The sequence below is a fragment of the Cyprinus carpio genome, chromosome A24 (assembly GCF_018340385.1).
Source record: "Cyprinus carpio isolate SPL01 chromosome A24, ASM1834038v1, whole genome shotgun sequence".
NCBI lineage: Eukaryota > Metazoa > Chordata > Actinopteri > Cypriniformes > Cyprinidae > Cyprinus > Cyprinus carpio.
Window position 1 is genome coordinate 22345340 of NC_056595.1, and position 219218 is coordinate 22564557.

Genomic DNA, 219218 nt, shown 5'->3' on the forward strand with positions numbered 1-219218 from the left:
TCACTGGTCAAAAAACTTTCAAAATAAGTTTTTCAACCATTTCATGTGCATGCATGTGCAACTACAGCTGCCTAGTTTGCAGAGCGTTGCGTGTGCATGTATCACTACAGCAGTCTGTTATGTGTTACAAGTCGATGATTCAAACATCCTGTCTGCCAGAGTGAGTCAACATCTCATTCACAAATAAATGAACAGATGCTTGCATACGCACACGCTGAGGAATGAGCCAAACACATCCTGAAATACCCTCCGCTGATGCCTCAAAGCCTCTCCATTCAACATGACAACACTTACTTATAATCAGCCTGTCAAACACTCCCCAGGTGATCCGAGCTACCTGCAGAGACCATATGGAGAAACAGTACAGAGGACTGGAGGAGAGAGAGAGAGAGAGAGAGATCTTCCAGTCTGATTCCTCAAATGTGGATCAACAGCCCATAAGAGTCCAGATGCCCTGCCATCAGCTCTCAAACTGCCATCAAAACCTCTGTTAGAGGTAAAGAGAGAGCGAATAAGAGTTAAATGGAGCTCAAACCCATTCTGATATGATCTGTCATCCAGCAAGGATGATTTAACACAGCGAGATGAATGAAGCGGAAAAATTGGGCCATCTTTATTCTCTCTAAACCACCTTACACTTTCTCTACATGACTTCTAAAAACATCTCATGACTGTGAGCTATGCTGCATACAGTTCTGTCCTTATAAAATGCAGATGTTTTATTATATTTTTGCGTGGCATAACACTGACATTGCGGAGTCATTTCTAAAGACAGGAATATCGTAGACACCTTTGGATGAGCTCTTTTAGCCTGTACCAGTAAGTAACCATAGCAACCACACAGAAATTCCATAGCAACACCCTGGCAACCACCCACAACAGCCTAACATCATGGATGTGACTTTTCAGTTAGCATGACAATTACTGCATCTAAGAGTAACCAAACATTTAAAACAAATATTATTGGCATAATCATCATCACTTATGCTGAAACACCTCATGATACTGGAGTTGGCTTTCTTTATCACCCATACAAAATATAAAACAGAATTAATTAATAGTTAATATAGTTATTAATACTACAATTACATATATCATAAAATAAAATAAAACATAAAAATTATATATATATATATATATATATATATATATATATATATATATATATATATATATATTCAATTATTCAATATTAATATTATTGTATGCTATGGGTTGTTTATAAGTTATAGCCTTATATTTAATATCTTTTTAAGTTAACTTTTTCTCTTTAATTGTCAGCTATTATTAATACCAAAATTACATATATTATGCAATCATATATATTCAAATATATTAATTCCTATTAAAATAATTGTATGCTAGGGTTAGCTTTTTGTAATCTGTAAGTTAGCTTTATATTTTATATTAATAATATTTAATATTATTCATCAAATATAGTTGGAATTGTCATCACTTGGGCTATACTGAAAACTGTGTTATAGTTCTTTGGCTTTTATATCTGTAAAACACAAATGGAATAGAAATGCAACTAATAATAATGACAACAAGAAATTAAAAAAAATATATATTTATATATACATAGTTGATACTAAAATGCATCCAAAACAAATAAAGATTAGATTAAATGATGGATTTGTCTGGATTTGTTTCTCACAAACACACAAGACATTAACTGATGTACTGGAGTGGTGTGGATTACTTGTGGATAATTGTGATGTTTTTATCAGCTGTTTGGACTCTCATTCTGACGGCACCCATTCACTGCAGAGCATCCACTGGTGAGCAAGTGATGGAATGCTACATTTCTCTAAATCTGTTCCAATGAAGAAACAAACTCATCTACATCTTGGATGACCTGAGGGTGAGCAAATGTTCATTTTGGGTTGAACAAAATTTTTTCACTTCAATTATTTTTCCTTTAATTTGTTCAACAAGATATAAACAGATTCAACAGCTCTACTCCACTTTACAATAACAGTTCCAGCGGCAGTGATAATTACAGCTCATATGTCATGCAACACCTTAAAAAACCTCTGCGTAATTCACTGTACCACCAAAAACATGTGCTGTATTTACTTGTGGCTATGTGTAGGCTGTTTTGGGTGTGATGTGTCTGCCAAAAACAGCTTTTGGCAGATTCTGTAGAACATGAGGATCCAGCAAGAGTGCAGGAATTATACATAGAACAATGAAGTGAAACAGATACAGATAAAATACTGTCCAGAGAGATGCAGACAGAACTGGATTTACGAGGTGTCTCTTATCCACCACATTAGCTCACTAGCAGACACTTCAATTTACTGAAAAGAAGTGTTTAGAGTAGCACATTACTAGACTACTAGCAGCTATAATTTATGCAATATAAAGTGCAGGAATTCCTGGTTGACCTGTTATATTTGCTACTATATCCACTGTGCCGGTTACTGCAATGCAGTTGACATAATCTTTTATCAAAAACCTCCTGTTTTTCAATTGCAGTGTGATGAACAAACCAGAAGTAATATCCAGATATGATTTTTACACACAATTAGACATACAAAATAACACAACATGGGTCATATGACACAATTTATCATATACTGTCTGCATGTTTGGTTGCATGTACTGCATACTGTTTGGTATGCAATAGTTTTAAAATGTAGAATAGAGTATGTACTGCACAGTATTCAATAAGCAGTGTAATAGGATGTCATTCATTGAAATGTTAAAAAATCGCACTAGAAAGAGAAATAGTATGTCAAGCATATTGCATTGTGATTGCTGCTTAGTGCTTTGTTGTGTACTACACATTTTGTCAAATTTATTAGGTCGTCCTGGAAAATTCACAATCTGTGGACAGTATACATACTATATAATAAGTGTATAGCCTATGGTAGTATGCTATTCTCAACACAGCTCAATACAACCTATACCCAATATTGCGAAGACAGCGACCTCTGGTGTTGCAAGTGAGAATTTATGGGGGTAGATTTGGCTGTATTTGAACCCTTGGAGATTTCATTAAAAGAAACTCTTTTGGATTTAAATATTCTACCATGAACTGCTGAATGAATGCTGAAACAGTTGTGTAAGGTGAACAGTGATTTCTAGCCTGCTATCAGTATTCATATAGCGGATTATAATCTCCATACAGCACACACAGGTTATAGTTTAAAGTGATACACACTTATTAATCATGCACCAGGGTTGTGGACTCGACTCGAATGACTTGCACTTGACTCGGACTCGACTCTCAAATTTGATGACTTGCGACTCGACTCGACGATATACCTTGTTCTTTCTTTGGTTTTCTCCACATATGACGTTTCATGTTTCACATTGCAAATTTGAAATTGATTTCATGCAAGAGTTCAAACAAGTAGTTAATATTAATTGCTCTGCAATTTAGACACAATAGTGTCTATGTTGACCACTTTTGCTCGATTTGGTGAACAAAAATAGTTATGAATAGAATGAATGATTACTGAATGATTCCACGTTTTTGAATGAATTGGGCGAGTCAATGATTCAATGATCGATTCATAAAGACACACACTTGCTTCGTTCTTGAATGATGGTGCCTTCCAAATGGGATATATCACCCGCCAAAGGGCACTTCGGAGTGAAAACAATCATGGCCACCATATTGAAGGGTCGTTCCAAACCGAAGTGCTCAAAACAGGCCACTTCAGAGGGCTCTTCAGAATGAAGGATTTCGAAGGGTACAACTGATGGACACTTCATGCTCCCATAATCCTTTGCACAGGGAAGTTGTTTGGCGTCACAGAGTTCGACTTCACCGATAAATGTATGCATTGTATTTTTCTATACTACTGTAATATTTATACGAGTTACATTATTATGGTCAAAACGACATTGTACTTCAACAAAAATACTTTACAGCTACCTTCATTTGCAAGCAAACTCTCACTCAATACACCACTGACCCTCACTCACTTTATTTAATGTAAAAGATGATTGGAGGTCAACCAGCGTACAAAATGTGCAACGAAGGCGCCTACTTGTTCGTCTCGTTAAGGTGACGCAGAAGTGCATTCCAAAAAAATAGCTTTTTTGACCCCTACACCCTTCCTCCCTTCGAAGCTCTCACTCCGGAGGGTAGACCCTTTGAAGGGATTAGGGCATAGGGATGAGCCATTCCGAAGGGAACGTAGTGATGGGTCGTTCTTGACTCGGGAAGAACGAGTCGTCTCGGGGAGTGATGCGCAATATTCTATAGGTTCTATACTGGAAGTAGTAGTTCACCTGGTTCAGTCAATGCAGTCTGAGCCGGAAAGAGAATTGATTTGTTCATCTCTCGAGTCTTCAGGTTTTTCGAGTCGTTCATTCATCACGTGACAGACCCATAAGCTTTAACCTATGCAGTTAAAAGAGTCGGAAAGAGACTTAATAATAATAATAATAATAACCAACTCTTTATTACCTTTTTAAAACATTCAGTGTATGGAAAATAACCATCATGACAGAAACTGTATGAAGTAAAAAGCTAAAATTTGAGACAAGAAACGCAGTAACTGTAAGAGTAAAAAATTATTATAATAATGATGATAATGATTGTGATAATAATAATAATAATAATAATAATAATAACTATGCACCTGTTTGTAAGGAAACTTGTAAATTAATTTATCAAATCCTGTCATGTCACATGACAAAAGTATGAACGATAGGTTAAAGCCTTTTATACAGTAAATGGTTAATGCTTATGGGGCTGTCACGTGATGAAGGAATGACTCAAACCAGGAGACTCGATAGATGAACTAATCAATTTTCCTCCCAGCTCAGACTGCATAGGCTAAAGCTTATGGGGCTGTCACGTGATGAAAGAATGACTCAAACCCGAAGACTTGTCAGATAAGAGGTGAGGTGAGCTAATCAGAGACTGAAGACCCACGTAAACAATGAATGAATCTTTTCTGTTTCTTATAGCATTATAGTTTTGTATTGTTTGTAGTGTGATCAATGTTTGTGTAAGTACTAGTAGACATGTTAGAGAAGTAACACGTAACATTTAAATTATATTTTGATAAAATGAATGAAATGACTCGAAAAAAGATTCGTTCATTTTGCTGAACGAGACTCAAAGGTCCAAGTCGGTAAAATGATTCGAACTTCCCATCACTAATGGAATGCAGGGCGAATCAGCCATCTGAACGAATCATTTGAATAAATGACTCAATGACTCACTCATTAATGCAGTCACTTGCTGCCACCTACTGGCGGTTTATAAGTAGCTTGTATTTTTTTTTTACATTTCATTTTGGTATATTAACAAAAATTATTTAAAACACATAACCATTTATGCAGCTGTAATTTTGCATTCATGCAACATTTCAGCATCATTAAAGTCAGCATGAAACGGAAGTACCGATTGTGTTTTTTTCTCTACTGTTACGTCTATCCGAGTGAAACGGCATCTGAAATGAGAGGGCGGGACTTGAGTTCATCCTTCGGGAATTGATTGGATCGTTGGAAGTTGGGGCGTTGCTAAAAAAATGGAGGCAGTTCTGAATGCCAGTTTGCAATTAGTTGTGAGGGGATTTCTCTCCACTGGATTCACCAGCGACACCCTAGCATGAAGACATTTTTAATTTAATGAGGAAGATAACAACGAGGGCAATCAATGGCACAAAACCTGCGCGCGAGAGAGAGATAAAGAGAGAGACTGCCTGAATGACTGAGTGCATCCTCCTTCAGGTTAAGTCATATTCATAAAAATAAAAAAAAGTTTGCAATATCCTAAGTGTAATGTTGTGGTAATATCCTAATATCCCTTCAACTTTTAAGGGTAGGGTTCTCCCCCATTGATTTCTATAAAGTGAAGCATCAGCTTCAGTTTTTCCCCCAGCGTTTAACCCTTACGTCACTAGCTCCACCCTTGCGCCATACCTCGTGACCGGAAGAGAAGATGAGTCGTTTCATGGGGGAGGGGAGGTTAACATTTTTGATTAAAGATTACGAGGGCACATTAATTTAAAAAAGAATTATGAAGTCCACAGATAAATTATTTATAATAAACACTGTATTATTCCATTAAAAAATAAGAATTTTAAATTTTGATTTCATGGTGACTTTAAACTGGTATGGTAGCTAATGTTGTGTGTGTCTGTGTCTGTCAGCAGACACAAGACTGATAAAAAAAAAAAGCATGGGTCAAGGAAGAACCCAGTAAATTCTGACCATTATCCATTCAGTGGAACTAGCTGCAGTGTAAAAAAAAAAAAAGCAACTACATATTTTCTAGTTTATGAAACCTTTTGAGTTTTAAAAACTAAAAAATTTTATTTTCTTGAAACTACATAAAAACCCATATCAGACCAACAGAATCCCCCCAAATATTTGTCAAAAACACTCTGAACAAAGAATTTCATATTCCTGAAATGTTAATACTTTGTGAGTTCCCAGCATGCACTGCAACATTAATAAATTATGTAGTTACTGTTATAGGATTTTTTTATTTTTTTTTCAGTTTGATGACTTCATTTAAACTTTTTTGTTGATTTCTCATTATTGTTAGTTATTTGTTGCGTTGTGATGTAAAGTGCTCATCATTTTACATTTATAGAATGTCACCGTTCTTTAGATTAGTGTGTCAAGTGTTAAGGCATAAAGTTTGTTATGTAAGTATGATTATTAGTCTTTTTATAAGCATATGTTTGTTCACTAAACACATAAGTGTTCTATAAAGTTACACAGTACATATGGTTGTTATATAAAGTAATGAAATTGTTGAGTTAATAATGATTACTGAACATGACATTTTGTTGTCTTCATTAATATAATTGCTGAATTAGGCAAAAGGTCACCAAAATTAAGTATTTGAACCTCACGAAATGAGGGTTAAAACTGCAAAAAGGTTCACTTAAAAAAAAAAGAGAGAGAGAGATTTCAAAACAGTTTTAATGTGAGCTTTATAGAATAAAAATATGAAATCTGTTTTAATTAGATGAGGAAACACTACTACATTTTTCTTGCCAAGCTTGTGCTGTCGTTTGATATTTTGTACCTAAACAATTACATTAATTTTTAAGTGTAACAAATGTCAAAGTAGACTTGGAGACTTAAGGCTATGACGCATCTGTGAAGCAATAAAAGTTAGCAGTGCAGCAGTGCACACAAAGGACGGAGGCATCTTTCTGGGAAGCAGTATTCATGTCTCCGGGAATGTGCGTGAATTCATCCAGATTCACCGCCCACACGCGCGTGGAAGAGACAGACCGGAGCAGATCGGTTCCTCCACACACCGAAAGTTACTGAAACTTCACAGAACACTTTCAAACCCGTTCAACCGGGCGTTGGGCGTCACGGTAAGCAACGCTTCTCCATTAAAGCGCACAATAAGCGATGGTCTCGCTGGGGTTCTTCTTCTCGCGCTCGTCTTCTTTGTCGTTTTCGCAGCGAGTTGTTTTTGAAGAGACCGAGTCTGGTGGGGTTTTAACTTCGTACTGTTGCGAAATCCACTGTGCCTTTGTGATGGCCTTTAAGTACGTTACATGCATTGCTTTTTATTAGCAATAAACTATGATTTCTGTAGATCTTGTGAGGTTAGATGCTTGAGCAGTACAGGTTACAGAGTTTCACTCGGTCGTCACTTTTCTCTTGTTGTTTTCCAGTTAGTTCTTCTGCAAGTGTTGTGCAAACTTGAGTGTTCAAAAAGTCGCTGTATTTGTCAGCATGATGTCCAAAAACCTGTAAACGATACTTTAAATACATGTTGTGACGTCACGACGAGACTGATTTTATATTACTGTATTACATACTGTGCAGTATACATTGTCTTAAAAAGAGTGTGCAAATATGAACATGTAGTATGCATTGTCATATGACCTGAGGAACATGGATGTTTAATTCAGCCACTCCAGTTATCCAGAAAATAGTAGGTTTGTAGTTGTTCATACAAGTTTATGCTAAAATATCTTAACAAATGATTTGAAAATATTTATTAGTAAATGCATTTATCACCTCAAGCGCATTGCATTGTGATCTGTTGTGTACTGCTCATGCAAATGTGTTGGGATTTGGCATAGGTCTATAAAAAATTGTAAATTGTACATATTATAGCTGCAAAAATATTAAAAGTAGCATGCTTTTCTTAACAGACATTGTCTCCCTCTCAAAAACAAGTGGATGTTTCAGATCTAGTTCTTCATTGTCATAGCAACAAGAAGAGTCTAGGCTATTATTTGACAATTTTTTGGCTATAAAGTGTGACATTCAGCTTCTGGAAGTAGAAATCCCATTCATTTTCTCCACTGGGGAATTTATTTTTAACAGTAACTTATGAACGATTAAAGACAGATCTGCTGTATGTTGCGAGGTTGTTAATCGATGGAATATGCTGATGTGAAAGCCATCTGCCAGCATTATTTCAACTTATTTTTTTAAATAATCATGTTTAATAGTGGAATTCCTGGTGAAAAACTACATTATCCATGGTTCCAAAGAAAAATCTCCACCAATCAAATAATGACAAGCAAAACACAGCAAAATAACACACCCAAAGCCTTTATGAATATTTTACAATAAATTTAAAATTTGTCATTCACAATCCTTCATGGGACTGTAGTTTTTAACTCATTAAAGCTGTTAAGTTCACAGTCTTGTACCTTTATTTATTTATTTTATTTTTTGCTTCAAGTCAAAGTTTGTAATGTTGTGATTCATCTCTCAGCTGGTTGGGTTGGTTCATGGCTTGTAACTACGGTGGCCATGAAGTGCAAAACAGATTACAATTCTGAAAACAAAATAACAAATTACAAACACAAATGCAAATCTAAAAAACACAACAACAATTCAGAAAACATTATAACAATTCAGAAAACATTATAACAAGTCAGAAAACACAATGACAAGTCAGACAAACCTGAAGAGTTAGGTATAGTCTGAGACAGCGCCATTGGTTTGTGATTACTCTCCGCTGACTGGACGAGACATCTGTCAATCAACACATACAGAAAGAACCAGCCGAAAAACAGCAGCGTTGTGGTAGAAAGTTCGAAGATGATCTTAAAATAGCTCGGTTTAAATTTATTGTATGAATTGCGCTTACTGTGGAATAAAACATACAGAGTATCTATTTATATTTGGTGCAAATAACCTGCCTTATTAGCATTTTGGCATTGGATTTTGTCAGCTCCAGTGGCACAGGTGATTAAGCGTTTGTCCTTGACTTTATGATGCGATCGACCTGGGTGCAATCCCATCTTTTGCTGAACTTTTTTTTTTTTCTCCCTTTTCAAATCTCATATCACATCGTAAAGGCATTTATTTTTAATAAAAACTAAGGAAATAATCTAAAAGGTGAAAATAAAGTATAGGGTAGGATAAGTAGGTGTAGGGAGGGCTTTATTGTACCAATAAGGTGGCATCCATTTAATAATTTGAATTAAAATTATAATTTACACTCAATACGTTATTATTGCATACTATGTTTTATAATGTACTACAATACTGAAGTGCAGATAATTGCCACTTTTTGCAACAAGTAGTATACATAGCAGAAAATCCTGCTATTTTAACATAGTGTAAATAGAATCCATTGCTAATACGAGATTTGAAAAGGGTGAAAAAAAAGTTAGGCAAAAGGAGGGATCGAACCTGGGTCGATCGCATCAAAAAGCCAAGAGCACACACTTAATCACCTGTGCCACTGGAGTTGACAAAATACCAAAGCTAGTTTAAGACCATCTCCGAACTTTCTACCACAACGCTGCTGTTTTTCGGCTGGTTCTTTCTGTATGTGTTGATTGACAGATGTCTCGTCCAGTCAGCGGAGAGTAATCACAAACCAATGGCGCTGTCTCAGACTATACCTACCTCTTCAGGTTTGTCTGACTTGTCTTTGTGTTTTCTGACTTGTTATAATGTTTTCTGAATTGTTATTTTGAGATTTTATAAAATCCCTATATGAAAAATACTTCCTGAACCAAGAAAAACTGATGACTTATACATGGTTTTCATTTGTTTCCCCTTTCCAGCCCAAATTGCCCTTTACAGTGTTTCTTAAATGTTAAATGTTGCTTACTATTTGGATACTATTTCATGACTCATTTGAAATAGCAGTAGTCGATAAAAAGTATTTAGTCATCAGTCAGAACACATGTCTGGAGCTCATAATATGACAAAACTAATTGAATTTGTATTGTGTAAATTTGAATGAATGACAAGTGTCATTTAACAAAACTGAAGATTATGTGGCATTTAACATAGTTATGAATTAGATTTTTTTGTTAACTTGAATATTTAACATTTGAAATTTAACACAACTGAATATTTTTATGGCAGAGATTTAAAGACGTGTATTTTCAAACAGCAAATGTTTTGTTCTGAAATCTTAGACTGCAAATCTGGAAATTCGGAACATCAAATTCAATATTCTAAAATTCAATATGCAGAAAATTTCAGATCGTATAGAAAGTAAGTCAGAGGTAATCCGCAGGGAAGAAAAAGATGATCTCTGAAAAGTCAAACGAAGTATTTTTGCCAATTGGTAGTTTTCTGGCATGAGCGCACGGTTCAAGATCTACCTGATCATGAATCAGCCGGAGGTAGCCTAAGTGATTCTTAAACATTTATGGTTTATATACAGCAAAACATTTGCTGTTTGAAAATACATGTCTTTAAAACTCTGCCATAAAAATATTCAGTTGTGTTAAATTTCAAATGTTTCATATTCAAGTTCAAAAAAATCTAATTCAGAACTATGTTAAATGCCACAATATTCAGTTTTGTTAAATGACACTTGTCAATAGTTCAAATTTACACAATACAAATTCAATAAGTTTTGTCATATTATAAGCTCCATACACATGCCACATTGGTTGCTGTTTATAAGTATGACTGAAGCTAGATTTTCTGATTAATGGAGTCTGTGGTCAGCTGATGACGCCTCAGATAGATACTGCTGCAGTGTTTTTATAGGGGGCCATAGTTCACACTTAACTGATGCTGAAGAACCACACTTCCTTCACAGCTACTAAGAATATGGTATAATTAATAGTTGACACCACAAAAGTTTGTCTTTTATAAACTTCTGTATGACTGGAATCTTCTGCCAGCTAGTGTTACTTACATCGATACTTACACTTGCAGACTCATTCGACTCAAGGACACTATTGCAAACCAGTTTTATTTTAGTATTATTTATATAGTATTATAGTATTTAGTAATATTTTGAATTAGCTTTTATTTTTATATTATCAGTTTAAATTTTTGTTCAAGTTTTAGTCATGTTTAGTTATGTACGGAAGTCCTAAGAGACCATGGATAATTAATGTTTTTTATAGTTATGTTACTGCAAAGAACTGTTTATTGTTTGTATTTGATCTTAAAATTGACAGAAGGCTGAGACTTTGTGTTATAATAAAAGTAACAAAGCTTATTGTGATTATTGGGTGGCTTGTGTGCTACAGTGAATGGACTTGAAAACGTAAAATAATATCTCTAAGTATTTATACCGTAGAAATTTTTTGCATATCGGCCCGGGGCTGACTTGCTACGCTACTGCTGTACCTGTAAATACTGCTACTCTGTTAGGTTGATTTGCAGACTCAGAAATAAACTATACCATTATAATATTTTATTATGAATATTTTCCGTTTTCATTTTAGTTAAATTTTAAGCTATAATTTTTTTATTGTTTATATATATATATATATATATATATATATATATATATATATATATATATATATATATATATATATATATATATATATATATATATATATATTAGTAATAGTAATTCTGTTTAGATTTTCGTTTTAGTTCATTTAAGTACTTTAACTGAAGCTTATTTTATTTAATTTACATAATTTCAGATTTTCGTTTAAGTTTTTTACATTTAAATTTGCCAGTTTAAATCTAAGTTGGCAAAAGTTGAAGAACCACACTTCCTTCACAGCAGCTAAGAATATACAACTTCCCTTCCCAAAAACCCTCTCATTTATAAACTGCTGTCAATGCTATCATATAATTTGTAATACTGTTGCATGGGCTGTTTTCCGAGTGCTTGCCCTGGTTTTGAGTGGCATGTTCTTCGTCACGATCCCTAGGGTCGTGTCAAATGAATGTGGAGAGTGAAATATCTTGGAATTGTTTTGACGTTTTGGTTGTTTTGATACCTTCCAGTTCTAGTCCTTGAGATCACCAACATCTCAGCTGCTAATGAAGCAATGTCCAGATTTTGTAAAAATGAAACTTAATATGTTTTGAAAGTGATTGCATTCATCTGGAATTAACTTTCTGTTTTCCTTCCACAGGTCCTTTCCCCATCAGTTCTTGGTTATTATGGTGTGCTCAGAGTTTTTAGCCATGCGTGTGGAGCTGAGCTTAGTGTGTGTGGCATTAATGTGCGTTTTCAAACAGACGAGCTCCTGTTTAATGATCAGCGAGGTCAACTGCGACAATCCCAAGCTGGACACTCAGGAGTTTGTGGAGCTGTACCATGAAGGTACGAATCCTGCTTCTCTTGACGGATACACACTTGTGTTCTACAATGGCAAAGTAGACTCCGCCTACCGCGTCATCGATCTGAGTGGACACCAAACAGATCAGCGAGGTTTTTTCGTAGTTGGCTCTTCCGAACTGAATCCCCGTCCCGCCATCTCTCTTCCACCCAACTCCGTTCAGAACGGGCCTGACGCCATCGCGCTCTACGGCCCCAACTGGGCACCGGTTGCCGAAGGGGGACCTGTTTCAGGAGTGGGGTTGGTGGATGTCGTTGTGTACACTTCACGTAGATCCGTAGATGGCGCCGACGGCCTTGCGTCCGTTCTGACTCCCGGTTCTGTCCCGTATGTGGAGGATGAGGCGGCTCTGGAGGGGGACGAGTCCATTCAGCGCTGCTGGCAGTCAGGAAACCTGTGGACATTCTACACCGGCCCGCCGACCCCTGCGTGGGTCAATCACTGCCCGCCACCGACCCCTGCAGGGGTTTGGATCAATGAAGTCGACCTCAGCGGGCCAGACCGGCGGGGCAATGTGGAACTCAGTGTTGGCATGGCAACCGGATCATATTCGTTGGTGCTTTATGATGTTACTACGGATCTGATTAGCACGAGTGTGGAGTTCATCGCTAAAGAGCCTGGAATATTCGCCGTACCTGTGAATGCTGCGAGTTTGTCAGGTAGTGTTGATTGGATACTTGTTGGTAAACTCATTTAAGCAGACAATTTCAAATTTTTGTATTATTTATTTAGCATAGTATTTGTTAATATTTTGAATTAGCTTTTATTTTTACACGTACAGTTTTCATTTTAATTTTAGTTAAATTTGAGTAATTGTAGGTGTTTTTGTCATTTTTTTTTCATTTTAGTTCTTTTAAACATTTCTAATTAAGTTTAATTTATTTAATTTAGCTTCAATTCTGTATTAGTTTTAGTAATTTAAGTACTTAAACTTTTTTTCAATTAGTTGCAAAAGACATTTTAAATTTCATGTTTTTAAGGTAATTATTTATATATATATATATATATATTCATCTAAAATGTTTATTTTATTTAATTTCAGCTTTATTTCAATTAATGACTTTTTAATTTAAGTGCTTAAACTTTTATTTCAATTAGTTGCAAAATACATTTTCTTTTTAAGTTTTTAAGGTAATATTATATATATTCATCTAAAATGTATATTTTATTTTTATTTCAGCTTTATTTCAATTAATGACTTGTTTATAGTTTTAGTTTTAATTAACAACAACACTGTTCCTAATTTAGTTTTTTTCCACCTTAGATGTTGTTGAGTTAAATCTTAGAAAAGTCCAGGTCAAGTTTCAATTCCAAATCAAAAGAAAAAATATATATAAATTATATTTTGCATAAAGTGAATGAAGCTAATTTTTAATACCATTTTAAACAAATTTTGTATATATATATATATTATTTTTTTTTTTTTTTTTTTTATGTCATGATATAAGTGGTCTTAAATTATATTTTAAGAAAACCTGTTTAATTTACTTTTTATCTTTTGGTTTAGTGGTGAAATACGAATCATACAAAAACTTACTTCAAACTAAAACAGTTTTGCAATGTAATATTTGATCTTTCAGTGCCACAAAGTGCAGCATTGGCGTTGTATAAAGGCCCGGCATCAGACTTCCCTAAGGACGGCCCCCTCAGCCGCGAACAGCCAATCGATGCCTTTGTTTACGGCGACTCTGCGCACATGCCCAGTGACAACCTCACAGAGACGCTCATACCGGGGAGGAAAGCCTTCATCCTCATAGACAGGTGCGATACAGTGCAGAATGCCTTATTGTGGCCTTTGTGTATTATAGTATGTGCTGCAATAATCCATGTTTGCATGCTGCAGTTTTCTCACAGCAGGTCTTCATGCCAGTCGCTGTGGTGTTACCGAATGGACGAGAGATCCGGGACTGTTTGTAACAAGGCCCCGGAGTCCCGGAAAACCCAATGACTGCGTTTGGTTTCAGTCCTGCCCGCTTAACATGAGTAGGTTTATCGATTCATGTAGCAGAATTTACTTTCCCTACCAAGTTACAGCGATAATTCATGTCTAAATTTAAATTCTGTTATTATTTGCTCATTCTCATGTTGTTTCAAACCTGTATGAGTTTCCTGCAGCTGTTGAACACAAAATAAGATGTTTTAAAGAATGTCGGTAACCAAGCGTTTGACGGTACCCATTGACTTCCATGTATTGGAAAAAAATATTATGGAAGTCAATGGGTACCATCGAGTGTTTGGTTACCAACATTCTTCAAACAGGTCTGGAACAACTTAAGGGTGAGTAAATAATGACAGAATTCTCATTTTTGGGTGAATTGTCCCTTTAAGGACACATTTTAGATGGCCTTTCAAGCTTTTAATTTCATCTGGCTTGTCATTTCAGCCTCTTTAACAGAGTCAAGACGGATCCAGCCCCCGATTCATAGCAATGTTGATTTCCTGCTTAATGAGATCAACACTGACTCACCAGGAGGAGCCGAGGACGAGGAGTTTATAGAGTTGTGGCATCCGTCTGGCTTCCGTATGTCGCTTGATTTCATCTGGCTGGTGATGATCAATGGACAGACTGGAATGGTGTACTATGAGCTGGAGCTGAATGGATATTACACAGATGATGACGGATACTTCCTGGTGAGCTGATGCATACTTGGACACCTGTGACACAAATGAGTCATATGATTGAATTCTGATTAGAAGTTTGTGTGAAGTGTAAAAGAAAAGGCAGGTAGCACTATACTGTATGTACACTAGCGTTTAAAAGTTTGGGGTTGGGATGATTTTTGAAAGAAGTCTTTTATGCTCACCAAGGTTGTATTTATTTTATTAAAAATACAGCAAAAACAGTAATATTATGAAATATTATTCCAATTTCATATATTGGTTTTCTGTTTGAATACATTTTCAAATGTAATTTATTCCTGTGATGCAAAGCTGAATTTTCAGCATCATTACTCCAGTCTTTAGTGTCACGTGACCCTTCAGAAGTCATTCTAATATGCTGATCTGCTGCTAAGAAACTTTTGTTATTATTTTCAATGCTGTTTCATGATTCTTTGATAAATGCAAAGTTTAAAAAACAGCACTTATTCGAAATAGATATCTTTAGTAACATTATAAATGTCTTTACTGACACTTTTTGAATTTGTAATGCATCATTGCTGAATCAAAGTTTTAATTTCTTTAAAAAAAAAAAACTGAAAGGTTGAAGTAAAAAACATAATGTTACAACTGTTAATCTTTCTGAATCGGTTCTTCCAGATTGGCAGTTCAAAGGTCAGCCCTGACATTAGAATCCCATCGAACACTATTCAGAACGGACCGGACGCCATAGTGTTATATCGCAGCAAGTCTCCGCCCTCTAAAGAGGGTCCGAATATTCCCAGAAAAGGTTGGCTGGATGCGGTGGTTTACCGCACTCGTGGGTCTGATAAAAAGGTTTCAGAGCTAACGGAAGTGCTGACACCAGGACAGCTCCCTCTGCTGGAGGACATCAACGCTTTACCCGCTGACGAGACCCTCAGTCGATGTGGAACCGAGAGACTCAACCTCAATGCTTTCAGGGTGAGATCTACTGTTTCCGTTCATGGGAGCTTCATACAGAATTCTCATTGAAACGCACTTGATCTCATTGTGCCACTGCTTTAAAGAGACTTCAGGCAAAATTTTAACTTCAAGTGTAAAATGTTTTGGGGAACTCCTTTGAGATCAGTTGCTATTTTATTTTATTTTATTTTATTTTATTTTATTTTATTTTATTTTATTTTATTTATTAGTTTAGTTGAATTCATAATTCCTCTGTGGTCTTTTGCCGTTTTTATTTATTTATTTATTTATTTATATATCTCTGTGTGTGTGTAATTTTTTTTTTATATAATTTTTTTTATAATGACTACTGTTTTATTTTAAATAATTTATTTTATTTTTTAAACTTTATACAGTATACATTTTTCTAGCATTATTGCAGCAATAAAATTAATTTTATTAGTTTTTTAAATTATTTTTATTAAAATTTTAAATGAACTTTTATTAAAGAAAGAAGAAAAAAATTACAGTCCTTTACAGAATGATTGTAAACATTGTCCAAATCTAGAACAAAACAATTGGCAGGAAAAAACTTAAAATAATCCATTTGAGAAAAAAATAATTTTGGCAGTCTAATTTTATAATAAATAAAATAATAATACTTTTTTTTCCAGTTGAGTATAAAAATCAATTATTTTTATAAAACCACACATTTTGACAAAGGTAGCGGGTCGTCTATGTAATTAATGTATGCGTAACATTAACTTCCTGTGCAGATTACATGTACTGCAAAAAATAGTACATGACATTCCAAACATGGCAAGTAGCCAGTCACAGGGTTTATTTTGCAATCCTACTTTCTTAGGATTTAATGTCCATCAAATGTCACATTAGCCCTCCATGTGTCCACAGGTCACTTCTCCCACACCAAGGAAGCAGAATAACTGTCCCCCAAAACCCACTATACCCTCGCCTCCTGAAGGTCTCGTCATCAATGAATGTGGAAGGATGTCCGGGGTAAACCAATCACAGAAGAGTTTATTTATGGAGCTGACTGGCCCGCCGTCGACTCCATTAAATGGGCTCGTTTTGGTGTTTTTTGGGGAAGACGCTACAGAATTGAGCGTCCCGATCACTGGCAGCACAGGAAAGGACGGGCTTTTTCTGGTCGCCAATGATTCTCGTGCAGGTGCGTGTGTTTGATCTGGAAATGTCTTCTTTGTGAGGCACAGCTTAATTTTTTTTTCGACTAGAAGTAGACTGATGTGTCATGATATACAGCCAGAGATCATCTTTGGTCATTGAAACACATTTTTCCCATTCTTTATGACTTTCTGAAAATTCTTCAGTAAAGACCAACCAGCTTTGAGATGAATCACAATATTACACAGTTTGATTTGAAGCAGAATGAACATCAGAAAACATGAAAAAGTACCAGGCTGCGTACTGCAAATCTTTTATTAGTGAATAAACTACTCATCACATGAAATATTATAATGATGAATTAAATTATGTTGGTTGTTGGTTTTAAGTATAAAAACAATATATACACTATTTGAATGTATTAGTAAATATTCAATTATAACCAAAAAAGTAGTTTGGGAGTGTAATATTGTTTCTTTGCCTTTAGTATTGTTGATACTCTCAATTTTATTTTTTTAATTTTATTTTTTTATCATTTATTTTTTGATCATTTTAATTGTTTTATTTTTTATTAGATTTTTGTAATTATTTTATTTTTATTTTTATTTTTTTCAATTTTTTTATTTTATTATTTGTTACGTATTTGATTTTTTTTTTAAGTTTTTAATGACTTTTTGTATTTGATAAATGGTTGATTTATTTGTAATTAATGTCTTTACTGCTCAAAATTTGACCAATAAACAGGATTTTTTAAATGAAATTGATGCATAAATAAAATTTAATACATATATGTAAGATTTCTCTATGAATTGGATTATTCCTTCAGACTGTTGTATTCTAAGGCAATCAATGATTTCAATTAAATAGCAGAGAAACTCTAAAAAGTCAGCTGAATTTGTTTGCTCATTCATTTTTGTGTTTGTGCAGATCAGGGTTTGCCAGCACTTGGTCATTTGGGTGCAGTGCTTTTGTGTTTTGAGCCGTCAGGATCAGGGTTTTGTGGGAACGACTCGCGTCATTTGGACTGGCTAGTTTTTTCCGATGACCCAAAGTTACAGAGAAAGTTACTCCAGCACAACATGACGCGCTTCGAAAACACACTCTTCAGGTTTGTTTGGGAGCTTTTTGAATGTGAATCCAGTGTGTTGTTGCTGGTGTCAGCAGTTTTGTACCCCGTGCTCATAACTGTCTGTGTTTTTATGTGATTAGTGTGGATTCTTTATCTCGATGTGCATCAGACGGGCCTGTTCTCTGGATCGCATCCCAGCCGACTCCACGCCTGCCGAACCGCTGCCCGAATCCCGCCTTCTCCAGCCCCGCCGAACTGTGCCTGCACCCGGAAAATAATAGCTGGCAGAGCGGATCAGAAAGTAAGTGTTTTTTAAAGGGATAGTTGATGAATATTGGCACTTACTCACCCTCATGTCCAAGTGCGGTTTGCTGCAGTTTTTCCATGCAACACAAATTATTTTGGAAAAACCTTGCACAGCGGAAAATAACATGGTCCTGCATGTTGGGAAAAAATTATGCTGGTTTCCAAACAAGGTCTATTACCTAATTTGATGATGCTGATTTCAAAAATATCAATGAAAACTTGCCATCATGTAAACATTTTTTTCACAAAATAAGATTTGTTATACTGTGCTCGTAGCACATAATCTTTAATTGCACACACAAAAGCGGCAGCACGCACTGTATATTATTTGATATTAAAGCGCAAAAGAAACTACGAGCATGCTATGTTGTTGTTATAGCCCTCAATTATACTGTAGTGTTGAAATACTATAGTCAATGGTTAAATATTTATATAAATAAATTATTCCATAGAGACATCAGTAATATTGGTATCAGTGATACTCACCTTCAGTCATAAAAGAGATGCCATTAAACAAATATTCAAAATATACTGTTTTTATGTTGTTTCTACATTAATTTGACGATTGAATGTGAAATTATTGCAATATTAAAGTATATATTTAAAAACTTTATTGTTAGGTATGATTAATCGCAATTAATTTCAGAAAAAAATGTGTGATTACTTTGTGTGTGAGCACTAATATATATATATATATATATATATATGAAGAGTTCAGGTGCAAAAGCCTCTAAGTGCCATCTGAAATTTTCTTCTAAAATGAGCATTTTAAGTTATTTCACTTTAATTGCATAGAAAAGGACCTATTCATTGCCATTAGAGTAACATTACTGAGCGTAAACATAGGAGCCTGATAAAAATGCTAATTTTAGATGAACATTTCAGATGGCACTTAGAGGCTTTTGCATCTGAATTCTTCATATAAACAAAGCAGTCAAAAGTTTCAATATGCAAAAGTCTGGGAAAATATGTTCAAATACTCTAAATAAAAAATATGCTTTTTTAACAGAACTTGTAGTTTTCTGTCACTGTTTGGATGTAGCAAAGTGCCTACAGATATTGGTTGTGTTTGCATTTTCTTCTGTCACTGGTCATAATTCTATCCTTGAAATCAGGTTTAGTCATATAATAATGTCTTCAGAATCATTCATACATTTAAAAAATCATGCACGCATATTAGTAAGTGTACTTATTAATACCTAAATGACACATTAGTACATTTTGAAAGGTTACTGCCCCAGTGACTGCTTTTGTACCATTTTATCTGCAGGTGTAGAGCACATAATCTAGATCATAATCTAGAAAATATGCCTCTGTTAAAATGCAAAAACCCAGAATGCATTACACATATTTTTAAAACATGATAGTGTTGAACGCAAATGAATCACATGCAATCTTTGTGGGAAAGGTTGAACTAGATTTTTCTCATGCTGGCTAGTAGCATCTAGTTTATGATGCTCTCTGGAGACAGTTCAGTTTTTTCATAACAGTTCATGAAGTACATTTAAAGAATTCTGTTTATGGAAACCCATGATACATGCACAAACATGAGGAACACACCCGGAGAATGAAATCTGCTGGAATGACAGATGACTCATGGTAGAGGTTAGATGTTTGCTTTAGATGATTCAGGTTGTCACTTTTTTACTGAGTGTGAGATGACAGGGTTCCCACAGTCCTGAAAGACCTGGAAACATTTCAAATGTTGAATTTTATGCCATTAAAGTAATCAAAAAAATCTTATAAAGGCATGAAAGAATCACGTATAAGTGGAAATATATGCTTAAAAATCAAAGGTTTTGGATCAGTATGATTTTTTTTTTTTTTTTTTTTTTTTTTTATTATTATTTTTCAGCAAGGATGCATTCAGTTGATCAAAAGTGACAGTAAAGACATTTGTAATGTTACAAAAGATTTCCATTTCAAATAAATGCTGCTCTTTTGAACTTTCTGTTCATCCAAGAAGCATAAAAAAAATGTAGTTACCAACATTGATAATAATCAGACTTACCAACATTGTTACCAACAGTTACCAACATTGATAATAGTCAGAAATATTTATTGAGCAGCAAATCAGCATATTAGAATGATTTCTGAAGATCATGTGACACTGAAGACTGGAGTAATGATGCTGAAAATTCAGCTTTGATCACAGGAATAAATTACATCTTAAAACATATTCAAATAGAATTAAGTTAATTGAAAATATTTCACAATATTACTATTACTATTGCATAGAAGCTCACAGTTTTGAAGTCGTGTAACCTGCTTTAAATTATCACATATTCTGCCTTTTTCTCTTTTTAAAGGGCACTTGACATAAGATGCATCCAAAATTAAAGTCAACAATAAAAGTATTTCTCTCCCTCAGATTGCACCCAGAAGGATTTTGCTGTTTTGTTAGAGCAGTTGTGTAACTGTGGGATCTCAAGCTTACATGTTAAAGGTAAGACACCTTAAAACGCATATTATTGGTGATAAAATGAAATTGTCTGGTAATGACAGTTTTTTTTTCTCTTGTCTTTTCCCCGTGTGAGGTGTGAAAGTGTCCTGCGAGGCGGGTCTGTTGTACACGCAGGGGTCTGTTCTTGCTGTTTCTGACCAACAGAGGGAGCGAATCTCTGAGATACTGAACCACAACCAGCTCTCATGTTCAGCTGAACAGGGCCAACAGGTTCATGGAGGTACAGCACACACATGTTAATCTTATGCTATGCTCTCATGGAAGTTCAGGGTATATTTTGGTCTGAAAGAAGTAACGGTGTGTTTGTATGTGCAGCGGGGTCATCGGTCGGGCTGCAGGTCGGGCTTGTGCTCACAGCGCTCCTGCTGTTTGCACTGGGTGCTGCACTGTTTGTCTATTTGTACAAAAAAAGGTGAGGACAGATCAGTTTGTGTGTGTGTTTTGTATGAAAGTCTCTGGGGTGATTCCTTTAGGTTAGGGCTGTCAGTAGATTCATTAAAAAAAATATAATAAATTACATTATATGCCAATTAATAAATAATTTAATAACAAGATATATTTTAATTTTAAGTATCAAATGTTTTCATTTTAATAAATTGAATCAATGTTTAAAAGCAGTTCAGCTTTCTTATTGTATTTTGAAAATAAAAACATTACATTGAATTTTTAAAGTCATTTTTATTTAGGTCAGATAACATTTAATTAACATCAGTATGAAGTTTAAAAATAGTTTAACTTATTTTATTTTTTAAATATTAATAAATTTTCATTTATGCCAAATAATAAATTGAATTAACATTAAGCTACAGTAAAAAAAAAAAAAATGTATATAATTTTATTTTTAAATATTAAAATGATTATTTATGCAAACTGATGAATTGATATCAATATACTTTTAATGTTTTTCAACTTTAAAAAAAAGTTAAATAATTTGTATTCATCCCAATTGATAAATTGAATTAACATCAATATATCATCTTATTTTATTTATGCCAATTAATACATAATAATATCAGTATAGTTTACAAAATAGTTTAACTTATTTTATTTTAAAATATTAAATACATTTTATTCATGCCAATTAATTAATTGAATTAATATCAATATACTGTTTAAAAGTAGTTAAATGTTTTTTTTAAATATAAACTAATCTTAATTACATGAATTGACCATTCTCCTCTTAACACAAAATACTTGAAAAATTGCACATTTGGGAACTTTTTACGCTTTTAAGACAGAGTACAGTTGTAGTCTTTTAGACGATTAATGCAGTAAAACCACAGCATATTTTTTGAGTACTTTGGAGTAATATTGTAAATACTATGCTACCTATAAATATGGTTATCATTGTGTACCATGGTATATATCGAAGAACCATCTCATATGGCATGGTTTTACACTGTTCTTAGAGTAATTTATGATGCATTTACAGTCTTTGTTTTGGGATCAGCCCATTTGTATGATGAACGTGTCCTTGTGCATCTTTAGCATTTGAAAAAAAAAAAACATATTATATTAAAACATGTTTCAACTCATTATGTGTACATGATCTTTTGGCAGGCGTCCTGCTGACTACCTCTCCATGCAGCTGAGCGAACAGGCCGAGATGCCGCTCGAACTCTAGTGTGTTTGCATGAGCGTGCATGTGAGTGTGGATGAATTTCAGTTGTTTTTTTTAATTATAAAACTGAATGTGTTTTTACTACAGATGAATGCAGGCTCACAGTTTTATCAAAACCTCTTTAATTATGCAATGTTGATAATCCGAAGATTTTATTTTATGTCTCATTTCTTTAGTGTGCATCAAATTTTCCAAAAATCATTCTTTTATTGATTCCAAGTGTATTTTTGTTCCATAATGTGACTTTTTATGTCCATACTCATCAGTTAGCAGTTAAGACTGTAAAAACAACCACACACACAATAATAGTTATTGCTAAGTAGAAATCAAACAAACATTAAAAATGGGACACTTTCCATACACACGTGATGCAAACGTCACACATCATGTCACTCGAGATACAAATTGTTGTTGACTTTAATCATTTCAAAACATAATTTTCAAAAATAACAATTCATTTTGCAATAAAGTTCAAAAGTTTTTAAATCTTAACATAGCAGCTTCATCACCATTTGATTCCGTACAGAATCTTTCCTTCTTCATGAGTCTTTCTGCAGGTGTTGTGTTTACAGATTTTCTTTTATGCGCCTGCGCAGTATTATCAGTCGTTCTCAGGGTCGTCAGATCAGTGTTTGTGTGCAGTAAAGAGCTTTTCTGTGTGTAGAACTAGTGTGCCATTACGGTAAGACAGAGCAAAACACATTATTAAAGTTCACTGTTCGCGCAATTCATTTCCATTCTCAGTTGTTAATTGATCTTAATGGCCTGTTAATTAGATGTTAGAGTGTTCTGTCACTTAAAGCGATAGTTCACCCAAAAATGAAAATTTGATTTTTATCTGCTTAACCCCAGGGCATCCAAGATGTAGGTGATTTTGTTTCTTCAGTAGAACACAAATTATGATTTTTAGCTTCAGGCGTTGCAGTCTCTCAGTCGTACAATGCTTGGCAATGGTCACAGAATCTATGAGAGAGAAAAAACATGCACATAAAAATCCAGATTAAACCCTGCAGCTCGTGACGATACATTGATGTGTAAAGACACAAAATGATCGGTCTGTGCAAGAAAGTGAACAGTATTTATATATTTTTTTTTTTTTTACCTCTGATTCACGCAATGTCCAAACTGTTAGAACTCTTGTGAACGCGCTTCACAGCAGCCTGCATCATCATCTTCTTCTTGCTTTATGGTGGATCGCAGACTTATAAGTGCATTACCAGCAGGCCTAATTGATATTGTAGATAGAGTATTAATGGTCCACTTGAGAGATAGGTGGCGGTAATGCACTTATAAGTCTGCGATCCACCATAAAGCAACAAGAAGAAGAAGATGATGCAGGCTGCTGTGAAGCGCGTTCACAAGAGTTCTAACAGTTTGGACATTGCGTGAATCAGAGGTAAAAAAAAAACAATATAAATACTGTTCAGTTTCTTACCCAAATCGATCGTTTTGTGTCTTTACACATCAATGTATCATCACGAGCCGCAGGGTTTAATTTGGATTTTTATGTGCATGTTTTTTTTCTCTCTCATAGATTCTGTGACCATTGCCAAGCATTGTACAACTGAGAGACTGCAACGCCTGAAGCTTAAAATCATAATTTGTGTTCTACTGAAGAAACAAAATCACCTACATCTTGGATGCCCTGGGGGTAAGCAGATAAACATAAAAATTTTCATTTTTGGGTGAACTATCCCTTTAATTGTCATTCTAGGAATGCTCATGACTCTGAATTTTAAAGACCAGTCAGATCTGGTCAGATCGTCTGCTTGGCTTTTTAAAGAAGTAGAGCAGAAAATCCCCACACAGGAAATAAAGGGTCGAGAAGACAAGGTGTAATGTTGATGACTATTTTTGTCAGAGTAGAATTGGAGTGAATTCCATTATGTTTATTTTGAAGTGTATTTTTTTTTTTGCATTTTGCGAATTTGCTAAACTAAAATACAATTTGGCAATTTTGCATTCTCACTGGTTCCTTATATGGTTTTAATGTGATTGATTATTGATTCAGTCTTTCATCATTGATTTTATTGATCTTATGTACATTTGGCAAATTTGGAAATTTTCTAAAATAATACAATCACAATAAATGTTCCTTTTTGTTAATGTTGAATATATGTGTGTGTTTATTTAATTTGATTTATTTCTGTATTTATTTATTTATAATGTATGCATTACCATTCAAACCTTTGGGTTTATATGATTTTTTTTAATGATTGTGCAAGACTTTTTTGCTCACCAAGGATGCATTTATTTGAACAAAAATACAGTAAAAACAGCAATATTATGAAATATTATTACAATGTAAAATAACTGTTTTCTGTTTGAATGTATTGTAAAATGTAATTTATTTCTGTGATGCAAAGTTGAATTTTCAGCATCATTACGCCAGTCTTCTGTGTCACATGACCCTTCAGAAATCATTCTAATATCCTTCTTCTAATATTAATAATATTCTTCTTATTATTATTATTAGTGTTGAAAATTGCTGTGCTGCTTCATATTTTTGTGGAAACCATGAAACATTTTTTTCAGGATTCTTAGATGAATAGAAAGTTCAAAAGAACAGCATTTATTTGAAATAGAAATCTTTTGTAACTTATAAATGTCTTTACTGTCACTTATGATGAATTGAATGCATCCTTGGCCCCAAACTGACCCCATATTTATGTATTTATTTATTTTTAGAGGTCTGTATCATTGTTTCTCATTTTTCAGTCCGATTCTCTCTTTTCTCTTCCTGTTTTTTAATCAGCACTTCCTGTCCTGTCTGTATCAGATGAGTCTTCTTAAGACAAAGGCACACATATAACAGCCTAAATCGACTTTTATTGTGTTTTGTTTTCTGTATTGCATATGCATTTTTTGCACACACGCATGACTTTAGGCTGTGTGTGTTGTTAATTTCACACAGCTGTACTCATGTGTGAAAATATGTGTTTTTGTGTTGTGAGTGTTTGCATAGTCCAGTGCTTTATGTAAAGCGAGCGCGTGGAAGCGTGTGCGTGTGTTTGGATGTGGTTTTTTGCACATAATGACAGCATGTCAGACGATGCTACACGTCGAAAGTGCATCTGTGGCCTGCTGCACAGGAAGAGAAGGAGGTGCGACAGGAAGGATAGAAAGAGAGGGAAAGAAACAGACAGACTGTGCGTGACAGAGACACTCAAACAGAGAAAGTGTCGAGCGGAGAATAAAGATGAGGTCTAAGAGAAGTAGGGTAGCGAAAGCAAAGGTTAACAGATGCCAGTGAGACTTCCTGTGCTCAGAAACACACATGATGCTCCTGTGTTTGTGTGTTTGGAGACTCCAAATCTGAAGACCAACGAGATCAACGTGACTCAGTTAACAGTGAGTATTCGCTTTCATCATCAAGCGTTTAGCTATATTTTATCTTCTATATATTATGAGGTGTTTGTCTTTAAACATGAGCCGTATGGAGTTCATTGCTGGAGAAAGTATATCTTACAAAAATTTTACCATGGTAAACATTGTTACATTAATTAATATTACTGCTGTAAAATCATAATATCATTTGTGCAATATATATATATATATATATATATATATGTGTTTTTTTTTTGAAGATAACTTTTTTTTTTTAGGTGCTGCCTCTGCAGCATATATCTTGGTGTTCTGTTATATGGTGTTCTGAGTGGTTACTAGGATAAAGGATGGTTGCTAGGGTATTTAGGGTGGTTACTAGGATAAAGGATGGTTGCTAGGGTATTTAGGGTGGTTACTAGGATAAAGGATGGTTGCTAGTGCATTCTGAGTGGTTACTAGGATAAAGGATGGTTGTTAGGGTATTTACGATGGTTGTTAGGGTATTTAGGGTGGTTACTGGGCTATTTAGGATGGTTGCTAGTGTATTCTGAGTGGTTACTAGGATAAAGGATGGTTGTTAGGGTATTAAGGGTGGTTACTGGGGTATTTAGGATGGTTGCTAGTGTATTCTGAGTGGTTACTAGGATAAAGGATGGTAGTTAGTGTATTCTGAGTGGTTACTAGGATATTCAGGATGGTTGCTAGTGTATTCTGAGTGGTTACTAGGATAAAGGATGGTTGTTAGGGTATTAAGGGTGGTTACTGGGGTATTTAGGATGGTTGATAGTGTATTCCTGAGTGGTTACTAGGATAAAGGATGGTTGTTAGGGTATTAAGGGTGGTTACTGGGGTATTTAGGATGGTTGCTAAGGTATTCTGAGTGGTTACTAGGATATTCAGGATGGTTGCTAGGGTATTAAGGGTGGTTACTGGGGTATTTAGGATGGTTGCTAGTGCATTCTGAGTGGTTACTAGGATAAAGGATGGTTGTTAGGGTATTTACGATGGTTGTTAGGGTATTTAGGGTGGTTACTGGGCTATTTAGGATGGTTGCTAGGGTATTCTGAGTGGTTACTAGGATAAAGGATGGTAGTTAGTGTATTCTGAGTGGTTACTAGGATATTCAGGATGGTTGCTAGTGCGTTCTGAGTGGTTACTAGGATAAAGGATGGTTGTTAGGGTATTAAGGGTGGTTACTGGGGTATTTAGGATGGTTGCTAAGGTATTCTGAGTGGTTACTAGGATAAAGGATGGTTGTTAGGGTATTAAGGGGTGGTTACTGGGGGTATTTTAGGATGGTTGCTAAGGTATTCTGAGTGGTTACTAGGATATTCAGGATGGTTGCTAGGGTATTAAGGGTGGTTACTGGGGTATTTAGGATGGTTGCTAGGGTATTCTGTGTGGTTACTAGGATAAAGGATGTTAGTTAGTGTATTCTGAGTGGTTACTAGGATATTCAGGATGGTTGCTAAGGTATTATGTGTGGTTACTAGGATAAAGGATGGTTGTTAGGGTTTAGGGTGGTTACTGGGAATTTAGGATGGTTGCTAGGGTATTCTGAGTGGTTACTAGGATATTTAGAATGGTTGCTGGTGTATTCTGAGTTTTTATTAGGATAAAGGATAGTTGCTGGAGTATTCTGATGGGTTGATAGGGTATTTGAGATGGTTGCTAGGGTATTCTGAGTGGTTACTAGGATATGTAGGATGGTTGCTATGGTATTCTGAGTTTTTACTAGGATAAAGGATTGTTGCTGGTGTATTCTGAGTGGTTGATAGGGTATTTGAGATGGTTGCTAGGGTATTCTGAGTTTTTACTAGGATAAAGGATAGTTGCTGGAGTATTCTGATGGGTTGATAGGGTATTTAGGATGATTGCTAGGGTATTCTGAGTGGTTACTAGGATATGTAGGATGGTTGCTATGGTATTCTGAGTTTTTACTAGGATAAAGGATTGTTGCTGGTGTATTCTGAGTGGTTGATAGGGTATTTGAGATGGTTGCTAGGGTATTCTGAGGGTATTCTGGTTCTCTGTATTTAAAAGTAACTGATACTTTGGAACTGTCTATAATTATCATGGTAGATATTTATAAGGGTTTAGTCAATCAGTTTAGATCCTCTTTTATATAGAGGCATAGTGTATAGTATCTACTTTAACCCAACCATGGGAAAAAATATAATGTTATATTTGTTATTAAAATAGCACAAAGGAAGTGACATATAGTAGTTAGGTTTTAAGTGTAACATGATATTAACACTGCTGTTCTGTTGAAGCGGATCTGTTACTTACTGAACTTGCAGTATGTGAACAGTTGCATCTTACATTTATTATGACCGTTCAAAAGTTTCAGGTCAGTATGATTTGTTTAAAAAAAAAATGCATAAAATTGGTCAAAAGTGCATTTACTGTAAAGCATTTATCACAGTTTCCAGAAACATATGAAGCACTGTTTTCAACATTGATAACAATCAGAAATGTTTCTTGAGCAGCAAATCAGCATTTGAAATCAGAATGATTTCTGAAGGATCATGTGACACTGAAGACTGGAGTAATGATGCTGAAAATTCAGCTTTGATTCAGTACATTTTAAAATATATTCACATAGAAAACAGTTATTTTAAATTGAAATAATATTTTACAATATTACTGTTTTCATTGTATTTTTGACCGAATAAATGCAGACTTGATGAGACTTTCAAAAACAAAATATATATTTAAAATAATTTATTAATAATTTATAATATTAATCTTTATATAGACACACAATTCAATAAACCTTTTCCATGAATTAATTCATTCAGTGACTATTGCGTCTTTTTTCAAATTAACTGACAGCTATATTTCATTATTACATTCTTATGAATATGAATGCAAATACGCTGCTAGCTCTTCTAAGTCTATAGCCTTCTCTGGCTCAAGCGTAAGGTTTTCAGGGGCTTCTGCATTAACCTCAGCATTAACTTCATGCAGAATCAAACGCTTAAACATTCTGCTGACTGCACTCTTTCTTATGCGACCGTTGTTTTGTCAATAGAAATAAGGTCGTTGTGGCATGAGATTTTTTTCATAGTTGTCTTGTTTGTGACAGGCTTGTAAACTGTACCTCACATCTGTTTGAGACGGCTGTCAAGCTGTAACCATGGTAACACAGTGTTTGTTGATGCATGTGGGTAATGAGGTTCAGACTTGGTTTCCAGAAAACTGACATGTGCTCCTCTGGACCTTTCTCTACATATCTTATTCAAGAAGATTTGAAGACATCTACAGTAACTGTGTTCAGACTTAAAAAGAAAGTTAAATCACTCTGTGATAAGTGTTAGAAAGCATGTCCACATTTCATAAAGTTCAAAATACACTTCTAGAAAAAAAAACATGAACATTGCTTGTCTGCGAGTTATGATGGTGACCATATCCGTTTGATTGATGTTTGCTGCTGATGCTTGCATTGTCTGTCTGTGTTACAGGCAAATGGATCCCACTGAATGACACTGAGGGTCTGACACACACACACACACACACACACACACACGGTTTCCTAGTGCTCTGGGATGGATAGACATTCCCATATCCCATGGCAGGAGTACTGCTACCTGGATCTGAAGTCCAATGCTCAAAAACAAGAGAATAGCAAAATGATGGAAGGTAGAGGTACAAAGCTCAAACACATCACATTTAATTTTAATTAATATTTTTTTATATAGTGAAGCAGTATAGATTTATTATTATTGTTTTACAAACCCGATTCCAAAAAATCTCATGAACTTATATTTTATTCAGAATACAACATAGATGACATATCAAATGTTGAAAGTGAGACATTTTGAAATGTCATGCCAAATATTGGCTCATTTTGGATTTCATGAGAGCAACACATTCCAAAAAAGTTGGGACAGGTAGCAATAAGAGGACGGAAAAGTTAAATGTACATATAAGGAACAGCTGGAGGACCAATTTGCAACTTATTAGGTCAATTGGCAACATGATTGGGTATAAATAAAAAGAGCCTCTCAGAGTGGCAGTGTCTCTCAGAAGTCAAGATGGGCAGAGGATCACCAATTCCCCCAATGCTGTGGCAAAAAATAGTAGAGCAATATCAGAAAGGAGTTTCTCAGAGAAAAATTGCAAAGAGTTTGAAGTTATCATCATCTACAGTTCATAATATCATCCAAAGATTCAGAGAATCTGGAACAGTATATGTGTGTAAGGGTCAAGGCCGGAAAACCATATTGGATGCCCGTGATCTTCAGGCCCTTAGACGGCACTGCATCACATACAGGAATGCTACTGTAATGGAAATCACAACATGGGCTCAGGAATACTTCCAGAAAACATTGTCGGTGAACACAATCCACCGTGCCATTCGCCGTTGCCGGCTAAAACTCTATAGGTCAAAAAAGAAGCCATATCTAAGCATGATCCAGAAGCGCAGGCGTTTTCTCTGGGCCAAGGCTCATTTAAAATGGACTGTGGCAAAGTGGAAAACTGTTCTGTGGTCAGACAAATCATAAGTTCTTTTTGGAAAACTGGGCACCAAGTCATCTGGACTAAAGAGGACAAGGACAACCCAAGTTGTTATCAGCGCTCAGTTCAGAAGCCTGCATCTCTGATGGTATGGGGTTGCATGAGTGCATGTGGCATGGGCAGCATACACATCTGGAAAGGCACCATCAATGCTGAAAAGTATATCCAAGTTCTAGAACAACATATGCTCCCATCCAGACGTTGTCTCTTTCAGGGAAGACCTTGCATTTTCCAACATGACAATGCCAGACCACATACTGCATCAATTACAACATCATGTCTGCGTAGAAGAAGGATCCGGGTACTGAAATGGCCAGCCTGCAGTCCAGATCTTTCACCCATAGAAAACATTTGGCGCATCATAAAGAGGAAGATGCGACAAAGAAAACCTAAGAGCAACTAGAAGCCTGTATTAGACAAGAATGGGACAACATTCCTATTCCTAAACTTGAGCAACTTGTCACCTCAGTCCCCAGACGTTTGTAGACTGTTATAAAAAGAAGAGGAGATGCCACACAGTGGTAAACATGGCCTTGTCCCAACTTTTTTGAGATGTGTTGATGCCATGAAATTTAAAATCAACTTATTTTTCCCTTAAAATTATACATTTTCTCAGTTTAAACATTTGATGTGTCATCTATGTTGTATTCTGAATAAAATATTGAAATTTGAATCTTCCACATCATTGCATTCTGTTTTTATTCATAATTTGTACAGTGTCCCAACTTTTTTGGAATCGGGTTTGTAATTAATTAATTATTATTGTAATAATACACACATTATTGTATTCTTGTTTTTATTGTTTATTATATTGTATATTTATTTATAATTATTGTTTCTGTACTTTTAGTTTTTAATGTTGTAATTTTTTAAATATATTTTTATTTATAATTATTGAATATTTTTAAGATAAATCGTATTATAGATTTATATTACTGACCATTAATATTACTGTAAATATGAAAATGCATAAATGTAAAAAATATATATTCACAATTTTAAATAATGATTAATAAAAATATTTATCAGTACAGGCCAGAAATTCAGTATCTGTGTATCCCTAATTTTAAAATTGTATGCATTTCTTACCCTAAATGATATATTTGTGTATGTGTTTGTTCTTCAGATCCCGGGTGGTTACGCAGACACCAGACGTTGTTGCAACGGTTCTTATCCACCTCCATTTTGGCAAATGTGGTCCATCACATGAGAAAGGCAGACCTGCTTAGTACACAGGAGGCGGGGCATATCCAGGAAATTGGGTCTTTGAAGGATAAAGTGCAATTATTGGTTGAGTTCCTGTCTGTCACTGATCCACATGGCACCGCCCTTCAGGCTTATCTTCAAGGTTCACACCTGACTGAGTTCAACCTTATCACTGTACATGGTACGTGTGTGTGATTAATTTATTATTATTATTTTCTGCTTCTTTTTTTATGCCAGAGTTTGTTACTTTTCTCTTGCCCTCCACAGACTCTGTGGTTCGACCTTATAAAGATGCTCTCCTTCAGCGACTCAAAGAAGATGAAAATTCATCGTTGCAAGTCGCTGGTAACTCCAGTTCCACTTTACTCCTCATAGAGTGCGTATCTGACCTTCAGCAGCGAGAACACGACCTTGTACAGGTGTCAGTCAACAGAGGGGCGGGGCCTCTTCATGGTCGAGCGTTGGGATTGGACAAGCTGATCACTCCTTTGACGAGAGTTAGCAAAGCCCCTCGTGTGACGCTGACGATTGGTGTGGCTGGCAGCGGGAAGAGCCGAACTGTCCGCCGTTTCATCCAGCTATGGATTGCCAGTCAGATCTATCCAGACCTGAGTCTCGCAATCCCCATTGCATGCTGGGAATTGAGCAGTTTCGATCGGCTATCGGTCGAGCGCTTGCTGCGATTGTATGTTCCGTATGATAATGTGGACGTAATCATATTTAACGAATCCTGCAAAGTGTTGCTCATTTTGGACGGATTGGAAGAATTTCGCCAGTCGCTGGATTTCGCAGATGCCCCACCCACTAGTGACCCTCGACGCGAAATTCCTGTGTCGGACCTTATAGCAAACATTGTACGAGGTAACCTGTTGCCAGGGGCGACGCTCTGGCTTTTGTCAAGGCCTGGCACTGGGGCGAAAGTACCTGCGGGATTGGTCGATCGCGTGACAGAAGCCCCGCCTCTTTCCCGAACGCAAATAAAGGATTATATTAATCACTGTATTACTAACACGCTAGATGTGTATTCGTTATCGCAAGAGAGCTCCCCGTCTCAAACGAACACACCCAAGGATGTCTCCTCCCAAGTGTGGTCTTACCTGAAATCCCAGAAACCATTGCTCATTTTGTCTTCTGTGCCGGCGGTTTGCCACATTATCATAACTACGCTGTCGCGCCTTCTAAAGTTAGAGTCAGATGCCACACCCCTTCCTAGAATATTAACAGAAGTCTACGCCCACTATTGCTGGCCACACCTCTCAGGATCAGAAGCACCCAGTGGCGGCTTCAGGAAGCCACTTAGCACTCTGGGTCGTCTTGCTTTTTATAGCCTCTTACGACGACGGTATACATTCAGCGAGACTGAATTACGAACTTACGGCGTCGATGTACCACCTCAGGGCGGGACTCTCGGCTGTCGCATCCTCCAGCGCAGGCAAAGCTGGTCGTCTGATAGCGTGGCGTGGCAGTTCACGCACACGTCCGTGCAGGAGTTCATGGGGGCGCTCTTTTACTACGTTTCGTTGAGGCGCGGGATGTTCGATCTGTTTTCCGAAAGCAGCGTTTGCTGGCCCCGCATTGGCTTCCACAGCCACTACCGTGCTGCACTGCAGAAAACCAACCAATCGGACGCCGCAGTGCAAGGCAACCTCGACCTCTTCATGCGCTTCCTGTCAGGGCTGCTGTCTCCGGCGGCCGGCACTTTGCTGGGCGTTTCGTTGGGTGTTGGGCACGAGGAGCAGTTGACACAGCGCACAACAGCGACAACTTTGCTTCAGAACACGGTGACCGGGACAGCAGGCGACGCCGTCAGTATGCGCAGTGTCACCATGGTAACGTGTCTAGCGGAGCTGCAGCAGGGGGAGTGGCTACGATCCGTAGAGGACGATCTCATTAACTGCAGCCTGCGGGGGAAGCTGAAGGGCGGAGTTTGCGCTGTGCTCGCCTACTTGTTGCAAGTATCAGACGCATGTACTGAAGAGACGCAACTGTCCAACTGCCTAGACTCCTCCTCCTTGAAGAGGCTCCTCCCACAGCTGCTGTACTGCAGTAAGCTGAGGTAAAACGTGCATGTTTATACTAAAAAGAAAAAACTTTATAGCATAAAGTTAGTATATACAGTTTGAGTGCTATATTTAAAGACTTTCTACAGATATGTTAAACCTAAGTTTAAGTTATTTTTCATTGTAAACATTGTTACATATATATGTGTGTTATGCAGAATGGAAAACAATGAATTTAAGGAAGGCACCATGGAGCTGTTGGGAAGTCTGCTGAGTGCCAAAGAGTGCCATATTCAGATGCTCAGGTACAGACACACATTAATGTTTCTTGAGCTGAAAATCTGCATATTAGAATGATTTCTGAAGGATCATGGGACACTGAAGACTGGAGAAAATTCAGCTTTGATGCAGGAATAAATTACATTTTAAAATACATAACGGTTATTTTAAATTGTAATAATATTTCATAATATTGTTGTTTTTACTGTAATTTTGGTGAAATAAATGCAGCTTTGGTGAGCAGACGTGACTTGCAGACCTCAAAGTTTTGAATGGTAGTATGTTTTATTACAGCTTTTAACTTGTTTAACTCTCTTTCGTCCTCTTGCAGTCTGGCTGATAACTCCATAAGCAGTAAAGGCATTAAACCGCTCAGTCGGGCTCTACTCGTCAACCGAACTCTCACAACCCTGGAGTCAGTGACTTTTTTATTAATATAATAACTTTTTTGTATTTTCACTAGCAGTTACAAGGTCATTGAATATTATAATGCAAACTAATCTGATGTATTTTTCTGTGCCTTTGATCCCTATAATCCGAATCAACAAGAGAAATTAAGGATGTTAAATAAAATTGATCTCTTTTGTCTTAGTCTCCGTGGCAACAACATTGGCGCCAAGGGAGCAAAGACGTTGTGCGAGGCCCTTAAAATGAATCAGGTCCTTGTGTCAGTTAAGTAAGTTTTGATAAACCATTATTGAATTGTTACACTAAATATTTTTTTTTTATATTATAATATTTATAATGCATAAAATTTATTTATAAAAATAAAATTTTTTAAAAAATTCTAATTAATACTTTTTTCTAATTTAAGATTTAATAAAATAACTAATAAGGTCCTTGTGTCAGTCAAGTGAATTCATAATAAATATAACATAATAAAATTGTTACAACTGTAAATTTAAAAAAGTGTTTATAATTTATAAAATTAATGTATTAATTTTATTTACTTATAAAAGAAGATGTTTTTTATATATTTCAAATTGAATACATAAATCTTTAATCAATCATTTGATTTAATGTGTACATGCTTGCGTGCACATAAATGAGCATATGTTTGTTTATTCATGTAGTCTGCAGAATAACCACATAGAAGATGAAGGAGCACGTGCGCTGGCGGAGGTGCTTCAATCAAACCGAAAGCTCACCACATTGAAGTGAGTCTGTGTTTTACTGTGTGTGTGTGTGTGTGTGTGTGTGTGTGTGTGTGTGTGTGTGTGTGTGTACTTCAACAGAGCATCATAAATACATACCTTCATGCATTGCAGTGTTCAGAAAAATGGCATCGGGCCAGAAGGAGTGAAAAAAGTCGGAGAAGCCCTTACAAAGAATCAAACTCTACAAGATCTCAAGTAAGAATCTGAAGTGTCAGCTCAAAATCTGACCCCATTCAACACTCTACTGAAAATAATTCTGTCCGTATGAATGTTCATGCAGTGTCTCCAGCAATCATTTGGGTGACTTGGGAACAGTAGCTCTGGCTCAGGCTCTTATGGGCAACCACATACTCCACAGGCTCAGGTAAAACACATCAAATCAGTGATTTCATTACAAATATCTATTCGATGGATGTGAATGAACTTCTGATCTGTCTCTCTCACTTGTTCAGTCTTCAGAGTAACTCGGTGAGTGACAGAGGCATTAAAGCTCTCTCACACGCTCTTCAGTCAAACCGAGGTCTCAGCTGTCTGAAGTATGTCAACACACGTCAATGCCAAACATCGTAGTATTAAACTATTTAAACGTATGTTCTGGCTAAGAATTAATACTGACTTTGTGTGTATTTGATGGCAGTCTAAGGGAGAATTCAATAGGAGTCGCTGGAGCCAAAGACATCGCCAAAGCCTTAAAAGTCAACACTTGTCTTCGAGAACTCGAGTAAGTACACAAAATACATGCTTAATTAGTCAAAATGAACACATACCATTGTCTTTTACTGTTTTTATATAAAGCTAATTAAGACTAAAAATAATGTACGTATATGTATTTTTTCACATATCTATATTATAAATACTATAAATATTTTACTTTGATAAATATTGTAAATAATTATAAATATTTATTAGTTAAAATAAAATATTTTTAATCTGTAGTAAATATAATTAGCTTTATTTTATATATATATAATATATATATATATATATATATATATATATTTACATAGTGTGTGTGTATATATATATATATATATATATATATATATATATATATATATATACAGTATATATAGCTAATTCCTGTAGACTAAAAACATTAGTATGTAATTAATAATTAAAAAAATTAATCATATATTTATTTATAATGAAAATATTTAATATATAAAAAGCTAAATATAAAACAGACTAGAAATATGAAATTTTATGCAAGAAATAATGCTTTATTTATTGATATCCTATAAAAGATTAAAGATTTTTTTTATTTAATACATAATTTTTTTATATATATATATATATATATATATTTATTTATTTATTAAATAATTTTTTAGCCCATAGTTATTTTTATTAACTTATAAATGTATATTCATTATATAATTCTTTTAAAATTTGAAGATTTATTATATTTTTGAGAGTTTTTCACTTTTCAAAATATTTAATAGTATATAAAAAGCTAATTATAATACAGACTAGAAATAAAATTTTATGCAAGAAATAATGCTTTATTTATTTCCTATAAAAAAGAAAAAGAATGTACAGTTTAATTTTTTTTTAATTTTAATACATAAAAAATTTATATATATATATATATATATTTTTTTTTTAGCCTATAGTTATTTTTATTCATTTACAAATGTATATTCATTATATAATCATTTTTAATTTAGAAGCAATATAATCAGATTTATTATATTTTTGAGAGTTTATCACAACTTGAAATGTATGTTATGTTCATCTATCAAATTCAAATATGAAATATACAAAACTAAAGCATTTTGTTTCACAGAGTCATGTAAAAATGAATGTAGTACTCTGTGTGTCACCATGTATTGAGCTTGTGTTATCCTCACAACATGAATGTATTACAAATCATTTATCAGTGTTTTTATTTGTGTGTGTGTGTTCAAGTCTGACTGCTAATCTTCTTCATGATGAGGGAGTGACGGCCATCGCTGAAGCCATGAGGGTCAACAGAGCCATCACCTCCTTACAGTGAGAGAACACACACATTCTCACATACACACTCATGGAAACATCAGGAGCATCAACACAAAACACATGTATACACACACTTTTAAATGAACCTACAAATACATTTAAGACAAAAGAGATGAACTAATGAGAACCTTAAAGATGACACTTGGTCAGGTAATGACATCATTGAGGTCGGGATCTGATGTCATCCAAGGTCACGTTATTTATCACAATGACTTAATGTAAAGGTGTTGACTTTAGAAATCTGTTTGACATTTAAAAGTCTTATATAGTCATAAATGCGCCTCTGTGTTTGTTTCAGTCTCCAGTGGAACTTCATAAAGGCTGGAGCCGCTAAAGCTTTAGCAAAGTCTCTGATGAGCAACACCTGCATTCAGCTGCTGGAGTAAGAACATCTACATCCTCATACATCCTCATACATCAGACTCTATCGGCCCTCTCCACAGATCACTGCCATATTCTTGATTTCTCACTGACACCATATTTATAAAAACAAAACAAAAAGTTCTTCAATGCTGCTTTGAAGCACTTTTGGTTCTGGATCTTCCCTTCCACCCTTAAAAATAAAAGTTCCAAAAGGGGTTTTTAACAGTGATGCCATAGAATTATTTTGGGTTCCCCAAAGAACATTTCAGCGAATGGTTCTTAAAAGAACCATTTAAAAGTTTAAAAGAACTTTTTTGAAAGTATTACAAGTCTAAAGAACTTTTTTACACTATAAAGAACCTTTTGTGGAATGGAAAGGTTCCATTGTTCTTTATGGAACCATAGATGCCATTAAAGAACCTTTACTTTTAATAGTCTATTTTATTAGTATCTATGGTTACATGAAGAATTTTTAACATCCACGGAATCTTTAAGGTTCTTCATAGTGTAAGAATTCTTTAGCTTTTTAAAATACTCTTCACACTAAGAGTTATTTTAGAATTTTTTCACTGAAAGATTCTTTGAGGAACCAAAAATGGTTCTTTTAAGGTATTGCTGTGAAAATATCCATTTTGAACCTTTATTTTTAGGAATGTTCAAATTCTTCAGATCTGCGTTTAGGTTTTTGGGTCCTTTAAAGCTCTACAACATAGAAGGTTTACTAAAGAACTAGAGAATGAAATGCTCTTGGTGTAATATTTTGGTTGTCTAATGCATCAGACTGACAGGTTCTTATTGGAATGAAGATTTCGTTTTAAAAAGTGCATGTCTCAGGTTCATTGTAATATAGTGATATCTGTAGTGATCATGAGTGATCAGCGTTGTGTGTGTCTCTGTCAGTCTGCAGGAGAACGCTCTGGGTGATAACGGCGTCATTGCTCTGGCCTGTGCTCTGAGGTCAAACTCTTCTCTCAGTGTGCTCTAGTGAGTCTCAGTTTTCTTCATTATCTCGTGACTGTTTGCTAAAGCTGGTTGTGTCTGACCTTGCACATGTGTGTTGTGAAGTCTTCAGGGTGTATCAGCGGGGAAATCAGGGGCTGTTGCTCTAGCGGATGCTCTGGTGGTCAACGAAAGCCTTCATACACTAGAGTAAGTCTCTTCTGCTCACCCAGGCTGTATTTATTTGGTCAAAAATACAGTAAAATCTTGAAATATTTTTACAATTTTAAATACCTGTTTTCTATGTGAATATATTTTAAAATGTAATTTATTTCTGTGATGCAAAGCTGAATTTTTAGCATCATTACTCCAGTCTTCAATGTCACATGATCTTCAGAAATCATTCTAATATGAGGATTTGCTGCTCAAGAAACATTTCTGATTATTATCAATGTTGAAAACAATTTTTTTTTTATGGAAACCATGATACATATATTTTCCATGATTCTTAAAAAGAACAGCATTTATTTGAAATAGAAATCTTTTGTAAATGTCTTTACTGTCACTTTTGGTCAATTTAATGCATCTTTTCTAAATAAAATTATTAATTGCTTTCAAAAAAACTAATTTCTTGCTGACCGCAAACCTTTAAACAGAAACATCATTTTTGCATACAACTAGGGAAAAAAAGAAACACATAATTGACAGTGTATGATAATAAACTCTCTTCAAAAATTCAATATTGATCATTTTTTGTTTAGTCTGCGTGGAAACTCCATTGGGATGGAAGGAGCGAAGGCGTTTTCCAGCGCTCTGAAGAACAACAGGAGCTTGAGAAGTCTGAAGTATGTCTACAGAACACATTATTTTCACTATATGTGCCTAAACCTGATCAAAACATATTTGAGAGATGTTATTGAAGCTGTTTTACCACAAAATGAACGTGAGCTTTGGAGAAATGTGGCTGGGATCCAGAATAGTAATCAGTAATCAGTTTTGAACATTTGGAAAATGTATAATGTAAAAAAAAAAGTTATTTTCAATTTGAATATACTGTAAAATGTCATTTATTCCTGTGATCAAAGCTGAATTTGCAGCATCATCACTCCAGTCTTCAGTGTCACATGATCTTCAGAAATCATTCTAATATGCTGATTTGCTGCTCAAGAAATATTTCTGATTAGTATCAATGTTGAAAACAGTTGTGCTGCTTCATATTTTTGTGGAAACAGGATTCAGTTATAGCACTGAGAGCATTTCTGTACTCAAAAAATATTTTGAAACAGTGTATTTGTGTTTGTAGTCTACAGGAGAATTCTCTGGGGATGGACGGAGCGATCTTCATCGCTACTGCGCTGAGAGGAAACCATCAGCTCACCTACATCAAGTCAGTCTGTGTGTGTGGGTCTATGTGTGAACCGCCGTCTGTCTGTGAGAGGTTCAACCACAGTGTGTCACTTTTGCATGGCACGTGTGGTGAATGTTTTTGCACTGGCTGTGGGTGTGTGATTCTGAACATTCATCATTTAAATTTGCAATCAATGTCACTTTTCACCTCGGCGTGATTGATCCTGTGTGAGATTCATCTGTGATGTGTGTCAAAGCGTGCTATGATTTCCTATTTCTGCTTCAGTCTCCAGGGTAACGGCATCGGAGAGTCAGGAGCAAAGGTCGTCTCAGACGCCATCAAAGCTGGTGCACCAGATTGTGTGGTGGATATCTAGCACACGCACAAACTCGCCACAACGTGTTTATTTTGAGCCTTATTCATGTAAATATTTCTGAAGTTTATGTATTAAAGTTGTGTAATAATAAATGTTTATTTTATAAAACAGAACTGACAAAGATGTTGCCTTAATAAAACACATCATACAACAATTTTGCTGAACTCTTATTCAGATGAATTCAAATAACTCAGAATTTTAACGCCAATTAAACAGGCGTCTACACTTGAATACAGATGAGAAGGTATAATCATATATATACTGGAAATTGCATTTTGTTATTTACAGATATTTCCATGTCATGAATAAAAAAACATTTAATGTGAATTGTCACATTCAGTTTGATGCAGCTATTTACATAAGAATTGAAGTCTGTTAACCTTTTTTGAAAGCAAATGCATGATTATTTAAAGGAATAGTTTACCCAAAATTTAAACTTAGATGAAAATTGACTCATCCACAGGCCATCCAAGATGCAGATGAGTTTGTTTCTTCATCAGATCAGATTTGGAGAAATGTAGCATTATATGCTACATTCATTCTGACGGCACCCATTCACTGCAAAGCATCCATTGGTGAGGATGTGATATAATGCTACATTTCTCCAAATCTGTTGTAATGGAGAAACAAACTCATCTACATCTTGCATGACCCGCGGGTTAGCAATGCTCAGAATATTTACATTTCTGGGTAAACTGTTCCTTTGATGAATGCTGGTTGCATGTTAAAAATCATTATCGCTCTCCTCAAGGATTTGTGGGTGCAGCGATCGGTTTGAGCGTCCGGGTTTAGCAGAGGAGCCCTCCAGACTGTCATTGTCTTCGTTCAGATCCTCGTTTTCCTCTTCCTCCTCATCTTCATCTTCATCATCATTGTCTACGTCGATCTCACTATCCTCTGACTGCAAAGCAAAGCACATTGTGAAATTTATAGCAGAAGACTCACACAGCGCTCAGTGGAGGGAAACTGAAACAATATCCCTAATGAAAATTATCATAATTTGTTATTAGAGAACCACCAGGTGTTCACACTCATACACTCACGTCAGTGTTATTGTTAACTAAAACTAAAGCTATTAAAGATTGTTTTTCATAATTGTCAGTGTTATTGTTATGTATAGATGAAGATATTAAATTTGTTTTTATTATTTGGTTTAAAATGTTTAGTTTGGGAAATTATTGAAATTAAGTTTAAATACGAAAATGGCTAAATCTAAAATAAAATTAAAGCTAAACAGAAATATTAAAAAAATAATAAAAATGACACGCACAACAAAATAAAATAGAAACTGAAAATATAAAAATAAAAGCAAAAAATAATAATAAAAGCATATATACCATAATAACATAAAACTAAAATAACACTGACACACACACCACCTTTCTTCTCTTTTTCTTCCGGCCGCTGCCGGATAGATGGACTCGTTCCTTTACTCTGGGCTTGAAGAACGAGTGCAGAGGAAGAGAAAGAGAGATGGAGTGAAAATGGAGCGAAAGAAATGAGAGCTGGTGGCATATATACTGAGAAAAGAAAACGAAAGCACAGTCACCGCAGATAAAGTTATACACGATCACGGAGGAAAAACATGGAAACATGAAGAAAGAAAGACTGAAGAATATCACAGAAGACATTAAGAAAATATGTTGATATGCTGGCTAACTAATTCTAAAACTAATTTTCCTGTAACTGAAATGAAGCTGAAATACAAAATGAAACAAAAATGAGAAATACGTTTAAATTGAATTATTAAAATTACTAAAACTAAATGAAATGAATGCTTAATAAAAATATATAATAAATACATTCGAAATTAAATTAAAATGAACTGAAAATATAAAAATAAAAGCGAATCCAAAATATTAATAAATATTATATGCATAATAATAAAATGACATTGATTTGGTTTTAATCCCTGTTTTTACCTCTTCACTGTCTTCACCCCTCATACTGCCGATGAACCGAGCACCACCTCGACCTGCAGCGGAAACAATCAGATACTCGCATGTCACACATGTGAGCGCGGCTGCAGATTATGTAGTGCTTCATGCCGATCTTCTGCCATCACCTGATATCCGTGTGCGTCGTGCGTGGTGTGGTCCCTCATCGATGTCGCTGTCAGAGCCTTCATCCTCTGGTATGTCCACATCAGAGTCTTCATCTCTTGCTACAGAGGAGGAGAACGCATGAGATCTTTGACAAATGTGTGTGTGTGTGTGTGTGTGTGTGTGTGTGTGTGTGTGTGTGTGAGTGACCAACCTCCACTCCTCATGAGCCTCTTCTCCTCCTCTTTTAATTTGTTTTGTCTCATTTTCATTGCCATCTCTGCTTCCTGGAGGACAAAAGCAGGTGCATTTGGAAGACAGAAAACATGCTCTTGACAGCTTTCATGAGATTCATTCCTTTTTGTTTTTTGGTATTTTTAGCTAGATTAATTAATGATATGGTTTAGGTATAGTACCAGAGAATAGATTGGATGCATTTGCACTGATTGTACCTCGAAGCGTTCCTGCTCGGCTCTGTGATGGTCATCTAGCTGCCGCTCCAGGAAGCTCAAGTTACGAAATTTCTCCACGTACATCTGGTACTGCTTCTGCAAGTCCTCCTCGATCTTCTCGTATTCATCCATAAACGCTGGACTACATAATGAAACAGTATCTAAATAGTTTTAATTTTCTTTTGCATCTAAAACGTATTATCGTTTACTGAAACTAAAACAAAAGCCATTAAAAAAAAAAAAAAAAAAACTTGAAATAAACATTAATTCAAATACAATAATACATTTAAAAATGACTAAAGTTTCATTTATTTCAAGTTAAAGTACTAAAATGACTAAATAACCTATATTGATATATTTAAAACCTATTTTTAATGATTAAAACGCAACCGGAAAATATAAAAATAGAATCTAATTCAATATTTGAACAAAAGCTATAACAGTACATCAATGGTACTAGCTCACCGCACGCTCTGTAGAGTTTGTAAGCGTTTCTGGTTTCTCTCCAGATCCTGTTTCTTCTTCTCGATTTTGGCCTCCAGGCTGGCCTCATCTGACGATACGTTATTGAGCAGATCTTTTGTCATTTGGATGCTTTCCTGAACTCAGACAAGCAAACATACATTCAGATTCCATTAAAAGCACAAAATGACCTCACAATCCTCCAAAGACGCTCCTCCATCTCCTCTGCTTGGTAAATAATTCAATCACGCCACTCGCTGAACGCACTAAAATCATCCTTCTCAAGAACTGACCTGAAACAGAATGTGACTTTGACTTCTTGCACCCCTCTAGAGACTTTCATAACAAACATTCAAAGAACATTTCTGCAGCATTCAGGGATGAATATATGAGTATTTCTCAGTACAGGCGGTTCTTTCAGTTTTAGAATACTCTCAACTAGGGGCCCTCAAAACAAAAAAAAGCATTAAAATCAGCGAAAACACCAATCAAGATATTAAAACGGACATTATATTTATTATTTAACACATTTCCTCAACAACTGTGATTTTTTTTTTTAAGGACCAGCATTTTCATGTTCTTGGGAAACCTTAATATATAAGGAAATTTTAAAAAAGTGTGATTTCTAGATCTGGAAATGTCATGGAAATTAAGAAAATCCTAAGTCAAGGGCATTTTTATAATTAATAGAAATTGTTCTAGTTATGTAAAGCTCTGAAATATTTTATAGGGTAGAAATGGCAATTTGTGAGTAAAAAATAAAATATTTAAAAATGACCCAGTAGCAGGGTTATTATAGTTAACTAAAAGTACATTTTAATTATTTATATTTATTTTATTGAATTATTTTAATGTATCGCTACTTTCAGTTTCCATAAATAAAAGTTTCAAAATGAGTAGCTTTGTCATTACAGCAGAAGCACCAGAAATATTTTGGAGGGCTGTTGGGTATTGACATTGTGGGCCCTTGGAGTCAAAGAGGTTGAAAACATATCATATAATCAGGATTTGTGTTTTACCGTGACATCTTTGACAGCCGCTCTCAGAGCTCTCTCTGTCTCAGTGATCTCCAGCGGTCGGGCTATCGCTGCCGTCCTGCTCTCTCTCAGGTCCTCTTCGTGCCCCAGCAGGTCAAACAGAGCTGCTCCCTTTGCTGTAATATCAGATCCCAGCTGACGTGCCACCTTTAAATCAGCTATCTGCAACAAAACATCCAAAAATACAACTTAGATGATCGATTACGAGGATACTAACCCATCTCGAAAAGTCTGCTTGCGTTAGAATTGTTTTATTTTTTATGATAAAAATCATTTGATGTTTACCTTTGACCCCAGATCAAACTTGAACTTGCTGTTTTCATCAGCGTTCTGTTCCCCGTCGGTGTTCTCTTTGGTTTTCATGGCATTGTAGAGGATGCTGGTTATTTTCAGCATCTCTTTTACGGCGTAACCATCCGCCTGATACAGACGCTTGAGATTCAGCTTCACATGAGCTTTAGTCGCCTGGAGAAACACAGAGAACATGCAGCGATTGTGACAGAGAGTTTGAGCATAAATATGGAGATAATGCTACAAATACTGTGAAAAATTGGCTTCCTAAGTCTCCTAAGTGAACATATACAATGAATTATTAATAATAATATAGCTTACCATGAATTGAGCCACAGCTTTGATGAAAAACACTCTGTCAGACTCTGTGTCAACATCACTGGGGATTTCCATCTGAGGTTCATATCTAGGGGAAGATACATGATATTTACATTACCTAATATTTTAGGTACATCACATATTTTTGTATGATCGTTATTATATATATATTTGTTTGATTATTATATATATATATTTGTATGATTGTTGTTCTAACTATCGTGAATTAAGACATAATTTAAAGTGCTAAGCATCCATACCGCACCCTGGAGAGGATTGTGAAACAAAAAACCCATTCAAAAATGTGGGGGAGATTCACAAAGAGTGGACTGCAGCTGGAGTCAGTGCTTCAAGAACCACTACACAAAGACATATGCAAGACATGGGTTTCATCTGTCGCATTCCTTGTGTCAAGCCACTCTTGAACAACAGACAGCGTCATAAGTGTCTCACTTCAAAAAGGACTGGACTGCTGAGTGGTCCAAAGTTATGTTCTCTGATGAAAGTAAATTTTGCATTTCCTTTGGAAATCAGGGTCCCAGAGTCTGGAGGAAGAGAGGAGAGGCACACAATCCACGTTGCTTGAGGTCCAGTGTAAAGTTTCCACAGTCAGTGATGGTTGGCGGGGCCATGTCATCTGCTGGTGTTGGTCCACTGTGTTCTCTGAGTTCCAAGGTCAACGCAGCCGTATACCAGGAAGTTTTAGAGCACTTCATGCTTCCTGCTGCTGACCAACTTTATGGAGATGCAGATTTCATTTTCCAACAGGACTTGGCACCTGCACACAGTGCCAAAGCTTCCAGTACCTGGTTTAAGGACCATGGTATCCCTGTTCTTCATTGGCCAGCAAATTCACCTGACCTTAACCCCATAGAAAATCTATGGGGTATTGTGAAGAGGAAGATGCGATATGCCAGACCCAAGAATGCAGAAGAGCTGAAGGCCACTATCTGAGCAACCTGGGCTCTCATAACACCTGAGCAGTGCCACAGACTGATCGACTCCATGCCACGCCACATTCCTGCAGTAATTCAGGCAAAAGGAGCCCCAACTAAGTATTGAGTGCTGTACATGCTCATACTTTTCAGTTGGCCAAGATTTCTAAAACTCCTTTCTTTGTATTAGTCTTAAGTAATATTCTAATTTTCTGAGATACTGAATTTGGGATTTTCCTTAGTTGTCAGTTATAAACATCAAAATTAAAAGAAATAAACATCTGAAATATATCAGTCTGTGTGTAATGAATGAATATAATATACAAGTTTCACTTTTTGAATGGAATTAGTGAAATAAATCAACTTTTTGATGATATTCTAATTATATGACCAGCACCTGTCTCTTACCTCTTAACAAGCCAGATGAGGATTTCAGCTACTAAAGGGAAGTTTGGAGATCTGAAGTTCTCCATGGAGATGAGACGAGGGTATCCGAGTGCTCGCATCATCTCTGTGAAATCTACATATTCAAATCATAACATACTGTAAGTGTATAACTAATACACCTTGTTCATGCATGCATTAGCATAAGACCACTTTCTACTGAAATAGTATCTAATTACAAAGCAGCTCTTCGATTGTACGATGCACATACCGAAACATGTTTCATATGTAAATATTATAACAGCACTTTTCGGTTGACTTACTTCTCAGATCTCTAAAAGACATGACTGCTGTCTTTTTATCCAGTAAACACAACTTTCACCTGTTAGACAGAAAGATAAATGACACATTCCACTAAAAGCGATAGATTTGAATTGTCAATGCACTTAATAAGGCTTCAAATCTACTTGAAAGCGAATATCTCTCAATAATTATGCATTAATATATGATTAACTTCATGTTTAAGGACAAATATACTAATAACAACAAGCCACATAAGCTAGCTTGATAAATAAAGATCATCGTTCCATCTCAAAATCATGCGCGAATGCTGGTAATCGATAATTATAACAAACTGCTACTGTTTTAGTCGTAAATCATGTCAAATAAAAACAATAATTAACATAAATAGCGGAATTCTTGCCTTGCGAAAGCGTCTGCTGCTGTGCTCGTCACTATGGCAGCCGTAAGGCGCTACGGGAGCCCAATAAGAACAAACAATGTTGTAAATGGGAAACGCGTTTACAGAGGATGTCCGTCTGAAAATTACTTTCTTGGAAATTACATTATTATAAGGTGCCCAGCTATTCAGTATTAATAACAATGGTGTCAACACTTATTTAATTGAATATATGAATGTAAAGAATTTTTTTATTCTGGATATTTATAAAATATTTATAAAATATTCAAACAACATCTAGAATGTACAATAAACAGTTTATTCGCAAAATAAGACATATTAAAACAACAACAGAAATGGACCTGGACTGAGTGAATTTGTTCGTTAAAAGGTGGAATATACAGTACAGCCCAATATGGACAATATAGGTACAGTGCAGTGTAAAACAGTTTGCAGTACAGTATACATTTATACCATACACAAGGGGTTTTCAGTCTTTTAGATGTCATGGACCTCCTAATATTTAAGTGCAGCTATGTGTTTTCATGTAGTACGACTCCATTTATACTGTTTAAAATTAATATAAATATTTTATTTTTTATAAATATGTGCAAAATATTATTTGGAAAATATTTAGATTCTATTATGCTACATTTGTTACTAATTTATTATTTTATTTAATATATTATTAATATTAATTATTTTTTTCCTACTCACTCTATAACTGATTGGTTCGGTGCTATTTATTTAGTTTAAACTTATTTTTTAGTTATTTATTATTTTAATATTTAGTTAATTTGACATTTTCACACTGTTTTTCTAATCTATTTACAGCACACATGCAGAGTGAGGTGTATCTAAAATAAACATACAGCACGATTATTGTGCCTCGATCTCTCCATCAGCTCTGCAGCCGTACGGGAGCATCTTCAAACACATGAAGATAGAAGAATGGAAGAAAATCAGCATAGAGTGAGATGTCACCACATACATGGTAGGAGGTTTGTTCCTTCTCATAAAAATACAATTAAGTGTGCTCCATTCAGGGTTTTTGGAGCTGATCACCGATTATCGATCACCAATATTTTTGAAGCCTTCTTTTTATCATGTAGAATATTTTTTTTATAGTGATGCTCCAATCAGAATTTTTACAGACATTCATTCAGGGCCTGAATTTCATTTTTGGAAATGGGAGGAATTCCTGTGTAGGGTTTATTTATTTAATTTAATTTAATTTAATTTAATTTGACATTTTTAAAAAATATATATAATTATCTCACCTAAATGTTTGATCATGCAGTGCATTTATTTATTTATTTTTTACAATGGTGCAATTGTTGCACAATAGCTTACACTCAACACAAGCCTGATTTGGCCTTATGTGTGTGCGCTTTGAGTGTACATGAGCGCACCGTCTCTAGGAGAGCGCGCGAGTGCTGATTCCTCTGAACACTGGCAAGACTTAAAAGGAAATGCAAGTTACAAACTTTAGTGACGATGTGACACTGCCTCGATTGTGCAAGTGACAATTCCTGTGTCAACAGTGCAGCATGCAGCTCGCTTATAGTGCAGAAGGAATGTGCTGATGTGAAGCCATTTGCACATTTTGAGAGTCTTTTTGTAAATTTCACACGGTTTGTAAAATTGTGTCTCATAGAAAGTTTTCAAATTATTTTGAAAGTTATTTAATAATTGTACATTACCTTCAGTATTATCTTTTATTGATTTTTTTGGAGATGGTGCCGTTGCATGTCATGCCAAACCTCTCACGGCAGGTGCATCATCAGCTTGAAATTGGTTAATGAGATCGGTCTTTATAGAGACAGCCGATCAAACTTCCCAAAGCGATTATCGGCTGATAGCGAACGGTAGCCGATCAATCGGAGCATGCCTAATTAATTACAGTATGATGTTGTTGCTGCAGAGGATCCTCATTAGCATTCAGTTTTTGTATGCATGTATTTTTCATGTTGATTTGTTTATTGGTAGGATAAGTCCCTGGAATGTTCTGTGTTCCGGATCCGAGGCTCCATACCCGTCAGTAACTACATCCTGCTGTCCAAAACCAGCAGCCAGTCTCTGGGTCTCACCGGCCGGTACCTTTACCTGCTGTTCAGACCCAGCCAATGGCGCGGGAAGGGGGGTGCTGCGGGGGCTGCAGCCCCCCCGTCATAGCATCAGCCCCCCCTGGTGGGGGGCTGTGGACTAACCTAATATTGTACTTAAAAAACGTGAAAAAAAAAACAATAAATAAAATAAATCGTGAAACAGACATAACAATGTGTTTAATGAGGGATTAAGATATAGTGTATAAGATATAAACTAATGATTAATTATTTTAATATTTCGTTGATAAAAGACTAACCTAGCCTCCTCAGGAATGCTTCTGTCATCGTCAGAATAATTGGCTTCCGTCAGAATAATGGGCGTTTACTAGCCGCTCTCAAGCGCACGACCGCATGCATAATTTTGCCACAAAGAACCGGCTGAAGAAATGATTATGAATTTGTCAAAAATAGCAAGGAGACATTTAATTGTTTATTAATAAAATTGTGTTTTCTGTGTCGCTGCAAAGACGATGCGGACTCGCCATGAACGCCAGAGAGAAATGCACATTTCATATGGATTAGGCCTACATATTCAGAGAGTAGCCCTTTATTTTCGTTTTGAATATTTTCGTTTAAAAGTAGACATTTTTAAGCTTTCTATAATAGATAGCCTATATTTCTCAAAACTGTCTGTGAGGCACAAGCTGAGTTTCTGCGCCCTCCAGTTCACGTGCAATACAAGTGATGTGCCGGCACCTTATTACATTGTCTGCTAATATATTTGCTTGTTTTATTAAATACAGGCAATGGGTTGATAAAATATTGATCAAAATTAAGATACAATTTATACAAAACGAAAATCTTTTAAACAGAGTCTTTCTACAACACAAAACTCAATAAAGTGGTCAAAATCATGTCTTACCCACTCCATGTCTCATAGGCTATTGCGCATGATGTATCATATCTTTCTCATGCTGCATGCTCACTTTCATAATAAACATTGATTAAATAAATAATAAAATTACATTAGCCTATAATATTTAAACAAATATGAAACCAAATATGTTTTCTTTAATGGCTACAACACATAGCCTAAACAGTACAGAGATTTTTTTTTAATTATTTTTTTATTTATTTATTTTTATTAAACATCAAAGTACAAGTACATCAGGTACAATTTTTGTGTATAAAACAGTAACAATCACGCCAGGGGAGAAGACTAGTAGAGAAATTTCATGCCGTCAGTCACAACATAATGACGTCACATATTTTCCAAACCAGGCCTCAGCCCCCCCCGCATGAAACAGCTTCCAGCGCGCCTGGACCCAGCCCAAACAAACACTTCACTGTGCACCTGGACATCGCTGCTGAGGTGAAAAATTTAGTTTTTATGCACAGCTTTGTAATGATACAGACTTTCATGTACATCTCTGTTTTGCAAATAATGTCTTGTGAATGTCTTGTCACTCTTTATTGCTTTGTTCATCGTTCAGGAGGGTCAGTTGATCCGTGTGTCGTTCTCGAACACGTTCCCTTTTCTGTGTGGAGCTGCACACGGTTCAGTGTATGAGAATACAGCCACTACTGCTAAACATGGTATCTCACACTTGCCATTTTTTATGATGTTTTCTACATGCAGGAAGCAGTTTTTGTGGTTACTGATTGATAACTTGTGCATTTCAGGTTTAGTGGGCCAAATGCCACCAAACGCGAGGTGGACGTGATATATATATATAATATATAGTACAGACCAAAAGTTTGGAAACATTACTATTTTTAATGTTTTTGAAAGAAGTTTCTTCTGCTCATCAAGCCTGCATTTATTTGATCAAAAATACAGAAAAAACAGTAATATTGTGAAATATTATTACAATTTAAAATAATATTTTCTGTTTGAATATACTTTAAAAAAAAAATTATTCCTGTGATGCAAATCTGAATTTTCAGCATCATTACTCCAGCCTTCAGTGTCACATGTAACATCCAGTCTATCACATGATCATTTAGAAATCATTCTAATATTCTGATTATTATGAGTGTTGGAAACAGTTCTGCTGTCTAATATATTTGATGAATAAAAGTTAAGGAGGTTAAAAAGTTTATTCAAAATAAAAAAAAAAATTCTAATAATATATTCTAATAATATATTTTCTTTACTATCACTTTTTATCAATTTAACACATCCTTGCTGAATAAAAGTATTGATTTTATTTTTAAAAGAAAGAAAAAAAAATTACTGACCCCAAATTACTGACCAGTAGTGTATATTGTTATTACAAAAATTATTTGTATTTTAAAAACATAGCTTCTTTTTTTTTTTTTTTTTTTTTACTTTTATTCATCAAAGTTTCCTAAAAAAGTATCACATGTTCTGAAAAAATATTAAGCAGCAGAACTGTTTCCAACTTTGATAATGAATCATCATATTAGAATGATTTCTAAAGGATCATGTGATAATGATCCTAAAAATTCAGCTTTGCATCACAGAAATAAATTATAATTTAAAGTATAATAAATGTAAAAACTATTATTTTAAGTTGTAATAATATTTCACAATATTACATTTTTTTTCTGTATTTTTGATCAAATAAATGCAGGTTTGATGAGCAGAAGAAACTTCTTTCAAAAACATTAAAAATAGTAATGTTTCCAAACTTTTGGTCTGTACTGTATGTATGTATGTATATATATATATATATATATATCTATATAGTATATATATCTATATAGATATATATATAATATATATATGCGCAATTTGTATTTCAGTTTTAGTAAATTTAAGTACTTCCGATTAAGCATGGCACATATATATATTATATATATATATATATATAATATATATATATATATATATATATATATATATTATATATATATATATATATATATATATATCCTTTTAGTGGATTTTAAGAATAAGATGATTACATGCAAAAAAAATTCTGATTAACAGAGGCATATTCCACAATTTGTGGAATCAGGAAATTGTTTATAAAATGAATCTAGAAATCAGAATACTAATTGGAATATTGCTAAATTATTGATGTGCATTTAAATAAGGTCAATGATTCACATACAAATGTTATTTCATTGTTTCAGAATGTTTATTGCAAACACAGAACCTCTTGTGTGTAACTGACAGGTTTCCCTCAGATGGAACAAAGTTACCATACAGAAAGGATCCAGCCGTGAAACTAAAAGTAAGTCTTGAGCATGTAAACATTCACATTCACACACTGTGCATTTTATCTGATGAAACCCTATGCTGGCTCCGCAGTCTCAGCCGAAAAGAGTCCTCAAAGAGAAAAGAGTCGTGCTGTAACCATTAATAAACCTCCCTCATCCAGAAGATCACCACCCCCAAGCCTGCGAGAGTGAGTGTTTGTGTGTGAACTTCAGTTGACCTTCATTCCATTGCAACTAATGTTGACATTTACAAGCCCTAATCGCTTTTATCTCTCTTTCTCTTCTTTCTTTCAGTGAAGCGCGCTAAGCATCGTTCAGCAATCCAGACAAAGCGTCTGCCTGAGCTGAATTATACACACTCTGGAGGGTCAGAGAGCCTGGGGTCACCAGGTCAAAGGTCGCCGGCGGCCGAACAGGTCACAGTAGTGCGTGTGTATGATGCCGTTACATACCATTACAAATGAAACCAATTGTGACATTTGCTCTTTTAAAAGCATGAAGAATTTGGAAGAACCAATCTAAATGTTTCTTCTTAGGTCATTAATGCAGCATCTCCTCGACCTGTCTCTCTGTCTTCTGATCAACCAGTGAAGAAACCTCAGGTTAACATAAACAGACTAACAGAGCATAAATGCATGTTTAAGCAAGGTCTACATGATAAAGCTGTGTGTTTATCTACAGCTAGGCTCTGTGTGTGTGTGTGTGTGCTGTGGTTATTTGAAGGGTCTCTGTATGTATTTCAGGAATTTTTTTCTTGACCATTTTGTGGTTTTGAAGAGTTTTTTTGTTTTGTGTGACACACACACACACACACAGAAACACACAACATTAGAGGTGCAAAAATGCATCATCTGGCAACCAAAATTTAATGCATTGATTATAGAAATTAATAATTGATTTTAATTGCTTTACCTGATGTTGTCTCTCTCTCAGGCTGTGTGGAGTTCTGATGGAGAGGAAGTTGTGTATCCTTGCCACGCTATTATCATCAGCATGACCGTTTCCTCTGGACAACAGAGATTCTTCATTGGACACACAGATAAGGTCTTTCTCACAAACAAACACTTTTACAAAATTACAGTGATTTGACCAAGGTTTAGTTGTGGTACGCATGATGTGAAGTGGTATAAACTCCCTCAACCATGGTATAATCACTGTAACCAACATCTTTTTGAGTATTATTATTATTGTTTATTTTAGGGTTTTACATATTAATATTTCTTACTTAATAAAAACGAGTAATACAATAAAAATGATTAATAATAATACATAAGTAGATATTACTATAAGAGATTTCATAATAATACATAAATATTATATATACTCTATATAAGATGCTATTAATATTTTTTTATTGTAATTGTATTATATTGTTATATTGTAGTCGTAAATTTAGAATTATATAAATATATTTATATATTTTTATATCATATAAATGTTTTATTTAATATATTTTAAATATTTTTATTATTATGTCAAACAATGTAACAACTTATCGCATTAGTATAGGGTCTAATTGATATTGGGAAACAGTTGTATATGTATCCTTACTATTGTATAACATGGTTTATTCAATAAACATGGTTCATACAATAACAGTCTTCACCTTATAATCCACACCATTTTTAGTTACAGGTAGCTTAGCAGATCTTGATTCATTCATGTTGATGTGTTCCTGTTGTTTGTTAGGTCTCAGCTCTACAGTGTTGGCATCAGCTCAGATGGGCTCAACCAGTCTAATTAGTCTCTGGAGCTAAAGCGGAGGAGTGTGCCAAACCATCATTCCTCCACACACACGCCCTGAATCTGCTCCGGTACAACAATAACACGCATACAACACAGATCTGACACTGTGTGGATTTCTTCAGGTCCAGCAGGTGATGTTTTGGTTGTTTCAGTTTGTGTGTTTATGTTCACTATATGGATGTGTGTGTGGATGTGAAGGTCATGTGCTGTTGTCTGGTGGTCGTGATGGTCTCATTACTGTCTGCATCCCCGTCACTGTCCGTGACAACAAGGGGGCGCCCATAACTACAGTGCAGTGCACCAGCAAACAGGTTTGTGTTGTTTGTTTTTGTGGTTTTCTGTTTTGCAAGGCAAATGACTCAACATTGTGTGTGATGTGGAATTGTGGGCCATACCTAAAAAATATTTGGACGCTGAAGTCACGCTTAAAAATACATGAATTTGATACAAAAACACTGAGATCTTAAAATTGAACTTGGTATAAAGAAAAGATACTGCAGCATTTGAGACAAAAATATACAGATATTCAATGGCATTGTCAAATTTAAGTGTAACTTAAGTGTCCAAATACTTTCAGGGAAAGTTATAATGGAATTGAAATAAAACTGAAATATATGTGCTGCGTTTCGGAGTGAAGTGTGGCACTGTGTTCTTTACACGCACACAGCTCACATTGGTTTAACATTTGAATATAAAGAGAACACAGCTGTAAAGATTAGTGTTGTGTAGATGTACTGTAAAATTAAATAATGATTTTTTTTTCTCAAATATGCGATTGTTTATATATTAATTTATTACAATAGTAAAATTGCTTATTTTGTTGAATGTTTGTATTTAGTAATAGTAATAATAATTATAATGAATAACCTATTATTATTATTGCCATTTTTTTTATTACTATTATTAATAATTAGTCCTATTGATATATCTATTTTTTAATACTCATTTTTAATTTTACAGTGAAATATTACAATAGTATTTATTTTTTTATTATTTAATTTTATAATTGTATTTATTTTATTATTTAGTAATAATAGCAATAATAATTATTTATTATTGTTATTAATTATAGTCATTTTTGTTGGACAATTTTTTTTAAATATTTTTATTTAGTAATATGTATAATTAATAAATAATAATAATAATAATAATAATAATAATAATTTATTATTATTATTATTATTATTATTAATAATAAAGACTATAACAATAATAATAAATAATAATCACTAAGGGGTACTTTCTAATAATAATAATAATAATAATAATAAATGTGGTCATATTGATCTAAATAATCATTTTTGGCCAGATTGTGCAGCTCTAAATGTCTAAATTTACTGCTTGTGTGCTGCTATAAATGTCTTCTAGTGTAAGGAGTTTGGTCTGGAGGAAAATGATCATTCACACGTGTATATTGCACATGTTAAGATTAAGAAGTAACCACTTTATCTTTTTAATCAGGATGCTCTGGCATTACCTCCCAGTTTGGCAGCGGAAAATGATCATTCACACGGCGCCTCCCAGTTTGGCAGCGTTCAGCCCCAGCGAGAGAGGAGCTGTGGTTTATACTGGCTGCGTTATGGAAAATGAAATCATCTTTTACTGCCTTTTTAATATATGAAAAGCTTTTTTTGGGCGCTATTTTTCTAGTCTCTGCTCAACTGGAAGTTTTTTTGGTCGATCTGTCTGTGTGTTTTTTGCTTTAAATCATGAAAGTAATGTGTTTGTGATGTCGTGTTGTGGTGGTTGTTTTTTGTTTTTGAGATGTGGATGTTTTTTTTTTGTAGAGGGTGTTTTTTGGGTTTTTTGTGTTAGGGTGGTTAGTCTGGTTCACGTGTGCAGCTTCAGTTGGTCTGGATCTCAGCTCTTCACTGCTGCTCGTGATGAGCTCTTACTGTGGACTGTACACGGATTATAAAGCTGACACATCAACACTAATGCTACTGTCGGGGTTTGATAGTTTGGATTGCAGTAGTTACTCTGGTGTCAGTTTTAGTTTTTCTCCTTAGTTGCATTGATGTAGCAGAGTTTTGACACATTTTGCATCCCGTTAGCATGCCTTGAAGTTTTACTAATAGGAGTTTTTGTAATCTTTTTATTTGTTTTTAATATTTTTGATACACTTGAAAAAGTCAGTGCTTTCAGCTCTTGAATTTTTACACTGTTTACAATTATTTTGCTTGAAAGAAACACCTTTAAATTGTTCTGCACTTTGATCCTCAAAAATAAAATTCATAAAATCTCTGAAGCGCTCATGTTTGCATTAAGTAAAGCCATTACAGTTCCAGTAAAACAGAACCTGGTTTGTTAACACTTACAATAACTTTATATAACAGACAATAAAAAGCCTTTAGCTCATATAAATTAAATATATGAATGTAGTATCACCTCTATATTTTTCAAATCATTTTATATAAAAAAATGAATTGTATTCCAATGCTTTTAATGTATTAGAATTTGAATTATTCATGTTTCAATGCTTTTAATGGAATTGTAATGTATTTTCCATAAATTACTACCAGTGTGAGCCAATATATTGATATTATTTAATCCCCATTTATTTATTTATTTATTCAGTCAAAAAAGCTTTTTTAGCATAATTATTAATGTGTAACTTTCTTGTAATAGAGAAAGTACACATACAAGTAGTATACAAATAAAAACAAATACATAAATAGTGAAACGAACAAAAAACGACGGAAATGCACGGTAGAGGGCGCTCCATTTGGGCTCAAACCGGAAGTCTGCAGCGGTGACAGTTTCTTTGGATGGAATGGGGCTAGTCAGAAACTAGCACTGAGCTTTTTGAAGTTTTTGGCAAAGAGGGCCGCAGCTTGTCGGAGAGCGTAGTGAAATGAAACGCGATGTCCGGATACTGCTGTTGGGGGAACGTAAGATATTATTTATTTTTGGCAAAGTGTTAAGCGGGTTTTAGGATATGGTAGTTATTTTTTGTGGTAGGTTGTTTGTTTAGGGGGCGACAATCATCATTGTTGAGAGAAGTGCTGTATTGTATTATTTTTTTTTTTTGTTTTTTACAATCATGCAAAATCAAAACACATAAAAATTAACTTTTTTTTTTTTTATCAAGTGAGCAAGTCGTTCACACAGATTACAGTTTAATTAGACATTAAATATCGGTTAATTAAACCCTGCTTTATTTAGTAGATATTTATATGTGATAGATATTCAAATTAATGCATTTTTAAGACTCGTTATTTGTATTTAGTAGACAGTAATATATATTTGTGTGCTTTGTAACATTCATTTTTTGTAACATTAATTTAAATGTATTTAATGTCATTTTTGATCAATTTAACGCAACCATGCTGAATAAAAGTATTGATTTCTTTAAAAAAAAAAAAAAGATCATGTGACACTGAAGACTGGAGTAATGATGCTGAAAATTCAGCTTTGCATCACAGGAATAAATTACATTTTAAAATATATTACAATAGAACATAGTTATTTTAAATTGTAATAATATTTAATAATTTTTGATGTATTTTTAATCCAATAAATGCAGCCCTGGTGAGCATATCAGCGTCTTGAATTAGATATAGCGCATATATATCTGAAGTGCATTCTTTTGGAGTGTGCTTTTTTTTTTTTAAAGTTATAGAAGTACAGCTACAATTTTACCCCAACACATCACATATAAGATTCAACACTGATGAAGAGTGGAAACATTCTAATAAAGCTGGAAATCAAACTAACACCACACTGATTTGCAAAGGAAATCACAGACGCAGCGTTTGTGATTGCGGTGCAGACGTTGATCATGTGACCTTTGTTTTCCTGCAGCCAAAGTGGGAAAGACCTCTCTCATCATGTCTCTGGTCGGAGAGGAGTTTCCCGAGCTGGTGAGTTTACCCATGAGCCTCTCTGGTCTGGATTGTGTTTGAGTGATGCAGTAAGAGGAAGCTCATGCGTTTGTGCCGTCAGGTCCCTCTCCGGGCGGAAGAGATCACCATACCGGCCGACGTCACGCCTGAGAAAGTGCCCACACATATAGTCGACTATTCAGGTGTGTGTGTGTGTGTGTATTGAATGACATAATATCTGCCCTGTAGTGTTTTATTAACACTCAGTGTGTCTCTGCAGAAAGTGAACAGTCTGATGAAGTGTTGAGGGAGGAAATCATAAAGGTGAGAATATTCCTGATCACATAAATCACATCTATTTCATGTTAATTAAAGTTTTTGTCCTAACACAGCTGCATTAATCTGATAAAATACAGTAATATTGCGAAATATTTTTATAATTCAAAATTACTGCTTTCTAAGTGAATATATTTTAAAATGTAATTTATTCCTGTGATGTGCAGCTGTATTTTCAGCATCATTACTCCAGTCTTCAGTGTCACATGATCTTCAGAAATCATTCTAATATGCTGATTTGCTGCTCAAGAAATATTTATTATTACTAATAATGTTTGAAAGAACAGCATTTATTGGAAATAGAAATCTCTAGAAGTCACTTTTGATCAATTTAATGCATTATTGCTGAGTAAAATATATTAATTATGAGTTAAATAATTTTTTTATATATCTTATATATTGTTTTTAATGTATTTTTGATTAAATAAATGCGTGTATGTATATATATATCTATAGATATATATATATATATATATATATAGATATATAATATATATATGTATATATATATATATATAGATATATAGATATATATATATATATATATATATATATATATATATATATATGCTATATATATATATATGTAATATAAGATATATATATATCTATATATATATATCTATATTAGTATATATATATATATCTATATATATATATATATGTATTTATAGTTATATTATATATATATATCATGTTATATAGATATATATCTGTATTATATATATATTATACTCTATATATATGTATATATACACAGTCCAGGTCAAAAGTTTGGAAACATTACTTATTTTTAATGTTTTTGAAAGAAGTTTTCTTCTGCTCATCAAGCCTGCCTTTATTTTGATCAAACATACGTGAAAAAAATGTAATATTGTGATATATTATTACAATTTAAAATAATTGTTTTTTAACTTTTATTATACTTTAAATTATCATTTATTTCTGTGATTGCAAAAGCTGAATTTTTTAGGATCATTATCACATGATCCTTTAGAAATCGTTCTAATATGAGGGATTCATTATCAAAGTTGGAAACAGTTCTGCTGCTTAAATTAGATTTTCAGAACATGTGATACGTTTTTTTAGGATACTTTGATGAATAAAAAGTAAAAAAAAAAAAAAAAAGAAGCTAAGTTTTTAAAATATAAAATATTTGTGTGAATAACAATTATACACTACTGGTCAAGTAATTTTGGGGTCAGTAATTTTTTTTTTCTTTCTTTTTTTTTAAATAAAATCAATACTTTTATTCAGCAAGGATGTGTTTAAATTGATAAAAAAAAGTGATAGTAACGAAAATATATTATTAGAATATATATTATTAGAATTGTTTTTTTTTATTTTGAAATAAATGCAGTTCTTTTTAACCTTTTATTTCATCAAAATATATTAGACAGCAGAACTGTTTCCAACACTCATAAGTAAATCAGAATATTAGAATGATTTCTAAATGATCATGTGATAGACTGGATGTTACATGTGACACTGAAAGGCTGGAGTAATGATGCTGAAAATTCAGCTTTGCATCACAGGAATAAATTATTTTTTTAAAGTATATTCAAATAGAAAACTATATTTTAAGTTGTAATAATATATTCACAATATTACTGTTTTTTCTGTATGTTTTTTGATCAAAATAAATGCAGGCTTGATGGGCAGAAGAAACTTCTTTCAAAAACATTAAAAATAGTAATGTTCCAAACTTTTGGTCTTACTGTATATATATATATATATAATATATATATAGATATATATATATATATACGTGTGTGTGTGTGTGTGTAAAATGTATATGATTATTATATGAATTTTCTATGATTGTTTTCTTGTTTGTAGGCTAATGTTGTGTGTGTGGTTTATGATGTCACACAAGAGGAAACCATTGACAAGGTATCAGCTGAACATTATCAGTATATTTCTGTCTTCTATTTTCCCTGAACTGATTTTATCCGTGTGTTTTCTCTCAGATCAGGACTAAATGGATTCCGCTGGTGAACGGTGGTGCTGAAAAAGGAAGCAAGTATGTGTATGGATTCCGTTCTTATGTAAGTGCCTCTGCGTTTTTTAGGAGTTCCATAAAATATGTCTCTTTTTGTTGCCGTAGGATTCCCATCATCCTCGTGGGCAACAAGTCTGACCTGCACTCTGGCAGCTCCATGGAAAGCATCCTGCCGATCATGAACCAGTTTTCAGAGATCGAGACGTGTGTGGAGGTTCGAACCGCACACACTCAAGAGAATCGTCAACATATTTCACACAAATCTGATATAGATTAGCATGAATGTATGAAAGGGGTCATTATCTCAATTTTTTAGTTTAGTTTAATTTGACCCTCTCTCTGACCTGACTTTTTGCAGCTGTGCCTTTAAGAATTCTGTAAATAAATGAGCGCTGCTGTGATTGGCTAAACTCTTTATATTGGCTTGTTTTTCTGAATGTTGTTTATTAGAACAAGTAATTTTATTCTAGTTTATTTAGCGGACTGGAGAGGACGTTTGGCTTTGTGAATGTTATGGTTTGTATGTATTGAAACTCTATTTCAGCAGAGCTAAAAAAATACTTTTTTAAAGTGTTTTTGGTTACTGATGAAGTACTGAATATTGAAAATGTAATGGATCTTTCTTAAAACCTAGTAAGCATTCTACCTAGATGGCATCTTTTTAGCCTAGGTGGCTATTGATTATGAATATATTATATATGATTATATGATGATGCATTTGTGTGTGCAGTGCTCAGCTAAGAATCTGAAGAATATTTCGGAGCTCTTTTATTACGCCCAGAAGGCCGTTCTGCACCCGACTGCTCCGCTCTACGACCCTGAAGACAAACAGGTACACACACACACACACACACACACACACACACTGCTACATCTCTGCCCGGCTTCATCTCATGAGTTCATGTAAGATTTATGAATGTTTGCGTGTGTTAGCTGAAACGGCAGTGTGTTCGAGCTCTGAGTCGGGTCTTCAGCATCTCTGATCAGGATAACGATCACATTCTCAGTGACGCCGAACTCAACTGCTTTCAGGTGAGCAAACAAAAAAGAAATGACGTTTTTAACACATTTAATTCACTTCCTTAATGAGGCCGATTTGGGGCTGAAATGGATTATACAGCAGAAAATAATATAAGGCAGGATTTTCATCGTGATTTGATCGTATCAACCATTTAAATCTTATTCAACATATTTTCCCCATCTCTCTGTCAGCAAAACAGATGTTTAAAAGATACACAAAGTATGGTTAAAGTTTATTAAAAATTATATTTCTAATTAATATTTAATATTTTCTTTAGATTAATTATGTGCAGTTGCTTTGAGGCCTTTATTAAGAATTTTAAATGGGTTAAATAAATGAAATAATTTTGCGTTTGTGTGTTCTTTTGTTGTCTCTAAGTGACATTTTTGTTTTATTTATATACAATTTTAGTAATTATCATTCATTTGAATTAGCTTTTATTTTTAGATTTTCATTTTCCTTTTAAATATAGTTTATATTTTTAGTAATTTTATTTTTTTATTGCTTTTTTGTAATATTTGTGTTTAGCTTTGATTTTTTTTTTTTAGTTCTTAACTTAATTTTATTTCAGTTAATTATAAAAAAATTGCTTCAATGAATTTTTTTTTTATAGTTTTAGTTAACAGTAATTCAAAACACTATTTCAGTAGGTTTTAAATATATATATGTATATGTATATGTATATGTATATATATATATATATATATATATATATATATATATACATACATATATATAAAATACCAACTTAAATCGCCCCCCCCCCCCCCCCCCCTAATTAACAAATGCATAAATTGTAGTTAATTAATTTAATTTATTCTCCAAACCAATTGTCCTGTGTAGCGTGGCGTAATTACTTGTAAGTAGTAAATATTAACTAAACATTAACTAAAAATATTCTTTTAATAATATACTTAAATGAATACTGCTGATTTGAATGAGTGTTTGTGTGTGTGTGTGTGTGTGTGTGTGTGTGTGTGTGTGTGTGTGTGTGTGTGTGTGTGTGTGTGTGTGTGTGTGTGTGTGTGTGTGTGTGTGTGTGTGTGTGTGTGTGTGTGTGTGTGTGTGTAGAAATTGTGTTTCGGGAATCCACTGGCTCCTCAGGCTCTAGAGGACGTGAAGACAGTCGTGTGGAAGAACACCAGTGATGGAGTCCAGGACAACGGACTCACACTCAACGGTAACACAGATATTCATATTTATTAGACCCGCTCCCGTTTGTACATTAATCATAATTACACACTGTAACAAGTGTGTTTGTGTGTTTCCCCTAGGTTTCCTGTTCTTGAACACTCTCTTTATCCAGAGAGGACGTCATGAAACCACCTGGACCATCCTGCGTAAATTCGGCTACGATGACACGCTGGAGTTGACCGATGACTACCTCTACCCACCGTACGTCTGTGCATGAGAGAGCACGTGAGTGCATGGACAAAAACCAGTATTGAGTGACTGTGTGTGTGTGTTTATAGATTTCGAGTATCGGTGGGTTGCACCACGGAGCTGAATCATCTGGGTCATCAGTTCCTCCAGAAGCTGTTTGATAAGTACGACGAGGTGAGCTCTCACATCTGCTCCTCTAATGAACTTTGCGCGATTCGTCGGGCTGTTGATTGCGTCTCTCCTCTTGCAGGATAAGGATTCAGCTCTCTCTCCCGCAGAGCTGAAGAATCTGTTTAGCATTTTACCCTACATGCCCTGGGGCCCGGAGGTGTACAGTAACGTCCCCCTATCAGACGACAACTACATCTCACAGCATGGGTACTTCTGCCAGTGGATGTGAGTCAAAGTTTGAACACTGCAATACACATTTAAATCGATTATTTTCTGGTAGGTAATGTATCATGAAACCAAAAGTTATGGTATTCTATGTAAAGAAGAGACTCTAAGCTTTCAAATGAACCCATATATGGGCTGATACCATATAAGCTATGTAAATGAAGCAAAAACATTTTTAATGCGATTCTGGACCCGTATACACAACAAAATCTTACATATTGTGCCTTTAATAGAACCAGTTCATAAGAGTCATTTATTTGTGCAGGAAACTAGCATAGCGTAAAGGATTTTGGGATATTGGGATAAAGAAGAATTGGAATATTATTGATAGTTATCGTTCTGAATTTGATGTGTTTTTGAATAAACCGCAGGTTGTCTGCGTATCTGGATGTCCACCGGTGTTTGGAGCATCTTGGTTACCTCGGCTATCCCATTCTGATGGAGCGAGAGTCCCAGACCTCCGCCATCACAGGTAGGGTTACACCCATACCATTTTTGCAGAACCAATCCGATCCGGTACCAACAATTCTGAGTATCGTCCGATTCAATAACAGCGCAGTTTTTTTTTTTAATTTTTAAATCAGTGTACTTTTGTGTGTGTTGACCTGATCATCACTCTTTTGTGTGTTAAACACAATCTACTACATATAGACAACTTCATTTTAAAAGATATAATCATAATCTATGACAAAAATACTATTAAAAACTAGGTCAGTGGATAATTCAGCAGTTAAAGTTACACTAGAAAAATCATGAGTGCACAGTCATTTGATAAAATCTAAACATTTAGAGAAAAAAAAATTATTGGGGAACAAATAAAAGTGAATAAGTGTAGGACTAAATCTGGTAAAATGTTACACATTGCTCTTTGTATTGTTGTAAAATACATTGATGTTATATATAAATATATACTGTAAAATTAAAAGACATTTCTTTTAAAGAAATAACACTGTAATGAGGCAGCAACACACGTGGAGCACAAAACCTTAAGTCTTAAGTGTCACTTTTTCAAAATTTTTATTTATACATCATCTGAAAGCTGAATAAATAAGCTTTCCATTGATGTATGGTTTATTAGGATCGGACAATATTTGTCTGAGATACAACTATTCGAAAATCTGGAATCTGGGGGGGGGGGAATCTAAATACTGAGAAAATCACCTTTAAAGTTGTCCATGTGAATTCCTAACAATGCATATTACTAATCAAAAATGAAGTTTTAATATATTTACAGTAGGAAATTTACAAAATATCTTCATGGTACATGATCTTTATCCTAATGATTTTTGGCATAAAAGAAAAATCTATAATTTTGACTCATACAATATATTTTTGGCTATGTTTGATCAGACGGACACTGAAGAGAATTTCTTTCTTTTTCTCTGTGTGTATGTTAGTAACCAGAGAAAAGGCCTTAGACCTGGAGAAGAGACAAACCCAGCGCACTGTGTTCCTCTGCAAAGTGATCGGTCCACGCGGAACGGGAAAGACCGACTTCCTCCAAGCTTTTCTGCAGCGAAGCACCGAGGTGAGAGAATCACTTGAAGGGAAAACTTTTGTTTGCAATTTTACTTTACAAAATACTGCATGAGGCCAGTCAGTACAAACTGCATTCAAATCAGAGCCAATCAGAACATATGAAATCTTTGATATATTTATATATATATATATATATATATATATATATATATATATATATATATATATATATATACCCATGGGATTTCTAATGACCTAGTAAATGAACATGTTTAATGTTAAATATATTTATTTATATTTTTAGTATATATTTTTATATACCAGTGAGATTTTTATAACCACAATAAATAAAAAATAAAAACTTTAGTCATATTATAATTAGTATATTATATACCAATGAGATTTTTATGAACATAATAATTAAATAAAAATTAAAACTGCAGTCAATCAGAACATATTTAATGTTTTTAATAATTTCTATATATTTTTTGTATATATTTTTCATATATGAATGAGATTTTTATGAACACAAATAAAAAAAATTAAAACTGCAGTCAATCAGAACATATTTAATGTTTAATATATTTCTATATATGATTTGAGAACACAATAAATAAAAAAATTTAACTTTAGTCATATTTAGTCAGAACATATTTAATGTTTAATATATTTTTTATACTTTTTACTTATTTTGTAAACTAGATTTTTATATACCAATGAGATTTTAAGAAGGAAAAAAATTTAAACCTGCAGTCAAATCAGAGCCAATCAGAACATATTTAATGTTTAATTGTTTATAATTCATATTTATTTTTTTAAATATATATTTTATATACCAATAAAATTTTTATGAATAAAGAGAAAATTTAAAGGTTCGTGGATTTTCTACTTTTCATTAAGCAAATGGTTTCTCTTTTGATGCTTATTTTTCCCCATTGTACAATGAAAATACATACAATGACCAATATTTTTTACATTCAAACAATAGCATTAATATATGGTTACAAAATAGTACTTGTTGCTTCTTAAGGGAGTTTTACTCTAGAACGAGGTTTTCATGCTTTACGTTTGGTATCTAACCACAGTCAATAGTCTGCCTAGGACATATTTATGTTTTTTGTGACTCCCAATAGTTTTGGTTAGATCTACCAAATATTAACAAAGTTGATGAAGGTGTATTTTGTGTATTTTCAGAGAAACGAGCGCAACCCCGGTCCCCCCACAATATACGCCATCAACACCATCTCAGTAGCCAATCAGGAGAAGTACCTCATCGTAAGTGGCGTCTATAATGCTTTGCACGCTCTGTAGTTTATTGGCTCCCGCCTGACGTGTGTGTTATTTCTCACAGCTGGAGGAGGTGGATGTGGAAACAGAGTTTCTAAAAGCAGCAGACGCAGCGTGTGATGTGGCGTGTCTCATGTATGATGTCAGCGACCCGGACTCGTTTAACTACTGCGCTAGCATTTATAAGGTACAGACGACCACACATGCACGAGACGCTTTAGTTCTGGAGTAATGCGGGACACACGCCTTTCATTAACCACATTAAAATCACATCATCCAAATGATTTAATAACCCATAATGACCTTGCACAACATGATACCTGTCTGTGAATAATATATGATGCAAGTTATTTATTTCTCATGAAGCCTGTTTGGCTGACATTTACACTATTAATATAACTCAAGCAAATCTATTTATGATCTCTCAGTTTTTTTCTTAAATGGTGTTTTTACAGAATTTTGTAAACAAAAAGATTACATGCACTACTGTTCAAAAGTTAATTTTTTTGAAAGATATTACTGCTTTTATTCAACAAGGATGCATTAAATTGATCAAATGCATCAGACATGACATTATTGAAAGATCATGTGACACTGAACACTGGAGTAATGGCTGCTGAAAATTCAGCTTAGGGATAAATTACATTTATATGTATTTTAAATTGCAATAATATTTCACAGTATTGAATATTTCACATTATTAAATCAAATAAACGCAGCAACTTCAGTAGCGGAAGTGATGGAGTTGTCAAGACATACCATCTGTTTCACTGGCTTTTGAAGTACATGTGTGTATTATATTATGTATTTAGCAGCACTACATGGACAGTGGCATCCCGTGTGTGGTTGTGGGCTCCAAAGCTGATCTGATAGAAGTCAAACAGCATCATGGGATGAGCCCGTCTGAGTTTTGTTACAAACATCGGCTGCCTTCACCTCTCCGTTTCTCCACGCTGCTCACACACACTCACACACAGATTTACAGCAAGCTCACCTGGGCTGCCATGTACCCGTAAGTACATACATGTTTGTTTTTTTTATATATATATTTATTTTAAAAAATTTAAATAAAAAAAAATTAAATGAGAAATTTTAGAAAAAAAAATGTACATTTAAATTTTAATTAAATATTTTATTTTATATTTAATTTTTTTTTTTTGCCATTACATTTAAGCTTGTTTAAATAAAACCACTTCAAAGAACCAGAAATATTTAATTGTATATTTAATAATTAAATCAAGACAAGTTTAAGTATTAAACTGCTAAATTTAATTTAAACCACTTTAAAGAAGCCAAAATATATATATATATTTTTTTTTAATCTTTTGTGTAAATGAAAAAGTAATGCTCACTCTGACTTTCGAACTGCTTTGTTTTTTGGGTTGATGTCGCCAAGCCCATCCAGTCAATTCCTGTTTAATAAAATTGCCTACTTTTTTTCATTGAATACCACTCGTAAATATTTATGTCGAATAAATTGAATTACAAACATTGCCTGTTGACTTTAAAGATTTGCAGATGCAAGATTAAAATGAGCTTGCTTGGCTGGATGCATGTCACCAAGGTCACTAGAAATGCTGAGTGTATTTAAATCTCTCTTAATCTATGTCACTTCCTGTCTGCAGGCACCTGAACGGATCAGACATGAGCAGCACGTCTTTCTGGCTGCGTGTGACTCTGGGCGCCACAATAGCCGCCATGCTGGGCTTCGCTCTGTACAGAGCCTGTAGCCGACACAAATGATGAAAACACTCGCGTTCTCTCACAATACATGCAGATAAACACACACTCCCTCATATCTTGCGCTCCTGTCTTGGCCTTACAGTGACAACGACACAATTAAGCAGATGTTTGTTTGTTTTTCAGCTGGACTAAAGCATTGTACACACGCTTTGCTTTTATTACGTAAAGTTCCCGATCTTACTGTTTGACTGACATCGGTCGACCCCAAGAGACGTTTTTTCATCATGTTTTGAGAGGAACGATATCAAGAAATGATTGAAAAGGTTATGTTTTGAATTGTACAGAGTTTCTAATGTATTTAATAGCTTGGGAAATCAATATGGATCATTCGTATTGTGTTTCTGAAGTGTGTATGCAAACAAATCTCAATGTTGGGGTCAGTTATTCAGTTTTACTTCAGTTTTAGTTCAGGAAATGCACTTAAATTCATATTTCACCCTCTAATAGTGTTTGAGAAGCTAAAGTAAGTTCTAGGTTAAATAGAAGTTAAAGAAATAGTTCATTACCTGAAAATTTACTGAAATTTAGCATCACTTGCTCAGCAGTGGATGCTCTGCAGTGAATGGGTGCCGTCAGAATGAGAGTCCAAACAGCTGATAAAAACATCACAATAATCCACACCACTCCAGTCCATCAGTTAATGTGTTGTGACGTGAAAAGTTTGTTTTAACTTTAAAGCATCACTTCTGGCCAAAATACGAGGCCATAATCCATAACAACACTTCCTCCAGTGGAAAAAGTCCATCTCCTGTGTCCTCTCACATCAAAATACACCCAAATATTTTTTTTGGCTTGTAAACGGTGCTTGATCTGTGCAGATTTCACCCCTGATTCAGACCTTTTTATTGAAGCAATATTATGGATAGAGGATTCCTATTTTAGCGGAAAACGGTGGTTTGAAGTTAAACACATATTAGTGATGGATTAGTTTATTACAGATATACAGCTAGTGGATTACTTGCATCACTTGTGGATTATTGTGATGTTTTTATCAGCTGTTTGGACTCTCATTCTGACGGCACCCATTCACTGCAGAGCATCCTTTGGTGAGCAATCGATGCAATGCTACATTTCTCCAAATCTAGTTTCTGATAAGAAACGTATCCATTTCTTATATGGCATGAGGGTAAGTACATTTTCAGCAAATTTACATTCGGGTGAACTATTTCTTTAAACTTTATTTAAATGCTACAGATGTCAGCAGAAAATAAGCACTTTGGCTCTGAATTCACAGATTTTCAGATGCATTTAACCCCATTTAAGTGTAATCTTCTAAACTGGACGAATTAAAGGGGAAATTAACATCAGTCCCCATTCATTTCCATTTCATATTCCTCAGATGTATGGACCATGACTGACAAATGTTTGAATGTATTATTTTTTTTTAAGACAGCCGAGGCAAACCCGATTGATGATTTTAAGAATAGTTAAACTGGGCTGAGACTGAGGCAAAATCTTGCTTTTCTGTTTGCCTGTATTCATTGTAAGGGTGAATGATTTCTGATTATATTTAAAACTGCAGTAGGGGTGAATGGTGTTAATAAGTGTATTTTAAATTATATTTTAGGAAGATTAAATGCTCTGATGCTATATCGAGTCGTCCTGTATTTACAAAAACCAGATAACTAGTGTGAATACAGTTACTTCAACCATTATAATGGATGGAAATGGACAGCAAAGGATGACCTGGATACTGTGTTTATAATATTGTCCAAACTGGGTTTATCTTGAAACCATTGTTACCATTTTATCATTTATTGGGCCTCATTCAGCCTAAAAACATTCTCCCAGCAACTCAAAAGCCAGTTTTAGGGCTAGGTCTTTCTGGTTCACTCACATGAATTTGCATGTGAACATATTTCTTCAAAAAGAGAACTGTGGCAGTCCTGCTTTATTGGTTTAATTTTCATAGTTTCAATATTTTGTTCAGTATTATTAACTTAACCTAAAAGTCCCCCAGGTTTGTGTGTCATCTGCCTTGGTCTTCCAGCTTCAGCATCGAATGAGATGCTTCGAATGAAGCAAGTATGTTGTAATAGAAATATTTTGCAATAAACAATATATATATTTTTTTCTGGTGATTTTGTGTACTGTGCTCTATGACATCAGCATGCTGAAAATGTGGTGCAGTTTGCTTGATCACATGACTCGAGCAGCTGATTATCTGTTGAGAGATCATACAATACACATTGTGCATCAGGTTTTTCTGTTAGATTATCACATCATTCAGCCAATTCATATATTTCTGTAATATAAATTGAGTTTTAACACATGAATGTGTCAGGCAGGTTTGCAGCAGGCCCTCTTGTATCAGTGAACCCGTATCTCGTTACTGTTCAGACTGGATACAGCATCACGTTTCAAGAACATTATACAATATACACAGAGAGATCAGAGAAGCACGAGGTGAGTTTTGGATGGTTCACAAATAACGTCTGTACTTGTTTTCAACATAAGGGATAAAATAAGTGTACTGTACTGTACAGTGGTGTCCAAAAATCCGAGACTGTTAGTGAAAATGCTGCAATCTTTTTCATTTAATACATATTTTATTTACAATTACCAGCATAACCAGTTGAATAAAATGTGGAATTGAAAAACTTGAATTTGAGAGTGTTTTAGTTTGTCTTTTTTGCTTTAATTATTTGATGTTCTTAAGAGCATCTTGAGCTACAAATCTAGTTACATTTGATTAAAGACAGAATATATTATGTTTCCATATAATACAGTTTTAATGTCTCAAAATTATTTCCAAGAAGTCTCAGGTTTTCAATGAAGTCTTGTGTGAATATTTTAGGTGCTAAAATGGATCACTATTAAATTTTCACATTTTGCTTTTTGGAGTTCACTTAAATAGTCATAGTTCACTATTAAGTTAATGTTTTATTAAGATTTTATATTTGAAATGGTTTTAAATTAAGTATATTTTGCAGGATTATAGTTAAGTTTTTTGTTTTTATGGCTGTTTCATTTTCAATTTGACCCTTTTTTGTTTGCTAAAACCCAATTAAAACTATTAAATTGGTGTTATAGTTTTGATTGGGTTTTTAGTTTTTTAGTACATTTAGTTTTTTTTTTTTTTTTTTTTTTTTTTTTTTTTAAAGTATCTAGCATTTGTAACCTATTTTGTATATTATTTAATGAAGGCAAGTCGTAAATGCTTCACATTTTGTATCCTGTGTATCAAAGTAAAATGAATGTTGTGGGATTATTTTTTTAGTCTTAGAAAAATGTTACTTGAGTTTGTTTTGGTTCTGTTTGAAATTGCTTTCATTTTTCGATGTCACACCGCTTGACACGTCATCTGAACTAAGCATTTGCATCTACCCCAGCTGCAGTTCTCAGATCATACACCGCGGGGCAGCAGTGAGTCAAAACGCCCCTCAAATCCAAAGATGCGCTTCACTTTTTGCTCTCCTGGACTGGAGTGCGCGCTCCCTCAAGACCCCCACCTCACATGGGACCACTGCCACGGTACCCGTTTAAACTCATATTATCTATCTGAGCTCTCCATGGTGCTGCAGTAAAACACTAGACAAAGTAGGCCCACTGTTTGCAGTTAGAAAAGTTTATTGATGAACAATGACAGTATTATATGGACAGCAATGGAACTAGACAACAACGATCCACGTCACAAGGTGATTCTGTACAGGGCACCGTTCTTCATACAATGACATCACGTTCCTAGAATGACGTACAGGAGGAATACATCTTCTAGCGACATATCTAATTGGCAAATTAATTAGAATGTCTGAATGATAATAATATTGTGCAATACAGTTCAGCTTAAAGAAGAACAAGAAGAAGAAAACGTCCAGAAAGAATTTTTAAAAAAAATAAATAACAGTTCAGCCGTTTCGGTGTCTGGGATCTTCTTCATAGAATTGCAAATGCGCACCAAAAAAAAAGTTTCTGGAGAAACAAACACGCTTGTAAAAATGTGGGGCTGAAGTCCGCGCACAGAAGACCTTACAAAAATAACAATATACCAAAAACATTTGCTTCAAAAAGTGTATTTACACTGAGTTCCGATCGATTTGGGTTCACTTCTTCTTGGCCGTTCTCCTGGCCGCTGTTTTGGGTTTGGGTTTCGCCGCTTTCGCCTTCTTGGCTTTGCTCGCCTTGGCAGGTTTGGCCACCTTCGTCTTCTTCACAACTTTCTTGGCTTTGACAGGCGATTTCTTCTTCTCCGCTGCCTTCTTCACTTTCTTCTCGGCGGCTTTCTTAGGTTTCGCGGGGGATTTTGCCACTTTTTTGGGCTTGGGGGCTTTCTTGGGCTTCGCAGCGGCTTTGGCAGGCTTCTTGACTTTCACGGGAGCTGGTTTGGGTTTCTCTGGCTTCTTGGCGTCCTCGGCTTTGGCCAGTTTGAAGGAGCCCGAGGCTCCGATGCCCTTGGTGTGTCGCAGAAGCCCGCTGGCCACCAGGCGTTTCAGGGCGAGTTTGATCTGGGAGTCGGCGTTGTCTCCCACCTTGTAGTGGTTCTTCACGTACTTCTGGATGGACTGACGCGACGCGCCGCCGCCGCGGCTCCGGTCGGCTGCGATGGCCGCTTTGATCATCTCGGAGTATTTGGGATGCGACGTCGCTTTCTTGGAGCCTTTCGTCTTCTTAGGCTTGGATGTCGGAGTAGCTGTTGTTTCAGCCATGGTCGGTCCTGAAGGATTTCAAACCGAAACAGAACCCAACTCTGTCAAAAACTCTCACGAAAAAAAAGTTACTTGAAAAAAAAAAAAAAACAGCTGTTGAAAATTATCGATAGCAGATTAAATTACCACTACGTCGCACCTTCGTCTTTGTTTAGGCTAAAATGTGTATTTAAATAACCCACGCTGAGCGATGCGGAAAGTGCGTATATTATTCGCCGAAGTGCGCCTGTAGTATAGATGAAGCCTCCACGCGGACGTGATTGAGAACACCAACTGCCAGCAGCTGATCAAGCGGGCTTCCATGAAATCTGCGCGGGCTGGTTTGTGTTTCTTCCTCCTTGAACTGAGGCCGAATTTAGCCAGGCTCGCTCGGTACCGATCCTCCTAACGACACGGTCCGAGAGCGGAGGCTTTAGGCTTTACGTGCGTGTGTCGTTTTGTCCCGAATTCATTTCGCCATGAACTTTTATTCCCCGAAAATCAGCTCAAACCGACGAGCGCGGTGATGTATTTTGAAGAATTCGCGTAAAATTAACCCAAAACAACGAACTCGAGCTGGACAACACCGAATGTTTATGAAAGCCCCATCAACACACTCGAGGACAGGACGGGTTTGATTCATGCAAAACGTCGTTTTCGTTTTTAATAAGCTGAAGTAGCTGACGAACTAACACAGTCCGGCCACCGAGTCCGCGTGACGTTTCTCCGATTATTTATTGTTAAACCTTCTATAAATTAAATGTGCGCGAAATAAAGTGGCGCTCATATTGCAGATAATAGTCACGCATTTCATGAGGTGTTGGTGTCATGCATGAGCTTCGGATCTAAACGAGTAAAACGTTACAGTATATAAACCAGCAGCTCCAATGCTGAGAGATCTGAGAGAAGAGCTCGGCTGTTAGGAAAGTTGCCAACGACCCAAATCCGAGCTTTACCGACCAGAACCCACCGGTACCGTGGTGATGTTCAACATATCGACCAGTGCATGCATTCCCGATGGTTTGTGCGTTATGGATCCGACTGAGATATTAAGACTGTGCTGATGCTTTAAACGCTCGGGTGTTCTTTTGTTATCTCTCCGTGGGCAGGAAAACGCGTATCCCGTTGGGTTTTTCCCCCCTTATTTTTGCACCGTTCATTTATAAATTCATCAGTTTAGGCTGCTTTCGGGCTGATGCACAGTTGTGTTTCTATCGCTCCTTCTTGTTCTGTTATTCACATTTTCAGGCTTGATGGTTTTACAGTCAGAACGCCATCTTGAATCTCTTCACTATGCACATCCACTGCAAGCCCCTTTACAGAACTTTTAATTAGCCTACTGGATATTTGCAATCAAGATGAAGTTGATAAAGCAGATTATTAACCTTTTTTATTTTTATTAAGCTCTCAAGTTGGCGATTGAGCACGCTGGAAGTTTTCTCTCAGGAATAACTAATGCATTTCTGTTTCATGTAATAATATTAATTTATAATTTCCTCTAGACAGTTGACACATAATTTCCTCTTTTGTGGCAGATTTTAACAGAATGTCACCTTGTTAGCTATTAAGCACAATGCACATCTCACACTCTTTTTGTTATGACAGTCTCACACTGTGTGTGTGTGTGTGTGTGTGTTTGCACGCATCTGTGTGATACAGACTAGTACATAGCTCCTTTTTGTGATGTGTGTAAGGTGTCTGCAGTTGTCTAGTGCTGATAACAGCACCTTCCTTCACTCAGTCCATGTTAATAAGATACATAGTTCTGTCCAATTCCAATCAGCCATCATGCACTCTAATAAAAACAAAAAAGAGGTACAAAAGCTGTCACGGGGCGGTACCCTTTCAAAAGGAACTAATGTATACCATCTATGTATTAAAATGTACACTTTAGGTATTAGCATGCAGATTTAAGGTACTAAAATGCACCCTTTAGAGGTAAATAAGGTATAAAAAGGTGTACCTTTTGAAAAGGTGCCGGCCTAGTGACAGCTTTTGTACCTTTCTTTCTGAAAGCGGGGTTTGGAAATATTTCTGAACACTATAGAAATTAGTTTGTGAGCACACAATGCAATGCATTATTTCAATGCAATAATTTCACAAATGTAGAGATAAAGACAGTTACAGGATTTTTGTATTTTTAACTGAAAATAACTGATATGCTTCATTATAGGCTGCTGCTGAGATGCGAAAAACAAAATAGCAGATTGATTGTTCATATTGCACGTACGTTGTCATAATTGCAGTAGGACTGAAAATAACAATGTAAACTGCTCAAGGAAATAATTACATACATTTTTTTTATTAGTAAGCTCATTACTCATTTTAACAGCACTAATGCAGTGTACTGAACAGTAAAAACTTCCACATGAAGTCAGAATTATTGTATTTTGCTATTTAATATGCAGGAATTAACATTTTTCTCATGTTCGTGATTTTTCTCTCTATATTACAGCTATGCATGACGACATCAGACTATAAGGTGGCTGAGTCACTCTTACATGTGCTACCTGTTAAATACGGTATGTGTTATGCATATTTACATGACAAAACTATAATTCTATAAAGATATATGGTTGTGTGCTTTCTTTGTCATTTGCATTATATGCTATGCTACTGCACATAAAGCACAAAACCATATCTGCACAGATTTGTTAAAGGATGTTTAAAATTTGCTGAAAATGTATCCAGGATATAGCTGAGTTTGTTTCTTAATCAGAACAGATTTGGAGAAATGTAGCATTCTGTCACTTGCTCATCAATGGATGCTCTGCAGTGAATGGGTGCCGTCAAAATGAGAGTCCAAACAGCTGATAAAAACATCACAATAATCCACACCACTCCAGTCCATCACTTAATGTCTTGTGAAGCAAAAACTGTGTGTTTGTAAGAAACAAATCAATGAATTTTAACTTTAAACAAACTAATTTGGATGGCCTGAGGGTGAGTACATTTTCAGCAGATTTTCATTTTCGGGTGAACTGTTTCTTTAAGCCTAATTATAGAATAAAATGTTTTTATTTGAGTAACATGACACTTGTATGTCTTTAAAATGTCAAATGAGAGAAATGTGTGCATGCACGTGTGGATTAAAAGTCTTTGTGTGTCTCTGTAAGTGTATAGAGAATGCCTTACATATGTTTGACCAGTAGAGAGCAGCACTGCTCTGTTCTGCAGCGTTTATATAGGATACAAAAACAAATCATAAATGCGTACTTTCTCTTTAATTAGTTTACTTACAAAACAATTAATAAATATCCACATAAATACATTATTAATGTAACACCTGGTTATTTTGCTGATTTGGTTAGATTCCACTCCTGATGCACACATAACAGAATAATGATATTGATTGCTGACTGGGAAAAACTGATTTTGTGGGGTTTTCTGCTCATTGATTAATGTCAGTACTGTCTTATATTATGCTAACCAGAGTAGAAAGGTCATGGAGTTCATATGCATGAGGCCAGTGATGGATTGATGGATTGTTTTTATATCCATGTGAACTGTAAAATCAGCACCACTTAGAGCTTATCATAAACACTTACGTCTAAGAAGAAAAGAAAATCTATTTAGCCCCAGGTTAAAATCTGTCACAACTGTTAGTGGTGTTTGCTAAGGCTTGTGTCACAGCATTGCTGGTAATTAGGGTTAGAGATTTGAACAAACCCCAACACTAAGCAATAAACATCTCCACTCCGTGAAACACAGAAACACATACAGCAAATTAATTTTTTTTAATACTTATTCTCTAAGCATTTAAACAATATTTTCTTAAATATATATATATATATATATATATATATATATATATTTCATATATTTAAAAATATATATTTTAAATATGTTGTAAATAGCGTGGCTTAAGGAAATATTTTTTTTAAATGGAAAATATTGTTCATTTAATCCTTCAAATATTAAACATAGCATGCAAGAAAATACATTTGCTAAATGTGCAAGACAATACATTTCCAAATTTATGGATTTATTTTGGGTAAATGCAAATTCTTTAAAAAAATATCCTTCTAAAATTATAAATAAAGTCATTTGCATATATACAAAACAATGCCAAAATGTATGAAGAAATGTAAGATGTAAATATGTTTTAAAATATATTAGCAATATACTGGAAAAAAAAGAAAAGGTTTTGAAACAATTTTCACTCAGAAATTGGTAGTGAATTTCACAAACAATTAGAAAGAAATGGCAAGTAAAATTTAAATATATAAATAAAAAACTTAATATTTTATTGTAAAACATGCTCAATAATCTTTGTTAATTTTCAAAAAATAATTTTAACAGTGTAGATTATTATTATTATTTTTTTGTTTGCGGGAATGAATGATATCCGAAATCAAAATCAACGTGAGCTTTAAAATCAACAATAAGTCTTGTGTCTGAGAAAATCTGCACAGCCAGTTTAGCCTCAGGTGAAAATCTGTTTGATTTTAAGTTTCGCTTTTATTTATTTTTTTTACGTATGTGAACAGACACATTTTTACCACTTTTATAATAAAAAGATTCTCGAAAGGTTCCAGAAAATATTGCTTCCATTAACTTCAGCTATATTACTTTTATTTATTCATATCGTGAATAACACCGAGAAATTTTGTACTTTAGAGATTCGTCTTCACATTTATTACCACAGTTAACCAGTCCTCAGAGACAATAACCAAGCCAAATGACTTCATTTATTAGCAAGTTCCAGTATATACATGATCATCAGCATATTCCCAGCACAACCAGTGATTAAACACCCTGAGAATGTGTTTTAGGGTCCGTAGTATCTGCTGCTTGTGATGTCTGATTTAGGAAACCCAAGTGCGCTTGCATGCCGTGTGTGTGTGTGTATGTGTGTGTGTGTGCACTGCAGTGAATGTGTGTTTGTGTGTTAAGTCTCTCTTTAAGACTCCTGCAGGGTAGATGGAGAGCTGCAGCTCTTTGGACACGCCCCCCTCGCCTCTGATTGGCCGCAGACTGCTGCCTCCTTCCCCTCTTTCATTGGTATTCAGGTAGTACAGTCTTTGTGGAGGACAGAGGGGAGAGAGAGAGGGCGAGAGGGAGAGATTTACAGAGCAGAGGTAAAGGCAATACAAGCACAGCAAGACGGGCGAGCGGAGAGGGACAGACGGGTTGAGGGAAAAAGAGACAGAAAGTGGACCGACTGCAAGCTAAGGGTGATTCTGAGTTGGAGGGAAGTGGGTGTGAAAGTGCCACAAGGGTCTGTGGGTTCTGGACGGTGAGTGGGACTTTGGATTTTAACCCAGCTGGAATCAGCCAAACCCTGGACTGACGGCTCCGCTGTCTTCCCTCACCGGAGGACGTCCTGCGGATACAATACTGGCCTTTACTAGCGGGCGTGCGAGGGGTCTCTCTCCCCGCAGACAGACCGACGGACCGCTGGCGTGTGTGTGTGTACGTGTCTCTGCGTGCGATTTCCCCCTATGTCCTTCTTTTTGTGGCTGTGTGCGCACCAGGGCCCAGTATATGGATAGAAGCTCTCTGTTTCAGCTCATACAAGAGCAGGTAAGCAGCAGCAGGTTGCTATGGTTACTGCATCCTCCTGTGCATCGACGTGCATGTGTGTGTGTGTCTTTCTAGGCTGATACGGAGCAAGATGGACAGTCGGAATGAATGAGTACTGGAGTGTGTGTGTGTGTGTGTGTGTGTGTTGGAGAGGTCCTCATGTTCAGTCAGTGGCTGTTAGTGTAGAAGTAGTAGTACACTCAGCACTTGTGCTCAACACATGTCTGGTTGTGTATGCGATTATATGGAAATATGTGGATATATACACTTACATGCATTTTATTACCCTAAATCATATTTAAACACACAGTACTGTTTAAAAGGTTGTTTGTTTTTGAACAAAGTCTTTTTTTGCTTACCAAGGCTGCATTTATTTGATCAAAAATAAATCAGTAATATTGTGAAATATCATATCAATTTAAAAATATCCGTTTTCTATGTTAATATATTTTAAAATATAATTGATTCCTGTGATCAAAGCTGGATTTTCAGCATCATTACTCCAGTCTTCAGTGTCACATGATCTTCAGAAATCATAATATGCTGATTTGCTGCTTAAGAAAAATTTCTGATTATTATCAGTTGTTGTGCTGCTTAATAAATTCGTGTAAATAATTTATCTCAGGATGCTTTGATGAATAGAAAGTTAAAAAGAACATCATTTATTTGAAATATAAGTCTTTTGTAACTTGTAATTTTAAACATATTTACTGTCACTTTTGGTCAATTTATTGCATCCTTGCAGAATAAAAGTATTAATTTCTTTGAAAAAATCTTAATGACCTCAAACTTTTAAACAGTTGTGTTTATATTTCAATATCATATATTTTCCTCTTTTAACAGTGAATGGCAGATGTAAATCCAAGAAAGTAGCAATGCAGCTTTTTGGGTGTCTGTGACTTCAATTCAATTTCAGATCAGATTAATTCAATTCAGTTCTCTTAAGTAAGTTGACTTGTTTTCACTGAAAGACTGCTCAGTTCAGATAATTATTGCTGTTGACTATATAGATAAATTCATCTTAGATTAAATTCAGCTTATTTCACTTCCAGTTCCGCTGCATTATTAGTTTTGACCATGTACACTTTTAAATTCAGCTTCAGTTATGCTCAGTTCTGTTCAGTTCAATTCATCTTCATTAGTCATTTTAATATGGATATTTCAGTTCAGCTTCAATGGTAATTTTACCACCAATTGTTTCTGAGTTGCTTTATTCACAAACCTCCAGTCCAACCGCTGGAAGATCAGAGGAGGACACCCAAAAATACTCGAAAGAAGTCATCATTGATCAGAAAAGAGCCGAGCACTTCAAGCAACAGACACCAAGAAATACCAAAATATGTTTAGTCATGAAATGACGCATTATGTTTATAGCACATTGTTTTGTTTTTTCTTTTACAGCTGGCAGGTTTGTGTGCAAACACTCCAAAAACATGACTAATTTATATTTACCCGCCAGTTTGCAGAACGCATTACTCTCTACGTACAGAAGAACGTACAAAAGTGAGAACTTTTTCAGTAAGAGTTCTGCTGTTTGAACAGCTACATTTCAAGCAGGTGTTAACACTGAGATGCTCTGGTACTACGTGCTGAGTCTTCTTTGCAAATCCAAAAGACCGAGCTCACATGAGTTCAGAAATTCATCAGGATTCAAACGACAGCTTGGTTTGAAGACATATGCATGAGTATATGCTAATTAGTTTCATTCTTGAAACAAAAGTGGCTCCGCAGACACAAAATTCAGATTTAAAGGCTTTAATAAAGGTCACGCTTTCTGGTCTCGAGTTATAAATGGTTTATATTGGTTATTCATTACTTCAGTGATTTAGACTGATTATTTATCCGAGAGACATCGGTTGAGTGTGTGTGTGTGTGTTTATGTTGGTATGTTGTGAGTGTGTTTCATATGTTTTCACAGGCACTGTGCTTCTGAGTTTGCTTGTACAGTAAGTGTGTTGTCAGACGGAAGCGATGCCTGACGGTTTGGTTGTGTTGTGTGGGTGTGTGTGTGTGTTAGTGTACGTATGGTGTGAATGTGCTGCAGCTACTCTGTGTGTGTAAAGGCAAGATGCTTAACCTTTCAGTTTATTATGTTTTTTTTCTGCTGTAGGAAGCAGTGCTGAGCTCAGACTATTTCTGGCTCTAATGCACACGCACACAGTTCACCTGTGCAAACACACACACACACACACACGTTCAACGCTCTGTGTGATACACTGAATTAATGGAAGACAGCTCTAAATTACAGAATTACCCAGTGTCTGTTCTCACCAGCTGTTTAGTTTAGTTAGTGGCGCTTGTGGAAGTAAGGATCGCTATTTCTTATAGTCGGTGTTAAAGGTTTGTTCAGGGTTTTCATAGTTATTATAATAAACTAAAACTAAACATATATAAAAAAGTTTTCATTACTTGAAAATGAACTGAATAAAAAAACTTTAACTTATTTTATGTAAGCTAGTTGCCAAAGCAACATTGCTCATTTTTAGTACCAAAAAAAACAAAACATAATAAAATAAAACTAATAAAATAAAAACTAATTAAAGAAATAGATATATTTTAAACCAAAAAAAAAAAAAAAACTGAAGATATAAAGATAAAATATAATGAAAAATATTAACAAAAAAATATGAAAGTATATTAATAATACCAAAACAGCACTGGTTTGAATCACTGATTTTAAGTGTTAAAACTTTGAAAATTGCATTGAACATTTGAACCATATCTAGAAAATAGATATTTTCTTTTCTTTCTGATCACAAGAACTATCATATCAGTGTTTTTTATTTCTGACAAATAACTGAGCAATTAAAGCATTATATATACGAAAGCCACCCTATTTGTTGTTTATTATTAATTGAAAACAATTACAGAACATAATCAGTTTTAACTTAATTTAAATAAACATCAATCATCATTATAATTCACTCACTGTAATTAATGCCATATTTAGTTTCAGAATAACATCAGATGATATTTCTTTGTGATGTCTCTTGGTATTTCTGTGCATGTTTGTATGGAAAATAGTTCCTGTACTGCACACCTGTTTGCTAACATGTTGCAAAAAAATAGAAAAAAAAAAAATATATATATATATCAAAAAATACTGTCTTTGTTATTTCTACATTAATTGAAGATTGCAATATAAAAGTATATTTAAAAACTTTAATGTTAGGTGGAATTAATCGCGATTAGTTTCAGAAAATATGTGTGATTAATTAGTTTTGTTTTTGTTTTTGATAGCACTAAATAAAATAACTAGGTGAAAAACACAGATCAATATTTTAAGCAGCAACCTGGCAACCACCCACAACACTATATCATCTTGACTGCAACTTTTGCACAGGCGCCACTCACATTTTGATCAGAAAATGTAAGAATCTTGTTACATATACAGTGTGTGTGTGTGTGTGTGTGTGTGTGTGTGTGTGTGTGTGTGTGTGTGTGTGTGTGTGTGTAAGCAGTATTTGCTTTGGCACCAGCTGTTCAGAGAGAAAGAGGGCAGTTGATAGTTGGATTGCCGCACCATATTTAGCATTATATTTGCATAAAATAGCAGCAGTTCGTCCTAAGACTCTTCCTCAGTGACCAGCTGCAGTGATAGTGTGCTGAGAAAAAGACCCCAGTAAAGGGTCTCCTCTAGAGTTTCAAAAGAGATCTCAACGTATTCTTTCTTGATCTATTAACAAAAAATATTTTATAAAGCAAGGATGCATAAAATTGATCAAAAGTGACAGAAAAGACATTTATAATATTACAAAAGATTCCTGTTTCAAATAAGCGCTGTTCTTTTGAACTTTCTCCCAGAGAATCCTGAAAAACATGTATTACCTTGATAAACATAAATGCTTCTTGAGCAGCAGATCAGTATATTAGAATGATTTCTGAAGATCATGTGACACTGAAGACTGGAGTAATGATGCTGAAAATACAGCTGCGCATCACAGGAATAAATTACATTTTAAAATAAATTCAAATCGAAAGCAGCTATTTAAAATTTTAATAATATTTCACAATATATTACTGTATTTTTGATCAAATAAATGCAGCCTTCATGAGAATAAGACTCAATAACATAAATAAAAAAATCTTACCAGCCCTAAACTTTCAAAGTTGTGTGTGTGAATCATTGGATGCCATTTAAATGCCTTTATATTTATCGAAGTACTCTAATATTTTGCCCTGATACCATCATTGTACTGCTCCAGTAATGCTTTGTAAGGTTTGCCGTGTAAACCTAAGATCATTTGTGATGTGAAAGCTGACATATTTTACTACTAACACCATATCACTGCTCAGATGTTTCTGGGCTCAGCCATATGGTATGTATTTTCAGAAACCATGGCAACAGTACGGCTCTTTTTAGAACAGTTTAGCATTGAAAGACAGGCGCAGGGAAACGGCTTTGTTCATGCTCATGTAATCAATGCACAGACCATCAGCAGCATTCAGACTGACACACAGTGACTACACTGATGTTTCAGCACAGCTGGAATGGGACACAGATTCTGTTCACTCCTCGATGATAATGCTGTTTTGTGTTTGGTGATTTGTGTACGTGATCATGTGGTGCGAGGTGACAGAAGTAGATCAGTCGCTCACACACACACACACACACACAGTGTCAGTCTTTCTCGGGGTGTCACATTGGTAATTTGTAACCATGGTGACACGGCAGCGGCTCTATGTGCTGCATCTCCTCTCTAACTGATTCTTTCACTTCCATCCTTCTCTCCACATGTGTCTGCTGCTCTCATCCCTCCATCCTTCATCCTCCGCTCATTACACAGAGCCCTCGCATTCACCCGCTCGCCTTCCTCTTCCTCTTCCTCTTCCTCTTCCTCCTCCTGTCTGTTTCTACATCATTACAGGCCAGCAGATCATTTAGTAGTTTGTATGTGCTTCTTTCTTTCTTGCAGTCCATGCTTTCCTTCCTTTCCTTCCTTTCATCTCCTTTCCTTTTCTTCTTACTTTCCTTTCATTTATGACTTCTTTATTTTAATTTCAAATTTTATCTTCCTTCCTTCCATCCTTTCCTTTCTGTCTTTTTCTTCCTTCCCTTTCCTTACCTTTAATTTTTCCTTTTTTCCTTCCTTCCTTCCTTTCTGTCTTTTCTTCCTTCCCATTCCTTTTCTCTAATTTTCCACCCTTCCTTATTTTAATTCCTTCTTTCTATCGGTACTTCCATCTTTTTCTTTTCCTTTAATTTCCTCTCATTTCTTTCCCATTTTTTTCTTTCCTTCCTTCTCACATCTTTCCACCCTGTTCTTCCTTCTCTGTCCTTTCATTTGGTCATTCCCCTTTCCTTTCATTCTTTCCTTATTCACACCATTCTTTCTTCCTTCCCTTTCCTTTCATTTCTGCTCATTTCCCTTACTTTATTTCTTTTTTTTCCTTCCTTCAGTCCACCCATCTGTCTGGCCATCCTTCCACCTTTTCTCTTTTCCTTTCTTCCAATTTTCCTTCCTTCCTTATGTCCTTTTCTTCCTTCCCTTTCTTTTCATTTCATAGATTGATTCCTTTCTTTTAATTTCCTCATTTCCTTCTTTCCTATCTTGTTCCCTGTCTTCCTTTCCTTCCTTTTCCTCTTTTATCCATACAGTAGTCAACATTTGAAGTGGAACAAAACCTTTTAAGTTGTTCTAAAACCAAAACAAAACCCGTTCTTGTTTTAGGACAACTTTGATGAACTTTTTGATCCACTTCAAATGTTGACTACTGTATACCCCGTGAAATTTCAATATAGCATTCAGAAGTAATTCAGAGTAAACACAGACAGCAGAAACAGCAGCGTGTGTCCTCCTGGGTTGTCTTTGCTGTTTTGGATCTGTTAGTTACACACAAACTCACACAGTAATGTGAAATACTTACAGAATCTTTGAGTGTGTGTGTGTGTGTGTGTGTGTGTGTGTGTGTGTGTGTGGCAGACAGATGAATTGTGCAGAATGACTATGTTTGAGTCACAACAGCGTTGCTTGAACTAACTGCGTGTGTGTCCATGTTAATGGAGTCATATCATGGAAATCTTTTTTTCTTGCTCAGACAGCTTGATGTAGGCCTACTGTAAAGATATCTTGCTGTTACTCTGTTTTAGAACATTCTGTAGGTTTATTCATCACAGATTCACCCATGTACAGCAAAAAGATTCACTGCTCACCCACTGGGAGTCATTCCAGTTGCTCTTTAGCATAATGTTGAATCATACTGTTTATCATTCAGATTTTGTGTTTGTAGAACAAATATACAAGCAGATGCAAAGCACATGTCGCGTGTTGCATTTATTTTGTGTGCTGTGTGTGTAATAAATGCATGTTTTTACTGTATGTGAATGCATTTAAACTAAACACTGGCTCGTTCTCTCTTTCTGTTGGTGTTCAGCTGGACCCAGAGCAGACTGGTTTTATAGCAGTGGAAAACTTCACCAGTCTAGCTGAGCACCATGAGTTACAGCTGGACCCCAGTAAACTGGAGATGCTGCTGGCGCTGGTACAGAGCAATGAACACGGACACGTCTGCTACCAGGAACTCATAGAACTGGTGAGCCGCATGCATTCGACCGCCAGCATTTTATTTATGAGTCCACTGAGAAACTCGCTTGTGTTTACAAGTTACAATGCTGATAAAATTAGCACTTTTTAGGAAGATTGCACAAACTAGTCAATTACATCTGCCTCTAAACAATGTGTTAAGTACGTGCTGACTACTCGTGTCACTAGTTACATGACTTCAGTGCTAGAGACATATAACTCAATATGTGCTTAAATTGCGTCCCAGTGTAGCTGCGTGGCACCTATAATGGACAAATGTACAGTGGGTACGGAAAGTATTCAGACCCCCTTAAATTTTTCACTCTTTGTTATATTGCAGCCATTTGCTAAAATCATTTAAGTTCATTTTGTTTTCCTCATTAATGTACACACAGCACCCCATATTGACAGAAAAACACAGAACTGTTGACATTTTTGCACATTTATTAAAAAAGAAGAACTGAAATATCACATGGTCCTAAGTATTCAGACCCTTTGCTCAGTATTTAGTAGAAGCACCCTTTTGATCTAATACAGCCATGAGTCTTTTCGGGAAAGATGCAACAAGTTTTTCACACCTGGATTTGGGGATCCTCTGCCATTCCTCCTTGCAGATCCTCTCCAGTTCTGTCAGGCTGGATGGTAAACATTGGTGGATATGACATCGAAGATGGTTTGCGTTCATTTGGAGTCATGCAATAGTCACAAATACACTAGACAGCTAGATTCTGAGCTACACTCAAAAGTGTAGGTTCAATAAGATTTTGTTCTTATGCTCGCCAAGGCTGCATTTATTTAATCAGAAATACAGCAAAAAACAGTAAAAGTATGAAATATTATTTCAATTTAAAATAACTGTTTTCTATTTGAATATTTTTTTCAAATATAATTTATTCCTGTGATGCACAGCTGTATTTTCAGCATCATTACTCCAGTCTTCAGTGTCACATGATCTTCAGAAATCATTCTAATATGATGATTTGCTGCTTAAGAAACATTTCTGACTATTATTAATGTTTAAAACAGTTGTGCTGCTTCATATGATTGTGAAAATTGTGATGCAGTTTTTTCAGAATTCTTTGATGAATAGAAAGTTGAAAAGAACTGCATTTATTCAAAATGGAAATAAAAATAGTGTTTTCTTTGTTATAATGTTATTTTGTGTGTTTGTGTGCATACAACCGTATGGATCCCTTGATGCACAAATACTGTGTGTGATATTTGATTGTCGTGTTATTTCTGTGAGACCTGGAACAGATGAATGCTGGTAGTGTGTGTGTGTGTTCATGAATGAAAAGCTGCAGCTCTCAGCTCTGTCATTTCTGAACCTCCACGTGCTTTCTTTACAAATCCAGCGGTGTTCCTCTCAGGACCTTCTTCACTCTCTCACACTTGATACGAGGGGGTGTAAGTGTTTTCACTGTGGCACAGACAGTTGAATCAATTTTGCCGCAGGCTCTTTTAATACACACACACACACACACACACACACACACACACACACACACACACACACACACGACTGCGGCGCTCTGTGTTGACAGTTTTAGTGCTCTAGCTAGACTCATTCAGAGATGTGATAAAAACCTCACGTAATCACACCCTGATGCACGCACACGGATGCTGTGCACTTTATGTGGCTGGAATTCAAGACATACGATGATTTAAAACCATGTTCTACAGGAAGAGAGACTGAGGCAGAGGCAGAGAGAAAGCTATGAATTTAAAAGGATTTGGGTGAAGTGTAAATCTGGGGCATGAGGGAGATGGAGGAAAGTGTGAGAAATCCTGCATACATAGAGTGATCTGTAAGAAAGTCACAGTATTTAACTGGTCTACGTCTGTGATTGTGTGTGTGTGTGTGTGTGTGTGTGTGTGTGTGTGTGTGTGTGTGTGTGTGTGTGTGTGTGTGTGTGTGTGTGTGTGTGTGTGTGTGTGACTATTATGAGGTCTGTTAAAAGAGTCTATATACTGTACACAAAACCACACACAAATACACTAAAGAATGTTAGTCATTTTTAAATTCATATTAAAATACTAAAGTTCAATATTAACTGTGAGTTATCATTTCATTTACGATGAAAATTTTAAATTTAAAAGACTTTACGTGTCATAGTCAGTTATTGGTGAAATAATGTTTTAGCTATAAAAATATTAAAATAATTCATTAAATATTAACAATTAAAAATGATAATTTTAAATTATAAAAATCATATGTGTTTGTTTTAAATTATTTTGTTATTTTAGATTTTAAAAAATATTTATTATATTCATATTTATATAAAAATTAATTATCATTATATAATATAAATATATTATTATAGAAAATATTTTATTTGCCACCTTATACTTTATGTAAAGGAGTTTCTAGAAGTACTCGTGTGATTTATAATGTTTGATTATATATTATTTAAAAAATATATTTCTTTTGTTGTTAGTTTTGTGCATTACAGTACATTTTGTTTCTTAGTTTATAGCATTATTGTAGTGTTCTGTGTTTTGTCTTGTTTGTATAACACTGCGCACATCTACCATATTTTGCAGAAAAAAACGTGTCAGAAATCACATTATTGAAAAAAATATGTTGCATTGATGTAAAGTCACATCTTATTACTACAATAATCAATAATGTACATAAAATGATATATTTCCAAACATTATAAACAGTAATTCCTCTTATTTCACAACTTTTTGAACAGGAATGGAAAAACATAAGTATAAAACAAACTAAATTCATAACATTCATAACAAACATTTATTATAAATTCCAAGTCTAAACGAGTTTATTTAAAGTGAGACTGTGCACCATGTGCATGTTTGGCTCGCTTGACATTAATTGCATTATATCGCTTTGGAACACAAGACGCAGCTCGTTTCAAGTGACGAAATGTTGATGCATCTGTGTTATTATTTTTGTACTGAGCAGAGATTACTGTGGCTCAGATTTTGTTGGTGTATCAAGATTATCATCATTTAATGATATATGGATGGTTATGAACTGTGAAAAGTTCGTGCAACACAGATGTACATATGTTAAATTAAACAGCTTCTCACTATAATAACAGCTAATGAGATGTCCATCTCTCTCTCTCTCAGCTGAACAGTAAACGTTCCAGTAGTTTCCGCCGAGCTATTGCAAATGGGCGTCGCACTCTGCAGCGAGAGATCCTATTGGATGAGACGGGGCTGGGCGTGTACAAGCGCTTCGTGCGCTACGTGGCTTATGAGATTCTGCCATGCGAGACGGACCGCCGGTGGTACTTCCATCAGAGCAGACTCTGCCCTCCTCCTGTGTTCATGGCCATCCTTACCATCGTACAGGTACACCTCACTGAGCTCTGTGTGTTGCTTTAGGGGTTCTTCGTTCTTTAAAACACCAGAAACTAGAACAAACCTTTCTTGGCAAAACTTTTTGGTTGTGTTTTTGTAACCCTATAAAGCCTACTGTATATTTGATACGCAAATTTAAAAGACCTCTAAATGATCAATATAATCAAAACTTTGCTAAAAAATTTGTTGCACACAATCTAATACTTAGCAACTAAAATATTTAGTATAACTGTACAGACGTCCATCTTCAGACGTCTTTTTGCTATGAGGTCTTTACTGATTGTTATAAAGTAAACAAGAATAACTTTTATATTGTTAGAAATCAACACTTACTCAACTGAAGCAACTTTGGTTTACTTGATTATCCATACATCATTTATGAAAAATCATGTTAAAATGTGAGTATCAAATATGAATCCATCAGGCTTCTCAGGAATGTTTATTTGTTTATTTATCTCTGAATCATCATTGTATTGCATTGCATTTTATGTTTTAAGTGAAAACTGCAGAGCTTTGATCATAAAACTAAGCATTGAAGTATAATCTTAAGACATTATTATGAGATCAACTGATATTTAAATGCATTTACTGTAAGTAGTCTGCTATACTATTACAAATAATTCATTGATTTACATTATGAGCAAAATAACAGAATATCATCTTTCTGGCCAAATAAATACCAGCATCTACACCAAATTGTATATTTTTTGCTCAGTTCGGGCCTCTAGAATTGAGGTGAGCTCCATATTCTCATTATATCTTGCTATGTGAGCCATAAAAGCCTGATGTATCAATTATGATTCTCAGCAAAAACCACATATGCAGATTTTTAGTATTTCTTTTCTTGTTTATTTTGTCTGAAGTTTAAATAAACTCATCCAGATCCAAAGATTAGATGTTTCTGACTATTGTTGATATGTCAGGCCTTACAGTGTGTTTGTGTTCTAGATCATAGTGTTCATGTGTTACGGCGTGATGCTCAATAAATGGGTGTTGCAAACCTACCAGCCGGATTTCATGAAGAGTCCGCTGGTGTATCATCCCGGACACCGCGCACAAATCTGGAGGTTCTTCAGCTATATGTTCATGCATGTTGGGTAAGAACTTTAACAAGCTCCTCCTAAACTCTTGTTTAGATCTCCAGTTATAAATAAGTGAGCATCAGCTGTAGTGCACTTGGTTAAATATGCAACTAGCAACTGTTCTTCGAATAAACCTACATGTTTAGAAACTGAGTTTTACAAGCTTTAAAGTCAAATGCGAATATATTTCTTCATGCATGTTCCTGGCCTTATTGAGCATGATTCATATATTTGAAAGAAAACAGTTTGTCTTCATCATCTTTTATCAAAATGCAATAAAATACTCCACCTGAAATGACTTTGCTTATCAACTGATGTCACCAGAACCCTCTCCTTCAATCATCTGTCATGATGAGATGCTTTTCACTGTGCAATCAATTCCTAACGGATAAAATTAAGTCCCGTCTGCATTTTTCTGAGAAATACATCACATTACAAAAGTAAAATGGGTTGAGAACTCCATTTCACATTTATGTTGACTTTAAATGACATTAATGCATGCAACATATTATAGAGCATTCATCTATCATAGAATTATCCTGAGCATTTAATCAAAGAGATTTCATGACAAATCTCACTTTTTAATGAAGAAAAATGACATTGTTGTAACATATGTGACCCTGGAGCACAAAAGCAGTCTTAAGTCTCTGGGGTATATTTGCAGCAATAGCCAAAAATACATTGTATGGGTCAAAATTATCAGTTTTTCTTTTATGCCAAAAATCATTAGGATATTAAGTGAAGATCATGTTCCATGAAGATATATAGTAAATTTCCTACCATAAATATATCAAAACTTCATTTTTGATTAGTAATATGCATTGCAAAGAACTTCATTTGCTAGTGTTGCTCTGTCTAAATTTAGCCGTACAGACCTGCAGCCACAGCTGATGTTTTACATTCTGGATATGTGTGTGTGTGTGTGTGTGTGTGTGTGTAGGTTAGAGCAGTTGGGTTTCAATGCTCTTCTCCAGCTGATGATTGGAGTTCCTCTGGAGATGGTTCATGGGATCCTGAGGATCAGTCTGCTGTATATGGCAGGAGTCATCGCTGGTGAGTTAGAGCGTGTGTGTCCGCATACATCTGGCCGTCCTTGCACTGTGACAAGTTCACCAGGAGAATGTGCTCATATTTATGATGGACATGTCACCAGCGGCCAATGACCTAATCAATAATCTCTGAATTATTCACACACACACACACACACATACACACATCCCCCCATCTATCTCTCATCACATACACACCAAAGCGGTGCTTGTGTGTAGTATGTGTAATAGAATACATTTACATTTTAATGCTAGCTATCTTGCTCTTCTTGTTATAAAACAGACAAATATATTCCAAAATCAGGGCTATTCCATTCCTAGAGGGCCACACCCATAAGAGTTTCACTCAGACTAATATATATATATTATATATATATATATATATATATATATATATATATATATATATATATATATATATAAGATATATATATATCTATATGTATATATATTACTAAATAAAATCCTTATTAAATTAAAATGTATTTTTATTAACTTTTATTTCTCACTAATTTAACAAAAATCAAAACTAAACATAAAAATATTTAACAATAATAAACATAAAAATACAAATACAAATCAAAACATCATTCTGGCCTGAATGTAAATTTCTTAAATTATTATTATTTTTAAATAATGTTACATATTTTATTATAGAATAAAATATAAATTTCAATAAGTAAAATTCTTATTCAGTTAAAATGGTTTTGTTCATGATTTATTTATTAATTTATTATCAAACATTTATTTATTTCCGTTTTTCATTTATATTTTTTAATTTATAAAAAATATTATACTATCTATATGTGTTATTTTAATTGGTTAATTTTGGAAATGTTTTAAAAAGAAATAAATAAGTATAAATTTAGTAATTGTATGTAAATTCTGAGATATATATATATATATATATATATATATATATATATATATATATATATATATATATATATATATATAAAGAAATGTTACATATTTTATTACATATTAAAATAAAAAATAATTTTAATAAGTAAAATTCATGTTCAATTAACAAAAATATTTAACAAAAATTAAAACTATATCAAAAATGCTAATGTAATCATCCTTATGACCTATATGTAAATTCCGTAATGTAAAATGATTGTTTTATTTGAAGTAATGTTACATATTTCATTAAATAGTAAAAAATTAAATTCAATAAGTAAAATTCTTATTCAGTTAAAAAAGATTTTAATTCAATTATTAAGTAATTTATTATAATATGTGCATATATATATATATATATATATATACCATTTCCATGCATTACATTTTCTGTGTGTGTGTGTGTAAAATATGATATATATATACAGGTGACAGTGCAGTTAAATTTAAACTTCATTATGCTGAATTCCGAGCTTAATCACACATACTTGCCTGTAGTTATTTAATAATCCTGAAGACCTTGATTAGCTGGTCCAGGTCTGTTTAATTAGAGTTCATGCAAAACCCTGCAGGACGTGGCCCTTCAGTCCAGGAGCAGAATCAAATAGGCGTGGTGTAGCATAATACAGCTTACATAATAAACACTTATGTTATATCATATTTACTCAAAATATACACCAACACACATGTTGCAACATCAGCGTCCATGCTGAGGACAGAACGTGAGATGGAAATTAAAGGAAGGAGAGAATAGAGCATGCAAGAGCAGATAAGAGAAAATGAGAAGAGTCATAGAGACTATATGTGAGAAAGAGATGAAAAGACAAGGAAAACGTGAGAAATAGAGTGAGAGGGTGGAGGACGAGCGAGAGGAAAGAGTATTGAGAAAATGTAAGATAAAAAAAAGCAGAATGATGAAGCTGTGGTGGAGTAAGAGTGCTGAGCGCAGCACATCTCAGTGTGTAACGCACCGTATAGGCGATCTGTCACACACACCGAGGATTTTCCAATAATCACTCATCTCACCCGCTTCTGCTGTATTTTACATGCATGTTCGCTTTCCTATGTGCTTTTAGTTTAGAGCTGTACTCAGTGTGTTTTGTGCCACTGTGGGTTTGAATGTTCTCTAATAAATTATAGTCCAGTTGGGGTGGCCACCTAACGACCACCGAGTACACCTTAGCAACCACATAGCAATGTCCTACTAACCACTCAGAACACCTTGACATAACGGATGCAATTTCTGCACAATGAAAATTTCAGTTATTTTCCTCAAAAAAAAAAGAAAAAAGGTAGTTTCTATAGTACATTTATAAACTGCAGCACAGAGCAGCTCTGTATCCTATAATCACATGACAACTATTAATTACCTTTATTATATTCCTTAAATGGGTCGGCAGTGGTGATGGGAATAGAACAGAAATACAGGTCAGGGGGGGTTTATATATGCACATATATTGCGCATGTCATTTTAATGTGTTTATTTTTAGTATTATAAAAAATAACACATGGCTCCTGAGCTGTATGTAAATTCTGTAATTTAAAATAGAGAGAGTTACAAGTCCAACTCTCTCGCCATTAGGCCAACACTCCCATAACTAATATATGTAATCAAATGCATATTTTAATGCAAATCAAATTTGAGTAAAATTTAAACACCTCTTTTGCAATATTATGGTACCTGCAATAATATTGCATTAAATAAAATTAAATTGATTAAATAATGTATTAAATTAAACATAATAATACATTTAAATTAAAATTTAAATTTAGTTACATTTATTTTATTACAGTTTAAAATTCGGAAAAAATTACATTTATATTTTTAATATTTTATTTTTAAAAAATCTTAAATTTAGGTTTTATTAAATTATTTTTAATGGAAGTAGGACAGTTAGACACTCTCTATTAAACTTCAAATAATTTGGAAAAAAAACAAGCATCAGTGGTGTACAGGTCCCTATGCGGGGACCCCCTCATGTCATTATGAGCCAATTATATTATGATTAAATTTGCCTATCAAGAGCAGTTTTACTCAGTAGAGGCTTTCTGAAATCAACAAACGTACAGTGTGTACACAAGCAAGCTTTTTAATTTTGCACAAAGGTCTTTACACAGACTGAGATTCTCAGGAAACAATGTATCACACGCTAGAAATTCGAATGTATCGATTCAAATGATGTCATAATCACTACTTGTGAGTCACTACTTGTGGGCGGGGCTCTTGCAGGACAAGATGTATCAAATAGTCCCACTCTTTGTCTTAACCGCGTGTCTTTGCGTGTCTCCTCAGGTTCTCTGACGGTGTCCATCACAGATATGCGCGCTCCGGTGGTGGGCGGGTCCGGCGGGGTCTATGCACTCTGCTCAGCACATCTCGCCAACGTTGTCATGGTAACCAAAACTAACTGCTGCCATGGTGACTTCTGTCAGAATGAATGAAAAGGGGAAATCAGGCTGAGGAATAGAGAAACGCAGAATGATGAATACTTCGGCTTCCCTAAAGATCAAAGAGTCTCTAATCACTCGCACACAGACAGACACAAACAGACCTCGGAGAGTCAGAAAGTCTCTTCAGCGTCTCAGCTCTCCCTCTTTCCTCATACACACGTTGTTATGGGAATATAAGTGCCTTTTAGCCTTGTGTGTGAGTGGAATTTAAGGAATGTTCTGGATTCAGTACAGGTGGAGCTGGATGATGTCATCAGTGACACGCTGTCAGTCACCACAGGAAATCATTTTCATTTGTTCCTCAAGCAAAAATCCACCTTTAAAGAGGTTTAGTTCCACCTCTAGGGGGTGATTTAGAAACTTTACAGCATTTTGAAGTTAATTATTTTTTCATTTTATTTTTAATTTTAATTTTAATCTAAGTCTAGTAATTTTATGTGCCTTTTTATTATTATTTTTATCAATATTTCTATAGCTTTAATTTATTTTTATTTTAGGCTTTAGCCTGTCAGATCTAAGTTTAAGTTTCATTCAATATTTTATTTTATTTTATTATTTTATTTATAGTTTTAGTGAACAATAACAAAACTGATGGCATTGCAGATTAGCTTTACATTTTAGCTTTTAAATCAGAAATCCAGCATACATCTCCAGAGAGAAGTCTGTTTTAAGACCGAGTAATTTTTTTAATGTTTACTTTTTATTGAACATTTCAAGGCCAAAAGAAAAAAACAGGAAATGCATGCCTGGATAAATAGTTCACAGTAAAAGCACGCATTTAAAAAATAGACTGAATTTTGAGTGAGTTAATTTCCATTATGCCGACTTTGTAAAAGTCTTCATAATGCGTTTAACATGCATATGTTTGTGTTTCAGAACTGGGCCGGTATGAAGTGTCCATACAAATTGCTACGGATGATTCTTGCACTTGTTTGCAGTAAGTAACTGTAGTTATTGTAGTTCTCATACTTTAGTAAATAGGCTGTGGCTGAATTCACAATAGCATACTAGCACATTTTTTAATTTGCTATATTCAGAATGCAAGTCTATGTAGTATACACTAGATACTGTCTACTATTTAAAAAAAGTGTTATACTGTATGTGCATTATGCAATGATTTCAAACAATTGTATGCTACATTATAACTTGACCTCATTACATGTATTATGAGTTTTTACTTCAATGTGTTTGTCTCCAATTATCTGAAAAATAAACATGGTTGTTTTACATTTTTATTTTGATCAAATTAGATGTTAAAAATTTTAATGTAATACATGTACATCTAAAAAAAATTGAATATCATGGAAAAGTTCTTTATTTTTGTCATTTAATTCAAAAAAGCTAACTTTCTTATATTCTAGATTCATTACACACAAACTGAAATATTTCTAGAGTTTTTTTTGTTTTAATTCTGATGGTTATGACTTACAGCTTAGGAAAATTTAAAATTCAGTATCTCACAAAATTTGAATATTTTCTCAAAGATCAATCAAAAAAATATTTTCAATAAATAAATGTTATAGATTTAAATAGTAGGTTTAATTATGCACTCAATACTTGATTGGAGCTCCTTTTGCAGGAATTACTGCTTCAGTGTGGCGTGGCATGAAGGTGATCAGTTTGTGGCACTGCTGATGTGTTACTGAAGCCCAGGTTGCTTCGATAGCAGCCTTCAGCTCCTCTGTATTGTTTGTCAGATGTTACTTATCTTCCTCTTCACAATACCCCATAGATTCTCTGTGAGGTTCAGGTCAGGTGAGTTGGCTGGCCAGTCAAGCACAGTAATATCATGGTCAGCAAAACACTTGGAAGTGGTTTTGGCACTGTGGGCAGGTGCTAAAGTCCTGCTGCAAAATGAAATCAGCATCTCCATAAAGCTTGTCAGCAGATAGAAGCATAAAGTGCTCCAAAATCTCCTAAATCTCTTTCCCATAATTGTGGCTGCACATTCTAAACTAGCCCAGGAGGTACCCAGTATTTATACTCAAAATTAATCAATCTAATCAAGCTCAAAATGGAATATTCAAATTATTTTGAGATACTGAATTTTTAATTTTCCTAAGCTGTAAGTCGTAACCATCAGAATTAAAACAGAAAACTTGAAATATTTCAGTTTGTGTGCAATGAATCTAGAATATAAGAAAGTTTGCTTTTTTTAATTAAATCACAAAAAACTAAAGAACTTTTCCATGATATTCAAATTTTTTGAGATGTACCTGTATATTAAAAATAAATGACACATTGCAGAAGTAGTATAAGTAGTAGACTAGTATGCTGTTCCAAACATCTGCCAATCTCTTCTCTGTCTTTGGCAGTGAGTTCAGAGGTGGGCCGTGCCGTATGGCTGCGTTTCTCCCCGCCCCTCCCCTCCTCCGGACCGCAGCCCAGCTTCATGGCTCATCTGTCGGGCGCAGTGGTGGGCATCAGCATGGGGCTGCTGATCTTGCGGAGCTATGAGGAGTCTCTGCATAAACAGTGCTCCTGGTGGTGGGTCCTCATCTTCTCCTTCATCACCTTCCTCCTCTTCGCCATCTTCTGGAACATTTTCGCTTACGAGCTGCTCGGGGTACAGATCCCGCCCCCTCCCTGATGACACGCCCCCCTGTGGTGGCCCCAAAAAGCCACGCCCCCCTGTCCAACACAGGTCCGACCTCAGTCTACTCCACTCGACCAGCAGTGGAGACACGGACGTAAAAACCGGAAGGAAGGATTTCAGCGGTGTGAAACGATAACACATACTCACATTCCATACAGAAGCAGCGAACACAAACAGCGTGGTATTTATAATGAACACTCGGAGGCAGCTCAAGGGTCCGGCGAGCTTATCTGAACAGACCGTCAGTACGCCGTACACTAGAAACACACACACACACACGTACATCAGATTTGTTGTGTATTTCAGCCCGAGGCTCCTTCATGATGCCTCTCTGTATTGTTTTGATTTGTCAGCCTCATCTAAGCCTGTTATTCATTACAGATAGCATCTGTAGTAGATGAAACACCGTCACTTGAACCGGGAATCTCGCTGGCTAAAAACAAAGCCTTAACGCTTGGAGACACGGCGAGGTAGTCCTCAGTGAGGTGGGGGGGTGATGTCATTTGATGCTGTTTGTTTTTGGATAATTACGGATTCGGTGAAAGGAGGTAAAACTTGTTTCGAAGGGTAGAAAGTATGTTTCTGAAGCTGTTTCTTGCTTTACTTTGTTCACATAAACAGAAACATTAGCTCTGTTCCAAATCATAGTGGGCTTTCTGTGAAAGCAGCATGCTGTAGGCGTGCATTATGTTGCCTTCTAAGATAACTACTTTTTGCCAAATGTGAATACAGAATTTTCATATAAAAAAATCATAAAAATCCATCAAAAATGTTTATAAATATACACCTTGTTTAATGTTATTGATAGAAGTCTCTTATTCTCACCAAGGTTGCATTTATCTGATAAAAATACAGTAAAATATGAAATATTATTACAATTTAAAACAACTATTTTCTATTTGAATATATTCTAAAATGTAATTTATTTCTGTGATGCGCAGCTGAATTTTGATCATCATTACTCCGGTCTTCAGTGTCACATGATCTTCAGAAATCATTCTAATATGATGATTTGCTGCTCAAGAAACATTTCTGACTATTATCAATGTTGAAAATAGTTTTTGCTGCCTAATATTTCTGTGGAAACTATGATACAGTTTTTTTTTTTTTTAAGATTTTTTGGTAAATAGAAGGTAAAAAAAAAATGCATTTATTTAACTTTTGAAATGTTTTTACTGTTATTTTTCATCAATCTAATGCATTCTTGCTGAGTAGTTTTAATTTAATTTAATTTTACTAGTTGGACTTTTCCCAAACTGTAATGTCAGACTAAAGTATTTGAAATCTGAAATTTGAAATATGATAGGCAACCTTTAATTCTCCGGTGATTTATTAAAGTGCATAATGATGCACAAAACATGATTTTAATGCATTTTACTTCATATTCATGTAACCATGTAACTTAAGTAACATAATTTTATTGACAATAATAACTGTAATCAAATTATATAAATTCAAAATGTAATGCATTACATTGCTGCGTTACAGTAACGCGTTACACCCATCTCTGCTAGTACACAACAAGAGAGCTCACTTGGTATGGAACAGAGTGAATGTCTGACCCTTCATCTTGACCTTTGAAAACATTTCCAGTGAACACACAAACACAAGCATTTCTGTGCCACACACTAATGATTACTTCAGTATTGCTGTGCAGATTGCAGTTGTTATGGTAACTGCCGTAACGTCATTAAAGATGCTTTCGACATCGAAACGAGTGTCACAACCACTAATACCCAATGTTTTGCAACTCCAGTCATGTCTGCATACATTTTCAGTGAAGGGCGTCTTAATGATAATGATGATTATGACTGGATTAAGATGATGATTTACTTGATTAATGAAAAAATACAACTCAAAGTTCTCAAGACGAGACTGTAAAAGATGAGAAAATTGAGTATTTTATGACCTTTAACTCTAAGACAAAGCAAATAATTATAAAAAATTCAGTAGTGCCAAGTTATCATTCGCTAAGCTGCTAAAAGATAATTAAAGAGAATTAATTAAATCGCTTAAGGAAAGATGTGTATAAGATTGCTGTCCTGAGTTGATTTCTTTTCATTTTCGAAAAGCTCGACCGTGTGTCTGTTTAATGTTGTGGATTTTTATGCCATAGTCCTATATTCATATTTATTGAGAGTTGCTGTCAGCGTTGGATTGTGCCGTCTGTAAAGATCGTCTTAAACTGAGGGATGTGATGATGATGATACAAAACATTTACACCCACACAGACAGGAAGTGCTGGAAGCAAAGCAAAGAATATTAACAATACAAAATGTTTAATTAATAAATTCAGGCTGTGCCCAAAGGTCACGCTTATGTAACACAACACATTAATGCTTTCCAGGAACATCTGAGCTACTTGAATATTTTATAATCAGCATGAAATACCACTCGCAACCGGTTTTACTGCCATAATGTGACGTATTTTGCAGGAAAAAAGGATATTTGAGGAGAGTTGGCGAAAAACAATGGCTTGGTGAAGATATTTTTTAGCAGTGATAAAGTAAAAAACGTCAATTTTGGCTTCGAGCTGACTTTAAATGTTCTGATCCAGCATCCAAAAAAAGTGGAATTTATAGAGTTCCTGTAATATTCAGCTGGCTGGCACTTTTAGACAGGTGAAAAATGAAACGCTGATGAATATTTATCAGACACGCGTATAAACAGTGAGAAAGAGAGAGGCAAATGTTATGAAAAAGCTAAAAGCTGTATTGGGAAAATGAGGTGAGAAAGACGGGACAAATAGCTGATAAAATGAAGGAAAATAGAGAATGATGGATCCATTTTTTTTTTTGAACACTCATCAAATGGATGCTGGAAGTGTGTGTGTGTGTGTGTGTGTGTGTGTGTGTGTGTGTGTGTGTGTGTGTGTTAAACATGCTTTAATGCTTTTCAGACTGTTATAAGCACACACACTGTAGTCTGTAGGTGAGTGTGGAAACTGAAACTGTTGGGTTGTGTTCGGAGTGGAATACTAGCTAACGTCCTGCATACTTTGCCGTTTATACTGTATACTGCCTACTACTTTTCCAAAATATAATGTGAAGCAGTTCTAACAGTAATATACGAGATGATCATGTGACACCACTGATTAATTCAGCGAATGGCATCTATTTTTGAAATATTTGAAATAGTTTATTCAATTTTAATCCAATTTTGAGAAAAATGAAATATGGAGTAAAATTAAGTCTTTTAGGATTCTGATCAAATAATAAGACAGGTTAAAGGTTAAAAGATAATCATGTGGTTAATTTATTTTTTAGAACTGTTATTTTAATATTATTTATATACTATTATAGTATTTATTAATATTTTGAAATAGCTTTTAGTTTTATATTTTCAGTTTTAATTTTAAGCTCTAGTTATTTAATTATTTGTCATTTATAGCCTTTGTCATTTTTATTAGTTTTTATATATATTTATTTCGTTTTTTTTTTTTTTCAGTTTTAGCTTTAGCTGATTTTAATTTACTTCAACTTTTTTTATATAATCTAATCTTTTTAATTTTTTTTATATTTCTGTTTTTATTTCAGTTTAGCTTTAATCATCTTAGCACTTCAACTTTTGAGTTATTTTATGTACTTTTGTCATTTTTATTTAAAAAAAACATTTATTTCAGTTTTAGCTTTAGTAATTTTAGTACTTCAGCTTATTTCATTTCTTTTAACTTATTTATTTAAATTACTTTTTATTCAATTAGTTGCCAAGGCAACCTTTTTAATATACATTTGTTTGTTTTAGTCATAATTCTGAAGTTTGTCTTTTTTATATAAATATTTCTATACAGCTTAATTTTCCCCCCCAGTTTATTTCCGTCATTTTAGCAGTTTAACTGAGCTGCCAAGGCAAGTTTAGGTTTTCCATTATTTAAAAAAATATATATATTAGCTTTATTTCATTTACTAAAACAAATTTTAATAGTTTTAGTTAATAACAACACTTTCAGAATGCAAATTCGAGCACATTGCATCATAGGATACATTTTTTACATAGTGTGCTCTGTTGTATGCTGCATATTTTGGCAAATATTACCGAAAAGTCATCCACATATGCCATTAATATTAATAATTAATGTGCCAGTATGCATACTGCAAAACTAGTATGGGTAGTATGGTAGTATGCCACTCCAAACACACCCTGGGTGAAGAAGTGTACTCAAATCAATCCTCTTAAAACTGGGAACAAGTAGTCCTCCTTAATCCCGCCCACTTTACATCCAAGCCAATAGCTGCTCTCGAATCTCATGCTTAACTTCAGTAGCTGACCAATCAGCACAGACGGCGGTGTCGTGTGTTTAATTTCTCCATGATGTTGTATGTGTAGGTCACAAGAGTGTTGCTTTGAGCTCATTGCTGTGAGATGCTCTGTCACCGCCACAGCTGTAGTTCTACTGAGAATCCAATCCTAGTTCCATTTACAGATTTCAAAATGGTGCCAAAAGACGAGAGATGATGACTCTTGCAGTAAAAGATTGTTTACCAAAAAAAAATAAAAAATAAAAACTGAAAATATATTATAAGGCTAATACTTTTCTCTGGATCAGATGATGATAAAAAAGAGATGTAAATATTGATAGTTTCTATCAAATTCTTTATCATTTCATGATGTACTGTACTTCTGAAATATTGGGACCTGAGGCAATTTTGTTTTTGTAGTTTTATTTTGTATGGTTTTGTGTTTGCTTTCATTTCTCAGATGTATGAAATAAAGACCATACTGTGAGGAGACACGTGTGTGTGTGTGTGTGTGTGTGTGTGTGTGTGTGTGTGTGTGTGTGTTTGTGTGTGTGTGTGTGTGTGTGTCAGTGCCCGTAATACTTTTCACAGAAGAGGTACAAAGTATGAACATTTTTGTTTCTTATAAATTAAAGAAAATATATATTTTTAATTAAATGTATTTTTTTTAAATTATTATTATTTTTTACAAATTGCCCATGCAGTAGCAGCAGTATAAATTGTAGCACTTTCTTTTTTTTTCTTACCCCATATCTTAAACTACTAGAAGTTTGGGGTAAAACTGTTTAAAAAAAATTAAATGATGATGTTTTCAACATTGATATTTAATCAGAAATGTTTCTTAAGCAGCAAATCAGCATATTAGAATGATTTCTGAAGATCATGTGACACTGAAGACTTTAAATTATGCCACAGGAATAAACTACATTTTAACATATTAAAATATAAAACAATTAAGTTGTAATAATATTTAGAAATATTACAGTTTTTGCTGTATTTTTGATCAAATAAATGCAGCTATGGTGAGCAGAAGTATTCCAAATACTGTTTTTTTACACATTTGTAATCATTATTACAAGTTTTTTATTATTATTACAACAAGTTTTACTGTTTTATTAAAACATTTCTACATAATTACAAATTCAGAAAAGCAATTGTGAAGTGCATGCATTTCATGATCTTGGAGTAATACCTCAAAAATACATACTTTTGCAAAGCGATGTGTTGAAAACGCCCTCCGGATAAATACTCACATGCAGAGAAGTGCTGCTCTTTAAGATCTCTCCGTCTTCTGTATCTTCGAGGGCTTTTCATCAGCCGTCTTCCTCTTCTCTGGCTTCTGATTGGCCACTGTGTGCGTTGCATCCATCAGACTGAACTCCTGTAATAATGAGGGCTGAATCTGATTGGCCACGGCCCAGGCCCATAAACACTGCTCCAGTCCCTGAGTATTTAAACTGTGGCACGTATCAAATACAGGGCAATGCTAGAAAAGCTCTATTTAAGGTTGTGTCAAATTGCATGTTAACTGCTAAATGTGATAACTAGGCAAACATTAATTAATTAATGAATTAATGAAATTAAAATGAATGCATCTATATAATTTACAAGTATTTTAATGTTTATTATTGCATTTAATATTTAAAATGTATATATTTTGGTCATTTATATTTACATTTATATGACTATTAATATATAAATAATATTAAATTCTATTCTGATACGAATACAATAATGAACATAAAATGTGTGCAAGTGAAGCTGCATCTAAGGTTGTGTCAAAATGCAAGTTGAAGCTAATTATGAGTAGGCAAAAATTATTAATTAAAAAGATCTAGTTAAATGTATATAATTTATGATTTAACTATATTTCACATTTTATAATTATTTTAAATGTATATGTGTCAGTATTATAGTATTTAGTTGTGTTATATAAATTATATGATCTATAACTATTTTAAATGCATATATTTATTTAGATTTCAAAATTTATGATTATTAATATATTAATTAATATTCAATTCTGTTCTGATGCAACTACTATAAAAAACAAAATTCAGCAAAATGATACAATTATGAAAATAATTTGACGTGTATTTAATTTAACAATATTTTAATTTTATAATTATTAATTTTAAATGTATGTATTTATATATTAATACTATAATGAACATAAAAATACATTTTGTTATAAACAGTTTGGGAGAATTTAAACCATTTGTCCAGTTGCTAGAGTTTACAACACTTACAAACAATTGAAGCAAGCGAAACAGCTGCATATTATCATACCAGAATGTGTTATCATAAATAATTATTATTAGTGTGAACTTTCAAGAGCGTTGTTACAGCGCGCCACACGAGTCACGCGACGGGAGGTGACGTCAGCCGCGAACGTAAACAATAATTCTACATCCGCTTCTCCTGAAAGGACACGTTTGTTTTTAAAAGGGTAAGTTCTGCGCGGTTATTTCACTAATTTCTAAACTCATATTACAGAAACATGATGCGCTGTACTATGGCCTCGTGCTGCAGGAGTTATTACTGGTGCACTGAGCTGCTTTAAAGCAGGTTTGTTGTGGCACGTGACTGAAAAGCTAACTTACAGCACGTATAATATTCCAGCAATAAGAGGATGCACCTGTAATATCTTTGTGTTGCAATATATATTACATTTCAATAATCTCAAAGCACCAATGGGCCAGTATGCATACGGTGACTATGAATTGCATTTATTGGTCTTTCTGTACATTACAATAACAGACAAAAACTGCGCTCGTGTTCTTAATGTTAACAAGGAAATAATATTTATAAATCGATATTGCATTGAAATTGCAGGCCGACAGCAGATACAGATACAAAACCACACTTGAGTAAAAGTACAGATACCTTACAGTGAAAATAACAAGTGACCAATTCCAAAACAACTTGAGGAAAAGTCTAGTATCTGGTTTTAACAGTATTTCACTTAAACTGAAAATAGACTCAAAGATGCACTAGAAGAAAAAACAAGCAAGAGTTGCCTTGTGAGGAGAGCAATCATATTTATTTACTAAAACCCAAAAAAAAAAGATTCTTCAGTATAATGGATAAATAAAATAATGTTAAGTAAAACTAAAAAGTCAAGGCATGGTTGCACTGGATGACCTTGTTTCTGCCTCGTTGCCATTGCTAAGGAACTCACATTCACATAAAGTAGCCTTATTGACGAGTGTAATGGCAAAACGCTCGAGATATAGTACTTTCAGTGCCCTGTCGTTGTCGATGTCACTGCAGAAAAAGCTAGGTGCCATGCAAAATGTAATGTGCAATCGCAAAACTCATTACAGATTAGTGGAGTAGAGTACAGATGCTTATTCAGGAGTGTAGTGAAGTAGAGAGTAAAAGTTGATAATATCTCTGTAAAACTACAGAGCTTCCGAAAAGATACTCAAGTACAGTAATTAATTATATTTACTCAAATACCTCTGTTACACAACATACAACTGTCTTAATAAATATTATAATAGCAGTAATATCTATTGTCTATATTGTATCTATTTGTTCATCTATAGACATAATAATAATAATAAAAAACTATATTTCACTTTTACATTCCACTTGTATTGTATTATTGATATGGCTTCTGTGCTGTCTTGTTTCTGTTTTGCAGGTCGGTGTGTAACTCCTTGTAAAGATGTTAAAGGCGATCACGTGAACGAGGTGGAATTTTTATTTGGAAACACAAACGGTGAGATGAGAAAAACAAACAAGAATTGTGTTGTAAACGCATTAATATTCCCTTAGATGTTTGTCCTTTTAACACATCCTGTAGTTTACCGATCAAATACGATCTATAGTGTATGATTATTCATATCTGATGTGATTGTGAAAAGTCTTTAAAGCTCATTAATGGAATGTGTTTGCTGTTTCTGGTCTCATTTCCCCGTAGGTTGAAGGCTTTGGACACAAAGCGTAAGTCTGAACATCTTGCTTTACTCTTGTATGTTTTTACATTTGGTGTTTGTGATATAAATGCTCATAACATTGGCATCATGAGATGCTCATATGAATGAATCTGTGCTCCACCTGCTGGCCAGAGAAGGACCTGCAGCAGCATCTCTCTCATCGCTCTCATCTTTCTGGTGATTTTGCAGCTTGAGATGGAGAAGTTGACCAGGGTCAGCACCATCAGCGGCCGCACCATGTTTTGTCACCTGGATGCACCTGCCAACGCCATCAGTGTGTGTCGGGATGCTACGCAGGTCAAAACACAAGCCAAAGGGGCCAATTTGATTTTTCTACTCAAATCTATTCTTTTTCCTGCTATTGTTCACAATGCAAAAATATATTATGTGTTTTTTATATAATTTAACAGTCTTTTAATTTGTATAATTTATTAATAAATTAACTTATTATTATTTTAAATGTATATATTTTGGTAATTTATATTTCTAATTTATTTGATTATTAATATGTAAATCAATATTCAGCCTGTCGATGACTAATATCAATAAATAATAATAAAATTAATTGTCAATAATAAATATTTATATTTAAAATGCTGTTTTTAGCTACAGTTAATATGTGATTGATCACAGCTGGTTTCTGGTGGTGTTTGCTGGGTGAAATATTTTAATTTGTATATTTTATTATTAAATTGATTTATTATTATTTATATATTTTTTATTATTATTTTATGTTATGTATTTTAATTATTTATATTTTTACATTTATTTGATTATTGATATGTAAGTTAATATTCAATCTGTCAATGACTAATATCAATAATTAATTAAATAATTATTTGTCAAAAAAAGTATTCATATTCAAATGACTAGTTTTGTTATTAGATACAGCGTGACCAGGAGGTGTTTACTGTACAAAATAATTTTTTTTTAAAAATTAAATGTATATATTTTTATTACATTTATTTAAATTCAGTATAATTAAATTATTTATATAAACATTTACATTTATATATTTAAGTCATTTATATTTGTAATTTATATGATTATTAATATGTATATAATTCATCATATAATTAATATGTATATAATTTCTAATTCTATTCTTTATATAAAAAAACTTGCCCGTTTTAGACTTGCACTCTATTTATTTACTAACTGCTTGTGTTCTTAAAAAAAAAAACCTAACATTTGCTTCTCTAATATTTTTGCATTCTATCTGTTCTTTTTATTTAATTCTGACTTCTGATTAACGACAGCAAAAAGGCCTCTAACACTAGCTTGCTCTATTCTTTTCTATTCTATTTGTTTTGTTTTATTTATTATATGATTAAAAAATAAAAACCTTGCTATGTGTACTGTGTTAAGCTAAATGTTATAGCACTTATATATCATTGCTCTTTTGTTGATTTTGATGGCTTCCATTGTCCTCATTTGTAAGTCGCTTTGGATAAAAGTAAAAATAAAAATATTAATTTTGTCTGTTATCTTGTGATTGATCACCTCATGTTTCAGGTGGTGGTTGCCGGGCGAAATATTTTCAAGATATACGGTCTGGAGGAAGACGGTTTCGTGGAGCGGCTGAAGCTGAGTGTTGGGTGTGGGACGCTAGCTGTAGTTGAGCTTTGGGTGTGTGGTGTTGATGTGGCATCAGATGGAGGAGAACCTGCTGGCCACCGCCGCCACTAACGGAGCCGTGGTGATGTGGAATCTGGCGCGGCCCTGCCGTAACAAACAAGAGCAGCTGTTCACCGAACACAAGCGCACGGTCAATAAAGTCTGCTTTCACCCCACTGAGGTCAACATGCTGCTGTCCGGCTCTCAGGACGGATTCATGAAGTGTTTTGACCTGCGCAAGAAGGAGAGCGTCAGCACCTTTTCTGGTACGTACAAATGTGCACATGAGCATCTTTACCATGACGTCATTTACAAACTAAAAAGCCCAGCACCTATTTTTTCAAATTTTTTTTACACTCAGTCAGATGTTCTAGAACTACACAGTGTGAACAGCAGTGTTTGTGCAGGTCAGTCTGAGAGCGTGAGAGACGTGCAGTTCAGTATTAAGGATTATTTCACGTTCGCGGCCTCATTCGAGAATGGAAACGTGCAGCTGTGGGACATTCGCAGACCTGACCGTTACGAGAGGATGTTCACCGCACACACCGGACCCGTCTTCTGCTGTGACTGGCACCCTGAGGACAGGTGTGTGCACGCTCAGCTAAACTATTAATAATAATACTGTTCTGTGTATATATAAAAAAATACATTTTTATTTGAATAGCATGTTTCACATGTGCAAAGTGCTTTACAGGTCAGCACATTAAAAAAATAAAATAAAAAAAAAACTAAATAAAATTAAAATAGGAAGATAAAATGAGAAGGAAATAATAATTAAAATTATAATAATATTAACATTTTAAATAATGACTTAAACTTAAAAAAGTGAACATTTAAAAAAAAAAGAAATATATTATAATATAATAATATGAGCTCAAAATATAATTATAATTAGTATACTATTATTATTATTATTATTATAGTAAAATTCTTAATTAAACTAAAAACTGAAAATTTAAAAAGGACAATAAAATGAAAAGGAAATAATAATAATAATAATAATAATACAGTTCTAAATAGTGACTTTCAAAACTTAATGAAAGTTAGCATTTTTAAAATACAATTTTAATTATTATTGTTGTTGTTATAGTAAAATTCAAATTCTAAACTTACACTTAAAGTAAACATTTCAAAAAGTAAAATAAAACGAGGGATATAATAACAATAATAATAGTAATAATAATAAAATGATTAGTAAATTATTATTATTATTATTATTATTATTATTAAAAAAAATTCTATCTAATGACTTGTGAAACATAATAAGTGAAGATAAAATGAGATTGAAATAATAATTAAAAAATAATAATAGCAACTGTAAAATTTTAAATAATGACTAGAGAAACTTTAAAAAGTTAAAATTAAAAAAAGGAAGATGAAATGAGAAGGAAGTAATAATAATAGTCAAATTCTAAATATTTTTTTTTTTCAAAATGAAAACTTCTACTTAATAAATACTGAAAAGATAACTTTTTTTTTGCCTAATTGTAGTTGTTAAACGTTTACACATTTTTCATCCTCCTGGATTTTAACCTCAGCCTCTTTGTTTCCATATTTCATATATATAACACGTTTCTCTGTCTGGTAGGGGTTGGCTCGCCACAGGCGGACGGGACAAGATGGTGAAAGTCTGGGACATGTCGACCAGCCGCGTGAAGGAGATCTACTGCGTTCAGACCATAGCGTCGGTGGCCCGGGTGAAGTGGCGTCCGGAGCGCAGATATCACCTGGCCACCTGCTCCATGATGGTGGACCACAACATCTACGTGTGGGACGTCCGACGGCCGTTCATCCCCTTCGCGACCTTCGAGGAGCACAAAGACGTGACCACGGGAATCGTGTGGCGGCACCAGCACGACCCCTACTACCTGCTGTCGGGGTCCAAGGACAGTACGCTGTACCAGCACATGTTTAAAGACGCCAGCAGACCCGTCGACCGCGCCAATCCTGAGGGACTCTGCTTCGGGCTGTTCGGTGACCTGGCGTTTGCTGCTAAAGAGAGTCTGATGAGCGGTGAGTGACCCACCCGGGTGAGCTGCAGTTAACCCTTCTGTTGTGATCAAAAACTGGGTACACTTTTGTGTTGTGGGTCAAACTGAACCAAGTTGGTTTCCATGCAAAAACTGACACTAAACACTAAAGATGCATGTATAAAATCTCTAGCTTGTTAGAGATATGTGAGAAATTAAAAATTCCCATCTGTTTTTATTGCGTTAGAGGTCAATTCGAGCCACGTATTATAAATAATAAATAATGTTTTTTTTTTTTTTGGTGTCATAACTAATTATAGCGACTATTTGCACCTCAGTGTAAGTATAAATAGCATCTAACATTATTTGTATCTAGTGTGAGTAGTATTTATTATTATTATGTCAATTTCTCAATTGTCTTAATTTCGAGTCTTAAACTTCTCATTTATTTTATATTTGAATGTTTGACATGCTACAGTAAAGGTTTTCTGTATTTTACCTCTCTTTAGTGTGTAAAGTGTTAACTTTTGGCAAATTGCATGGAAATCAATGGGGGAGTCGATATGACCCTCAACACCAAAGTCAGTTTTTCTACAGCCTTTCCGGAGCTCATCTGTGTGATGAAACATTGCATGCAGATTCACGACCCTAAATGAGAAACATTTACCACATTTCTAGAATAAATTATTGTTCTAACCAGTATTTCAAGTAGTTTAAAATCGAGTGTGGGTCAAATGGACCCAAACACAACAGGAGGAGAAAATGTTTATTGATGTTGATTTCTGATCCGAACATTGTCTTTCTTCGTAGCTCCCCCTTCTGTAGGGGACGTGGGGCGTAAGACGTACCCGGGCGGCGATCGGCGGTACCCCATCTTCTTCTTTAAGAAGCCGGATGTGACGGAGCAGTTTGAGCAGGTGTCGAGCGCGCTCAGTGTGTTTGAGAGTGAAGCGGGCAGCAGTGTGGGGATGGACTGGTTCATCAACACCGCACAGAGTTACCTGCTGAGCGGGAAACCCTTCGGCGAACTCTGTGAGCACAACGCTCAAGTCGCCAAGAGACTCAACAGACCGCAGGTACGGATGGATTTTGATGAGGCTCTTTTGTATTTCAAACAACTTCTTTTTTTTTTGTCAGCTGAACTTCTTTGATTAATATTTGATTAAATTAATATTTCAGTGGTTTTATTAACACATTTGAACAACTACAATGAATATATTTTCATTATACTTTTTAGTTTAACTCTTTTTATTGGTATTTTACCAATCAGAAAGAAAGTGGAAAAACAATACAAAGTTTGTATCAACATACTGATCAATAATAATAATACAAAATATGCAGATGAAATTAAACAGTCGCATTTCTTACTCTCTGACTCAAAGAAAAAAGATGAAAAGAAATATATATATATATATCTGCTTGCTACAAAACATGCTAGTGCATTACCCAATAATAGTATAAATACTAGTAGTGTAATATGCATGTACAATCTGGTAGCAATAAGAATAAAATACAGCAATACTAAATATTACTAAGGAAAGAAAGTAAAAAAAAAAAAAAAAAAAAAAAAAAAAAAAGATTTATAAAAACCAACAACAACCAAACAAAAAAACCTTACAACACCTTTTTTTTTTCCTTCTTTTTTTACCAATCAAAGCCATCTGTCTAGAAAACAAATACAATTTATTTCCCCTTTTTTATGTACTTTGTTTCTTAAACAAACAAGGGGCGAGAGAGAGAGATGACAAAAACAACTAGGGTCAAATGCAAAAGAATGGTTTCATAAATGGTTATTTCTAGAAAAAATATTATTTTTTAAAATGCAAAAGAAAAGGTTGCCAAATCATATGAAATTGTTCTGTTCTGGCAATCATGGTAAATCTAATTTTTTTCTATTTGAATAAACTGCAACAAGTCGTGCATCCAATGAGAGTAGCTGGGTGGAAGAGGGTTTTTCCAGTTCAACAGTATAAGCCTTTTGGCAATTATTAAGCAAAAAGCTAAAGCATTTGACTGTAAAGATGATAAAGATACATTTGAGGGATTAAGACCAAATATTGCCACTAAGGGGCAGGGTTCAACAGCTAACATGAAAACATTCGAGATTGACTTAAAGATTGAAGTCCAGAAAGAGGTTAATGCTGGGCAAAGCCAAAAAGTGTGGAAGAGAGTAGCCGGGGCTTGTCGACATCGGTCACACGTAGGATCGAGATCCGGGTAAATTTTGGATAGTTTAGCTTTCGTCCAGTATATTCTATGCAAGAGCTTAAACTGTATTAGTGAGTGACGAGCACAAATAGAAATGGTATGAACTCGACGAAGGACCTTTGACCATTCTTCATCTGTAAAGACATGATTAAGATCGGATTCCCAGTTCTGTTTAATGTTAGACATGGGTGAGGGGGAATTTGAGTGAGCAGTAAAAGAAAAATAGTTTTGTAAATATTAGAAACAGCACCTTTAGAGACTTTTATTTCTAAAACTTGATCAATCTCTTGTTTCTGAGGTGCATGAGGAAAGTGAGAAGAATTTATTTCTTATGAATTCGCGAGTCTGAAGATATCTAAAGAAGTGAGTTTTCGGGAAGGTTAAATTTTGTCTGATAGGTATGAAAAAGTAACAAAAGTATTATCGTGGAAGAGATCATTAATATTTACAATGCCCCTTCTAAACCATAATGCGAAGGCTCCATCTGAAATGGAAGATAAAAAAGAAGGATTTTTATATATAGGAGACAGACCCGACATTTTCTGAAAGCCAAAGTGTTTTCTAAATTGTTGCCAAATTTTTAGACTATGCAGAACTAAAGGGTTTGAAGAATAGTGGGAAAATTTTATAGGAATAGAAGAACATAACAGAGCATGTAAAGAAACTCGGCTACAAGACTCACATTCTATTTCAACCCATGCCGGCACCCAGTGACAAAGACCATAATGCGACTGACTCCAATATAAAATGCTATGAATGTTTGCTGCCCAGTAGTAAAATAAGAAGTATGGAAGTGCAAATCCACCTAATCTTTTGGGTTGCTGAAGAAAAATTTTCTGTATTCTTACTGGGCCTCCGTTCCAAATAAAATCTGAAATCATTCGATCCAGGGATTTAAAGAATGCTTTCGGTATAAATACCGGAATATTTTGGAATAGAAATAAAAATTTGGGTAAAATATTCATTTTTTAATTCTACCTACCAATGAGAGTGGCAAAGTTTTCCATTTTCATTATACTTTTAAGTTGAAATTATAATTTATTATACATTTATTATAATTTATTTGTTATGATATTATTTATATATTATAATTAATTTATCTTTAAAAATATAATTTGGAAAAATGGCTATATATATATATATATATATATATATATATATATATATATATATATATATATATATATATATATATATATATATATTCTTTCTTAAGAAAAACTTAAAAAAACAAAAAACAATTATAAATAAAAAAATATATACAAATTAAATATTGCTGATATGCAAGTTAACTAACTCAAATAAATAAACCAATAAATAAATAATAAATATTTTTTAATTAACATATAAAAAAATCAATACAGATTGATTATTATTTTTTTTAAATAAAAATTATTGTATAATAATTTAAGTTTAATAAAAAAATATTATTTTTTTTTTTTTTTAATTGAATGCTTATTTTGTATGATTAATAATTAAGTATTAGCTTTCCATTAGTTGACAAAACTGCAGTTTCCTCACAAACCCTGTTTTACTGGAGTTTTAATTTAGTTTTGGTGTCATACAGGAATCAACCACATGGACGATGCTGCGAATCATGTTTTCAGAGCCGGCTAATCCGTCCTTGTCAAGCAATCACAACCTGAATAAATCAGGAAACCTCCCGCTCGTCAACAGGTACTGATATCATTACCCCATGTGATTTTTGGATTTCTGAATCCCCTCTAATACGGTTCATCAGTGCTCTTTTGCCTGTTTCCTGTACTGCAGCTTCAGTATGAAGGAGATGAGCGCTGCTCTCAGTGAGAGAAACAAAGAGAACAGACAAGACAACCTCCACAGCCTGGAGACCAACCTCAACAATAATGACGGTGAGACAGACATATAAACAGCAGCTGCCTCCTGATCGATGAGAAACGGATGAGAGACCACTAAAAGAGAAATGCAACACGTGCCAAGAGACAGTCAGCTGGATTGTGTTTACAGAGAAAACTCTGCATTCCCCATGAAGTGTTGCCTTTGATCAAAACGTTTACCAGAGAAACTTTGCACTTGCTTTTAAAATCTTTGCATTTGCCAGAGAGACTTTGCTTTCACTCATAAAACCAATGCGTTTCCCTAATCAGCATTGTGTTCAATTGCAAAACCTTTGCAAAACCTTGCACTTGCTTTAGAAAAACTTCGCTTTGGCTTGCAAAATTTCTGCCTTTCCCATATTGCTTTTTCCCAACCTTTGCATTTGCCTGAGAAACTTTACTTTAGCTTAAAAAAATTCAGTTTCCCCCAGAAGCTTTGTGTTTGCTTGCAAAACTTTGGTTTCCCCAACAAACTTAGTTTGCTTTGTAAACGTTTGCATTTTTCCACACTTTGCATTTACTCGCAAACCTTTGTGAGTTCCATTCTGTTTGCCCATTAAACTTCACTCGCAGAGTTTCTCAGGAAAATGCAAAAATTATCAAAAGAAGGGATAGTTCACTCAACATTCAGCCTCATGGAGTTCCAAACCTGTATGATTGACATTGAGTAATGGATTCAATTTCAGTCTGTTCCTCTAGAAAATCAGTGGTATGACTTCAGAAGACTTGGAACAGTGCAGAAGTCACATGGACTCCTTTTATGGTGCTTTTTCAGTACAGTCATACAGATTGGGAAGGACCTGTAAATGATGACAGAATTGTAATTTTTCAATGAACGAACCCTTTAAACGGCCCACGGTTAATAACTTGGCTGACTGTTATTATACAGATGGATTTTGATTTGCGATTATGTAGTAATGTATGCATATATGTGACCCTGGAGCACAAAAGCAGTCTTAAGTCTCTGGGGTATATTTGTAACAATAACCAAAAATACACTGTATGGGTCAAAATTATTGATTTTTCTTTTATGTCAAAAATCATTAGGATATTAAGTAAAGATCGTGTTCCATGAAGATATCTACCTTAAATATATCATAACTTAATTTTTGATCAGTAATATGCATTGCTAAGAACTTTATTTGGACAAATTTAAAGGAGATTTTCTCAACGTTTTGAAGTTTTTGAGATTCCAGATTTTCAAATAGTTGTATCTCAGCCAAATATTGTCCTCCTAACAAACCATACATCAATGGAAAGCTTATTTATTCAGATATAAATCTAAATTTTGAAAAATTGACACTTCTGACTGGTTTTGTGGTCTAGGGTCACATTATGGTTCAGTCCTCCTCCAGTGTCTCTGTGGTCTCAGCTGTCAGTCCAGATGTTTAGCTGCCAGGAAACTAAAAGAGTGGATAAAGGATGTGTTTCTGTGTGCAGAGAACGAGGAGACGGAGGGCAGTGAGGGTCAGGCGGAGTATCTGTTTGGAGACGCTGAACTGGATGACGATGATCTCTACAGCATGGAGCATGACAACCAGGCAGGTTGGTCAGCACATCCAAACACATCTCACCCGTATATGTGTAAAAAATCCCATGGAAAGCCTCTGTTCTCTCCAGCAGAGGAACCAGAGTACCTGCTCCCTCAGGAGGCGTTCCCGTTACGGCACGAGATCATAGACCACCCCTCGGCCCCGGAGCCGGTGCAGGAGAGGCCCGAGTCGCCTCACGTGAGCGGGAGCGAAACCGAGAGCACGTGTCTGACTTCCACGGAGTCCTTCAGCCTCATTTCCGTCTCGCAGCTGCTTTTCTCGCCTCACCTGCCGCCCAAGTTCTTCTGCCCCATCGTGAAGGAGATGCTGTGTTACTACGCCGAGCAGGGCGACGTGCAGATGGCCGTGTCTGTGCTGATCGTACTGGGCGACCGCATCCGTAAGGAGATCGACGAGCTCACGCAGGTGAGAAAAACCGCCCCACTTTGACAGGATGTGTAGGTTTTTTTTATGTGATGTTTTAATGTGTGTTTGTTTCAGGAGCACTGGTACATGTCCTACATCGACCTCCTGCAGCGCTTCGAGCTGTGGAACGTCAGCAACGAGGTGATCAAACTGAGCACGTGCGGCGCCATCATGTGTCTGAATCAAACCTCCACCACCTTACACATCAACTGCAGCAACTGCAAGCGACCAATGAGCAACAAGGGCTGGATCTGTGACAGGTACGGCCTCCAGTCCCTGACTTTTATCTGGTTTTTCTCCTTTGCCAAGTCAAAAATCAACCAAGCTATGAGTTTCAGTCCTTTATCTAATGTAGCCTTTAACATTAGAGCTTATACGTCTGTTACTGTGTTTAAAGGTCATTTAGAGGTGTATTTGTTTTCTTTTTTAATATTTATGGAAATGTTTATATACATGCCTTATAAACAACTACAATGAATATATTTTCATGATACTTTTAAGTTGAAATTATAATTTATTATACATTTATTATAATTTGTTATGATATTATTTATATATTATAATTAATCTTAAAAATATAATTTGGAAAACAAATGTAAAAGAAAATGGCTATATATACACACACACACACACACACACACACACACACTTTGGCTCCACTAAATAAAATTCATATATTTAATTTTAAATTATATATAAATAATAAATATACTAAATAAATTATAATAAATTTATTTTGACTGTATTTTAATTGATGTACTATTACATCATTTATTAATTTATTTCATTAGATTTATTGTAAATTTAAAATTTGGAAAAATTGCTAAAGTTTTAGAGAATTTTATTTTGAGATAGAGAAATCTAGAGAAAAATTCATTAAACAAAATGCAAAGGAGTTTCAATGGCCCCCAGTGGCTGTTTGTGGTATGACGCCCTACATAAAATCTCACAGGAACCTCAATTTTTTTCATATCAACTTCAAATTTGGAACATAACTAATTTTATACACTTTGGGAGCATTTTATAAATTAATATTTAATTAGAAATTTTAATTATAAATATTTATTATAATATTTAAAAAACATTCTAATGTATTATAAATGAAATGATTAAAATTGATTTACTATTATATCACTTATTAATTTTAATTTATAATAAATTAAATAAAAATATAAAAATTTGGAAAAAATGCAAAAAATGTAGAATTTCACACAGTTTAGGTCCACTTTATAAATTAATAAAATGAATATAATTAAACATTTAAATTCTAAATATTTAATATAATATTTAAAATAATTATAATGTATTATAAATGTATTATATATGTATTATTATCACTTAACTAATTGTTTTGTTTTATTAAATAAATTAAATTAAATCTTATCATTTAGAAAAAATTTAAAATATTTATTGATTGATTGATTATTTTGTGTATGTGTTTGAATCCTCCATAGGTGCCACCAGTGTGCGAGTGTGTGTGCAGTGTGTCATCACGTGGTCAAAGGCTTGTTTGTGTGGTGTCAGGGCTGCAGTCACGGAGGACACCTGGAGCATGTGATGGAGTGGCTGAAACATTCCAAACACTGTCCAGCCGGCTGCGGACACCTGTGTGAATACACCTGACACACACACACACACTCGACACGCTGGACTCTCTAGCAGAGGACCGGTCAGGCTGCTACTTATGAAGAAAAAATAAGTATAACTAATGTTTAGATGATAATCAGACACAAAGGGAATCTGTATCTTAAGCACATTCGATTGTGTGCTAAAAAACAATCAGCCAACTTTTTTTAGTTTTTGGAGATTTTGTTTTATAAATACAATCTAATGTATATAATTGTTGCTGAGATGCACTTGGCTTTGGGAATATGATTTATTCACCTTGAAAATACTCTGGAAAATTGTGTAAATGCAGAACACATTGCTTTGAAATCAGATTTATTTAAACCGAAACACTGGTGTTTGCCAATAAAGCCAGTCTTTAAAAATCATCTGTGTGAGTTTGTGAACACGAAGACACAGAAACACTTTAACCCCTTAACTGTCACCGTCCCACCTGTGGGACGCTTGGTGCTCTTTTTTTTTTTTGTCCTTTTTCTCTATAAAATCTTTTAGTAATCATCATTATATCATTATATATCATTTGAAAGCTTAGAAGCCCAAGATTCATCCTGTGAAAACCATTTTGACATCAGACAATGCGTTACCATGGAAATCGTACTTTAAAATCTTATGGCAGTCTCCTCCCCGTTAGTGGGCGGAGTCAAATGCATTACGGTCTTTTAGAATCAAAACTTTTTATAATCTTGGCAACAAACATATCATTGGAAAGGTCTGAGTCTCAGGATTCCATATTCGGTGGTTATTTTGAGTATAGAAGTAAAATTGACAGAGAAATCTAGGGAAAAATTCATTAAACAAAATTCAAAGGAGTTTTGATTGCTCCCAGTGGCTGTTTGTGGTATGACGCCCTAAATACAATCTCACAGGAACCTCAATTTTTTTTCATATCAACTTCAAATTTGGAACATAACTTATTTAGACACAAGACTTTAATTTTATACCAATTTTAGAGTAAAACCTGTTATGTAAAATATTTATAATAAATAAAATTAAAATATAGCGCATTTTATTTACAGTACATTTAAACTTCTATAACTTTTTGATACTTTAATTTTTTGAAAAAAGAGACCAACCTTAGGTCTATATTCCAAAGTGTTCATAAATTACAACAATTTAAGTTTGGATAGTGCACTTTAATGCCTGTTTTAAAAAATAGGGGGTGACAGTTACAGAGTTAAAAAGTGACCTTTTTGGAAGAATTTTAATTGACTTGATTATATAAAACAATAATAATGGATTTTTTTTTTTTTTTTTGAAGTTGTATAATATTAAACCAAATTTCATTTACCATTATTATTAGAAAGATAGGTGCATGCATTTATCAAAATGTTTGTCAAAAAGAAGGTCTGAAATGCTACAACAAATAGATGTAGAGTTGATCGTTAATGTGATTCTCAACACCTGTGTGTGAACTGAACTGAGCAGAACTGACTGAACAATCGCCTAAACACCAGCTGAACAAAACGCATCGCTCAAGTTCTTGCATCTTTTTTGCAAATGCCATTTATTGTCATAATTTTGCTATTTCATACAGTATGTGATGAACCACTTATGTTTTAAAATGTGTCTCAAGTGTCCAAATACTTGCAGACTTCATGCATTTTTTGTTTTTTTTTTTTTTTTGAGGGTGTGTGATGTGACGAGAAGTGTGGGTTTTTTTTTGGGGGAGAAAAATGTGCGAGTGTGTTTTTGTTGGTGGTGATATTTTTACGACAGTGAATTCCACACATTTAACTGTTAGGGGGCTCCGAAGTCGCAAAAATACACAAAACTACATGCATTTGCTTTAAATGTTGTATTTCCAGACTTTAAAATACTACATTCTTGTACATTTATGTAACATAATTACAATAAAGACTTTGTTTACACAATTGACAGACTCGCTGATTAACATAAAAATAATTAAAAACTGATATAGTAAAAAAAAAAAATTGACAGTAGCTTCAACAATATGACCACAAACCCGGACATGAAATGTTCCTTAATCATGCAACACCAGCAGAATTCATTTCTGTGTTCATTTTTGCATCGGATTGAACTAAATATTCAGTTAAAAATTGAGTTGTCATGTTGAAGTAGTAATAATAATATACTGTTGTTTTGCATATTTCCCCAGCTTTGGCTATACTGTATTAATTACAGTCATACCAATAAAGCTATTTGAATGAACTGAACTGAATATGATAGTTTGCACAACAGTGGTTTTGACAAACGAATGAGTGTATTTATAACATACACAGTATTTAAGAGAAGATGATTAGGCGAACAGTTGAGAGTTTGATTTATGAATGAAACTCTTTCAATAGGTTGCTTTTAAATCTAATCTAATGAGAGGTTTGATTCGTTGTACAGCAATTAACAGTATTTGTGCTTGCAGTATCCACACATGTGTTTCTGTGCGCACTGAATTCCTGACAGTAAGTTCAAATCCTCTGGCTCCGCCCTGTCTGACACAGCCCTGTCTGTGATTGGTCGGTTCTCGTGATGCATGTACCATGTGACTGGAGCACAGGCGAGAGACTCTCTTCGCCTGCTTGTCATTTTCGGCCGCCCTGCCGTCATCTCCATCTGAACTTGAGTGACGTGGCTCTTCTCTGTGGCCCGTCCCTGCGGCCATCCGTTGGTTTAGGGTGCTTTTTCACCCTCCGTCGGTAAAAGCCAGTGTCCTGCAAGGATAAACACATCAGTTAGAAAGTCATTCAGATAGAAATCTTCTAAAATTCTAAAGTTCTGATCGTCTCATGTACACGTAAGGTTTTTTACTGTTTCTGAAAGAAGTCTCTTCTGCTCACCAAGGCTGCACTAATTTGATCAAAAAAATACAGTAAAAATAGTAATATTGTGAAATATTTTTAAAATCTTAAATAACAGTTTTATATTAGAATATCTGTTAAAATGTAATTTATTCCTGTGATCAAAGCTGAATTTTCAGCATCATTACTCCAGTCTTCAGTGTCACATGATCCTTCAGAAATCATTTTTCGCTTGATAAACATTTCTGTTTATTATCAATGTTGAAAATGTTGTTGTGCTACTTAATATTTTAGTGGAAACTGATTTCTGATTTCATATGAATGATGTTCAACAGACCCATCCACAGCTGTTAGGATTCTTCCCAGTTGTGTGAGCGTTTCTCTGAAGCGCTGAGACGCTGGAGACTGTGGAGGATTTCCTTCAGACCGTCAGCTGGACAGAGAAACACGATATGATTTCACCCGTCTTCGTGAGGGAAGCCTTATACACACACACAGAAACAAAAGTCTTACCGAGCTCCGCCATATGAGACAGCAGCTGAGAGCACATCAAACCGTCACCTACGACAGACAGACATCAGAGCGCTTATTAATCCAGCTGAGGCGTGACAGATCAATGCATTACAACAGCTTCTGTTATACTGTTTAAATCCAGACCTCAACAGACCAAATCTCAACAAAAAATCTGATTTATAGAGGTAATGATATATACATCTTTCAAGATGCCCCTAACATGAGATGCATATAACAAGTGATCAGCATCTTTAGATTTGCAAAATAGTTAACTAAGTTTCTCAAGCAAAACCCTTTCAGGAAATTACAATATATATTTATAATTGATATATATATACACACACATGCATATTTATATATGTGTGTGTGTTTTGATTGCAAACTATTTTTTAAACAAAAAAAAAAATTCATACTGCAGAAATAAAATTGATCAGTCAAACAGTGATAAAATGGTGAATAAATAAAAATTAAAAATAGAAATTCATTAAAAAAATAAATGCATTTTAATAAAATTGAAATACTGTTAAATAGTGATTAAATAGTGATAGAATTAAATGTTATTAAAATAGGAGATTGAATATTTGAATATTTAAAACAACCATTTGAATAAATAGTTATAATTTAATTAAATACAATTTTAATAAAACTAACTTTTTTTGAATGCACACTAAAAGCACACACAAAGACTTTCATACTGTAGAAGCCGAGTTGGTGTGATTTCCACTACATATTTATAGTTAATTTGTTTTTTGAAGGAAGTTTGCCTGTGCAAAACTTGTTGCTAGGGTGCTGGAGAGTTGCTAAGGTGTTCTGATTGGTTGCTAGGTGGTTGTTAGGCTGTGCTGGGTGGTTGCTAAGCTATTTCTGACAGCAGTAGTGTTTTATTAAAACAGAAATAGAATAAAAGACACCGGTTATACTTCTAGGAATTAATTTGGGAATTTCCTTTTTCAGAGTTTCTGCATTTTCCGCAAATAAAAGCGCACACCTTTCCCCACAGTTCGAGTGTCCTCCTGTGTGGGCTGTGCGTGAGTGTTGTGTAGAGCGTGTAGTTTCCCGCTCAGCATCTGAAAGCGTTTGCTGTTCTCCTGCAGCTCCGCCTGAGCACTCTTCCACGCCATCTTCTCCTCCATCAGACATCCCTCCATCACAGCACGCAGCTCCTTCTCCTGAGACACCTGACCCTGCAGAGACTCCACCTCCACACAACGCTACACACACACACACACACACACACACACACACACACACACACACACACACACACACACACACAGAAAGTGTATGTAATATTGACAGCTAGTGGCTGAAATAGGTACTGCAGTCTAAATTCAAAACATTGAAGAGAGTTGTTTCTCCCATCCCTCCTCCTCAGATTTAGAGCTCACGCAGGTTGCCAGATTGAGGACACACAACAGGAACGAGTGCAATTGACAACGGAAGGCGATGAGCCTTGATTTATCCGTGTTTTAATATTCCTCTGATCATAGAGCTTTTTTGATGGATGTAGAGGCTTTTTAGGTCGGGTTGAATTTATAACCTCTGACCCAGCTCGTTTGCTGGCTTCCAAGGCTGTGTTTTCCACCAACTGGCAACCCGGGGTGTAGAAATACCATTGGGTAAACCGAAGGTGGGCGGAGTCACACAGACCAAAACAAAAACAGACATTCTGACATGGAACGCACATTTCAAAGTAGAATAACTGTCTGTAGCCAGTATTGTTTTTGGAGAAACAAGTGAAGTATGCAAACTTAGCATGTTTCCTCACTATCTGCAAAGGTCTTATGTGTTTTTATGCTTTAATACAGTCAAAAAATTACTTTAAGAGGACCACACAATAACTACAGCAAACTTGCAGTTATTGTGTGGTACATTTATGGCAATGTTGTTCCCAGAACAGTGCTCTTTTTACAACATCAGTTTTATGCATGGCAACCCTTGAGCTCAACTTATTTTAATGGATTGATTTTATAGCATGCTATTCATTTTATTGTGACCTAGTACACAAGCAATTGGATATAAAGTCTAGAGATTTTACCCATTTAAATGCAGGTAAAACCTGGTTATATAGCAAGAACTCTACCTCTTAACATTTAACAGTTATTATAACATTATTTTGTGAAATGGGTCAGTCTCATCACTCTGCGTACATCCAAATACTTAATTTTTGATTTGTTGTTGATGTTACAGTTCACACTTAATCACAAACTATGTGCCAATTACATGACGGTTCTCTTCCCCGACTCCAGCGACAGTCCTACAGTCCTCCTCACATGCAAATGAGCTGAATGAAGTCATGCAGTCAGCACCTTATGAAGCTGAATGGCCATTTCCTGCATCTCGGCCTCCAGTTGGTCTGCATACGCCTGCTCTAACGCATCACTGGGCGGCCGTGCATTACTGTGCCAGCGAGCTATTGCTGATGTCATCTTCCTTTTAGGACCAAACAGACTATAAAGAGAAAAGTACAACTATTGAAATAAATAAATAAATAAATACTACACTTTAGTAAACCAAAAAATACAATTTAAATAAAGTGATAAAATAGTTCAAATAAAAACAAATTATAAAAAACATTGTATAAATAAAAATACAATAAAAAAGTTAATAGATTGGAAAAAAAAACATTTTAATAAAAATAATTACAATTTAAATAAAGTGATAAAAATTGTACAAATAAAATACAACATAAAATTAATGAAATGAAAAAATAACATTTAATAAAATAAAAAATAATTCAGTAGTGGTAAATAAATGGTTAAAAATAAAATAAAAATACTGTATAAATAAAATAAAAACGTAAATAATATTAATGATATTACAAATAAAATACATTTCAACAAAATAAAAAAATAATACAATAAAATAGTCATAAAATGGTAAAAATAAATATAAATATAAAATAAAACACTTAATTTTATTAAAATATTTTAATAAAACTGAAAATAAAATACATTTTAATAAAACACAAAATAACTTTTTAATAAAGTGATCAATTTTAATAAAATCAGAAACATAGTGCAAAGACTCACGTGATGCCAACTTCCTTGAGGTCGTTCTCAGTAAGTGTGAGGAAGATCCTCAGGTCGATGTCTTGCTCCTCCAGCAGAGGAAGGTATTTACTGAACCCGATCTGCTCCAGAAACTCTCCAAGATCCTGCAACACGTACACACACTCTTTACTGCTGCATTTGAACTCAGGAGCACATCACTGTAACACACACTGAAGTGACTCGAAAAACATGCAAACACACACACACACACACACACACACACACACACACACACACACACACACACCTTGGGTCCAGTGTATGAAGGAGGAGGTCCAGAGGAAGACGGAGCCTCACGGTAACCGATGCTGTTACCAGGACTCCTGCCTTTGGATCGACGTGGACATCTTCTCTTTGCTTGATCAGAGTCCTGCAAACATGATGAGACGTTAAGAGAACAGTTCGCCGGAGATGTTTCTGGTGATGTATGATGGTTTGGACCTCGTTGCTCTCCAGCGACGCCTCCCTGCTGTGTCCGAGGAGATGAGACAGACCCTCGCTGCTGCTGCTGCTGCTCCTCACGGTGGGCAGGTTGCTATCAAACAGCTCATCTGCATACAGAATATAAACAGAGTCACATGATATCGCATGTTCTTAGAAGATGCATTGTTGAGAAGGACTGACATCTCGCTGAACTTCTCACCTCTACTGCTGTTGCTCTGGCCGTCGAGCTCATTGATGGGGGAAGTGACGTCACGATTGCAGATTCCCTCGCTCTGATCAGCAGCGTCCCGGAAGGTCACGTATCCAGGAGCCACGGGAACCTCTGCAATGAAAGAATACATTTCTTTGTCTATATATAGATTCAACATCCCTTTCCACTATTCTATTCTATTTTAATAAAATGTGCTTAAAAAAAAACAAAAACATTAAATTATTAAGAATGTATTTATAAAATAATTTAAACTTATTTACAATTTAATACAAAAAATATTTTATTAAATATTTTATTTTATTGTATTAAAATGAACTTTTTTAAATATTTAAATTTAATTAAATGTAAATATATTTATAAAACATTTTAAATATGTTTAAAAGTAATAAAATAACTATTTCATTAAATATTTTTAATTCAATGAAACATATTTCTCTGTCTTTATATAGATTCAACATCCCTTTCACTATTCTATTCTATTTTAATAAAATGTACTTAAAAAACGAACAAACTTTAAATTAATATGAATGTATTTAAACAATTATTTAAACATATTTACAATTTAATAAAATAACTATTTCATTTAATATTTTTTATTTTATTGTATTAAAATTTACTTTTTTTTAAATATTTAACTTTAAATAAATGTGAATTTTTTTTTAATTAAATAACTATTTCATTAAATATTTTTAATACAGTAAAAAAAGCACTTTTCTTTGTCTATATATAAATTCAATATCCCTTTCCACTATTATTTTTTTTATTAAAATGTACATTGTTTTTTTAAACACTTAACTTTAAATAAATGTAAATATATTTATAAAATACTTAATGTAAAATTAAATACTTAAAATGTAATCAAAATAACTATTTCATTAAATATTTTTAATTCAATGAAACACATTTCTTTGTCTATATATAGATTCAACATCCCTTTCCACTATTCTATCCTATTTTAATTGATTAAAATTTACTTTTTTTAAATGTTTAATTTAAATAAATGTGAATATATTTATAAAATAATTTAAACATATTTACAATCTAATAAAATAAATATTTTGTTAAATATTTTTATTGTATTGTATTAAAATGTACTTTTTAAAAATATTTAACTTTAAATAAATGTGAATATATTTTAAAAAACATTAATAAAATAACTATTTCATTAAATATTTTTAATACAGTGAAAAACACACTTTTCTTTGTCTATATATAAATTCAACATCCCTTTCCACTATTGTTTTTATTAAAATATACTTTGTTTTTTAAACATTTAACTTTAAATAAATGTAAATATATTTCTAAAATACTTAATGTAATCAAAATAACTATTTCATTAAATATTTTTAATTCAATGAAACTCATTTCTTTGTCTATATATAGATTGAACATCCCTTTCCACTATTCTATTTTATTTAATTAAAATTTACCTTTTTTTAATGTTTAACTTTAAATAAATGTGAATATATTTATAAAATAGTTTAAACATATTTACAATTTAATAAAATAACTATTTCATTAAACATTTATTGTATTAAATTAAAATGTACTTTTTCAAATATTTAACTTATAAAATACTTTATATTTAAATTGTAATAAAATAACTCTTTCATGTAACAGTTTTAATGCAATGAAAGAACACAGTTCTTTGTCCATAAATAGAATCAAGATCCCTTTCCACTATTTCAGCAAATCAGCATATTAGAATGATTTCTGAAGGATATCTATCTATCATCTATAGTGAGAGTACCGTGTTTGGAGCCGACTCTGAAGCGTGCGATAGCTTGAGGGCCGTCGTGAATGCTGGGTCCTCTGGTTCTGCTGCGAGCCGATCGGACTCTAGGAGTCGTACTCTCTTCTTCAGACGAGCTCAGCTCCTCAGCTACCGAGGGAGATCAGCTTGTGTTATTCTCTGCATTCATGACAAACAAGGGCAATCACGAAAGCTAAGGTGCGTGACTGACATGATTTGGCTCTCATGACGTGCGTGTCGATGAGGCTGGCGATTTTGGTGTGTCCGTACATCATAGCCAGAGCTCTCGCCGTTTCTCCGTTAACGCTCCTCTCCTCCGTTCGTACGCCCTGAATCATACACACAATCAAAAATACTAACACGCAAGCATTTTTATCATATCAGGCGTGTAAATAGTTGCTCTGACAACTATTCAGTTATGATTATGTAGTAAATGACATTAGGGATCATGAGAATCAATGTTTTCTTAATAGATGCATTCAGCTGTCTTTGTCAGATTGGTGCACATCCATTATTATTATACACATAATTAGATTATAAAGTCACATTTCAGAGTAAGGTCACACTTGCATGGTTGAGCAGGTACTGAACGATGATTTCATGGCCGGACGCGGCAGCTTCCATGAGCGGAGTGAATCCTGCCAGCGGCTCTCTGTGAAGGCAAAGGTCAAAAACGTAACATGTTTAGTAGCCGTGTAAGCACGATTATGTCCAGAATTAATTACTAGCATTTATTGCATACTAAGTAGTAAATACAGTATTGTTAATGTATAAACTGTGGCTTCGTTCTCACATGAGTGGCGTCCAGTTATCATCTCGGAAATAAAAAGAAAAAAAGTTTTCATTTTTAATCCAATTCTGTGTAACCTGTCAGCAAATTTATGATCAAAAAAAAAAAAAAAAACAGATTCTGGTGATGTCACTACTATTATAATCATCATATCGGAACTGGAATTGATGTAATTTATTCCTGTGACTGCAGAAAATTCAGCTTTGCATCACTGGAATAAATTATACTTTACAATATATTCAAATAGAAAACAGTTCTATTAAACTGTAATAATATTTCACAATATTACTGTAGTTTTCAACATATGAATGCAGCCTTGGTGAACAAAAACATTTGCATTAAAATTAGGGCTGTCAAATGATTAATCACGATTAATCACATCCAAAATAAAAGTTTTGTTTACATAATATATGTATGTGTACAGGGTATATTTATTATGTATATATAAATACACACACATAAATTATATATTTAGAAAATATTTACATGTATATACATTTATATATTTATATTCTTTTATTTTATATTATATATAAATATATTTAATATATAAACATAACATATTCTTCTTAAATATATACATGCATGTGTGTGTATTTATATATACATAATAAATATACACAGTATACACACATATATTATGTAAACAAAACTTTTATTTTGGATGTGATTAATCGTGATTAATCATTTGACAGCCCTAATTAAAATATACATTATAATGTTTTTTAATAAAAACATTAAAATCATAATTCTAACAAACTTTTGACCAGTAGTGTACACTGTCTGTTTGTGATTAGTATATGAATGCACGTGCTACTCACTTGATATTTGCATTGGCGTGATGCTCTAGTAAGAATCTGACCATCTGCTGATGTCCTGTAGCTGTACTGTGCAGCAAAGCTGTCCATCCGCACACATCCTTACATTCAAGCTGCGCTCCTTTCTTTACAGAGAGACGTTTCATTCAGTATCCTACAGTGAGCGCTGTTTTCTCTACTAAGTTTTGCAATCTTGTAAGCAGAAAGAAACTGACTGATCCAGCTAATAACTCTTTTTTCTTTGTCTCTGTTGACTGATGTAAACCTGACCTGCAGGAGGAAGCAGGCGATGCTCTGGTTTCCGCAGCTGGCGGCGAGCATCAGCGGCGTGAGTCCTTTACACGTGGTGGTGTTGACACTGACGCCCGTCTCCAGCAGCAGGTTGACGATGTTATCGTGACCGATATATGCAGCGTACATCAGAGGAGTCCAGCCGCCGGTGTTCTTCCCGTCCAACTCCACATCTCCCCTGAGTCACCATCAGACCAGAGACAGTGGAGCTTTAGATAAAAGTCTCTTTGTTTGTTGCTTTCGTTTGCCATATTTTTTATTTTCTACCTTATATTCTATCTATTCATCATCCATTCATTCATCCATCTTTCTATCCCTCCGTCTATCTATCTAACAATCATCCCTCCGTCTATCTATCTATCTATCTATCTATCTATCTATCTATCTATCTATCTCTTTATTTCTATCTATCTATCTATCATCATCTCTCTCTCTTTGTATCTATCTATCATCCATTTATTCATCTATCTATCTATCTATCTATCTATCTATCTATCATCCATTTATCTATCTATCATCATCTCTCTCTCTTTGTATCTATCTATCATCCATTTATTCATCTATCTATCTATCTATCTTTGTATCTATCTATCATCCAATTATTCATCTATCTATCTATCTATCTATCTATCTATCTATCTATCTATCATCCATTTATTCATCTATCTATCTATCTATCTATCTATCTATCTATCGTCCATTTATTAATCTGTCTGGCTTTATATCAGTTTATTTACTCGTCCGTCTATCTATCTATCTATCTATCTATCTATCTATCTATCTATCTATCTATCTATCTATCTATCTATCTATCTATCTATCTATCTATCGTTTGTCCATCCATCCATCCATCCATCCGTTTGTTTGTCTATCCTTCTATCTATCTATCTATCTATCTATCTATCTATCTATCTATCTATCTATCTATCTATCTATCGTTTGTCCATCCATCCATCCATCCATCCGTTTGTTTGTCTATCCTTCTATCTATCTATCTATCTATCTATCTATCTATCTATCTATCTATCTATCTATCTATCTATCTATCTATCTATCTATCTATCGTTTGTCCATCCATCCATCCATCCATCCATCCATCCATCCGTTTGTTTGTCTGTCCTTCTATCTATCTATCTATCTATCTATCTATCTTTGTATCTATCTATCATCCAATTATTAATCTATCAATCTATCTATCTATCTATCTATCTATCTACCTATCATCCATTTATCTATCTATCTATCTATCTATCTATCTATCTATCTATCTATCTATCTATCATCCATTTATCTATCTATCTATATATCTATCTATCTATCTTTGTATCTATCTATCATCCAATTATTCATCTATCTATCTATCTATCATCCATCCATCTTTCTATCATCATCTCTCTCTCTGTATCTATCTATCATGCATTTATTCATCTATCTATCTATCTATCTATCATCCATTTATTCATCTATCTATCTATCTATCTATCTATCTATCTATCTATCTATCTATCATCCATTTATTCATCTATCTATCTATCTATCTATCTATCTATCTATCTATCTATCTATCTATCGTCCATTTATTAATCTGTCTGGCTTTATATCAGTTTATTTACTCGTCCGTCTATCTATCTATCTATCTATCTATCTATCTATCATCCATTTATTCATCTATCCATCTATCTATCTATCTATCTATCTATCTATCTATCATACACTCTGGACTAAAACATGTCAAAAGCGGTTAGTGGGATTCTTTCATCTGACCTGCGGATGTATTCGGCCGCTACATCAAACTGTCCGATGGAGCAGGCGGTGTGGAGGTCCAGCGGCACGCTCAGCTCCTCCGGGCCGATCAGAGCGTCTCCTCCGCCCGCCAGCCACACGGACAGACTCGCGCCGAACTGATCCGACTCACTGCTGGCCTCGTCGCTCAGTTCAGACATCCTCCTCTGAAAATGAGGTTTGATATTTAATATTTACAGTTCTGTGCAACAATATTAGCCAAAACTAACCCATGTCAAAAATAAAACAATAATTTATTTTGTCCCACTCTTTATATTTAATTTATAAAGTGAAATTGTTAAATTACCTGGTATCAGATTTGTCCGACGGTCAATGCGACTCAAAAAATGTTATTTCATACTCTTATTAATATTATCTTTATAACAAGTTATGATGCTGAAAAGTTATAGTTACAAAAAGTTATCTAAATATGGAAATTACAGCCTTTTACAACAACCGTTAATGCTATAAACGCATAACTCAGCAACCAAATAAAGCACGTGACAAATAAAAGCGTACAAACCTTGAAATTATTTAAACATTCCTAACTGGTAAATCATTGTTTTGTTCAGAAATTACAACAGCAGCGGCAACTCGAAGGAAGTTTTGTGATTCAGCCGGGGCGTGTCGTTAAATGTGTTGTAGGGATTTGTAGTCTTTTGTCTGCTTCTCATAATACTGTTCAAACGGCTAGTGCACAATATAAGACTGCATATCCCATAAGCCACTGCGGCATTGATAGCGTAAGTGCCTGACGACATCAAACAGCAACACGCTTGTTGATAAAATGCAAAAATAATTGCTACACATAAAATATCTAAAATAAAAGCCTTGTTTTGGCTTAGAGCATTGACTTGAGGTGAAAATAATGCACTTAAATTATTTGAGAATTAAGATGAAATTTCATATACAAGCATTTTAAATGTTACCATAGCAACTCTTACAATTCATGGGAAAAATGCTTCATGTACACAATTTATATTTATATTTTATTAAATCATCAGTATTAGTCAGTTAAAAAAAATCTATAAAACCCAGTACAATAAAATAAAATAATATAAAAAATTGAAACAGCAAAGTTTTGGTTGTATTCCCTTTATTTGGATTTTTTTCCTGTAAGTGTTTTCTATGATTCCAACACTTTGAACATTACAAAAAGTGAAATCTAGCAATATTGTATGCTTATTAAAATGCAAAGAGAATGTATGTATCGCAAAACTGTGCAATAGAAGTACGTAATATTTGACCACACATCTATTTAAGATCCTGCTGGTTGATGTTACCGTGTCGAGTCATACCTTGAAGTTATAGCAAAACTCTTCATGTGTTTTAGTGAAAACAAAAGATTTTGTGTCTCCATCAGTGTTTGTGTGTTCATTTGTCTCCCGGGGCCCTTGCAGAGTGTGTGTCTCTTGAGATTCATCTCTTTTGTTCGTGGGTGGTGTGTTTCTCTCAGCTCGCCGGTGAAACACTGGTTTGAGCCGGGCGGAGGTCACAGCTGTGGAAAGAGACAGCAATTTTGTAAGAATTGTATAAGCAACTTTTGTCAGAATATTGTAAGGCAGTGTTTTTCAAAAAGGGGTCTATGGAAAAGTTTAGGGGGAAAAAAAAAGTGTAAAAAATTTAATGTCTAACCAAATAAATAAAAGTATTAAATATACATAAAAATTAATTCAAATGTATAATAAATATAATAATTATTATTATTATTTAAAAATATGTAGTAAAGAAATAAATAGTTTTAAAATAAAAAAAATAAATAAATAATACATAGCAGCACAGTACTATAGTGGACAGGGTGATAAAAAAACGTAATGTAACAACTAAATATTTAAACAAAAATAATATACTAATTTTTAAAATACTTATTATCACAGTATTATTTGTTACTTATACATGAAAATATATAGCTGCCCTCTTAATTTTAAGGCACATAAAATATATATATATATATATATATATATATATATATATATATATAATATATATATATATATATATAGTCTCCAGACTATATATTCCTATAGTCTCCAATGCTCTCATTACATGCCTCTTTTATTTATCTTTGCCACAGCTTATACATATAAACAAAACAGTAATTTATGATATATATATGCAAGTGCGTATGTGCTTACTAGTTCTGTGGTCCCTTGTTTAGATGTTTCCTCATTGCTTTTTACCCCTTTCTGCTGATTATCTTTTTCTTCTTCTTGTGTTTTTTAGCATTGGCAGGAGTGCCAGTGTTTTGGGCTGCTGTTTTAGGGTCCTCGCCACTCTGGCCATCCGTGTTCTTCTCATTTCCAGTATTCTGGCTGTTTCTGGAAAGCATGATCAAACTAAGGGCATTTCCAAAGCGTTTATCTGCCCCTTAGACTGCATGTTACTAATCCACACAATACAATGAAATATCAAAGTCTACAAAATGACACGTAAATTCACTACATTCAGTTGGAATTGTTTGTAGGGCAATCTTACCCTGTTCCAGCTGATTTCTCTGCCATAGCTGAAGCTTTAATCTTCTGATATCACAAATACACTAGCAGTCTGCTCTTTTATATGAAAAAAACACAAACGATCACCTGTCAAGTTTCCAGAATTAATAAACTACTTCTGCTCGAAGCGTTGGATTTTCAAATATATTTACAGATTTTTAGCTATGCATGTGTGAGTATCCCATGTGTGTGCATTAAACAAAGGGTTCCACTGATAAAACATACTGCAGCGCAATAAAATTTGCCCTACTTTGGCACAAAGACTGCACTAAAAATAGTGGATCTCTAAAGCATTGTGTTTTTCGTCATCGTTTGCGAAGCAACGATTGTTGCAGTAATATATCAATAATGTTTTGCACTGGCTATTATTAAAAGGAACCGTATGGGACCGTTGTGTTTACATGGTTATATAATAGGCAACAAACTGGTTCAGGGCTACAAATGGAAGGATTTTAAAAAGCTTCTAACACGGATGTTTCATGAAGATCATTGATTAAATATTCATATGACGCCAAATGAGATTTTAAAAATTGTTTTAGTCTGATTCATCCGCGGAAACAGACCAAACAGCCTTTTTCAATTACATCAAACCCGCGCTAAAATTATTATAAATAATAAATATGAAGAAGAGTAAATTCTGCCCCTCGCTCCTCCAGCCAATGAGATTCGACGTGGGCGTGGCTTAACCCGCGCATAGACGTCACTGACTGTATAAATACAGGGCGGTTCGTTTTGTGCGTAACGGACGTTCCTTGTTGTGGGTTTGACGGATTAACCGAAACAAAAAAATCGTAAGTATCGCTAACGGTTGCTCTTAAACCAACAAAAAATAATATTATCTTTTATTGAGCCTTTTAAATAACGTATTTATAAAACATTTGATTATACTGAAAACCTCTTTAGTCGGCGTTTTGTGTTTGAATTCGTAAACGGCGATTTTAGATCATTTTTGTCGCGGTAGCAACAAGCTAAGCTAGCGAGCTAATATACTTCTGCTTTACCTCAGAAGTTCGTTCACGATTTTTAACTTTAACCCTTTGTTTTTAACACGTAGTCTCACGATACGCGTCGGGTTTTTTTTATTTAACGTTAAACGCTTTCAGACGACAGTCACTGAGTTGTCGGTGTAGACAAAGAAAAGGCTGTAATTGGTTTTCTTGGGCGCCATGTTACACATAAAGAGAGAAACGTGTCTGTGTCTCATCCTGAGATGGTGGACTTCACTACTGCGTTACTCCGAGCTGCTACGTGTCCGTTTACCGGGTGTTTCTGATCCGTTTCGCCGTGATTGAAGGGAACGTGGCGTATATGTAGTACTAGTTGCTGAATGGGTGAATGAAAGTCGCTGCCGTTGAAGATTTTTGCCTTCAGGCAATGTGTGTGTGTTGAATGGACTCCGTAGTGTGTGTGTGTGTGTGTGTGTGTGTGTGTGTGTGAGAGAGAGAGAGACCCAGTGTCCCACTGTGAGTTGTTCAGGTTATTGATTCGCTTTTTTTATTTGCTTGTATACATGTGTGACTCTATGCACTTTAATGCATAAACTGAGCGTTTATAGAATTTTATCATTTTATATATTAAGTCGTTTACCTTTTTAAGTTTCCGTTTAGCTTTAATCTCCTAAATGGCGCCCCCAAGTTGTAAACTCCTTATTTGGGATATTGTTGTCATGGTGTCCTTTTCCCAAACATTAAATGTGTTGCTGCATGACTTTATTATTGGGCGGGACAGATGGAGTTTTTCGCGGATGACGTCATGGGCGCGCGGAGTTTCCCCGCGGCTGTTGTTCTTTCTCATCGGTTTTTGTTTCTCTTTAGGACGCTTCATTAGAGTGCCATGGCACGTACTAAACAGACCGCCCGTAAATCCACCGGAGGTAAAGCCCCCAGGAAGCAGCTGGCCACCAAGGCGGCCAGGAAGAGTGCGCCCTCCACCGGCGGAGTCAAGAAGCCCCACAGATACCGGTGAGAAACACTCAACACGTGTAGTAGCAGATGGGTCATTGTTTATGTACATTACTTTCTGTATACACTGGAAGTTTCATCCTATGTTTGTGTGTATATACATTTTTATGTACTGAAAAAGTTAAATGAGCTGAATATATATATTTATATAAATAAATACTGGAAACACTATTTTAAAGAGTACATGTATATTAAACTTATACATTTTTTATATATATATATATATATATATATATACACACACACGCATGCATGCATGCATTTATCCAAAGGGACTTACAGTGCATTCAGGCTATTAATTTTTACCTATCATGTGTTCCCGGGGAATCAAACCCCCAACCTTGCGCTTGTTAACGCAATGCTCTACCACTTGAGCTACAGGAGCACTGAATTAATTTTTATATATATATATATATATATATATATATATATATATATATATATTAATTATATTATATATATATATATATATATATATATATAAATGCCACATTTTTTAAAATATTTTTTCTAGTTTTTTATATTATGCAAATGTGCAGCTATGCAAAATATAATTAATTATTTATATATATATATATATATATATAGATATAGATATATAGATATATATATATATAGATAGATAGATAGATAGATAGATCGATAGATAGATAGATAGATAGATAGATAGATAGATAGATATATAGATAGATATATATAGATAGATAGATAGATAGATATATATATATATAGATATACTATATATAGATATATAGATATAGATATAGAATATATATAGATATAGATATAGATATATAGATATATATAGATATATATATATAGATATATATAGAACGTGTGTATGCATTTATTTATTTTATATAATGTATAAAGCGTTAAAGTATCCATATACAGTATATACGTGAGACATGCAGTATATACAAAATATACTTTTAATACAATAAATGATTGTGTATATTCTGAATATACATTTAAATATTAATGTATATTTTACATATATTCGGGTATATACACAATATAATGTGAGCGTTGCATATTGTGCATGCACTGATTAATTTATATACATCGTTTATATTCAGTGTATAGAGACAAAGTGAGTTTTATATGCAATGTGCATATACTAAATACAATGTTATATACACTATTGTTAAATAAACAATGTACTTTCTGAATAACAGTGAGTCGATTTGTCATTTTCTGCTGCTTTCCCCCCTCAGCCCTGGAACTGTGGCTCTTCGCGAGATCCGTCGGTACCAGAAGTCCACGGAGTTGCTGATCCGCAAGCTTCCTTTCCAGCGTCTGGTTCGTGAGATCGCTCAGGATTTCAAGACTGACTTGCGTTTCCAGAGCGCTGCCATCGGCGCCTTGCAGGTGTGTTTTCTAGTTCTGGGTTGTGTGTATAGATCTACTAGACTTTGTTTGGTCACTCCTAATGATGTTTTCTCGCTCTTATTTCTAGGAGGCAAGCGAAGCATACCTGGTGGGTCTGTTTGAGGACACCAACTTGTGTGCCATCCACGCCAAACGTGTCACCATCATGCCCAAAGACATTCAGTTGGCCCGTCGAATCCGTGGAGAGCGTGCTTAAACTCTCTTTACTATATACTCAACTTTTTTTTTTTGTGTGGAGGAATATATGGGGGTGGGGTTTGATGTGTGGGAGGGGCATCGGGGTTCTTACACTCTTGACTAAATGCCTGTGTAGTTTATTTTTTGTATTTTTATTTTTGTTTTGGTAGTTGCGGTAGGGGAGGGGTATCTTGTGGTTCAAGTTGATAGTAGGGGGGCAGTATCAGAACATTCCGGGAGCTCCTCAGGGTTTTAAAGTTTGTATTTTAGACTTTCATATGCCTCTGCCTAGTCTGCATGCTTCATGAGTTAGAATGTGTCCATTTTATTTCTATCATTATTATATTGGTTTCTCTTCTATTGTGGCCATTTGGTTGTAAATAAACTTAACACTACCTCAATGTTTCTTGCCGTTCATCATTTTGTCCTCAGTAGGGTTTAAGATGCCATGGTGTTTTAACTCTTAAGCTGTAAATTGAGTCTTTCCAACACAACCGACTCGATAACTTGAGAATATATACAAAGTGTGATTAAATGAGTTCTAGGTCCTAATAATGACCAAACCTAGTGGCATATTGATGTTTAAAAAAAACATTTGGTTTCAATAAGAGGAAAAGCAACACTTTCATTTTCACATCTCTTATGTTTTTAATATGAGCAGAGCAAAGTATTTCACTGTCTACAGTTTGTAAACCATATCAAGTAAATAACTGACATGCCCCCTTTGATGATGTAATGCTGAAATGAGTTTAAAGTGATGCTTGAGCGGTAAAATAAAGGTTGACTTTCAGTGTATTCAACAATGCTTCCCTGATGACATGAGTTATAAACTAGCAGTTACCCCACAACTACAGTTCAGAAGTTTCTCCGTCATGCTTTCAATACAGTGCCGCTGACTTCACAAGCTACAGATGATCCAGCTCCATACAAACACTTTCAAGAGCACAGAATGTGGACGGCTGATTTGATGATTCTCCGCTTGGAGAAAACATTCTACTTCTGAACAATAAATAAACATTCCAAATCGAAAGTGTCCCTTTTAAGCCACTATGATGGTTTGTTTTTGATGCCGACGTCCTCCTGCTCTTCATCGGACAGCAGTCCTGGTAGATGTTCATAGAGGTTCTTCTCCAGAGACTCGTCTATCTCGCTCTCTTTCCTGAACATGCACCAGACGAGGAAGCCCACTCCAATGATGCTGATGGGCAGAACTTTCCACCAGGGCCGCTGGTAAGTGCTGCCCATCGAACGGTCCACTCTCCAGGTTCGGTGGCTGGCTTTGCTGGTGGAGAACTGGATGGGTTTGGATGCTTTATCATTATCATCATCATCATCTGGAGGTTTTCTGGGCTTTGCATTAAGCGGTGATGTCATGGACAGCATCCTTGTGACACATGGTCTACAAAGATAAAAATTTAATGAAACCCATTACTTTTTAAATTCCATAAATGACATTACAGAATGTTAGGAATAAATGCAGTGCTTTTATTGCCTTATATATATATATATATATATATATATATATATATGTTTTTATTTATATTATTTACACAGAGATCCCTCTAGCCAAGGTCATCTGACAATTTAAGAGATCATTAAAGAGTGTTTAATGTAAAAACGTTCAGAAATCTGTTCAAAAACAATGTAAGTTCATTAAAGGCTTGTTTTAATTAATGTACAATACAAAGCAATTTGGTTGCATAAATTCTACTGAGGTAAATGTTAGTTATTTAATGATATATACAAGGAAAAGATATTCACTTGCCTTAAAATCGCATGTCTCCGGCCTGTAAAAACTTTGTGACCTAAAGAAAACCGTGATAAATGCACGCAGACTTGTGACATCTTGAGTGTTTCTTGGTTTCTTCATAACAGGCGTGATTCTCCCAGGTCACATAACGAGCGCCACTCTAAACTCTGCCCGGGAGGAAAACTACAAAGAACTGAGATGTAGTTCCGCTTTGATATTTAGGCGTTTTAAAGAAAATAGCTTGTCTGATCACTTCATATATATTTTAGAGTGGCACGTTATAATGCAAATGTTGTTAAAATGTCATCGTATGCAGCGTATTCGAAGATTACGCGAGGATACATTTAAGGACTACATTTCCCAGAAGTCTAACCACCAACCAATCAGAGATGCAGATCTCGCTCAGCTGCAGGAACGTCATCAAACGTCTCTGTTCAAGTTTCATGGCGCTGTCTGTCCACATGTGATTGTGAGGAAATATTGGAAGCGCTTTATTTTCCTTGCAAGTCTTTTATTCAACTGAAAAACACAAAATGCAAAAAAATTTAGGTGCATTTTGAAATCAAATTGTACTTTATGAAATTAAATATCTATTTTAATCAATTTTATGCAGGTATAAACAACGTAAACACTGTAAAAGGTTTTGCCACAAACTCAACTGACAGGCAAGTAATTGCACAGAATTATATAGTATACATAAAAATAAATAATAACACAAATAATGTCCCTTTAAAGTAGTAGTCAGACTCATCCATGTGAGGAAAAACACGCTAATGCAAATCGCCATGCATGAGCACAAGACCGCATCATCGTAATACTGTGTGCTCAAGTTGAACACTTCAATCAGCGAGTCCAGAATCAGGATGTTACCCATGAGGCCGAGCGGGAAGAGCAGGATGGTGTATGTGTAGATGCAGGAGAGGAGGAGACTGATGACGTAGGTGTCCGAGGAGGTGGGGTTCGTTTCGTTGACGTCAGTGACGGACCAGAGCAGACTGGAGGAATTCAGTCGGATAGGCAGCTGGTCTTCCATCATCTTCCCCTCTGTTACTTCTGTTGTTACACAGCATGGAAATATACCATTTTCTGCATTTCTTGTCTTTTCGAAGTACTCGAAGCTCTTGGTGCATGAAGAAGATCTGTAAAGTTGCAAAGAATAAGGTCTCAAATCTAAAGTGGTATTCTTTATCAAAGTTAAGATTCTGCCACACCCCCCTAAAACGGCTCGTTCTAACAAGCCCCCACATCTCTATGTCACTATGTGGAAATATTTGCATAATGCCGCCCAAATGTTCATGCAAAGAAATAAGGCGTGGTTTCAGTAAACACAGTTAGTGTTGAAGCAGCATGTCAGGGAGATGCTGTGTTTCTAGGCGAAAGCAAAAGCACTTTATTTGGCCTTCCGAAAGTAGATGCATTTAGGAATCTTTAAGATTACTTACAACAGAACAGCAATGCATTTTATGGACGACCGTTTCGTGAACCTAGGAGAGGAGGTAATTCTGACTTTGCTACGACAATCTGGCACTTCTGAATCAGCTACTGTAAGTATGTTTTGTTATTAAAGTATTTGCTATTGACTGTTCAAATGCGGAGTTATGGATGCCCTGTATGTGTGTGTGTGCGTGTGTGTATGTGAGACAGAGAGAGAGAGAGATGGTCACACAGTGGAGTCAGCTTTCTTAAGCTTCCATGGCTTGTGTACTGCAAACACATACAAGCTTCATCACTGTGTCTGTCACGTGACTCTGTTCCTCTTTCAGGCTTGAACTGATGGTAAAACTAAGGACATTATTAAAGTTCTTTACATTTATTTTGAAAGATGAATCTTGTGATTAGGGAAAGGGGCGTTACATTTCCGATGAGTGCTTGTGGTGTTCGGCCAATCACAATGCACTGGGTCAGTTGGCCAATCAGAACAGACTGCGCTTGTCAGAAGGCGGGACTTTGTAGAAAACGCGAGAGGCGGGGCATAGAGGACCTACAATAATAAACAGTATTTGAAAAAAAATGCGTTTTTTGAACATTAAAGCATATCAACATATTCTGTTACTCCAAATACACAAAATAATGATCTTTAAAAAAGCTTTTTATGAAAATTTTAATTATTATGATTTTTTAAAAAGTTTACAATAACTCATAAGCAAATAACAATAAAAGTAAATAGCGTAAAGTCTTCAAACCCGAATTGCGGCGGGGAATGTGTTCCAACCATGACATTTTATAGTCACAAAAGCATTGCATCTCCTCTTTCCAAATCACATTTTTTCAGTGAACACAAACACCCACACACACACACACACACACACACACACACACACACACACACACACACACACACACACACACACACACACACACACACACACACACACACGCACACACACACACACACACACACACAAGTACACAGGTTGCTATGGGTACAGGAAGCATGACCCTTCACCTAGTAGCAACCTCCCAGTGTCATAAGTTCAGATGAAGTAATTGTAGCATCTTTTTCATTAAAGCAAGTTAATCTATCTCTATTTTTAATCTAAACAATTACAACATCTTAAGGTGTGGGCTAAGCAAATAACTATTTCTAAACTGCATAGCATAATTTCTTTTAAGATAAGATAAAACATATCACAATACAACACTTTAAGAAAGAAGGTCCATTCTGCAGCTTCACTGCAAAATGCACTTTCTTGCACAATCATGATACAGTTAGCAAAAGGCATACATACGTGGCAGTCTTTATTTAAATCTCATTACTGCCTTTTAAGGCTTTTCAGGTTTTGTGGCAGACATTTGCAATCTCAAAGCTCTGATATCATTTGCGAGAGACTGCAACTCCAAATTAAAGTTCACCAACTCCATCATTTCTTTCAGCATTCTCATAATTTTCTTATTCCAATCCTCCTGTTTTCACATAAGTTGAATTGTTCTATTCTAAAAACAATTTCCTGCTGCTCCATCAGTTGAGATTCTGTCCTGTTTTCCTCCACGTTTCTCCTCCTTCTTTTTTCTTTTGACTTCTTGGCTCCAGTTCCTCTGGATCCCTTCTACGAGAAGATCATCAAAGTCAATTTCTAGTTTACCAGTTCATTATCACAGTTACCAAGTGAGAATCGATTGTGAATGGGAGATTCCACATGTGATGAATCACCATTTACGACAATGTATAACATGATGAAAACAACCCCTTTTGTTTTCAGTGAGAATCTCAAAGCTTGTTCTAAAATCATTGTTATTTTATTAGTAAAATAACTGTTAAAGGGATAGTTCACCCAAAAATTAAAATTCTGTCATTGATTACTCACCCTCATGTCATTATAAATCCCGCAAGACCTTCGTTCATCTTCAGAACACAAATTAAGATATTTTTGATTAAAACAGAGATCTGTCTATGCAGAAAGCTCTCGGATTCATCAAATATCTTAATTTGTGTTCCAAAGATAAACGAAGGTCTTACGGGTTTGGAATGACATGAGGGTAATTAATAACAGAATTAAAATTTTTGGGTGATCTACCCTTTTAATTGGTTAACTGGTAGTTAAAGGGATACTCCACCCCAAAATGAAAATTTTGTCATTAATCACTTACCTCCATGTTGTTCCAAACCCGTAAAAGCTTATTTCCGTTCATCTTCAGAACACAATTTAAGATATTTTGGATGAAAACCGGGAGGCTTGTGAATTACACTGTCAAGGTCCAGAAAAGCATGAAAGACAAAGTCAGAAATGTTTATTTATTGAATATAATGTGAACAGTTTTTGTCATTACGGTCAAATAAAATAGTATGTAACTTTTACACTCGGCATCGTTGCTAGCGCTAGTACAAGCGGACTACATTTCCCATAATGCCATGCGTGGGCTCGTTCGTTTGACGTCACGCATCTCGCCAGGTACAGAAGTCCATAGTGTTGAATGAAAACAACAGTTGCGTGAACCTCGTTAATTACGCGTGAGCTGGTCGCACGTGCAAACGGATTCACATTTTGGGTAAAGTAATTTTATTTCACGCTTTGTTTGTTTTGTTTTTTCGCTGTCGCATTGCAAAAACAGAGTAAAGGGAGAGGTTTCAAAATCACAAATCTAATACTTAGTTGTCCGACTCTCATTTGCTATTGCGATGTAAGCAAAGGTTGACTTTTTGCGTGCATGCAAATTACCTTTTGGTGGTTTTCATGTCTTTATGTGGTTATTTAGAAGGATCATGGCAGAGAAACCTCAGCTGGTCAATAATTCACCAGAGGACACTGAGACTGATGAGTGCATGAGCACATATACACACATCTACAGCCCTGATCTGCTCATGTAAGCACAATACACACTGAAGTTCTCATTCTTTGTTCAATATGCATGCATACACTGCAGTTCAAAAGATTGGGATCAGTAAGATTTTGAAGTAATGTTTTTTTTTTCTCTTCTGCTCATCAAGGCTGCATTTATTTGATCAGAAATACAGTATCATGGTTTTCTGTTTTAATATACTTTAAAATATAATTTATTCCTTTGATGAATAAAACGTTAAGAAGAGCAGCGTTTATTCTAAATATAAATCTTTTGTAACCATATACAGTACTGTTCAAAAGTTTGAGGTCAGTAATTTATTTATTTTAAATTAATTAATGCTTTTATTCAACAAATGTGTGTTAAATTAATAACAAGTGATAAAGATGTATGTTGTTAGAAATTTTTATTTTTATTTTTTTTGCATTTATTCATCAAATAATACTGAAAAAGTATCACAGGTTCAAAGAAAAAAAAAAAAAGCAGCAGCATAACTGTTTCCATCATTGATAATAAATCAGCATATTAGAATGATTTCTGAAGATCATGTGACACTGAAGACTGGAGTAATGATGCTAAAAATTCAGCTTTGCATCACAGAAATATATTAAAATTTAAAGTATATTAAAACAGAAAACCATAATTTTAGATGGTAATAATATTTTATAATATTACTGTTTTTTTTCCAGTATTTTTGATCAAATAAATGCAGTCCTTGTTGATCGGAAGAGACTTCTCTAAAACACATTACAAATCTTACTGATCCCAAACGTTTGAACAGCAGTTGTGTGTGTGTGTATATATATATATATATATATATATATATATATATATATATATATATATATATATATATATAATATATATATATATATAGAGAGAGAGAGAGAGAGAGAGAGAGAGAGAGACTTATTTCTGTGTGTTTGCAGTGATCAGGTGGCTTTTATAACCGGCGGAGGATCAGGTATTGGGTTTCGAATAGCAGAAGTTCTGATGAGGTGAGTTGTCAGCTATTTTTCCTCCGTAGTTCCTCGCTCTCAACACTTTGTCCATGACTGAACCTCTCAGCTTGACTTTTTCACTCATGATAGCTTTTATAATGAGGTGCATATTGATCTTAAACCTTTGTGACCTTCAATAACATGTCATCATCTCAAGCCTGCAACTTCAGATTTATCTGAATAAGTCGATTGAAGCTTCTTTTTTTTAACTTTTTTCGTGCAGGCATGGTTGTGACACGGTCATCGCCAGCAGAAATCTGGAGAAACTCACAGAGGTACTGCCTCTACAAATCCTCAGCGACTCACTGATGTCATTACTCTGATGAAGAGTAACTCATCTCTGTGTTTGTGTGGTTTAGGCTGCAAAAAAGTTAAGCAGCACTACAGGCAGACGCTGTTTGCCGATTGCCGTGGATGTGCGTCAGCCAGAGACGATTTCTGCTGCCATGGATGAAACCTTGAAGACATTTGGACGTGTTGACATACTAATTAACAGTAAGCCTTATCCGGTGATAAAAACATGTCATGTCCCAAACATACAGATCTTGATTCTGTAGATATAATGATGTTCAGCTTAATTAAGTTCAGCTTAATACCCTTTAAGTTTCTTTTTTCATTATCTAATGTGTGGTTGCATATAATAGGAGCACATGTATTTTTGAAAATAGTCATGCAGTTTTGTGCTTTATGATTTTTATTTCACAGATGCTGCGGGTAATTTCTTGTGTCCAGCTACATCGTTGTCTTTTAACGCTTTCAAGACGGTAATGGAGATCGACACCATGGGAACTTTCAACACCAGTAAAGTCGTCTATGACAAATGGTTCAAGGTACAGATATACATTTCAAGAATTTTATTACTAAAATATTGCACTACTTTGGTTTTTTTTTCTCACATTTAGAGATCTCTCTGTATGAAGCAGTAGTTTATATTCAGTCTCATAGTTTGTGGCTTTATTTCTTTATCTCAGGATCATGGCGGCTCCATTGTCAACATTTCTGCCACTCTGGGATACAGAGGTCAGGCTCTCCAGGTGCATGCTGGGTCAGCGAAGGCTGCAAACGGTTTGTGTTAATTTTGGTTTATGTTCTGCATAATATTTATAAAATCATATGTTTGTATTTATAAACTTTAAAATATATAATAAGTATTTATGGGTCAAAGACGAAAAAGTGTTTAAGCATAAAAAAAAAGTGTAATACTGCTTTAAACTGTTGTAATTTTACATTTTTAACATTTGCCACTATCCTAGGTTTTGCCCATTTGTCAGTAAGAATTTTTTACTCATTTAAAACACAATAAAATTTAGTATGTTCCATTATTCTTTTAGATATTTTAATATGTACAATTTAATTTTATTTTATTTATGTATGTATTTTGACCCTATAGTGCCGGATACAATTTATGTTTTTAAATAACTGTGAAGATATGATATGTTCTAAATCTTGAAATGACCGATTTGGCACAATAAACGATTTAAAATAAATGGGAATTTAAATAAATTATAAAATATTAATACAAAATATATAATATAAAAATGATAAAATTTATATCAACTAGTTGCCATGTCTTAATAAAAATATATATATTTAACAATAAATAAATAAATATATACTAGTAAAATGGCAAAAACAAACAACAAAATTACTAAAAAAATTATTAAAGTGAAAAAATATTCGTAAAAAAAATTCTAAATAATAACAAAAAATATACTAGTATATCAAGGATGCTAAAATAAGGATTAATAATTATCTGCGTATGTATATGTGTTTTAGATGCCATGACGAGGCACTTGGCGGTTGAGTGGGGCCCCAGTGGTGTGAGGGTGAACACAGTGGCTCCGGGGCCCATCTCTGGCACAGAGGGATACCGTAGACTGGGTAAGACCAGTCGTGTGTGTGTGTGTAGCCTAACTGTAGTGTCACTCTGCCTTTCTTTTTCACTATCACTGTTGCTCTTTCAGGTGGTTCACACGCCGAGTCAGCAGGGGTTTTCCGCAGCATCCCGCTGCAGAGAGCCGGCAATAAGACCGAGATCGCACATGCGGTTCTTTTCCTGGCCAGCCGTGCGGCTTCATACGTCACCGGCGCTATACTGGTCGCCGACGGAGGGGCGTGGCTCACCTCGGCCAATGACGTGGAACGGCTGCTGGGTATTATCTCATCTCGCTCTGCAAAACTATGAACAGACAGCACCGCACACAGGTGTGCCTGTGCCGGAAGACGAGCGCTTGCTAGTTACATAGGACTGAACCGATTAACACAAATCAATAATTAGAAGAATTATTCAAATGCTCAACACATCTTGTGAGCAAATCAATCATCTTTTCTTTTTTTTTTTTTCAATGCATTTTTCTGCTACTGTGTTATTGACCCGTGAATATGTGGGTAACGCTTTGGTGTGTAAAACTCATTCTAACTTCGTTTCTCTTATGTTTTAAGGTTTTTGGGCTGCAGAGAAAAGAAAGGATAAATAGCATGAATAGAGGATGAAATCAACAGCAATGGACCAGCATCTGTATGATTGCTGAATATTACAAAAACGACCTTTTTATTTTTCACCTCAACAACCTATAACATATATATATATATATATATATATATACACAGACACATATGCATATATATATATATATATATATATATATATATATATATATATATATTATATATATATATATATATATATATATATAATATATATATATATATATATTTCACCTCAACAACCTGTAACCTATACATATATATATATTCAGCTAGTTACCATGTCTTAATAAAATTAGAAATGTAACAACAAACAACAAAATTACTAAAATATAAATAACTCAGGGTTTTTTAATTTTATGAGACACCTGGTAAGATATTTATACTAGACACCCTCAAACTGTGTCTTCTCATTACATTACAGTTATATTGATATTTCAAGCATGTTTAACCACAAGGTTTTAGTAATTATAATGTATATTTTACTTCTGGTAACACAACTGACCATTTTAGCACTACATCAGTGGCGTTTTTTTCAATTTCATCTACAGTACATGTATACAGTTTCAACAAAAAACTAAATTATGTAAACATGATTGTTTTCTTATTTACTGAACCGGTTTCATAATAAATCTTTTATAATCCTTGTATTACCTTTTCCGTGTTATGTTTTTAGCTGTAATATCTTTGTTCGTACACATGGGGGCGCAAGAAAATTACAGTAAATAACGGAAAATAACACTGTTTGGTTAACAAATCAGCATTTCTTCTAGAAGACTGTTGTCTGCTGTAATTCTAGCAAATTGTGTTTATTGTTAGCCACTATTTTACCTCTAGCAGTTTTCAATATCGAATGATGGAATCTTCAGTTAACTGAGACGCGGGAATGTGACGTTCAAAAAAAAAAAATTCCGTTATAAATCTGCGTTCTATCATCACCATCGCAACCAACCGCGCGGGGAATGGGAATGATTCTGACGCCTGTGGTTAAAGCGCTTGACTGCGGCGCGGGGCTGCGCATGCGCGTTGCTGACGTCGGTTTCTGTGTTTGTGTGAGTGAGACAGCAGAGGTTGCTGATGAGAGAGAGAGACTGAAACATCATCCGTCGACTAAAAACCAAGACCTCACAAGCTCATCCTACATCTCGGATTTCAGGTTAACGGATAAACCGCAGCCGAGGGATTAAAATAAAAGGGATTCGCGCTCTATTTGTGGGATTACCGGTGGTCTCGCGCTGATTTGATCCCGCTAACAGGCTAATAACAAGCGCAGGTGGATGACTCGCGAGACTCGACCTGGATGTTGGCCTGTTTTTACGAAAGACAAACTGAGGAATCAAACACCTAGCATCTAACCAAATAATAAATTAAATCAAGTCTGACGGGAACCAGAAACATCACGGGTCTTCTTTTATTTTCAAATGAGCGGGGGTCGTGTGTTGGGTTTACCTCATATGTGCTGATGCTAACTACGCTAGAACAATCTAACGTTATCATTTAAGGGTTTTCGTTTTTTTTTTTTTTTTTTTTTTTTTTTTTTTTTTTTACTCTAATAACACATTAACAGCTGTTTAAAACAGTCAGTTGTGCTTAACATGTAAAAATGACACGTTAAGATTTATTCTCTCTGACATAAGAGACAATCCGAGTAAAATGATTGAATATACTGCCTCGTGTTTATACATCATAGCCAGACTTTAATAATATAAGTAGTTAATCCAGGGTCAAGCCTGTTATAAGTGTACCATTAATGTGAATTTATAATGATTTACTTAAAAGGCAGTTTTTTTTAACACTAGGAAGTTAAAGGTTATGGGATTTGGATATACAGTGTTATATTGGCAATTATAAAGCTCTCTATTATATGTAATTGTGTGTATTCTCTTATACATGTATAGATTCTAAAATTGTTATTTTCATGAATTTTTGAGGTTTATGGGTAGCAATCTTAAGTATTGTAGATCAACATGTTTTGAGAAGACTTGTGTCAAGTGGATTCGATTTTGAATGCAGAACATGGAAACGGGGCCAACATTTTTTATTTTTTTCCTATGGAGAGGTTTGCATATCAGAAAAATATCTCAGTCCATATGAGCTGTATTACAGCAATGAAACATTATCCCTGTGTCCGCATAAGTAAACAGTAGTTGATCATTTACAGGGAGGTGGACGCTTACGCATGGGTCTCCGCAAGGATATTAATTTTGGTGCGTATGCTGGAAGAGGCCACCATTTGCTTTTGAATTCTGAACATTATTACCTTGTGGGATCATAAAGGATTGGAATTTCTGGAATATTTCCATTTGTCAGAGGAGAGAGCTCTTCTTTTCGATGGAGCAAGTTCTCTCCAGCCCTCAGGGGTGTTCTGAGTGGGATATGAATGGGAAAGCTGAGTGGGAATCCGAGCAGAATCCCCTCGGATTTCTCCTAATGGATAAAGACAACAGTTCTGTCGGTGAATCTACTAGTGAAATTTTTCAGGAGAACGGCATAAACCTAGATGACCTATTTTGGTCCTCTCCGTATTCTGGGCAGATGTATTCCTGGGAAAATGATTTGGAATGTGTCTATCCCGATTGGAAGACTCAGCCTCTTCCTTCCCAAGATCTCAAAGGAGAGGGTTCTCCTGGAAGTTTGCAAATGGTTGATGGAGATCTCATCTGTTTTAATTCTAGATCTACTAGTCCTACGGTCTCAAATATTCAAGTGCAGAATCAAAGCAACTTTTATGGCCTTCCCGAGCAGGTGCCGGATTTCCTGCAACCGGTGGAGGTTACTGCCACTTCAAATCCTCTAGATGTGTACACTAGTATTATTGACCCGCTACTACAAGAAACCCACCTCCTTGAGGACGCACATTTAACAAACTGTGAGTTCAGCCGTAATTCCCTAGAGGAAAGAACATTTGTGAACAATGATAGTCATAGCTTGCTTCCAGACGGGACTCATCTCGCTCTGGATTCTGAAGGTTTGTTGCCCGTCTCTCTTGTGGAGTTGACATGTACAGATACAAACTCAAATCCCAAGCCTTCAGTTATATGTCAGACACCTCCAGAACATATCTACCTCCCATCCTCAGCCCTTCCCCGTGAGCTCACCCCTCCGAAGATACCACCACCTGTTCTGCCACATCACGAGGGTAGTGCACCCCTGCCAATAGATGAGGTAGAGATGTTGTTACCCGGGCTGCTGGTTGGAGGTCTGTACTCTGAACAGGAGGGTAGTAAGCCCTCAGCTAGTAACAAGACCCATGACGATGATCTACTGAGCCAAGAGACGACAGACACTAACATGGAAACAACACAGCTATCTTCTGAAGCAGAGACTGTTTGCATATCATCTGAACTTCGTGAAGAAATGTTGTGTGTTTTATCCACAGAATGCACATTTGATGTACCATTGGAAATGGCTGGAGAAGAGATAGAGGAGGAGGTTGTGTCCAATGCTACGACTGATAACGTTTTTTATGAACCTGAAACAGGACTCACACTAATTTCTTTTGATTTACAATCGGAAGATCCTTCAACTGAAAGCCTGCTTGACAAAGACGAACATGAGTCCACAACAGCCTTGCCACTCAGCACATCTGAGCATAATGCCTTAATTGAGCTCTCACCTGAAGATGACATCTTACCTGAGGGCCACATCCAGCCCACTCATTCAACTGAGGCTGAAGCCTTATCTGTGGTGTCCCATGATGGAGATATTCCTGATTCCATGTTTGAAATCTCTTGCGAAGCTGTGACATCTTTAGACTGTGTAATTCCACCTGTGACAGATGCTACTGAGCTAACAGAACAGGAGAAATGTGACGCAGACTCACCCGATCTTGAATCGAATGCACTCACCCTTGAATTTCAGGATGATGCAACAAATGTAAAAACAGACAACGTAGACGATGACCCTGAGGCTATGGAGACACAGCGAGCTGATCGTTCACCCACAATAGGTAACAAAGAGGACTTAGACACACTCAAAGTTTTAGAGATTTCAGATTTGCATCAAAATCAAGAGGCAACCAATTTGGAAAGCAAGTCGGACAGTTTGCAAACTGTTTATTTAAATCTAGATGACAGTAAAGCTGACAACAACCAAGAATTGATTGCAATGAGTGAAACCTGTCAGGAGCTAGTCAGTGCTCAGCAAAAAGAGGAAAATCTCACATCTTTGGACCAACTGAATGACACTTTGACTGCAAACTCAAGTGCAATTGTAATAGATACACCTGAAGAAAATGCAGCAGCTCACAAGGACGGCCTCAATACACAGCTGAACGTCGAAGAGAAACTTCACGGTGAGTCTTCACAGGGAAGGGAGAGATCAGATTGCAGTTTGTCTACTCCAAATCAAGTCATACCTCATTGCGCAAGTAAACCTGATTTTTTAGAGTCCACTCCCCTCACCTGTGCAGGTGATCAGCTGACTGTGACGGGTGGACTAGGGGGGCCGGATCTTACAGAGACCACAGAGACTCCCAGCCAATTGCGTGACGTTATAGGAGAGGGAAAGGTGGGGTTTCCTGCTCAGCTTACACATCAGGAGGATTTCCATCAGCTGACACCATCACAGATAGACCTGGCACAAGAGCAACAAGTGAGCTCAGTCGCCCCCAGCTCTCCTCCCTCACATAGAGATGCGTTTCCCTGTGGAGCCAGCCTGGATGGGGAGGCCTACCTGACCTTGATGGAGAATAATCCTGATTCTCCCAACATTCCCAAACATGCAGAAATGACTCTGGATCTGTGCAAGGCCTCAGATGCTCTGCCGACCGAATCGCTCCATGACCAGAGGGTCCCGGTGGATTTGATAAACGTGCCTATAGTTTCCGCGACAGCCCATAAAAGCGAGGAGCAGTCTGCTCTCAGAGCAGTTTTCCAGGCTTTGGATCAGGACGGTGATGGATTTGTCCATATTGAGGAGTTCGTCGAGTTTGCAAAAGCATATGGAGCCGAACAGGTCAGTTTTTGGTGTATCCGTGTCTATTTGTGAGTGTTTGTGGTGGCTAAATGTTGGGGGGGGGGTGTAAATGTTATAAAAATGCTTTATGATTGCAGGACAGAGCGTGTCTTCTCTTGGTTCCCAAAGCTCATAGTGAAACTTGATCATGGTGACACCCAAGAACTGCTCTTTTATTATTCAAACCCTCGAAGACCGAGAATACCACTCTTGTCCTGCATCTCTCGCTCTTTCTTTCATGGTGTCTGTCTTTACTTTTTTAACTGTCAGCTGTTTTGCATCAGTTTTAATGATCTATGCAAGTATTAATAAAATTTTCAGTATTTCAGTCTTGTAATGATGTCTCAAACTTTAAACCGAAGTTTATTGTTTATTTATATTTACATATTTAATTACATGGTAACTTGTAATAATTGCTGTATCTTAACTTGAACATCAGCTTTTTAAAAGAACGTTCCAGTTAAGATATTTTCAAGTTGTCCAGTGTTTAAAAAAAAACAAGTTGAGGTTATGGTGAGATGTTTACAATGGAAATACATTTTTGAGGCTTTAAACATGGAAATGTGAAGTTCATCGATTTTTTTTTTTTTTTCTTTTTTTTTGAAATTTCTTTCATTAAGTCTTCTGTTAAAAGTTGTGAATTATTTGAGCGTTCAAGCTCTTTAAAACCCCCTTTTTACAGCAGTTTTATGGCATTGCATTGTCAGTATGCAAATAACTTTGCATAGAAATGGTTAGGAATTTTTTACGTTGAAACATTTTTGTGGCTATTGAAACAGACTACTATTGAATACTGTTTTTTGCTCATTTTAAAGAAAAAGAGGGACAAGTAGCAATTACTTTTTTGCAACATTATGTCACAGGTTTTGTCAGTTTTAGCTTAATTTGTTCTAAAACAGGAATATTCCTGATAGTTAAGTAGAAAATAAAATGTGATGACACCTTAAACGAGGGAAGATCAATAATAGGTAATGTATGGCTGAAATGTATGAATTGGTTTGTGTTTGAAATGCATGAGTTCATCTAACAAAATATGATCCTCTATATTGTTTGATGAGCCTTAATGATGTTGCCCTTGTGTTTATATTTGGCAGATCAGTAGAAAAGTGATGCTAGATATTCAGAAGGAGGATGTATTTATTTTCAATCTGCTTTTGAAACCTAACATTGAGCACTGGATGTACCGATTTCAAAATCCCTCTGTGGTTATTTTGCAGTTCAGATGAGAATATAGATCTGCGTTCCTGTTAACTACTGATCCCCCAGACACATGCCATTGTGCATTTAAGAGAGGATGGATTTGATGTAGGAAGTCTGGCTCTTTTGTGACTGTTAAAACTGCTGATACAATCAGCTGAAAGGTTAAACGGGCAGATAGAGGGGGGTGCATGGACAAATAAACTTTTATTCGTCTTTTCATAATTGTTATTCATCTTTTCTTAAATGCACATGCACTGTACATAGGTAATGAAACATTACTTATTTTTGCATTTGTCTTTGAGCTCAGTCTGATTTTGCAGTGAGCTTGTGACAGTGTGATGGGTTTAAACTTTAACTTCCCTGTCATGAGAAAAGCATCACATATTTGCAACACTAAGCAAGTTTGTGTGTTCTTTAAGGTAGTATATGGTTTCAGGAATGAAACTGCAAATCATACACCGTTCCAGCCTCGAGGGTCATTCCTTTGTCTGTGTGACTGTGATTGGACTCAAATTTGCACTGGTTTCTTCTCGTGATAAGAGCTTGCTCAGCTGGTTGGCTCACTGAGCTGGTTTATGACTAAAAGGATAGAGAGTAATAAACTTAACGAAGAATCAGGGAGACCGAAAGTGATATGATGTAAAAAGAAATGCTGAGTGTGTGTGTGTGGATTGTATTGGTCGCAGATGTTTTCAAGACACACTGGAGAGAGATTGTGTCTGTGTGCATGTGTCTTTCATTATGATGTCATTTCCATGTCGTTTTTATCTGTGTGATACGGTTGCTATGGGATTGTGTGACGTCAGATGCAAATTCTTACCCAGAAGTAGCGTTTTCCAGGAAGGAACTGGTAATTAGCATCAGGTAACAGAGCAAAACTGTCCGTGTGTGAGTCTGACTCTATGAGAAAGCTGTTACTGTGCTTTTTAAAATGCTAGAAAGTGAAAAGAATAAATAAGAATAAAGAATCATTTCTCTGTATGGGATGAATTAGCTTGTGAAGACCTATAAACCCTAGTGTTTTAATTAAGATCAACGGCCTGAGGTTTTTAATGATTTTTTTCTGATGTGTGAAATCAAAGTGACGCCACTCATGTGACTGATTCGTGACTCACCGGTTTTCACACTTTGACATGAGATGCTTTTATATACTGTACAGGGGGTGAAACAGCTCCTCGCCTGCCCCACGGTACAGTCATTACCTAAAGCAGTCATTTGATTAATTAAAGGAAATTTTATTGTAGAGGTGATAAAATACCAGGAATAGGCCTGTTGCAGTAATCAATATATCGACATATCGTGCAATATATCTACATGACTTCAATAATTTTTGGTGATGCAATATCGCACCTTATATTTACTTAAAAATTTGTGTTTTTACATTCCATTTGCGCCTGTGTCTTTTGCAGCTTCTTGTACATAACGTGGTGTAGTCATGAGGTGCTAGTTCCAATTTAAAAAAAGCTTCTACAAAAAAAGTTTCATCTGCAGATATGGACTTGTTTAGGGAGCTGTGCATTTGTGCGTACGGACAGAAGTGATTGTGTTTTTCAGCAATAGCGTGCACCCTAAAGTTACAGAGAAAACAAGGTCAGGGAAAAATCTGTAGATGGATAAATCTCCATACTTTGTGCATTTTTCCTTTTTTCTACTCGTTACTTTGCACTTTTTGTTAGAAAATGTTTGTTTACTATTTATTTATTTAAGTTTTTTAAGGTATCTAATGTTTTGATACTAAATATTCTTAAAAATTTAAAGTTTGTTGCATTATTATGCTGTAATATTATAATTATATATTCAGTGGCATAAAATGGTCTTAAAATTACAATGATATCACTTATCGCAATTATTTCTGGGGCAATATATCACACAACAAAAGTTGTTATTGTGATAGAAATGTATTGATAAACAACTTGTGTATTATAGTTATTTTAGTATTTTTATGTACTGTTATAGTTTTTATTCATATTTTGAATTGGCAATATATATACATACACATATGTATATGTGTGTGTGTGTATATATATATATATATATATATATATGGGTATATATATATATATATATGTGTGTGTGTGTGTGTGTGTGTGTGTATATATTTTATTTATTTTATTTTTTTATTTACTTATTTTTTTTTATTCAGTTTTCTTTTTAATTTGATTCAAGTTTTGGTAAATTGTATTTATTTATTTTTAAATATGACTGTTTAGTTGTAATTGTTTTTATTTTCAATTTTAGTTAATTTTAATTTTTTTTGTTATTTATTGTATATTAGTTTTTGTTTGTAACAATAACTCTGTTTCCTACATAGTAATTTAAAGTCATCATTTACGCACCCTCATGTCGTTCCAAACCTGTATGAGTTTCTTTCTTTTGTTAAACACAAAAGAAGATATTTTGAAGAATGTTGGTAACGAAACCTTTGACTTACATAGCATCTTTTTGTATGTGTAAATCGGTGCCTTTAAGAGTTAAAATATCACACACACAAACAGAGTTTAATGTTTAGGCAACAGTTTGATGTTTTGATCTCTCGGTTGGAGGTATTTGAACATGTTTGGTGTTTTTCTTTTAGAGCTCTGATTCTGGAACTCACGACTGTCCTGCTGGATATCAGTTCTGCTGTTGCCTGGTTACAGACTTTGTGTCTGGTATCTGGAGTGTATGGAGACTGTTTGTGTGTGTGTCTGTTAGAGAGAATGTGTGTTTTACCAGCTTATATTGGGGACGGACAGACGTTTGTGTGTGTTTTGTTTATCCTTGAGTTCCAAAAAACTTTGTAATGTTTTGTTCCTAAATAGGAGATGCTAAAATGAGCTCACGAGTCTCTTATTCTCACTTTTTTTTTTTTTGATGATATAATTTGTGCAGGGGAAATTAATGTCTTTACATATTAATAAAAAAAATACTTAAAATCACATTTCATTCTTTCTTTTTTTAATTTTTTTTAACCCTTTTTGTGTGAGAATCAGTTTGTGTGTGTTTTGTTGTCACTAAATGTATGATATTGTGGTCCATGATGCAGCTCTGATTGTGTAAGATGAATAGTTTGTGTGTTTTTTCGTGTTTGTTGAGTGGCGTGTGTTTGTGGTTTCAGGTGAAGGACCTGACACGGTTCTTGGATCCCAGTGGTCTGGGTGTGATCAGTTTTGAGGATTTCCACAGAGGCATCAGCGCAATCAGCAATGAAGGTACAGCAGCACATACAAACGCACTCAAGGCATGATTTTAGCATGTTGGGAGTTTCCATTAACATCTGTTGTTCTTAATTAGAGATCAATTTTACTGTAGACTAATCCAAACCCTGAAATAGAATTTTAGCCAATTTCAGAAGAGAATAAAAATATTATTTAAACCCTTTAATCATTTTTACAAACATCTCCAAAAGGAGTTTTTCAGGTTTGGCTTTCATTATCAGTTTTGCCCTCAAAAGAACAGCCAAGTCAGAAACACAAACATCTTGTTTTCTTGATGACTGTGTGATAATCTGACACTATTTAGAAATGATTTTTTCCTGATTGAGAGTTCACATCTCCTGAAATACTGTGTAGAAAAACAAAGTGCAAAATAATGAGTCAGAGCATCTGTGAATTACTCGCAGTGAATCACACCGCTGAAATGGAAATTGAGTTTCTTATAGAGAAAAGAATATCCGAAGAGCTTTTGTCTTGCCACACAGGAGCATTAATATGACTGGTATATTTAGTTATAGCTAGATTAAACATTCAAACTAAGTGAATTCATTCCATAATACATAACAGAACCTGATCTTAAATGCAGAAATGATGTGGCAAGGCGTAGATGTCTGCTGTCATAGTTTTCTTGAAGACTTCTGCATTAGACACCTGCTAGACACAGATTTCACTTGTCCAAAGGCAAGCAAATTTGGCTAAATTTAGCACCTGCTCACCAATGGATGCTCTGCAGTGAATGGGTGCCGTCAGAATGAGAGTCCAAACAGCTGATAAAAACATAACACCACTCCAGGCCACTCCAGGCCATCAGTTAACATCTTACGAATTGAAAAACTACACATTTGTAAGAAACAAATCCATCATTGAGCCGTTTTAACTTTGAACCGTTGCTTCCAGCTAAAATATGAGTGTTGTGGATTATTGTGATGTTTTTATCAGCTGTTTGGACTCTCATTCTGACGGCACCCATTCACTGCAGAGGATCCATTGGTGAGCAAGTGATGTAAAACCAAATATTTAACTTATTTTCCTAAAAATGTGGTCTGTGTTGGCTGCTCACTGACTATATTTCAAGCAAATCCATACACTAGCAGTCTCATACACTCTCCATCTCTCTTTAAATCTATTATGATGATGCAGGAATAGCTTAAAGCACTTTGCTTCGGTTATCTACTGATAATACTTCAGTAATGAGGTTGATCATGTTTCTAATGGCCTGCTGGGTGCCCAGTGTTTCACGAATCAGATTTCCCTCTTCATTAATGGATGAGTAACTGGAGCATCTACCTCTTCCGGCTTGTCTATTTGTACTCCATAGCATTTACCAGATTCAAGAGGAAAATATTCCAGATAGCTGAAACTGACTATTACATAAATATCGTTTCCTGGACTCCAGACAGCCCAGTTGCTCAGTGCAGCGTGTTCCATGGTGACTGTTTACAAATGAAACACATAAAGAGAATGTGAATATCATGGATATCATGTTTTTTCTATATATATATATATCAATCTAAACATTATAATATACAGTTATCAGCAGTCCTTTGTCATAATCCTATTTTAAGATGTTGTTCTTTATCAGGTTCTGATCCATATCTCTACAAGACTCATCTCAGTGCAGTGGAAGGCAGTGGACCTCCAGAGGAATATGACGAGGTATGACACACCGACATTGTGGTTATTGTGGCCATTCCTCCTCCCCTCTTGTCATGACAAACATAATAAATCAGAATTTCAGGACCCCATTATTGCTGAATCGTGGATTCTAGACCAGCACATTCCACAAATTCCCCAAAAGATGGAAAGACCACAGAACAGGAGAAACAGAGCATGTTTATTGCTCTGCTACAGCGCCTCCTGCTGGCTCACTGGTGAAATGTGTATTCAGCTCATTCATTATTTACTAACTGCATATGCAGTAGTATGTCAGAAGGGCATATTATAATATTGTAGTTAGTTATTGTAGATTATGTAGTTAGGCCTGTTGCCACTGTTCTTCTGGATTCAGTCTGTCTCCGTTTGTTCAGTTTCTTCATGTCATTGCAATGCCATTACAATTAATGGCAAAAGGAATGTTTGGAAATGTAAACTAATATTTCCTACTGACACGCTATTGGAAAGATTGAAATAACTGTATATATTTATACAGTACAGACCAAAAGTTTGGAAACATTACTATTTTTAATGTTTTTGAAAGAAGTTTCTTCTGCTCATCAAGCCTGCATTTATTTGATCAAAAATAAAGAAAAAAAAATGTAATATTGTGATATATTATTACAATTTAAAATAATTGTTTTTACATTTATTATACTTTAAATTATCATTTATTTCTGTGATGCAAAGCTGAATTTTTAGGATCATTATCACATGATCCTTTAGAAATCATTCTAATATGATGATTCATTATCAAAGTTGGAAACAGTTCTGCCGCTTAATATTTTTTCAGAACGTGATTTTTTTTAGGATACTTTGATGAATAAAAAGTAAAAAAAAAAAAAAAAAAAAGAAGCTAAATTTTTTTAGTTTTTAAAATATAAATATTTTGTAATAACAATATACACTACTGGTCAGTAATTTGGGGGTCAGTAAATTTTTTTTTCTTTCTTTTTTTTTTTAAATAAAATCAATACTTTTATTCAGCAAGGATGTGTTAAATTAATAAAAAGTGATAGTAAAGAAAATATAGTATTAGAATATATATTATTATAATTATTTTTTTATTTTGAATAAATGCAGTTCTTTTTAACCTTTTATTCATCAAATATATTAGACAGCAGAACTGTTTCCAACACTCATAATAAATCAGAATATTAGAATGATTTCTAAATGATCATGTGATAGACTGGATGTTACATGTGACACTGAAGGCTGGAGTAATGATGCTGAAAATTCAGCTTTGCATCACAGGAATAAATTATTTTTTTTAAAGTATATTCAAATAGAAAACTATTATTTTAAGTTGTAATAATATTTCACAATATTACTGTTTTTTTTTCTGTATTTTTTGATCAAATAAATGCAGGCTTGATGAGCAGAAGAGACTTCTTTCAAAAAACATTAAAAATAGTAATGTTTCCAAACTTTTGGTCTGTACTGTATATATATATTTTTTTTTTTTTATATAATAAAGCAGAAGAGACTTCTTTTATATAACAATATATACTACTGTGTGTGTGTGTTTTGTTTCTTCGTTTCTTGTTTTTCTTTCAGTTAGTAAGTGTGTGACATTTCAGATTTCTTTAAGTGAAACTTCTAGTTAAATGCTTGTGTACATTACTATATTTTAAACCCATTCATAAAGTTTAAAGTGCATTCTAGTTTTTTAGATCATTTTAGTATTTGGTTTAAGTTTCCTTTAAATTTTCATTTGTTCATGAGGTTCATTCAGAAACATGTTTGGCCCTTCAGTGTGGTTAACTCCTCTTTTTGTAACTGTATTATATTTTAAGCTAGCTTTACTGTAGTCTAAGATAACCACTTTATTAAATTATGGTTAGCTTGATCTGTATGCCTCAGTGTCTACAGTGGTTATGGCCTCGTCTATCTAAAGCTTTAATTATGAGTTATATAATGATAAGTTATTATAATTATAAGCAGTATTGAGCATATTCATTTTGTAAATACAGAAATGTGCTGCTTCAGGAACTTGTTTTTGCGATCTGATTTTCCCTTTCCTCATTTCAGTTTTCCCGTCACTTCTAATGAAACACACACCTGTGTGTTTTCCTGTGGGTCATGAATGGCTGTGCTGTTTCCGTGTTTGCACAACGCTACACAAACACAAACACACCGGCCGAGGCGGTTTGTGTAGCACCTCGTACAGAGGAACAAACACACTTACACACACGCATATGGTTGACAATATACAGGACAGGCTGGTGATAGATTTTTTTTGTAACACACACATGCACACGCCTGTCAGTCATCAGAACATATGATTGTTGCAGCACGTGCTGTTATGAATAAGTGTTTTGTGCATGTTGGGTGTGAATTCTTAATGCTTTGCTCCACAGAAACAGTTCCAATGAAAAACAGCAGTAGTCTGTCTTAAAACCTAGTGGGCCACCTACCTAGACAGCATTTTTTGGCAATCACAGACACACTAAAAATGCTGTCTAATTAGACAGGACACTAGGTTTTGAGTCACCGCCACATAATGTATGCAAACATTCTGCTTGGTGTGGTGAGAAGTTCTGTAATGTTAATTAAAGGGGCGGGGTCAGGGCACAGACTCCGCCCACTCATAGTCCTGGTGTCCTTCAGACTTTGGTCCTTATTTTCCAAGGCAGCAGACTAGTTGTAATTTCTCTCTCTGGTGACTCTATGTGGGGGCTGTTGTGGGGGAGGGAGGAAGCTGTTGTTATGTTTTTAGTTTATTTGTTGGTTATGTTTTTCCCGTGTGACGGTACTCAAGTAGGAAGAATGGTTCTGGGAATGGCCTCTCCTGTTTTAAGAGCTCCTCACAGACTCACACAGGTACGTTGAGCGCTGAGATGCAGGTTTTCTGATGGAGTTTGTACTTTTGGTTAGAGCTGACTGATCGACTGAAGGTTTGAGGTTTATTTTGGCCGTTGTGTTTTGATCAACTAAAGAAATTGAACAGTTTCTCACTTGTAACTTTTTTAATTATTAAAAAAATGTAATGTTTTATATAGTAAAGGGTATAGAAAGGAGAAATACACAGTGGGACAAGGTTTATACATTTTATTTCTTTATTTGTAGCTTCTTTTTTATAAGAGAATGTATTACATAAGCAAAGGGAAAAATAAACGGTAGGACAAGGGGCATAATTTTTGTTGTTTTTTTTTAACAAGAAAATGCTTTGCATAATATTAAAATGAGAGCAAAGAGAAAAATAAAATTAGAACAAGGAGTATACTTTTTTTGTTTTGTAACTTTAGTAATTTAAGAAAATGTTTTACATTGAATAAAATGGAGAAAAAAAAGAAAAAATAAACAGTAGATCAAGGGGTATACATTCTGTGTATTATATTTTACTTTTTTTACTTTTTTTTTTTTTTTTTTTGATATTCTACTTAGTGTAAAAAAAGAAAAAGAAAATACCCAGTAGAAAAAGGTGTTTTGCATTTTTTCCTTTTTTGTGCCCAGATCTTTTTCCTGTCATTATTATTGAAAAAATTATTATTGATGTATTATGTAAGTTGCCACCTTAGATGAGATGCAGCTTCACAGTACATTTGAACTTGGCAATAAATAACAACAAAGCAACAGTTTGTCTTGTGAGAGTCTTTTAAAGTTTAAACCCCTTGTTTTTGTGCAGTGGATGATTGACAGGTGAGTAGGCTGTTATCTAGAAAGCATCGGAACAAATTTGCATTTACACTACAAATGCAATGCGGTCACATGTTTTCTCAACCTCCTCTTGAATGCATCAGATCATTTTGTTCTGTAAACATTCGTTGCAAACATTAATAACATCCCGCCCGTGTGTGTGTTTGCGTGTTGCTGCTTATAAAAAGCTTGAGCTGGTGAAATGGACAAAAATGCTTCGCAAAACCTGCTTTGAAAAGTATAAACTTAAACATTTCTCATCGAATTCTTCCAAAACCAAATGATCTGAGCTGTTATCCACCATTCATTTTATAGCTCTGTATTATAACCGCATGTCAATCATTGACTCAGTTGTTTCTGGGAGAAACCTCTGAGACATACGTGCAGCATAAGCGGAAACACCTTTATGTCTCCAAAAGCAATAAAAGTTTTCTAATCTGTGTGTGTGTGTTTGCAGCAGGCGGAGGTCTCAGACAGCGCCTATCTCGGGTCGGAGAGCGCCTACAGTGAGTGTGAAACCTTCACGGACGAGGACACGGCGGCTCTGGTCCATCCAGAACTCCATGAGGACGTGGAGACTGACAGCGGCATTGAAAACACACTCACAGATGGAGACGACCGCAACAGGTAACACACCAATACACAGGTGTAAAATTACATGCCCAAAGAGACTGGATTCATTAATCACCCAACATCATGCCATAAATGCTGTGTTGTAGGAATAGTGCACCCAAAATTAAAAAGATTAAGAAATGTACTAATTCTCAGGCCATCCAGAATGTAGATGAAATTGTTTCTTGATCAGATTTGGAGAAATGTAGCATTACATCACCTGCTCACCAACGGATGCTCTGCAGTGAATGGGTGCCGTCAGAATGAGAGTCCAAACAGCTGATAAAAACATCACAGTACTTCACACCACTCCAGTCCAACAGTTAACATCTTGTGAAGTGAATAATATAATATTTATTTAAATAAAGCTTAAACGAAAAGTAGAAATGCTTAAGAAATAATCTTAAGTTGAAGAACTACTAAAACTACTAGAACTGAAACTCAATTAAAAAAATAGAAAAAACTCATTCAAATGACAAACATATAAAAAATAATAACCGAATTAAAATTACACATAGGATTAAAAGTATAAAAGCAAAACATAATTCAAAATACTGCAGAAATGTGATGAGATCATGTCTAATGGTGACTGCTGACCTGTAAACAGCGTCGTTTCAGTAGCCCTGAATGTATCAGCAATAATCTCACAAAATAATACAACTTCCTGATACTATGTATCCGCTTTGGACACCGTGTTCTCTGGAAAAACACTTTCTGGTCTTTAACTTCTTTTAGTTTTACTAGGCAGGCGCCACAAAAACAGTTCTTGCCACGTAATGCCACATAAGTGTTGAACAAAAGTGACTGGTTATAATTTCGAAATAAGGTTTCGCTTACCTTGTTAATTTTTGACATTGCATTGGATAGCATTTGTCCTAAATTTTGTGCAGTAAGTGTGCAGTGTTGTTGTGCGCTGTTGTACATGAGTAAGTCTGTTTATTTGTGTTTATGCAAGAATCTGCTGACTAGAGTTTTTTATTTCCCAAGAGCCGCTAATATCAGCTCAGCTGACCGAGGTGTTCCTGTTTCCTGTGTTATCAGTGTCAGTCTTTATTTTCCTGTCGCCCAGTTGCAGGAAGTGTGGAGTTTGCTCTTTCTACCTTCCTGCGGCCCAGAGTTTATCCATCTTTCACTCTCTAGGGTCCGTTTCTCTCTCTCCCTTACTCGCTTCTGTCATTGTAAAATATCCTGGCTCTCAGCCCTCATGTGTTTCTCTTGATTTAACATTCCTGCCGTGTCAGGGTCACGCCGTCTCGCCAACGCTGACCTTCCCGAAACTCACATTCTGAGTTACGGAAAATGCATAATCATATTTTACGATAACTTGCAGATTTCTCTCTAGATCTTTGACTTCCGTTCTCAGATATCAGTCCTTGGCATTTAGATTTTGTTCAGATCCCACAGACTAGCCTTGGTTTACCTGCCAGTTGATTTTGTTGCATTATTAATGCAACGTGTTTCTGTGTTAAATATGTGTTTGAGTGTGAGTTGGGCAACATAAGTTCATGCATACGGAGATTAAACTGATTTCAGAGCATGTTAACACACACACTGGGTCACCGTTACTGAGCTCTAAATCAGATTAAGACGCACACACGTCGTACGTTTTAAGCATATGTAACTGTGCTTGTACAGGAGATTGATTCAGATTTTCCGGGTCACGAACGTCCGGCAGATTAAACTCTACAGGGACAGCTACATGTTACCTCACAGAAAGCTAGTTTATTCTGAGTAAACTGTGTTTATTATCGATCGTGGGGGTTTGGTTTGCGCTGACACACTGTGTGCCCAGTTGCTCAGAATCGCCAAAGAAAGGCCGAATCGCTTTAAGATGCGGTCGCCACCTTCACGCGTGCTTTGTGTGACCAATCGCACTGTTCTAGTGAAACGAGGGTGAGTATTTGACAGGTTTATGTAACCAGTAATAGTTTTCTTGTTAGTTTGTCATGTCTGTTGTGTGTGAGCGTGTACAGTATTTTCTTTTTTTAATCCTTTTCATACACAACTATTCAAAGGTTTGAAAAAGTTTTTTTTTTTAATGTCTTTGATTCTTATACTCATCAAGGCTCCATTTTATTTGATCAAAAACAGTAAAAACAGTAATGTTGTGAAATATTCTTACAATTTTAACTGTTTTAACAGCTATGTGAATATATTTTAAGATGTAATTTATTCCTGTGATCAAAAGTTGAATTTTTAGCATCATTACTCCAGTCTTCAGTGTCACATGATCTTCAGAAATCATTCTAATATGCTGATTTGCTGCTCAGGAAACATTTCTGGTTATTATCAATGTTGAAAACAGTTTAATATTTTGGTAGAAATATTTTTTCATGATTCTTTGATTAAAAAATTCTGAGCCTAAACCTTTGAATGCTAGTGCACTTAATGCATGAAATGTACTTTAAAAGAATGGTTTGTGATGTTTTTCATCATTAATGGTGAGTTTTCATGTGACCTGTTCATGATCACTGTCCTACTTTCAGCACTTCTGAAAACACTGGCGTTGGGCTGTTTTTGTGTGGATTCTTTAGGGTTTGTGCTGTTCTTTGTAGAATTTTTAGGGCTGCTGAGAGATTAAAGTGAATTATCAGATTATCATCCTTAAAACAAACTGTTCAAATTCTGCCTCACACACAAAGATGTTTTTTAATGGAGTTTTTGTATATTTTTATGGTAGGAATAAAAAAGCAGACATTTATATTTGTGAATTTCAATTTATTGTTCAGAGACACTGTAAATATATTTACATTTTAAAGTTTTAGGATTTTTCCTTAAGACTTTACTTAAGACTCTTTATGTAAAACTATTATGTGCTAAATTATATGTGAATTAAGGGTAAATTAGACATAAATTAAGCTTCTAGTGATGAAATATATAGTACCATCCAACTTTTCCAACAAGGATCATGTGACACTGAAGACTGGAGTAATGATGCTGAAAATTCAGCTTTACATCACACAAAAAAATTTAACTTTAAAACATATTCAACAGACAACAGTTATTTTAAATGGTAATAATATTCTACAATGTTAATGTCTTTAAATGCAGCTTTGGTGAGCATGAGAGACATCTTTAAAAATCATTAAAATAAAAAATCATACCACCCCCAAACATTTGAGATTCATTTTTAGATTTATGGCCACAAAACTAAAAATGTATTTTAATCAATTCATTTGCTACAAGCAATATTTGAAACGATGGTAAAAAGAAAATGTTTGTTAGCCTGGTATTTTCAATAGCATTTAATGAAATATGTGCAGATAACACATTATATTCCATGTGTTTCTGTGATAGGTTCACATTGGGCACTGATTTGAATGGCCACACCCTCGTGGCCGTGATTGGAGGAGAGGAGGAGCACTTTGAGGATTTCGGTGAGAGCAACAACACTTCAGACCTGCTGCTGGCCAATCAGGAGGATAGAGGGGCGGGGCCAGAGGGGGAGGGAAATACAGAGCCACTCCCACACCCAGACAGCCCACTGCCCCGCCCCCTGATGCTGCTGTCGCCTAGGTAACACACAAGCTTATCCTACAAATAGCGGATTATTTAAAACATAAAAACATTCTCAAACTGCTTAAATATTGTATAGCTTGCACACTCCATACATAGAAGACAGTGTGTCATTATTCTTTATCTCGAGCTAAACTTGGAAAGTATAAATAGGCACTGTAAATGTTTATCTGGGCACAAATAGAAATACACTATTTCTAGTTTCCACACAGTGAGAAAGAGAACGCGAGTCAGCACAGCACCGAAGGTCATGTGCATAATGAGATCTTGTAGAGCGACTCCCTGACCACATACGACTTCTCTCTTTTACAAACAGTGTGTGATAGACAAACCAAAACCTGTGTGTGCGTCTGATTGAGATCTTATGTTCCCTCTGAGCAGTGTGTGCGTGCGGTAAAAGGTAAACCGCCAGTGATGTCCTGCTGACTGCTCTATTATGTCTCTAGTGAAGTATTATGATCAGTGGGTAAAGGTCGAGTTGTTGTGGCTATTGTTTTACTGCAGTGCTGGTGATGTCAGGCGTATGTGATCCAGCACACACCTAGACACTAGAGAAGAGAGCATGCAAACACAACACACTCTCAGACCTCTGTGTAGATCCTCCTCCGTCCTTCACTCAGATGAATGTTCCCCGTTCTCTCCCTCCCTCTGCTCATCCTCTTATTGAACACACACACACACTCTCTCCTCATTTCTCCTGTTGTATCTTATCCTCTCCTAATTTCTCCTCTCCCCTTCTCGTTTCTTCTGATTTCTTTTCTATATTTATTTCTTCCGTCATCTCTTCCCAATTTCTCATTTCTCCTGTCCTCCTCCCCCATTAATTTTCCCTCATTTCTTCTCTACGTATTTCTCCCATATCTTCTCCTCTCTCATGACTTCTCATCTGCTCATATTTTTCTTATTTATCCTCTAATGTCTCCTCTTGTATCTTCTCCTCTCTCTTAATTTCTCCTCTGCTCATTTCTCCTGATTTCTGTTCTATTTCTCCTGTCGTATCTTCTCTTCTCTGCTAATTTCTCCTTATTTATCCTTTACTAATGTCTCCTGTTGTATCTTCTCATTTCTCCTCATTTCTCCTGTTATATCTTTTCTTCTCTACTCATTTCTGGTCTCCCTGCTAATTTCTACACTCCTACTAATTGATCTTCTCCTCATTTCTCCTTTCATATCTTCTCCTCTCCTGTTGTATCTTCTAATTTCTCCTGTTATATCTTTTCTTCTCTCCTCATTTCTGTTCTCTAATGCTAATTTCTACACTCTTCTCCTCATTTCTCCTTTCATATCTTCTCTCTTCATTTCTCTTCTCTTCTCCTCTACTCGTTTCTATTCTTCTCCCCTGTTCTTTTCTCCTTTATTTCTCCTCTCCTCTACCTGTTTCTCCTCTCTCCTGCTCATTTCTCCTGTCTTATCTCTCCCTCTCCCCTTGTTTTTCTCCTATATATTTCTCCTCTGGTCTCCTCAGCCCCAGCTCTTTTCCTGCTAGTTTCCAGAGTTTCCTTCAGTCGGAGGCGCTGGAGTTTTTTTTCTGTAATTGTTGTAATAAGATGATTAGTCTGGAGGATCTGTCCACGCGACTGCAGTTACTAGAGATGAATAGGTAACACACCCGCAGCATGTGCACGCCTCCCCTGCGTGTGTGTTGAGTTTGGCCACTGTACACACACACACACACCCTCACTCACGGTCTGCATGTGTGTACAGTGTCACATGACTCGTGTTGGTTTTGATGTGAAGGCTCAGTGTTTGTACATTCTGTAGATGAAGTTTGTGGTGAACATAAATGCTCTGCTGTTGATGCTGTGGTGTGTGTTGTGTTGTGTGTGTTTTATGCATGCACGATAGTCTCGATGTTCTTTTTAGGTAACTATTTTCAAAATAATATAGGATACATAATACAAATATAAGCAGGCAGTGTTGATAGCTTAAAACACATAGGTAAGCAAATTTCTTAAAGAGATGGAAGCTTAAAAAAATTACAATCCTTTTATCATTTACTCACCCTCATGTAGTTCTAAACCTATATGACTGTATTTATTTTACAACACCATTGTATAGATGAGAAAAGCTCAAAAATCTCCTTTTTTTATTTTATTAACTCATAAGGGTTTGGAATGACATGAGTCTTTATTATTGGGTGTACTGTACCTTTAAGAACTGTATAACATTGTGTTACCATTCTACCTGGGTATGCATTAAATTTTCAATGTTGTGTTTTTTTGCATTGGTCAGTTTTTCCAAGAAAATTAGCCTAGGGAACGTAATTTCTCCAACTTTAATTTAACATATTAATATATGGTATTTTGTTTAAAAGATCATGGAAAGTCCTGGCTTGTCCTAAGCGGCGGTAGGGAACAGTGATGAGTGTGTTTTTTGACTATGAATAGAATAGACAAAGCCGTTTCTCTTAGTTCAGACTTGCGCAACAGGAACAGAATCTCCTTTCACGCATCCATGTTACACCTCCATAAATACAGTGTTTATTTCCGTGTGCCGTGAGGTCATTACCATTGAAAGAAGTGCATTGATTCAGCCTTCAACCTGCAGAAAGAGCTGACGGCCCCAAACTTCAGCGCTTCGCTGGGTGTTTTTTGACCTGGGGTTCACAGGTCACGGATGGAAAGAGTTTTTCCTCTTTGCCGTTCTTTTTTCCTGACCCGTTTCCTGTTTGTTTTCTCTTTTATAGTTCCAGCAAGAGGTTGTCCAGTAAGAAAGCAGCAAGGTGAGATCCTGCCTCTCAATGCACCAAACAGTTTTTAAGGACAAAATTTTTTTTTTTCGTTTAAAATTTTTTCAGAAAACAACACCTATATTTTAAGTAATTTTACTTGCAAAATTAGCAAGACTTTATTTCTTAAGTAAATGTGTTTTCAATTAAGAATGTTTAGAAAACAAGACAAAAATACAGAAGAGGAACTTTATTTTTTGCAGTGTTCTTGGTCGACTCTGTCCAAGTTTGCTGGTCCAGCAGCAAGAAAAAAAAAACCCATGGAAATTCATGCTGGTTTACAGTTCAGCAGGGAACATGTTGAAATGTTTTTGCGTGTGTTTTTCAGACACTTGCAGCACTCTGGCACTCTGGATGTCATGGGAGATCTGACTCGAGACATTTTGGACCTTGCAGACTGTGATATCACAGACAAGGTTCGGAAACGAATACAGAAATTTTGTGTCAAGCTGGTTGAAATGGTGCATTTGATGTGAATTGGGTTGTTTTCATCATCATCATCAAAGGGCAAAAAGTAACCAAGATCTTAATAAAAAGTTAATATTACCATGACACAGTATTTTTTTTACCTTGATACAATACAGATGATTTCAAATCAGCCTTAAAGTGATAAACAGGAGAAAAACAGAATCAATGATGCAAACCTTTTCAAATATGAGACACATTCAATGTTGATTCAGTGTTGATTCAGTTCAGTTCAATAACTGTGTAAAGTTCATTGATTATGAAACAAGCTCAATTCAGCTATAAATATCTGTATCGAGTCAATTCAGTTAAATAATAGTGCTGATGTTGCAAAAGCAATCAGTTAGATGTTTGTCTGCTATATTTGAAGTGCTAGCTTAACTTCATAAAGATGCTTTTGTTGGAATATGATGTGATTCAAAGCAAAACATGACTGGTGGATTAGTACATTTTGATCGATTTTAACAGATGATTCCAAGATTATCTTTCTATGTTGACAAACCTTCATTCATGTCATCCAGCTGGATAATGTTACCTTCGTGACATTTAAATAAGCAATTAATTTTGGAACAACAATATTCAATTAAAAAATTGCAATTCACACATAAAGCAGCTCTGAAGAAGACAACTGTATCATTATTCATCTCAGTTCAGTTCGAGTTGTGTTTTCATCTGATAGTGACAGTGCAGTCAAAAATGCACACATGACGTGGACGGAATAGAAAAAGGGATAGTTTTGTGAATGCTTGGGGAACAAAGGCTGTGTCTGTCCTGCAGGTGTTGCTGTTGGAGAAGCGTGTGTGCGAGCTGGAGAAGGACTCAGTGGAGAGCGAAGAGCAGCATGCACGCCTGCGGCAGGAGAACCTCGCTCTCGTCCACCGCGCAAACGCTCTGGAGGAGCAGCTGAAGGAGCAGGAGCTGCGCACAGAGGAGAACTTACTCACGCACACCCGTAAATACAGAGATGCTCTGAACAAACTCCAGCGAGAGAGAGACCTGGAGATCGAGAACCTCCAGGCCAGGTGAGGGCCGACACAATACATCTTTAATGATCAATGCAGAATGGCATTTTGAGAAATTTCGCTGTGGGTGACCAACAAGTTTTACGCAGAAGTTTTTTGGACAGAAGTCAGGGTTAAACAACAATTTTTGGGTTTAACAATATTTTTTTTTCTGTTTCGCACTCTCCCTGACACAGAAATTATACATTTGAATTATTTTAAACGTAGATTTATATATGTACCAGAAAAATGTTAAATTATATTTTTAAGGTTTACAATAACAGATTATATTATGACTGTTTAAATGCACTAAAACACTTAAACTGGAATATGATGTCACATGAGGCAAAATGTTACTGGTGGGTTAGTCATTTTTGACCCATATTAACAGATGATTCCAAGATTATAATTATTTTTCAATTTTAACAAATCTTCATTTATATTATGCAGTTATATAATGTTACTTTTGAAACAATTTGCAACAACAGTATTCAAAAAAAAAAAAAAAAACAATATTTAAATCAAGTGAATGCAGAGACTTGTCTGTTTGTGGGGTGTGTATGTCATCAGTCTTGCACCACATATTGTTAAGCACATTTGGAGAGGTGTAATTTTATTAACAGTCCTCCTGAGAAGGATGTTAGCTCAGGTAACTTATCTTCAGTGTCTTAAAATAGTCAAGAAATATGAAGACATGCATCATATGCAGCAAATACTATTTCTCACTGTTCATATATTCCAGGATGATTATAGTGTTGTTATTGTTAACTTAAACTATTAAAAATGTTTGTGTTAATTAAAATAAAGCCTTGGCAACTAACTGAAATAAAAGTTCTAAATTACTGAAACTAAAATTGAAAAATAAATAAATTAAAGCTACATAGACATATTTATTTAAAAACTTTAAAATTAAAGCCAATTAAACATTTTAATGCAATAATGCTATTTAAAAAAATACTACAGTTAAGAGCTTGAATCTGTTGTCTTTTGTGGAGCTCTTCTGTGTGGATATGCCATCTAGTGGAGAAGAGCAATACATTTGATTTAATGGTTTAAAGGAGCTCTGAGATTACTTGGCTCAGTGTTTAATAATAATTCAGCTGTGTTAACATGACTTTTGTTTTCTCTCACCCAGTATTGTGTTTGAATGTTTTCATTGTGCACTCTGCCCCCAAAAAAATAAATAATTGTGCATTTTTGTCTGTGTGTTCAGGTTGCATCAGTTGGATGAGGAGAACAGTGAGCTGAGGTCATGTGTTCCCTGTCTGAGAGCCAACATCGAGAGGCTGGAGGAGGTACCAACACATACACAACTGTAGATTACATACAGAGCCCAAAATGACCTGTTTGTCACATCTGCCAATGATGAGAGAATTAAGAATGGTTATTGACTATCAAACCTGTTATTTTAGTCACTTTTTACTCTTACTTGTTGCCGAATGTCCAAAAGAAAGTCCAAACGGTCTTTTAAGAGTGACTCATTTTTGCAGGAAAAGAGGAAACTTCAGGATGAGGTGGACGACGTCACAGATCGATTGAACGAAGAAATCGAATCCCGCAGGAAAATGTCCGACAAACTGAGCCATGAACGCCATACGACCCAGAAAGAGAAGGAGTGCACTCAGGGGGTGAGAGGTCTTCTGTCTGGCTTTATAGCTGGGGTCACGTGGTTGTTCATCTCTGTTAATGGCTTCTCTGTGTGTGTAGTTGATAGAGGACTTGAGAAAGCAGCTGGAACACCTGCAGCTGTTTAAGTTGGAGACTGAAGTGAGAAGAGGCAGATCGGCCAGCTCCGGCCTGCAGGAATACAACACGCACATGAGAGAGAACGAACTGGAGCAGGAGATACGCAGACTCAAACAGGTACAAACTGACTCAAACTGGTAAAAACTGACTTAAACTGGTCAACACAGACAAGACACGGGGCAAGAACAGACCCAAAACGGTAAAAAGCAGACTCGGACAAGACTTACACTGGTAAAAACTGACTCAAATCAGTAAAAGCAGGCTCAAACAGATGAACTCAGACTCAAACAGCGAAAGACAGGCTTAAACGCAGACTCAACAGACTTAAAACAGGTAACAACAGGCTCAAAGGATTTAAACTGACTCAAAATGGTCAACACAGAAAAGGTAAACTATTACTAAACCACGTAAACACAAACCCAAAAGATTCAAACAGGTAAATAGACACAAAAAGGTAAAACACAGGACCAAACTGGTAAAAACAGACTTAAATGCAAACTCAAACTGGTAAACACAGACTCAAATAAGTAAATACTGATAGGATACAAACTTAAACATGTCAGCAAAGACTATAAATAAACTAACAAAAACAGAACAGGTAAAGACTAATCCCAGACTCAAACTGGTAAACTCTAATACTAGTTAAGAAAGACTTAAAAGGTAAACATAATACAGAAGTCTGAGACAGGTAAACACAGACTCACACCAGTCAACATGCATTAGAAATCAGGTAAGCAGACTTAAAGGGTTAGTTCACCCAAAAATTCAAATTAGGGCATTCTAGGTGTATATTTGATTTGATTTGATTTAATGGTTTATTTAAAAGGGGACAGTGCAATTTCATAAAACACATGAACAAACATGGTTAAAAAAGCCAGAATTAGCCAAAAGGCTTTTTTTCATCTGTAGTCCCCTGGCCAAGATGTAAAAAAAAGCATTAAAATACAAAAATTAAAAAAAATGATAGGTAAAAATTGATAGCCTGAATGCACTGTAAGTCGCTTTGGATAAAAGCGTCTGCTAAATGCATAAATATAATTTAATTTTAATTTAAAATACGAACAAGAAAATACATTTACAAGTCTATGGCAAATTGACTCCAATATAACTACAATATAAATGTCACTGTAAAATAACTTAAGGTACACTGTTACAATAATAAGACACACAAAAAACACATTTTCAAAAAGGCTATAGTATATCAAATATATAATACAGCTCAATAGGCTCGGCTTTTAATGTTGGCAGACATAATTGTTAATGAGCCAAATTTTCTATTTAACATGACTCTCTTTGTTGCATTCCTTCAGTCCAAAAGACAGATTTGAAATAAAAAGCGCCCTTCCATAAAAGTGCCTCACACGGCTCCAGGGGGTGAACAAAGGCCTCCTGTAGCGAATCGATGCGTTTTAGTAAGAAAAATATCCATATTCAAAACATAATAATCTCTTGAATCTAGCTTGTGCTCACTGTTGTAAACTAAGCAGCTCCGGGAGGATGACGTATGAGGTCAGCTTTGTGCATGCGCTGGTGAGTCTCGTGAAAACCAACGTTTGTTTACACGATCAAAAGAAGCAAAGTTTCCTTACTTTAGCAAAGGAAAACCAGTCTCCTCTTGGCTTGTATCAAAATCCTCAGACATTCTTCTTAGCAAATCCTCGTTTTGTACTTCTACTTAGTGACCGTTGTTTTGTTTTGATCTCTCCGCTGCGTTTCTGTGTGTCACTTCTGAGCAGCGCATGCACAAATCTGACCTCATACATCTTCCGCCCGGAACTGCTTAGTTTACAACAGTGAGCTAGGGCTGTGCGATATGGACAAAAAAAACCTATCACGATTTTTTGATCAATTTTGCGATTTCGATTTTAATCACGATTTTGACACACACACAGACATGCTTTATAGTCATAAATGCATTCAGTATAAATTTGAAACATATTTCCAAAAGAAAACCAATGAGAGCTTTATCAAAAAGTTGTCACATGCCTCTAGAACAGACATAAGTCAAAATAATCACTAAGTAAAGATGTCAAACAAAATGTCTAGACATATGGCAAAGAAAATAAAATAAAACCCGTGTCCAGGGCTTTTTTCTTTTTTTTTTTTAGAGCTCATTGTAGCGGTGCCTCAGGTGTTGAAATAGATTTGTTATACATTATACAGGTTCACACGTACTCCATCTGCAGTGCGTATACAGTATGTGTATGCAGGTCAGAAGCAGCAGCGAGAGCGCGTTATTGTAACGCGGAAGCACATTAAAATAATGCGCGAGTGCAAATCTCTCCGCTCTCCTTTGCGTTGTCACAAAACCAGACACGCGTGCTCCGATACACACTGCTGTCGTCCGGAGAGAATGCGCGCAATTAAAACATGTCTCCTCTCTCTCACTCACTCACAACTCTCTCTATGCTCAGGTGCTAGATATTCATGCATTTTGCACCTTAAGATTTCTAACCTTTTCTGTTCACATCTTTTACTGTGTGCAGTGTGAAGCTCTGATCCATTAACATGGGCTCGGAAAAAATACGCATTACAGACAGAGCGTGAACCTGGAGTTAGGCATATGCCCAGTCTGTTCTGTTCTCGCGCTTCACTTAGGTGCGCTGCATTCTGATTGGATCGGATAGCATACTGCGGGAGGTTGGGACCGCGGAAAATCGTGCTATAAAGCGATTTAGAAATCGCGCACGCTCAAATCGTGATTTTATTACGATTTCGATTAATCGCACAGCCCTACAGTGAGCGTAAGCTAGATTAAAGCGATTATTACGTTTTGAATATGGGTATTTTTCTTACAAAAACGCATCGATTCTTGACAGGAGGCCTTTGTTCATGGAGCCGTGTGAGACACTTTTTCTTTTTTTTTATTATGGAAGGGTGCTTTTTATTTCATGTCTTTTGGACTCAAGGAATGCAACAAAGAAATTCATATACACCAAACGCAGCCTAATTTTAATTTTTGGGTGAACTAACCCTTAAAATTAGTCTACACAGTCTAGTAAAAAAGATAACTACACACCCAAGACTCAAACTGGTCAAATATCTCTTACAGGACAACCGCGGTCTGAAGGAGCAGAACGACGAGCTGAACGGACAGATCATTAATCTGAGCATCCAAGGGGCAAAGAGCCTGTTTAGCGAGTCTCTGTCTGAGTCGCTCGCCGCCGAGATCAACAATGTGTCTCGCACTGAGGTCAGCATCACACTATTGTGCTTATTTATGCTTGTAATATGAACGCTTTTTGATATTTAATGTGTGTGTGAGCAGCTGATGGAGGCCGTCCACAAACAGGAGGAGATCAACTTCCGTCTGCAGGACTACATCGACCGCATCATCGTCGCCATCATGGAGTCCAACCCCTCCATCCTGGAGGTCAAATAATCACCGTGGCGACGACCCTGCCTGATTTATGAACTGAAACAGGAGGCGAGAGGCACAAAGAGCAGATCTGGAGATGATGTGAAGAATCCAATCATTATGTTGATCAAATAATTTAATCATTCAGAGCACTGTTTGTCGTGTGTGTGTGTGTGAATGGCCCCGTCCTTCGGTTCCTGTGACTTCCCTGTGTTTTGGGATTGAGGTGCCCGTTCCCTCTGTGTGTGTTTGTGTTCACAACTCATGGATTGTATTTCAGTGTAAGAAACTTGTTTGTTTGAAGTTACCAGTGTAAGTCTGGTTTACAGTCACACCGTGAGCCCATGTGAGGGACATTTGCTGGCCCGAGGGTTGAGCGTGTGTGTACCATTAAGCGAGTTTTTGCTGAATGTTAGTGCTGTTTTCACTTGCATAATTGTTATTTATTACGATGATGCGGAACGCAAAGGATCAGGGGAGACTGACACCCACCCAAGGGAGTGTTGCATTGTGGGTAAGGTCATCGGTCCTGTGCGATTTCTTGCTGAGAATATTCGTCTGCCGCCTCCTGCCCTGGATTCTTTCCAGAAGACTGATTTTCTGTACTTAAGACTCACTGGAAATGTTCATTGCACTTCAAGTAATTTTATTTAGAGAAATTTCTGTTTGTTATTTAAATAGTTTGGAAGATAAATAAAGTGAAGCTGTTTTATCGGTGTTGGCGGGGAAAAGAAGCGGACACTGAAGCAGTGAAGGGAACTCGAAGCGTTGACAGAACACGCGGGAAAAAGGACTTCTGCTTCATTTCTGCGTTTCAGAACTCTTTCTCTCTCTCTTGGATGAATTTGGATGTAAATATTAATCTAGAACGTTTAGTTCTTGGAATCGTATTTTTATGGACAAAAGGAAATCAGATTTCGTTTCGTGTTGTCTTCCACTTGACTTTCGTCTGATCCAGCGCATCATTATGGATCTACATCCGGGACAAGCATGTTTGAGTTTCACTTTCAACTTTTTTTTTTTTTTTGCAAATCCAGTTGAAAATCAGACTGCAGTCCATTTTTTTCTTTCCCGTCTCCTCTGACTTGCATATTTCGGTTTTAAGACCCGTCCGATCAGTTCTTCTAAGACGATGCTGGATAACATTTAAGGACGATTCTGCTGCTGTTACGTCTGTATGGCTGTTTTAAAGCTACTGTAATGAAACTGATGGACATTAAAGCGCGGGAACATTGCTTCTGTAAACTTTTAAAAGTGTACACGCATGTGTGCGTGCGTGCATTTGCCGCCCACTGTCTCCTTTCTTAATATCCTTACAGAGACAATAAGGGAAGATCTGAATCTACTGCTCTTGATCTGATGTTAAACAGCTGCTGTATATGATTTATATATATATGTCAACACACATTTCCAGTGTCCAAAGACAACATTTCACCGCTTAGACGGAGTTCTGCTTGCCACTTAGACTTTACTAAAAGACTAATAATAGTTATAAATACATGTTAATAAAAGAAAAAGGACTCCTCCTAATGAAGGATACAATTGTAAAAAAGGATGTTTACTCTGATTGTTAAGGTTGCTGTATAAAGGAAAGATATCAGTATTGTCTTCTGTTGAATGTTTTGCTTTCTTTTGAGGATGCCCCCCTAAGATGTATCTTTTACTGTTCGGGGTCTTATAGATTTTCAAATAATTGTATGAAGGTTAAAAGAAAAATGGAAATAAAATTAGTCACCAATAAATTAAGTGCGAATAAGTTCTTTGTGGATGTTTCTTTTTTTCAAATGCATCATCTCAGTTTGTTTTCTCAACATTTTTATTTGAATTGTCTAGATAAATCTTAAAATATTTTATTTTTATTAGGTGTGTTGGTTTGATTCTTGCGGTTTTAAAATGATTTATTTTAATTTTAATTTTTTATAATTTAATTATTAACTTTCAGTTAAACTCACAAACCCCCTGCAGATCCTAGTTTGGGAAACCTTGATGCAATGTAATGTTTAGTGCACTTCATTATGTTAATAACACGAAATGTAATATATTTTCCTTTTCTTTGCTTTTTTAATATCAATCCGGTACAAGATTATCCTATTTAAATCAATATGATAAACGAGTTAGGCCAAAAGTAATCAAAAAGTAGTCTGATTATATTACCTAAAATTTGTAATGTAACGGATTACAATTTTATATTTCATCTCTCTCTCTCTCTCTCTCTCTCTCTCTCTCTCTCTCTCTATATATATATATATATAATATTATCAGTATGCTGTTTGCTCACACATAGAAAAAAAAGGGAATTATTTTAAGGTTTTTGGAGGCTACTAATGCTTTTTATAATTATTAATTAACTTATTCTTGATGAACCTAGTAAATGAATTAATAAAAAAGTAATTAACAAAGAACAAGCCTAGCGTGAAGAAGGTTAGCGTGTTCTGTAGCGCCATCTAGTGAACTCTTATGGAATAAACTGATGATTACGATAGGAACCTTTGTTCAGACGATCTGCTTCTACACGGACACGTATTAGAGCGCAATCACATGGCGTTATGTCAACACGCCAGTTGCTTTATGTTTTGTCATCACGGAATGACTTTTAAACGATAACCGAGTTAAGTACGTTTACTATATAATCACTTGCATGCATTAACATTGTGGTATTCATGTAGTATAAATATGGTTAGCTCTGATAGGATATTTGGGGGATTATTAATTTAAATGATTATATGTCGTATATGACCCGGATATGGCAAGCCTCGTCCAACTTCCAAATGTATTCAGTGATGTTTTAATATTATGTTGCAGAAGGGATGCTGCATCAAACTGGATCTTCAGCCAAGCATCGGTTTCCGTGACGTCATGGGGTCCGCCGGGACCGAGGCGCCGATGCGGCTGCAGGTGGACTCGTGCTTGAGGACTCTCTCAGCCTCGCGAGACCCCGGGGAGATCGTGCACGCGCTGCGCACACTCACGCGCAACCTGGAGGACGCCGAGTTCACGCGCCTTCACTACACACACGCGATTCAGGTGCTGGTGAGCGCGCACTGCTTAGGCAGGTCGTGTGATGACGAGGAGATCAAGAAGCTCTGGTGTGAGATGTTCCTCAGGGGTCCACCGGACCAAACACTCCTGCTTCTGCTGGACACCATCAGCTCCAGAGGGTATGACATCTATCTATCTATCTATCTATCTATCTATCTATCTATCTATCTATCTGTTATGTTATGTCAGTGCTGTACTGATGATGTGTTGTGTCTCTTGCACACACAAGAGAGTGCGGCTCTGGAGCGGTGCATGTCTGTACTGGAGAAGTTCCTCTCTTCTGGTCGTCTCCAGTTGTTGTTGTGGTCCAGATGTGAGGTGGGCGGAGCCTGTTCAGACTCTCCCCAGCTAAGAGAGACCATCATTGGGCACCTTGCAGCTTTACCCTCCATCACCTGCAACCATCTGCACACAGACACACCTGACACCTTCTTACCACAGCAGTACTACCCACTGCTGGCTGCCAGCATGCTGGACACCCTGGAGAAGACATGCTGCGCTCTCAGAGGTACACACATTCAGGGCTGAAATACTTGTAAAGAAAGAAACCAACACATGGTTAAAACATCATTGCAACAACTTAATATTTTAATGCATAATTGCAAAAACACTGCTTATGTAAATCATGTATGTATATCATAATTCTGCACATTTTAATGCATTATTGCAACCACTGTGTATTTAATGCATTGATGCATCCACTGCATATTTTAATGCATCATTGCAACCACTGTGTATTTTAATGCATTGATGCATCCATTGCATATTTTAATGCATCATTGCAACCACTGTGTATTTTAATGCATTGATGCATCCATTGCATATTTTAATGCATAATTGCAACGACTGCATATTTTAATGCATCATTGCAACCACTGTGTATTTTAATGCATTAATGCATCCACTGCGTATTTTAATGCATTAATGCATCCACTGCATATTTTAATGCATCATTGCAGCGACTGCATGTATTAATGCATTATTGCAACCACTGTGTATTTTAATGCATTGATGCATCCACTGCATATTTTAATGCATCATTGCAATGACTGCATATTTTAATGCATTATTGCAACCACAGTGTATGTAATGCATTGATGCATCTACTGCATATTTTAATGCATCATTGCAATCACCGTATATTTTACTGCATTACAAGTACTTCATATTTTATTGCATCATTGCAACCACTGTGTATTTAATGCATTGATGCATCCACTGCATATTTTAATGCATCATTGCAACCAGCGTATATTTTACTGCATTACAAGTACTTCATATTTTAATGCATCATTGCAACCACTGTGTATTTAATGCATTGATGCATCCACTGCATATTTTAATGCATCATTGCAACCACCGTATATTTTACTGCATTACAAGTACTTCATATTTTAATGCATCATTGCAACCACTGTGTATTTAATGCATTGATGCATCCACTGCATATTTTAATGCATCATTGCAACCACCATATATTTTACTGCATTACAAGTACTTCATATATTAATGCATCATTGCAGCCACAGAATGTTTTTATGCATTGTTGCAACCACATAATATTTTAATGCATAATTACAACCAATACATTCTTTAATACATCATAACAGCCACTTTATATTTGCATGCATCATTACAATCACTACATATTTAATGCATTGATGCATATACTACATAATTTAATGTATATTTGGTCTCCATCTGTCTTATTTTGCCTCGTTCATGTGTATCTTTCTGATATAGCGGGACAGGACTGCTCTCTTGGGTTTGTGGCTCAGGTTTTGGGAAAAGTGTGTATCCAAGGATACAGCTGTAAGTTTCTTTTTTAAGTTACTAATGTAATTTTTCTTCACTGATTGCAACCTGTCTCCTGCATTAGTATCTGTGTGTTTGTCTGTGTAGCTCAGATTTTTGAGACTCTGGCACCCCGGCTCTCATCCCTGACCCGTGTGGACCCTCTGTGGCAGCGTGTGACGCAGAGACTGCTGGAGAAGGTTCCAGAAAGATGCACAGAGTGCGTCATCACAGGACTCATACGCAGTCTCAGCGGGTACGAGAGGAGGTTATTAACAGTAATGAATTCTTAATGAATGAGTTGTTAGCTGATACGAGTGTGTGTTTCAGGGCGGCTGCTGTGTCCAGGCTGATGGGAAACCTGGTGCTGACCAATAAGAAAGCTCAGTTTGTTCTCACTCATAAACTGTTATTGCAGCAGTACCAGCACACAGTGAGTAGTGAAATAAAAGATACAAATATCAACAACAACTGTTAACAAGAACAACAAAATATTAACAACAAATAAGAATGTTACCTATTCTTTACTAAAATGTAATATGGACACTGTAGTAATGGTAATACCATCCTGTTCTTTAAAATACTATGAAAATACCATGGTATTTGAATACTGTAATTATTCAAGATGTTGACATTTGCATATAAATATCATTCTAATTATCAGATACCATATTAAAGGATGACAAAATAAGAAAAATACATTCTCAATTTTTAAAGCATAACTCACGCTGCTGTTAAAAACAGTAAAATTAAAATGTTTTTGAAAGATGTCTCTTCTGCTCACCAAGGCTGCATTTATTTAATCAGAAATACAGTAAAAATATAACCAAATATGAAAATAACTTTTCTATTGTAATATATTTTAAAATGTAATTGATTGCTGTGATGCAAAGCTGAATTTTCAGCGTCATTACTCCAATCGTCAGTGTCACATGATCTTCAGAAATCATTCTAATATGCTGCTTTAAAACATTTCTGATTATTATCAATGTTGAAAACAGTTGTGCTGCTTCATATTTTTGTGGAAACTGTGATGCATGTTTTTAAGGATTCTTTGATGAACAGTACAGTAAGTCCAAAAGAATATCATCTATTTGAATTGAAATTTCTTTTATTACATTATAAATGTCTTCACTTTACGTCACTTTTGATTAATTTAATGCAACCTCGCTGAATACAAGTATGGACTTTTTATTTTTCCTGTCTCTCTGTGATCTCAGACTCCGTTGTTAAAGTCTGTTCTTGGATATTTGGCTCTGGATTCAGAGCGTCGGACGCTGCTCAAACAGGTATGATGATAACTGTTGTGTTTGTCGTTCTATATTTGTTCTCATAAGTCATTTGTGTATGTAATAGAGAAGTTCTACCTGATGTGTGTAGGTCGTTCGGAGTGTGTGTCAGGTGTGGTGTAACAGCAGTGCCGTGAAGCACACGTCTGTTGAACAGCAGCTGTACGTCAGTAAAGCTTTGCTGCTGTGTGTGGCTTTACTCAGCCGTTCTGAAATACAAGAACTACGACAAGGTAATGCACACGCATACATTCAAATGTACAGCTGTTTTCCTTATTTACTGGTGTATTATGAGGTTTCCTGTCCTGCAGAGATGTTTCAGTGCATGCTGGGAGGTGTCCAGTGTCGTCTAGACAGCGGTATCGAGCGTATTCGTCGGATGGGTATGATCGTGGGAGAGTGTCTCAGTCACAAATTAGACACACCAGGATCACAGTTAAAATTCCAGGTTAGCAAGATGAAAGCATTTTGCATGTTGCAGAAGTTACAGATGTGCACGTCACATTTCTACTATTACAACTGTGGACTTGAGATATTTATTTCATTCCTTGACTCTTTCAGTGCTAATTAAGCTGTTTTGTGTGTCAGTATGAAGCGGATGAGGAGACCAGAGAGCTGAAGTCATTAATGGAGTCTCCATCTGTTGAGGATGAGGATGATGAACAACAGCGGCCTGACACCTCCACTAGGTAAAATGCACACTTCATGTCAGTATTTTGTTTACTGTATATTCCAGTATATAAGTCATGTTTTTTTAAATCATCTGAAACATGCTGCAGCGTATATTCCTAAACAACTTTATGTCAAGCATGGAAAACATCTGGATTCATACAGCATAAAAGTTTATTTGTATAGCGCATTTCCCACGTGCCGGTAGTTTCGCTTTAAATAAATTCGTTTAGAGTTAGTGTTTATAGTAAATGTTGTTTATAATAATTTATGTTTTTCATTATTTCTGTTCCGAATACCTTTAAATCTAAAGGATTTTTTTTGTGAAGTGAGTGAAACTAAACCCATATGTGACCCTGCAGCACAAAAGCAGTCTTAAGTCTCTGGGGTATATTTGTAGCAATAACCAAAAATACACTGTATGGGTCAAAATTATTGATTTTTCTTTTATGCCAAAAATCATTAGGATATTAAGTAAAGATCATGTTCAATTAAGTTATTTTGTAAATTTCCTACTGTAAATATATCAAAAATTAATTTTTGATAAGTAATATTCATTGCTAAGAACTTCATTTGGACAAATTTAAAGATGATTTTCTCAATATTTAGATTTTTTTGCACCCTCAGATTCCAGATTTTCAAATAGTTGTATCTCTGCCAAATATTGTCCTATCATAATAAACCATGCATCAGTGGAAAGATTATTTATTCAGCTTTCGGACGATGTATATATCTGAATTTTGAAAAGTTGACACTTAAGACTGGTTTTGTGGTCCAGTGTCACATATTTCTAGTGTTTTTAATGTTTGCAAACGTTTGGTTATATTTACCAGTATTTTGCAATAATAAAATGTGACTTTTAGACAGATGCAACTTATTTTTTTCTTACCATTTTAACATCTTACATCTTTTTAGTTTTAGTTAAGGATGATCACCCTGCAATCAAAGACCTTTAAGTGTCTAGTTAAGGTGTCCTTTAAGTGTCTATTACCATGCAATTTTGAACCAGTGCAACTTATTTTAAAATGAAAATGAGCTGTATGTGACACCTCTGTGACTTTTTGATATTGTGTTTCAGTCTTCAGCCAGAGTCTAAAGCTGATGGTTCGGCCGGTCAGTCAGCGCCATCAGAAGCTGGTCGCGGGAGTGATTCTGAACTGGACAGGTACATCTACACCACCATAAACACACATGAGAGCTGTACGTCCAGTGATGATGCTCACTGAAAACATTTCTCTTGAAACGATGCATCTATTCTTCTCTAAGATGATGATCTGACTCCATATGACATGTCAGCTGATCAGGAGAAGAAGAAATCAGCGCCGCCCCGTTACGTCAGAGACTGTCTGGAAGGTGATCTACAGTCCAAAAGTGTTATTTTAGTATTGTTTACATAATATTACAGTCTTTATTAATAGTTTGAAGTAGCTTATATTATTATACTTTACATTTTTACTAATGTTTTTAAGTAATTTTCTTATGTGCACATGTCATTTCAATAAGTTTTTTTTAAATACAATTTAGGTTTAATTTCCATTTTTATATATATATATATATATATATATATATATATATATATATATATATATATAATATAATGAATTTATAATGTATTCATATAATATTATTTATTTATTACTATATATTATTATTTTAGTGCTTCAACTTAAATATGAATTTACTTTGAATGAGCGTTTATTTTTATACTTTGTTTTAATTTTAACTTCAGTTCTTTTTTTGTCATTTATTTATCTAATATTATGTACATATATATTTTTGTGTGTGCATAACTTTAGTCATTTTATTGTTTTAATTTAAACTAAACAAAAATTAGAAGTGTTTGAAACTAACTGAAATAAGTTAGTTTTTCATCTAATATTTATGTTTTATTTTATTTTAGCTTTATTTCAATTAACAAAAAAGTTTGAGTTGTTTTAGTTTTAGTTAAGGATGATCACCCTGCAATCAAAGACCTTTAAGTGTCTATTTGCAGTTTTTCTCTGAGGTCATTGCATTGAGCGTGTCTTTTATTTCCAGCATTAATGTCGTCTGATGATGCTGAAAGGGTTGAACTCAGTCTGCAGCTGGCAGAAGCTCTCCTTAGGAAGAATGTGAAGGCCACACAAGAGGTCAGAGGTCATCGCAGCAGACTTTTAATGACTAAAACTCTTATATGTCTCATTACTCATTAGTCTGAGTGTATCACAGGTGAGTGTTCAGTTCAGTAAAGTGCTGCTCCACCTGGAGGACAGATACAGCACCCCGCACTTCCACACGCTCCGGCAGAAGGCTATGGTGGCCCTCACTGTTACAGACATCAAACCGGTGAGACATCAGACAGATGGTCACAAACACACTCAGCTCTACATAGGAGCATATGGAAGGCACTGATTTTTTTTTTCCTCTGTAGGTTGTAGATTATTGGACGACAGAGTTCTACTCTCTCAACTACAGCTTGAGACAAAGAATGGACATTCTGGAGGTCAGCCCGATGTAAAGAATCCTGAACAAAAATGCATCACGGTTTCCACAAAAATATGAAGCGGCACATCTGCTTGCAACATTGATAATAATCAGAAATGTTTCTTGAGCAGCAAATCAGCATAATAGAATGATTTCTGAAGATCATGTGACACATGTGACTTCTCAACCACTAAACGAACACTTCTACTGTTCCAGGTTCTTGCTCTCTCTGCCCAGGAACTGTCTGAGCCAATCATAAATAAGCACGCTGGAGCTCAGCCAATCAGTGCAGTGACAGCTCTAGAGCAGCGTGATGACATCACACACTGGCGGCAGATTGTGGAAAAACGAATCCAGAGTAAAACCAGACGAATTAGCAAGGTGAGACACCCTCACAAAGGTGCATAATGCATGTTAACAATGAAATGACGTCTAATATTGATGTCTAATTCATTCTATTCAGGGTGGGACTCCATCTGTTAAAGCCGTTCCCAACCGTTACGCTCCGGTCGCTGGATTCTTCTTCTTCCCGCTGCTCAGGAACTATGACAAGTCTGTATGCATGCAGAGATTTTCTTTAGCTCGTGTTACATTATTGCACTGATTTCATGATTTGTTATAGGCCGCAGGTGACCTTTGACCTTCTGGGGAGTGATCATCTAGTGCTAGGAAGACTGCTGCACACTCTTGGGCTGCTCATGCACCTGGCCATCAATGCACCGGTACAATCATACACAAACACAATATGCATTACACAATCTATGCACGCTCAAACATGCTGCAGTATGTTACACATAAGTGTCCAGTTATCATTTTGGAAATAAATGTGGTAAATTAGCTTTTTATTCATGCAAACGGAAGATCAAATTTGCAAAATGAAGAAATTAAAACAGCCATACATAATAGTGTTGTAATTTTAATTTTACAATCTAAAATATTAATAATAATAATAATTATTATTATTATATTATATTTTTTTTATTAAACACTTATTTTTTTTAACAGTGAAACATTACAATAGTGACATTTCTTGTTTTGTTTTTATTTAGAAAATGTTATATTTTTATTTAGTAGTAATAATCATAATCATAATTCTTCTTTTTGTTGTTGTTGTTGTTCTTATTATTATTATTTGCCATATTGATATATAATCATAATCACAACATTTTGGCCAAATTGTGCATCCATGCAAACAAGCACAGCAAACAAAATTTTAAATCGCAATTGCATTAAAAAAAATATTTTCTTAAATACATTTTATTTTGCAGTGAAATATTACAATAGTAATTTAGATTTTTTTTGTATTTAATTTAGTAATGATAATTATAATTAATATTTTATAGTCATATTGATATATAATAAAACTTAGTATGCAAACAAGCACAGCAAACTTGGAATTTTAAATTGCATTTAAATCTCAATTTTTTATCAGAAAATGGTGCAGCCCTATTAGGAATAATACGCACTTCATATAATCATTGATGATTTTTTTCTCAGGTTACGTCGCAGATGGGCCGAGCTCTCCTGGATTTTGTCTGGGCCGTGCGCTTCCACACTGACCAGTAAGCTTGTGTTCTAGGATGCATTATATCACATGCATATACACGTCATGTCACACTCTCTCTGGCTTTAACTGTAGGATGGTGCGGAGGGGCGTTGTGTTTGCAGTGTGTGGTGTGTTTCTGAGCATGCCTGGTGAGAACTTACTCACAGAACTCGGTGATGACCTGATGGAGACCAGAGCCTGGCTAGCAGGTAGAGAGTGTTTGTATGACTCTTTATGTGTTTTGAGTTTGTGTATGTTATTCAGAAATGTGTTATTGCGTGCAGATGTGGCGGAGAATGATTGTGACGCAGACTGCAGGAGTTTGGCGGTACAGAGTTTAATGCTGCTGGACAAAAACCTCAAAACTCAGCTGCAAATCCCAGATATGGAAACCTGAGGAGGGCTGACAATATCACACACTCATATGGAGAAGATTTTATGATCCTGACATGATGCATCCATAATTACTATGGCATTGTTCTTTGGTTTTCATGTATTGAGTTATTTTTCTACTACTAATGTTTTAGTGGCTGTACAATAATAAAGAGCTTTTGGGGGCATTGAAGACTTCTGTTCACAAAACAATGTTCTTTATGTTGTATGCTGTGCTTTTAGGGAAAACTCAAAAATGTATGCATAATGTTGTCTTAGAAAGCATTTTAGTCTGATATGAACAGCTACAGATTTACAGCAGGGTCACGTTACTCTACTTTATTTCACCCAGAATGGTTTTAATGATGCCCAGATTCACTCCAGTGATGTCTAACCTCCTTTATTTTTATATATTAGAAAGATTATTGCTCTAATGTGAAAAGTAACAGAAATACAGCAGTCACCAAATCTCACAAGGCCTTAATAAAGGTTACCGAAATTGTTACTCTCCTTTATTCCAAACCAAACTATGTTTGAATTCTAAATAAAAATACAAATAGGTTGGTTGTTGACGGAAAACTTATATTATTAAGCTGCGGTTGCCCTAATGCACCTATTTAGACCCTATTTATACCTACATGTGCTGAAACCATAATAACAAAACGCACCTTATTATCTATTCCACTCGCTTTCACCTCATTGGCTGAAACGCAGCTCCGCGTTTTGGCTCCGCCCTTCCGCGCTCCGTCTCATTTTTTGCGTTGTCTGGGCAACCGAAAAAGACGCTTCACAGCTAAAGGCGCGTCGTAAATATCGAAGGGCTAATTTAATCTTTTTATTGTCTAAATCATACATATGCTGCGCGAAAAACACACGGTCATAACAGCAGTGCTGAGTGGAAGAGCTCTCAGGTAAATTCTTTTAAACAGTCGTTATTTGAAAGGGTTTTAAAGCGGCAGGCCTCGGTGTGGATTAGCTAGCAGAGCTAGCGACAGATTAACTGACGCTAAAAACAGATGTAAACAAAATATTCCATTACACTTCGCCACTGACACCGAAAAAGCTCAAGATAGCATCGCAATAGTTTTACAAGCTTTAGAAATACACCATATCTACAACTTTATCAGCGCAGCAAACCGTTAACTTTGAGGAGTCACGCTTACCGTTACATTAAATACTAACGTTACCATGTTTTTTGGTCAGACTAACATAGTAACACCGTGTTTTTAGACACTTTGCTATGTGAAGTACCTTGGATTGTCGTTTAAATATCACTGTATAATCATATGGTAAACCTGCAGTGTGTATCAAAACACCATGGTATTATTAAATGACTCCATAGTACCATCACAATACTTTCTGTTAATGCAGTAAGCCACATTAAACCATCTACAGAGTGATTTTTTTTATATTGTAGTTGTCATATTAAGGTTCTCAGTCAATATTGTCAGTGTTAGATTGCTGTTGTCAAATGTGTCTTTTGTATAAATACAAAAGACACATTACAGTGTACTAATAATTCTTATAGTTTTGTAGGTCATGGCTGTGTATTTTGATCATCGCGTGGAGGCCCCTGACAGCAGTGGAGCGGCGCTCCTGATCTCATGGCATCCCAGCATGTGTGTGCTGGCCGTGGGCTCCGTGAACGCCTCTACTGGGGGCAGCGTGGATCTTTACCTGCAGCAGGTGAGAGATGATTCTGTACTCCTGTCACTGCTTGTTTATGTAGTTATACATTCATACACAGTTTAAGCAACACACTACACTACTGTTCAAAAGTGTTTATTACATGTTTTTTAAAAAAGTGTTTTCTGCTCACCAAGGCTGCAATTATTTAAACCAAAAAGCAGTAATATTGTGTAATATTATTACTATTTAAACTGTAATTTATGATTATGATACAAATGCTGAATTTGCAGCATCATTACTCCAGTCTTCAGTGTCACATGTTCCTTCAGAAATCATTCTAATATGCAGATTTGCTTCTAAAGAAACATTTCTTGTTATTATCAATGTTGAAAATGGTTGTGTTGCTTCATATTTTTGTGGAAACCTTGATGTACTACCATTCTCAAGTTTATCTTTAATATAAAGATATTAATACTTTTATTCAGCAAAGATGCATTAAATTGATCAAAAGCAACTTTAAAGATGTTTGAGCTTTCTATTCATCAAAGAATACTGAAAAAACACAAAAATTTGATGCATCACAACTTGATAATACGAATACATTTTTCTTGAGCAGCAAATCTGCATATTAGAATGATTTCTGAAGATCATGTGACACTGAAGACTGGAGTAATGATGCTGAAAATTCAGCTTTGATCACAGGAATAAATTCATTTGAAAGTATATTCAAAAAAGAAGACAGTTATTTGAAATTATAATTATATTTAATAACTTTTAACAGTATTTTTGTTAAATAAATGCAAATAAAATAAGTTTTTCAGAAACATTAAAAATCATTCAAACTTTTGAACAGTAGTGTATGTATTGTTTTATCATTTCAGTTAAAACCTAACAAACTTAATAGTAAACATAACATGTAATAGTTAAATCTGAATGTTATTTTATGATAAAGAACCAGTATTCTTTCATGAAATAGTGTCAGTGGTGATGTTGAGTTTTAATGTGTTCTGTGATTTGTGTGTGTTTTAGGGGGAGCATGTCGAGCTCTGTCATGTGGAACGGGGATTCAGCCCCTCGTTGTTGCTATGGCACCCGACTAAACCCCTGCTGGCGGTGGGATGGGAGACGGGCGAGACCGTGCTCCTCTCACACCCCTCCGGTGAACTCACACCCCTGCCCAACAACACACACACCGCCTGCATCACCGTGCTGGAGTGGAGCAGTAACGGCAGCCGACTGGTCACGGGAGATCAGGTTACACACACTGCATGCATGTATATTTCTCTGCATTATATAATAAGTGCTGATGTTCAGGCTTGAAATGATGTGTGTGTGTGTTCCAGGCAGGTGTAATGGCGGTGTGGAGGGTGGACGCTAGAGGGAAACTGCAGGGATCTCCTCTGATAAAACATGACTACAGTAAACCACTGACGTGTTGCATCTTCAGACCTCCACCACCTGCTGAGTGAGTCTCATTTAACCACCACATCAGTAACATAATGATTTCTGAACAGTGGCCATAAAAGTTAGAGCTAGACCAGAGAGCTGTGAAAGTTAGAGCATATACTGTAGCACACTTAAGTGTATTCTCTTATAGACCAGTATATTATTTCCATATGAAGTGCTATTCTTTGAAGAGTTGCTACTCTTTATATGCTGTGTATCTGGCATAAGAATCCTACAGTGTGTGTTTATATCTGTAGGGATGTGGCGATGCTGGCTCGTGCTGCTGTTAGCGGGGATGAAAGCGCTCTGGACATGTTTAACTGGAAGAAGAGCAATAAAGGAGCAGCGTTTGCGCTGGGATCACAGGAAGGACTGACATTCTACATCAGTACTGCTGATGGTGAGAGAAGACAGGATGAATACTGATGATGTTCAGTCGCTGTGGGTTCGTTCTAACCGCGCATGTGTGTGTGTTATTTAGGGAGTGTGTACAGTGTGGATGAGCAGGCGCGGAGTGTGCCATTGGTTTCCGTTGAGAGTGCGATACAGACGATGTGGTACTCCAAGAGAAGGGACGTTCTCGCCGTGGTAACAGACTCACTGCTGCTGTCACAGTTCAGTCTTGGACCGGAAGGAATCGCTCAGGAGATCAGTAAGGTAACAGCCAATCAGATCACACCTCATATGTCAAGGCCAATTAGATATCAGAATACAGACAAGTTCTTTAGTTTTCGTAACTCTGTTGTGTGTTTTTGCATTTAAAATGTTTTTTAATGCCTAAATAGTTTTAGTTATTAAATTTATTTCATTTTAGTTATTTTAGTACACCAAGATACATTAAATGAAAATGAGAAATTTTGCCTTGGCAACTAGCTGAAATAAAGTAATTTAAAAAATATTTTAGTTTATTTTATTTCAAGTATGTTTTAGGTTTGAGTTTTAGTTAAGTATAATAACCCTGGTGTGTGTACAGGTGAAGCTCAGTGGCAGAGGTGTGCAGCACGCAGACATTGTGTGGACAGAAAACGGTTTACTCATCACCGCATCAGGAGAACAACACATCAGGTTAACAACAAATTTTAGTCCTCTGTGTTTTTTTTAAACCTTGTATATTAAAGTGTTGTATAGTTTCCCTGAGATGTTGCATGTGCTCTGATGGTGGTGTGTGTGTGTGTTTGTGGGACAGGTTGTGGGATGTGGAGCTGGATGATCATTACGCTCTGTCACTGGATGAGTCTCTGGGCTTTGAGAAAGGAGAACTTCTCAACTGTGTGTCTTTTTGCACTTCTAAACGTAAGACTTCTGTTCTACCAACTGGAATCACTAAGACTATTATGTTTTTGTTGAAAGAAGTCTTTTATTCTCACCAAGACTGCATTTATTCAATCAAAATACAGTAAAAAGAGTAATATTGTGAAATATTTTTACTATTTAAAATGAGTGTTTTCTATTTGAATATATTTAAATATTAGTTATTCCTGTGATGCAAAGCTGAATTTTCAGCATCATTATTGAAAGTGTCACATGATCCTTCAGAAATCATTCTAAAATGCTGATTTGCTGCTCAAGAAACATTTATTATTATTATCAGTTTTGAAAACAGTTGTACAGCTTCATATTTGATTGTGATTCATTTTTTTAGCATCTTTTTTTTTTGTTCGAAAGAACAGCATTTGTTTAAAACAAATCTTTTTTTTTTATACGTTGTAAAAGACTCTCCTGTCTCCCATTTAGAAAGGGTGCATAAATTGATAAAAAAGGAACTTTCTTAAAAAACAAAATCTCAAAAATCTAATTTTGCTTAAATGTAACTTCTTTTTTTTTTAATTCTTACTGAAAAGACAAAAAAGCTAATAGGTTTGATTTCCACAGCAGTGCACATATTGATTAAATGTATACCCTGAATACAGTTTTGGTCATTTTGTATAAAAGCATCTGCCAAAACACAAATGTAAGTGTTTTTGTAAGTGTTATTTTGTTGGAAAGTCATCTGAATCTTTATGTGTTTTTATCTGCAGAAGTTCTTGCAGCAGGTACCAGCAGAGGTCGTGTTGCTCTGTGGCACATGGTGACTGTGAGCGATCAGAAGGGAGACACGAAAATACACTGGAAACTCCAAACACCAGCAGAGGTGGAAGGAAACATCTCACAGCTACAAGTGAGCAGTTGCTTTAGATATTAAGGGATATTTCCAACATTACGTATGACATGCGATTGGTTACTACAGACAATAATTCTGATTCTTGCTTCAGTTTGTTGAAGTCTGTCTGTCTGTCTGCAGTGGGGTTCGAGCTCTCATCTGTTGGCCGTCTGCAGCAGCAGCTGTGTGGTGATTCTGTCAGAGCATGTGATGTGTTCTCATTACAGCCAGCAGATGGCAGCAGTGCAGCTCACGCCTACACAGCTCAGCCTGGCCAACTTCAGCACCAACACACACATCACCTTCCACACAGACACACACATCAGAGCCGTGCAAGTCACCAAGGTAAGGCACATTCACACATACCACAAACCCACAAGTCAGCATCATTGTTCACCACATGATATGATGAATGCAGACACAATATTGTTTTATTGCCACATGACCAGAAACAGTGGAATTTATTTCCACAACTTTTACAGAAAAGAAAAGCAATGTTAAAACCGATTAATATTATTATTAAAAGTATCTTATTGTGCTAAATTGTTTTAAACATCTTATATTATATATTATTTATTTAAATATATGTTATGTAATAATAATGACAATACATTATTTTGTTAAATTATCTAATCAGTGTGAGAAATATGATTAAATAAAATGTGAGAAAAAGAAAAGAAATGTTACATATATATATATATATATATATTTGTGTGTATGTGTATATGTTTTTAAAAGTTCTATTCTGATATAATAGTTTTAATAACTTTTTTAAAACTCTAAATATATACCTTAAAAATATATAACATTTTACTTCATAACATTTTGGTATTTTTTTTTTTAAATGAGTCTCTTATGCTCACAAAGAAGTTTTATTAGAAGAACAGTAAAACAGTAATACTGTAAATATATAAATATGTAATAAAATGTATATAATTATTAAAAGTTCTAATTTTGCTAAATAAATAATTAAAATTGTGTATTTTTCTAAAAAAAATAAAAATAAATCTGCATCTGTTTGTACAGGATATGGTCGCGGTGTGGAACGGTAAATATATCACTGTGTACGAGCCATCAGGACAAACCCTACATAGCACAGGTACCATAAACACAAGATATTTCAAGACAACAGATTAATGATGTATAATATGCCTTGACTGATGTGCAGGACCACACAGAATCAGGATGCGCTTATATGTCAGGGCATATAAGAGACACTGAGTCATTTTATGCTGAATTCTGTTGTTTTTATCATCAGGTTCTTTCCAGTGTGAGTCTCCTGCTCTTGTGGTACATGAAGAAAACATTTATACTGTCGAACCAAACCGCGTCCAGATCCGCACACCACAGGTACACACACACATCCACAATCTTTATCATATGAAAATACACATACAGTGACTGTTCACATTTCCAAGTTTGTGTTTCATAAGTGTGTGTGAATGTCCAGGGCACCGTGAAGCAGTTGTTGGCGTTTTCTGAAGCGGAAGGAAACCCGACACTGCTGAGTGTGTGTGGATCTTACCTGGCTGTGGGAACAGATACGTGTCATGTCAGAGTCTTTGACCTCACACGCAGGTAAACACACACTAATCTACTCAAGCGTGTGTAAATGTATATATGTGTGTATAATGTGTGTGTTTGTGTGCACAGGGAAGCCAAAGCCATGGGCGTGACGAAGAACCTCTCTGAGCTCATTCCTGACCTGGGCGCTCTGAGATCAGTCAAATGCAATGCCAGCGGCAGTCATTTGAGCGTCCTCATTGCACAGGTACAAAAAAACTGTTCTTAAAGGGATTTTGCTCTTTTGAAATAGAAGTTTGATGCATGGTAATGTTCACAATGCAAAAGCCTCTTTCGTAGCCGACCAAGATAGAATATTAAAACTGAACAGCAGGAGGAAAATGGTAACGAAAAACCAAATTATGACTTACAAATTGTGATTTGGGATCTCTTTTTTTTTTTTTTTCTCTCGAATGTTTATTGAAAAGAAGAGAAATAACAAAATGATAAGGCATCACAAAATATAACAAAACAGTGACATACCATATAAGCTTCATCAGCATGAATGTGTCACTGCAGATATAACAGATAAATGTGTTTTGTGCATTGTAGGTGAACGGGCGGCCGGATAACAAGGTGTATTTCTATGACATCGAGCTGGACACGCTGTCTCACTTCGACTTCTTCACAGGGAGGCCAGAGAGCAGTCTCGCACAGTCCGAGGACAGTCAAAGGTGTCTGTGTTTATGTTTGTGTGGTCTCACAGGAACAGAGATAAAGATAAGCGAACGTTCATTGTGAAAACTTGTATTTGAATTTAAGAACTCGATGTGAGGGGGAGTTGGCCGCCCGCTGCCCTGTTTCTCAGTTCTGGGACGAGAACGAGCCACGTCTGTTTGTGTGTGAAACAGTTCCCGTGAACTCTGACCTCCTCTGCAGCAGCCAATCACAAACAGAGAAGGTAAAACCACACAACAATTTTTTTAATATTTATTTTACTTTATATTTGTTCATGTTTTTATTTTTATTAATTATAAATTAGGTATGATTTAAAAGCTTAAACTCTCATAATTTATCATCTATTTAATTTTTTTGATATAGCACCTACATAATATCTCATAGGAACCAAATTTTTTGTGATATCAGCCTTAAATTTGTAACACTTGATTTGACTTTTAGGTTTAATTTTTTTGTTTTAGTCAAACTTGATTCAAGCTTTTTTTTTTTTTTTTTTTTGGTTAGTAGTAGTTATCACCTATTTTGTATATAAAATATATAAAAGTTTAGTGCAGTAAATGTGCATAACATTAAACTTAAGTTTTTTTTTAACTTAACTTAATTTTTTTTTTTTTTACATTTTTTTTACAAATTCAGTCCAAAAAGTATATGTGAGATATGGGAAAGTGGCTAAATAATTTTCAAAACAAATCTAACTCAAAAATTTAAAAAAAGATAGCAAAAATAGCATCATACTTAAAGGGGTCATGACATGGGTTTTATTATTTTATTATTATGGTCCCCTAGGTGCAATTATAGTATTACTATAGTTTTTTAAAAAAAAAAAAACTTTTAAAATGTAGTGAATTATGACATTTTCCCACCCTGTTTCTCATCCTTTGATTCAAACAGTCTGTTTTTGAGTTGTTTCCCCTTTAAGAGTTCAGTGTTAACGCCCACTGTTATGATTGGCTAACGACAGTGCCTATGGATCAACTATTAACACCCCCAGCCAGAACATTTGCGGATTGAGCATAACTGTTTTATTAGTAGCGGGTGATTCCATGTACGATGTCGCGTTTTCATTGGTCAATCGTTGAAGCCTATTTCTGATTGGTTGTTGCCGTTTTGACAGCGTTTATGCCAAGAGCAAAGAGAAAGAAATAATTCGAAGAGAAGAGTACTTGGCCATGCGCGAACGCACGGGACACAGTCTAAGCACATACACGCTTACTTTAAGCGAAGAGGAGAGATTCGCGATTCCACTGAACACGGTTTAAGTGCAGGCAGACTCTCTGAGCGAGCCCAGAGAAAATTCTTACAAGAGCAACGTGTATCTGAGAGCGCGCGCCCAGTTCCCGCGCGCGAGCAGAGAGATTCGCGCTCCGCACATTTTATTCCGCGCGCGAGCAGAGAGATTCGCGCTCGCACATTATATTAATGTAACTTACTTTCGCGCTACAATAATGCGCTCTCGACATTTGACAGGGAAATAACGCCATACTGCGTGGCATTGTAGTTTTCCTGTACACAGACCCACTCGCTGTCCGTCGACTGAACACTTGTGAGGCGCGTGGCGCGACAACGATACGAAATGAGCGTAGTTGTCTTGTGCTGGAGGCGGTCAATATGCAAATGGTTGGAACGTCACTTCGCACCGTGACGTCACTTCTTACCATGGATCCAGAACGAGCTGTATTTAGAGCTTGATTAAAATAAATGGCTCGTTTATTATGGGGGAGGACGTCTTAAGCTATGAAACTTGCAGGACGTTTTAATGGTACAAAGACCTCTTATATTCCAAAAGATCAAGGCAAATTTGGTTTCTCATTTCATGACCCCTTTAAAAAAAAAAAAAATCAGTTTAACCCTGGCTCTGAACACAAAAGGTATAGAATTTTGTTGCAACTGTCTCTCTCTTTAAAAACTCTGAAAAAACTATGCATTTTATTTTTGAAATTTGTATGTATCTCTTCCGGGTCAAAATAAACCCGAATACATTAACTGAGTTAAAGTGTATATGAAAGGTTTTTGTCTTTCCTGGCAGGAGGACGTGTTGGTGGTGACGTTCTTTGTGACACAGGAACATGGTCTCCTCCTGCAGGACTCACAGCCTAAACCTGCTACGCTGCTCTCTCTACTGGCTTTAGATACACCGTATTACTATTATATTTGCAAGGTACAGACACACAAGATACAGACACCTTCATTCCTCTTTCTCCATGCTTGTCTGTCAATCTGGATGCATCTCTATTTCTCACCCCTTTAATTTTTCTATATTTTTTGCATGCGTTGTTTTATTTTTCTCATTCTGATTTTATTCTGATTGTCCTGTCACTGCTAACTCTTGTTTCGGAGGGGAGGCCTCGTTCTCCCTTATGTGAGTACCTCACAATTACCCAACGGTCATTTGGGAGGAGAATCATCACACATCACTCTTTCTTTCTTCATTCATATTTTTGAATTTGTTTCAATAATTTTGTGATAAAGGTGCATTGTTAATAACTGTTTCTCTCTGTCCTCTCAGCTGGGTGAGGGTGGAGATCAGGTGGTCTCGACTCCCGCCGCTGGAACCCAGGTGCCTTCATCCACTCAGATGGTGGTACGACGAGCCCTCCGAGACTTTGTGGGGTTGGAGAGCTGCGAGAAGCAGACCCGAGATGCCATGCTGAACTTCAGCTTCTACCTCACTATAGGGGACATGGATGAAGCATTTAAAGCCATCAAACTCATCAAGAGGTACATGCACACAGACGCCGGTTCAACACTCATGCACTCGCCACTTACCAGAGCAATGAGGTTCATAATAAGTGAATGTGCAAGGAATAAATCAGACTGGTACAACATTTGAAAGTGATTTTAGGGCCACTTTTTGCATTCATCTGCACTGCTTTTTAGTAGTTTTTCTTTTTAAGCAGGCACTACATGGTCGTCATTCACAGCTGTGGTGCTGTGACTTGCTGCTTTTTCAGCATTTTTTAGGCACCGTGTCATGTTAAAAGATATTTTTACCTGTGAATGGCCCTTCAGATGTCAATACTTATTTTCTGTGCTTGCGTATCAAAAACTAGTTAAGTGTGTTCTTCAGTATATTAGATTATAGTATTACATATAACAGCATTTTTGAGAATCATAGGTGTGTTTGAACATGAATGTAATGGCCGAAAAAACTACTGTAGTGATCAATACTGATATGTAGTTTAAAATAAAAAAAAGTTAATTGAAATTAAGCTGTAATAAAAAAAAATATATATATATGTATATATATATATATACACGAAACACCTGAAATTAAAAAAAAATTGAGATTAAACTTTAATTTCAGTGAGTTGCCATGCATCATTTCTATTGTATTTTTTTTTTAAATCTAATATTTATATTTTATTTTATTTCATCTTAATTTCAGTTAAAGAAAACAATTTTTAATAGTTTTAGTTTTGATTAACAGTAACAACACTGTACTGATCATCCAAAAATACAGGCCAATTAATGTCCTGGTGAATCACAACTAAAAATGCAGTCTATGTAGGCAGCTTACTAGGTTTTAAAATACAAGTTATATTTGGCCTGTGTTTGACTGAGTCACAGTGAGTGAGTGAAACATTCTCTGTGTTCTGGCTGCCTGCGGTCTGGGTGTATGTGGAGGACGTGCGAGATGGCATGATTACCATTTAACATCCATTCCAGCGAAAAGGGAGGTTTTAAGTAAAGAGATCTTTATCATAAAAATGATTTCCTAGTGATAAATGAGGTAACAGTGAGCCGGACGTTTGTATTGTATGAGTGCTGTCATTGATCTCAGACACAAAATGCATTCCCTGTCATACTTCCACAGAGGATACGGTAATCTAAAGAGACACACACACACACTGCCGTCTCCCTGTTAGAAGGAAATATACAGAAGTGGCTTTTGGGAAGGGTGTGTGTGCGTTTCATGTTTGTAATGGGAATTGTATTGTACTTTGCGTGCTTGTAAGGTTACTGATGTTTATATGTAGGTGTGTGTAGCAGCTTCCCAAAAGACGCCTGAGTGTATGAAAGCACTACCGTTGATGACACAGATCTCTGTGACTGTACGGGGTGTGTGTACTGCACGTTCCTGCTGTATTGTTTTAGTTCATTTTAGCAACAGATGAAACGGCGAGGAGAGGAAAAGAGCTTGAGTTGAGTGATCTATTGATGCCTGTCTTTAACAATCACATTCTCAAGAACTGTGACGGATCCCTGTAGGGTTTGTCTGTGGCACGGACTGTCGGATATGTTTATATGACCTTTAACCTTTCACTTTTTAAAAGGTTAGTGCACCCAAAAGATTTCTTAACATTCCAAACCTGTGTACCTTAAAATAACAGTTTTCTGTTTAAATATGTTGTAAAATGTAATTTCCTGTGATCAGAGCTGATCTTTACTCCAGTCTTCAGTGTCACATGATCTTCAGAAATCATTCTAATATGCTGATTTGCTGCTCAAGAAACATTTCTGACTATTATCAATGTTGAAAACAGTTGTGCTGCTGCTTCATATTTTTGTGGAATACATACTTTTCATGATTCTTTGAACATTTTTGGGTGAGCTTTCCCAATAGTTTCTGTGCATGTAGTTACATTAATTACTCTCATGTTATCATCGCTCAAGTGTCAGTCTGGAATCAGGGGTCACAGTAGAGTATAATGTGTGTCTCCGTTCATTTCCTCTCATTCAGACTGTCCTTGGCTCTCTTCTGTGCTCACCGATCTCTCTCTCTCGCTCTCTCACACACACACACACACACACACACACACAGTCAAACCCAGAAAATACCCTTTGAGTGTTGAATGACTTTATGTTTATTTCTTTAATAATATTAAACCAGTCCCGCTCAGAGTGAAATGTGAAATTTTAATAATATACTTAATATAGCTATATATTATACTCATAAATGGGTACCACAGGCACAGGTTAGCAAATATTAATGACTATTGTTTACTGAACTTATATAGTTCCACTCTATCATAAAATGATGATCAGTTTCAGATCATCTGCTTCCTAATTGTGACTATACAGAGTTTCCTCATTGGGCATCTTGTAGATTATGTCATATCAGATGAATGCACAGGCATTAGTCACTAAAATAATTTTGGTACCAAATGGCACGACCTGCACAGAATCTGCTCCTCCAAATTTCCATCGAGTCGTCTTCACATATTCATAGAATGATTATTTTGGATTAATTAGATAATACTTCCAGCTCTGTTTGACACGTTTTACATATTTGGGTGGCAAATCTCTCTCCACAATAAAAACAAAAACCAAAACAAAAAAATAATTAAATTATATTTTTCATAAACAAAATGAAGCAATTAAGCAAATTTTCTTTGTAATTAAGCAAAATTTCCCCGCAGTTCTCATTACTGAAGTCAAAAAAAAAAATTCCATGATTTCTATCTTGTTCCTTCTCATATTCAATTTAAAAATAATAATAAAAAAAATTAACATTTTTTTTTTTGCTAAAACAAAAATAAGCAATTACACATTTTTATTTTCATAAAAATATTTTCATAAAAATGTTCTCATTACATTATTTCACTTTTTTTGTTTTGTATATTTGTTTTACTGCTTTAATTTATGGTTATTTCAATTTAAAAATAAATAAATAAATACAAAAAAGCTCAAAGGTAAAGCATCTGGACACATAATATTGAGAATTTGAGGGCGAATGAGCTTATTTATTATAAATGTAATGTCATAATGCAAAATATTGCAATGTTTCTAAAAATAAACTTGTTTTTTTATGCAAAGCACTAAAAAAATAATAATTGAATCAAATAGAATGGAGTAAAATGTGATTGGACATGTTTTTGTAAAATTTCCCAATTAAAATCTATCCAGAATTTTTTTTCCTTCAGTTAGCAGAAAACATGTATAAGTGCAGATTCCATGCCGGCCTGTAAAGGACTGTATTCAATTGACCTGGGAGCAATATTCAATGAAAATCTGAAACCCCATGTTTCATAGAACTATTACAGATACATGTGCATATTAATGGGCTTCTACTTTCTCTTCAGTGCAGTTATGAATATAAACGTGTCAAGATCCAGCTTGATCTTTATCTGTCCATAGTCTTGCTTCTGTGTTTAATGAGTTTTAAAAGTCTTCCATTCAGTCCAAAACCACTTTCTGCGGTCACAGGATCACTGCCCTCATCCTTAAGCATGTCCAGGAGATCAGTTTCACATAAAATGATAGAAATCCTCTCCGTGTGAATTTGTGTCCGTCCATCTAAATATCCACCCTGTGTTTTGTCTCAGGTGAGATGTGTCTTTGTGTGTCAGCATGGCGACTCTACGTAGTCATTGTCTAGGCGCGGCCTGAAGGGTGTGGTCAGAGATCGGCTGATGACGATGACCGACGGAGACATGCAGTCATCACGCCGATGCAGAATATTCCAGATTAGCATGGCGGCCGCTAGTGTGGCAAACAAGCAAGCAGCGATGTTAGCATAGCAGGCGTAGGAAAGCTGAGTGTTGGGGCCGATCCTGTAGAACGTCACCAGACCGATCACCAGCACAAAACCTGCAGAAGAGAAGGAGACAGGACTTAGTTTCAGAAGATGGTGTAAAACCAGTCAATCTTTAATCCTTGTGCTGTGCTGAAATTTCTTTAGCCAGTTTATTGTGTTGGATCTAAATCTCTCATTAAGCTATATTATCACCATATCTTGGATTCAATGTTTTTGTCCAATATTTGGTCATAATATAGCATAACGAGAAGCTTTTTGCAGGACAGTTATTTTTGAACTCAACAAGTGTAACAAGGTGGGGGGAAAAAATCCCCCAAAAAGTAAAATAAATAAATAAATAATAATATTTTTTGTGTGAGCAAAGGATTTTCGGGGGAAAATAAAATATATTTTATTATTTATAAAATATATAAATATAACATTTATGATTGATTCTTCAATTCGGAACTTTATATATTTAAAAAAATATATTTATTTATTTATTTATTTGTGTAGTAAATCATTGTCATTTTAAGGGATACATGCATTTAGAAAATAGAGTAAATTTTCATTTCATGCTGTCTTTAATCATGTTTAATCATGAATTTGATAGATTGTTAGATTTTTTAATGTGATGCTTTTAAAAATCTTTTAAAATAAAGCTTTCATTTTTTTTTTAATTTCATTAAAATATGTCAATTTAATGTCCCAATATAGAATAAAACAAATCTAATTCTACCTACATATGGCTTTTATTGAATTTAAAGCCAATTGAAATTTCCCAATTTGGGGGGTCAAATGGTTAAATTTGCCTAAATTTCTCTTATTTCTTCTTAATGTTTTTTTTTTTTATCTTTTAAAATTTAGACAAGTTTACTTGCCAGCATGAAATCAATACTGACCCTATTTATACTTCTAATGCATGATACTGGTTTACTATGGAATAGTTAGTCTATTGTTGCAATGACTATCATGATCAAGCTTTTTAAAGCATAATATAATTGAGTTTTTTTTGGTTGTGATGAAAATTAGAAATGAAGAGCATAATTTCTTTTGTTTTAACATCATGATCTGTACATTTTGCTTTTAAACCCTCCCAAAGCTCTTTCCTGATTCATTGGAACTGAAATTACATTTCGCTAGAAATTTTCTTTGGTTTTTGAAAGCATGCCACATAGCTGACCACAGAGCCTGAACCCGAAACATTCCTTTAATTCATCACAACCATAATAATAGCTCAATCTTCTTCCCTTTTGAATGAATCGAGTTGGTTTTGACTAATAGGAGTAGTACTTCTCCCACTTCCTGTAAAGACTCAGACTCCAAGCACACGTGTTATTAATAACTGCGGCCTGAAAACACAACAGCAGATTCCCAGAAATACAGAACGCAGAGGATGTGAGAGAAATTCAATGGAAAAGTTACAGGATTCAGATCGCGTTACACGTGCATGTTTTATTTAGGCAGAAACAAGAGCGAGCGAGGCGTTCATTCGTTCTGTTTTTATTCTGAATGCAGCTTTTTTTGGCCCAGTGTCATCTATTTCCTTCCTTTTCTCCTCTATCCTTCCATTCTTCCTTCCTTCCCTCCATTTCATTCAGTTTCATCTGACAATTCTTACTCACACACACACTTGTTCAATTGATCTGGAACATGGTGTACAATAACAGGCTCGATTCAGTTTAGCCATTTTTCTCTCTTTGCTTCATGTATTGCTCTCTCTCTCTCTCTCTCTCTCTCTCTCTCGCTCTCTCTCTGACTTTCTCATGGATTGTTTATTTAGTCTTGATCATTTTTGTTTATTGAAAGTTTCATTTTTAGTATATTCAAAAAAAAACAAAAAACCCTCTCAGATGTGTAGTTGTTTGTAGTCTAAAAGAAAAACACACATGAAAAGCATGACATTTACAGATCTGATCCAAATTAAATCCATATGTCCCTTGTCCAATTTTAGAAATGCGTTTCATCCAGATTCTATTTCAGGTAGTCAAATGGCACATGATTGTAAAAACATATAGAGTTCAGTCATGTCTACAGCTGTCTGAATTCACTCTTTTACACTCGTGGCAAAAAGGACATTTCTAGGATGTCTAGAAAATCACTATAACATCTGTTTGCTTTTACAGCCAAAAAGATGCTAATATTCAGTAATTACATTTTATATTTTATTATATTATTTTATTTATTTAATTAATTGTTGAACATGGGTGTATAATAAACACAACGTCATTATTAAAAAAGTTTAAATTGATTATTAAATGTTCTTTAGCCTCACAGTAGGCTGTTTACGGTTGCCAAATAATGTGCCTTTGGTTTGGTTCGTTAATATAGAATTCAAAATGTGTAGTCACAAGTCTGTGTATATCGCCCTTTTTCAAATGACTTAATCAGAATTTAGAGCCAAAACTATTCATTATATTATTAAAGGGATAGTTCAACCCAAAATTAAAATTCAGTTGTCGGTAGCCACTGACTTCCATAGTATGAAAAAATACCATGTAAGACAATGGCAGCAACAGCAATTTTTCTAAATATCTTCTTTTGTGTTCAGCAGAAGAATGAAACTCGTACAGATTTGGAACAGGGGTGAACGAATGATGACAGAATTTTCATTTTGGGTGAACTATCACTTTAAACTTTCACTCTCATCAACACAATGTACTCTAAAATGAAAATGAAATGAAAAACTAGCCTTGAGCCATCATCATTGTGTCTGTGAGTGGGGTGATTAAGGTGACTGGGGGAAAGTCCCTGTTCAGTGGCGTCGTTGTGTTAATGTCTACTCAGTGCACTTAAACCATGAGAATATAGTAGGCAAGCCTGATGTACGTATGGATGTTTATAAGGAGTTGATGATTTGCCTGCACCTGATTGGTTTTCACCGTTTACTTCATGGAAGCAGTCTGTGCCTGTTTATAATTTATATTGCAGTATGAGGACATAATTGTTTTCATTTTGTCAGACATAGCCTGTCCCTAGAGATTGTGTAAATAGATGCAGTATTGCGGGGACAGTTAATCAGGACACTTGTTTCCTCCACCCATGACACACACACACACACACACACACACACACACACACACATTGTGGGAGATTCTAGACCCGTCCCGATTAAACATTCTCCTCTGTGTGTCACATACATCCACTTCTCTTTCTCCCCGATTGCTCTGCGGTTCTTAAAAAATCATCAATTCCCGTTGAAGTCCATGTCTAATAACTCTGACACTCGTTGGCCCCCTCCGTACTGTCACACTCCCCCTCCCCGTCTTTCCTCTGTGGCTCTGGGTTTGCATAACAGGTAGTTACAGACACTTCCTCGTCCTGAGCAGGGATATCCTGGCGCCCGACTGTCGCTCTCTGGAGCTGCCGCTGGTGCTCTGGACCCCCGTTAGCTAAATATAACTATTGTCACACTTAAAACGACGCACACATTGTGCACTATTAGCTGGACTAATATACTTCACTTGTGACAGACCACCATCGTAGTGCAAGCACAGCCATTGATGGCTTTGATGAAACTGAAAAGAACTGTTATTAGAATGAACAAGACTATCTAGAGCTCCTAATGGTACACAGGAAATGATCAGGGTGTCTATAAAAAATGACCTGAGGTTAAGAAAACAACTGCTGTGATCAAAGTGAATGAATAAGATTTGAGAGACACTGGGGTGTTCTGGGTGGTTGCTAAGTGGTTGCTAGGACAGCGCAATTAATTGGAATAACGCTGTAATCGCAATATTGTTTATTCCGATTATCAAAAGCTTGATGGTTTGTCATTTGAAAATGAAGAAATTAAGACATAAATAGTGCTGTAAAATAAAATTATATTTTTCTTAAATACTGAATTTTAATTTACAGTGAAATATTACAAAAGTAATACGTTTAATGTTGTAATATTTTATATAGTATTAATAATAATAATTATTATTATTATTACTGTCATTATTATTATATTCATATTAATATATATTAACAAAATATTTGGCCAAATTGTGCAGCCCTACAAACAAGCACAGCAAACTTAAAAGTTTTTAAAAACTGCATTTTAAATCACAGTCACAATTAATTGCAAATAGATTTTTCCCCAAATTGTGCAGCCCTATGTTGTAGGATGTTCTGGGTGATTGCTGAATAGCTGTATTCTGAATGGTTGCTAGGGCATAGCTAGGTGGTTGCTGGGGTAATCTGGGTGGTTGCTAAGGAGTTTTAGGTAATTGTTATGGTGCTGTGGGCAATTGCTATGCAATTGAAAGTGGTTTCTAGGGCTTTGTTAGGGTTTTCTGAAGTGGAGGTCGCAGGTGGTTGCTGGGGGTTCTGAGTGGATGCTAGGTGGCTGTTAGGGTGTTTTAGATCATCATTATGGTGTTCTAGGCAGTTACTATTCAAAGTGGTTGCTAGGGTTTTGTGAGGGTTTTCTAAAGGTGGTCGCACACCAGACAAAACAATTCGTACAAGTACACAATGGCGTAGCTTGGGGCTGTGGACAGACGCTGCTGGTGTGCGACCACATAAAAAATGTGTTCAAATTTGACGCTGCGCTAAGGTAGAGGTCACTAGGTGGTTGCTAGGGTGTTCAGGGTGGTTTCTAGGACATCGCTAAGGTGTTCTTGGTGGTTGTTAGAATGTTCTGGGCAGTTGCTTGGTGGTTGGTAAGGTGTTAGGTCGTTGCTAGGGTGTTCTGGGTGATCGCTGTGGTATTCTAAGTGGTTGTAAGGGCATTGTTAGGTGGTTGCTAGGGTGTTGTAGGTAGTTGCCAGGATGCTGTTAGGGAGTTCTGGGTGGTTGATCAGTTTTTTGCTAGGGTGTTCTGAGTGGTGGCTAGGACTTTACCTGGGTGTTCTGGAAAGTTGCTAGGGTGTTGCTAGGATGTTCTGGGTGTTTCTATAATAACTACCACCATCAATTTGCAGATTATTACCTACAGCACTCACTCAGATCAACTGTCCATTCGCTAATAGTCTAGCAACAAGCATTTGTTTATGTAAGTCTGCAAGTTAGCATTTAAACATCTATGCAGATAGTATAAGTATGCATAACAACAAGATAACATCACAGCCAGCAAACTTTCATGGGACCTCAACAGCGAGTTGAGACTGAAGGCCTGCGTACGTCCCAAATAGGAGCTGATTTAATTTGTGAACGGGCCTCTGGCCAGGACTCTGTTGTTTCCTGTGAATTGTGTAGCTACAGGCCGCTGCGCTTTGTTGACTTTTGTTCTGTTATAGATCCTCAAAGCTCCATCTTTCCTTTCCCAAAATGCAGAACAACAAACACGGGACAATAGAGGCCGTATCTCTGAGGACAGATGGCTTGATATTGAAGAATTAATGTGTTGTTTGAAGATAGGTGTGTGGTATTTGTGTCAGGCTTATTGAAGCTCCTCAAAGGGACTGTTAGTGTTTGTTAGCGACTGTAGAAGCGGGTTTGAACACTCACTGGCTAACTGGAACAGGGCAGCGATGGCTTCCTCCCACCACTGAGAATCCTGGGTAATGTGGCTTATCTCCAGTAACCCAAACAGGAAGATTAGCTGACCCACGGTCAGAGCCACCGTAGCCATCAGGTTACATGCCCGCATCATGTCAAACTGAACTGCAATCAGAACAACAGAAATAACTTTAAAATGGTTTATAATGATTCAATGACTCAATTGATTCAAATGAACATGTATGAGCAGAGGAGTGTGTGTGTGTGTGTGTGTGTGTGTGTGTGTGTGTGTGTGAGTGTGTGTGAGAGTGTTTGTAGGTAGAGGATCTGAATCATTGTAAGGAAGATCCAGCTGCAGATGTCCATAAGACACAACTGTGCCAATGTGGGTGTCACTTCCTGAAAGACAATCCTTCACTGTGTCCATCCGTTTCCTATTTCTAAATCAGGATAGATGGACCGACGTGCCAGGCTGCATGATACAGGCCAGCAAATCTCTGCTTGCTTGTTCTTCCAGTGATAGCTGCCATGGTTTCATACTAGCCAGACATTAAGTTGATGCCAAATTAAATAAAATGAGCTCTAAATGTCTAGAACTCAGATTTAAAGAATTTTTATATTTAAGATTTAAAGACCAATTCATATGGAAGTGGTTCATTAAAAGTTGGCAAAAATGTTAATTTCAGTAAACACAGGCTCCTGCAGTGAATTTTTTATTTATTATATTTGTATAATTATATTATAATAAAAAATAATAAAATAAATATTACATTTATTAAATTTTATTTTTATTAGGAAATGTATTTAGTTATAATCTATTTATTTATTTATGTATATTTTTATTTATTTATTTAATACTACATTTATTATGAGGGAGGGGTTAACGCTTTAAAAAACATTTTCTGTATTCTGTTTTATTGAAAGTAACCTTATATGAAATGTTATATAAGATATTAGATATTATGCTTACAAAATCAGCTTAGCACTGAAATTATAAATATATATAAATTAAATATATTAATTGATGTTTAGCAACATTTATTTTTAAATGAATTACCTGTATTAATATAATAATATTAAAATGTTATCTTATTCTGTTGAATTCAGTAATATAAAGGGTATCAGAGCATTAAAATGTGTAGAACTCTTTTTGTCTATTCCCTCACATGACGGAGACTCACGTTTGACAGTGCTGCGTGACTCTTGATACCCCGCGAGATCCGATCCCCAGCTGAGTCTCTGGCAGGCTGTGGGCTCGTGAGTGTGTGTGTCCTCGTGCAAACACACTCTCCAGAGCCCCACGCTCCGCCGCCGTCCTTCCTCTAGCACCTGCAGCACCCAGCTGGAGTTGAACGTCGCCACGTTGTTGAGCACCAGAGAAAGCAGGGCCACCGCCGCTGCCACCACCACCAGCCTGCGCACGGCCATACAACCGCTGGAGCGTCCGAATACCTGAAACATCCACGGGTACACGATGAACGCTGTGAGAGGTTAGCTAGAGGACATCGCCACTCATTCTTGTGTCTTGAGGGTCGTTGGGGTGACGGGAGTCTCTAACCCTCTTCCTCGGAGTCGGGGGTCGCTGCTTCTCGTAAGGCTGGACGCGGGACCTCCAAGGCCATCACATAAACACGCACGCTTTCGTTAAATCGCTCCGTTCCTCTGCGGCTCTGCCGGTCCCTTCCTCCCACTTTCTCCTCCAGATGTGCGCTGGGTGTTTTTTTCCTCCTCGTCTCCCTGCTGAGGAATGTCTGCGTGATGCAGTCTCTCGTGTTTCTCGTTCTTTCCCACACTCGTTTATCTCAGATTACTCGTCCTAGCCAGTTTCCCATGTCCATGTGCAAGCATGTGTGTGCTTTATCCCTGAAAAGCTCAGAAGGACTGGGATGAGAGGGTAGGAGTGCTTGGGAATAAGTTCTCTCTCTCTTGGTCGGTGACAAACACGTTACTCCAGCTACAGGATGTGTTTCCTGGAAGGAAAGCAGACAGAACAGAATGCAACACCCGTCCTCTTTCTCTCTTTGACTTAGTGAGCTGGTTATTAATGGAGCAGGAGATGAAATATCATATATATATATATATGTATATGTATATATGTATGTTTGGTCTAGTACCACTAAAATATTAAAGTTCAGTTTCTCTCTCATAAATCAAGGTGCATTATTATGATTAAATATTCCATGAAGAACCTTTAACATCCATGGAATCTTTCCATTCTTTACACATTCTTAAAATTAAAGGTTCACTCCTTAAAATTCCAAAAGACCATTTTCACAGCAATGCCATAGCAACCATTTTTGGTTCCCCAAAGAACCTTCCAGTGAACATTTCTAGTTCCAAATAACTATTTTTGCTTATTTTAATAATCTGAAGAATGTCTTTCCACTATAAAGACTCTTTTATGGAAGGAATTGTTCTATGGAGATTAAAGGTTCCTCATGCAACCATCGATGCCAGTAAATAACCTTTATTTTTAAGAATGCTCTTTTTTTGGAATCTTTGTTTAAAGTGTTCTTCAGACTAAGAAAAATGGTTCTTTTAAGAATTGTCCACTGAAAGTTTCTTTGAGGAACTCAAAATGGTTTTTCTACAGCATCACTTCAAAAACCACCTTTATGAACCTTCATTTTTAAGAACGTTATAGAGTGTTTGTGCTCCAGACATAAATGATTCCTCAAATCATGTATCTTGTTGAGGAGTGGTGTGCTTTGTGTCTGGACCATAAAACAAATGACAAAATCCTGCACACTGAAGGAGCCTAGAGACTAGAAGATCATAGAGACTTTAGGGTTTTTTGACTTGCAGCCACCCAGAACAATGTAAAAATGTACTTTATTATCCAAAAAATGGGAAATCATAATTCATTCTGGCTGGATTTGCTTCTCTTTCTACTTTTCTGTTGTTTTTTTTCCAGTTCTGGGCCCCAAAAGATTGAGGGAATTTCCTGTTGCTTAGCTCTAATAAACAGCCCACATCTGTATCTACGAAAATCCTAACCGAGCGAAAAAATGAGAGAATGGGGGGATTCTGGATAAATAAAGACCAGATGGCAGTGGATGAAAAAAGGAGGGAGGGCACGAAGGGCCAAACGAGTGGGAGAGAGGGAATGTGTGCTTGAGAGTGTTTGGTGTTGATGGGGTCATTCCATGCATAGCTGGGAAGGTTCTCTCAACGGAGAAAGAAACAGCAGAAACACTCAAAGAGCAACTGCTAAGAGTTTCCACAAATATCATCTTTAAAACTTCCTCTCACCCTTTAAAGACAGATGTGTTGCTTTATGTTGTTTCACTACATGTATCCACACTTTAAAACAGTGCATTATTTGCTAATAAAAGCATTCGTTGTCTCCTCGCTTAAAAATAGAACTTTCATTTTTGAAGAAAAAAGAAATTTAAAACATCAACCTTTTTAAGTTGTCAAAAACTTTTTTTTTTTTTCTACAGGTTGTTCCCAATATAGAATTTAGTAACACTTTATAATAAGGTCCAGTAGTTAACATTAGTTAATGCATTAAGTAACATTTACTAACAATGACAAGTACATTTGTTACAGTATTTAATACTCTTTGTTAATAAAAAATAAAAATATAACTGTTAGTTCATATTTGCTCAAGTCCATTAAATAATATTAACAGATATATCTTTTGATTTGAATAATCTATTAGTAAATGTCAAAATTAATTAAATGTAGTTTACAAATGGAATCTTATTGTAACGTTTTACCAAGAATTCTTAGAAAGTCATACTCATTTCTATGGTGAATATACATCTTTATTGTTATGCTCAAGAGTTTATGTAGAGTAAATATTGTTTGTAAGCCATAATAATGTCTGAATCATGAGATAATGGATCTTGCTGAGTTTACAAATTGGTCCGAGTGAATCATTAGCAGATGCATCTGAATCTTATTTATGAATCGCAAAAGATTAGAAAAGTCATGGAAGTTTGTAAGTCAAACTTGAGTGTGGTAGCACTCTCTAGTGCTTTAGAAAATCTTCTATATACTTTTGCTTTTAAGAGCCCAAAAACCAGTCTGTTGATTTAAAGAACCTAAAACATCGAAGACCAAAAAATCATATAGAGCCAGAAATGGCTATTGAGAAGAATCAAAGAGCCTCTGAAGAACCTTTATTAAGACTGTTTGGATGAGTTTTAAAAACGTTCTTTATTCAAGCGTTTCTGTCTTGTCTTTGAGAAGTCTTTGGCTTTTGAAGTGAACTGAATCTTTTGTCTGATGTGTGTATGTGTGTATCTGCTTCTCCAGTGAGGCAGTGTGGGAGAACATGGCGCGGATGTGTGTGAAGAGTCGTCGTCTGGACGTGGCACGCGTGTGTCTGGGGAATATGGGTAACGCACGGGCCGCTCGTGCTCTCAGGGAAGCTGAAAAAGAGCCGGAGGTGGAGGCACAGGTGGCTGTACTGGCTACACAGCTGAGCATGCTGGTAAGACATATAAACACTTTCCTAAAGATGACATCAAACACAAAATTCACATCTTATATAATATCTATCTATCTATCTATCTATCTATCTATCTGTACATATGTGTATATATATAAATGTCTCACTCGATTATGAAAGCTGAATATATTGCGAATGAGGTTTCATGTCGTGTTAAAGCACACAAGCACAATCACAGCATTGTCTAAATAAACTTAGAGCACTTGGAGCCTCTCTGTCTCATTCGGTACAATAACAAGAACTAAACATTTGGATTTAAACATTTGGGCTTATCGCAGCATCTGTCTATTTTTCGCAGGAGGATGCAGAGCGTTTGTATAAGTCATGCGGGAGGTTTGATTTATTGAATAAGTTTTACCAGGCGGCAGGTAAGTGGCAGCAGGCGGTGGAGACGGCAGAAACGCACGACCGCATTCACCTCCGAACCACTTACTACAGCTACGCCAAACACCTGGAGGCCATGGGAGACAAGAACCTAGCGCTGGTGTAGTGAGTGTCACGTTCACACAGTCACTGCTGTCATACACATCCAACAAATATCAAAGCACTGTGCACCATTTTTTTTTCTTAATTTATTATAGTATTGACACTACTGCTCAAGTTTGGTGTTGTCACATTTTTCATGTTTTTGAAAGAAGTATCTTATGCTCACCAAGGCTGCAAAAATACAGAAAAATATAGTAATATTGTGATTTTTTTTTTACAGTGTAAAATAACAGTTTTCTATTTTCTTATATATTAAAATGTAATTTATTTCTGTGATGCACAGCAGTATTTCCAGCATCATTACGCCAGTCTTCAGTGTCACATGATCTTCAGAAATCATTCTAATATGATGATTTGCGGCTCAAGAAACATTTCTGATTATCAGTGTTGAAAACAGTTGTGCTGCTTCATTTTTTATTTTTTTTTGAAAACTCTGATATATATATATTTTTTTTTCAGGATTTGTTGATGAATAGACAGTTCAGAAGAATTTAAATATTTAAATATATTATTTAAGAAAAAAAAAAAATCTGCTCCCTAAATTTTCACTGCCAGTCAAATGTTTAGAATAATTAAGATGTTTTTAAATTAGAATGATTTCTGAAGGATCATAGGAAGACTGGAGAAATGATGCTGCTTTGCATCACAGGAATAAATTACATTTTAAAATATTTTCAAATACAATTTTAAATTGTAATAATAGTTCACAATATTTTTCAAAAAAAAAAAAAAAAATTGTAATTGGTTTTGTATCTGATTGAAAAGCATAAAAAAAAATTAAATAAAAAAACTATCTGTGTATGTACATATTACTTCTTTCCTGTTCCGGTTTCTATAGTTTTGAGAAGTCAGACACACATCGGTTTGAAGTGCCGAGAATGCTGATGGAGGACAATCTTTCACTGGAGATCTACATCAATAAAATGAAGGACAAGTGAGTTTGAGTTTTCATTGATTCATGTTTCCGGTCGCTGCAGTCTGACATGGCTTTGATCTTCTCTGATGTCTGGTGTGTGATTGGACAGGGATCTGTATAAGTGGTGGGGTCACTATCTGGAGAGCCAATCAGACATGGAGGCTGCGCTGCATTACTACGACCTCGCTCAGGACTACCTGTCTCAAGTGCGCGTGTACTGTTATCTAGGAAACATTCAAAAGGTGTGTTGCCTGAAGTTTCCTTTGTGTCTGAAATAAAATGAAGCGAATGCCCCACGATGATCTGTATATTTGACAGGCGAGTGAGATAGCCAATGAGACGGGCAACAGAGCAGCGTCTTACCACGTTGCACGGCAGTACGAGGGACAGGATGAAATCAGCCAATCGGTGCACTTCTACACACGAGCACAAGCCTATAACAACGCCATCCGACTGTGTAAAGAGAATAACCTGGACGAGCAGCTCATGAATCTGGCGCTGCTTAGTAATCCGGAGGACATGATGGACACGGCAATGTATTATGAAGAGAAAGGAACGCACATGGACCGAGCTGTTATGCTTTATCATAAGGTACACCCAAACAAGGATATGCACCTTCAGACTTTACCACTAGGTGGTGCTGATCGCTTATGTATGAAGTCTCCATTCCACCTTTCCAGGCAGGTCATGTGTCCAAGGCTTTGGAACTAGCTTTTGCCACAGAGCAGTTTGGAGCACTGCAGCTGATCGCAGAGGACCTGAATGAAAACAGTGACCCTGCCTTACTAGCACGCTGCTCTGATTTCTTCATAAAACACGCTCAGTACCAGAAAGCTGTGGAACTGCTGGTGGCTGCCAAAAAGGTGAACACACCACACAGCCAATCATTTAATATTCATAACCGAAAACAAATAGCCATTCACACCAAGACAATAACTATAACTAATTTTATTATAGTTCTCACACAAAAATTATAACATTTTTTATTCAGTGTTTTCAATCAGCTAGAAAATTTTTCCAGCAATATTGTTCCTCTGTTATTATTGTTATAGTTGTGGACTTCCCTATTTTCATAGAATTGGAATGATTATTAAAACTTTACAGTTATCGTCCCCTAATAGTAGAATTATATATAAGAATCACAACAGTGTTTTGGAACTGTATGCATATGGATTTGTGTTTGTAGTACCATGAGGCGCTCCAGTTGTGTTTGGACCAGAGTTTGACCATCACAGAAGATCTGGCCGAAAGTCTGACGGTGCCAAAAGACTCGTCCCATCTGTCTGAGGCCGGGAGAAAGGAGCTGCTGGAGAAAATCGCAGACTGCTGCATGCGGCAGGGCAACTATCACTTAGCCACTAAGAAATACACACAAGCTGGAAACAAGATCAAGGTTTGCCCTGTGCACAAACCAACAGTTGATTCACTGATCAGTGACTGGAGAAAATCAAACAGCTTTCATTTTGCTCTTGTAGAAAGATTCATGAAATCTTATGGCGTGGCTCTCATGAGTACTTGGTTCTGATTGGTCAATCACAGCATTTTCAGTCAAATATTTATGCGTAATAATGCTAAACAATAGAATTTATGGTTATCCCATCAATTTTCTACACTGAGCTCATATACTTTTTTCCTCACTTCTTAAAATAATTGAAACTCAGCCCTATAAATCTTGCTGTGTGTTGATATATAAATTTCTAAAGCCTTTAAATTATAAACATGATCAAAACTTTTATTTCACATTTATTTCACGGTTATTTGTTCATCTACAGTATCAGTCGTCATTGTATTGCATTGCATTATATGATTTTAAAACTACAGAGTTTTCTCAAACTAAGCAATATTAATGGGAGCTGAAGAGTGAGATGTATTTTATGTGTTAATATGTATTTTAGTAGTCTGCTATACTCTTAGAAATGTCTCATTGAGGTACATTACAAGCTAACATAATCTAATCCGTATAAATACAGCAGCAGCCTGAACAAAATTTGCGGCTCTGAAAAAAATGCATGTGATTTCACCAGCTATTTATTTCTGTTTTATATTTATTTATTGCCCATTTATATCTTCACTCTCGCCAGACTCTTCTAAAAGCAAAGATATCAAGCGTTTCTTTACTGTTCCGATCTTTGACAGGCGATGCGAGCGCTGTTGAAATCCGGGGATACAGAGAAAATAGTGTTTTTCGCAGGCGTTTCCAGACAGAAGGAAATTTACATAATGGCAGCCAACTACCTGCAGTCCCTGGACTGGAGGAACGACCCGGAGATCATGAAGAACATCATCAGCTTCTACACAAAAGGACGAGCACTTGATCTGCTCGCCGGCTTCTATGAAGCCTGTGCTGAGGTACTGAGAGCGTGTCCGGCAGTACTGTGAAAAAATGACCATGCACTAATCAGTATCTTTAAAACAGGCTTAAAAATACATTTATTGGCATTAGTGGTTCCATGAAGAACGTTTAACATCCATAGAACCCTCCCATTCTTTATAGTGACACAAAAGGTTCTTTAAACTATTAAAATGTTCACACTAAGAAAAAATGGTTCTTTTGTGAACTCTTCACTGAAATGTTCTTCTAAGGCACTGCTGTGAAAACCCCTTTTTGGAAACGTTATTTTTGTGTATGTTCACAGGTGGAAATTGATGATTATCAGAATTATGAGAAGGCATATGGCGCTCTTACGGAGGCGTGCAAGTGTCTGACTAAAGCAAAGGTTGAGAGTAAACTCCTCATACTGACACACAGACTCAGTCTTGTCAAGAGATTCATTCAGGCACGAAGGTACTGATGGAATATTCATTTGCATTTGATTTGTGCATTCTGTCAACACCCGTGCATTCATTCATAAATGTATTTGTGTGTGTGTGTCTAGGATGCATGAGGAGGATCCAGTGGAAGCAGTGCGTGTGTGTGAGTCTTTGCTGGATGAGAAGGATCTGGACCCTGCGGTGCGTGTTGGAGATGTGTACGGGTTCCTGGTGGAGCACTACTGCAATCATGGTAACTTCCAGCAGGTATGTTGAGGTTTGCTTTTAGAAGGCTTTCACACTGGACACGTTTGCTCCGGTCCGAATCCAAGTGCGATTGTTCCCGGAGCTCCTGCAACTTTGGTTTCAGACTTACTTGATTCAGTCGAACACGTAAAGCGAGCATGATAGACAACACGATGTGGGGAAATTATGTTGTGCATCTCTTGATAGCTTGCAAACAGACTCTTTTGAGGAGAAAACAGACTCTGCTTGCCCTCATGTCATTCAAAGCTTTTTTTTTTTAATAGAAAGACTCTTTATGCAGATCTAAAAACATACATTTCAGGCTGTTCCTCATTGTATGAACCCAAAAGTATTCAAATAATATTCGAAAAGTTGTACAGCATAACAAATCTTTTTTGGAATGACATAAAGGTCAATGCATGGCAAACTATTCCTTTAACATCTGCTTTCAGTTATATTTTGATTGAATGTTGTTTTTGTGCGTGTATTAGGCTTGGAGTAAAATAGAGGAATTGAGATCAACGCGTCCCAATATAAACTTGAGCTTGTACGTGAGTCAAACCAGTCTGGAGGCTCTACAGAATGCTGCTGGAGTCCGTCTGGTCTACAGAGATACAAACACCCATGCTGCCGAGGATGAAGAAGAGGTGGAGGAAGATGAGAACATCAATCATTGAGAGAACGATTTGCGGAGGAGGTGGTCCTCAAGATATCAGGAGAAAATCACATACATTTTTCAATGCATACAAAAGCGCACACGACTAGCCTACAGTCTGCCTGCCTGAGTATAGCTTATTTTTAAAATGTGCCATATTTCTATGGGACTGCCAGTCTGGTGAATGGGACGTCTTTGATAGTTGTGTGATTTTGTTAAAGCCACTTTGCAGGTTGCCTTAAGTAGATTAGTTTGTGTGCGAATGCACAGAATTTGTTGTGTGGCCTTTTGAACAAAAATGCCATTGGACCACTATATTTAAGTCAGATTTTGTACAATTTACAAATTATTTAAAGACCAGACTTAATCCTGCTCTCTTTGTATCATATATCTTGTATACATTTTAATAAATTTTTCTATGTTTACTTAATCATATTGAATGAATCGCATTTCTCAAAGTTAGATGTGCAAGAGGTTTGTGTATTTTGTGGAAGATATAACGTGTTTTAATTCTTCGTAATATGTTTTATTCGTTCCTGATCCTCGCTGATTAGCCCTTTTAATGAATCTGTTCAGTTCGAGGCAATACGCAAAAATAAATGAACCGAATCAAGATGTTTGAAGGAGTCACAGTTAATCATGTATCAGGTAAATGGATCATGATTCACTTTATGATTCAATTGATCAAATAATCCTGCCGTCAAACTATACAATAAATGCTCTGGATTTACAACCCATTTATATTTTGTAAAGGACAAAGGGGTTTTGAACTTTCACAAGAGCCCTTGATATTTACTAAACAGAAAGAACGGTTCAGCAAAGCTGTTTTCACAACAAAACAGATCTGATAGGCAATGCAAGTACAGTTTCTGATCTGGCCATTGACTGCTTCTCAGGCTGTATATGTCTTATATGTGCTGAGACTTGATGTTGTTGTTAACGATTCATTTGTTTAGAAAATATTTGTCGAGCAGATGCAGCACAAATCATATCTCAGTATATATTTCTATTCAGTGTTTTCAGTATTTCTAATGTTTAACATGTTCATGAATGCTGATTGATCTAAACTTATCTTATTAACAGGATTTGACCACCGTATCATTACTGATGATTCATTCAACCGAATCATCAGAAAGAATCGTTTAATGTGATTCACACGTCAAATGGAGCTCTCTTTCACAGTTTGCTGTTTATGAACGCCCAAGGAGACTCATGTTAATGGAAACCAGACATAACACCCCTCTGACAGCTGCAGATCAAATAAACACAGCACAATTAACCAACTTCAGAAGCAAATTCACTCTCTGACTGAAGAAAATGTAAGATTTTTTCTTGTCATATGAACGCAACTAATTAAATCTTTTAAAGTTTTAGATATATACATTTAGATATAGGCCATTAGTTAAGCCAAACAATTATAATATCAGTTTATATAGTTTATGTAGTATATAATTTGACCTGATTTTTAATGCTTTTTTTAAAAAGAAATTATTACTTTTATTCAGCATGGACACATTAAATTGATGAAAAGTGACAGTAAAGACATTTATAATGTTACAAAAGATTTATATTTCAAATAAATGCTGTTCTTTTGATCATTCTATTCATCAAAGAATCCTGAAAACAAATGTATCACAGTTTCCAAAAAAATATGAAGCAGCACAACCATTTTAAACATTGATAGTAACAATAAATATTTCAGATCAGCATATTAGAATGATTTCTGAAGATCATGTGACACTGAAGACTGGAGTAATGATGCTGAAAATTCAGCTGTGCATCACAGGAATAAATTAAAGTTTACAATATATTGACATAGAAACCAGTTATTTTAAATTGTAATAATATTTCACAATATTACAGTTTTTACAGCAGGACGTCCCAGAGCAGAGTCAGGGTGAGACACACATACTGTACAAACACATGCTCGTCCTCAGCAGATAACGTCCTCAAGCAAAGTATGTTGCTGCAGAGGGGGCTGAATTCTGAGTCTGAGTATGAACAATCACACAGCCTTGCATCTTGAAAAAAAAAAAAAAAAGGTCTAATATTACTTAATTTGATGATGCTGAGTTTCCATCACGTAAAGTTTCTCACATAGTGAGATGGAAGATTTTTCAAATTCTGTATGTTTTGGCTCAGTCAAGCAGGTTTTAATGACAAAAAGAAAGTATTTAAAACGTGTCTTTTAACTTACAGTCTGCAAAGGAGCAGGAAAGGTGGAAATCAGGATTAGGCATAAAATTATGGATTCAGAATCATTCATACGTATGTGAAAATGTACTGAGAATTGAATAAACTGCTGTAATCTGCCTCAAGGACTCATGCATTTTTGTCTGCTGATCAAGGTATAATAAAATAATTCTTCACCTTATAAATGTTTATAAATGCATGCTCTGTTTTTGATGTTTATTTATTTATTTATTTTTTTAACAGCCAGAGGAGTTTGAACAGAGCAAGAGCTCAGTGGAAAGAAACGTAAGAATATCAGAAGTATATTAGAATACAGTAGATTTCCTAGTTTATCGAGTCAAGCCAATTTCTTAATTGTTAATTTGTTTTTCACAATGCACAGATTTACAGAAAATCCGGATGTTAATGTTTATAAGACCTTAACACTAAAGTTGCATTTAGCAGATTAGAGCTGGCCGATAATGCAGTTATATTTTGTGCCTATATGAACAATTAGACAGTTGAGATATGCTACACAGTATATATTACTTTATGTGAGTATACTGTACTAAATTTATATAGCTGGGCGATAATATTTTTACATTTTGCAACAATATAAATAGTCAAGCTGATGAGATTTGAATTATAGTATATATAGCTTTATGTGAGTTCTTTACTGTATTCATTTGTACTTATTTCTCCAACTTTGAATATATAGCTGGGCAATAATATGTGACCCTGGAGCACAAAACCAGTCTTAAGTCTCTGGGGTATATTTTTAGCAATAGCCAAAAATACATTGTATGGGTCAAAATTATATATATATATATATATATTTTTAGGCCAAAAATCATTAGGATATTAAGTAAAGATCACGTTCCATGAAGATATTTTGTAAATTTCCTACCGTAAATATATCAAAACTTCATTTTTGTTTAGTAATATGCATTGCTAAGAACTAATTTGGACAAATTTAAAGACGATTTTCTCAATATTTAGATTTTTTTTTTTTTCATCCTCAGATTCCAGATTTTCAAATAGTTGTATCTCGGCCAAATATTGTCCAATCCTAATAAATGGAAAGCTTATTTATTCAGCTTTCAGATCATGTATAAATCTCAATTTCCCAAAATTGACACTTAAGACTAGTTTTGTGGTCCAGGGTCACATATAGTTCACATTTTGTGAAAAATATAAATAATCAAGCAGAGATTCGCATCCAAAATAAAAGTTTTTGTTTACATAATATATGTAGGTGTACTGTGTTTATTTATTATGTATATATAAAAACACACACACACACAATATGTATTTTGAAAATATTTTTTTTTTTGCATATATATATTTATATTATTATATTATATATAAATAAATGTAATATATTAACCTAACATTTTTCTTAAATATATACATGCATGTGTTTGTATTTATATATATATAATAAATATACACAGTACACACATATATTATGCAAACCAAAACTTTTATTTTGGATGCGATTAATCACGATTAATCATTTGGCAGCACTAAAAAAAGTTAAATTAAAATTTGAGTAAGCATATAAATAATACTAAAATAAGAGTCATAAAATCATAGGCCCTCCCCTTGAAATCTGTTCACAAATTATCATAGGAGATGGATGTTAATAGCATCTGTCTCACCTGACCACAATGATGTCTGCTCAGTGAAACCAGACTCTGTGCACCTGCTACATCAGAAGTGATGTGGTGGAGCTTTAATCTTTATGAGTGTGGAGGCTCTGCTACATGTGTGGACTCGTTTAGTCATGAGGCGTGGGCGCTGAAGGTCAGCTGATGTTTGTATGTGTGTGCTATCTTTCTCTCATAGTGTGGCCATGGGGAGGGAACAGCAGGAGAATAAGAGAGCCATTCAAAGCACCCGACACGAGCTGTCTCAGCAGTCTGCAGTGAGTATATCATCAGCCCCTCGCACACAGAAGATGCTTTTGTGTGTTTCTGGCTGCTGATTTGTTTCCCTTCTACATGCAGACGCTCATTATTTCTCAACATCAGCTGAAAGATGCCACAGCTGAGGTGTCTAAACAACAAAATCATCTGAAGGAACTCAACAGAGAGTACAGGGCACGCCTTACATTCTATATTCAGGACGTGACAGTACGTGTACAAGCCAGCAGACATACGGTTAACACATATGTGACCCTGGACCACAAAACCAGTCTTAAGTGTAAGATATGAAAGCTCATTTGAAAAGCTGAATACATAAGCTTTCCATTGATGTATGGTTTGTTAGGATCGGACAATATTTCGCAGAGAGACAACTATTTTAAAATCTGGAATCTGAGGATGCAAAAAAAACCAAAATATTGAGAAAATCTTTAAATTTGTCCAAATGAAGTTCTTAGCAATGCATATTACTAATCAAATATTAAGTTTTGATATATTTACAGTAGGAATTTTACAAAATATCTTCATGGAACATGATCTTTACTTAATATCCTAATGATTTTTGGCATAAAAGAAAAATCAATTATTTTGACCCATACAGTGTATTTTTGGCTATTGCTACAAATATACCCCAGAGACATAAGACTGCTTTTGTGCTCCAGGGTCACATATGGTCAGGCTTTTTATAGTGGCTTCTTGAGTTGTCTGATGTATAATTATTTTGTTTTCACACAGATTGATCTTTTAATGCGCTGTAGGAGTGTGTAACTGCGGCCGGTGATGGTGATTTGGGACAGAAGTTGAAGGGGTTTGTTGAGTCCATGCTGGAGGAGGTGAAAACATCCTATCACTCCAGAGAGGAACAGCTCACCAAAACCATCAGATCGTACCGCAAACGCATCCAGGGTCTGAGCAACACCTATCAACAACTGCTTATTGCTTACAGGTGCTAGAGCATCCACTGATTTGCACGGTTGCACCTGCTGCTCTTCATACAAACTATTAAAGGTTTACGGTTACGTGTGTTAAATTTAGCAAAAGGATTCACACATAAAATATTCACTTAAAGTCTGCCTGAGATTTGACATTAATATTTTAATAATTTAACAACACATTGTCATGTTCACAGTTCTGTGGTGTGGGTTAATGATCCCATGACCTGCAGAAACACAAATAAGATATTACAGAACATTATATATAGTTTTTAGTAAGTGTTATTTTTACTTTAATTTGACATTTTTATGATTAAAAATAATTAGCTTTTCATCAAACCCACAATCCCTCTAGAGTTTCCTCACAAACCCCCATTTTGGGAAAGCCTGATTTAGCAGGTGCTTTTAGTATAGTGTTATTTTATCACCTTGATTATTATGAGATGCTTTTTTTTTTAAGTTTTATTAATTTTGTTTTTCATTTTTATTTAGTTGGCTATTTTTATTATATATTTATTGTCATATTATTTATAGTATATATATATTTAAAGTTTTATTAATTTTGTTGTCATTTTTAGTAGTTGGCTATTTTATTTCAACATATGTTTATTTTATTTCAAAAACTATGAAATTAGCTTAAAATTTCATCAATTACTAATGAACATTTATTTAAAAATTAAACATGCTAGCTGATCAGTAAAATGTTTATTCTAGGCTAAATCTAAAATACAAAGTTTGGTGTTTTGGATGTGAATTCAAAAATTTTTTCCCTATTATGAAACTTTTTTAGTTTTTTTCTGTATGGACATTTTAAGGCAGTAGAGTCCCCTTTTAAATCGAAACCTGCTCCCACACACACTAGATCTGATTTGGTCTGTTAAGTAGTGTCTCTGTATCCCAGACTGCAATGTGAGCAGATCCTGGCACTCCCTGAACACGCTTTAGAGGCCGGACCCCCTGAGGGCCACTTCAGTCCCGCGGGGGCCGAACTGAGAGGATAGACCGAGAGAGAGCTACACAGACTGAGAGAGGACAAAGCCCGCCTGGAGAGCCAACTGAAACTGGCTCGAGAACAGGTGTGTGTGTGTGTGTGTGTGTGTGTGTGTGTGTGTTATTTAATGGCTTAGTTCTGTGATCATGTGCTTGGTATTTCAGATGGCTGTGTTAACAGAGTCCTCTCAGAGGTGAGTATCATTCAGAGTTATGAGTAAAAAGTATTGTGCTGATTTTATGTATTATTGTGGAAAGATTGTGCAGGGTTGGACTAACCCAAGATGCCTGGAATGATGTTAAAAAGCAGCTCAAAGAAATAACAAACTCCATGCAAGTAACCAACACCAACCCTGACCACCCCTAACTACCCATAAACTCTGGTTAATATGTTCAAACCCAGCCTCAAGTCTAAGCTGAACAAGTTTCATTATTTATTTACTATTATAGTTCAACACCAACCCTGACCACCCCTAACTACCCATAAACTATTAATATTTTGAAATAGCTTTTATTTTTTAGATTTTATACTGTTTTAATTTAAATGTATTTATTTTTTTTTATTTGCAAACAGGTGACACAATAAAACTTACAAAACATGAAAAAAAAATTATAAGACAATCACAAAACAAAGGTTAATCAGTTGATACAATATAATTAATAAAACTTATAAAATATTATATAAATTTATATAACTATAATATATTATTGTTATTACTTGTTTTCATTGTTTTTCGTGTAATATTTTATTTCAGTTTTAAAAAATGTATTCATTTTGTTTTAGTTTTATTTAAAAAAAAAAATCCTGTACTAAGCCCAAACCCTAAAGTCTGATTGGTTTAAAACAACTTTGATCCAGGATCATGCTGGCCACAATAAACCATACAGTGTGTGACAGTATAACCAATTAACGGTAACCAATAGCAGCACTCTTATGATCAAACATTAAACATTGCGGTATATTCTCTAAACACACAAGAAGCCTTCAGCTACAGCTTTACTATCATCACCCTGGTAAACACAGTGAACTTCCAGCAGGAAGCTCAAGAGAGGGCGCGCATAAGCCCCGCCTACTTCACAAATCACTCAGAAGCAGCAGTTCTGAAATATAGTGCAGCAGTGCATAAGCCCCACCCACTCCACAAATCAATCAAACACAGCAGTTTTTTAAATACAGTGCAGGACATAATAAGCCCCGCCCACTCTGTAAATCAATCAGCAGTAACATTTATGAAATAAACAACTGAAATAGTGCTAAAGCTGTTAGACATTGGTGATTCAGATTATATAGTTGTTCTTTAATTTTTGATCATTTGTTATTGATTTATAGGTAAATCATCAAAATGAAACAACACAGCAATATGACTTGTGTGTGTGTGTGTGTGTGTGTGTGTGTGTGTGTGTGATTGAATTTGCTCTTCCTTCCTGAGAAACTATGTGTGGAATGTTTGTAAAGCTTATGTCAATTTTACGGGCTGCGAGAATGAAAGGCTGCTGACAATTAATTGTCTGACGAGTTAAGATCATTTCATTACAGAACGTGTAGTTCACACACATGCTGATCCCTGAGAAGCATACGACAGACATGATATTTGCACACGTAATAAATCAATTGCAGTGGTGTCAGGGGCCAGTCATATCAGTGTTTTTCAGGCTTAGAAGCACTTAATACACTTGTTTTAGTTTAGTGTTATTAGAATCTAAAATTCTAATAATAGAATTTTCTATAAATAGAGATATATGTGTGTGTGTGTGTGTTTGTATTTTATATATATATATTATAGATAAAATCTAAAAATATTATAAGAATATAAATAAAATAAAAATACACATTTCAGAGAATTTTTCATCTTATTTCTATCTAATATAATACTTGTTTCCTAAAAGTTTTACATAAATTTTTTTTTTAAATTTTAAAAAATGGAACTTTTAAAAACTGCCCTGTACCTCCATTTTCAAAGAGAAAGTTAAACGTGAATAAGAAGCGAATTCATCCTAGGAATTTAAAGTTGGAAATACTGCAGGGCAGACTTGAAAGCATATTACTGGAAAGAAAAAAATAGCACGGATTATCCGGAAAAAAGAGAGCGTGGAAAAGACAGAAAGAGAGTGAGCGAGACAGAAAGAGGCTGTGGGCTTGGCAGATAAAGAGAGAGTGTTTGGGAAATGGGCTGCAGACTGAGGGGCTTCGAGCACCTCTTTATGAGCCAGGGAAAAAAATTCAAGATTATGCGTATGGGAAACGGGGTGTAGTGAGTACAGTGGCCCCTGAACCCCTGGGAAAGGAGCAGGGCCGGGGAGGGGGCTTATGGGTAGAGAGGGTAATTGCTGGGGGGTTCGGGGGTGTGCCAGCTCACACTGGGTGGCATCCGCACAGGCACGTTGACATCATGAGAACATAACAGCAAAGAGAACGAGAAGGAAAGAAGAACAAAGTGTTTTCAACCTCACGGTTTTAGGCAGATTTAAATTTATATAATGATTTATATAAATA

At 35.3% G+C, this 219218-nt stretch overlaps 15 protein-coding genes, 2 long non-coding RNA genes and 1 other non-coding gene across 36 annotated transcripts; 12 read left to right on the forward strand and 6 right to left on the reverse strand.

Moving 5' to 3' along the window:
- Positions 1–7095: 7095 nt before the first annotated feature.
- Positions 7096–23087, forward strand: LOC109049162. The gene is made up of 13 exons (XM_019066863.2): positions 7096–7310; positions 12264–13129; positions 14051–14231; positions 14314–14453; positions 14854–15101; positions 15729–16031; positions 16905–17181; positions 18063–18243; positions 18345–18505; positions 20882–20956; positions 21048–21194; positions 21290–21386; positions 22535–23087. Exons 2-13 carry the CDS (start codon positions 12292–12294, stop codon positions 22596–22598), a joined length of 2712 nt encoding a protein of 903 aa, XP_018922408.2. The 5' UTR covers positions 7096–7310; positions 12264–12291; the 3' UTR covers positions 22599–23087.
- A 2148-nt stretch (positions 23088–25235) lies between these two features.
- LOC109065843 (NLR family CARD domain-containing protein 3-like) lies at positions 25236–40264 on the forward strand. 2 transcript variants are annotated; one of them, XM_042714733.1, is made up of 19 exons: positions 25236–25946; positions 29387–29570; positions 31570–31830; positions 31917–33705; positions 33868–33954; positions 34260–34343; positions 34521–34604; positions 35002–35085; positions 35197–35280; positions 35366–35449; positions 35538–35621; positions 35723–35806; positions 36994–37077; positions 37382–37465; positions 38347–38430; positions 38512–38595; positions 39147–39230; positions 39689–39772; positions 40019–40264. In XM_042714733.1, exons 2-19 carry the CDS (start codon positions 29471–29473, stop codon positions 40107–40109), a joined length of 3420 nt encoding a protein of 1139 aa, XP_042570667.1. In that variant the 5' UTR covers positions 25236–25946; positions 29387–29470; the 3' UTR covers positions 40110–40264. The 2 variants fall into 2 exon arrangements, with proteins under 2 accessions (XP_042570667.1, XP_042570668.1); XM_042714734.1 differs by having other exon boundaries at positions 25238–25946; positions 29387–29564.
- On the reverse strand, positions 40187–46824 carry cluap1 (clusterin associated protein 1). Of its 3 annotated transcripts, none has more exons than XM_042714736.1 (13): positions 46734–46824; positions 46354–46412; positions 46055–46166; positions 44715–44799; positions 44388–44567; positions 44085–44264; positions 43069–43202; positions 42604–42745; positions 42366–42438; positions 42175–42273; positions 42032–42084; positions 41489–41548; positions 40187–41010 (listed from the first exon to the last, which is right to left on the reverse strand). In XM_042714736.1, exons 2-13 carry the CDS (start codon positions 46373–46375, stop codon positions 40834–40836), a joined length of 1317 nt encoding a protein of 438 aa, XP_042570670.1. In that variant the 5' UTR covers positions 46376–46412; positions 46734–46824; the 3' UTR covers positions 40187–40833. The 3 variants fall into 3 exon arrangements, with proteins under 3 accessions (XP_042570670.1, XP_042570669.1, XP_042570671.1); XM_042714735.1 differs by having other exon boundaries at positions 41486–41548; XM_042714737.1 differs by lacking the exon at positions 41489–41548 and having other exon boundaries at positions 46734–46823.
- A 3249-nt stretch (positions 46825–50073) lies between these two features.
- LOC122135407 lies at positions 50074–55179 on the forward strand. 4 transcript variants are annotated; one of them, XR_006153502.1, is made up of 9 exons: positions 50078–50129; positions 50251–50353; positions 51903–51960; positions 52038–52134; positions 52241–52362; positions 52880–52990; positions 53636–53760; positions 53891–54003; positions 55154–55179. It is a non-coding gene; the product is annotated as an uncharacterized LOC122135407 (long non-coding RNA). The 4 variants fall into 4 exon arrangements; XR_006153500.1 differs by lacking the exon at positions 55154–55179 and having other exon boundaries at positions 50081–50129; positions 53891–54465; XR_006153501.1 differs by lacking the exons at positions 53891–54003; positions 55154–55179 and having other exon boundaries at positions 50074–50129; positions 52241–52548; positions 53636–53884.
- A 1234-nt stretch (positions 55180–56413) lies between these two features.
- LOC109090380 (mitochondrial Rho GTPase 2-like) lies at positions 56414–67765 on the forward strand. Of its 2 annotated transcripts, none has more exons than XM_042714739.1 (19): positions 56414–56583; positions 57497–57555; positions 57638–57719; positions 57797–57840; positions 59692–59745; positions 59823–59875; positions 59960–60068; positions 60585–60686; positions 60788–60886; positions 61947–62055; positions 62150–62270; positions 62348–62432; positions 62509–62654; positions 63026–63126; positions 64052–64182; positions 65328–65408; positions 65485–65607; positions 66236–66432; positions 67046–67765. In XM_042714739.1, exons 1-19 carry the CDS (start codon positions 56547–56549, stop codon positions 67161–67163), a joined length of 1851 nt encoding a protein of 616 aa, XP_042570673.1. In that variant the 5' UTR covers positions 56414–56546; the 3' UTR covers positions 67164–67765. The 2 variants fall into 2 exon arrangements, with proteins under 2 accessions (XP_042570673.1, XP_042570672.1); XM_042714738.1 differs by having other exon boundaries at positions 56416–56583; positions 66233–66432; positions 67046–67764.
- A 2950-nt stretch (positions 67766–70715) lies between these two features.
- Positions 70716–72123, reverse strand: LOC109087548 (histone H1.0-like). 3 transcript variants are annotated; one of them, XM_019101750.2, is made up of 2 exons: positions 71992–72123; positions 70716–71817 (listed from the first exon to the last, which is right to left on the reverse strand). In XM_019101750.2, exons 1-2 carry the CDS (start codon positions 72110–72112, stop codon positions 71207–71209), a joined length of 732 nt encoding a protein of 243 aa, XP_018957295.2. In that variant the 5' UTR covers positions 72113–72123; the 3' UTR covers positions 70716–71206. The 3 variants fall into 3 exon arrangements, with proteins under 3 accessions (XP_018957295.2, XP_042570678.1, XP_042570679.1); XM_042714744.1 differs by having other exon boundaries at positions 71949–72078; XM_042714745.1 differs by having other exon boundaries at positions 71936–72057.
- On the forward strand, positions 72049–96013 carry LOC109094129 (rhomboid-related protein 1-like). Of its 4 annotated transcripts, none has more exons than XM_042714742.1 (10): positions 72087–72129; positions 73962–74014; positions 74244–74310; positions 83690–83848; positions 86935–87159; positions 88117–88265; positions 89191–89303; positions 92496–92596; positions 93530–93590; positions 94969–96013. In XM_042714742.1, exons 3-10 carry the CDS (start codon positions 74290–74292, stop codon positions 95241–95243), a joined length of 1104 nt encoding a protein of 367 aa, XP_042570676.1. In that variant the 5' UTR covers positions 72087–72129; positions 73962–74014; positions 74244–74289; the 3' UTR covers positions 95244–96013. The 4 variants fall into 4 exon arrangements, with proteins under 4 accessions (XP_042570677.1, XP_042570676.1, XP_042570675.1 ...); XM_042714741.1 differs by lacking the exon at positions 72087–72129 and adding an exon at positions 76697–77314 and having other exon boundaries at positions 73976–74014; XM_042714743.1 differs by lacking the exon at positions 73962–74014 and having other exon boundaries at positions 72049–72129.
- A 5807-nt stretch (positions 96014–101820) lies between these two features.
- LOC109090397 (GATOR complex protein WDR24-like) lies at positions 101821–115034 on the forward strand. The gene is given in 15 exon segments (XM_042714746.1): positions 101821–101936; positions 103137–103214; positions 103416–103438; positions 103621–103728; positions 104947–105024; positions 105026–105314; positions 105456–105633; positions 106637–107061; positions 107829–108094; positions 110794–110903; positions 110997–111097; positions 112523–112627; positions 112703–113040; positions 113116–113300; positions 114495–115034. Coding segments are annotated over 12 exon segments (2346 nt in total). The 5' UTR covers positions 101821–101936; positions 103137–103214; positions 103416–103438; positions 103621–103626; the 3' UTR covers positions 114664–115034.
- A 1331-nt stretch (positions 115035–116365) lies between these two features.
- LOC109046232 (ankyrin repeat and SAM domain-containing protein 3-like) lies at positions 116366–127758 on the reverse strand. Of its 3 annotated transcripts, none has more exons than XM_042714747.1 (16): positions 127598–127758; positions 127057–127241; positions 125272–125470; positions 125005–125126; positions 123964–124045; positions 123605–123722; positions 123391–123522; positions 121629–121751; positions 121427–121536; positions 121233–121355; positions 120965–121089; positions 120242–120383; positions 118921–119143; positions 117933–117980; positions 117757–117852; positions 116366–117332 (listed from the first exon to the last, which is right to left on the reverse strand). In XM_042714747.1, the coding sequence occupies exons 2-15, from the start codon at positions 127233–127235 to the stop codon at positions 117770–117772; spliced, it is 1809 nt and encodes a 602-aa protein (XP_042570681.1). In that variant the 5' UTR covers positions 127236–127241; positions 127598–127758; the 3' UTR covers positions 116366–117332; positions 117757–117769. The 3 variants fall into 3 exon arrangements, with proteins under 3 accessions (XP_042570681.1, XP_042570682.1, XP_042570683.1); XM_042714748.1 differs by having other exon boundaries at positions 127382–127702; XM_042714749.1 differs by lacking the exon at positions 116366–117332 and adding an exon at positions 117388–117468.
- A 406-nt stretch (positions 127759–128164) lies between these two features.
- On the reverse strand, positions 128165–130187 carry LOC109111545. The gene is made up of 3 exons (XR_006153503.1): positions 129550–130187; positions 129210–129392; positions 128165–128572 (listed from the first exon to the last, which is right to left on the reverse strand). It is a non-coding gene; the product is annotated as an uncharacterized LOC109111545 (long non-coding RNA).
- Positions 130188–130214: 27 nt separating this feature from the next.
- LOC109111542 (histone H3.3A) lies at positions 130215–133497 on the forward strand. Its single transcript, XM_042714751.1, has 4 exons — positions 130215–130357; positions 131381–131527; positions 132745–132898; positions 132987–133497. Exons 2-4 carry the CDS (start codon positions 131400–131402, stop codon positions 133113–133115), a joined length of 411 nt encoding a protein of 136 aa, XP_042570685.1. The 5' UTR covers positions 130215–130357; positions 131381–131399; the 3' UTR covers positions 133116–133497.
- Positions 133498–133719: 222 nt separating this feature from the next.
- On the reverse strand, positions 133720–135162 carry LOC109111539 (protein ccsmst1-like). The gene is made up of 2 exons (XM_042714750.1): positions 134862–135162; positions 133720–134495 (listed from the first exon to the last, which is right to left on the reverse strand). Exons 1-2 carry the CDS (start codon positions 134939–134941, stop codon positions 134144–134146), a joined length of 432 nt encoding a protein of 143 aa, XP_042570684.1. The 5' UTR covers positions 134942–135162; the 3' UTR covers positions 133720–134143.
- A 3522-nt stretch (positions 135163–138684) lies between these two features.
- LOC109049438 (peroxisomal 2,4-dienoyl-CoA reductase [(3E)-enoyl-CoA-producing]) lies at positions 138685–142922 on the forward strand. Of its 3 annotated transcripts, XR_006153504.1 has the most exons (11): positions 138685–138833; positions 139041–139148; positions 140054–140122; positions 140349–140400; positions 140485–140620; positions 140831–140955; positions 141097–141190; positions 141902–142006; positions 142090–142278; positions 142568–142693; positions 142853–142922. XR_006153504.1 is itself a non-coding variant. In XM_042714752.1 (10 exons), exons 2-10 carry the CDS (start codon positions 139048–139050, stop codon positions 142600–142602), a joined length of 906 nt encoding a protein of 301 aa, XP_042570686.1. In that variant the 5' UTR covers positions 138685–138833; positions 139041–139047; the 3' UTR covers positions 142603–142729. The 3 variants fall into 3 exon arrangements, 2 of the variants coding, with proteins under 2 accessions (XP_042570686.1, XP_042570687.1); XM_042714752.1 differs by lacking the exon at positions 142853–142922 and having other exon boundaries at positions 142568–142729; XM_042714753.1 differs by lacking the exon at positions 142853–142922 and having other exon boundaries at positions 142090–142330; positions 142568–142715.
- Positions 142923–143570: 648 nt separating this feature from the next.
- On the forward strand, positions 143571–172436 carry LOC109049169 (rab11 family-interacting protein 3-like). Its single transcript, XM_019066871.2, has 13 exons — positions 143571–147568; positions 151866–151959; positions 153545–153618; positions 157712–157881; positions 161164–161382; positions 164069–164104; positions 164439–164526; positions 165353–165597; positions 166790–166871; positions 167067–167204; positions 167284–167439; positions 170375–170515; positions 170591–172436. Exons 1-13 carry the CDS (start codon positions 144944–144946, stop codon positions 170702–170704), a joined length of 4182 nt encoding a protein of 1393 aa, XP_018922416.1. The 5' UTR covers positions 143571–144943; the 3' UTR covers positions 170705–172436.
- A 751-nt stretch (positions 172437–173187) lies between these two features.
- On the forward strand, positions 173188–182045 carry telo2 (TEL2, telomere maintenance 2, homolog (S. cerevisiae)). 3 transcript variants are annotated; one of them, XM_042714756.1, is made up of 21 exons: positions 173188–173293; positions 173483–173838; positions 173947–174227; positions 175463–175531; positions 175622–175769; positions 175844–175946; positions 176734–176802; positions 176894–177035; positions 177114–177250; positions 177391–177491; positions 178550–178636; positions 178736–178824; positions 179509–179600; positions 179680–179796; positions 179882–179953; positions 180151–180315; positions 180398–180486; positions 180557–180656; positions 181432–181496; positions 181574–181689; positions 181765–182045. In XM_042714756.1, exons 2-21 carry the CDS (start codon positions 173537–173539, stop codon positions 181875–181877), a joined length of 2457 nt encoding a protein of 818 aa, XP_042570690.1. In that variant the 5' UTR covers positions 173188–173293; positions 173483–173536; the 3' UTR covers positions 181878–182045. The 3 variants fall into 3 exon arrangements, with proteins under 3 accessions (XP_042570690.1, XP_042570689.1, XP_042570691.1); XM_042714755.1 differs by having other exon boundaries at positions 173198–173288; XM_042714757.1 differs by lacking the exon at positions 173188–173293 and having other exon boundaries at positions 173494–173840; positions 173948–174227.
- Positions 182046–182504: 459 nt separating this feature from the next.
- On the forward strand, positions 182505–210989 carry LOC109049166 (intraflagellar transport protein 140 homolog). Its single transcript, XM_042714754.1, has 29 exons — positions 182505–182763; positions 183381–183538; positions 184511–184735; positions 184825–184946; positions 185185–185327; positions 185409–185584; positions 185901–185992; positions 186114–186220; positions 186946–187085; positions 187209–187412; positions 188094–188166; positions 188326–188417; positions 188518–188645; positions 188721–188838; positions 189183–189304; positions 189393–189531; positions 191335–191466; positions 191815–192026; positions 205456–205633; positions 205950–206140; positions 206976–207071; positions 207163–207295; positions 207372–207644; positions 207734–207916; positions 208240–208446; positions 209190–209402; positions 209690–209838; positions 209930–210071; positions 210542–210989. The coding sequence occupies exons 2-29, from the start codon at positions 183392–183394 to the stop codon at positions 210725–210727; spliced, it is 4323 nt and encodes a 1440-aa protein (XP_042570688.1). The 5' UTR covers positions 182505–182763; positions 183381–183391; the 3' UTR covers positions 210728–210989.
- On the reverse strand, positions 194090–203144 carry LOC109049163 (transmembrane protein 204). Its single transcript, XM_019066865.2, has 3 exons — positions 202374–203144; positions 201202–201357; positions 194090–195839 (listed from the first exon to the last, which is right to left on the reverse strand). The coding sequence occupies exons 1-3, from the start codon at positions 202651–202653 to the stop codon at positions 195595–195597; spliced, it is 681 nt and encodes a 226-aa protein (XP_018922410.1). The 5' UTR covers positions 202654–203144; the 3' UTR covers positions 194090–195594.
- Positions 210990–214480: 3491 nt separating the features above from the next.
- LOC109049437 lies at positions 214481–217098 on the forward strand. Its single transcript, XR_006153556.1, has 4 exons — positions 214481–214804; positions 214887–215012; positions 215538–215748; positions 216636–217098. It is a non-coding gene; the product is annotated as an uncharacterized LOC109049437 (transcript).
- Positions 217099–219218: the final 2120 nt, after the last annotated feature.

Excerpts from the sequence above, each read along its gene's own strand:
- LOC109049162 (XM_019066863.2), top strand. The coding sequence starts at position 12,292 with ATGGTGTGCTCAGAGTTTTTAGCCATGCGTGTGGAGCTGAGCTTAGTG. Across the intron at positions 14,454-14,853 it reads GTCCTGCCCGCTTAACATGA|CCTCTTTAACAGAGTCAAGA; the intron begins GTAGGTTTATCG and ends TTGTCATTTCAG. Across the intron at positions 18,506-20,881 it reads CTGGCAGAGCGGATCAGAAA|ATTGCACCCAGAAGGATTTT; the intron begins GTAAGTGTTTTT and ends TCTCTCCCTCAG.
- LOC109065843 (XM_042714733.1), top strand. The coding sequence starts at position 29,471 with ATGGATAGACATTCCCATATCCCATGGCAGGAGTACTGCTACCTGGAT. Across the intron at positions 31,831-31,916 it reads CAACCTTATCACTGTACATG|ACTCTGTGGTTCGACCTTAT; the intron begins GTACGTGTGTGT and ends TGCCCTCCACAG. Across the intron at positions 37,466-38,346 it reads ACCTGCATTCAGCTGCTGGA|TCTGCAGGAGAACGCTCTGG; the intron begins GTAAGAACATCT and ends TGTCTCTGTCAG.
- cluap1 (XM_042714735.1), bottom strand. The coding sequence starts at position 46,375 with ATGTCTTTTAGAGATCTGAGAA. Across the intron at positions 44,568-44,714 it reads AAGCTGTGGCTCAATTCATG|GCGACTAAAGCTCATGTGAA; the intron begins GTAAGCTATATT and ends GTGTTTCTCCAG. Across the intron at positions 42,439-42,603 it reads CCGAGCAGGAACGCTTCGAG|GAAGCAGAGATGGCAATGAA; the intron begins GTACAATCAGTG and ends TTTGTCCTCCAG.
- LOC109090380 (XM_042714738.1), top strand. The coding sequence starts at position 56,547 with ATGAAACGCGATGTCCGGATACTGCTGTTGGGGGAAC. Across the intron at positions 57,556-57,637 it reads GAGAGGAGTTTCCCGAGCTG|GTCCCTCTCCGGGCGGAAGA; the intron begins GTGAGTTTACCC and ends TTGTGCCGTCAG. Across the intron at positions 62,271-62,347 it reads GATGACTACCTCTACCCACC|ATTTCGAGTATCGGTGGGTT; the intron begins GTACGTCTGTGC and ends GTGTGTTTATAG.
- LOC109087548 (XM_019101750.2), bottom strand. The coding sequence starts at position 72,112 with ATGGAAGCCCGCTTGATCAGCTGCTGGCAGTTGGTGTTCTCAATCACG. Across the intron at positions 71,818-71,991 it reads CACTTTCCGCATCGCTCAGC|GACCGACCATGGCTGAAACA; the intron begins GTGGGTTATTTA and ends GAAATCCTTCAG.
- LOC109094129 (XM_042714741.1), top strand. The coding sequence starts at position 77,276 with ATGGATAGAAGCTCTCTGTTTCAGCTCATACAAGAGCAG. Across the intron at positions 83,849-86,934 it reads ACCAGGAACTCATAGAACTG|CTGAACAGTAAACGTTCCAG; the intron begins GTGAGCCGCATG and ends TCTCTCTCTCAG. Across the intron at positions 87,160-88,116 it reads CCATCCTTACCATCGTACAG|ATCATAGTGTTCATGTGTTA; the intron begins GTACACCTCACT and ends TTTGTGTTCTAG.
- LOC109046232 (XM_042714747.1), bottom strand. The coding sequence starts at position 127,235 with ATGTCTGAACTGAGCGACGAGGCCAGCAGTGAGTCGGATCAGTTCGGC. Across the intron at positions 124,046-125,004 it reads CACGCCAATGCAAATATCAA|AGAGCCGCTGGCAGGATTCA; the intron begins GTGAGTAGCACG and ends TTGCCTTCACAG. Across the intron at positions 119,144-120,241 it reads TGGCCATTCAGCTTCATAAG|CGTTGTGTGGAGGTGGAGTC; the intron begins GTGCTGACTGCA and ends GTGTGTGTGTAG.
- LOC109111542 (XM_042714751.1), top strand. The coding sequence starts at position 131,400 with ATGGCACGTACTAAACAGACCGCCCGTAAATCCACCGGAGGTAAAGCC. Across the intron at positions 131,528-132,744 it reads AAGAAGCCCCACAGATACCG|CCCTGGAACTGTGGCTCTTC; the intron begins GTGAGAAACACT and ends TTCCCCCCTCAG. Across the intron at positions 132,899-132,986 it reads CTGCCATCGGCGCCTTGCAG|GAGGCAAGCGAAGCATACCT; the intron begins GTGTGTTTTCTA and ends TCTTATTTCTAG.
- LOC109111539 (XM_042714750.1), bottom strand. The coding sequence starts at position 134,941 with ATGTCACAAGTCTGCGTGCATTTATCACGGTTTTCTTTAGGTCACAAA. Across the intron at positions 134,496-134,861 it reads CGGAGACATGCGATTTTAAG|ACCATGTGTCACAAGGATGC; the intron begins GCAAGTGAATAT and ends TTATCTTTGTAG.
- LOC109049438 (XM_042714752.1), top strand. The coding sequence starts at position 139,048 with ATGGCAGAGAAACCTCAGCTGGTCAATAATTCACCAGAGGACACTGAG. Across the intron at positions 140,621-140,830 it reads TGTTGACATACTAATTAACA|ATGCTGCGGGTAATTTCTTG; the intron begins GTAAGCCTTATC and ends TTTATTTCACAG. Across the intron at positions 142,279-142,567 it reads TGACGTGGAACGGCTGCTGG|GTTTTTGGGCTGCAGAGAAA; the intron begins GTATTATCTCAT and ends TTATGTTTTAAG.
- LOC109049169 (XM_019066871.2), top strand. The coding sequence starts at position 144,944 with ATGGAGCAAGTTCTCTCCAGCCCTCAGGGGTGTTCTGAGTGGGATATG. Across the intron at positions 151,960-153,544 it reads CAGCGCAATCAGCAATGAAG|GTTCTGATCCATATCTCTAC; the intron begins GTACAGCAGCAC and ends GTTCTTTATCAG. Across the intron at positions 167,205-167,283 it reads AGAAGGAGTGCACTCAGGGG|TTGATAGAGGACTTGAGAAA; the intron begins GTGAGAGGTCTT and ends CTGTGTGTGTAG.
- telo2 (XM_042714756.1), top strand. The coding sequence starts at position 173,537 with ATGGGGTCCGCCGGGACCGAGGCGCCGATGCGGCTGCAGGTGGACTCG. Across the intron at positions 178,637-178,735 it reads AGTGATTCTGAACTGGACAG|AGATGATGATCTGACTCCAT; the intron begins GTACATCTACAC and ends TATTCTTCTCTA. Across the intron at positions 180,316-180,397 it reads AAACCAGACGAATTAGCAAG|GGTGGGACTCCATCTGTTAA; the intron begins GTGAGACACCCT and ends CATTCTATTCAG.
- LOC109049166 (XM_042714754.1), top strand. The coding sequence starts at position 183,392 with ATGGCTGTGTATTTTGATCATCGCGTGGAGGCCCCTGACAGCAGTGGA. Across the intron at positions 188,167-188,325 it reads ACAAACCCTACATAGCACAG|GTTCTTTCCAGTGTGAGTCT; the intron begins GTACCATAAACA and ends TTTTATCATCAG. Across the intron at positions 205,634-205,949 it reads CTACACAGCTGAGCATGCTG|GAGGATGCAGAGCGTTTGTA; the intron begins GTAAGACATATA and ends TATTTTTCGCAG.
- LOC109049163 (XM_019066865.2), bottom strand. The coding sequence starts at position 202,653 with ATGTTTCAGGTATTCGGACGCTCCAGCGGTTGTATGGCCGTGCGCAGG. Across the intron at positions 201,358-202,373 it reads GTCACGCAGCACTGTCAAAC|TTCAGTTTGACATGATGCGG; the intron begins GTGAGTCTCCGT and ends TTCTGATTGCAG. Across the intron at positions 195,840-201,201 it reads TGCCCTGTTCCAGTTAGCCA|GTTTTGTGCTGGTGATCGGT; the intron begins GTGAGTGTTCAA and ends TCTCTTCTGCAG.